This window comes from Gopherus evgoodei, chromosome 1 (genome assembly GCF_007399415.2).
Source record: "Gopherus evgoodei ecotype Sinaloan lineage chromosome 1, rGopEvg1_v1.p, whole genome shotgun sequence".
Classification (NCBI taxonomy): Eukaryota; Metazoa; Chordata; order Testudines; family Testudinidae; genus Gopherus; species Gopherus evgoodei.
Genome location: NC_044322.1, coordinates 28122761 through 28411118, shown reverse-complemented (window position 1 = coordinate 28411118; position 288358 = coordinate 28122761). Strand labels below are relative to the sequence as shown.

General features: G+C 41.4%; 1 protein-coding gene and 1 long non-coding RNA gene across 11 annotated transcripts; one reads left to right on the top strand and one right to left on the bottom strand.

Annotated features, from left to right (window-relative positions):
* Positions 1–69511: 69511 nt before the first annotated feature.
* LOC115645805 lies at positions 69512–79456 on the bottom strand. The gene is made up of 3 exons (XR_003998828.1): positions 79315–79456; positions 78952–78953; positions 69512–69522 (listed from the first exon to the last, which is right to left on the bottom strand). It is a non-coding gene; the product is annotated as an uncharacterized LOC115645805 (long non-coding RNA).
* Positions 79457–114505: 35049 nt separating this feature from the next.
* On the top strand, positions 114506–288081 carry TRPC6 (transient receptor potential cation channel subfamily C member 6). Of its 10 annotated transcripts, none has more exons than XR_004000071.1 (13): positions 114508–115413; positions 218859–219633; positions 227067–227252; positions 231267–231431; positions 246189–246405; positions 253457–253672; positions 255051–255315; positions 257012–257207; positions 260916–261119; positions 273596–273679; positions 276687–276762; positions 281707–285900; positions 287536–288081. XR_004000071.1 is itself a non-coding variant. In XM_030560153.1 (13 exons), exons 2-13 carry the CDS (start codon positions 186433–186435, stop codon positions 281850–281852), a joined length of 2640 nt encoding a protein of 879 aa, XP_030416013.1. In that variant the 5' UTR covers positions 115335–115413; positions 186254–186432; the 3' UTR covers positions 281853–286688. The 10 variants fall into 10 exon arrangements, 8 of the variants coding, with proteins under 8 accessions (XP_030416051.1, XP_030416041.1, XP_030416022.1 ...); XR_004000070.1 differs by having other exon boundaries at positions 281707–286013; XM_030560153.1 differs by lacking the exon at positions 287536–288081 and adding an exon at positions 186254–186542 and having other exon boundaries at positions 115335–115413; positions 281707–286688.
* Positions 288082–288358: the final 277 nt, after the last annotated feature.

Below are 288358 nucleotides of genomic sequence, written 5' to 3'. Positions count from 1 at the left end.
GGTGCCCCGGAAGGAATGAACAGAATAGGTAATCATCAAGTGATCCATCCCCTGTGTCACTCATTCCCAGATTCTGGCAAACAGAGGCTAGGGACATCATCCCTGCCCATCCTGGCTAGTAGCCATTGGTGGACCTATCCTCCATGAACTTATCTAGTTCTTTTTTGAACGCAGATATAGTCTTGTCATTCACAACATCCTCTGGGAAAGAGTTCTGCAGGTGCATTGTGTGAAGAAATACTTCCTTTTGTTAGTTTTAAACCTGCTGTCTATTAATTTCATTTGGTGACCCCCCAGTTTTTGTGTTATGAGAAAAGAAGTGTTATTTACTCTTATTTACTTTCTACACACCAGTCATGATTTCATAGACCTCTATCATATCCCCTTTTATTTGTCTCTTTTCCAAGCTGAAAAGTCCCAAACTTATTAATCTCTCTTCATATGAAAGCTGTTCCATACCCCTAATCATTTTTGTTGCCCTTTTCTGAACTTTTTCCAATTCCAATATATCTTTTTTGAGATGAGGTGACCACATCTGCATGCAGTAGTCTAGTGAGCGTACCATGGATTTATATAGAGGCAATATGATATTTTCTGTCTTATTATTTATCTCTTTCTTAATGACCCCAACATTCTGTTAGCTATTTTGACTGCTGCTGCACATTGAGTGGATGTTTTCAGAGAATTATGCACAATGATGCCAAGATCTCTCATTTGAATGGTAACAGCTAATTTAGACCCCATCATTTTATATATATAGTTGGAATTATGTTTTCCAATGTGCATTATTATCATTAAATTTCCTCTGCCATTTGTTGCCCAGTCACCCAGTTTTGTGAGACCTCTTTGTAGCTCTTCATTACAAAATCTACTTGGGATGTTACTATCTTGAGTAGTTTTGTATCATCTGCAAATTTTGCCACCTCACTGTTTACCCCTTTATCTAGATCAGGGGTAGGCAACCTATGGCACACATGCCAAAGGTGGCACTCGAGCTGATTTTCAGTGGCACTCACACTGCCCGGGTCCTGGCCACCAGTCTTGGGGACTCTGCAGGTGAGCACAAAGACATGCCTGGGCACAGTCCTGTGCAATAGGTGACTCAAAAGCACATGAGGCCTATGACTCTTGCCCAGGATCTTAAAAACACAATAGATCTTGCAGCTCTGGACATTGCCTGCCCTACACCAAGGCCAGGTTCAACAAGGTGATAACAGGACTAACCCTTTGAACAGGGCAGTGGTCCCACTTAGCATGAAGCACAAGCGGCCATCCCTTTGAGAAGGGCAATGGCTCTTGGTAAACAACTTAAGGGTCCCTCCCTTTGAGAAGGGCAGTGGCCCTGGTAAACAACTTAACAGCCAGGGAGGGGCGGCCACAGGAGGAGAACAAAAACAAAATGGAGTTTGGGGACAGCTGTAAGAAACAAAATGGAGTAGGGGGATAGCTGTAACAGACAATTACAGCAGAGCCTAAGGATCAACTAGGAATGGGGCCCCACTGTGCTGTGCACTATTCAAACACACATTAGTAGACTGTCCCTGACCCGAAGAGCTCAGAATCCAAATAGATGAAACAGACTATTTGAGTAATTTGACTGAGATTCCTAGATCCAAATGCTCCCTATATTTTTGACAGTAACTTGGATCTAAAAACTAGAAGCACCTGGATAGTGGCTAAGATGCGGTGACCAGACAGCAAGTATGAAAAATCAGGACAGGGGTGGGGGGTAATAGGACCCTATATTAAAAAAAGATCCAAAAATCGGAACTCTCTCTATAAAAACAGGACATCTGGTCACCCTGGGCTAAGATGACATGGCAGAAAGCCCACAAGAACAGACTTTCTTGTGAAATGCTATTTGAAGAAGGCACAAATATTAAGAATAGCTCTGTCATAAACAGATAGTTAAGGGTTAATAGAACAGGAGTACTTCATGTCTCTTTTGACTGTAAAGGATTAACAAGTTCAGTGAGCCTGGCTGTCACCTGACCAGAGGACCAATCAGGGGACAGGATACTTTCAAATCTTGAGGGAGGGAAATTTTTGTGTGTGCTGTTAGTGTTTGGTGGTTGTTCTCTCTGGGTTCTGAGAGTGACCCGACGTGCAACCAGGTTTCTCTCCAATCTCCCTGATACAGGTTCTTATAGATTCAAAATAGTAAGTACTAGGTGATAAGGCGAGTTAGGCTTATGTTTGTTTTCTTTATTTGCAAATGTGTATTTGGCTGGAAGGAGTTCAAATGTGTATTTGGCTGGAAGGAGTTCAAATGTGTGTTTTGCTAAAAGGATTTTACTTTGTACTTGTATACTTAGGCTGGGAGGGTATTCCCAGTGTCTATAGCTGAAAGACCCTGTAACATATTCCATCTTAAATTTACAAAGATAATTTTTACTACTTTTTCTTTCTTTAATTAAAAGCTTTTCTTGTTTAAGAACCTGATTGTTTTTTTTTATTCTGGTGAGACCCCAGGGGACTGGGTCTGGATCCACCAGGGAATTGGTGGGGAGAAAGGAGGGAATGGGGAGAGAAAGGTTATTTTCTCTCTGTGTTAGGATTACTTTTTCTCTCAGGGAGAGTCTGGGAGGGAGAAGGAGAAGGAAGGGGGAAGGTGGATTTTCCTCTCTGTTTTAAGATTCAAGGAGTTTGAATCACAGTGATCTTCCAGGGTAATCCAGGGAGGGGAAGCCTGAGAAAGGCAATGGTGAGGGAAAGGGTTTACTTTCCTTGTGTTAAGATCCAGGGGGTCTGGGACTTGGGGGTCCCCGGACAGGGTTTTGGGGGGACCAGAGTGTACCAGGCACTGGAATTCCTGGCTGGTGGCAGCGCTAGAAGTACTAAGCTGGTAATTGAGCTTAGAGGAATTCATGCTGGTACCCCATCTTTTGGACGCTAAGGTTCAGAGTGGGGAAATATACCATGACAAGCTCTTTAGGACTTGGCAGCATCAAATCCAAATCCCAGCCCTGGTTTGGACCTGAATTCTAAGCCCTAGGGTAATGCACACTGATATCTGAACACACCTTTTAGAATTTATATTTCTATAACACAGGACCAGCTTCTCTTAACATTTTGTCTGTTTTCTCAGAACACTGCATTATCTCGTTAGATAACTTCAGCGTGCATGTAATTTGCTGATTTAGCAGATACATTTTTATTAAATGAAACTTTAGCAGTTAAACTTGACCTCAGTAAACTGACATTTATTTATTATTTATTGCATTATTGGGAGTGGAATTTTCCTCATAAAAGTTACTATATCATACAAGTCCTGAGTGTTTAGAGCAATATACTTTTACTGCCAGAAGAACCCTGTAAAATATTGTAGTGTACTGAACTGTCTGTTTTTTGTCCTTCAGGTTTAAAGATGACCATGACATCACTTTTTGGTTTGGTTTCTGTGAACATGTAAGTGTCTGATCAGGCCACTTTGAGTTTTGAACTCTCTTTGGCACCCTGAACAAGGAGTGCCACTATGGTTTGCTTGATTAACAGCAGACATGTTGCTGTTGTGAGATTTACATTGCTGGTGCTTCTGCTCTGTCTCTGTTCTCCTCTGCTCATAGACTGTAGCTCCAGTATGGATGAGGTTTCACTAGGTAAACAATCTTGAGTGAGATCTTCCCAAAATTCTGGGTCAATGTTGAAATGTCCCAATGATAACTTGAGGGAGTTCTTGAAATGTTTCTTCTGGCCTCCCTTTAGCTCACCATAAAAGATCTTCTTTGGCAGTCACTCATCTGACATTCCGGTGACAAGGCCTTCCCATCTCATCTCATCTGTGACTTCATCAACAGAGTATGGATGCTTGGAATGCCTGCCCATAAGAGAACCTCAGTATCTGGAACCTTTTCTTGCCATCCTATCCATCACCAGTTTCCTCAGGTAGCTCATGTGAAAGTCATTCACATATCTGTACACCATCCAGGTTTTGCATGCATACATCAGAGCTGACAAGATGATGGCTTTGTAGACCTTCAGTTTTGTTTGTTGACTGATGCTTCTATGCTCCCACGCATTGGTACGTAGTCTGCCAAAGACCACACTAGCTGTGGCAATTCAGGTGTTGATTTCATCCTCAATGTGAACTCTACATGACAATGTACTGCCAAGATAGGTGAACTTGTTCATTGTCTGGAGGGTTTGGCCATTTGGTGTGATAGTAAGCTTTACATAAGGCTTTCCTGGTCCAGCCAGTACATCACTTCTTTCTTCTTTATGTTAATTGTGTGACCAACGATGTAACAAGCTGAATAGAAATAATCCATACTCTGCTGCATGTCAGGCTCAGATTTGGCATTCAGGGAACAGTCATCAGCACACAGAAGATCACGAACAGTCACTTCCTGTACCTTCGTCTTCACCTGTAGTCTCCTCAAACTGAAGATTTTACCATCAGTCTAATGCCAATCTGTGTCATAGCCATGAAAGGCATCTGTAAGCATGGTAGAGAACATCACACTGATGAGGGTTGGGGCCATACACTGTCCTGCTTGACTGTACTGGTAACTAGGAATGGTTCAGGTAACTCACCGTCATCCATAATGCGAGTGAGCGTGCTATCATGGAATTGCTGAACCATTGCTATGAATTTCTTTGGGAAACCAAATTTTGAAATGATCTTTCAAAGGCCCTTCTGACTAACTATCAAATGCTTTAGTCAGGTCAATGAAAGTCATGTACAGGTTGGAGTTCTGTTCCTGGCCTTTCTCCTGAAGTTGTTGAGCTGCCAACAGCATGTCTATAGTCCCATTTCCTTTCCTGAAGCCTCACCGAGTCTCTCGTAGAAGCCCTTGTTCAATGTGTTGCACAAGATGATTCAGCAGAATTCTGGTGAGAATTTTGCTGGCTGTTGATAACCAGGAGATGCCTCAATAGCTGTTGCAGGATTGTCTGTTGCCTTTCTGCTTGTACAAGTGGATGATGGATGCATCTTTGCACTCCTGTGGTACAGTTCCTTGAGTCCACGCTGACTGGAAAAATTCAGTCAGTTTCAGAGCCATGTGGGAGCGTCTGGCTTTGTAGACTTCTGCTGGTATAGCATCTGCTCCAGATTGCTTTGCCATTTGAAAGCAAGTCAACCACTCTTGCAGTTTCAGTCACGGTTGGGGAATCAGCAAGGGATATTTTGATAGCACTCTGGGACAGTCCATCAACTGCCTCTTCACTAATAGAAGATTGTTGATTGACGATGCTGTTACAGAGTTCTGCCCATCTTTGCAGTATCCTTTCTTTGTCAGTGAGCATTGTTGTGCCATCAGCACTCAGTATTGGAGATGTTTCTGATGACTGTGGCCTGTAGATTGTCCTCTAAGCATCATAGACGTTCTTTGTGTCATTACTATCTGGGTAGGACTGAATCTCATCTGCCTTGTTGCTCAGCCACAAATTTTGCATCTCTCTAAATTGGTGTTGGACAAGCCTCTTGATGTTGTTGAAGGCATCCTTCTTAGATGTTGAAGGGCTGTCTTCTAAACAGGTATTATGCATTATTATTCAATAGTCTACCTATGTCAATATCATTTTTCATCAAACCAATCTTGATGTTTAAGATCCGAAGATATTGGACTGAACTGTCTACTGATCTAATCTAAGCAAGTCTGGCTTCCATGCTCTTGGACCTTATTCTGTGCTGCAGCCAATAAAGATCTCCATGGAACAGATTTCACTGAAGTTCAGTTACTCTTCACTCTAGATCATCTGGGCCTGTAGAAACTCCTCCCAATATAACTTTATCTTTCAATCTAAGACCAGTAAAGCATAAAGAGTTAAAAGAGAGAGTCAGGCCACCATTTATCGAGGCACTTACACACCTGCCTAACTTCAAGCATGGGAATTTATTTTGTTGACTTCAGTGGGACCATCCACATGATTAAAGTTGCAGGCCTGCTTAAGTATCTTATTGAACTGAGGCCTTAAATATTAAGTACTATCAGTGTGAGATTAAGCATTACAGGTAAGGGTTAAAAAGACTGACCTGAAAGCATGCTATTTCAGTCTACTGCCTCAGTAAGGAGATAAGGTGTATGTTCACAATATTTGGCCACTTATAATAACTAACTCTTATTTAGATGCATTTCTCAAACCAGTTACCCATTTGGAGCAGAACATACTGCTACTTCATCAGTTCACATTCTGACAATAGCTGCTTGTAAACTTTGACAATTACATGCTACCTACCTAAATTTTCCCTGGAGTTTTTCTTCACTTCCTACTCTAAACTGCCATATGCTATTGTGTTCCACACACCCTCCCTCCAGGAGGGGAGGGACTGCATTTCTCTGGTGCTTAAAAGAATCTTGACATACTCCTTGTGCTTAATTAGTTTGTAAAAAATTTTGAGATACTTGGATTAAAGATGCTATCAGGGATTGATCCAAATTCCATTGAAGTCAATGGGAGTTTTTTCTATGGGTTTAAAGGCCTTTGGGTCAGGACCTGGAAACAAATTACAAGTAATTTGACTTCACTTGTGTGAAGTGGAGACCAAGCATTAAGTTCTTCTCAATAATTCATAAATCCTTAAATGTAGAACTCTATCAATTTGGAGCATATTCCCTTCCCATTCCTCAACAGTGTTCAAAATACACTTCTATGCTGAGATTATCATCTTCTTCCTCCTCGCCCCCACTACAGCTGTTTCTATTTTTGCCCTCTTGGTGGGTGCACAGTAAGTATTGTACTGTTAAGTGCCACCTGTAGAAAATGTTAAACTGCTCCCAAGTGCACTTGTAGTCCTGATTGTGTACACAGCTGCATATAAGATGCAATTCACATGAATCTTTTTTTGTAAACTTTCTCCTTGGAGTCTTAACTAGCAACAGATAATGGTGCTATGAACAAGACTCTTCATTCTCAATTAATGTACAATTATGTTTCTTGAGTAAACTGCTAATTTTAGCACTCGGAGAAACCCAATGTTAACAACCCTACTGCAACAGCTGTGAAATTTATTTCACATTGACAAAAAAATTCACAAACTATGGTTTAAACAAGCCATTTTCTGCTTATATTTCAGCTTCTCTGTGCAAACAGTTGGCAAAGTTATTGTTTAGACAGCCAAAGTTAAAGATTGAATGATCATAAATAATATTAGTAAGCAAATAAACAAGGTTAAAATGTCTAATCTAAAACCACTTATGCAAAAAGGTAAACAATTCAAAGAACAGTCATATCTTAGAGGATCTGCTCTCAGATTTATGAACTTTCAAAAATAGCACAAACTTTCTTTATGCAGCATGAATGGTGATTGTGTGCAGGGACTGAACATGACTCTCTGAACAAGTCGGTACCCTTACATTCAGATTGTAAACTCATCTGGGCAACAACCATGCTTTCGTTTGTATCTTGAATACTGACCATATAATAACAATGGAAGGAAATATGGATATGACATTATGCCCCATAGTCTTCATAGAAATATTGTTATAATATGATTTTGGCATAACTAAGTTGTATTTTATGCAAAATGGGTCATGTGAGATATCATTGGAAAGATTATGATGTACTGACTATGATTATCCTATTTGTATGCATGTAGCAAAAGTTAGGAATATTGACTATGTAACAATTACAACTGTGTTTACACCTGGGGAATGCCTACCAGACAGTATACAATCAGCCTGGCTGGGCCATTAGGATTCTGAAGATGCTAATCTCCCACCAATCTAAGAAGCTTCCTGGGATTCTGCTTTGACACTGCAGGGTCTTGTGATCATGTTACCTAGTACTGGACCCCATCTTGGCCTACTAGTATTTTTCCACTAATAGGAGGTGGGGACCAAACTGGGAAACAAAGGATTCCTACCATATGTAAATTCTATTTAAGGCAGGGAAGCAAGTTAATCAAAGTTCATTCTTCACTGAATCCCCACTTAGGATAACTGCAGATAACATCTAAAGGCTTGTCTACACTGGCAACGTTAAAGTGCTGCCACAGTAGCGCTTTAACGTGGCTTGTGTAGTCGCGGCACAGCCCTGGGAGAGAGCTCTACCAGCACTCTAAAAAAACCCACCTCCATACTCAGGGGTGTGTTTTTCACACCTCTGAGAGAGCAAGTTGCAGCATTGTATACTGCCAGTGTAGATAAGCCCTAAAAAACAGAGATTGGTTCCTGGGTTAGTGTTTCTATGGTGTGGTTTGTAGTGGTGAGTATTTAATGAGCAGGTTCCAACATACTTCATGCACTGCTCAGCTGCAGCTACAGTATCCTTAGTTGTGTTAAGATGAACTAGGTTCTGGTGTGTTAGGAGATACCATATCTAAAGGTGTTAGGAGGAAAGCTGAGTGAATTATTTTCAGCTAAAATAAACCTGCACAGACATTTTAGGAAATCATAACACTAAACAATTATAGATTGTGTCAGTATCCACCAATCCTACCTTAGTGGGAAGAGTGGGCTTGTTTCCTAGCTGAACAAGGTGATGGAATTCGGGGTTGCAATGTAGAAAGGCAGACATGAAAGCCAGCTTCCACTGAAACACTGGATGGATACTTAGTTTTGGTTGCAGCTGATGCTGGAGAGCTTGACTCACATAAGTAGGTTGGCAAAAAAGGAATGAGGGCTTCAAGAGCTCAGTGGGTTAACTTAGGAAACACATGTCCCCCTGATCACCAAAATCTGTGACTGGCATTTGTGGAAGTGTTATGCTGCAGTTCCTTCTTGCTTGACAGGTCTCAGCTTTCAACTAGCTCTGCTCCTGACTCCTTGCACTGAGCCTGTCTGGCTGGTGCTGTGATGCCAAGATGCTGGCACACAGCTCCCCAAACCCGAGGAGTTTGGCTCCATTAGTTATAGAAGGATGTGGTTCTTGGCTGCCAATGCTCAGGCACGTGCTGGAGTGATGTACATGGCGTGAGTGGGTAAGTGCACGGAGCACAGAACTGAGGGAAGGATACTGTGTGTGCACGATTCCTTCCCTCACCCCATGGCTATTGCAGTGGAGTTTCACAACTGCCACACAGATCAGAGCCTCCCCTTCCTCCGGGCCACACATCATAGCAACTCCCAGGCTCTGTTATCCCCTGCCCCCCAGCTAGAGATCCCTGAAGGGTATTGGAGACTCCAGCCCATTTTCGCTGCATGAGGAAGACTCTCTGAGAGTACATCAACACTAAAAAACCTATTGCATCAAGTCTCAGAGCCTGGGTCAGCTGACTTAGGCTTGCTGGGCTCTGGCTGTGGGGCTAAACATAACAGTGTTGATGTTTGGACTCAGACTGGAGCCTGGGCTCTGAGACCATACGAGCAGGGAGCATCTCAGAGCCCAGGCTCCAGCCCAGGCCCAAATGTCTACACTGCAGTTTTATAGCCCCACAGCCTGAGCCCCATGAGCTGTGCCCTGGGTTTTTTACTGCAATGTAGACATAATCAATAAGGGGCAGAGAATCCTTGGTGTCTTCTATTTCTACATTATCCATGTACACACATTTGGCAGTTATATTTTAGGGAGAAGCTACTGTCAGGGCTGGCCCACAACATTTTGGCACCTGAGGCAGGGAGTTCAAATGACGCACCCATGCCCCCTCACTTGGGCCAAAACTTTGAAAGGTCTCAGTTCTGTCTTCTTCCTGTTCTACTCCTCTCATGGTACTGCTCTGCTACCTATCCCAATATAATAGAACAAACAACTTAAAATGCCTTGTTCAAAAATTTTAAGTAACACAACTTTCAAACACCTGAACAGCAAATTTAACTTTTCTTGTCTGCATAGTAAAAACTGGCATTTGTATCTGTTTGAATAATCAAAGTGATGCTTTCCATGCCTTCTTGGTTGCAAATATTTGAACTGCTTCCTGAAGGTCCACAGTCTAGGCCAGCTCATGCTCTATTGAGATGGTTGCACGGCCGACCAGCCTCTCTTGTGTCATTGTGGAACACAGATGTGTTTTTATTAACTTCTGCTTGGAGAAGCTGTGTTCTCCACTATCAACTGTTATAGAAAGTGTTAGAAGTATGCACAGAGCAACAAAAGCATTTGGAAAGATGTTGGTCATCTTATTTGTGCAGATATATTCCAGTACAGCTTTTGGAGTTGATCCTGCTGATATGCAGTTCAACACCTAAATCATTTGCATCAATATCGTGCATGTCATCATATGTCAACACTGTCTCTAGTGCCCTGCATTGCTGGTGCAGGTCTTCTTCAGGTATAGTGAGGAATTTTGGAATATCATACAACATCCTAAATATCAGAGGGTAGCCATGTTAGTCTGGATCTGTAAAAGCAGCAAAGAATCCTGTGGCACCTTATAGACTAACAGACGTTTTGGAGCATGAGCTTTCGTGGGTGAATACCCACTTCCTCAGATGCATGTGTCTGAGGAAGTGGGTATTCACCCACGAAAGCTCATGCTCCAAAACGTCTGTTAGTCTATAAGGTGCCACAGGATTCTTTGCTGCTTTTACATCCTAAATATATTACTGCTGTGTTCCTTGAGCTGCATGAAACATTCTTCAACTGACTGTATTGCACAATCTAGCACCTCGTTAAAGAATTCAACTTTGAATTGTTGTTTGGGGTCTCTTACAGGATCATCCTGTGCCTTGTAATCAAAATGTCTTCTTTGGTGAATCTTGTATTCTTGAATGGTTGGGAAAATAGCTTCAGTGTGAAGTTCCTCTGCCAACTTCTGTGCATTCTTCAGAACGTTTTGAAATCCCTGATCTGACCAGTAAGACTGTAGGTATGACTTTGCTTTGTCCAGTTGTTCCATTGCTCCAGTTATATCAGGGTCAACACCTTGGAGTATCTTGCTTACAACATTTATTTCAAATTGTATGTCATGACACAATACTAAGCCACACAGAAATTTGAAGTTATGTTTGTTTCTGGTGATTCCATTTCCCTCTGCCACTGTTCTCTCATGAACAGTTCCTGTCACAGTATTATCCTCCATAATTGCAACTATGGCATCCTCTATCTTCTGAATTTGGTGTTTGATAGGCTTTATTGCCTTCACTCAACTTTCCCATCGTGTGGCACTCAGTGGTTTCAGTGTCAGAGAGGATTTTCCCAGATGTTGTTTCAAAATTTGCCATTGATGCAGAGAAAATACATAGATGATATGAATTACATTAAAAAATTCAACAGCCTCACTAGAAGCTGATGCTGTATCACTGACCACCAAGTTCAATGAATGAGAACTGCATGGGACAAAAAAAGCTCGAGAGTTTAACTCTCAGATCCGTGTCTGCACTCCTCTGTTCTTTCCTCTCACGTTGACACCATTATTGTAGCCCTGACCTCTCAAGGCAGCTATTGCAATTCCCGTGTCTTCCAGCTTTTTAAGAAGCACATTTGTCATACCAGCTCCGGTAGTATCATCAGTGCCAATACATTCTAGAAAATGCTCTCTGACAGTCAGCATTGCAGGGACATTTTCACTAGGTTCTGTTGTTACAAAATGCACCATTAAAGTAATTTGTTCAATATGGCTGATGTCAGGTGTGCAGTCCAGAATAACAGAGTAGTATCTTGCTGATTTCAGATCGACCACAATCTTCTGTTTGACTTTTGTTGCCAGTAACTGTATGATCTCAATTTGAATTGTTTTTCCAAGATAGTGGTGTGTGTACATTTCTTGGGTGGTGATTCTTCTTAGATGCTCTTGGAGTACAGCATCAAACTCAGCCATCAGCTCCACAACTTTAAGTTTCCATTGTTTGGCACATATAGCTGATCTGAAGTGTCACGCAGTGCTAGGTTTTGGGTAGCAAGCATTCTCACAATGGCAATGAGCCTTTTCAGAACATTTTGCCAGTAAAGAGACTCTGATGCAATCTTCTCTTGATGCTCATCATCTATTGTGTCCTTTAACCTTAGTCTCATCTCAAGTTCTTTCCACCTATGGAATGCTCTTTGGTGATTTATTGCCTTCTCATGGCATGCCAGATTTCTAGCCAGATTTTTCCAGTCCTTTGTTCTTGTAGAACCCAATGTGCCTGAAACATTAGACTGAAAGAATTTGCAACAAAACCAGTATGTAATATTCTGGGTTTTTGAGTACATAAGCCATGGCCTCTCCACTTTGTCACCATTGGGGATTTCATGCCAGTAATGTGTTGGATAGAAACGTCTATTTTCATTGTCTTTGGGGAACATGAAGTTTTTCACTTGCTGTAGCCCATGCAGTACAAGGAAGTCCCTCAGGCTACTGCTCAAGTGGGTCCACAGTCCTTGATCATCTAGACTTAAGGAACTAAACTCAGCAGCAGCTGTTTCTTGTGCCTCCACCACACTCTTCTCTGATCTTCAGGAACATGCATGGTTACATACATTTGAGATAGAGATATGGATGCTCCAGTAGTTGCCAAGTCACCTGCACTCTGACTAACTGGAAGATCAGGCATCTCCTCACCACTCACATCCTCACCGGGAACATTTGTGTCTATGTATCTCAGGAGAACTCTTTCCTGCTTAGATAGAAAAGCTTCCTTTGCTTGCTTTCTTTTCCTGAATACTGCCCCAGAGGGGTGTTTTCTTCTTTCACTCATGACTGCTGTTCTGTGCCAGCTACAGTGGCTCTCAACACTCAGGTGCAGGGGACAAATAAGTAGGCTGGTCACAAGGCCTGAGTGAGGGAAGATTTCAGCGTCTTAAGGGCCTAACTGGCGCCTACTACTTCAGCTGACTGCCCGTTCTCCTCAAGTGTTTTCAGGGAAGCAGCAGGAAACAGGAAGCTCCCTGAGAAGCTGGTGTTAATCAGTCCAGGCTCTTGGGGGTGCTAGAGAGGTACATAAGAGATGGCTCCTTCTTGCAGTTCTTGCTGCTTTCTGTTATTCCCTCTCACCTTTTCTCCTGCCTGCCTGTTATGTCTCTTGTGCCCTCCTTCCTCCAGCACAGCACTCCACCATCTCTGTGCATCTAGAGCAGAGAGAATACACATGCACCAGCAGCAAACACAATTTTCTACACTCTGGGTCCTAGTGGTGCCCTCCCCCCAGTCTGGCACCTGAGGTGGCCATCTCAGTTCACCTCATGGTAAGGCCAGCCCTGGCTACTGTCAGGATCTGTGCCTGTGCAGTTCTGCAGGCTTTTTCTCCCCTCTCCTGTGGGGCAGTAGAAGGGTTGTTCCTATTTCAAATGGTGGTAGGAGTGGGGTCTGGATAGAAGAATTCCTGCCATGCTGAGCAGGAACTACACCTCTGGCCAAAAATATGCAACTGGCACATCCCTTGACCAGGGTCATGCCTTCTCAGAGAGACATGCTTTGTAGTTTGAGAACCTCTGCACTAGGGACACTATCATCTTTCCTGCAAAGTATTTAGTTGCTATGGTAATGGATGCTATAGAGAATCCTAAAATAGGTAAGGGTATTTCCAGAATTTCTTTGTAATTGTCAGTCTCTAAAAATTTGTATACTTTAACATAGAGCATTTATTTTGTAGACAAGTACTAACAGAGGCGGATTATTTCTGCAGTATCTGAAGCACTGTCCTTTTCATATCATGTAGTGTTTTAGATGTGTTATGGGCACTCCATAAAACTCCAACATCCAGGAAAGAGAGTCCTTGATCAGCTTCACAATCTGTAGTGAAGTTGATATCTGCAAATTGTGTATTGAATGATTCACTGTATGCTGTACATCATTTTTATTGATGTTAAGGAACATGTCATCTGCACAACATCTGCACAGTTATTTGTATAAAGTTGATTAAAAACATTATGTTCCAGATCAGCCATAAAGATATCAGTTGCTGTTGCAAAAATAAATAGGAAATTCCATTGCCTTGTTTGAAAGTTACCCATTGTCCACAATGTAAGTTAAGAAATATAACAAACAGAATTTGATGAACCCTCTTGTCCATGTATCAATTCATCATTATTCTTTGTTTACAAAGGCATTTGTTATTGATTGTTGTTAGCATTGAGACAAAAAGTTGCAGGTTATAGGCTTTTATAACTAAATAAAACAGTTTGTATGTGTATAAGTACGAAAAACTGGGAAATGAGAAGATAGGATTTACCCCAGCGTGGAGGACCTATACTTAAACCTGGTATTAAGGGCTTAAATAGAACTTGAGTGGTGGATAGGGTCTTATGTGATCTTCTACAATGGGCTTAACTTCACCTATTTGTAGTATGAATGACACATATAAAGTAGAAGTGACCACCCAAAGTTTGGAAGCTCTCATATATCACAGTGCACAGTAAAGGGCTTTTTATACAGGGGAGTTCAGTTTCCTTAATCACCCTGATATTTGGTTTCTTATCTGAACTCTTCAAACTTCTTGGGCCTACAACTTGCATTGGGAATTGCACAAGAATAGACTTTCTCACAACAGTTGAAGTATTTCTTGCTTCTGGATGCTCTGGAATAATGACAGCAATAGCCTCTCAAATGCTATTTGGGGCCTTATGCTTCTGGCCTTGACTGAAGCCTGAAAAAAAGAGGTTTGTGGAAGTGAAACCCACTCCCCCCAAAAACAGTTTTTTTAGCTTTAAAGGTTTGTTTTCAGTTTGGACAAAAGTTCATGTCTGTTTCATTTAGAGACGGACACAACATGCAAAATTAAGTTCTGAATCAGATCCAGATTCAAACTTACTCAAAGCTTATGGTAAGTGTTTTGCATCTAGTGGGTCTTATTTGAGACTCTCTCTAATCTTCTTCATACTAGTTAACTAGTGCCTAATATAAATATATGCATAACTTGTATGACTGGACCAGGCAGCAGTGGGTGGGGTGGCAATTATAGTCACACATGCATAATTTTCAATGGAAAACTGAATGAACAGCTTTAATGAGAACTGGGCAAACTTACAGGAAATGAAAGCAGCAGCTAGGTAACTTTACATAATGCTACATGCATGTATATTAGGACTGTCAAGCAATTTAAAAATTAATCATGATTAGCTGTTAATAATAATAGAATACCATTGAAATATTTTTGGATGTTTTCTACATTTTTAAATATACTGATTTCAATTACAACACAGAATACAAAATATACAGTGCTCACTTTATATTTTTTTTATTACAAATATTTGCACTATAAAAAAACAAAAGAAATAGTATTTTTCAATTCCCGCATTACAAGTACTGTAGTGTAATCTCTTAATCATTAAAGTTGAATTTACAAATGTAGAATTATGTACAAAAAACCCCCCTGCATTCAAAAATAAACAATGTAAGACTGAGGAAACTATCTATCTACGGAGGACTGCTGTCACACCACTGGGGGAGAGAATATAGCTCTGCAACTGGCAGCTGGTTACTTTTGGCAGTAGGCAGGGCTCCATCCCTTCTCCCAGCCCACCCACCATGGTGATGGAAAAGCGATATGCTGCCTTGGCAATGAGCAATGAAGAATCACCCCAAAGGAGGAGGAGAAGCTATGTACCCCTAAGGCTGGGAGAATCACAGCCACCACTCCCAGGAGGAAATGTAGGGTAGTGGTGGTTGGTGACTCCTTTCTGAAGGGGACAGAGGCACCCATCTGTTGCCCTGACATGGCATCTTGGGACATATACTGCCTGCCAGGGGCCTGTATCCGAGACATTACAGAGGGATTGTCGAGGATCATCTGGCCCTCTGACTACTACCGCATGCTATTCATCCATGTGGGCATTAATAATACTGCAAGGTATGACCCTCAGCAGATCAGAAGTGACTACAGAGCTCTGGGAGTAAGGGTGGAGGAGTTCGGTGCACAGGTAGTGTTCTCTTTGATCCTTCTGGTCAAGGGTAGGGGCCCAGGCAGACACAGATGCATCCTGGAGGTGAATGCCTGGCTTTGAAGATGGTGTTGCCAGGAGGGCTTTGGCTTCCTTGACTGTGGGATGCTGTTTCAGGAAGAACTGCTAAGCAGAGATGGGGTCCACCTGAATGAGGAAGGGGAAGTGCATATTTGGATACAGACTGCCTAACCTAGTGAGGAGGGCTTTAAACTAGGTTTGAAGGAGGCAGGTGACCAAAGCCCACAGATAAATCAAGAATATGGAGACCTGAGAGAAGGGTTGGAATTTTGGGGGGAGCATGGGCTCTTATAGTAGGGATAAGACAGGGATAAGGGAGAGAAAAGACAGAACTGGGGTTGGGGGGATCAAATCAGTATGTTAGCTGGCTGTATACTAATGCACAGGCATAGTGGGGCACTGTGCAGGTAGAGAGGTCTGGCTGGGTGCCAAAATTTGAAGAATTGGAGACTAAATTCAGCTTTGTTACACTTATGCTTGGTGCACATATAACTCCACACTCAATGAGGATGAGACATGTGCCTTAATTTGTAGGATGTGGTCATGTCCTGTCATCCCATACAAAGTGTTGTGTTGTGTTTGTATGTCATATTGCATCCATACTTGATTTTGTGCATTCTGTTGTCACAAGTCTAAAACTCTTGTGTAACCATAATAAGGATCAATGATGAAGTGCCCATGAGGAGATATTTTGAGGAGAAATGTACTTTAGACGAAGGTGTTTCACATCACAGCCATGAAATGCACATTATAGAATGCCCAACATGAAATTACATGGACTGGAGCTTGGGGGTGGGGATGAAAGGAAGGAATTGGAGGTTCTGGGCTAGATCTGAGCAGCACTGAGACTCCATGCTGAGACCAGGTTACAATGCCTGGAGTGGGGAGCCGCGCCCAGCCAACCGCATGGGACCGGAGCCACCATGTGACCCTTTGATGCATTCTGGCAATCCAGTTTTGGATTGCAACCCACAGGCTGCAAAACCCTGACATATATCATTTCATGTTCAACAAAAGTGATTTGTTTCTTTGTTTATGTAGCATCCCTGCAGTTTATTTTAGTGCAAAATATAGGTTACAAATTAAGTACTTACTAAATTTTGCACATTGAAGAATACCTTTCAATTTTAATTAAACTAAATCAGTTTAATAGAGTTGAAATTAGTTTGTCTAACTGCAGGTAGAATATTACCTAAAAATCTATAGGCTACAAGATGTTCTGATAAAAAGTACCAACTATGAAACAATCCTCACAAAAGTACCAGATAATAAGCAATCCACACATTCCAAATAAGATCCCAGTCTAGATAAGTACTTAAACATATGCTTAACTTTATGCATAAGAGTATTCCTACTGTCTACAATGAGAGTACATGTGTTTAAGTGCTATCATGGATTGGGACTTAAGTGACACACAACAAATCCTAATACATACTCTTGAGAATCTCAAATTCTATGACTCTTCCTTAGCCTCCTACTTTCATAACATTTGCACCGATTTCCTGTCATTCAAGCTCCATGAAGTTTCATTAACCTCAAGCTTTCTGTAGTTCAGATTTAAACAATCATAACTTTCATATATACACTGACAGAGTTCATAAATGCTGGCCAGTACAATGGCATAGAAGTTAGGATTATCCACTTTAGCTTGATCATTCTCTTAAAGTTATCTTAATATAAAATGGTTCATTTCCTCCCAAGTTGTCTGGCATTAACAGTGCATTCTATAAACCTAAGTCATCCTTTGACACTAATGTACTGTATATAGTAATACATCCCCAATGATAATTCCTCAGTAATTGCCAGAAAATGGAATAATTGTAATTATATTGAGTTAAATAATTCAGTCTTCTGAACTTGTGTGTAATGAAAGTCACCGGCAGGTCACTGCACTGGCTTTTGTTTTTTTATGGCAACCTTAAAGTGTTTGGCACAGAAAATACACTTTCCCAAATCAGATGTCTCAGTATTCTGGGGGAGAATGTGTAATACATAGCTATATATTGTATGTGTGATGTAAACTAACTTTTTATCAAAATCTCTCCATTTCTGTAGACACCTCAGAAGTGAAGTGTGTGTGGCCGGTGGAGCAATGGAAAAAAATGAAAATTATTTGTAGTTTATAAGTGACGTAGTCAATGCTCTCCTACTCCTCTTGTAAGAAGGTTCCAAACTCCTTCCCTAAAACTCTGGCTATTTTCTATATTGTAGGAAACATAAAATGGAAATTAAATAATCGCTTCCCACAACTATTCCCATATATACCACACACACTCATTTTCTTAGACACATCAGCTGGAAAGAATTATTATATTTTGAGATATGCTGGTTCTGGAGTTGAAATTAGGAGACAAGTTGACCAAATTATCAACTGATGTAAATTCGTATAGCTCCATTGATTTGAGTGATAATTTGCTGATTTTACACCAGCTGAGGAACTGGAATATTTAATATCCCTAACTTCTATAAAAAAGTAGGTAATGGAAAAAGTGGAAATGATGGTGCAAAACTGTTCTCTCTCCAGTACATCAAGATACATCCAGAACAGCTCCATTATTTTGCAAAGAAGTTGCTCCAGCTTTACACAGGTTTGGTGAAATGCATCCACAAAATGTTTCTATTTTCAGAAAAATCAGGCATGCAAATATTTTAAATTTTTCATACTTGAAAATAAAAATTTAAGCATCAGTCTTTAAGGACACAGAGCCAGATCCTCTGTTAGCATAAAATGGCATAATTTCATTGTAGTAGATGGAGCGACACTGATTTACAACTGCTGGGGATCGGGCCCTTAAAAACTATAATGTGCTCATAAGAAAAACACTGTTAGGGTCGGGACCCCCCACTTCAGCTAATATTATGTCAATTGTTCATTGGGCACTGCTTCCATTGACTCTCAACTGGAGTTTTGCCTGAGCATGTATCACAGGATCTAGCTCAATATTACTGGCCTTTGAATTCTGAGGGATCACAAGTGGAGTAATTAGTGACTTATCTTATTTGCTATTCTGCATGCTTGATGCTTTACAGCTATGATAGGTACCAAACCAGCCAGGAAATAAATATATCCTAGGCCCATAAAGTCAATGTGAGATTAACCATTTACATCAAAAGAGGCTAGGATTTCACCCATAGAACTAAAGGTTCACCTATAGCAGATGTCACATATAGAGCTTGGTGAAATTTTTCAGACTAATAGTTTATTCTGTGAAAAATGCAGTTTCAGCCAACCTGAAACCATTCACAGATTTGACAGGAATAACTTTGGCTATTCCAAAAAATTTAAAAGGTCAGAGGAGGAGGAGCAGGAGGCGGTGATGTTGGTTTGATGGTGGTGATCCCTCATTTAGCCCAGTGATTAGAGCATTCACCTGGGATGTGAGGGATACAGGTTCAAATTCCTGCTCTGCAACAGCTCCAAAATATCTCACTGAGCCTCTAAGGGACTTGCCCCTGGACTACAGCAGCAATGGTTACAGAGGCTTAAGTCCAGGGCAGAGATAGAACTGGCTAGCAACACTACCAGGTTCAATCATCAGCTAGAACTCCGACAAAGGGTTTGTTTTTTGGCTGTGTTTGGAGTGCAGCAGAGAGAGGAGCATCACAGCCAGGGAGGACCCTTCTGCCCTCCACATTCCTACCGAAGAGACGACTTTGAGGCTTTTTGGATTTCTGGGACATTGGTTAGTGTCATCTCAGCAAAGACCAGAAACCCACGAGACTGAGGAGAGAGTCATGGCCAGGAAACTGAGAGCCAGATTAACTGAACAACTGAATCCAAACCAGAAAGCCACAAAGATGATCTTACCATCCATAGTATGGAAACTTTATAAGAACACCTCTGTTTGTTTATGTTGATACTGCGTTTTAAGCTGGCCATTGTGGCCAGCTCTGTAGCATGCATTAAAGACTGAACCTCAAGTTACTACTTGCCTAGCAGGGTGTTGGGAAGGGAGCACATGGTGATTTGTATATGTTGGGAGGAGTAGAGTTTATGTATTGTTATTTTTGTTTTTTAGTATCCTGATCCCTTTTTCTATTGTCCCCTGTCCTGAGTCCCCATGTCTAACAAATCCCTATTTACTGTTTTATTACTTGGGGAATTGTGGTACCTAGTTTATTATTTGCACGCTGATACTCCTCTTTATGAACAGGAGTACTTGTGGATACAGACTAATACGGTTGCTACTTTGAATCCTCTTTATGAGATTGTGTTAAATATTTGCACAAGGGACAAGCCCTCTGTGTTCTCTGCAGTAGGAGGGGTTTCTTTGGGTGGAGATGTGGTGAGGAGGGTGGAGCCACAGTTTGGGCACCTGTGGCTTCCCTACTTTTAGGGAGCTTCTGTCACTCCTGTATGGAGACCTACATCTCTCTCCTTCCAGACTGGGGATTTAGGCTTGCAGTCCCTCTACACCTCATTGCAATTTCTCCAGCAGGCTTGACTAGGGTCCAGCACCTGTGGTTAACTTCTCTTTATGGGGCTACAACAGGGTATATGAGTTACCAACCATCCTTCACAAAGCAAAATATGTTTATTAGCGCAAAAGCATTGCAGAGAAAACATTTATAAAAATAATAGGACTTACCCATTGGTCTTATGGGACCCCTTGTAGGGTTGCCAGTTTTGGTTGGATGGATTCCTGGAGGTTTAATCACATGGCATAATATTTAATTAAAGATTAATCTTAAATTCCTGGAGATTCCAGGACAGTCCTGGAAAGTTTGCAACCCTAGGCCCTAATAAGCCAAAGTCTTTCAAATCTTCCGGCAAGGGCTTGAATCCCCCAAGACCCTAAGATCCTGTCTTTGTTGAATTATAAGGAAGACCCTGAGTCTCCCCAACTCAGCCTTTATAAAACAAACCCTCTTTTCTTTGTTTTCTAGTCTCTGGAAAACCCAGTCTGAACCAGTATACACAAACCAGCCTGGAGGGGTTGGCTTTCCTCTGGAACGGTTTACAATCTCAGGAACTATAGTAATCACACCCTCTCCCCCAGAACTGTTTTTAGTTCCAGGAGGCGCTGTGGTAACCCTCACACCATGGAGTTGCATAGTTGTATGTTCCCCCAAAATACTACATGTGGTTGCAATATCTGTCACAAATACCATTCATTATCTTTTCTAAAAAAGTTGCAACTTGCCGTCTGTCTAGTCTGAGGTTAGTAGTATTGGGCTTTCGCTGGCATACTCTGACAATTCCATCTATTGATTAAACCTCAACAGAAAGAGAAATGGACATAGACTCTTTTAAGGATAGCACTATCCCTTGAACAGTAAAGGTCTGTGAAAGCTGGTCTGATAAGACCATTGTGATTCTTGAGATTGGCCTAGTCTCCTAAATATGGTAATTTAGAAGGTTTATTTTGCTTATGTCTGAAAAAGAGCTAGTATGGTGGTGTGCTTTCACCCTGATAACTCTTGTTAACCTTGTTCAGCGAGTACTGCAGTCTTCTGTTGGCTACATAGGAGTAGCATACAGTTTTTGCAGTGCATGGTATTTTTGCAAATGATGAAACACATTTGAGTTATTGTCTCTAGAAGGATTAGTCAATCTAGTTCATGTCAATCTCTGGTAATCCATTGTAAGGAATAGCAGATGATACATGCATTGCTCTGTGGTATTTACAATGAGAGATGTTTTTGTTAAGAAAGAGGGGGCTTGAGCCAGTCAGTAGAGCTGTGAAGTCAAACTTCTTCAAAGTCCAGGGTGTTTGCATCCAGAGTTTACATCTGGGTCTATCTATCTCCTATACGGCCCTGTCACTGTGGTATCTCAGTACCTTCCATATACTTATGAATTTATTCTTACACCCTCTGTTAAGAAAGAAAAGCATTAATATTCTGCATAATACAAATGGTGCATGGAGGCACAGAGAGCCTGTTATGATACACGGGGACTTTGGCAGGAATAGGAGCTTAGATCTCTGGAGGCCCAGGCCAGTGCTTCAACCATCTTTTCTTCTCTCTCTAGTAATAGTTTAGAGCTGGAGAGAATGATTTGAAGACTAAACATAAGCTGGAAAATAAGAGTTAAAAATGCCCTTTAAAAATCAAATAAAATCTGAGCTTAGAATAGCTGTTTGTATCCCTTTGATTTCATTGACAAGGAATTGTCAGGAACTTTGTTTTATCTTCAGAGTTTAATTAAGCTCATTGCTGCTTTGTGTGTTTGAAAAGTTTCAGAAGGGTATTTACAAGCTTTCTTTCTCAGCATTATTTATCACCTGTCTCCCCTCTATAAAATGACAAGCAGTGATGTTCCTCTTATAAAATGTGCAACGTGTACTCTGGAAACTTTCCTTTATTTTAAGCTTTAATAATCCTATATTAATAGATGCCATTTCAACACCTTCTTCTGAACGAGACTGGAATGTATCTTTTTCACTTAATAGATCAGTGAATGAATCACTTTGTCTGACATGTTATTTCATTTGCTTTGAGTTCCTTGAGAGGTGGGCTGTGTATTTTCAGGGACACTTCTCTTTGACAAGCAGAACTGAATGCCTGTTACCACCGCAGCGGATTCCATTTATTCAGTCTGTAAACTATGCTTAGTTACAATTTGGTAAAGACAAAGGCTGAGATGGGAGCCAACTGCATTATTAGCAGTGTCAGACTTCAGAGCAGGGCAGATATGAAAAGTAAATATTAAAATGTGCTTTAATTTCTGCATGAAAAATCATAAAATTCTTACATAACCAACAGCTGTAGTATGAAAGAGCTAGTGGTACTGATACACTTGCTTGTCTAGCTTTGCTGCTCATTTGGTGGTGGTGGTTTTTTTTTTAATGAATAGTTCCACATGAAGTTAATGTAAAGCACTTTCCTGGCAGTATGCAGATTTAGAGGCCCTTTGAAAATGACTTTGAGGGTGGGTAATGCCAAAGGCCAGAATCATCAAGATGCAGAACTGCCTCAACCATATGTCCTGCATCTCAGATATGCCTCTGATTACCTCCAGAACACTTCCTATGCCGAAGATCATTCCCAGGGAAGCTTCAGTCTTCTGTGGCCCCTTTGCAAGAACCTAGCTGGTTTAAAGAGGCTACAAGGTAACTGTTCAGCTGGACCGAAAGAATGAACAAGGGTAAAAAGCTCTTGATTCTATGACCTTCCTGTTACATTATATCCCACAACCATCTGTCCTCTAGAGATCACCTACTTCCAGGATTCAGGTTCTGAAGAGGTATTTTATATATTATTTATGTATTTTTTTTAACAAGAATCTATCCTCTTTCTTTGTACAAATGCAGAATTTCCACTTCTTCTTTCCTGTCGGTTGTTTGCAAGACACTTCTTGGCTCTGGTGCAACTCCAATGGCTCTTTGCTACATTTATTTTATTAGTGCTAATAATGTAGAATAAAATCTCTTTGGTTTTGTTAACTGATGTGCTGCCATGTGTTCTGGGAGAGTCTATGAATGTTTGATTTAATCTCATCTGTAAATTTACATTGTTTTAGTGTCATGTCATTTTTGCCTTCACCATTGACATAGCAAATGTCATAGATTTTTAGCCATGTTTGATCTCTTATTTCATGCCTTTTGCATTTTGCTGTACACTTATTCCTATAATCTACTGTGATTACAGTCAGAAAAGTGCTTTTGTGAAAATTACACTTATTTCTTAACAAGTCTGCTTCTTGTGTGATTCACAGTGATACAGTGATCCACTTTATTTACTAAAACCGGGTGTTTATTACTATTAGCACCACAGAGCTTGTAGCTTTGGAAATGCCCTCTTCTGATTGTGTTCATCATCATTATAATTGTCAAATACATTCTGATCTAATTGTAGAGTCTTTGTTATTGATGTTGCCATGGGGCAATTAGAACACAGTTTGATTTTATTTATTTTTTTACATTATGCTCTCTACTGAAGTCTGAATTACAGTAGAACTTCAGAGTTATGAACACCAGAGTTAGGGACTGACCAGTCAGCCACAGAGCTCATTTGGAACCAGAACTATGCAATCAAGCAGCAGCAGCAGCAGAGACAAAAAAAACCAAACAAACCCCAAACCAAAACAAATACAGTACAGAATGATGTTAAACCACTAAAAAATTAAAGGCAAAGTTTAAAAAAAGATTTGATAAGGTAAGGAAACTGTTTCTGTGCTTCTTTCATTTAAATTAAGATGGTTAAAAGTGGTGTTTTGCTTCTGCATATTAAAGTTTCAAAGCTGTGTTAAGTCAAAGTTCAGTTGTAAACTTTTGAAAGAACAACCATAACGTTTTGTTCATAGTTATGAGCATTTCAGAGTTACAAACAACCTCCATTCCCAGGGTGTTTGTAACTCTGAGGTTCTACTGGATACTGTATCCAATGAAGGACCAACAGAACAAGTGGAAACCTCCAGGTAACATGAATTATGGAATTACGTCAAATCTAGACAGCTGCATATTGAGTTTGCATATCTGGACATCAAGCTGTGTGGGCTCAATAAGGAGTGAAATGAGAGCTGTGTTGTTCCTGTTCTACTGAATCATTCCTCCCTTCCTCAGGTGGGAAGTCCCTCCCTAAAGATAGAGCCATTTTTGAGCCCCACAAGACTTTCACTTTCATTTTGGGGTACTAGAATCATAAATGAGCATCTCAGCTTTCAGAGGAAAAAAAACACAGTAAGTTTGTAGCCTTTTTTCTGTGACAGTAGACTTGAAAACAAACATTAAATGATCACTAGGATGCCAGGAACAGTCCCCTAGCATCAGAAGGCTGGGAGAACTGATTAACTCACATGCATTCTCACGTCACCCCTGGGCACAGTGGTGAGAATGATGATGAGAAATCGATTACATTTTGGAACGGGATGGTCATTGATTTTTTGCAGTCTCCCACAAAAATGCTAAAGCCAGCTCTGCCAAGGCTCCCACTGGGATGCAGCTCTAGTATGTCAGAGGGAGCAAGATCAGCAGGACAGCTAACAGTGGGACAAAGCGTTGTCATTCCGCAAGTGTAAGTTAATAGTGAACCTGTCAACAATCACTCACCCTTTTAATTTATGTAACTGTCCCTGTGGCAGGCAAGGGTTCCCCTGGCAATAAGAAGCAGTTATCAAACTCAAGAGATGTGTTATCAAGGGCCTAGGAGAGCCAGTGATGAGGCACAGAACCTCTGTAAGGACAACCATCTCCTTGGCAGATCTATTGGTAATGCTAATTTTGAAACCCAAACTTCTTGCTACTGCAAAGGATTGTACAGGACATAGCGTGCACATCTTCACTTTTCATCCCCTCCCAAGAGCAAGCATTAGAAATGCTGCAAGTGCAGACTCATGGAGCTTCTTATCCTGCATGGGAGAGGAGCCCATGGGTGAGAAGAGAGATGGTCTAATGATAGTAATTTTAAACTGAATCCTAAATTGGAGAGCTACTGAAGATATGTTTCGTAGCTCTTTGTATATCAGTGTGAGCAGCAGCAGCATTCTGCACATGCTGAAATATGGAGAGCTTGGGCTTGGGTAAGTCACAAAGAGACATTTGCCATAGTCCAGGGAAGAAACAGACATGGATGAGGCTTTCAGCTGAGCTGTAGCTGAGTCATTAAGCACAGCATAAATGGTATTTCTGAACCTATTGGGTCCAAAATCATCTAAGCAGAGTGTGTAATCCGTAAATGCTGCGTTTTCAAATGGGATGAGATTGGACACTAGAAGATCTGGTCTCATTTACATGCAGCTTGCAGCAGATTTTGCAAGGACACATCAAACTTTATGCTCTGGCATTTGGAAGAAAATTTTACTCTTGATGGCAACCAAGTAACTGATGTATACAAAATAAACTGAACTGCTTGAAAGATTGAATTCTACTCTGCTCTGTTCCCCGCACAAGCAAATCCTACATATCAGAGTGTGAAAGATTAATATTCCTGATGTATAAGAACATAAGAAAGTCTGTACCGGGTTAGACCAAAGGTCCATCTAGCCCAGTGTCCTATCTACTGACAATGGTCAATACCAGGTTCCCCAGAGGGAGTGAATCTAATAGGTAATGATCAAGTGATCTCTCTCCTGCCGTCCATCACTACCGTCTGACAAACAAGCTAGGGACACCATTCCTTAATTAATGGACTTAACCTCCATGAATTTATCCAGTTCTTTTTTAAACCCTGTTATAGTCCTGGCCTTCACAACCTCCTCAGGCAAGGAGTTCCACAAGTTGACTGTGCGCTGTGTGAAGAAGCACTTCCTTTTATTTGTTTTAAACTTGCTGCCCATATAAAGAACATGTCTCGTATCCTGTGCCTAAACAGCCATCTTCAGTGCTGCTTCAGATGGGTCAAGCTGAATGAGGATGTTTTTGAAACAATACAAGATTTTCTTATTTTCTTCTACATTGGGCCTGATTCTGTTCTCATATCAATGGAAATAAGGGATAACTCCATTGAAAGCAATGAAATTACACTGCTACATAACCAAGTAGCCATCCAGTACTGAAGGGCACCTGTGTGGATTTTGTATTAGGCCCACTATTTACTTTTGAGCTAATCAGTGACTTGTTCATTTGCCGGATCTGGTGCTGTACCAGAGAAGAGATATAATGACTTATGAGCAATAAAATCTTCTTTGCCAAACTGCTGAAAGACATTTTATAGAGAATCAACATGCATAGACTGAGGCAAAGAAACTCCCAACATCAATTGCGCAAATGATAAAGAGTAAAATAAACAGAGTAAAACAAATCTGATTGAAAATTGTCTCACAGAACAGATTTCTGTTGGAAAATGCCAATTTAACAACATTTAAAAATTTGGTGGGAAGGTGTCAATTTTGTCAAAATTTTAATGGGAAATTATCAAAACATTTATGGTTTCTATTTTATGGTAGAACAGAATAGAATGTCAAAATGATATAGTCAAAACTAAATTTTAATTTTATTGGAAAAAATGTTTCAATAACATTGAAACAACAACATATTTTGAGAATATTTTGTTTTATGACAAATTCCAAGATTTTGACTTCTTGTTGATTCAGAGTAAAACCTAATTTCAAAATCTTGGAATTTCCTACAGGATAGAAATTCTGAATTTTAATTAGCTCTAGAGTAAACTCTGATTGAATTAAAAATATTTACACATGGCTACATTTAATAATGAATCCGTAGGACTGAAAGAAGACCTGATGTGTAATATTAGCTACATTAGCTTTCCTGTACAACAGATCTTTAGATTAGATCTTAGTTATAGGTTGAGATACCAGTCAGAAGGCTTTGTCTGGGGTTTCCTTTTAAAAGTTTACAGGCTTCTGGCAGTATTCTCAAGATATAATGTACTCTCTAATTGAAGTGTTAACTGTAGACACCATGTTTCAGTACTGAAGATGGGCCTGATACAGTTCTAACAAAAGTGAACAATTTTGCCAATATGTCCAATGAAACTATTGAACTAATAGATCATTGGTCCAAATATTCTCTGTCTACAAACATTCTCTTTCTGATGTGAATGAAGAGAAAAAAAATCTCTTTTAATTACAATAAAGTTTGTTTTCATTAAAGACTTTGCCTTGCCCAAAGTATAAAATAGATTCTCTCAGCCAGGCTGAAAATATTTCAATCCTTTTTCATACTCCGCGTTATCAATTTGTTGGCAAAAGCAAACTCTTGGCTATTGTCTTCAGCAACTTGGGCCATTTCATATTTTATTTAATAGCCATCTCTAGCCGCTGTTCCTTCTGCGCTATATATCTTGGGTCTCATTCCTGTTGTAATATCCTACAGGTTATTCACTTTATGTTTATAATTAATCTTCAAAATGTGACATTTTGAGGCTTTGAGGATCTGACTTAAGCTCACAATTCACTCATCCCTCTTGACTTTCACTGCATGCAATGTTATTGAAACTTCAGCACAATATAAAATGTGTGCTGAATCTACACTCTGTTGTGTGAGCAAGAATGGATGGAATATTTACAGATGGAGTTTTACAGATCCTTAATGGAGCTTTATTGCTTTTGGATGCTTAATTAAATTTTTCATATTTGGACATGGGTGAGGAGAGGGAATGGCAGGTGGGAAATCTTATATTGACAGGGTTGAGTCATAAAGATTCAACTGATATTCAGTTGAGGAACTATTTGACATACTGGTGCAATTTTTAAAACATATGTTGTTTCCAAAAGTGACTTTTTAATCTAAAAGTCACAATGACAACTTCCCAGAGATATGCGTACCTTGTATATATTTACATAATTTTTAAACTAAAAATACATCCTATTGATAGTTCCACTGATACATTTTAAATAAAAATGATAACATTTTTGATTGAGTTTATTTGGAAAAAAACAAAAAACTTGCACCAGATAAGCTTTCTGCTCTCTGTACAGTTACAGGGAAGAGGGCAACTCCAATCATTTGGCAAATATGGAAATATTGAGGATTTAATTTATTCACAGTGTTAGGTAGGTGGGTAAGCAGTATTATCTCAGTTCTGCAACTGGAGAAAAGTGGACATAGATTAAAAGCTTGAGCCAATGCATATTGAAGCCAGTGGAGTCTAGAAACTATGTAGTTCAATTGACTAGGGTATATGATTAAGGAGAAAGATCTGGGTTCTAATTCTGGTTCCAACATTGATTTTGGAATGCTACTAATGGTGTGTCTCCTCTGGAGCTCGAAGGTGTAACTTCCAGTTCAAGTAGACAAACCAGCATTAGTTCTGGTCAAGCTAGTGCACTAAAAATACAACAGTAACAATGATGGCATAAACAGTGGGAGGGGTTACCCTCCCCAAGTACAAACCTATATGAGATCTAGGCCATTAGCTCCTCTTGCCTTTCATGCTTCTGTGGCTAAACTTCTATTTTTAGCACACTAGCTTGATAAGAACTAGTACTGGTATCTCTACTCAAACGAGATTACACGTTCCAACTCCAGTGTAGGCATACCCTCAATCTCTCTGAGCATCAGTTCTTCCTCTTGTAATATAGAAGTAATGATATTTACCTATTAAATAAGAAAAGCTAGTAAATTTCCCATATTTCCAAATGCTGATGAAAAATTGTGTCATAGTTTTAAATTTCAACAAAAAAATTGTTCATGAAAATTTCATCCATTTTTGACCAGTTATTGTACTGCTCAAAATCATATGAACTTTGAAATGTTGATCAATATAAATTGTCAAAAAGGACACTTTTTTTTTAACAAAAACTTGTGAAAATTTTCCAGTTTTTCAACCAGCTATATACATAATGTTTGAAAAATGCTGCTTTAAGCTTTGGTTCAGGAAAACACTAGAACTTAAGGAGGGGCATGTGCTTCAGTGTTCGCCTGAATTGGAAGCTATATGCAAAGTATCCATATGTCCAGAAAGCTACAGAAGTATGACTAGAACTTGGGATCCCCTGACCTCGAGTTTTGTACTTAGTTCAGAACACATATACCTTTCCTTCAAAATTTACAATAATTCCCATAGAAGAATCATAGAATTGTAGCACTGGAAGGGGTCTTGAGAGGTCATATAGTCTGCCCTGGCACTTACAGCAGGACTATGCTTCATTCTAAATAATTTTCAGTTTCACAAAATTCTGAAACTTCAGAGGAGGAACTTGCAAAATATTTTAAATTAATTCTTATACAAAAATTGTTGCCAGGTGTGCTAGTGAAGACAAGTTAGATTGGATTGCTCGTATACATTAGCTTCCATAGCTGAAGATGCTATTAATGGTCATGAAATTATCCAGTGCTTTTAAAGACTTAATCATGATATTTGTCTAAATGACTTTATGTGATAGTGAATTCCACAGCTTGATTATAATCTGCATAGGCAATATTTCTATTCTAACTTTCTACTGGTGTTTTACGTCATTTACATCCTGCATCCTGGATGAGATTTATCTTTCTTTAAATCAGCTCACTCTTTTAATTCTTTTTCTACCCCATCAACTTGCAGCTGCTAACAACATCTCCTTAACGGGTTTCTTTGCTTAGCTATATATTGTGCTTATCTTTTTATTTGACTATATTGCCTAGTAGTGCCTCACTGTTTTTAACTCTAATGATGTATTGCTAGTTGTGTCTCTTGACTGATCCACGTATTGCTACTCTTACAACCAAGCAATGTTTGAACATCTTTTTTTCCAGGGGCCTTTCTAACAATTGCAGTATTGTTGGGTATTTTCTTTCTGTCAGTACTTCTCATCCCATTTGCTACTGCTTGAGAGAACAGTTCTTTGAGCAATCCTTTTTACTAACCCTTATTTAAAGTTCTATTTTTAACATTGTCATTTTTTAATTCTTGTAAAATATAATGGTTCTTCATCCCTTAGCTGATGTCAAATTAAATTCTCTTAGCTGCCTATCATTGTTGGGGTTTTTTGATTTACATAATGCCAAAAGTGTGTAGGATTGATAACGGATAAAAATTAAGATGCAGTCCCTGACTCAAAAAACTTAAATTATGAATGGATGACATTTTTCTGCTTTCCTTCTATGTTCTTACTCTTTAAATCAATCCGGAATTTTCTGCTGCTTATTGAATTTAGTGCTGAGGCCTCTCATGAAGGAATGGATCCTTCTATGTTTGTCTACAACAATGAACAGTTCGTTCTCCTTCATCAACCCAGATACTGTTTTCTTCATCTAATGGAAAAACACCACGGCATTTATTTTCTGTTGAATTTTCTACTGACTTGTTATGCTCTGTCAAGGTCTTCTATACAGCTAGTCAAGACTTTTTGTAAAGATTCTAACACCTTCTGTTTTCTTTAATTACATTTGCCAGAGAGTGCCGAAGTCAATCTGTTGCTGTAGGCAAAACTTCAGTGTGCTACCCCATTCCTATCTCCTTAGAAGTTCATAGCAAAGACCAACTCCCCATTTTCTCCCTGCAACCCTACCCTGGCCTCCTCTGAGGACAGGGACCTACTCCCTACCTGTCCCCCATAACCCTCCCTCAGTCTTCTCCTCACCTGCTACACCAGGCCTGGAGACCCACTCCTTATCCACCCCTGCAACCATCCCCCAGCCCTCCCCGGTGCCAGGGGCCAGGGACCTCAGCCCTTCCCCTGGAACCACTCAGCTCAACCACAATGGCATTTGGGTATTCCTACACCCTGCCCCCTGCTACCTGCATCCCCAGCCACCTCTAGCCCACACCTACCACCTGGCTCTGTGCCTTCATATCACCAGCTCACTGTAACCTGCACCACCAGCCTGGCCCCTCATCACTTTTCTGGATGAGCTTCTTGCTATCAGGCTTATAGCATAGGGCAGCAGCAGCTGGGGCAGGGACTGGGGGCTGCTTGGACAGCAGGACCCACAGGGGCCTGGTGCAGAGTGGCAGGTGTGAGCTGGGTGTTGACATAGAGCCAGGCAGGTTGCTCTGCTTGTGGCCGAAGCCCCTACAGCACCCGTGGTACCTCCAGGAACAGCCCAAAGCCAATCAGTCTGTAAATACTTACACAGGGAGAAAATATCTGATGACAGAGAAGAAGAAAAATTCAAACTGGAAATAAGGTGCAAATGATTAATAGTCAAAGGTCAAATTTTTTAATAGTCAAGGGCTATCCACGTCTTTCTAAAAGAGCTGCTGAAGCTCAGTCAGAAGTAAATTGAGCTTAACGCAGAAATTATTGGATAAAATTCTATGGTCTCCATTTATGCAGGAGGTCAGATGAGATTATTATAATAGTCCTTTCTGCCCTTAAATGAATGCAAACTATATCAAATGGCTTGTGACAAATTCCAGCTGACCAACAAATCTTGGATTTTTAATCCCGACTATTCAGTACTAATGGTTCAATGGTTCAGGATCAATCCCTTGGAGCTGGGGAGAACCCCTCACTCCCAACTTCCTAGAATTTTCAGCTTAGGTTGGAAGAGAACTGTGATAGGCTATCCCTCTCCCACATGGTGGATCAATGCAACTCGCCCCAAGCTTTCTTTGCTAGCTGTTGTTCAGTGCTAATCTTGACATCTTCCAGAGAAAGTGATTCTTTGGCCGTGTTCTTTTAGTTAATTTTTCCAGCCCAATGTAAAGCAATAAAATAGGTAAGTTGTACTAAATTATTGCTAAACTGGAAGAGCATTGAAAGTATTTTGTGTATTCATTCATCCACCCATTAAATACACAAAAACAATTAATATAAAATGAACTCATTTGTTTCTTTTCTTTGTATTCAGTGTGTAATTCTATGGACTGTTAAAAACAATAAAAATTAATTTAACATTAAAATTTTTATCCCAAAACACTCATTTGACTGTGTCCATTATTTCATCATTTGTTTTAGGTAGAAACATTTGAATTTCTCACTTGGTAACTAATACCATTCCACAGCAATTAATCTGAGAATAATTTACATTTTTAATATTTCAAAGCCTTTTCTTATTGTTTCCTCAGACATTTCAATGTTTTGGACATGGAAGAAAAAGCAAGAATAGTTTCCAAGTGATCCAGGTCTAATTATCTATAGTCAGAAACGTTCCTGTTCAGTTTTCTAAAATTGTTTGTACTCTGATTTCCTATGGTTCCCAGTTTAGCGAGATGACTGTACTTGTACCAAGACTACCATTTCCATACTTGAAATAATTTTTTCCTCTAACTGCCTTTGATTGTTCATGTGTTTCAGAAACATAATACATGATATGAAACATGGAGAAGAACATTGGGAATTAAAAATTATAGTATAAAGTATAAATCCAAAAGTTTTCACTCTTTTTTCAATTGATATTGGTGGATGCACTTTGAGTTTGTGTCCTTTGAAAAAGAAGCAAATATAGATCTAAATTAAAATGTTTACTAGGCATTTTGTTCTTTTCCTTTTGTAAAGCAAAGAAAGATTCAGTGTGAAGGGCACATTTTAAGGGGTTCAGCTGGTGATGCATGTTTACAGGCACTGGAAGAAAAGTTGATAGCAGAAGAACCATGAGGCAGAAAGACCTTTGATGGATGACATGATATCCTGAGGACTATTCATCAACAAAGGGACTTCCAGAAGATAATATAGAATGGTCTACCATGGTTGCAAATAGCCAGTAATAGACATGCCACATAAGAAGATTTTTTATGATGTGGCTGGGTATTGTAAAATCCCCTATGAATTTTATCTTCCTACAAAGCTGATCAGTTTTGAATCAAAGCTCAATTCTCCTTAAATAAACAAATAAAAGAGAGCCAAAGAAAAGAACTTTTAGTGAGGAGAACCAAACTAGCAAAGCTGCCAATAAATATATTTAGTAAAAAGAACAAACACATATTTACTAAACTATATATTTCAGATACATGAATTGGTGCACAAAAGTAAGTAAACTTAAGCACGTGTAAATTTTTGCAGGATCAGAGCCTTAGATTGTAATATCTTCAAAGCAAGGGCCATATCCTTCTATTTATCCTGCTACGTGCAGTATTATAATTATTAATTAACATTTATGTTGAGGTAGCATTTGGAAGCCAATCAAATGGGACCCCATTGTGCTAGAAGCTGTACAAAACACATAGAAAAGGATAGTCCCTGCTCCAGAGAGTTTACAGCCTAAAAGACTGCAGAGACATGTTTATGAGATATTGCGATTTGGAGAAGCTTCCTTATAAGGGAGTATGTTGTGAGTGTGGGAATTTGGAGATGTGCCCTGGAGGCAGGGCTTGGGAACACCACATGGCTGTGTGCAGCAGTTCGCCAGAAACGCTCTACAATTTGTTTTATTAAAGTTTTATTCCTTTCACTAGTTCATTGTTAAATGAATTCTAAGATTATTACAAAGACTATTGCATAGCCCACTTTGAATTGTTGTAAAATAATGCATAATTCAAACATAAAAAACACCATATGGGGAAAAAAATTAAGTATGCTAAAAGGCAAAAAAAAACCCTTATCCACAAAATGTCACTTACAGCCCCACTCTGCAGAAGATAAAGAATAAAGCCATAGATCTATTTGCTTCCCCAGCTTACATGTACACGAGGTTCTTTCTAAGAGCAAATACAACTGTGTATTCAGCCCTGCTAAATGAGATTTCCTCCTGAAAACTGCACCGAAATTTGCAAAATAAATGAAAGTCTGAAACAATAAACTCAACAAACCTGAGCCTCTTTTATACAGTAGATGATGGCTGATTAGTTTAAATACCAGTGAAAGGATGAGTCTGGTACATAGTAATGAGAGATGTTGCATCCCAGAACCTCGTTCATCTAGATTCTCAGTTGTCCCCCATCACCATATGATCTAAATATTTCTCGATAATATTCATGCACAATATTTGTTCTTCTTAAGAGGAAGACATCCAAGTAATGGTTTAAAGTAACTGAATTTTATTTTCAGGATATTATCTTAACCCTTGCCCTCAATCACTAACAAAGCATGAGCTTATTTCTAGAACTGGGGCCTTAAACACATGCTTAACTCTAAGTCCATATGTAGTCTCAAGTGCTTTACTGGATCAGAGCTTTGGAGCTTGCTCTTGTTCATGCTGAAATCAATAGGAGCAAGATCAGGCTCTTAATCAACTATAATTCACCAACTACTTTTGGCCAGCTTTAAGTTATCTTTAATTACAATCTTCCACAAACAATTAAAGATCACAGCAATTTACTCAGGTAGCAAAAATTTCCATGTGTTAGAAACTATGCACCTAAGGTGGTAGCTCTGTTAATAATGTAGCAGCTTATTCTATATTATGAAGAGTGGTGTAATTGGATGATGGTGTTTTAAAAGAAGTTTACAGCAATAAAAAACAGAGTAAGGGACAAATTCTGTTATCTTTCCATGCCTGTACTCATTTGTATGTTCTTCTCTGGACCTTACCAAATTCACTATTTCTACTACTGTGTTTGTGTGTGTAATTGGTACAGAAATGGGGTCCTAGCTTCCAGCAAATATGGTTTGATGTCCTCGCTTCTTATAACAATAACATAAAAAATGTTACCAAACTCCTATGTTTTCTAATAGGGCTTTCCTAACTTCCACAGTTCAAGATGAGGCAACAACAGAATTCAAGGATGAACTAGTGAAAACCCCAATATACTATATGCTGGGACATCATACTGAACAAGGGCTGGCAATCCATATCAGGTCTATAAATTACAAGCATGCAGCTGACATCCTGAAGCCCCTTTAACTTTGGCGGATTGGAGAACATAGCATGTGATTGTAAAGCATATGATTCTTGAATCCTTCCAGGTCACCTTTAAATAAGGCTGATGGTCCAAATTCTACTCTCATTTAATCCCTAAAACTGGAGTACTTCTCCTGACTTCTCTTCCATAGGGAATAGCAGGCGGAGTGCATGGAGTTCCTGGAGTTTCTCCACTTATGCAACTAAAAATTGGGAGAATTGGGCTCTGAGCTTTTACTAACATTTTAGGGTGAGGGCTTCCAAAGCACCTACTTGACTTAGGAGCACAAGTCTCTAAGTCACTTAAGTGCTTAGGAAAATCTCACCCTTCATTTCTGTATAATGGATCCCTTGTTATTTTTGCTATAAACTGTTGTTAAAATGTTAGAGCTTTCACTGAATATGCAATTAACATGTTTTACTGCAGAGATTTTGGGCTGCTGCTAGCTGCAACTTGTTGAAACAGAGCTTTAGAAATGCAAAGTGGTGTTTGGGACCCATTGAGGGCTTCCATCATATTTTGTCTCACTTTACATAACTATAATTCCCATGCTGCTGAAGATGTTGATTAAGAGTCCAGTTCTATCACCCTTACTTCTGTTCAGTAGTACCTTATTTCATGGTAATCCCATAAAATAAAAATGGCAGAATCAAGTCCTAAATGACCACATATATTAAAAGGAAAAAAAGCTTTATGTCTGTCACACCTTCCATCCATGAATTGCAAAGCACTTTACAAAGCTTATTGAATTTAACCAAACACCATGCCTGTAAGGTAAATATCTTCTATCACCATTTCACACATGAAGAACTGGAGGCATGGAATTTGTGACCTATCAAAAGGCTCCTAGGAAGTCTATAGCAGATCTGAGAATGGATCAAAGGACCTGATTCTCAATTATTCCGTCCCTGTGCTTTAAGCCACTTTTGTTCTCTCTGCATTCTGGGTAGCTGCAAAGTATAAGATAGAGAAATATCAGGGCTGCTCTTCCTTATCCTCTGCTTCTCCTAATTCCATATGGACCTTGGCAAGAATAACCATAGTATACAGTATTCTAGCCAGGCCCATAATCCACCTTCCATTCTGGTGAGCAGGGAGTGGGATGGACTAAAATCCATACACCAGCGCTACAGGGTTGAGGAGGCCCTTTGCAGTAGTAGCAGATTCACATGGCTATGATGTAGCCATAGTGGTGCATAGAATGAATTTCCATCTTGAACAGTCTCTTGCAAGTCTTATTCCTTCGGCAAAAGTCAGTAGCGGAAATTGCATCTTCCAACCTCATTTGTGGTAGGCCTCATACTCTACTTCCTTCAACCTCAGCTCTACAAACCTTCTGTAAAAGTGTATGTTCTTCTGTGTTTTGGACATGACCCCACCATTGCAGTTGTATCATTCTGAACTGGTGCAAGACTGCCAGGATCATCTAAGTGTCTTCTTGTTTGTGACAAAATCACACATATGGATGCTAAGAATACACTGTAATTTTTTACATTAAAAACTGTTTAGTTTCTTCTCCTCAGCTATTTTTAGTGGCCATGTTTCTGCTCCAGAGAACAGAGTTGTCATCACTAATAAGTTTTTATCTTAGTTGTCACACAGCCATCCACCACCCAGAGGCCTTTGAAGATGCTGAAATGCCATTGATGCAAGACCAATCCAACATGTTTCTTTCTTGGATATAGAACCTCCTGCTGTTAAGTGATAACCCAAGTTATAGGTGTACTCTTGGCTCTACTGAAAACCAGTCTGCAGTACGACCACTGACACTCACACAGATAAATGTACTGCATTTCAGTTCTTCCACTAGGCACGCTCAATCCTCAGGTACCTCATCCTGGCATAGCAGTAGCCATAGTGGTGATCGATGCAATCAGCCAGAAGCAGCTACAAAGTCTCTAAATGTGATGTTAACTTCCTTTTCTCACTCTCATTTTTCAATAATGTTCCGCAAGGCATATATAGCCTGGTTGAAGATCAACCTGTACAGAAACCACACTGGTTCTCTCTCATTTTTGGATTGAGACAGTATTTCAGTAGGTTCAATAGTATGATTGTAAATACCTTCCAGCATTATTCACTTATAATTTGAGGGAGTCCTCTGAACAGGGAGAATTCTCAGGAGGCTCCATCCACACCCATTCAGACCCTTTTATGCTGCCAGATTGTAAGTGTGCATAACTTTCTAGTGTGTTTGGGTTTTGAAAGTCAGTCTGTCAGGACCCTTTTATGGAATAAAGTAAATACAATTCCAGCAAGAGGAACTTAACACAATGGTATTTGCCCCCTCATGTAATTATGATGATGAGAAAAGTCTTCTTTTTTCAATGTGAAGGAAAATAGACACTCCAATTCCTTGCTCGTCCTCTTGTAGGCACATGCACCCATCATATACAGGGTTTATTCCACTGTAAGCAGAAATAGGTATCCCTTGCACTGCCTCCCACCTATCTGTGAACATGCAAATGCTGCTACAAGCACCTCTGTCCACTGCCACTCTTACAGGTGTATGAGGCTTGATAGACTCCAGTGAGCCTCTTCAGCCTCTAGTGACATCCCTACATTGACTGAGAAGCTACAGGGTTGGAGCTGAAATGCAGCTCTTCAGGAGAGGAGTAGAAAAGGTCAGCTAAACAATTTCTTCTCTGCTCTAGGAACCAGTAATAGACAAGTAGAAGGTAGAAACTTCCAACATCATCTCAGGTAAATCATCCAGTATTTTGACAGAGCCTTGGTCTGTTACAGCTGAAATCACTTAGTCCTAGTAGATGACTGAATACTTAAACCAATAAACTGTAGCAGCACTACGTATAAAAAGAGTAAAAACATTTTTGGGATTGGGTTTGTGTGCCTAAAACTATTGCTGATGTGAAGTATCCCTAGAGCACACTTGCAATTTTTCTTATAATTTTGATGCAGAATTGGCAGACTCCAACCCTGGCATTATAAAAGCATTTCTCTCAGCAGTGGACCAGATTTAAAATGTTGATGATTCTGACAAAGTACAGTATGCCATGCTTCAGGAAAAGTTATTAATTTTTAGTACATCCCTTTAAAATTAGCCAATATTCCTCTCAATCAATAAGCAATCAAACAAAGATGAAAAGACACAGTAAATTCTCCCACTAAAAAATAAGTAACTTAATGAATCAAAAGTTCAGGATTGGTGGCCACACCACCCAAAGGCTCTAACATTTCATTAGTTTGTAACAATTATAAAACAGTAAAAGTTTCTTTTTCTATTACAGAATGAGTATAGCAAAGATCTAAAATGTGTATACAGGTCACCAGAAAATAAATCAGGTCAGGAATTGGAGGTTGAATTGCTCACTCACAGACAGTATCATGCATCAATATACATTACAGTAAATATTTTCTTTTCCTAGCACAGAAATAAAAATAGTAATAATAATAAAGGTTTGGTGTAAACATTGGAGAGATATTTGCCACACTATTAGAATGAACTCTTAGCAACATGTCTGAAATTCTGTGAAAGAATATACATTTTTTCCTTGGGACATGCTTAACTTTCATTGATTAGGTGCTGAGGGGCTCCTGCAAGATTGGGGTGAAAGAGAAGCATGCTCTAAGGCAGGGGTTGGCAACCTTTCAGACATGGTGTGCCGAGTCTTTATTTATTCACTCTAATTTAAGGTTTTGTGTGCCAGTAATACATTTTAAAGTTTTTAGATGGTCTCTTTCTATAAGTCTATAATATATAACTAAACTATTGTTGTATGTAAAATAAATAAGGTTTTTAAAATGTTTAAGAAGCTTCATTTAAAATTAAATTAAAATGCAGAGCCCCCAGGACCGGTGGCCAGGACCTGGGCAGTGTGAATACCACTGAAAATCAGCTTGCGTGCAGCCTTTGGCATAGGTTGCCTACCCCTGCTCTAAGGGTTCTGCTTCCCACTGTGTACTCTTCACACATTTCCCCTGGCTTTTCTTCCCTTCCATTCACAACAGTGGAAGAAAAGCACATAGGCAAAAATGTTTGCTTTTTTTTCCCCCTTGAGCCTGCATGCACCAGTCAACCTTCAATTTTATTTCATTTAGCTTGTTACAGTAATTATTGACCACAGTTACCTGGAGTGCTTCATAAACAATAGATTTATCTGTAAGGAATGGCAGCACTTTAGTAAATAGGTTTCTCAAAAGCTGCCTGGCTGCTGGTTTGCTAGATCGCTGCATAGCTGCTGTGAGTGAGATTAGAAGTAGTTAATGGAGAAAATATTACAAAGGCTTTTACTGATGGATACTCTAGGCTCTCATTATTCTTGACATGCCCTTCATTGATGCATAGATTATCATCTAGCACGGTTTAGCTTTAAAACATCAACATTTACGACACCGGTATTTGAGGTACTATAATCTCAGCACATAACTGCAGGCTCTGGAATAACGCTGTTAGATTTTGTATGGTAGAGCCTTGTACAGAGGTAGTGTTATACTCTATAGACCACGAACTGATGAAACAGAAAGCTCCTGTAACATGTTTAGAAAAAAAATTGTATGGTATGTGTCTGGAAAACCACAGAGTGCTATAATTAAGTGCACATTTAGGTCAAGTCTATACTACAGACCCATATCAGTATAACTACGCCACTCAGGGATGTGAAAAATCCACATCCCTGAGTGAGCAAGTTATACCAACCTAACCCCCTGTGTAGTTAGTGTTATGTAGACGGGAGAGCTTCTCCTGCTGACACAGCTACTACCTCTCATAGAGGTGGATTAACTATGCCTGACTGGAGACCCTTCAATCAACCAGTGAAACTCTTTGCCAGAGGATGGTTTGAAGGGCAAAACTATAACAGAGTTCAAAAGAGAACTGGATAAATTAATGGAGGATAGGCCCATCAATGGCTATTAACCAGGATGGGCAGGGAACGTGCCCCTAGCCTCTATTTGCCAGAAGCTGGAAAATAGTGATGGGATGGATCACTTGATGATTACCTGTTCTGTTCATTCCCTCTGGGCACCTGACATTGTCCATTGTCGGAAGAGAGGATACTGGGCTAGATGGACCTTTGGTCAACCCACTTTGTCCATTCTTATGTTCTTATGAGACACTCTCCTTTCGGTGTAGTAATGTCTCTGCTAAAGCGGAGTAGTGCTGTATGTGAAGACAAGCCCTTAGTCTGAGATTGTCAAAAATGACTGGTCATTTTGAGATTCTTCAGTTTTTGGGTCCTATGATGGGATGTTTGCCCTGGCCCTGAAGCAAGGGTAAAGAGGGTGCTGGGGCCATGGGGAAGTGATCCAGGATTCGGAGGGGATGCAGCAAGTGGCAACTGTCTATAGGGTCCCTGGGCAGGGACCCGCAGTAGTGGGCAAGCCCAGGTCTCTCCCACCCCCACTCATCACTGAGGAAGTGACCAGACACTGGGCTGTAGTTGCCATTGAAGGAAATAGCTGGACAGAGGACTGTAGCTCCCCTGGAAGGAGGGGAGCACAGAGTGTGGCATGGCCAGATATCTGTGTCTTACAGAGGATGTTGTGGTCCTTGGAGGGACATGGGTCCAGGATCAGAAGTGAAGGTGACGAGACATCACCAGAAGAAGGTGTGCTGGCTAGATGGGATAGCCAGCAGGAGGCGCCACAGTGGTGAGTCACACTCCATCACAGGTCCTCATTGTGAAACATTTTAAAGGAGCCTGGTAATAAGAGACAGAGTGCTTTGCATTTTCTGAAAATCAGACCCATTGAAGGTGTATTAATTGAGTACTCATATCACAAATCACTTTTAAAAGTCTTAACTTTAGCTTTAAAAACAAAAAAGCACATAGTTTGTGTAGATAGCAATAGATGGAGCCATCATAGTCTGTCAGTAAAACATTCTGAAGTCATTTGACTCAGACATTTTAACAGTAAGAGTGCATATGAAATATAGTTATTGTGAGTTACGGATGGGCAAACTGATTCATGTAAAATACGAATGGATGCAAACCTCCTTTGAGTTTTTAAACTTTTAAAAGTTGTTTTTGTTTGGCCAAGTCAGATTGTTCTTGTTTTTTGTGAGGCTTGAAAAAAAAGTTCTAAAAAGTGGCTGTGGTAATGTATCAAGCCAAGTCTTTCATTACGATACATAACATTCTTATCTCTCATAGCTGGTGTTATGCAATGACTATACAGCAGTGCATACAAAACTTCCAAATATTTTGCATTCATTAAATGGAAAGACAGTTATATTGCCATTGTTGTTGACCATCTAAGCTGAAAGACAGCAATCTGGCAACATTCAAATATATAATTCTGTGTTTTCTGAACTGATTGATGATGGTGCATATAAATTGTAACCCAAACTACAAGTATATTGCCTAATCTGGGCAGTTTAGTTAGGCAAGAGACATTATGTCTGACTTTAAAATTCTTCTTATTGGACATCACCATAATGTTCTTCACAATAACAAGTCAAAGATGAGGAAAAATCCATTAGTTCTCAGCATGGAAGATTTTGTATTGAATTTGCTTTGTCACATTGAGCGTAAAACCCCCAAAACAGCTGGAGAAGCAAAGGTGACTCCATAATTCTGAGATCTGGGAAACACTGAAGCATGTTTATTAGGTGAGTTTACATAAGGCTATCATAACCTTAGTCCCAGATTTGGACCTTAGCGTCCAAAATATGGGGGTTAGCATGAAAACCTCCAAGCTTAGCTACCAGCTTGGACCTGGTACTTGCTGCCACCACCCAAAAAATTAGAGTGTTTTGGGGCACTCTGGTCCCCCTGAAAAACCTTCCCTGGGGACCCCAAGACCCAAATCCCTTGAGTCTTACAACAAAGGGAAATAATCCTTTTTCCCTTCCCCCCTCCAGGTGCTCCTGGAGAGATACACAGACACAAGCTCTGTGAATCCAAACAGAGTGACTCCCCCTCTCCGTTTCCAGTCCTGGAAACAAAAGCACTTTCCTCTTCACCCAGAGGGAATGCAAAATCAGGCTAGCAAATCCAACACACACAGATCTCCCCCCTGATTTCTTCCTCCCACCAATTCCCTGGTGAGTACAGACTTAATTTCCCTGAAGTAAAGAAAAACTCCAACAGGTCTTAAAAGAAAGCTTTATATAAAAAGAAAGAAAAATACATACAAATGGTCTCTCTGTATTAAGGTGATGAAATACAGGGTCAATTGCTTAAAAGAATATTGAATAAACAGCCTTATTCAAAAAGAATACAAATCAAAGCACTCCAGCACTTATATTCATGCAAATACCAAAGAAAAGAAACCATATAACTTACTATCTGATCTCTTTGTCCTTACACTTAGAAACACAAGACTAGAAAGTAGAAACTACTTCTCCAAAGCTCAGAGAAAGCAGGCAGACAGAAAACAAAGACTCAGACACAAACTTCCCTCCACCCAGAGTTGAAAAAATCCGGTTTCCTGATTGGTCCTCTGGTCCGGTGCTTCAGGTGAAAGAGACATTAACCCTTAGCTATCTGTTTATGACAAAGGCCTGTACAAAAGACACCCAATTTGTGCTGACTGATGACCAACGGTGAAGGTGAAATGGCTTTAGCTACCTAAGGCAAGAATAACTTCAAAAATATATATGTACAGAACATACTGAGAAAGAAAGTTTGTAGTGACTCACAGCTATATAAAAACTCCAATGCTGTGTTAAACTTGTGCTAATTTAATTTGTTTGACAAGAAAAGTATTAACTTAAGGCATGTCTACACTTACCTCCAGAGCGATCAATCCAGCGGGGGTCGATTTATCACATCTAGTGAAGACGTGATAAATCAACTGCTGAGTGCTGTTTCCGGTACTCCACCAGAGCAAGAAGCGTAGGTGAAGTTGGCTGGGGAGCATCAGCAGTCGACCTACTGCAGTGAAGACACCACAGTAAGTAGATCCAAGTACATCAATTTCAGCTACATTATTCACACAGCTGAAGTTGCATAACTTAGATCGATCCCCACCCCTAGTGTAGACCAGGCCTGTCAAGGTTATTTCCCCACTTTGAACTTTAGAGTACAAGAAGTGGGGACCTGCATGAACACTTCTAAGCTTAATTACTAGCTTAGGTCTGGTACTCTGCCACCAGCCAGAATTTAGTGTCTGGCACACTTTCTGTTCCCCCAAAACCTTCCCTGGAGAACCCAGACCCAAACACCTTGGGTCTTAAAACAAGGAGAAATTAACCACCCCCCTCATTTCCCCCCCAGATGTTCCCCTCCCTGGGTTGCCTTGAGAGGCTTCACACCCATCCAAACTCCTTGGATCTTGAAACAAGGAGGAATTAACCATCCCCCCTCCCTTCCCCCCCACCAATCCCTGGTGAGTTCAGACCCAATCCCTTGAATCTTTAAACAAGGAAAAATCAATCAGGTTCTTAAAAAGAAAACTTTTAATTAAAGAAAGAAAAGGTAAAAATTATCTCTGTAAAATCAGGATGGAAAATGCTTTACAGGGTACTCAGATTCATATAGACCAGAGGGACCCTCCCCCTCTTGCCTTAGATTCAAAGTTACAGCAAACAGAGGTAAAAAATCCTTCCAGCAAAAGAAACCTTTACAAGTTGAAAAAAAAACATAAGACTAATCCGCCTTGCCTGGCTATTACTTACAATTCTGAAACATGAAAGACTGATTCAGAAAGATTGGGAAAGCCTGGAATGATGTCCCGTCCCTCTCAGTCCCAAGAGCGAACAACGGACAAAACAAAAAAAACAAACAAAGACTTCCCTCCACCAAGATTTGAAAGTATCTTGTCCCCCTATTGGTCCTCTGGTCAGGTGTCAGCCAGGTTTACTGAGCTTCTTAACCCTTTACAGGTAAAAGACACATTAACCTTTAACCATCTGTTTATGACAAGGCCTTAGGAACCAACATTCCTCTGAAGCATTTACTTGCAGACATAGGAAAGCAGAGTGCAAGTGATAGGCATTAGTGGACAAATCTTGAGCCCAGAAGCTAAATAATCAAGCCAGACATGGATAGATGCAGAAATTCATTCTCTCCAGTCTCCCACTGTCTTCACTCTCAGGGTTGTGAGGTGCTCAGATGCTGCAGTGGTGGGGGCTGTGTAAGTATTGTATTGTAAGTATTGCCATGGGTGAGGAGAAGCTGGGTCAGCCATTGTCTGTCCTCTGTTCTTTGGGAAAGAAAGAAACAAAAATATATATGGCCAGCTCTTGAAGTCACTTTGTAGCTGTACAAGCTATAACAATGGGACTCTTGTCTATGTAAATTATAGGTAGGCGTACAGGGTGGCCGGGGTCTTCTCTTTAATTACGCTGCAATGAGTTGCTAATTGAGCCCTTATAACTAACTGTTATAGGTACAGTGCTTTTGTGCTACCCTGGAAATCAGGAAGGTGGGAACTGGCATCTGAGAAGAGGTTAGGGCTGAGCAGTTCTAATGGAGATGCCCTAGGAACTACCAAGCCTGGAAAAACGGATTGAGCTGGACTGTGTGCAGGAGGCTTGCAGGGAAAAAAATGTTCTTGTCTTGGCTCCCTTAATATATCAAAAGGAAAAAGAGAAGAGGCTTCTACTAGCTGGCAGGTTTAATTTACGTATTTGTCAATTGCTCTCATGCAGTTTTAGAAAGTGTTTAAAGTTGTATTGTTTAGAGTTTTCGTTTTCTGTTCTTAGGGATGGTGTTATTTTGGTCATGTAACAGGACTTATGATGCTTCCTGAAATGGACTAGAAAGAAGTTATCAGGTGGGTATTTTGGTTGAGTTTTGTGGGCCTCAATGTGGCAGCAAAAGAAGAAATAACGGAGCCTGCCAGATCCACTGTACATCTAGCGGCTTTTATTTAGTTTCATTTTATTAAGTGTTCATCTTTCCCCCAAATATAAAAGTATGTTACCAGGTTCCGAAAGAGTCACAGTAGGGGGAAGGAACGGCATTAAACATAAACAGAAGTTTTCACTTCTTCGAACCTGCAACTGAGTTAGGTTTGCTGGGGGCGGAGCACAAAACTATTGTTTATTTTGAAAGACTCCATTCTATAACTGTAGACATTGAGTTAAACTGAACCCAGTCCTTTCACAGCTATTAACACTAGGCAGAAGGGACACGTAAGGCTAGAGCTGGGCAATACATGGTTTTCCTGTCCCTTGAAAATTTTCAAAATATCCAGGAAAAAATTGATTTTGTTTTGATAATTTCAAAACATTTCATTTTGTTGCAGGCCATTTTTTAATAAATTTTATTTTTTTACTATATGTAGCTAAATTTCAAAATGAAGTCATTTCAACTCAGAAAATTTGAATTTTTCATTTAAAATGTCAAAATGAAGCATTTACACACATCTTCAACATTTTTTGGGGTAGAAAAATTCATTGAAACCAACTCTTTCTTGCTTTGTCCTCTGATGACATGTCAATAAAACCAAACCCCTGAAGGAGTTGAATTTGGACTCAGTACAGTGTGTGTGTACTGTGCCTGGAAGCAGTGTGGAAAGGACACCTGCTTACAATAGGTATCATGTTATTTGTATGAGAGTAACTATGCTAATGAAGGTTTCATGTAAATATGGGAGTGACTAGTTAAGACCTGTGTAAAGTCTCTGAGCATGCCCAATGTGAACTAGAGGTTTCCAGAAGCTGAAGCTGACACAATTTCTGTTCAGACCTTGTGCAATTGTGCTTCTTGTCTTGAATATTTAATGAACATTAAGTGGATACATAATTGATCAAAAGCTGCAAACAAAGAGTAACTATTAATGGAATGATGTCAGATTGGAGGGAGGTCTCAAGTGTGGTTACACAGTGATCTGTTCTGGGCCCAGCGTTGTTTAACATCTGTATTAGTGACCTGGATGTAGGAATAGAGAGTATACTGATCAAATTTGCAGATGACACAAAGCTGGGGAGTAGAGGAGTTTGCCAATATTTTGGAGGATAGAGCTAAAATTCAGAGGGATCTTGATAAATTGGAGAACTGGGTTATAGATGACAAAATGAAATCAACAAAGACAAATGTAAGGTGCTATACTTAGTGAAGAAAAACTAAATGCACTAGTACAGAATGGGTGAGACCTGACTCGGCATGCTGAAAGGATTTGGGAGTTGTGGTGGAGCAGGAGGAAATTAAGGAGGGGACATGATCGTGGTCTCCAAATACTTGAAAGGCTCCCATAAAAAAGATGGAGAAAAGTTGTTCTCTCTTGCACAGAGGGCAGGACAAAAGGCAGTGGGTTCAAACTACAGTACAGCAGATTTAGAATGAACTTCAGCAAAAACTTTCTTACTGTAAGAACACTAGGACAATGCAACAGAATCTCTAGGGAGGTTGTGGAAGCTCCTTCACTGGAGGTTTTTCAAAGGAGACTGGAGAGCATCTGTCTTGGATGGTTTAGATCCAACAAGTCCTGCATCTTGGCAGGGGGTTAGACTAGATGAACCTTGTTGTCCTTTGTAGCCCTGTGCTTGGATGATTCTATGATTCTAACATTACAGTAAAGGCTGAAGCATTTGGCCCTCTGCATATTGTTACTTCATCATCAATAAGCCAGACTCCATCCTCATTTCATTTATTTTGGTTGTGCACCACAATATTAAAGTGTGGCTTTTGACAGTTTATTTCTACCATCAGCAGCTAATTTACCTAATTAAATGCACATTATATACTGTATTTAAAATGCCCTATTAAAGATATACTAATGAATACAGACCTTGTTGAGATTTCAGGAGAGGAGTTAGTTATTAGTGTTACTTTATACTGTTTGAAGTAATCATAGTGGGCTGGGGTGGGGTGGGGAGAAACTGACCAGGAGTGAAGTCTACCACGACTTTGTCTGAGGAATAAAAAAGTTACAAACTTTAAAATTTATCAGGCGTAAAAGCACAGAGTCAGATTAGAAACTAGATGTTTACAACATAATAAAAATAAGTTTATCACAGTAATATAATTCAAAGCTTTAACATTTTATTCACTATATATAAATAGAGGAAAAAAGAAAACACATAATTCTGTGTATAATAAAATAGTTAACTTTTTCCCATTGTTTATTGATTGTACCTTACATTTTCAATGCAATTTTCATCCAAAGATCTCTATGCAATTTACAAATACAGCATTAAGTGTTCTTCACTGTGTAGCAGGGTGAGCACCAACTCCAGTCCTGGAGGAGTTGGAAAAGCCCTGCAGAGGGCTGGGGAAGGGAGCAAAACCCCGGATGACTGAGGGAAGTGGCTGCAGCTGGGGCCATGCCCCAAACAGACTAACCGGGCCTTATAAGAAGCCCAAGGCAGCCAGAAGCTCAGCAGTCTCTCTCTGCTTGTAGAGAGAGAAGGGCCTGGCTGCGAGGGAGCCGAGCAGGGTATGGGGAGTGGAGCAGGGCTGGGGGAAGGCTAGAGGAGCTGGGGAGCTCCAGCCTGGAAAACCCCCAGGCTGTGGACCTAGCTGAGGGCCTAAGACCAGTATTGGGGATGCAGAGGGGCAGCCCAGCTATAGAGAGAGACAGCAGGTCCAATCCAACCTTGCCTGTGATGAGTGGCGTATAATGCAGTCTGCCCCAGGGAGTGGGACTAGACGGTGACTGGCAGTAGCCTTACACTGAGGCGAGGTAGGGTTAGTGGGTGGGGGTTCCCCTGGGTGGGGAGGCCCAGAACCTGAGAGTGTGGGGGTACTGCCAGGGGGGCAGCAACCCAGAGAAAGGGGCACCGGGGTCTGGGAGGGACATGGGGGCCAATGGTAAGGTGGATTACCGGCCTGCAGGGGGTGCTCCAGGATGCTGGAAGAGCTAATTCCCATGGATGATCAGCAGGAGGCACCACAGGGGTGAGTCCACACCCCTACACACAGCCCGAGACAGCTTGTTACTGAGCAAGACTCATCAATGAGTTATTATAAATGTTGCTCTCTTTGTATGCTCTCTCCAGAAGTATGGATTTAAACTATTAGTTCAGAGCCAGATACGGCCATTTCACTTGTATTTGAGTAGTATCTTACACTCAGAAATCCCATTGAAATAAATGAGACTAGTCACAGAAAAAGGTATTGTGCAGTGTGAGTATGGGTTGCAAAATCTGGCTCCATATGATTTGAAACATTTTTTTATTGTTAGATAAAGGCTATAATTGTTCTCATAATTTCTCATGACAAACAACTTTAGTATGAATTACTATATTGTGACCCATGAGTCCTTTTTTTTTTTTTAAATGTGGCATTGTGGAAATGAGTATACAATGATTACCACAGATTTCTCTGACACATTTACTGGACTTCTGTACAAGCATAGGCCAATATCCTCCAAGGGGATGCACATGGAAATACCTTTATGAGTCAATGGGACTCCTCAAAGGATGGGCATAGGTGAAGTGTAGTGAAAGGAATTGTCCACATTATTTAAAAAGTCTTATTATTTTTCACTCTTTAAATTAGAGGCCCCAAGAATGATCAGGGATCTTTTATGCCAAACATAGTTCAAGCACAGCCCCTGTACCAAAGAGTATGCAATCTAATTTGAGTCATGATACGCAAATGAGCGGGTTAACAAAGGAAGGACAGCTTGTGGGAGGAAGAAGTTAAGGGAAATAAGATCACAGGGTTATATAGGTTAGCTGCTGTACAACTTGATGGCTCCTAATTGCTCCAGATCACCTCTTTTCTAAAATTATAATTCTTATATTAACTAATCAGTTGCATGAAATGACTGTAGGTTTATGAATGGAGGATGAATTCAAACCAAAGCTGATAATGAGTGTTTTCAAGATGAATAGTTCAAACTAGGGCTGTCAAGCAATTAAAAAATTAATCACAATTAATCATGCATTTTAAAAAATCTATATTTGTAAGTTGTACTTATATGATAACGTGATTGTACTACAGTACTATTTCTTTTTGCCATTTTTACAGTGCAAATATTTGTAATAAATAATATACACTTTGATTTCAATTACAGCACAGAATACAATATATATGAAAATGTAGAAAAACATCCAAAATATTTAATAAATTTCAAATGGTATTCTATTGTTTAACAGTGCAATTAAAACTGGTTGATCATGATTAATTTGTTTGAGTTAATTGCATGAGTTAACTTTGATCAATGGACAGACCTAGTTCAAAAGTTTTAGTTCTGAGCTGAAAAGTACTACATTATTAGAACTCAAATACAATTTCTAAACCTTTTCAGTATCTGATTCTGATCACTTCTTAGTTTTGATCAAGAGTTTTATTTTCATCCCTTCTCTTTAAAAAATGACCCAAAATAAACTTTGGCAAATAAAATCAGCCAAACCATATGTATTTTTTCCTCTGGGTATATAGGGAGAGTGACACTGGATACTCCACCAATGTTAAAAAAATTACTAATTATAGGACAATTTTCCTCTTAGCTCTGCACAGCAGATACATTCCCTTTCTGAGCTCTTTGCATGTGTAGGGTGAATAGATAGAGAATAATATCAGACCTGAGAACTGCCATGAGGATCTAAAAGAAATTTGTCCATGACCATAATCCATTTTAAGAATAATTAGCACTTCCGAGGCAACTTCCATCAGAAGATCTCAAGGCACTTTATAGATGTTACTGAATTAACATTCACAACATCCCTGTGAATTAGGTTAAATATCTTTATTCCCTGTTTTGCAGAAAGGGAAGCTGAGACACAGAAGTTAAGAAATTTGTTCAAAGTAGCACAGTAAATTGAAGCAGAGCCTGGATTAGATTTGAGACCTCCTGACTCAAAGCCTTTTACTTTAAGCATTAGATAATGCTTGTCCTTCTTATGTGAAGCTGAGAGAGCAAAAGTTTCTGGAATGTTCTGTTTGGCTTTGTTTGGAACAGTCAAATGTGACAAAGCAATGAGGAGAATTTAAATGTCCCTCATGCAAGAAGTAAATTAATGAAGGTGAGTGTATCATATGTACAGTAAATGTTCCTTTGGAGCATGAGAGGGAATTCATCTTCGGAAATAATCCTCTAAATACTGCTCTGTGATACTGCAGCAAAATACAATACACAGTGACACAAAGATGCCTAAATGTGCCCAGACATTTGCTGGCAGGGACATTATATTTGTCTGAGTATTTTCTCTGTATTACACCAAAGACGCTCATGTGTGGTGTGACGGGTTGCGTCACAGAAACCTCCTGGGGAACTGTCACCTGATGTGCCAAGACTACTTCTGCTTAGGACTTCCGTGCACTGCCTGGTTTGAGCCAGACCTGCTAGCCTGCTGCAAACCTAGACCCAGGTCTGAACCACATCCCGTACCAGCTGTAGGCTTAAACTGAAAGCAACTTAAAGAAGTGTTCCTGTCTTTAACACTCAGATGCCCAACTCCCAGTTGAGTCCAAACCCCAACTAAATCCATTTTACCCTTATACAGCTTTTAAAGCTTATACAGGGTAAACTCATAAATTGTTCACCCTCTATAACACTGATAGAGAGAGATGCACAGCTGTGTGTACCCTGCCTCCCGTGATATTAAAACATATTCTGGGATGATTAGTCAGTAAAAAAAGTGATTTTATTAAATACAGAAAGTAGGATTTAAGTGGTTCCAAGTAGTAACAGACAGAACAAAGTGAATTACCAAGTAAAATAAAATAAAACACACATATCTAAATCTAATACAGTAATAAAACTGAATATAGATAAAATCTCACCCTCAGATGTTTCAATAAGTTTCTTTCACAGACTGGATGCCTTCCTAGTCTGGGCATAATCCTTTCCCCTGGTACAGTCCTTGTTCCAGCTCAGGTGGTAGTTAGGGGATTTCTCATGATGGCTGCCTCCTTTTCTCTGTTCCACCCACTTACATATTTTTTGCATAAGGCAAGAATCCTTTGTCCCTCTGGGTTCCCACCCTCCTTCTCAATGGAAAAATACCAGATTAAAGAGGGATTCCAGTTCAGGTGACATGATCATATATCACTGTAAGACCCCAAGCCTTCATTCCTCCCAGCCTGAGTCACACTGCCTGCAAACAGAGCCATCTACAGTCATTTGTCCTGGTTGATGGGAGCCATCAAGATTCCAAACCACGATTAATGGCCCACGCTTTGCATAATTACAATAGGCCCTCAGAGTTAGATTTCATATTTCTCGTTTCAGATACAAGAGTGATGCATTTATGCAATAGGACAGGGTTTCTCAAACAGGGGTCGCCACTTGTGTAGGGAAAGCCTCTGGCAGGCCAGGCTGGTGTGTGTACCAGTCGGAGCCACGATAGGGCCGGACCTGCGGATGGGGCAGGTACACAAACTGTCCCGGCCCACCAGGGGCTTTCCCTACACAAGCGGCGACCCATGTTTAAGAAACACTGAAATAGGATGACTACTTAGTAGATTATAAGCTTTGTAATGATACTTTACAAGAGATCTTTTGCATGAAGCATATTTTAGTTACATTATATTCACACTCAGCATACTTTCATAAAATCATATAAAGTGCAATGTCACATGTGGTCTCTGCTGAAAGCAGAAGTCTTGCTGTTTGTGCTGGTTATTGTGAGATGTTTGTATGGGAAACAATTTGAGTTATATAATGTAGTAGATTGTGTTCCAAAACTGTTGGTTGTGAAACAGAAGATGTAGTCTGAGAGCTGACCCAGTCAAAGGAAGTACAATGGGCACCCCTGGAAACAGCCTTTGTTTATTGGCTGGAGCAGATGCTGAATATGTACAAAGATAGTTGAACTCCAAGAGAGTTCTTTGAAGAAGGAGCCCCTTGGGTTAAGATACAATCATTTATGACTGTATAAGAAGAGAAGAACTGGCCCACATGGTTATTCATTACCAGAGGGGACTCTGTCTGTGTGAGTGTCTCATTAAAATTGGATTTTTTGACAGTTACCTTCAGGTTGTTCTGCCTCCTTTGCTGTCAGTTTATATCCCATTCAAAAATCCTCAACAAGTAAATACTCCAAATCAGTCAAGGACAACAACTCACTTTTGAGCTTACACAAAAATAAAACATTTAAAAATATATTATCAATTAAAACGCATGGGAATCCAAGACGACTTATATAAATGCTACTAGAAACACCTTAGACTTGTTCTAAACTTTAAACTACACAAAAATGCAAGATGGGAGTGGCTATTTCTGTGCCATTTATTTAGAAGTTTCCCTTATTCCACCCTGATGAAATGAGAGGAACCTGGATGGCAGAATCTAGCACCTTCTGTAGGGATTGTACCTTCTGAGTCATCCTGTTCTTAGGTGCCTAAATCCTTCACGAATGTGCAGTATCATTACTGCTAAGTCATATTAGAAGTTCATAGGATTATAGAAATGTAAGGCTGGAAGAGACCTTCAGCAGTCATCTATTCTAGCTCCCTGCACTGAGGCAGGACCAAGAATACCTAGACCAGAGGTGGGCAAACTTTTTGGCCCGAGGGCCACATCTGGGAGCAGCCAATTGGTTCCCCATTCCTAGCAAATGGGAGCTGCGGAGGGTGGTGCCTGCAGGCGAGGGCAGCGCATGGAGCCCTCTGCCCCTCCCTCTCCCCCAGGGGCAACAGGGACATGGTACCTGCTGCTTCTAGGAGCAGTGTGGGGCCCACGGTGCCACAGGGGTGGCAATCCCACGGGCTGGATCTAAAGCCCTGATGGGCCGGATCAGGCCCATGGACCATAGTTTGCGTCCCCCTGACCTCGACTATTTGTGATGGGATGTCCACCCCACACAAGGCCTGAAGGGGCTAAGCTGGCCAGGTGGGTTTATTAACTCCCTAGGTTGCACCCGGAGGAGGAGCCAGGGAGGGAGGACTAATTTGAGATGAAGCTCAGCTTGACCGAAACAGGTGGGGCCTGTATAAAGCCAAGTAGCTGAGACTAGAAGTGGGCTGCAGAGAGTGAGGCAGAAGTCACTCTCAGGATGAAACAAAACAAGGTAGGAAGTAGCCCCGGGATATATCAGTAAGGTTCAGGACTGTGCAGACATGACTGCTTGTTGTAGGGTCCCTGGCCTAGAACCCAGTGTAGGGGGCAGGCCTGGGTTCCTCTACCAGCCACTGGGGAATTGGCACTGTAAAGGGGCAGTGAATGGGAAGACTGCCTAGGACAGTGGGTCCTGGGAGACTTTGATTCCCCAGAAGATGAAAACCACAGTGACCTGGCTGGAGGGCCAAAGCATGAAGAGGGAGCAGTCAAATCCCAGGGGAGAGAGACTGGAAGAGTAATAAAGTGCAACTGCAGGAAGGGCCATCAACCTGGCAGAGATAATCCCCAAATGTGGCCAGAAGAAGGCGCTATCGGCAGTGAGTAGAGAACCACGTGACACCATTTCTGATAGATGACCATCTAACCTGTTTTTAAAAACCTCCAATAATTGGGATTCCATCACCTACCTTAGTAAACTATTCCAGGCTTAACTTCCATACAATTAGAAATGTTTTCCTAATAGCTAACCTCAATCTTCCTTGTTGTGAATTAATCCAATTACTGATCAGCTGGTTTCATTTAAATAATAATGAAACATTTTGTTTCATTTAACTTTGTCTTTTGTCTTAGGTTAACGTATTCATGGTATTACATTAATCTTTTATGTATCTATTAAATTTAATATTTTATATTGTAGTGTTTCAACATTAACAAAATATTTAATTGTTTCCATATTCACAATATTTTACATTACCATTCCAGTCCATTTTGACTTTTTGTTCCTATTCTGAATAAAAAAACAAATGTCAAAATATTGGAATTTCCTATGGAATGAAAATCCTGTTTGCTAATCAGCTCTATCACCAGACACATTGGTCCAAATTCATCCCTATTGTGACATCAACTAAGTTCATGCAGTTAAGCCTGGGATGAATTCAGCTGAAAACCTATTTGGAAGTTTCAGTAGGTGGTGGTGGTGGTGGCTGTTGTTTGTTTTTTTGTTTTTTGTTTTTTTAGCGGGGGGAGGTAGCTAGGGCCAGATTTTCAAAGGTATTTAGGCACCTAAAGATGCAGCTAGGCACCTAGGAGAATTGCCAAAAATGTCTAAGCAGGTTTGGCACCTAACTCCCATTAACATAGGAGTTGGGCACCTAATATGCTTTGAAAATCGTACTAAGTGCCTCTGCATATTTAGACACCTAAATACCTTTGAAAATCTGGCCCTTAGTTTTTAGGTTGTGACTACAAACATTACAGTCCTGATATTTTTTAAATCTTGTGTTACCAAACACCGGTAAATAATATATGGGCAGATAGTTTTGCATTTGCACGTTCAGTAAATTATATTATTAAAAACACTGGGTATCTTTTATGAGATGAAGAAAAAGAGCTGATAATCTCTGTGACAAATATAGCAAGTTCCTGCAATATCTTTGAAAAAAAATGATTGTATTAAGTTTATGTGTTGCAATGGGCCAGGATTCTATGTAACCTCTCTAGTGGATGTGATATGAGTCTTAGAGTTCAAAGGACTATATTGACAAGGTGCCAGACAAGATTTTTGAGACAAGAAGTGTTAAGTGGCTTTCCTGGGAAATACCAACAAGGAGGTTAATGCAAATCCCCCACATGATCTTATGCAAAACCCCAGCCTCTTGAAATTACCCTCTGAGGAGTATGTGTTTGTCTGCTGATTGATCTCCAGCCACCAGGAATAGGCAAAGGCCTGAACTGTATGAAGAAACAGCTGAACTGTCCAGCTTGGGCTCTGGTTGTGAAACAATGATGAACTTGTAACCACAGGGAAACCCCAGCTATGGGTTTTGAAAGATTGACACCTAACAGCACCCGAGGCTGTAATTGGGGTGACCTCTGGTAAGTCTTTTAGCATGTGTAGATTCTTTTATTGTTTTAAATCTGTTTTCTCTGTAATGCTTTCACCTTAAGAATAAATGTGCATGCTTAGAAAGGGCTGTTTGGTAACTTATAACTGTGGGCAATATACTGTTCATAGCTTCTGAAGAGGAAGTGAAGCACAGACACCGGCCTGCTTAGATAGTCAGGCTTGGTGGGAATATCACAGTGTAAATTGGGAAGATGTGCAGCCTGGAAACCCTACTCAGGTCAGAGAGAGAATCTGGTCTTGATCGAAGAGAAGTGACAACTGTGAGCTGGAAACCTTTAAGTGGGTGCCTTTGGTCAGTGCCCGCCTTAGGGAAAATGGCACCCTGGATGTATTTGTATTTTGGTGCCGCCCCATCACTTCTGGCCCCCAGGGGTTCCAGAAGGATACTATTATTTGATTAAGTATCAGGGGGTAGCACGTTAGTCTGTATCCACAAAAACAATAAGGCGTCCAGTGGCACCTTAAAGACTAACAGATTTATTTGGGCATAAGCTTTCGTGGGTAAAAAAACACTTCTTCAGATGGTTTTTTACCCACGAAAGCTTATACCCAAATAAATTTGTTAGTCTCTAAGGTGCCACTGGACTCCTCGTTGTTATTTGATTGTACTACTTTAAATAATGAATGGCAAAGCACAGTATAATAAAAGTAATAATGATCATTACTCCTGCCAGGACAGGTTAGGCATTTTAGAACTCACTACTCAAAGAATTAAATTTAAGCATAAGAGAAATAAAATTATGAAATGCACAGACAAGTCAAAAAATTAAAATAACAGCACTGTAATCCTTAACGAACTTTGTAAAGAATAAAATTAGAGAATATATGTGCATTGTGCATTTCGACAGAAAATATCAAGAATAACAATAACAATAATACAAGGGTGTATTGGGGGGTGCATGTGTGTGTTAGAGGAGTGAGAGAGAGTATGTGTATGTGTTGGGGGAGTGTGAGAGAAACAGAGTGTGTATGTTCGTGTATGACAGAGACTGTGTGTGTTGGGGGACTGTGAGAGAGTGTGCTGTCACTTTAAGCTTCTTACTGAGTGAGAGGTCAGTTCTAACGAGACAATTATCTTGGTAAGGCAACTCCCATCTTTTCATTTAACATGTATATATAGTCTGCCTACTGTATTTTCCACTCCATGCATCTGATGAAGTGGGTTTTAGCCCATGAAAGCTTATGCCCAAATAAATTTGTTAGTCTCTAAGGTGCCACAAATACTCCTCATTGTTTTTGCTGATATAGACTAACACGCCTACCACTCTGAAACCATTTATTTTGAGTGGATTATTTCTTTCTCTTTATAAAGTGGCTGGTGAGACAAGAAGTAGTGGTGATTTTGCCATTGAGAGCTACTTCTCTTATTACTGAAAATAAATCATTATATACAGAAAACGAAATACCAATATTGTTTTCTTGTGGCTCCTTAACTACTAGCTTGAGACTGGACAGGCATCCTGTAAAACAGTGTGGTCCACGGTTAACCATTGTACTGACAACATAGATACACGACAAAGTCAGTTTATTGACAGAATGTACTTTTTCTCCTCAGGCAATAATTTGCTGATGAAACAACATGGTGTAAAGATATAGTTCTTTGGGACTGGGCACTTTTAAGTGAAAGAAGCAGCTTTCTGAATAGCCTGCTGGAAATCAGTTGGTTGTGAAAACTGTCATACAGAGAGAAAATGGATGAAGGACTGAAATAAAGGGTAATAAATAGCACTCCAAAGAAGGGTAGGAGGTGCATGTTGCAAGATTCAGTATTAGGCCCGGTCTTATTTTAAACTTTTTATTAGTGATCTGAAAAAGGAAATCGACAGCATTTAATAAACTTCAGAGAAGATGATAAGCTCAAAAGTGTTGTAAACAGCAATCAGGACAGAGAAATAAATGCAGAGACACCTCGGGAGGTTAGAAACTTGAGTGGCAAGGCTGTCTCCGGGGAGTGAGGTGATTAAAACAGGCAGTTTGCCCTGGGCTCCACATTTGAGGGGGCTCCCAAACTGAGTGTTGTTGTGATCTGGCATGCAGGTTCGAAGCGCCACTTACTCAAATTTGGCCCAGCTGCCCCTCCATCACAATGGAAGGGCAGCTGAGCCAAACCCAAGGAGCTACTTATCACTGTGGGGAATGTGCAGTCAGGGTTGCTGTCCAACTTCTCTCCTCCCCTAGCCTCCCATCAGTGGTAACTTTTTCTGGAAAGGTGGGGACTTCAGTTTCAGATTTTGCCTTGGACCCCCTGATGAGTAGAGAACAATAAAATAAGATTAAATTTGGAACAATAGTGAATTAATGTAAATGGAGAAAATAGAATCACAGATATTCACTGGGAGGGAACCCAGACTATGAGAAAACTGTAATGCTGAAAGATCCTTAGATGTGACAGTGGACAGCAAACTAGACATAGCTGTCAACAAAAAATCTAGTACAATTTTGGGATGCATTCTCTAATGCACTGTGTCAGAGGTTGGCTCCGTAGTGGTCTATTGTAGTCTAGTGGACTAGTGGTCTAGTGAGATTAAGCCTGGAATATCATTTTCTATTCCGGACACCTCACTACAGAAAGATATTAGAAAGAAGAAGCTCTGAGAACAGCACCAAAAGGGAGGAGAGAGCTGGAGGACCACAAGGAAAAATGAAAAGAGCTAAGTATATGTTATCACTGCTATGAGATGATAGGCTAGAGCAGGGGTTGGCAACCTTTCAGAAGTGGAGTGCCGAGTCTTTCAGAGCCCCCCGGACCAGTGGCCAGGACCCAGGCAGTGTGAGTGCCATTGAAATCACCTCACACGTCGCCTTTGGCACGCATGTCATAGGTTGTCTTCTCTTGGGCTAGAGGGTGATATAATTCTCTAAAAGTACTTAAAGTATTTAAAAACCAAGAAAGGTAAGGAATTATTTAGGGTTGTAGAAAGGGGGTTAATTAGGACTAATGGGATTAAATTTGGAAAGGGACTTTTTGTTGTTGTTGTCCTTCATGACCGAAGATGACACTGATGATGGTATTATGTCCTGTGAGTATGGTTGTGGCTAAAAAGGCCAATGCATGAGTGGCAGTCCTTTTGGCACAAAGTACCTGATGCCGAGGAAGGAATTTAAATCTATGCCTGCTGAGTCTGCGACTCAGCCTCTGTGTCTCAAGATCCATATGGTCGTTAATCTCAAACTAAGTAACTCCATCATTGGCTGCTAGCTCACAAGCATGATGTATCTATTGCTACAAGTCTCAGCTGTCAATGTCGCACTGTTTCAAGTTGTGCTTCAGCATACTGTGGTTAATCTCGAACTGAGTAACTCCATCATTCTAGCTGCTTCATGTGCAGTTGCCCGCTTTCAGTTTGCCTTACTGCTGCTGGTATTCTGGTGTCATCCATCCTCATCATATGACCAGCCCAGCTTAACTGTGATGTGCTAAACATGGCTTCAATCACCGTGAAGTGACAATGTTCTAGAACCTCATTACTGGTAACTCTATCCTGCCCTTTGATGCAGTGTATGGCATGCAGATGTCATAAATGGAATTTATGGAGAAGCTTAATGTGATGCCTGTAGCAGGTCCAGGTCTCCCATCCATACAACAAATTGGACAGCACAGTGGTTTATTAGGGTGACTAGACAGAAAATGTGAAAAATCGGGACAGGGTTGTGGGGTAATAGGAGCCTATATAATAAAAAGACTCAAAAATTGAGACTGTCTGTATAAAATTGGACATCTGGTCACCCTAAGCTTTACAGACTTTTAAATTGGTTTGAAGCTTAATGCCATGTTGCTGCCAGTCTGCCTGATAGTCTGCCAAAAGATGAACTGGCTTTATAGATATGACTTGTCAACTCACTGTGTATAGTAACATCATTTGACAATATACTTCCAAGATAGCAGAAAAAAATCCTGACAGAGACATATTAGACTATAGAATGGATTCCCATCTCCCAGCCAGTGCAAGATGTTCCCTCCAGCATTTGCTAGTACTTTCTCATCTACTTCTAATAGTGCCAAGTAGTGGGGCTTTCTAATAGGCATTTTTCACTTCTACCTTCTGTGAGTTCATGAAAGCTTCACAGTAAGAACTTTTCAGGGAACATCTGTAACCCTGAAAGCAGGGATCTGTTTGTTCTGTAGGAATTACAGCATTGGTATTAGAATAAATCATTTTAATCAGTTTTGCCTTAAAGGGAAAGAAAAAAATCCACAGTGAATGAAATTCATTCTTGGTATAAATGGAATGCAACCTCTGTTGATTTCAGTAGGGACTGAGCCTGCTTATGCCAGGGCTGAGTTTGGTACATTCTGTGAATGAACATATGATTTTTAAAAAAATGTATAAATGCTTTTTCTATTTCACCTTTTAAAACTGCATTCCCTCTGGAATTAGCCATTCTTCTTGTTAGTTAGAGCCCATCTACTCTGCAAAAATCACTTTGCTTACAGAACTTATGTGTGAGTGTACTAAAAGTGTCAGCAGATGTAGCACCAAAACATTTTCAAGTACATGTTTCATTCATCCGATAGGCTTCCTCCACCATGCTTTTCACAAAATTCCCTTTATCTCTGAAGTGAGAAGAAGCTGCCAGAATACAGAAAAGTGCAATGTATGATGATGCTATTGGTATTAGTCATAGTCTAAGGAATAATTGAAGTCCTCTGTTAATACTCTTGTGAAAAAAACCCTCCAGAATCTCTTTTCTGGAGTTATTTCTGACCTTTTTAAATTGTTCAGAATCTTCTTTCCCTAGCAAATTAGTTTTAGACCTGTCCACTTTGTTTTCTGACCTCTATATTCAGAAAGCATCAGACTAAGTTTAGCAGACTTTGAAAGTTAGCAATGACAAACTAACAAGTGATGTAGTTAGATCAGTGAATTTGCCGCAATTAGTTTAATCCTTTTTCTTTTTTCAAATTTTGTTATATTCTCAGCCTCTGTAAATTGGTTTGTCTGATTCCTCATTTAAAGGAAGCTTCTGTTTATCTATCTAGATGACAAATATCATAGAAACTGACCGCAGGCCTAGCTCTACCTTGTGATGAAGACCATAATCTTTCCTAGACATGTGTAAAAACTTTAAATGTTCTGGTCTGAAGAGAGAAATGGCTGTGTATAATACTTTCCATAGCACTTTATACAGCAATGGGGAAAATTTTTACTTATGTATGATCGACTAAATTCTTAAATCAACATCATGTGGGTGGAGCTAACATTTCACACCAACACAAAGTCATTGGAATGACATATAAAATAGGTCTTATCACCAATTCCCCACAGATCTTTTCATCCATCTACATGAAATTCCATCTCTACACACTACAGCCAGCAACACTGAGTATCCTTCTGACTCTACCTGCTTTTCAGACCTCTGATCTGTGATGGAAGAGGAGACACCAACTGCAGTTGCATCACATTTGCCCTAGAGTCTACTCTTAGATGCCTCTCTGAAGGTTGGGTCCAAGGTGGGAGACCTGAAAACTTTATAGCTTGCCCGTTGTGCTTCAGACGTATCTGCATACAGGCAGATTACACCATGGAGTGGTGTAATTACAAGTCATTTGTCTATTTTATGAAGCACATGTCACCATCCATGGATGTAGACTATTGTCTGTAGTTCCTTGAGAATGTCCTATCCAGCTGTGATTATGCTACCCAAACAATTAAAAACCATCTAGGAAAAGGTAAGTAGTAGTATTTTTGTTGTGCAAGTGAAGATACTGAAGCACAGAGAGGTTATATGACTTGTCCTAGGACACACATTGAGTCAACGACCAAATAGAAATTCTAACCCGGAGGTTTCTGGCTCCCAGTTCTATGCTCAATGCACTATGGTTCCTTCTCTATGCAGAGTGCAATTTCAAAAAGATTAGGTGGTAAACCTTTAAACACATTTTACCGATTCCAAACAACATTCTCCTCCTTGATTACCATTTATGAGTCCTATGCAAACAAAATATCAGAGAGGAATTTACTTAGTTACAATGACTAATGCTGCCCACAGTTTTGAGAAAATATATGTAGTTTATGACTATTTGCAGTGTTATAATTTGGATACAAGGCAAAGATGATGGATTTGTTTGGCTCACAAAATACGTCCTTTCATCTTACCTTATGAAAACAGCACTTATTCATTCTCTGGTTTACAGACAAAAATGTTGCTGGATGGTGCATGGAATGAACCTCTTGAGCTGCTATATTTCTTACACATAATATTTCCTCTTATTAGCTTTAAGTGTCACCGTAACATTTACATGGTCAACAACTTGGATTATATCTCATTTGCTCTGCCTTTAAACCAAAAAATTGTTAATTTCTAGACCTTATATTTGTGTTCTAACATACATACATCAATCCAAAGGATGCATTTTAAATGGTCACATTTAAAATTGCTTCATACAGAAGGTAGAAAAACGAATTCTGATTCAATGAGATCTGTGACAGCCTGCACCACATCTGGGAGAGTGTTGTATAAGCGTGAAATGGTGTGTTTAAGAGTTCCAAAAGTTCTACAAACATAAATAAAATCTAAGTGTACTTTGCTTGTCTGTCAGAGTACCACCACAGAGCAGAAGTAGTCTTGACACATCAGGTGGCAGCTCTCAATGGTTGTGATCTAACCCATTTCACAACCATTATAGGTTTTTTGAGAGTTCATGATAGCCTATGTGATCTGTGTAGCTGACCAAATGGCAGGGCTCAGGTAAAGGTAGATATGGGGATCAAACTGGCTATAGCTTTGTTAAACAAGCAGCAAAGAATCCTGTGGCGCCTTATAGACTAACAGACGTTTTGGAGCATGAGCTTTCGTGGGTGAATACCCACTTCATCGGATGCATGGCATGCATGCGACGAAGTGGGTATTCACCCACGAAAGCTCATGCTCCAAAACGTCTGTTAGTCTATAAGGTGCCACAGGATTCTTTGCTGCTTTTACAGATCCAGACTAACACGGCTACCCCTCTGATATTTGTTAAACAAGTTACTGAATGAAAGAACTACAAGTATTATTGCTTTATATCTGTTAATCCTCCTGCATGCTTATATCTGTAAAGGGTTGGAGTGCTTAATCCATTCTGGAAAAGGCTAAACTATCCTTCAGGCAAAAGCTGGGTGAGTGAGGAAAGCTTGCAGATGGCTTAGTAGTCTGGAGCTTTTAGGCCCTGTCCATTTTTGGCTTTATCAACTAAGAGGCACCGATGTCACAGATGTTTCTTTCTTTCAGTAAGTCAACACAGTAGCTCTCAACACCATGATAAACCAGCTATTGTTTTCTATTATGACATTATTATTATAATCTCAAAATATCAGGTCTCTCAGTTTTATTATCTTCACAGTCTGGTTTTATTTAATTTACAATATTTTATATCCAGTAATAATAGTGGCTTCATATTAAAATTGGTTATAACAGACAGTTCCTGTCTTGTTGATATATGCTCAAACATTTAGACCTGTGTAGATAAGAGAGGCTGACATTTCAGTCTGATCTTTGCATTTCAGTTACTAATGTTTGTCTTTCTCTGTCAGCATTGTAGAATTCTGATAATGTAGCAAACCATTAATATTCTCAGGAAATGCTGTGATTTCTGAGTGACAGTTTAACATGGACTTCACTAAGATGTCTCATTGTATTGAGTAACTCTAATAGTAGCGCAAAAAAAAAAATCCACAACATCTTAAAATGTCACATTTTTGAAGCTGCATATATTTAACAGTCACTGGATTTATTTGATCTTTCCAGTTTCTGAGCTATATGTTTCTGTGTGTATAATTATTTTAAAGATTATTTCTTGTTTTCTATGTAATATATTACAGAAAACACACAAGCAATGGTTGTACTCATGCTTTTATTCATAATTATGTGCACAGGCAATATTCTGATATCTGTATAAACAAGACTGACATTTTTACAAATGTATACCTCCAAAAAAGGCTTATTTAATATCCAAAACATTAAAGTTCACTGATTGTCTATAATCCACTTGTTTAACTGCTAGACATTGTGCCATTCTATATTTATTTTACAGCGAGTCAATGGTAAGGACAAGAGACTGTGGATCAGGACTCTATTGTTCTCTAAAGATTTGTCTGATCCAGTGCCCATTGAAATAAATGGGAGTATTTCCACTGAGTTCAGTGGGCTTTGGTTTGGGCCCCATAAAACTTTAAAATGCTGGTGTGAGTTCACCTAGAGCATTGGGTAAGGTCTAGAAGTCACACTACCAAAATGATATAGACAAAATGGAGGGAGTTCAGAGAAAAGCCACAAAAATGAGCAGGCTTTCAAGCGGCTGAAGAAATGAACTTACAACGAAAGATTTTAGAAGGGCTAACGCACCACTAAAGTAGGAAGAGGTTAACAGTCTGCAAAACTTTGAAGGGTGTAAACTCAATGGAGTGCGAGGAATTATTTGGCATCAAACACTGGGTTTGTCTACATGAAAATTTAGTTTACAGCGGAGGTTCTCAAACTGGGGGTCGGGACCTCTCAGGGGGTCACGAAGTCATTACATGGGGGGTCACAAGCTGTCAACCTCCACCCAAACCTTGCTTGCCTCCAGCATTTATAATGATGTTAAATATATTAAAAAGTGTGTTTAATTTATTAGGGGGGTTGCACTCAGAAGCTTCCGATGTGAAAAGGGTTGCCAGTAAAAAAAGTTTGAAACCTACTGGTTTACAGCAAGCTGGCATGTGAATCCACATTAACAATCCATGTGGACCCTGCTGATGCACACTATCAGTTCTTTAGTGCATTTTGATGTACGCTGCTTTGAAATGGACTTGATCAGAGTGCAATAAAGCAATGTTAATGTGCGTCATTATGGTCTACATAGACTCATAGACTCTAGGACTGGAAGGGACCGAGAGGTCATCGAGTCCAGTTCCCTGCCCTCATGGCAGGACCAAATACTGTCTAGACCATCCCTAATAGACATTTATCTAACCTACTCTTAAATAGCTCCGGAGATGGAGATTCCACAACTTCCCTAGGCAATCTATTCCAGTGTTTAACTACCCTGACAGTTAGGAACTTTTTCCTAATGTCCAACCTAAATCTCCCTTGCTGCAGTTTAAGCCCATTGCTTCTTGTTCTATCATTGGAGGCTAAGGTGAACAAGTTTTCTCCCTCCTCCTGATGATACCCTTTTAGATACCTGAAAACTGCTATCATGTCCCCTCTCAGTCTTCTCTTTTCCAAACTAAACAAACCCAATTCCTTCAGCCTTCCTTCATAGGTCATGTTCTCAAGACCTTTAATCATTCTTGTTGCTCTTCTCTGGACCCTCTTCAATTTCTCCACATCTTTCTTGAAATGCGGTGCCCAGAGCTGGACACAATACTCCAGTTGAGGCCTAACCAGCGCAGAGTAAAGCGGAAGAATGACTTCTCTTGTCTTGTTTACAACACACCTGTTAATGCATCCCAGAATCACGTTTGCTTTTTTTGCAACAGTATCACACTGTTGACTCATATTAAGCTTGTGGTCTACTATGACCCCTAGATCTCTTTCTGCCATACTCCTTCCTAGACAGTCTCTTCCCATTCTGTATGTGTGAAACTGATTGTTCCTTCCTAGGTGGAGCACATGGATGGTTAGGGCATAGCAGGCTAGTATTGTGTAGATTTACACCCTACCTTGCCACAAACTAATTATTTAAGTAAACATGCCCACTGTGGTATAACTATTTGTCACTTTCATATTGATGAGCATGATGTCATGTCCATGTGCTAGTGTTAGAGCGCCTGCCCCCACACTGGGGTGTAAGGGGTTAATAGAGCCCTAGCGTGGCTGCAGAGATGCAGCCAATCAGAGAAGAGCTGAAGGGAACAGCCAATCAGGGACAAGCAGGCCCATGTAAAAAGGGAGCTGCAGGGCAGAGCAGTGCAATTCTCTGCTTGGAGTCCAGGGAGAAAGGAAGGACTGTTTCTGGAGGGCTGAGAGAACTGCCAGCACCGTGGACATAGCAGTGCTGTGAGCAGGGAGTGGGGGAGTAAAAGACCACTCCTGGCTGGCTACTGGGGTTTGCAAGCTGATGCAAGGGCAAAGAGGATGCTATGGCCATGAGGAAGTGGCCAGATAATTTGCTGTCATTGCCACTAAGGGAAGTGGCTGAACAGTGAACTGCAGGCCCCTGGAAGTGGGGAGCACATTGAGTGGCATGGCCAGAAGGCTGTGTCACTGAAGGGATGCTGCAATCCTTGGAGAGATGTGGGTCCTAGAGCAGGCATGATGGCAGCAAGGCACCAGTCGAAGGGGATGCACTAATATGCAGAGCAAATTCCCCAGAGCAGCCAGCAGGAGGTGCCACAGTGGTGAGTGAGCCCTGTCATAGCGCTACTCTTTGTCACCACAGTCCTCTGACATTAAAACAGCTTGAGATATCACACACATAGCACTGGAAAAGTAACCAAACATCTTCAGAGCTTATCCGTTCTGATTCACCAAATGTTTTGAGGTTTCTTCATTGCTAAAACCACTTAATTATGAAGACTGAACATGGGGATTTCCCCACCTAAGGATTAAATGAGTAGTTTTCTGATTAACCTGCTAATTTACTTGTTATGGTGTCTTAATAGCATTTCCTTGTGTTTATTCTGAGTAAAAATCTCACATCATGCCACATTAACAGTGAAATGTTTCCAGAGTCCCTTTTATTTATATAACATTGTCATAGGGTGGCTAGGCCCCTTAGGGGGAGATGGTTCTCAGCCCCACCTATGACAAGCATAGCTCATGGTGAGGGAGGATGAGTAATAATAAAGGAGGTCATATTATTAACTCAGGCCAGGAGATATAAGGGAGAAAGAGAGAGATTCCTGTAGGAGCTTGAGTGGGAAGCTGTGTTTGCCTGAGAAAACAACTGCAGGCAGTAGACTCATAGGCTTTGCAGCCAGAAGGGCCCATCATGATCATTTAGTCTGATCTCCTGCACATTGCAGGTCACAGAAGCTCAGTCACCCACTCCTGTAATAGGCCCATAACCTCTGGCTGAGTACTGAAGCCCTCAAATCTTGATTTAAAGTCTTAAAGTTACAGAAAATTCACAGTTTACTCTAGTTCAAACCAGAAAGTGACTGATGCCCCACACTGCAGAAGGAGGGGAAAAAACCTCTCTGCCAGTCTACCTAGGGGTTTCCTTTCTGACCCAAAATATGGCATTCAGTTACACCCTGAGCATGTGAGCAAGATCCACCACCCACGCATCTGGGAAAGAATTTTCTATAACAACTCAGAGCCTGCCCCTCCATCTCCAGAGTGTCCCATCTCCAGCCATTGGAGCTATTTGCTAATAGCAGTTGTGGGTAGACAGCATGCCATTGTAGGCAATCTCCTCATACCATCTCCTCCACTTGTCAAGTTCAGTCTTGAAACAAATTAGGTCTTTTTTTTTCTTTTTTTTTTACCCCACTTCAGCCCGTGGAAGGCAGTTCCAGCACTTCACTCCTCTGATGGTTAAAAATCTTCATCTAATTTCAAACCTAAACTTGTGGGTGACCAGTTTGTATCCATTTATTCTTGTGCCAGCATCTAACCTTAATTTAAATTAACTCCTCTCCCTTCCTGATGTTTATCCCTCTGATATATTTATAGAGAGCAACCATATCTCCCCTCAACCTTCACTTTGTTAGGCTAAACAAGCCAAGCTCTTGAATTCCCTCTTGTAAGGCAAGTTCTCTATTCCTCTAGTCACCTTACTAGTTCTTCTCTGCACCTTTTCCAGTTTGAATTCAGTCTTTCTTAAACATGGGACCCAGAAGTATTCAAGACATGGTTTCACCAGAGCCTTTTATAAAGGTAAGAACACTTCCCTGTCTCTACTGGTGATACCTGGCCTGATGCATCCTAAGATTGCATTAGCCTTTTTCACTATTTCATCATAGTGGCAGCTCATAATCATCTTGTGATCAACCAATACACCCAGGTCTTTCTCTACTGTGTTGCTTCCCACTGATATAACTTCATCTTATAGCAAAAATTCTTATTAGTCCCCAAGTACATGACTTTGCATGATTAAATTTCATTCTATTTCTATTACTCTAGTTTTCAAGATCATCCAAATCTTCTTGTATGATATTCCGGTCCTGCTCAGTATTGGCAATACCTCCCAACTTTGCATGACCCACACATTTTGAGTACACGCCCACTTCTTGTGCCAAGGTAGTAATGAAAATGTTGAATAAAATTGGTCCCAAGACCCGTCCTTGAGGAATTCCACTAGTAACCTCCCTCCAGCCTGACTGGTCACCTTTCAGCATGACCCATTGTAGTCTACCTTTAAGCAGTTCCTTACCACCTTTCCATTTGCACATTAATCCCCATCTTCTCTAATCTAACTAATTTCTCATGTGGAACTCTATCAAATTCTTTACAGTAGATCTAATCTTCCTGTATTTCAGTATTTATCTAGATAATCAGTTATCTTCTCAAAGGAACTCATTTTGGTCTGGCACAATCTACTTTTTGCAAAACCATCTTGTATTTTATCCCAATTACCTGTATGTCCTTAACCACTCTCTTTTTCAAATTTGTTCTAAGATTTTGCATACAGTTAAGGTCAAACTAATGGGGCAAATCACATTTTTGTCCTTTCTTAAATATGGGTTCTATACTGGCAATTCTCCATTCATAGAGCACAACTCCCAGTTTACAGATTCACTAACAATCCTTGCTATTGGGCTTAGCAATTTCATGTGCCAGTTCTCTTAATATTCTGAAATGGAGCTTATCAGGCCCCCTGATTTGGTCCCATTAAATTCCTTTGAGTTTGGCTTCCACCACGGATGTGATAATTTCTACTTCTGTACCCTCATTCTTATTAGCAACCCTGCCACAGTCCCCAAGTTCTTCATTTCCTATATTAAAAACTGAGGTGAAAAATTCATTTGGGTGTTGGGCCCATCTAGATTATCATTAATTTCCATCCCATCCTCTGTGTTTAGCCGTCCCTCTTCTTTCCTTGTTTTCTTTTTATTTATATGACTAAAGAGCCTTTTACTGTTGGTTTTAATTTCCTGGAGTGAAGACGGTGTTTGAGTTCTAGTTTGAAAGTTTCTGTGCACATTTTAATAAATTGGACCCCTAAAGGGGAGTACTTTGAATATTTGGACTGTGTCGCCTTCAGAAGAGCATTGAGCTAAAGAGGAAACTGAGGCAGGAACAGCAGAGCCACTCTGGCCGCAAGGAGGGGCACTTGGGAGGTGGCTGACATACAACATATATATAAAAATATGGATTACTAATTCAATTGATAATTGTTATGCAGTAAATAATGGTAATGTTTGTCTCTCCTATCCCCTTCCTCACCAATAACAAAGATATCATTTGCAATGGCTGTTTTGAATGCTCTTACACAGAAGTTCTCCAGCTGTGGTCCTAGCAGCATTTGCTGGTGGTCTGAGACCTGGTTCATCATATGATATTGGCTCCACTTCGATTCAGCTTGCCACATTGCATTAATAGACAGCTAAGGAGACACCAAATGATTTCCTAACTTTCGCTCCCCATCTGAACAATTGTTATAGTTGTCACATGGAAGTTATGTGATTGTAGTGGGAGAGCAGGAGTGATCTATACCTTTGCAAAGGAAAGAGGAGGTGGTCCAAGGAACCATCTCCCTGTTAAGATGTGGTCCACGCTATGAAAAACGTAGTGAATCTCTCTTCTAAGCTATACTCTGAATTGTTTTCAGGTTTACACAGGGAACCTTTCATGTGGAGGGGAGAAATAGGCATAGATGTTAAAGCAAAGCCTTAGAAAAAAGATGAATCTTGGGATTTCATTCTGGCTAGATTATTGATTCTCTATAACCTTGGGCAAGTTGCTCTTCTTGCCACCTCAGTCATCCTAGCTGGAAAACTTAGTATCTCTCTGTAAACCAGATCTTCAATTTGAGAAGAACTTTTTTATGTAAATGAATCTTACAACGCCTCTCCCCCACCCCTTTGATTTACAAGGTAAATCTTTTTACAGTTCTATGTAGTTAATTTCAAGTTCTATGTCTCAGAAGTTAAATTTTAAATTAGCTCCTAGATACACCAATAACTATTTGCAAGAAAAGTAAGAGTTTGAGCCATAATTTCCTCTTAATGTCTTACCTTTGCTCAGTTCACTGATTCCTTTGCAAAAACCCACAGGTATAGTTTCCCCGATTGGTCCATGGTGGGGTTGATCCCTTCTGCCCCAGAATGGGCACAGCATTCATCCCTCAACTCCTCCAGGATTTATGTTTAGCTAAACAGATTCCCCCTCGCCTATGGGCACAGGACCATCTGCATGGAGGTCATGTGCCTGTACCCCAGCTTAGAAAACCTCTGGCTCCCTGTTCCTGATAACCTGAATTCAAGTGGTTCCTTGTAGCAGGGAGGTAGGTCCATGTAAAAGTTAATGCAGCTTGGGATGGATTAGTTTTTCCAAGAGATTTCCTGTGGGGTTGGTGAGGATATGGGATAATGAACTCTCCCCAGACTCACCACAGACAACTGCTTGCACAACATGCAGATCCCTAGGCCTACTGAGGGTTTTGGGGGGTGGGAAGGTTGAAGTGGTATGGTATGCTATGGAGTCAGCTGACTTCCCTTTCCACACAGAGGATGAGATCTGTCAGTGGGTCCCCTCTGTGCACTGATCTCAGGAGAATGATCTGGACCATAGTTTACTGAGTACTGGAGTACAGGGTTGGCCTGATACTTAACAATTTAACTCCAGTAGGGCAAATAAGTCTCTTTGCCAAAAAGCTTCATTTCACTGGAGTTATGTTCAGTTTTCCCACAGCTAAATTTGTCCCATTTCTCTACCAGGATGTGACTGGTTCTGCTTACCCCGCATTAGCCCAGACGGGGTTAAGCCCCAGGTATTGACAGCAGAAATCCTAACTCCTTGGCAAGACTGGGCATGCTCCAAGTGCTCTAGTAGTATAAAGGGAGGGAGAACAACTCATTCTGAGTGAGAAGCCACAAGGGAAGGATCTGCCTGGGAAGCTTCTGCGGAGGGCCAGCCAAAGCCTCTGACTGCCCCAGGAACTGAAGCCGTCCATTGCCTGCCTACACCCCAGCTACCCAAAGTAACCCTGGAGACAACTGGCCCTGCCAAACACAGAGGACCCAATGTCTCATGGGAAACCCCAACACAGACTATGGTAGGAGGTGACCCAGTGAGGGTGACAGAGTGGTACCTCCCACCTGGGGAAACTCAGTGTGTTTCGGTAGGATTCCCCCGCTGAGTCAGTGGCAAGCTGCTACACCACTGGTAAGGCCCTGGGTCAGGGCCTGGTGGAGTTGGGTGAGCCCAGGCCCCCCTAATGAGGCTGCCACACCCCATGAGGGGCACCCCAATGCTATAGACTCTGGTCACTAGGCCTTGCTGCCCTGCGCCAAAGGTCTGCTTTATGGAATCTAGCCATTAGGTCACATGGCCTCGCACTGAAGGGTGGTGCCATAGATTCTGGCTGCTAGGTCGTGCTGCCCTGCACCGAAGGGCTGCTTTACAGACTGTGACTGATGGTCCACACTACCCTGACCCCAGGGGCATGGACCATCACACAGGATAAGGGTAAGAGGCATTCATTATTATTTGACTACTATTAATTCAAGAAGTCTTCTGTGCCTTAAACCTGAATTTTTAAAGAATATACCAATTTTCGGCTGATGGAAAAGTTGCTCCAATTCTCCCTAAACAAGGTTACCCACATCTAGCTAAAGGAATTCAAACCATTATATTTACGGTGGGGATTCCTAAAGTCTTGGGTGCCAGTCAAGCAAAACACTTAAGCATGTATTCAACTTTAAGCATGTGAATAGTTCCATAGACCAGGGGTTCTCAACCTTTTTCTTTCTGAGGCCTCCCCCCAACACACTATAACAGTTCCATGGCCCACCTGTGCCACAACTGTTTTTCAGTAGATTAAAAGCCAGGATTGGTGTCAGGAGCAACTGCCCAGGACTCATGCCACAGGGTGATGGAGCTCAGGATTCAGCTTTCTGCCCTGGGCCCCAGCAAGTCCAATGCTAGCCCTGCTCTCTGGTTTATTTTGGTGGATCCCCTGAGACCTGCTTGCAGACCCCCAGCAGGCCTGGGACCCCTGGTTGAGAACTGCTGCCACAGAATAAACTGCTCAAAGTTAAGTGCTTTCTTGGGTCTGTGGTCAAAGTGATCCTGTGTGGGTAACTTTACCTTTTTTCAGCCTTTTATCTTTATTAATAGAGTTCAGATTGTTAAAGACATATTCTTTTATTTCATTTAAGAAAGACTTTTGCAGAGGTTCCTTGTGTTCCTTGCAGATTTAGGGAAAATAGTTTCAAGTAGATTGTGGGAAGTACTCAGACTCCACCTACATGTCTAAATTTTGCTCACGGTCCCAGAGTAGCCAAAGGTTTTTATTAAAATGACTAGCAATTACTTCATTGTCAAACTTTAAAATGGCACTGTCTCAGAGTTAGCTTCCCACTGAGATGAATGGAGGTACTTTATATTCCTCTTTGGATCAAATGATAAATAATACCTAACTCTCTCTTAGCACTCTTCATCAGTAGATCTCAAAGCACTTTACATAGGTGGTCAGTGTCATTAACCTCTATAGGACAGTGACAGAGGAACAGGTTTCCCAAGTACTAGTCCAGCGTTCTATCCCTTATGCTGCACTTTCTGCACACAGACCAAGTACATTGGTTCAAATATACCATGGAGTTTGTCTGTTATGTACAAAGAGGTCTTATGTGTTCTATAAAGACCTCATAGTATTGTCTGTACAAGTGGGGTTTTGATCCACTATCTTTTGCCAAAGCTGCTTCTCCCATCCTGCTGTTGAGTGCAATGGTGACACTGTGTACTGGCTGACTGTTGCCAGACTTTCCTGAGTTGGCTGTGTTTCAGTACTCTGTCAGTGGCTTGTGAAGAACTCCGGGATCATTCAGAAAGAAAAGTGCCATCATATATACAGTACTGCTGTGTTTTGCTTCTTCAAAACAATGATTTAAAACTTGGGGTTTTTTGTAGCACATAATATTTTGGGAATGGTCAAGTTAATCAGTTGTTGCAGGTGTTATGGTTCAGTTTATCTTTCCACAACAATTTAAGAGTTTCAATAAAATTACAACAAAAGAATTTAAACTCAGTGAACTGATTCATCCATCCTGGCATCACTTCAAATCCAAAGAACCTAATCTTGCAGCTTTCTCATGTGAATAGTCCATATATTTGAAGTGATGTTAACCCAAGACCATGCAGCATAAGGGGCCTGATTCTCTATTGCCTTATACTTTATGAAGTCTTATATGCCTATGCAAAGAGGGTGTAAAGTAGTACTATCCTGCTTGAGCAGCATTTTAAACCTACTTTGCTTCCTCCTTGCACAAGTGTAATTGACAGGTGCAGGGCAGTGGACAACCAGGCCTAGAATCTCAAGCTCCAGTGAAGCAGGGCTACAGCATTACTCTTGTGCAAATGTTAAATTAACCATCAGCTGGCTCTCATACTGCACTCTCCATGCAATAGACACCTCCTGAAATTTACAAGGGGCAAAATGAGAAAAAACATGTTGCAGATTTCAAACAGACTGGATTCGCCACTCTGTTATACTGGTTTTCCACTGGTGTAATTCCCTTGCTGTCAATGGAGATACACCACCATAATACCTGTGCAATCAAGGAAAAAGTCAGAATTATGATGTCCATGTTCCTATAGATCAGACTTCATGTATTCTGTGTTGTTCTTTAATTAATAAAACAGAATGAGTTTTTTCCCTACAATTAATCTGTTCTATCCCCACTAATTTCAGTATCTATCAAAGATTTTACTATGTGATTCTTAGAGCACCTTTGGAGATGCAGCATGTGGTAGTAATTTCTAGCTCAGCTCGCTACTGTCACTGTTTGTTTAAAGAACGAGGAGTACTTGTGGCATTTTAGGGACTAACAAATTTATTTGAGCATAAACTTTCGTGGGCTACATCTTATGCAGATACAGACTAACACGGCTGCTACTTTGAAACTGTCCATTTAGTGACCTGTTTGTTTCACATTACCAAAGTGATTTTAAATCACAAGCACGATAGCTTTTTCATGAAATAAAAATAATTTTGTTCAAACTCAGAAAATGATGAAAGGGAGGTGTTATATGTAAACAAATCCTCTTCAAAAAGACTTTGGAATGCTTTTGGTAGATATATGAATTCAGCAATAGCAAATTAGAGTGGTAGCATTTTACATTCACTTTGAGCAAATGTAGTTGACTATACCAGACTCAAGGAAGTGGCATGACGTTTCCTCATATTTTCCCCCACTTTTTGCTTTGTGCCTCAGTCCTCTTTAGGGGATGTTTATTTTAATTCCAAAGTAGAATGTATTCTGTGCCAGGGTCCAAAAAAAAAAGGAAGAATTTGCATAATATGTGTTTGTAAAATGATAGAATATTAGATTAAAAATGACTGTCTCAAAACTACAGAAAAGAACAAGTTGCTTCCTGAAGGATGAATATATGTGACCTGGAGTGCATTAGTCAACATGGCAAAAATAATATTCTGCATGTGATGCAGGAATATGTGGGATTGTGGGGAAAATAGCAGCACATGAGAAATTGTATGGAATTCAAATACAAGTGAAAAAGAGTCCCTGTTTACTTGGCCATATATGGTCAATGTAGAAACCACTTCAGGATGGTTTTTAGATGAGGCAGAGAGCCAGATTCTGATCTGATTCTACAATTAATCCATTGAAATTTTAGGTACTCTGGATTTACACTAGTGTAATGGAGGTCAGCATCTGGCCTTAATTCTCAGAGTTAAATTTATACAAACAAGAAAAATCTGAGATAAGAATGACAGTGTTTCCTTGAGCCAAATGCAATCCTCAATGAGTCATAAAGTCCAATTGTCTTATGCTAGATTTAATGAGAAAAACAGAGCAGTGTGTGGTCCTTTAACTCATTGCACTGTACTGTAGCAAATTTAGGGCTAAACAAGAGACATCAAAAGAGATGTTCTGTTGCAATCAGGTGGTAAAACTGGGCATCAGTTTGAACTCTAGGTTACCTTGATTAGATAGTTGTGACTCCCGTGGTATCTAGCATCTGAAAATTAAAAAAAATCCAAACAAACAAACCCCCCCCCCAACGGATTTCTAAACTGGAATTATCACTAGCTTGACCAGGATACTTTGCCCTCCCCACTCTTCTTCTCCTACCCCCTTACCCCACCTTATCTGCATTCATTTTATTCTCATCTACAGAATATCAGCTCCTTACACTACAAAAACAACTCCTCAACAAGGCTCAGACCAAACCCTAATATTAAGTCTTTAGTAACTATTTACTTTATTAAATGACTTTTTCTCCACCCTTCACCCCTTCCTTTCAGCAAAAATATGGTTTGCATTTGTTGTTTTGAAGAGTTTTTATTTCTGAAGTCTCGGTATTCAGTTCCCTTAATAATAATTAATAAATATTGTATTCAGTTATTATATAACACCACACCCACCCACCCCAAAAAAGTTTATTTGCAAGTGCCTCTGTTCCAGTAAATACGAAGTGTTTACTCCTTTGTGCTTTTTCACAGGATTAATACATTTGCTATGCAAGAATTATCTTAAATTTTCCTGGAGCTTTAGCAGCTCCGCTCTCCAATCATCAATCACTGAATCTTATTTAATCAGCTAAGAATGTTTCAGATAAAGTGATTGAAGAAGGCTCTAACTATTAACATTAGATATGAGTGCTCCTCTGAGTCTTGCTGAAGCTGGTGTTGCTAGGGCCAGGGCCTGGAAAAGTCATGGGGTCTGATGGGAAAGGGCAAATGTCGATGGAGCCTGCTGCCCCAGAATGATTGGGCTTGTGCCATCCACAGAGAGGTAGGCATGTGGGCTGGAGTTCCCAGTGCTCACTAACTCCTATTGGAGTGAGCCAATATGGTGTGGTGATGTATCTCCCAGGCAGGCTGGCTTTAATGCTTACTAGGCCTCAGAAGATTTGAGATTTCAACAACTTGCACCATTGTGTGACCTATTGTTGATGGAATTGTAGCCTGGGTTCCATTGATTTGAGCCGCTGGAATGTAAGGGGTGAATTTGACTCAGTGTTTTAGTATTTGCACTCCCTTTTACTTCAATAATATAGGAGAGTTGACTTAAAAGTTATTTCGTATTTCAAATTCCTATGGTGGAGAAGTTTTCTAGATGGCAATTATGGGCCAGCTCGCAAGGGAAGGCTGGAATTTGTGAGATGGGTACACAAAATAATCTTTGTTTAAAATCTCAGAACTGTACCATCTCTGCTGGGCCTTCTGGCCCTGCAATGCAAACATTTGTCTTTCACTTTTCTCTAAGAGGGTCACTCACAGCAGGACTCATAATCACTCTGAAACATCGCTGGGATGACCAAGTTCTGCCCTCAGCTACACCAGTGCAACCCACTGAAAATCACTGAGAGTGGAGGTTGTGGAAATGGGGTTCCATAGATATGGTCTGCTCTTAACTACATCTATTCAGCTCTGACTATGCCAGAGTCTCTCAATAGTCAACTTGAGGCAAGGCTTGATCTGAGACCTCCCACTCTGAGTCACTTCACCTTTCCCCACATTGTTTGATTATTGCCCACTGCCTTTTATTTGGCAGAGTGGCTGCTGCTCATTGGTCATCTGCAGGGCCAATCAGAGGGGGGCCCAGGACAGCCATTTGGCCTGGGCCTCAAGCTCAAAGGCGGCCTCAAATTTAGACACTTGTTAATTTTTGGCATTTGATAAGTTTGACAACTTGTTTTTATGCACATCTTTATTGGACCAAAATGTGACACACTTTGTCAGCTTAGAGCTGCAAATTGAAGCAAATAAAAGATGTGATTTGGTAACAGACTTTTTTTTTTGTTAACTGATATAGATTGTCATAGTAAAGAGTTAAAAATGTTCATAAATATTAATAAAAATATCTGTTCTGATGGCACAAAATTAGACTGTGTTGAACATGTCCTCTCAGATCACCTGATTATATAAACAAACCACTACTAGTGGCTGGTGCTGGATCAAGTGTGTGTTGAAAGGTAGAGAACTGTTACATTTTAGTGTCTTTTTATAGTTTTACATCTAGTTGACTAAGGAATTATTTATGTGTGAGAATTCCTTATTATTATCTTCATATGGTAGCTTAAAGAGGTGACTGCTTGGTTGGCTGAGCCTTATCTTGGTAGCCTGGCCATCATCATAGGCTTTTATAGTCTATAGGCCGAGATTCAAGGTGAAAATTTGTGAGGACAGTCTTGTACAGTGAGTTTTGTGAGGAAACAGGTTTGAAATTTTTGGACATTATCCCTCTCTGTATCCATGTCTGAATTTACTATATATGTCATCCCTTTGTCTTCAGCTCAGCCTGGCATATTATACCTTGTGCGCTTGAGTTTTGATAAGGACAATAACCTGTCTGAGTGTTTCATTTTGTGTTCTTATCAGCTTTTGTGTACCATTCAGCATTTGCGTACATGTTTATAGAAGAAGATTTCAAGTGTAGATAAGCTACTTATTTACAGCAGAATATTCCAAGTAGATCACTATGAAGAGAAGATTTGAAAGTGGCACAAGCAAGCGATGGCAAAAACAACTGAATGAAGCAGCAGCTAAGAACTCAAAGCCAATAACTTCATTTCTGAAACCACTGGAAAGCACACCTTGCCCAACAATGCTACAGCTAATGAAAACTCTGCAACTGCAATAGGTGATATTTCAATGCCAATACCTGAACATGAGGATAGTAGTCAAGAAGGAGATGTGCCAACAGTCACAGATGCAGCAGAAGTTCCTGAATACGTTCAAGAAACTCATCAGCAACAGGAAGATGTAGATCTTATGCAGCAAGAGTAATGCATGAGTACTACAGGTTTGACTGTGACTGACACTGGAATTGACAAGAGCAATGCTGCCCAAATGCAATCCTTTTCTTCAAATTAGTTGTTTCGAAATTCCAAGTAACATTCCATGAGATGCTGATAATCTTGCTTTCCCTACTCATCTGCTGACAAACTCTTCCAAATGGTGAGACCTGCACAAGAGACTGGTTATGCTGGAGTACGGAAAAACAATAGCTGTACTGTGCACGCTCCTTTATTTTGAATAAAAGTGATGAAAATGTATCAGTTCTCTCTGATCAATCAGGATGGAGGCATCAACAGAGGTTGGAGGAAGTTGAAAGACCAAATACCATCACGTGAGGGTTCAACATCACACAAAGTAAACTGTTGCATGGAAACCAGCCAATAGGGAAACATCAGCTCAAAGTTCAGTTGAGAATTTACTCTTGACTGAACTCACTACAGAAACTAATAACAGGAAAAAATGTCTTGAGCTTCTGATAACAGTCTCCCACAGTATTCTTAACAGCAAGTTGAAGTATGGATTGAATGATAGAAAGCTGGCTAAATTGTTGGGCTCAACAGGTAGTGAGCAACGGCTCACTATCTAGTTGGCAGCCAGTATCAAGCAGAGTGCCCCAGGGGTTGGTCCTGGGTCTGGTTTTGTTCAACATCTCTATTAATCGGATGATGGGATGGACTGCACCATCAGAAAGTTTGCAGATGACAATAAACTTGGGGGAGAGGTAGATAAACTGGAGGATAGGGATAGGGTCGAGTGACCTAGACAAATTGGAGGATTGGGCCAAAAGAAATCTGATGAGGTTCAACAAGGACAAGTACAGACTCCTGCACTTAGGATGGAAGAATCCCGTGCACTGCTATAGGCTTGGGACCGACTGGCTAAGCAGCAGAAAAGGATCTGGAGATTACAGTGGATGAGAAGCTGGATAAGAATCAGCAGTGTGCTCTTGTTGCCAAGAAGGCTAACAGCATATTGGGCTGCATTAGTAGGAGCATTGCCAGCAGATCAAGGGATGTGATTATTCCCCTCTGTTTGGCACTGATGAGGCCACATGTGGAGTTTTGCATCTAGTTTTGTGCTGCCCACTACAGAAAGGATGTGGACAAATTGGAAAGAGTCCAGTGGAGGGCAATGAAAATAATTAGGGGGATGGGGCACATGACTTAGAAGGAGAGGCTGAGGGAACTGGGATTGTTTAGTCTGCCGAAGAGAAGAGTGAAGTGGGATTTGATAGCAGCCTTCAACTGCCTGAAGGGGGGGGCTCCAAAGGGGATGGAGCTCAGCTGTTCTCAGTAGTGGCAGATGACAGAACAAGGAGCAATGGTTCAAGTTGCAGTGGGAGAGGTGTAAGTTGGATATTAAGAAACACTATTTCACTAAGAGGGTGGTGAAGCACTGGAATGGGTTACCTAGGGAGGTGGTGGAATCTCCTTCCTTAGAAGTTTTTAAGGCCCAACTTGACAGAGCCCTGGCTGGGATGATTTAGTTGGTATTGGTCCTGCTTTGAGCAGGGATTGGACTAGATGACCTCCTGAAGTCTCTTCCAACCCTAATTTTCTATGATTCTATCCTGAATGTCATTCTTTTTCTTTCTGAGCAGGGATTGGCTTTCTTTGGTTCCAGTCAACATATTGTCAAGTATCAGAGGGGTAGCCATGTTAGTCTGGATCTGTAAAAGCAGCAAGAGAGTCCTATGGCATCTTATAGACTAACAGACGTATTGGAGCATGAACTTTTGTGGGTGAATACCCACTTCGTTGGATGCATCCGACGAAGTGGGTATTCACCCACAAAAGCTCATGCTCCAATACGTCTGTTAGTCTATAAGATGCCACAGGACTCAGTCAACATATTAGTGATCATGCAAATGGAAACTTTCTAGGCATAGTTGAGCTCCTCAGCAAATATGACTTACTTATCAGAGCATGTTAAATGTGTTTGAGAATCGCAAGAGTCAAAAGTGCATGCAAGTCCATTATCTCTCCACATGCATACAAAATAAGTTATTGAGCTATGTGGGTCATTCGTACAAACAACAATTCTTGATGAAATTAGAAATGCCAAGTATTTTTCAATCATTGTTGCTGCCACTCCAAATTGTTCTCACAAGGAACAGACTATGATTATTCAATATGTTAAGATTGTAGACAGCTCAATGTTTTCAACTGAAGAAAGGTTTATTTTGTTTGATAATTTCACAAGAAACTGGAAAAGAAAGTGCTGCTCGAGTACTAGCAATTCTAGAAGGTTTTAAATTAGATTTTCAAGTCTGCATTGGTGAAGTCTATGACAATGGATCTAATATGGCTAGGAAGTACAAAGATGCTCAAGCAGTTCTGCTTGACCATAATTCAAACTGTATTTTCTCCATTTGTGGAAACCACACATTAAACCTTGTAGGTGTTGACTGTGTTGAATCATGCAAGGAGGCAATTATTTACTTTGGAACTATTCAGCAAATTTACAATCTCTTCAGTAGTAGTGCACAAAGATGGGAAATTCTGAAGCAAAATCTTCCTTTTTCACTGCATGGGCTGTTCAAAACTAGATGGTCTGCATAGACTGAAGGTGTTCAACCAGTTGTGTGGCATTTGAATTCAGTGAGAGGCTTTAAATGAGCTTGAATCTCTCAATCTCACTGCACAGGCTCTAACTGAACTTCTATTCAGAAGCACATGTCCATATTTGAATGCATTCTGATGTCATCTTTGTGGATGAAGCTACTTACAATGATCCACCAAACTAATCTGGTAATTGAAACACTCAGTGCTACACTTGATGTTGAGAGGGATAACATAGAAAGTCTTATCAATGACATTCAACAGATTCATGACCAATGGGATGCGATCCTGAGTCCAAATTAGTAGCACAGAAGATTGGCATTTCATCTGAGTTCTCCACCAATTGCAGCTGTGACAGGGTCAGGCCAGATGGCTACAGGAGAGTGTTAAAAGGCAGATATTAGTCTTAGATTAAGTAGATCCCTTTTCCCTGGGTAAAGTAACAGGGGCAGTTCCAGAACAAGCAAAAACTGCTAGAATCAATTAGGACAGGCTGGCCAATCATGGCACCTCAGTTAAAAAGGACCTCATTTCAGTTTGTAGCATGCATGTGAGGAGCTGGGAGCAAGAGGCACTAGGAGCTGAGAGTGAGAAGGCATATTTCTGGAGGACTGAGGAGTACAAGCATTATCAGACACCAGGAGAAAGGTCCTGTGGTGACGATAAAGAAGGTGTTGGGAGGAGGCCATGGGGAAGTAGCCCAGGGAGTTGTAGCTATCACGCAGCTGTTCCAGGAGGCACTTTAGACAGCTGCAGTCCACAGGGCCCTGGGCTGGAACCCGGAGTAGAGGGCGGGCCTGGGGTTCCCCCCAAACCTCTCAACTTCTGATCAGACACAGGAGGAATTGGCCTGGACTGTGGCTTCTACCAGAGGGTAAGGTCTCGGGGCTGTTTCCTGACCCACATTGTCAATCTCTGAGGCAAGCAAATCTGCCAATATGCGCAGGACCCACCATGGTAGAGGAGGAACTTGGTCACACTACTTACCTACTGAATCCAATGCCGAGCAGCATTATAGGGTCAATCAGGTCTTACACGTCAATTTGAGTCACTGTGACTAATTTGTACCCTTTTCGGGTTTCTTTGGCAGTTCAACAGACTGAGTAATGAAATCTACTTTCTGCAGCTGAACAATTTCATCAACAGTATAACAAAGAAATCTCAAAAGATCTGAGTGACGAGGGCATCTTCCTCAAACAAATTTATTCCATTAATTTTAAATTGGATTGCAAGCCAAAGGAATTGCTTCAAGAAATACTCCAACTTGGACTTTTTGGGGTGTTTTCTAATATCACAGTTGTATTGTGCATTTGTCAGTTTGCCTACATCAGTAGCTTCAGGTGAACGCACCTTCAACATATTGAAGCAAGTAAAGAACTAGCACCATTCATCTATGGGACAAGAGCATTTGTATGGGCTTGTCATGCTTAATATCAATTGTGACATTGCATGAAAGCTAGATTTTTTTCCCCCCTCAATAAGTGCATTTGCACAAAAAAAGGCTAGAAAAGCATTTGTTAAATAAAAAATATTCAAATTATGTCTCACTTTTTTGGTGCCTTATTTTGTTTTCATGTGTCATTTATTTTTATTATGGCTAGGGGCCTCAAAAGCTGGAAGTGGCCCAGGCCTTTTTGGACCTCTGAGGGGTCTGGTCATCTGATATTTTTAATTTTGTTTTTAACTTTTTTTGCTTTGTGTTTGCTTAAGGATTATTTAAGTTATTTAGAGCCATGTAGCCTGGTATGAACTTGTTATTGAGAATGAAAAGTTATATCCCCAGGGATCCTCAGGCTGTGGTAGAGTAAAGCAATTGTCTTGCATATTTCAGTGTTACTGCATAACTAAGGGGCTCCATGAAACCCTAGCAATGTTAAACATTTATGACAGGTTGTGGCTCAGTGAGGAAAGAAGTGGTGGTGGTATTTGCATTGTCATAGTATCTTTCATCGAAGGATAAAAATCCCCTTTGCAAACATTAAGAAATCATGTGAGATAGGTAGGCAGTGTTACCTACTTTGCAGATGGAGAAGGCCAGGCACAAAAAAATTAAGTTCCATACAAACAGCAGTAGGATGTAATTTACTTAAGTAAATTTACTGAATCTAAGTAAATTACATTCTATTCTGTATTATTGGTATTTTGCTTGCTACAATTGCACCAAAAGTTTTTTCAACATTATATTTGCACACTTCTTTAATGTTTTACCTGACCAGTTTCATTATGGACTTACAGAGCTTTGAAAGATTCAGTAAATTTATATAGGCAAAGCCAATGGATTTCTTAAGGTCTTTTCATCTAGTCAATTCTGTTAATGTCAGCAGGGACTCTCTGCAGGGCTTAGATGGAAACCCCTGAACAGCATATATATTAAAAAAGATTTGTTTGGATGGTGATGTCCTTGAATCAATCCTAATGTGTTTGGCGGATTCTACATACCATTGGTGTCAATGCAGAGTTAGAAGGCGCCTATGAGAGTTATAATGACCAGAAGGCCTTTCAGAGATTATAGTAGTCTCTATGGGAATTCTAAAGAGTGAATATATTAACTTAGATTTCTCTAGGGGTAGGGGAGTGTGTGTGCGCATGCTGTCCTTGGCACAGTTCCCAAGTTTAATCAGAGACTTGGTACAGTTCATGAATCTTCAAAAACTATTTGTGACCAATTCCAAAGTGACCCATTCTGTCATTTCCAAACCAGTTCACTGCACCAGGTCTCAGCAGTTACTAGACGGAAACAGATTTGCTCTTTCTATACTAGCCATTTTGAGATTAAACAAACAACTATTAGAATTTTCAGCAGTAAATATTTTCTAAGGTGCAGATCTCATAAATAGTTTGCCTGGCTCACTTCAAAATTTTCATATAAAAATCTACTATGGATGCATCATTTCAAAAAAAAAAGCTTTTTATGAATATAGGAAAAGGGGGCCAAAATTAGCATAAAACTGGAAAGTTAGTTGCAGGTTTTACTGTGGAGAGATGGTTTAGAACTATTTATACTTGCACAGTTAAACATGCCTCTAGGTGTATTTACAGAATCAGAAATTTAATATTTGAATCCTCCCAGGAATATGCAATAATAATTGAAAATAATGCTAGAGGTGACCAATCAGCAAAATGCTGTGTTGGAAGGTAGCATCAAGAAATACTATTCTGATTCAGAGAAAACTACTTTACATCCTCTAGTGAACAGATGGACTTTGTATTGTGTCATGAGGGCCCAAAACTCCTGCTTTCCCTCTACCCACTAGGCAATGTACTCTGTCAAAGAAGGAAATTAGGTTGGTTTGGCATGATTTGTTCTTGCCAAATCAATCATGGTTGTTCCTTATCACCCTGTTATCCTCTAGGTGCTTACAAATTGATTGTTTTAATATTTTATTCTAGTATATTTCAAGGTATCAAAGTTAGGCTGCCTAGTCTATAATTCCCTGTAGCAATGTGATGACTCACTGCTGCAGTGCCTCCTGCTGGTCATCCAGGGAATTGGCTTGACAACCTCCAGAGTGCCCTCTGCAGGCTGGTGTCTTGCTTGCTGCTGGCCCTGGTGTCCCTCCCCAGACCTTGATGCCCCTTCTCTGAGGGTTCTCCCCCTGCAGTCTCATCACTGGGTCTCCCCTCCCCAAGGAATCCCCAAATCCCTATCTCCACCTCAGTCTTGGGCTACTGCCAGTAACCATCTAGCCCCCACTCACTGGGGCAGAGTGCAGTATAATTGCCACTCATCATTGGCAAGGAGGGTCTGGACCTGTTGTCTCTTTTTTTTTTAATTGGAGATATCCTAAAAGGTCATTGAGTCCAGCCCTGTGCCTTCACTAGCAGGACCAAGTACTGATTTTTTGCCCCCAATCCCTAAGTGGCCCCCTCAAGGGCAGAACTTACAACCCTGGGTTTAGTGGTCCAATGCTCAAACCACTGAGCTTTCCCTCCCACCTATCCTTAGGTTGCCCTTCTGCAATCCCAGTACCTTCTCCAGCCTTTAGCAAGGCCTGCAGCCTGGGGGTTTTCCAAGTCAGAGCTCGTCTGGCCTTTCCCTAGCCCTGCTATAGTCTAGGTACCCTGCTCAGCTCCTAGCAGCCAGGCCCATCCCCCTCAATAACTAGAGAAGGACTCTCTTAGCTCCACCCTAGCAGCCCCCTTATAGGGCCAGTTGCAGCCTGATTGGGACATGGCCCCAGCTGAGGCTGCTTCCCAGTCAGCCTTTCCCCAGCCACAGCCCTTTCCAGGACTGTTTTTAGCCCATCAGGGCAGGAGTGGGGTTATTGCCCTGCTACATTTCCCCAATTCTGGGCACTGGTGCTCAATCAACTAGTACTGTCCATGCTCTGGTACCGGCTCAACACCCTGGTCCCGGCCCCGGGCTTCCTGACCGACCTCTGGAGGGTGGTGCTGGAGTTCTTTTTGGCCAGGACTGCACTGGGTCCCTGCAGGGGTACTCCACCTGCCCCTGGAGGAGGGAGGGCAGGGCCTGAAGTGCCTGTGCGCTCAGGTCCACGTCTTCCGCCTCCACGCACTGCAGAGGCTTCTTTATGGTGCAGGTAGTCCAGCGTGGAGAGCACTGGCGCACACCTTCCTGCGCCGCTTCCGAGGGCTCCGATACGACCGACAGCTCCTTTATCTTGATCCGAGGGGTCTTCCCCGAGACGTCTCTGCCGGTCTTCCACCAGGACCTCCTCCGGACCTGGAACCTGTTCTCTGCAACCAGGTCCGTGGTGGCCACCAAGGGGGCCGACCTCCTCACGGAGCCCCTGCTACACAATCCCCAGATTCTTGTGCAGGTGGCAGAGTCCCCCACAATGTGCCAGAGGTTGGTCCTGGCAGAAGCTACCAGGGTCGGAGACCTCCTGGAATATGACCAGGGAGACTGGCTTGGATCCCCTGACGCTCGCTCAATGCATGGGGCTCTCCAGACCTTGTACTCCCCGGCGCGTACTTCAGGAGGTGGAGGCCGCTTTGCCGCCCGCTGCTCGGGCCTACTTCGACCAAATCCTGCGGGAGGGCACGCCCCTCCCACCCCCCACCCCAAGCCCTCTGGACCTTTTCATCGGGCCCCTGCCCCATAGACCCGACCGGCCCCCACGCCCCTTCTCCGCAAGCCGGCTGCACGATCTGCAGCCAGTCCATTTTCAAACCGCGCCAAGGAAACAACTCTACACACTCGTGCTCCACACCCTTCACTTCCTCACTCTCGTGTCCCGCCCCGATACAAAATGGCGGTACCTCCTGCCACCTCTGGAGGGTGAGGAGCCCCGGTAGGCCAGCCTATACTCTACCCTGGTCCGAGGCCCGCCGGGGATATCAGTTGGCAGCTCCTCCATGGCGCCATGAGCACGGACGTGTACTTGGTGCGGTTTACCCCTGTCCCAGACACCTGCCCTTTCTGCGGCATGAGAGAGACCCTGGCGCACGTCTACTTAGAGTGCGCCAGGTTGCAGCCTCTATACCGGCTCCTCACCAATCTCCTGTTGCGTTTCCGGCTGCACTTTTCCCCTCACCTCCTTCTCTACACACTCCCTGTCCATGGCCCCACGAAGTCCCGGGACTTCCTGGTCAACCTCCTCCTCGTCCTAGCTAAAATGGCCATCTACACAACCAGGGAGAGGAGGCTGGCCTATGGAGACTCCGGTGACTGTGGGGCTTGTTTCCGATCCATCGTCCGTTCACCTATCTGGGCGCAGTTCCTCTGGGCGGCGTCCACTGGCTCCCTTGACGCTTTCGAGGAGCAGTGGGCGCTGTCCGGGGTTCTCTGCTCAGTGTCCCCGTCAGGTTCCCTTTTTATGACCCTTTGACCGCACTCCTGTCCCTGTTCTTTTATTAGTTGTCCCCCGAAATCAGTGGGGTTCTGAGGTCCTGTAGGTCCTCCCCTTAGGCTGGGGGGGAATCTTTTAGCAGTGGGCAGGCTTCCGTCCGCCCACTTCCCGGAAACCCAATAGATACATTTCCCCAACTCCTCTTTGTTCTCCTTTTTAAGATAGGTACTATGTTTGTCTTTTTCCAGTCCTCTGGGACCTCACCCATCCTCCATGAGTTCTCAAAGATGATTGCTAACAGTTCTGAGATTGCTTCAGCTAGTTTAAGTATCCTAATATGTACTTAATATGATTCCAGGAACTGAGGCTTTAAGAGTAAATATTGTGAGATTCACGATAATATCATGAGTTAACACCACAGTTTCTTAATGTCAGAATATTCAGTATGCAACATTTCATTCAAAATACATAGAATGGGTATGTTATAATTAGGGTAGCAGTAGATTAATGGAACTAGCAACTGCACCTGGGAAATAATTTAGCTAACAATTTGTGCCAAACCCTCTGCTAGCAGAAGCTAGTAAGTCCCCAATAAAAACAAACCTCTGAAGCAAACTGATGCCTGCTGAATTGGATGAAATTTAGGATACTCTGTTAGAATTTTTTCTCCCAGCAAAAAGCTTGCATATTACTTGGGAATGAAACGAAGATTTCAACAAGAGTGTTTTAGCTAAAGTGATTTAAAGGAGAAAACAGAAGAAACTGCTGCAGAAGTCTGGTTTATTTATTTAAAGGTAACCTTCAAATATCTTGAAAATACAAGAGTCTGTGAAGAACCTCGCTACTAATGGGCAGTGGGGGAAATTCCTAATAAAGTCCCAATTCCTGCCAACAATTCTGAGCTTAATTTTGTGCATTTGTGTAGTCCTATAGAACTCAATGGGACTACTTACATTGGTGAAATTAAGCAAAAATGCACAAGTGTTTGCATGACTGGGGCATAAGTAGGTATAACATTAACCTTATACAAAAATCTCTTAGTTCTAGATTGGCTGGATTTGTGTTTTGCTGTGAATTCTTCAGAATGCATCATCTTAAATATTCATGATACCACATGCCTAGGTAGCACTGAAGACACATCACATTTATAAAACAATTAAAAAATTAATTTTGGAAGGCCACATTAGCAAGGCACAAGGAATTTACTTGCAACAGAGGAGTTTTCTGGTATGAGTTACCTACATTGTGCTTTCCATACACAAAGACATTGACCCTGCCCTGAAGCACATACAGCATACAGACAAATGACTAAATGCTCTGGTCTCAATCTTGCAAATATAAAGCGTGAAATCTGGGACCCACTGAAGTAAACATCAAAACTCCCATTGACTTCAATATGGTGAGGATTTCACCCTTATTATTTAACTAATCCCATGGAAGTCAGTGGTTTCCATAAAACTACTCAGGATACTAAGCAGCACTATGCTGAGTAGCAAGTATTTGCAAGATTGGACCTAACACTTTTAATTTCTGAACAGTTCTTCTTCCATTCCACCCAGTCTTGTTTGTGGGGGCACCAACAAGCACTAAGAAGATAGCTTAGTACAAAGAATATCAAGGTTGGTAATGACAGCATGGACTGCAGAATCAATTAACATAAGAATGGCCATACTGAGTCAGACCAAAGTCCTTCTAGCCCAGTATCCTGTCTTCCGTCAGTGGCCAATGTCAGGTGTTTCAGCCCTGATCTACACTATGAGTTTAGGTTGAATTTAGCAGTGTTAGATCAATCTAACCCTACACTCGTCCACACGATGAAGCCATTTTTGTTGACTTAAAGGGCTCTTAAAATTGATTTCTGTACTCCTCCCCGACTAGGGGATTAGCGCTGAAATCGACCCTGCGGGGTTGAATTTGGGGTAGTGTGGATGCAATTTGATGGTATTGGCCTCTGGGAGTTATACCAGAGTGCTCCATTGTGACCACTCTGGACAGCACCCTCAACTCAGATGCACTTGCCAGGTAGACAGGAAAAGCCCTGCAAACTTTTGAATTTCATTTCCTGTTTGGCCAGTGTGGCGAGCTGATCAGCACAGGTGACCATGCAGAGCTCATAAGCACAGGTCACCATGGATTCCCAGAATCACAAAAGAGCTCCAGCATGGACTGTATGGGAAGTACTGGATCTGACTGCTGTATGGGGAGATGAATACATGCTATCAGAACTTCGTTCCAAAAAACTAAATGCCAGAATATTTGAAAAAAATCTCCAAGGGCATGAAGGACAGAGGTTATAACAGGGACCAGCAGCAGTGCCACGTGAAACTTAAGGAGCTCAGGCAAGCCTACCAAAGAACCAGAGAGGCAAATGGCCACTCCGGGTCAGAGCCCCAGACATGCCGCTTTTATGATGAGCTGCATGCCATTCTAGGGGACACCCCTACAACTTCCCCACCCCTACGCGTGGACTCCATCAATGGATTCTCATGCAACAAGAATGCGGATTTTGGGGACAAGGAAAAATGATAGCACACAGCAAGCAAGCGGAGAATCCATTTTCCCCGACAGCCAGGAACTGTTTATCACCCTGGAGCCAGTACCCTCCCAGCCCACCCAAAGTGGGCTCCCAGAACTTGAAGGCAGAGAAGGGACCTCTGGTGAGTGTATCATTGTAAATATAATGCATGATTTAAAAGCAAACATGTTTAATGATTAATTTGCCCTGAAGACTTGGGATGCATTGGCGGCCAGTACAGCTACTGGAAAAGTCTGTTAACGCGTATGGGGGTGGAGTGGAAATCCTCCAGGGACATCTCAGCGAAGCTCTCCTGGATGTAGTCCCAGAGTCACCTGGTTGAAATAGGGGAATTTTATTAAGGGGACATTTAGAGGTGACCGTTCCTGCTGGGCTGTTTGCCTGTGGCTGAACAGAAATCATCCCCACTCTTAGCAATGCAGTAGGGGAAGGAGTGAAGTGATCATCCCAGAAAATTGTGTGTGTGTGCGGGGGGAGTTAGTTGGGTTTGTGCTGCACATTTAACCCGAAAAGCGCAGCCCCTCCTTTTAAATGGCCAACCCAATGGGTGCTTGGTATGGGAAATGAGGGTGCTGCTGTTTAAAACCATCCCCATATGTTATGAAGGTTTAAAGAAGCCAAAAGACTGTGGCTTACCATGTCTGCCTGCAAGCCGAATTCTGTTGCCTGCCAGCCCTGCATGTGTGATCTCTCACACCAAATCGGCAGGCCCTCAATATAAGAGGCAAAATATGATCTTGTAAAGAAAGCACAAATGCTATGTAATGTTAACAGCTTGGTTCACTGTGAAAGAGTCTACCCATTGTTCTCTAAAATGTCTTTTTAAATACTACTCTCCCTTCTTTCCTCCCGCAGCAGCAAATGTTTCAACGCTCCTCGTATCATCTTCATCCCAGAGGCTAGCGAAGATGAGAAGGTGAAAAAAATGCATTCACAACAAAATGTTCTCTGAGCTCAAGCAATCCTCTCACACTGAAAGAGCCCAGCAGAATGCCTGGAGGCAGACACTATCAGAGTGCAGGAAAGCACAAAATGAACGTGAGGACAGGTGGCAGGAGCAAAAGGAGAGATGGCGAGATCAAAATGATCAGTGGCATCAGCATGATGAGAGGAGGCAGGAAACAATGCTTAGGCTACTGGAGAATCAAACTGATATTCTCCAGCATATTGTTGAGGTGCAGGAAAGGCAGCAGGAGCACAGACTGCCGCTGCAGCCGCTGTGTAACCAACTGCCCTCCTCCCGAAGTTCCATAGCCTCCTCACCCAGATGCCCAAGAATGTGGTGGGGGGGCCTCCAGCCACCCAACCACTCCACCCAAGAGGACTGCCCAAGCAACAGAAAGCTGGCATTCAATAAATTTTGAAGTGCAGTGTGGCCTTGTCCTTCCCTCTTCCACCACCCCACCCGGTGCTTCCCTCCTCCCCACCCCTCCCGGGCTACCTTGGCAGTTATCCCCCCATTTGTGTGACGAATTAATAAAGAATCCATGAATCTGAAACAACAATGATTTTATTGCCTCTGCAAGAGGAGAATAAGGGGGGAAGGGAGGGCGGTTGGCTTACAGGCAAGTAGAGTGAACCAAGGAGGCGGATTTTCATTAAGGAGAAACAAACAGAACCTTTACACCGTTACCAGGCCAGCCATGAAACTGGTTTTCAAAGCTTCTCTGATGTGCAGCACACCCTGTTGTGCTCTTCTAACTGCCCTGGTGTCTGGCTGCATGTAATGAGTGGCCAGGCAATTTGCCTCAACCTCCCACCAAACTATAACTGTCTCCCCCTTACTCTCACAGATATTGTGGAGTCCGCAGCAAGCAATAAAAGTTGAATTGCTCCTTCCTAGTGTCCAAGCTTCATGAGCCCTAGGATCAAGGGGTAGGCTGGGGTAGGTGTGACCACGTGGTGTTGCCAGCTGAGAGAGCAGCCTGAGGCAGAAGCCTCCAGCTGGCATGATATTCCAGGCAGGACTGAATCTCCATTAGATGAAACTTAAAGAAGAGAATGACCTGGAGTCATTCCCATTTTTATCCGGGCACCCTCAACCCACCTCACGAGGTCGTCCAGGAGTACCCCAGTCTGCCCAGGCGGCCCCGACCGACCTCACCGAGGACAGCCAGGAGCACCCATGAGACAATGATGACGGTTAACAGTCGTATTGCACTGTCTGCTGCTGGCAAGGCAAGGCAAAGCAAAGAGATGCTGCTGTGTAGCACTGCAGTACCACGACTGCCAGCAGCACCCAAGAGATGTATGGTGACAGTGAGCTGAGCAGGCTCCATGCTTGCCATGGTATGCCATCTGCACGGGTAACTCAGGAAAAAAGGTGAGAAGATTGTTTGCCGTTGCTTTTGTGGAGGAAAGGAGAGAAGGGGGGGGCCTGATGACATGTACCCAGAACCACCTGTGACAATGTTTTTGCCCCATCAGGCATTGGGAGCTCAACCCAGAATTCCAATGGAAACTGTGGGAGCTGTGGGATAGCTATCCACAGTGCAATTCTCCTAAAGTTGACACTAGACTCTGTACTGTGGATGCACTCCACCGACTTAAAGCGCTTAATGGGGACACACACAATCGACTGTATCAAATCGATTTCTAAAAAATCGACTTCTATAAAATCAACTTAATTTCATAGTGTAGACATACCCTCAGAGAGAATAACAGAACAGGTAATCATTAAGGGATCCATCCTGTCACCCATTCCCAGCTTCTTGTGAACAGCTTCGTCTGTCATTAGGTCATTGAAGATTTTACCCATCAAAGGACCTGAATTTATATCCAGGGAACTAACAATGAGTAATTACAGAAGCTGCATGAGAGGAGTTGCCTGCGTGACTCAGTATGGCCAATTTTGGGTAGTCTTGTCGATTCGTATTTAGTTTTTGTGTTATTGCAAACGTGTTCCCTCCCCCCCATTAGAAGTATCTGCCAAAGTGAATGTTCAGCAAATGGAAACTCTGCTGATGTGCATGGAATATTCTGAGAGTGCTATTTTTAAACACATCATATAGATTCGAAATATGATGGTTGGTTCATATATTTATGCTGAATAAATAGGATTTTTCTATTCTTTTGGAGGAGATTAAGCCAGGAGATAGTTTAGAGGATCTACATAGGATTAAAATATATTGTACTACTTTAAATCCATAGAGCTGGTACAGTATTCATATAGGGCCAGACTGAGGCCCTTGCGTAGCTTTTACTTCAAGTTGCCACTCCAAGCTTTCTTTGTTTTGACTTCAGCAAGAGTTTACCTGAATCAGGACCAAATGAAAACCAAGTTAAAGACCTTTGGAATTGCACAGAACAAATGATGCACCACACAACAGAAGCATGTGCTATTGTGTACAACATGCCTTTACTTTTGTATTTTTCATACAATGTGTTCTTCTGCATTGTAGATTCAACAGATTTCCCAGTGAAAGATAAATGACCTGCAAACTATGAAGTCTGGAACAAGAGAAAAATCTGACTAATCAACCAAAAATCTCTATTTTTTTTCCTGAAATGCTGGCTGAGCGAATTCATTCAGCCTCTAGGCAGGTCTAATTGATTGAAACATAACAAGACAAAAAATACACTCAGACAAAGTAGGCAAATAAGGACCTTAGCAGCACTGCTGTGGTTTTTATGATTATTATTGTTATTGTCCTTTTTTGTTCTGGAAGAATTTCTCCAAAGTATTTTGCACAAATATATTTTTCTTTTTACATTGGTCATGCCATAAGACTTGACTTTCAGTCCATTATTGTTTTGTTTAATATCCATATTTATCCACTCCACATTAATCCCACTATCCAGTAATGAACTGAATAGCCAAGTTCCCTTTTGCATTATTCTTGGATACAGATGCTCTACAGAATCCTGTTACACACGCATGTCTGCTGTAGGGGAATCAAAGTTGGGTCCTAGGCACACGTTTGTATTGAAAAGAAAATGAGATTTACTATTCACTGTATTAATTCACTTTTAGTTCCTTTTATTTCTTTGCTAGCATTGTTTACAAGCACATTCGTATGGCATGGGGACACTCATTGCAAAACATAAAACAAATTAAGCTAAACTGGATTGATATTGCAGTCTTGCTAACTTTTGTTTCCAAATAAGTATATGAATAAGGTCAATTTTTTTTTAAAAAACTTACTTTATTGGCTTTGTAGTTGGCATGTGAAAATGGTAAAGAATCACAAAGGAACTTTCTTCTAATATGGCTCAAAGATTTTTATTAGAATGAGGAAAACAATAATATACCTAAAGATACTCTCTGCTTTACCACAGACCTTCTGCCTTGAACCTTCCCCAACCTGATGTGTGTGGTCTTGATTTGTTTTTCTAATTTGTCTAAAGACTCCAGCAAACCCTGGCGTGAATTTCCTTTTTGTTACAGAAGTGTGGACTAATGGGGTGTGATAAACAATATGCAGTGTGTGGGGCTTGAAAAAGTTGACACTGCCCTGCCTTGGCCATCTGATTGCGCACCCAAGCATACTTTATTGACACCTGATCTAAGTTTTACCAGGTGTTTACTGTGGGGTGGCCTAAAATACCATGGTGATGGCTGTATGATGAATTGTGCTGTGTGATGAAATCTGCTTGAAACCCAAGAAAGGCATGTGGTCTCCCTCCCACACGTTCCATAACAGGGTCTGTTTTCATTGACACTGTAGGTGCTTTGGACAGGGATTGGGGACAATACTATGGTGTATTTGTATGGAGTTCATAAAAGGAAAAGTTCTAAAAGGGCTTTTAATTAAATGATATTTTCATTTACCATGATCTGTTTCATATCGTAAATGTTTTCTAGATTGAAATTTGTTTTTACATAGGACTTAGAATAATAGAATATTAGGGTTGGAAGAGACCTCAGGAGTCCTATCCCCTGCTCAAAGCAGAACCAACACCAACAAAATCATCCCAGCAAGGGCTTTATCAAGCCGGGCCTTAAAAACCTCTAAGCTGTCTAAACCACCACCTGTCTAGGTAATCCATTCCAGTACTTTACCACCCTCCTAGTGAAACATTGTTTCCTAATATCCAACCTAGCCTTGAGTATATTAATTGTCCCATAGTTTGAAAAGCTGCAGCCTTTCATGTGCCTTAAGTTTGTCACTAGTTACTTTGGCATTTAAACTCTACTAGGGTATCAGAATTGCCCACAGAATGAATAGCAGCAGGAGCAGACTGTGCTGAGACAAACACTCCAACTCTTAAATGATACTGATGTTGACAACTATGCACTGAAATAAATTATTTTTTGTGCTAATGGATAAGTAGAAAGTCCATGTTAAGGCAGAAAGCTCCTTTGGCCCATGTTTGGGCATGGGTTTCATACAATATTGTTACGAACAGTTAGGATTTATCATTCCCAAAGTATTCACCATACAGTTATTTGGAGCTTTGAGGCAACAAAGAGAGAGAGGGAGCACTCAGATCCTTCTACCACTTGATCTAAAAGAGGCTCTCTATTAATATTACCAGTATATGGCCTATGACATGCAGTTGAGCCATTTTGATTCTATTCCATAGGGCAGTTGAATACATAATTTTTAAATAAAACCTTTTGTCCTTGATCACAGTGTTCTTTGCAAGCTCTACAGCTGCCGTGCACCATTACTAAAATGCAGTTGCTTGAAATAGAGGGTGACTGTCAAAAGACAGCAGGAAAGGGTGGAAAATCTTGGATCCATTCCAGCAGGAAAAACTCCTAATCTTATGAAAAGTGCCACCATTCAAAAGACCTACACTTAGTAAACTGCATAGTAATCAATTTATCTACCTTGGAAGGTTGAAGGGCAAGTCAGCTTTGATGGCATTATAAATCTGTGGTTCCAGGACATCTACAGCAGGTGTTCCTAACCTAGGACAAATGATGCCTGTGCAGCTCCATTGAAATAGATTTGTTATAATGAGACTGAGATCTCCATTCCAAATGTGCACTCAAAGGATCCGGCCAATAAAACTACTCTTGGATCTTAATTCACCACATAGTTTTGATGCAAAGTAACAATAATTGAGCTTACATTTATACAGTGTTTTTCATCAATAGATTAAATTGAAGGGGGCAGATATCACCTCTGCCATATTCTCTCGTTATTTCTCCTAGTCCACCAGCACTAGGCTTATGCAGACTGAGCTTCTGCCAGCTAGCCCTCATCCAATATGCAGTCTCTACCAGACATTGGGAAAGCTGAAAAAGACTTAGCACACATACTGATGGATGGCACTACAGCCTATACGGTCTCTGAAATTATAGGAAGATTGTATGTAAGCAGAATGTCATAATGCAAACTGGAATTTGCCCAGGTTCCTGGACAGAGGTGGTCAAATTATTCATCACAAATAAGTTATCCAACATACTTAGCCCTCTGTCCTGTTTACAAATTTATCCCATTTTCTGTGAGTGATGTCATCACTTGCAAGAATAACACATTTCAACCTGTTAGTTTTTGAGCAGTTGGTCACCTCCTACCTTCCCGCAAGACTCCTGTCATCTTAGCTGCTACCATCCTCAGACCTAGTGATATCATTCATACAGGTTAATATCTAAGGATGAAGACTCAAAGGCAGTCTTCCAGGCTTGTGGACAAATTGTCAAAATCCACAAGGCAAAACAGGTAAATTGTCTTCTGTAGATTAGGAATTTATTCTCTATGAAGGTAAGTGTGATTAAAAAGAAAATGTATTCCTGTTGGCTAAATAGTTGTGCATGTTTATTATGGAGGTACTTAAAAGGACAATATGAAACTAAAAAAAAAATCATATGTTGTACAAATACACACATTTCTTTACCAGTATTGCTAATGCTACTCTGAATTTTTATTATTCTCTCATTTTTAACTTTCTAATTCACTTGTCACTATTTACATTCTTTGCTTACTTTTGTCTTTGACTTGATTTAATACTGATTTGGCAAGAGAAGTGCAGTAATGCAAGTAGATTTTAACTCCTACTGATACAGTATCAACCCCCAAACCCCCTCACAAAAATGTTCTGTGAATAGAGCTCTGCGCAGATACGAATGTATACCTGTGGACGTGGATATCCTTGGATAGAAAATCAGTATCTGCTGAACCGCAGAGCTCTCCCAGGAACTGCAGTGGCAAAAGGAGCAGGACGTGGTGTGACATTATTGACATGAACTGTGACAATATATCAGAGGGATAGCTGTGTTAGTCTGGATCTGTAAAAACAGCAAAGAGTCCTGTGGCACCTTATAGACTAACAGACATTTTGGAGCATGAGCTTTCGTGGGTGAATACCACTTCGTCGGATGTTATGTTAGTCTATAAGGTGCCACAGGACTCTTTGCTGCTGTGACCATATAGATCATTGTTGCAACCAAGGTCCTGTAGTTGCACCAAATCTTGTATAAAGGAGATTAAGTAAGGTGTCTATAGAAAGGTTGCAGGTTTCAGAGGGGTAGCCGTATTAATCTGCATTAGTAAAAATGACGAGGAGTCCCTGTGGCATCTTAGAGACTAACACATTTATTTGGGCATAAGCTTTCATGAGCTATAACCCATTTCAACAGATGCATGGAGTAGAAAATATAGTAGGCAGGTATAAATATATAGCACATGAAATGATGGGAGTTGCCTTCCTGAGTGGCGGGGGTCGATGCTAATGAGGCCAATTGAATTAGGGTGGATGTGGCCCATTTCCAATAGTTGACAAGAAAGGGTGAATATCAACAGAGGGAAAATTACTTTTTGTAATGCTAACGAGGCCAATTCAATCATGGTAGAAACAGTTGAAAAGAAGATGTGAGTATCAACAGAGGGAAAATTATTTTTTGTAGTGACCAAGCCACTCCCAGTCTTTATTCAGGCCTAATTTGATGGTGTAAAATTTGCTAATTAATTCCAGTTCTGCAGTTTTTCTCGTCAAAGTCTGTTTTTGAAGGGTTTTTTTTTGTTGAAGGATTGCCACTTTGAAGTCTGTTATTGAGTGTCCAGGGAGATTGAAGTGCTCTCCTACTGGTTTTTGAATGTGATATATGCCATCATGTGCCAGTAATGCCCTTCTGCCATGTACATTGGACAAACTGGGCAGTCTCTATGCAAGAATTGTAACATTGAGTGTTTTGTTTTATTTTGCTTGGTAACTTACTTTGTTCTGTCTGTTATTACTTGTAACCACTTAAACCCTACTTTTTTACTTAATAAAATCACTTTTGCTTATTAATTAACACAGAGTAAGTAATTAATACCTGGGGGAGAAAATAGCTGTGCAAATCTCTTTATCAGTGTTATAGAAAGCAGACAATTTATGAGTTTATCCTATATAAGCTTTATACAGAGTAAACAGATTCATTTGGGGTTTGGATCCCATTGCCACTGGATGTCTGGGTGCTAGAAACAGGAGCACTTGCTAAGTCATTTTCAGTTAAGTCTGCAACTTTGGGGGTGTGGGTCAGACCCTGAGTCTGTGTTACAGCAGATTAGCATGTCTGGCTTAACAAGATAGAGTTCTGGAGGCCCAAACTGGCAGAGAAAACAGGCTCAGAGGTAGTCTCAGCACATCAGGTGACATTCCCAAGGGAGTCTCTGTGACCAAGCCATCACACGTGGGACCACCTCTTCAAGGAGCCAGTGCCTCACACCGGTAGCTCTTCCGGTCTGCCTGTACTGCCACCAGCCCTGCCACCAGGCCTTCCATCCAGCTGCATCTCCTGTCTGGGGTCTGTACAGCTCTGCTGGAGAAGAGGGCTGTGGGCAGTGCTGGGGATGGTATAGCTGTGAAGGAGGAGCTGCTGGAATAGAGCACTGGCTCCAGGGAGCAGTGGTCCCATGTTCTGCTTTCTTTCGTCACTGCAGTTCCCAGCAGAACCCTGTGGTTCAGCAGATACCGATTTTCTATCCGCAGATATCCGCCTCTGTGAGTATACATTAGTATCTGCACAGGGCTCTACAAATCATTCTTGAAAATGTGTCTTTCTAGTAAGGCATACCAGCAATAAATGTCTCAATGGTACAGTGTACCTGACCATACAGACTTACTTGCACCAGTGGAGAAGTGCCACCTATTTTGTCTGGGTTATCATAAAGAAAAAGTTTAAAAGTCAGAAGTATCCTGTTTTTCACGTGTGTGCCAGAATGAGATTACAAATGGAAGTGCCTTGAACTTCTTGTGCTAGAGACAGAAAAGTTAATGCACTCATTTGGGTGCCAAGAGAAACCATATAGAAAAGATGTCTTGTACAGCATGTGAATAAGTTGATGATAGGATCCAGAGTTACCAAGAAGACTTTATTACTTTGTTTTTTTATGTATGTAAAGGACTGAAGGAAGGATACAGTAAAAGTCCATAGACCTGATTTTGATCTCACTTATGCTAGTCACACAATGGTATAACTCCACAGACTTCAATGGGATTACTCTGAATTTCCACTTCTGTTCATGAGAGGAGTCCAATATCTTTGGAGTCCAATATCCTATTATGTCTACTCTCTTATTGGAAGAATAATAGGGTCAGATCCTTGGAAACTAGATAGATTTAGATGGAACATGTCTTTCTAGTTTTGATTTTAAAAACATACTCCTACTCATTTATAGTATAGAGGACATCTCTCATTATCAGTTATGGGGAAAGGGGGTTGATAAATAGAAGTTTATCTCCTAGCAGCAAGCTCCATGCTCTGGGGTTGGGAACACACATTTATTCAAAAGCTGCTCAATAATTTATAATGGAATTGCAGTGTATTTAATTACAATGTTTCAGTTGCATTGACTTTGATAATGTAGGTGCAATGCAGGTGGATGTAGGTGTGCATTTCAAAAGATGTAAAACTAATTGTAGTCAGTTAATTACACAAGTCATGAGATTCCAAAGGACTGGGAGTTGCAGAGAATGGGAGGTCAGGAGGAGAATTCATTTCTTGTACAAGCAGCTCTGTAGCTACACCAGAGCAAAACTGGAGTGGTTAAATGGCTTTGTTCAGTTCAATGCCAGCACTGCCTTTCTGCTGCAGAGATTGGCCAGCCAGTCTGCCAACAGCCATAGTATTCAGTGGCCTGCATTCCCCCAATGGCATCTTCATTTGGATTAGAACCATAATTTATGTTGCTAACCTTGCATAGCATGTAACCATGTGTATTCCTCTTGAAATATAAATATAAATATAAAACCAAGCCAATGTGACCAGTTAACAACATGAGAATATGACATACTGCATACAGAGTTTACTCCTGGGGGAAATCTGAGCCACTGCATGTGCACAGAATTCATGTCCCCCACAGATTTATTTGCTTCCCCGCAAAAAAATGACTTTCTAACAAGAAAGCAATGGGAAGCTGCAAGAGCAATCACACCACTCCTTAGCTGCCCAGGTATATTGTTTCAGGCACCCAGAGCAGCTGGCAGAGAGGAAAATCACTATAGGTCTGGGGACCCCCCAGTCAGTGGTTCCTACCCTGAGCTGGGATCAGCTGCTAGTCCCAGCTTGGCTGGAGGCAGGAGAGGACGGAACTTCCACTTCCCCTGGAAGAGTGACTGGGACTGTGTCAGATCCACCACCAGAAACCTCTCCCAGCTGCAGGAAGCTCAACATGCTCCCCTACTTCCTGCCCCCACCACTCCTCAGCCATGGAGGGAGGGGTCACTGTATGGAGAACTGCTCCCCCATTTGCCCAACCCTAATGAATCTGGACCTCCCATTACCACACACACCCCTTCCAAGCCTCCCCCTGTGCACCCTGAACCCCTCTAGCCCTCCACATCTGAACCCCACTCCACTGAACCTCAACCGCTGCACCTGGAGCCCCCTGTAACCAGACCCCCTGCCTCCAGACCCAGAGCCCTGCACCCAGACAATCCCCCACTGAGCGCCCTGCATTCAAACCCTCAACCTGATGAGCCCCATTCCCCCAGAAGCACCATGAGCCCCCACATCCAGACCCCCATGCCACTGATCCCAAACGAGCTGCAATCAGAACACCCCCCCCCACTGAGCCCCAACCACCTTGACCTGGAACCCCCACAACAAGCCTCTGTGCATCTGGATCCCCTCACACCTAGACCTCCCCACTGAGCTGCCTGCACCCAGATTGTCCCACACGGAATTCTCTCACCCCACACCTGGATCCCCCCACACTGAGCCCCTCCACACTTGGATCCTGCCTGGCTGAGCCTGCCTGCCCACACTTGGTGCACCTGGCACAGAGGGGCAGGGCCCCAGAGTGTTTCTGGGGCAGGCCCAAGCCTTGTGCTATATCAGGGTCGGGTGCAACCTCACCACTGAGTCTGTGTCCTGGGGATGGGAGGGCTGCAGGGTGATCTCCCACCTTTGTGTAGCCACTGGCCTGTACTCCCCACTGCCATGTTGGAACCTCTGCAATTATTTATTGACAAATAAAACTTGCAGAATTTTTTATTTTTTGGCGCAGAATGTCCTCAGGAGTAAGTTATTTTTTCCTTATCTTTGTAACTGAAGAATTAGTAGTAGAAAAATAGTTTGTTTAAATTAAAAACAGGATCAAGAGTTTAGGAACTACCAGTGCTGATTATCTGAAACCAAACAGAACTACATTATTTAATGGACTGACTTACAGTACTATTCTATTGTACAACAGTTTTTATACCACCCTCACCACCATAGTATGTGAGTGATATTCACAGTGATTAAGTGATGTAACTATCACCATCATGTGTGGTTCATTCCCCAACAGTTGGGATGGGAACCCAAACTTTCAATTTCTTCACTTCTGTGTGTGTAAAATCTCAACCCCGGTATTCCATTAATTGGAATATGATGGGGGAGTAGACAGCAACTGGTGTTGATGAAGCTATTGGGTCTTTTTGTTATGATTTAATGTGATTTGAATTTGTAATTAAATAAATTAAACTGTTTACAAGGCATAAACAAACATTTCTGTTTTGCCCTAAATACATCTCTGATCTGTCAGTAGCAGAGAACATAGATGCACTTTCAGAATATGTGCTCAGGAACATGCAAATAGGACAATTCCCAAAGTACTTAAATAGTGTAACCTCCAGGAACATTAGTACAGTCTATAAATATTTTTGCTGTTAAAAACGATGAAAATTAGTGTGTATATAAAGATATAGGTAGGGCTCTGAATAAATTGTCTCATAATGCTGTTTTTTTCATGATTTAAAGATGTGTTTGGACTGGAAATACTGCACTGCAGATCTAAAACCTTTCTCTGGAACATACACAAGGATTCCGTTTTAATTTGATTTGCATTTTAAATGTCAAAGGAAACATTACATAGCTACCAATAATGGGTAATTCATTGAGAAATAGCATATGTTTATTATTGTAAACAGAAACAGACTTTGCCAAGGCCAACGTAATATAAATTTCATTTGATCACTTGGGAGATATGCAAGATATGTAACAAGCAGTAAATGTCATACCGTGGCAGGCGTTTTTGGCTTATCACCCACTGTCCAGGCAGAAGACTTCCTACTCCCTCATACTAGCTGCTTGCTAGATTCCCTACGCATTCACTCTTCTAGCTTAATTTTCTAGTACTAGGGAGCAAACAGAACCTTCAGACAATAATTGCCTGGGTTTCAACTCCACACCTTTGTACGAGCGTTTTCCTCTTCCATAATCTCTGAGGACAACTCCTACTCAGCACCATACATCTTTAACCCTCCAAAAGACATCTTATAAGCTGTTCTTTTCACACAGTTACTGTCGGTTATAGTGAGGGTTGGCAGAATTTTAATTTTTATTTTTTATAATTTCTACAGGTCTTAGTATTTATTTTTAAATATTTTTTTTAATTTTTATCTGCTTACATTTTCATAGTTGTGGGAAATTATGGGTGGGGATGAAGAGAATCATTTAATGAAAATCACTAAAATTCAAAAAGTTAAAGATTTATAGCTATTAAAAAGACCCTATCAACAGAACATGTAAAAATACAGAGTACCATATATACTCGATCATAAACTGGTTCGTTTATAAGCCAACCCCACTTCCCCCACAGATGGATAAGTAAAAATGGTAAATTTTTATGACCCATTCATAAGCCGACCTTATAATTCAGGGGTCTGCAAACTTTGGCTCCCAGCCCATCAGGTTGACCGAGATGGTTTGTTTACCTTGAGCATCCGCAGGCATGGAGGTAAACCTAAATAAACAAAATGTCGTGGCCCGTCAGCAGCTTACCCTGACAGGCCGGGATAGCAACTGGTGGGGAAATTTTGAATGGGGGGAGAAGCTGGGGGTCAGGAGAGTAACCCCTGTGACCACCCTCCACATGACCCCTCCCAGTGTAACCCCATCCTGCCCCACCCCAAGCCCAGGACCCCCACACTCTCCCCATCCCTTCCCACCTTACCTGGTGCGGGCCAGATAAGTTTGTCTCTGGCCTGGCTGGAGCTGCTCCAGAAGGCTGGGCAGTGCAGCCGCATCCTGCCAGCCCTGGAGCAGCAGCTGCTTCAGAAGCTGGGGAGAGAACAGTGTGGCCAGAAGCAGAGAGACTCTGGCCCTGTCTCTTCCCTTCTGGCTCTGCTGCCTCTCCTTGCCCCTCTGTTGGGAGGAGAAGCTGTGCCCCACCTCTCCCTCTCTATACCCATTCATAAGCCAACCCCCTTCTCTGATGCTTCCCTTTTTTACTAACAAAATTCGGCTTATGAACTCGTATATACGGTAAGAATCCTTAAATCAAACTCTAATACATTCTCAAGCAGCACTTTTCTTTCTTTGCCTATCTGTACATTTGGATTATTATTGATGGAAATGTTTTTTGTCAGTTTGTGTGCATACACTACAGTGAAATGGATGTTTACTGACATTTACTGATAAAAATCTAATTTTTTCAAGTCTCTTTATCCTACTTTACTGAGGACACAGGCAGAGTCTCTACTATGTTCAAGTCCAGTTCTTAACTGGATATGTAGGGGCATAAGTGCAACAGAGCAAACATTTCCCTGGCCAAAGGTTTCAATCACCATGTCAATAACTCTTTTAACCTCAGCTGGCACTGGAAGAGAAGGATGAAGTTTGACACAAATTCAGCTATTCTCAAACAGTAGTGTAAGCCACTACTTGTGTGTGTTGTGTTCTCCCTCTGTGTCTAACCACAGGGAGATTGGGCCTGTTGAAGCTCATCCATTGAGAACCTGTCTGTAAAGATCAAGCTTACAGACTCTCACATTTTCAGCTCTGGAAAGTTCTCAGTGTTGGTGGTGGACACCACACAGTAGCCTAATAGAGTCTTATTTTTAGAAATGCTGATTACCTGTTGCTCCCATTAACTTCAAATGGAGTTGTGGTGTGTGTGCTTAGTACTTCTGAAAATCAGGCCCTATGTTACAACTGGACCACTGAGCCATCCCTACATTTGAGATTAGTTTGAATGAAGTGAAGCAAAACTGTGCACTATCCTGAGGTGGCTTCCTAAGTGAATTTAGTGCTCGCAAAGAGTGCCGGTCTTCATCAGCCCTTGGAGACTGAAGTGTTTATATTCAGAACAAATGCAGAAAAGGCAGTAGAAGTGCAAGCTTCTTCACAGTTCTCCAGTAATATATAACTACCCTGATAAGGTTGCCATGTTTCTAATTGGTGGTAACTGGACCCTCAAGGCCCTGCCCCCCCCGCTCTGCCTCTTTCCCCCAAGACTCCCCTCCCCTCCATCGCTTGCTCCTCTCCTTCCTTCCCCATGTCACTTGGTGGATCATCTCAGGGAGTCTGCTTGCAGGTAGGAGGGGGCCACAGCTGAGCAGGTGCTGGTTCAGGTTAATGACCTGGCAACTCCCCCACCTCATTGTAACCATGCTTTTGGTTCAGGTGCCATTTAGTGTTGTCGGGTCCCTGGCACCTGGCAACCCTAAATGGCACCCAGACACAGAAGCCAAAAACTGGACTGTCTGGGTAAAATCAGGATGGGTGGCAACCCTATACCCTGACCTCTAGGGGACAGAGGGTCACAATCTTTCCTAGAGTAACACATCTTGTGGATAGGGAGGAAGAGGTAGATGAGGTATATCTTGACTTTAGTAAGGCTTTTGATACTGTCTCCCATGACCTTCTCATAAACAAACTGGGGAAATACAACCGAGATGGAGCTACTATAAGGTGGGTGCATAACGGGTTGGAAAACAATTCCCAGAGAATAGTTAACAGTAAAGCTGGAAGGGCATATCAAGTAGGGTCTCACAGGGAACAGTTTTGGGTCTGGTTCTGTTCAATATCTTCATCAATGATTTAGACAATGGCATACAGAGTACACTTATAAAGTTTGCAGATGATATGAAGTTGGGAGGGGTTGCAAGTGCTTTGGAGGATAGGTTTCAAAATGATCTGGACAAACTGGAGAAATGGTCTGAAGTAAATAGAATGAAATTCAATAAGGACAAATGCTAAGTACTCCATTTAGGAAGGATACATTTTTCATACATACAAAATTGGAAATGACTGCCTAGGAGGGAGTACTGCAGAGAGGGATCTGGGGGTCATAGTGGAACACAAGCTAAATATGAGTCAATGGTGTAACACTATTGCAAAAAAAAGCAAACATCATTCTGGGATGTATTAGCAGGTGTGTTGTAAGCAAGACACGAGAAGTAATTCTGCTCTACTCCACACTAATTAGGCTTCGAATGGAATATTGTATCCCGTTCTGGGTCCACTTTACAGGAAGGATGTGGACAAATTGGAGAGAGTCCAGAGAAGAGCAACAAAAATGATACAGGTCTAGAAAATATGACTTATGAGGGAAAATTGAAAAAACTGAGTTTGTTTAGTCTGGAAAGGAGAAGACTGAGAGGGGACATGATAACAGTTTTCAACTACATAAAAGTTTGTTACAAGGAGGAATAAGAAAAATTGTTCTCCTTCACCTCTGAGAACAGGACGAGAAGCAATGGGCTTGGTTTAGGCTGGACATTTGGAAAAACTTCCTGACTGTCAGGGTGATTAAGCACTGGAATAAATTGCCTAGGGAGGTTGTAGAATCTCCATTATTGGAGATTTTTAAAAGCGGTTTAGACAAACACCTGTCATGGATGGTCTAGATGATACTTAGCCATGAGTGCAGGGGACTGAACTAGATGGCCTCTCCAGGTCTCTTCCTGTCCTACAATTCTATGATTGTCTGTCAGTCTATTTAATCTTTCATCTCTCCACTGTGACTGCCAACAAAGTTGCCATTTCATAGATTCTAAGGCCAGAAGGGATCATTGTGATCATCTAGTCTGACTTCCTGAATAACATGGGTCCTAGAACTTTCCCAGAATAATTCCAATCTTGATTTAAAAATGGCCAGTGATGTAAAATTCACAATGCCCTCTGGTAACTTGTTCCAATGGTTAATTACCTGTATTGTTAAAATTTATACCTTATTTCCAATCTCAGTTTCTCTAGTTTCAACTTCTAGCTGTTGGATCATATTATACCTTTTTCAGCTAAATTGAAGAGCCCATTATCAATATTTGTTCACTGGGTAGGCACTTACAGACTGTAATCAAGTCACCCTTAACCTTCTCATGTGTCCACTGACCCATAATTTGGATTAACGGGGTGTGAATAGCTGTGCATATCAAAGTGCTAAGCTATGACCCCTCCTCCTCCCCCATGTGGGCAAAGTGGAAGTGAACTTAAAGATCCCAAGTTTACAAAAATGTAGTGGATTTTAAGCTCACACCAGTAGCATCCAAGAGTTACATCACAGGTCTTTGGCGTGTACAGCTATTCACACTCCCTTAGTCAGAACTGTGTGGCAAGGTAAACATCTTTTTTGTTGGACTCAAGGGGCTCAATCTATTTAGCTTATCACTATAAGGCATGTTTTCAAATCCTTTAATTATTCACATGGCTCTTTTCTGAACATGTTCCAATTTATCAACACCCTTCCTGAATTGTGGACATTAGAACTGGATACAGTGTTCCAGCAGCAATCAAACAAGTGCCAAATTCAGAGGTACAATAATCTATTCCTTTTCAAGATTTCCCTGTTTATTCACCCAAGGATTGCATTAGCCTTTTGGCCATGGCATTGCACTTGGAGCACATGTTCAGCTGATTACCCTACTCAGCCCGAAATCTTTTTCAGATTCACTGCTCACCAGGATAGAGTTCCTCATCTTGTAAATATTGCCTACATTCTTTGTTTTTGGATATATACATTTAGCCATATCAAAAACACATTGTTTACTTGTGCCGTTTATCAAGTGATCCAGATGACTTTGTTTCAGTGACCTGTCCTTTTCATTATTTACCACTCCCCAAATATTTGTGTTGTCTGCAAAATTTATCAATGATGATTTTTATGTTCTCTTCCAGGTCATTGGCAAAATGTTAAATAGTGTATGGCCAACAACTGATCCCTGTGAGATGCCACCTGCTTGATGTTGGTTCCCTGTTTACAGTTACATTTTCAGACCTATCAGTTAGACAGTTTTAAATTCACTGAGTTTATGCCATGTTAATTTTGTATTCTGGGTTTTAATCCAAATGTTCTGTGACACAAAGTGAAATGCTTTACAGAAGTCTGTTATATCAGCACTATTAATATTTATCAACCAAACTTGTAATCTCATCAAAAAAAGACACCAAGTTAATCTGACAGGTTCTATTTTCCATAATGCCTGCTGATTGACATTAATGATATTACCCTCCTTTAATTCTTTATTAATTGAATCCCGTATCAACCACTCCATTATCTTACCCAGGATTGATGTTAGACTGACAGGCCTATAATTACCCAAATCATCCAATTTACTTTTTTTAAGAATTGGCACATTAGATTTCTGCCAGTGTTCTTGGAACACTGGGAAGTTCCAGTCCTATTGAAAATCAACATTAGTGGTCAAGTGAGCTCCCCAAACAGCTCTTTTAAAACTTTCAGATGCAAGTTATCCAGGCCTGCTGATTTAAAAATGTCTGACCTTAGTAACTGCTGCTTAGCATCCTTATTAGTTGGAATGGAAAGAGCGTCATCATATGATATGACTACATCATCTGGCTTTTTCCTAAACACAGAACAGAAAGATTTATTGAACACTTCCACCTTTTATGCATTGGAGCCCCTTTTTGGTGGGAGTGCAGTGAAATAGATGCCTGGTCATTATAAATGGGACAATCAAGTAATTTCACAGATGTTACTAGTCAATAGCTGATCTACAACTAACTTGAACTGGTGGCCTAGACGTGGAAAGGTTTATCTGGTATCACCACTCCCCTGAGTCAACTAGTACTATGCTGAGACTGTGATTAGCTGGCAGTAGGCAGTCACAGTATTGGTGTGCGCTTCCCTGTTGGAGCAGGAGATTATAGATATTCTCACAGTGTATTAGTGTTACAATATGCATTAAAAAAGTTACTGTTTTCTTTCAGAGCTGAGCACAATGACAGTATGGTGAGCTCAGGAGTGAAGACATTAGGATGGAGATCTGTGAAATTGGCTTTAGAATTTCTGGAAACCATGGTGTGTTTGGAGTACACAGGGCATCTAGAAGAGAATACAGGAGACTTGGCATGATAGAGGAGGCTTCAGAAACTAATGATGGAATAGCTAGGGGAGTGGAATGTCAGAGGGAAGCTGAAGCAGATGTCAAAGTGTCAAGGGAGCAGCTGAGAAACATTTCTAGGAGTAATCAAGCAATAGTTGGAGACAGAAGTTTGAAGGGAGTAGCAGAAGACATGGAAAAAATGGTTCTGCAGGACCTGGTAAAAGAAAGTTATTCAGAAAGTAGGACAGCTGTAGGCTGGCCCTGGGTAAGTAAGTGGGAAGGTGCAGAAGTTGAGAACTCAGAGTTTAGGGTCACAAGGGCTCATCATGATCATTTTGTAAGGCCACAGAACCTCACCCATCCAGCTGTATGATTCTTTCCCAGTGAATTGTGGGAGAACTTATCTGTCTTTCTGGGCACTGAAAAATGTGGCCTTAAAACAAAAGAGGAGTGAGAAATAGCAGCCTACTGTGGAACTGAGGGTACGTCTTCACTACCCACCATATTGGCGGGTAGCAATTGATTGCTCGGGGATCGATATATTGCGTCTCATCTAGACGCGATATATTGATCCCCGAACGTGCTTATATCGATTCCGTAACTCCACCAACCCGAATGGAGTTGTGGAATCAACAGGGGGAGCGGTGGACATCGATCCCGAGCCATGAGGACGGTGAGTAATTCGATCTTAGATACTTCGACTTCAGCTACGTTATTCACATAGCTGAAGTTGCGTATCTAAGATCGATTTTCCTCCGTAGTGTAGACCAGCCCTAAGAAAGTGGTCAAAGGAAAGAGTTCATAGAAAATCCTCAAACTGTCTGGAGAGAATGACAGAGGTTGAGAGATGGAGTACCCTATCACTGTGTGGGGGCAGGGCAGTAGAGTAGAAACAAGAAAAGAACAGCCAAATAATTTTAGAGCCAAGTCTCGAGAAACCCAGGGAATGAAGAGAAGGGTTCAGAGTGACCAGGATAGAACAGAAAGAATCAGAGCAGCTTAAAAATCAAAGAAATAAATATCACAGACCTATTGTGTTACTGGCCAACGGTTTTATTACAATAATAAAATGTGAGATTTTAATCAACATGTTTCTCATATGCAGAAGATTTGTATAGCGCTGGAGTCTTTATTCTACAGTACAAATGCTAATAAGAATGTTTAATATGAAAGCTGTAAAAAAACCAAAAGGTTAGCAAAACATGTAAAACTGCTGAAAACAAAAACAACCAAAAGGTGGGGAGGTGGCAGGACACACACACACTCTTTTGCAGAGGAAGTGAAGTTTGCAAAAATCAGGTAAAAATGTCTTATTTTAAGAGTGGTGGCAAGGAAAAAATGATACCTAGTTCCGGTAAGCCCCAGGCTGATTTTCTTTTTTAAAAAAATATCCTATGAGAGAGAGTTGGAATTTGGACAGCTCATGCTACCATAAGTAGTCCTTCCCTGAATGCATGGCAAAGCTCCATCTCTCTGGTAGGCTAGTGAGGTATACTGTGGTGCCTTGTGGTCTGCTCAGAATAATACTGCCAGTTCTCAGACATTTTCATAGCGTGGATTGCCTTTTAATAGATTCTCATGGATCATTTCTCTTCTCTCCACTATCCAGTGAGCCACCTCTTCCCAGCTGCAAAAGCATATCATCCCTGTGGTAATGATAGCAATTGATTACATGGAAAAGACTGTTAAAAACATGTTTAATATTACTTTTCCATGTAATCAATTGCTATCATTACCACAGGGATGATATGCTTTTGCACCTGGGAAGAGAAGATGCCAGTCCTCTATGGAGCAGCTACAAGTGCTCTCTAGACTACCAGCTATCTGTTGAAGCAGTATCTTTTATTAAGACTCCAGTGAACATCTGTTGGTTTGTTCTTCTAATTCCAAAGCTGAAACTTTATTTATCATTTGTAATAATCGTTTTTCACCGTTAACTCAGAGAAAATGAGGTATTTTATTTCTAGCAATATCCAATTTAGCCTAAAAGACTGAATCTTAGACCTTGAATTGCTTGAAACTATATTTGCTAATGAAAATGTAGGCATAACAGCTGGTTGTGCACTTGCAGAAATCCTATCTGCTCATTGAATAATGCCTTAAGAGTGTAGAGGGGATTATACAATGGATGATCTGTTTGTATTCTCCATAAAATCTGCAGATGCCATGGGTGTTTTTAAGGATTTGTCTAAAGAACCCCCTTCTTGTCCTTCCCTCTTGACTTTGGAAGCTTTATAAGAATTACAAGAATGGGGAACATGCCTCCTTGAGCTAATAAGAAATTAGATGTTCAAAACAGGAAAAAGATAACTACAACCCCCAAGAGAAACTTCTAGGGGTCAAAGCAGCTCTGGGCCACTCTTTTCCCATTTTGTCAACAGAAGACAGTAGAGCTCTCTTTACTTTCCAAGGGGTGCTCTACGCTGTGGTGGGGGTGGGGTGGGGTCCAAACTAAGATACACAACTTCAACTATGCTATTTGTGCAGCTGAAGTTGAAGTATCTTAGTTCGACTTACCTGGCTGTCCTCATGGCAGTAAGTCGACTGCCGCGGTGTCCCCGTCGACTGCGCTTACTCCTCCTGCCAAGGTGGAGTGTGGCCATCGATTAGCAGATCAATTTATCGTGTCCAGATGAGACATGATAAATTGATCCCCGATACATCAAACACTACCCGCCGATCCGGCGGGCAGTATAGATGTACCCTTAGGAAAATATGTGGATGCATGTCCATGCCTATATCTATGTGTATCTATATGTGGGTTTTATGTTGGTATGTTTAATTACTGTATTTGTTTATGCACAAGTAATACATAAATTAAATTAATTTACATAGGTATTACTTGTGCAGTAATTAATGCTCAAGCTGGCATAAGTTAAGTCTTTAAGGGAACTCCTATAACACTGAACCTGGCTGTTTTTTGCTGCCATCAACACATGGCAGAAGGATTAAAAAAAGTAGCAGATGCAGGGTGGGGGCAGGGAAGGTAGCAGAGAAGAGGAATAAAAAGGAAAAGGTTTCACAATCAGCCAAGATACTCATTAGCTCCAGAGACAGTAGTAGTAATAGTAGTGGAGCCAGGAAGCTATTTCCTTATTCTCCCCTCTTTGCAAGTGAGGCCTTCATATAGGTGTGCAGATTTAGAGGCTCAGCATAAGAACGGCCATACTGGGCCAGACAAATGGTTCATCTAGCCCAATATCCTGTCTTCTGACAATGATCAATAGCAGGTGCATCAGAGGGAATGAACAGAACAGGCAATCGCTGAGTGATCCGTCCCCTGTCATCCACTCCCAGCTTCTGGCAAAGAGAGGCTAGGGACACTCAGAGCAGGAGGTTGCATCCCTGACCATCTTGGCTAACAGTCATTGATGGACCTATCCTTCATGAACTTATCTAGTTCTTTTTTAACCCTCTTTTAGTTTTGGCCTTCACAACATCACCTGGCAACGAGTTCCACATGTTCAATGTGCAGTGTGTGTGTGACAAAGTACTTCCTTGTGTTTGTTTAAAACCTGCTGCCTATTAATTTAATTGGGTGACCCCAGCTTCTTGTGTTATGTGAATGAGTGAATAACACGTCCTTATTCACTTTCTCCACACCAGTCACAATTTTATAGACCTGTATCATATTCCTTCTTAGTGTTTCCTTTCCAAGCTGAACAGTCTCAGTCTTTTTAATTTCTCCTCATATGGAAACTGTTCCATATCGTTAATAATTTCTGTTGCCCTTCTTTGTGCCTTTTTCAATTCTAATACCTTTTTTGAGATGGGGTGACCAGAGTTGCATGCAGTATTCAAGGTGAGGGTGTACCATGGATTTATATAGTGGCAATATGATATGTTCTCTCAGGAGTTACTGTGCTCTTCCTTCTGCAGCAATCCGCAGCTGGGGAAAGAGGGAGGCAGAGTGGTCTCAGAGCCTTTGCCTAGGCAACCACAGCAGCAGTTTTCTCAGTGCCTGATCCAAAGCCTATTTAAATTCATTGAAGTACTACCATTGACGTCAATGAACTTTGGAGCAGGTTCTATATCTACTTTCGTCTCTCACAGTTCAGCAGCTGGGAGAAGGCCAGTCTCAATGGCTCAGATGTCAAATACTACAGCAATGAGACGCGTATAAGTACCTAGTAGTTAGATAGCAGGGGCAGCTGCATCCTGTCTTCATTTTGGGAGTAATTGTAAAGACTTCATGCATTTAATAAAGAGGTCTATTTTTCAGAATGTAACCAAGAGAGGTAAAGGTGAATATCCAGGACATAAAAAAGTTATACAACACAGTATTATTATGGAAAGAGACATTAAGCTACTAATCACATTTTCCAGATAAGAAATGCTGATATAGTGTTGATTTTGTGATTGTGGGAGGGAGGTGAGGGGGGATTTTATTAGAAAATACTAATTTTATACTCTAGATTCACAAATTATCAAACCTGGTTATGAATTTTCCCTTCTAAAAGATACACCCAGTATAACTTCAAGTACACTTGAAAGGAGCTGTAAATTAGAGTGTACTGTTTCTTAAATATGCTGCAGGATTTTGCAGGATACTTTGGGATTAATTTAAATGAACAAGCTACTGCAGTAAAGTAAAAGCAGCAAAGAATCCTGTGGCACCTTATAGACTAACAGACGTTTTGGAGCATGAGTTTTCGTGGGTGAATACCCACTTTGTCAGATGCATGTAGTGGAAATTTCCAGGGGCAGGTATATATATGCAAGCAACCTAGAGATAATGAGGTTAGTTCAATCAGGGAGGATGAGGCCCTCTTCTAGCAGTTGAGGTGAGAAGACCAAGGGAGGAGAAACTGGTTTTGTAGCTGGCAAGCCATTCACAGTCTTTTTTTAATCCTGAGCTGATGGTGTCAAATTTGCAGATGAACTGAAGCTCAGCAGTTTCTCTTTGAAGTCTGGTCCTGAAGTTTTTTTGCTGCAGAATGGCCACCTTAAGGTCTGCTATAGTGTAGCCAGGGAGGCTGAAGTGTTCTCCTACAGATTTTTGTATATTGCCATTCCTAATATCTGATTTGTGTCCATTTATCCCTTTCCGTAGGGACTGTCCAGTTTGGCCGATGTACATAGCAGAGGGGCATTGCTGGCATATGATGGCGTATATTACATTGGTGGAGGTGCAGGTGAATGAACCGGTGATGGTGTGACTAATCTGGTTAGATCCTGTGATGGTGTCGCTGGTGTAGATATGTGGGCAGAGTTGGCATTGAAAGTAAGTGAATCACAAGGATTGTGTTAGTGTCCTCATGAAAATGGAATAGAAATATATTGTGACTGGGTCTTGCTAAATGTGCTGTATTTTGCATCTTAAATTAAATTACTACAATCATTTTGCTAAACTACAGTGCCATGCAGCATATACATAATTACAGTATCATTTTTTTTCCCCCAGTGTCAGGAATGTTAAATTAAAGGAATGGAAAAATATCTTGTGGTGAAACATATGAACAACAGAGTTTGTAGGAGAATGTGTATCAGTACAGCATTTCTAGGTAAAAGAGTAAGAGTTTGCTTTGTCTCTCATGTAAGACAGTGGAACTAATTGTGGTAATAATTTCAAAGGGATCAGGAATGGATGCTAGACAATGACCTACAAACATTTATGAATGTGCATAATGCTAATATGAGAAGAATTTTAGTATATTTTTTAGATAATCTTAACTTGTGGTTGATGTAAATGTTTGAAACTAAAATCTATTTCTAGACTGAAGTGGGGTGTTTTTTTTTTTGCATAATGGAAGTCCCATGGGTCTGTTTATTGTAGTTACATGTGTGTGCTGAGCTTCTGACCTATATATTAATTTTAAAAAAGTATTGTGATTAATTGCATTGTTAAACAATGGAATACCAACTGAAATTTGTTAAATATTTTGGATGTTTTTCTAAATTTTCAAATATATTGATTTCAATTACAGAATACAAAGTATACTGTGCTCACTTTATAATATTTTTATTATAAATATTTGCAGTGTAAAAATGACAAACAAAATAAATAAATTTGTTAGTCTCTAAAGTGCCACAAATACTCCTGTTCTTTTTGCGGATACAGACTAACACAGCTGCTACTCTGAAAATAAATAATATTTTTCAATTCACCTTATACAAGTACTGTAGTGCAATTTCTTTATCGTGAAAGTGTAACTTACAAATATAGAATTTTTTTTTACATAACTGCACTCAAACATAACAATGTAAAACTTTAGCGCCTACAAGTCCACTCAGTCCTACTTCTTGTTCAGCAACCACTAAGAGATACAAATTTGTTCACATTTATCGGAGATAATACAGCCCACTTCTTAATTACAATGTCAGCTGAAAGTGACAACAGACACTTGCATGCAGGGGTGGCTCTAGCTTTTTTGCCGCCCCAAGCACGGCAGTCAGGCTGCCTTCGGCGGCTTGCCTGCAGGAAGTCCCTGGTCCCGCAGATTCGGCGGCTTGCCTGCAGGAGGTCCGCCGGTCCCACAGCTTCAGCGTACCTGCCGCCGAATTGCCGCCAAAACTGCGGGACCAGTGGATCTCCGGCAGGCGCACTGCCGAAGACTGCCTGACTGCCGCCCTCTCAGGGACCGGCAGGGCGCCCCCCGTGGCTTGCCGCCCCAGGCATGCATTTGGAGTGCTGGTGCCTGGAACCGCTGCTGTTCGCATGGCACTGTTGTAGCTGGCATTGCAAGATATTTACATGCCAGATGCACTAAAGATTAATATGCCTCTTCATGCTTCGGCCGTTATTAAAAAAATAATGCTTTAATTAATTTTATGACTGAACTCCTTGGGAGAGAATTGTATGTCTCCTGCTCTGCTTTATGGCAGAATGCAGGTATATTTCATGTTATAGCACTCTCGGATGATGACCCAGCACATCTTGTTCATTTTAAGAACACTTTCACTGCAAATCTGACAAAATGCAAAGCAGATACCAATGTGAAATTTCTAAAGTTAGCTACAGCACTCAACCCAAGATTTAAGAATCTGAAGTGCCTTCTAAAATCTGAGAGTGATGAGGTGTGGAGCACACTTTCATAAGTCTTAGAAGAGCAGTACTCTGATGCGGAAACTACAGAACCCAAACCAAACAAACAAAGAAAATCAGCCATTTGCTGGTGACATCTAACTCAGATGATGAAAATGAGCATAAGAACATAAGAATGGCCATACTGGGTCAGACCAAAGGTCCATCTAAAGGTTGATCTGCGCTGCTTTGGATTTTTATAGAGCAGAACCTGTCATCAGCATGGATGCATGTCCTCTGGAATGGTGGCTGAAGCATCAAGGGACATATGAATCTTTAGTGCATCTGGCAGGTAAATATCTTGCAATGCCGGCTACAACAGTGCCATGCAAAGGCCTGGTCTCATTTTCAGGTGACATTGTAAACAAGAAGCAGGCAGCATTATCTCCTGTAAATGTAAACAAACATATTGTCTGAGCGATTGGCTGAACAAGAAATAGGACTGAGTGGACTTGTAGGATCTAAAGTTTTACATTGTTTTATTTTTGAATGCAGGTTTTCTGTACATAATTCTACATTTGTAAATTCAACTTCCATGATAAAGAGATTGCACTACAGTAATTAGTATTTTTCAATTCATCTAATGCATTTCTTTTGTTTTTTTACAGTGCAAATATTTGTAATAAAATAAATATAAAGTGAACAATGTACACTTTGTATTCTGTGTTGTAATTTAAATAAATATATTTGAAAATGTAAAAAACATCCAAAAATATTTAAATAAATGGTATTCTATTGTTGTTTAACAGCATGATTAATTGCATGGTTAATTTTTTAACTGCTTGACAGCCTATATATATATATAATTATTTTACAAGGGAGTGTGAATGAAGTCTTTATTTTTTTTAAACAATTAACTAAGTTAATTTTTCAATTTTATTTTTAAAAGGCAGATTAATGATCCTTGTTCCTTCATCCAGTTCTTCACATTTATGTCTGTGACCATGGGGAGTTGTTTGCCAGTTTACAGACTGGCACTAAACAATTGACCTTGGTGACTTAGGGCTGGTCCACACTAGGGGGGGAAAATCGATCTTAGATACGCAACTTCAGCTACATGAATAACGTAGCTGAAGTCGAATATCTAAGATCGGATTACTCACCCGTCCACACCACGCGGGATCGATGTTCGCGGCTCTCCGTGTCGATTCCGGAACTCTGTTGGGGTTGATGGAGTTCCGGAATTGATATAAGCGCGGTTGGGGATCGATATATCGCGTCTAGATTAGACGCGATATATCGATCCCCGAGTAATCGATTTTAACCCGCCGATACGGCAGGTAGTCTGGACGTGGCCTTATTTATGAAATTCTCAAAGAGGCAGAGCGCCTCACAGGAACTCCAATGCTACTGCAGTGTAGTTAGTACAGCATAGGAGTGTGCACGGGGGGGGGGGCAAGCCAGGGTACTGGTCCTCCCCAACTGGGGAGGTCACAGAACTTCTCCAGCACCTGGGCCCCAGGGAGGAAAGTGAGCTCCTTTGCCCCTGGGGCTGTGGCAGGGTCACAGAGCTCCTCTGGGCCAGGGCAAGGAGAGCGAGCGCCTCCTGCCTAGGGCCTAGGAATTTTAATTGATTGCTTTTGGAGGAACATATTAAACATATACATATTATACACATTAGTAGCCACAAGTACTTAGCTGTGGTGGGGTCATAGAACTCCTCCAGCCAGGGGGGCGGGGGAGAGTGAGCTGCTCTGGCCCTGGGACCTTGGTAGGGAGAGAGAGCAAAAGGTCCCTGCCAGGGCCCGTGAGCCTAGAAGGGAGCTGGCTCTCTTGAACCCAGCCCCAGGGCAGGAGGAGCTCTGCCATAGCCCCTCACCCCGCAGCCAAGTACTTATGGATACCTTTATTCAGATGGCTCCATGGCACATAGATTTTCGTTGAAATGGGGCACCTACTGCTGTTTATGACTGTGCATGTGATGTATGGGCATGTGTTGATATGGCACAATAAATAATCAAATTTAAATTCCTGGGCACTGCCCATAGCAGAACATTAGTTTTATAGGCAAATCACCCAGGGAACAATATCAAAGGAGAAGGGCGGGCTCCACTCCCAGCCTGGGACTATAGCGTCTAGACCTAGGGAGCAGGCAGTTTATAGTGGGAGGCTGGGGTGCATTTCCAGACGTCCCAGCTCCAGTTACGCGGGGCACTTGCCCGTTGGGAGCGGTTCTCTTGCAGCTCTGAGGAGGACACAGCTCAGGATGGGGCTGTGCAAACTTTTACTCACGTCCGAGCGCTCCAAACGCCGGGCAGTGACGACTGGGGAGGAGGATGTTGCCGACTGACATAGTAACTCCGCTCGCTCGCTCCTCTCAGCCAGTGTGGCTGGGAGCTGCTGGCGGCCGCGGTGGTGGCTGCTGGACCCGCGCCTGGCTGGCAGCGTGGAGGGAGCCCGGGCCGCTGCTGCCCTCCTGCAGCGGGCTGGAGACGCCGGGCAGCCCGAGCGTTTCTTCTGCCGGCTCCATGGCGGCCCGGGAGCGGCCCTGAAGGAGCCCGGTGCCCCAGCCTGGCCGCCCCAAGGCAGCGGAGCAGCGGCAGCCGGGCGCGGGACGCACCGCTGACGGGGAGGGTGAGGCTGGAAGAGCCGGCGCTGCCTGTGGGGGCGCCCGGGTGTCTGCGGCTCCCCGGCCCCTCCAAGCTGCGGCGCGAAGCTCAGAGACCCCCGGGAACAGCATGAGCCGCGGCCAGCCCTACGTGCCGCGGCCAGGCAGCTCCCCGGCCAGGCCGGGCCGCCGGACCGGGAGCCAGGACTATCTGCTCCTGGCCTCGGGGCTGTGCGAGGAGAACCCGCTGCCGCCCTACGCCTACTACCCCGGGTGAGTGAGTCCTGCGCGGGAACGCGGCTCCGGCGGGTGAGGCCGGCCCGGGGGTGGCCCCGGGGCAGAGCGGGGCGGGCGGTGTAACGTACACCGGCAGCATCCCTCGCTGGCCCCAGGGTGGGCTGGGAGCCGGGGCGGGCGGCAGCCAGCAGGAGTTTCCAGCCGTGCCCCAGAGAGGGCAGAGGTGGCTCCTGCCCCACCGCAGCGAGGGGCCGGTGCGCGTGGAGGGCGGGGAGACTGACCTCCCCGGCCTCAGGTGCGCCCCGCTCGGGCGCGGTGGCGCTGCGAAGCCCGCCTGGGATGCGCGGGGTCTGGGTGTGGGGCGCGCCGGCTCAGGGAGAGCCTACAGCCCCGCAAGCGCCCGGCCTGTCTGCGTCCCCTCTGTCGCTGGGACCGGTCACAAAACAAATACGCGAGTTGGTAGTTGAGCTCTGTGTTTGCATCGCGAAGAGCAGGCGTTGGGCTAATGAGGGATCATAGGAAATAAGCGGCCTGTTTACAAAAACAAACAGGCTTGTAAAAGATCCGGGTCCAGCGCTACCTGAGTGGGTTCTGTCCTTCCCCTCCCGCAAGCAGCAGCGCTCTGCTGTCAACAGGCAACGTCTGATCGTTCTAGGTGGGGAATGGTTGGCTGCTCACAAATCCTTGGGAGAGGGGGGCTATAAGAAAGTCTGACTCTGCAGCTGCCACCTTAGCAGGAAATGCTCGCAATCTTTATCTGAGTTTAGAAATGAAAGTTACACTTTTCCAAGGCTTAGGAACTGTGGCCTTTCAACCAGGATTTGCTTCAGTTTGCTCTCTGAAAGCAAATGCACAAATATGCCATTCATTTTCATATTACCGTTTGCTAATGGAGATGTTTTTTAGTTTTATTTGTCTCATGTTTTATCTCTAGAAAAAACATATGTCAGCTGTGGTTTGTGGGGTTTTTTTTGTTTGTTTCTTTGTTTTTGTTGCTACTAACATTTATTGCAACAAAACATCATGTAACTGGTGAAATGGAGATTAGATTGGGGCTTGAACAATTTGGTCACCTTTCCTGCAGTAGAATTGTATATTGTAATTTAAAAAAAAAGAGAGAAAAAAAGTAATTGAATATGAGTTAGTTGGAATAGACAGAACCAAAGACATGGAAAGTAATATATACCCTGCTATAATGGCACTGAGATAAAGTCCTAACTGAATAGAATAGATTTAACTAAATATGGAGCATGTTATGGACTGCACTGGCTGGTCTATTTAAAATTAACACCCTGCAATGGGTTTTCTATGGCCATAGTAACTTCTATGGTCAGTGGTCCTTATTGGGTGCTCATTACATTCTAATTAATTAAGCCACAATCTTCTCCATTGGTACATACAGTCCAAATCATACAGGCTTGGCAATTTGATTTTCAGAGTGCCACTGAATTATTATCATTTTTAAATTAGCAAGGTGTAAACAGATTATACTTCCTTTTTTCTGCTTTTTACAGTACTAAGATTCCAGGAATATTTTTTTAAAATAATTAGGGCAATACATCCATTGCCTACACAACATCTCTAGTTATGTAATATCAATGTGACTGGTATAGTTATCACTTGTTAGTGTTTCTGACGGAAGAGGCAACACAGAGAGTGGGAAAATTATTATATTATGTGACATGACAGGAATCTATAATTTCAGTTGATTACAAGACAAACTTTCTTTCATACTGGCATACTCCATCATGTATCCTACTACTTAACTGATTCCTCTGGTTATCAATCTCCTCTAACATATGGTACATTGCCTAGATAATCTTTATCAACCAGCCTGGTGTAGAAAGGGAATAATAGTCAGAAAAACTATCAGAGAACAATGGGATTAGATATTTATACTGATATAAAGTGTATCTAAAGATGAATATTTAAAATACTTTTTCCTGCCCTCAGTGAATCACATAATAGCCAACTTTTATGGTGCTATTCTGGTAAATAATATGATGGAAGTCTCAATTTATGTCTAAGCTAATGTGAAGGTCTAGGAGAAAGTATAATAGTTTGTGATACTGAATTAGATAGTTTTAAGAAACTAGCATTAACTATTATGTTAAAGTAAAATGTTTTAACCTAAAGCTACTAATCTCTCTCATACTGTGTTTCTTGGTATAGCCAATTATTAAGGACATTTTTGTCAAATGGTAATTGGGAGAAAAACCTTACTATAAGGTGCACATACAAAAAGAACTTACAAACTTTTTGACTATGGTTGTAATGCAGAGCAGTACAGCACAATATTTGAATAAGGATAAGTTAAAGGTGCTGTGTTACAGAGTATATGTTACCCACTTTTGTATTTGACCTGTGGGAAGATTCCTGCCACTTCTTTTGTTACTCCCCTCCCTCACCAGAGGCTCTACGCAAGTAAGTAAATAAATACATAAATCTGAGATAAAATTGAGCTCGTCATATAGTGCAGAAAGATGGTCAGAGTAAGTTGCATTTCCAAACAAACTGTAACCTAGGCTTGGTCTACACTACAGAGTTAGGTTGACAGAAGGCAGCTTACATTGATCTAATTATGTCAGTGTACACACTGCAGTCTTGCTCCTGCCCACGTAAATGCCCTACTACACTGACATAATAACTCCACCTCCATGAGAAACGTAGGGCTTATGTTGGTGTAGTTAGGGCAACACAGTTTGTATAGGTGCTGCGTTATTTACATCCGATGTTGGCTGTCCTTCTTGTCAATTTCATGGCTCCATGCTAGAGCTGTGAAATTGACAAGAAAGCTGGGATGTCACTGGAGCTAGTGGGGGACAGTTACTTGTATGCTTTAAAAGCAGCAAAGAATCCTGTGGCAACTTATAGATTAACAGACGTTTTGGAGCATGAGCTTTCGTGGGTGAATACCCACTTCGTCAGATGCATGTAGTGGAAATGTCCAGGGGCCCCTGGACATTTCCACTACATGCATCTGACGAAGTGGGTGTTCACCCACAAAAGCTCATGCTCCAAAACATCTGTTAGTCTATAAGGTGCCACAGGATTCTTTGCTGCTTTTACAGATCCAGACTAACACGGCTACCCCTCTGATACTAGTATGCTTTAAATTAGCTAGATTACTAGTTAAGGCTCCAATCCTCCGAAAACATAAGCACATGTGTAGCCTTACAGAGTGAGTAGCCTTTCTGGAGTCACTGGGACTACTCACAGTGCATAAAGTAACTCCTCTGAGTAAGTCTTGGCAGGATCAAGAGCTCTGTGTTCATCTGTTCATTATTGGCAGTTTCTTTATATTTGTATTTAACAAGGTAAGTAGAGCCAGATGACAAAGGTATATTCTTGTTAAATATATAGAATACAGAGAGTGCTATTTGGTAAGTTTGTAAAACAAAATATTTCTTCAGTTTACTATTTTTCTCAATTTTTATCAGATGAATTCCAGTTGTACCTTTAATTATACTGTGTACATAAATTACCTGACACTGTATGCTTATCTCGAGACAGTGTGACTTTTTTTTTCATCTTCCAATAGTGATGTATATAAAATATAAACTAGAAAATACTAAGTCAGCAGCTGAAGAGGTAGCTGCAGCATTTTATAACAACAATTTAGAGATTCAGTCCTGCAAACTAAGTGCCTCCCAAGTGGTATTCCCCATTGACTTCTGTGAGAGTGGCAGTCTTTAAACACCTCACAGGATTGGGCCCTAGGAAAATATGTTTTCTGAATTGTCTATCCCTCAGGATCAGATAGGATAAGGGCTGTGATTGTTGTGGAATAGAGTCAGGGTATCTAACTATATTCATTTATTCATGAGATTCACTTTTGGATTACTAACATACAAGCATGTGAAGTTGTCAGCATGGTTGTTGGTGATTAAAAGAAGAAAGGCAATAATTTATTTCATTCCAGGCTCTCCTTAACACCTGAATTAAAGATATAAATCTAAGTTACCTTCATCTCAATTGCATTGCGCAGGGGGAAATGGCTTGAGCTGTGGAACGAAAGTGGACACAATGTCTTAAATGAAGACATGGTACTCTTTTTATGGGTATTTCAGACTACAATGACGACAGTGTGATTGAAGTAAAACTGGTACTTACTCTAATAATGTCATCATTAATTTTGATCAGTACATTACTGGTAGTAATTCACTTATTTCAGCGGTAAAAATGTACACTGAGGGCCTGTTTCTTAGTGATATGGAGCATCTGTAACTTGTACTAAATTAAATAAACAAACTTATGTAAGAGGGGCTGGCTGGAAAGCAAGAATTCCATTCTGTGAAAAGTTTCAAGGTCTTGAAATTTGTCTTTATTCTCCATTAGAACACAATCTGTCCTGTTGGAGCTGTTGCACTTTGTATAATAACTAAAAATTGGGAGGTGGAGACTGATCAATTGACTATATAGCCCAGTGTTTAGGGCACTCAACTGGGATTTAGCAGTTCTGCTGTAGTCCTGGGTAAATTCTTAGTCATTAAGCACTGGAACAAATTGCTTAGGGATGTTGTTGAATCTCTTTCACTGGAGGTTTTTAACAACAGGTTAGACAAACACCTGTCAGAGATGGTCTAGTTGTTACATAGTCCTGACTTGGGTGCAGGGGACTGGACTAGATGATCTCTCGAGCCCCTTCCAATCCTACATTTCCATTATTTCTCATTCTTTACTGAAGAAAAGCTATCACTGTAGTCCATAGAAGCTGTGCCTGAGTAAGAATTGAGAAAACTCTCTTCTCACCATAACTGTAGAATAACACAATTAATGGAATAACCTGTGTAACATGATTAGCACTTTGAACGTGTGAAGGAAAAGTTTTCCTCTAGTAATCATTCTGTGCACGTCAAGCCTCTTTACAGAGTTTGTATTGCTTTGAGAATATGCGTTGTAAATTTCAAGGTTCTCTAATGTTTGGACTGTTTACAGACTTCTAAAATAACTGTTTAAAGAAAACTGTTCATTGTGTTTACAATTTAAGGCCCCAAACTCCACATTAAAACACTTTGAATTAATGAATCTACACATGGTTGTAAAGTTAAGTATACATGTACATGTTTGCAGGATCAAGGGCCTTAGAATATAGTATCTTTAATAGTGTCTTATTCTTTGCTTAACAGAAAGAGACATTCCTGTTTAAAATAATGTATTCACTCTGATCCTTTACCTTCCCTTATTCCATAACAGGGCTAGATAAATGGTGCGGCGGCTGATGCAAACTTGGTTTATACATACAAAGGAGTTTGTATTTTCTGGGAACAAACTCCTAATATCAATCAGATTTGCTTTGAATCAGATTGCTTGACAACCTTTATTCACAGATAATGTTTATTAAAGTACAAAACAAGTTTATTTTGGGGGCATGTCAAAGACTTTAGTGGTGGCACCTTGGTAATGACATATTTTTATAAAGTCCTGTAAATCTGATACATTTGTTGAGTTTTGACATATTGGGCCAAATTCAGTGTCAGCATAAATGGATGCAGCTGCATTGCCTTCAGGGGATTATGCCTGCTTAAATTTGGGCTGAATTAGGCCTATTATGCTTTATTAGGAAAGTACATATGAATTGTAAAATAACTGAAAATATTAAACGGGCACATACTAGTTCAGCATCAGAGCTAGTGCTATGTCTAGAAGAAGCATCACATGCCAGACCTACTGGTGGATTTGAGGCTAAACTTGAGCTTCAGTACTATTAGGTAGCAAAGGAAATATAGGTGATGCTTTGTATCTGCCACAATGTATTTTATGATAATACTGAGAATCCTGCGTACAGCATCTGTCTTGTGAAATGCTTTACCACGTCAGAGGCAGCTACTACCTTTCTTGTGAGTCAGATCAAATATTTTTATGGAATCTTAGCTTATGTATAGGGCAGAGAAGGAAGGAATTTCAACAAAAAGGAAATAACGCTACAGAATGAAATAAGTGAATGAAGACAGATCAATACTTGGAACTATAGAGTTGATCAGTCACTGCCTATAGAAAGTGAGAGCCCTTGTGAAAGGATAAACAGCTATTGTGTAAAGTTTAGTGAGGTATTTCTATAAGTGCCTAAAGGAGCTAGGCACCCAACTCCCTCTGATCTTAGTGCTTTTGAAATTCCCACCCTGAGGTTCTAGCACCACTGGATAATAATTGCATGAGAGCAGTAGCAAAGTTCCTAAAGTCTCCTAGCAAGTCACTCAGGAGAACATTGCTCTCCAGGAGTAGGGAAACAGTTGTGCACTTAATCACACTGTTCGCTTGTAGCAGCACTGTAACCACGCTGGAACTGAGACACAATAAAGCAGCGGAAGACTGTAGAGAATTATCCTTTTGTTCCTCCTCAGAATACCTTCTGTTCCACTAGCAGTTGCCTGCCGTGTCTCAGACAGCATTAGTACTGAAATCAAAAAGGGATAGCATGCTGCAATTTTCAGAATCTTTTTCTTTTTTTAAACTAGTAGCAGGAGTAGTCTGCATGGCACAATACCCCATATTTGAGCTCTGGTTTCAGCCTGAAATATCCACTTCTCTTTAAGTTTAGAACAATCTCCAAACTTTTTGGTGGGAAACAACACACTTCAGACTATCTCCAAAAATATGTAGATAAGAAGGCCTTTTGAATTTGGTGTTCTGTTACATGGTTATATTTTTTGAATGATAGATGAGTAGACTCTCTTCCTCTGGAGTCATTCTGTCCCTTTAAAAAATCAAAAGATATATAGTGACCTACATGTATTTTAAAGTCTGCTGAAGTACAAATGTTTGGCTAATTGTTCCTCTGGTGCCCTACCATAGGGTAGGGGTTCCCAAACTTGGTTTGTGGCTTGTTCAGGGTAAGCCCCTGGTGGGTCGCAAGATGCTTTGTTTACCTGAGCTTCCGCAGGTACAGCTGCTAACAGCTTCCAGTGACCGCGGTTCACCGTTCCCAGCCAATGGAAACTGCGGGAAGTGGTGGCCTGGCCAATGCCACTTCCTGCAGCTCCCATTGGACAGGAACAGCGAACTGTGGCCTCTGCGAGCGGCTGAACCTACGGACGGTCAGGTAAACAAAGCGTCTCGTGGCCTGCCAGGGGCTTATCCTGAACAAGCCGCCAACCAAGTTTGGGAACCCCTGCCATAGGGATAGCTTGCCTTCATTATATTCACTGCCTTGCCTTCATTATATTCTGCCTTTATTATATTCAACAGTAATGCCAGGAACCTATAGGCCTGTATCCTGTAAGACATTAGTTTCAGCAGTTAACATAAAGCTTGAGTCCTATGAACTTTGTAACAGATAAACATCCTGAGGGAAACCCCCAAGTTTTGGGGAGCTGAATAGAGTGTGGAAGGGTGAATTTTGAAATTTGTCTATAATGACACCAGTCAGCCACAGGAACATAAGCTAGTATCCTCAGATGACTGACTACAGGAGTGCCATGCCAAAGAATTGTATATGATAATAAACTGAGATCATTGATATACTAGCCTATAGGAGAAGGACACTCCGACATTAGTAGAGTGAAGAAATACAAATAAGGAAGAGGGGAGAAACCCCTACTGAATATGCATTAGACTTAGTGGCGACAATGTAATATATTAAAGTTGTATTCTAGCCTGTGGGCAGTAGCAGACAACGATGTAGCTCTTGGGAGGTGCGAGAATGAGGGCCATTGGTGATGAGGAGGAAGGTGATGGTGATGAGGAAGATAATGGCTAACATTTCAGGTTGTTCTGCACGGGATGATGTGGGTATATGGATTTCAAAGGTACATTTTGTATTATCTCCATCTCCCTTAATGAGCTGGCGTGTTTGTGACTTTGCTAATGTATTAATACATTATTATAAATATAGGAGAGTTCCTTTAGTGTGAGTGTTGCAACCCTGCACATTGGGGTTCACAACTATATAATAATTTTAATAATACTGGGCCTGATCTTGGTGCAGGAACTAGTCAGCCCTCAAACTTGGAATTCTAAAGTAACACTGGTCTACAATTTTTGAGAAGTCGTCTGCTTCAGAGATAAAATGTGATATTTATTATGTATTTTGATGTGCTGAATTCAAATATGACAATTAAAACAACTGATTGGCTACTGTTTCTAAGATATTTAAGTTTTTACATTTTATGTCTATGTATATTGTGTAGATAGTAGAGTTTTAATCATAAATTGTAAACCTAGGTCTTTTCATGTGTTTATGGTTGCTTTACATGATAATATTTCACCTGTCCTGTTTATGTAACACTTTAAAAATCAGCAGAAGGTTATATAAATAAAATGTATTATGAAACAAAAGGCAAAAAACTATTATGTACATAGTTTAGTCCTATTCAGTGTCTACTCGGCGCTTCTTGGCTTGTCTCTTGTATTCATTAAATGGAGCATCTCTTGTCACTGTCCAGTAATAGTCTGCAAGCATTGATGGGCTCCATTTGCCCTGATAGCCTGCCAGGAGATTCCACTGCTGTAGTCTGGAGCCCAACAGCTCTGCCTTACTCTTGGGTAGCTCCAAACCCCTGACAAGGTCATTCAGTTCACCTTGTGTTATGAGGTGTGGTTCAGAGGAGGAGGATGGGAGGAAATGTGGGTCCTGTGACATTGATGGTTCAGGACCAGAAGTTTCACCCTCTTCCTCTTCCTCGTCTGACTCAAGTGAGAATGATTCTGGTGCATCAGGAACGGGCAGTCCTTCTCTGTGGGGTACTGGGCGTATAGCTGATGGAATATTTGGATAATGCACAGTCCACTTTTTCTTCTTTGACACACTTTTCCCAACTGGAGGCACCATGCAGAAGTAACAATTGCTGGTGTGATCTGTTGGTTCTCTCCAAATCATTGGCACTGCAAAAGGCATAGATTTCCTTTTCCTGTTCAACCACTGGCAAAGATTTGTTTCACAAGTGTTGCAGAATATGTGTGGGGCCCACCTCTTGTCCTGATCTCCAATTTTGCAGCCAAAAGAAAGGTGATAGGCTTTCTTAACCATAGTAGTTATACTGTGCTTTTGTGATGCAAAAGTCACTTCACCACAAACACAGCAGAAGTTATCTGCACTGTTCACACAAGTACGAGGCAATACTGCTCACTTTGGCTAAACAGAAATGTGTCCCTTTGCAAAATCAAACACTGATAAATAAGAGAGCACAGACACTGTATGATTTCTAGAGCTGATCTAGGGCAATTTGTTCAGCAGAGTGATGTAAGCTTCGTTATGATTGCATCATCCATGACTTCTAGGAATAACATGATGCAATTCATATCATGTATGATGCAATACCAGCTTCAGATTGCTTCATTCATTGTTTTGCCTCACAAGCAAGTACTGTCCAAACCCAGTCATAGATTTATTCATAGATCCAGTCAAAGATGTATTTTAGTCATTTCTGGTTTAAATTGAGATCCCTTCCCTTTATAACTCACTTATCCTCTGCCATTCCCAAGTCAAGGGTCGTATATACTGACCCAATAGCATATCTTGAAAACTAGAGCCAATCAACAATTTTAAGCATCATTTTCATTCTCAGTGACCCAGAATTAGTAAAGTTGGACTACATTTATTTCAGAAGCATTTTGGCTGTAGAGCAGTGTAATCAGGATAATAAATACATAATCTATAGATCGGCTGCAGACAGTATTTCATTGGCAGGCAGCCTGGTCTTGCAGATGGAAAACAGGACTGAAAATTAGGTTTGGGGTCTAATCCCAGTCAGGATGCAAATGTGGTATCTGATGTGATAATGTCAGTACATATATGTAAATTTGAGGCTGAATAGCATTCATTGTAGACCCAGCCAAATGAAGATGTCTGTCCAATGTGTTCATCTTGCTTATTCAAGTTTTTAAAAACAATTTGCATTGCAAAAGAACACACTTTCTTGTAAATCTGTGGAGAAACAAGTATGCACTAAAAGATGAGCTGTAAAGCAAACAGAATACCACATTAAAAAGAAAAGAGTTTTGAATTTTATCACTGATTGAAGGCACAGCTTGTTCCTCAGTTTCAGCAGTTTTCAAATCAAGTAATTTCTAGGCAACATTAAAGTCAATGCATATTTCTAACCCCTATATATGTTGAGCAAAATGTGTAATTTCACTGAATGCAATATAATAGTTTCAGCTACTCCTCTGGCATCAGTTTTATTTCCATTCTCAACTACTCTGCTTGAAATACGCTGTAAAATGATCTTTCAGACTCTTCATTAGAACTAATCACTTTGGGGAGTATGGTGCAATATGGCAGCTGTGTCTGAAAGTACCAGTCTTGCTGCTTAGAGGCTTTGAAATGCTATGCCCTCTTACAAATATCTCTGAAAAGCATTAGCAAAATGGTCACATATTTTCAAGAGGGTTGGCAGATTCTCCTTTTACATCAAGGGCTGTAAATGTCTTTGGTCGTCTTGTGTTTACTGTGCCATCAAAAATGATAAGATAAATAAACTAAAAAGTTTTCTTTGACTCAAAGCTGAAATGGAGGCTCATGCTTCAGTGGTTCTTTACGGGCAGTGGAGGAAGGATTTCAGGCCAACACTATCCACTTTGCCTCAGAAAATCAGAGACCTATTGCAAGTGAGTATCATCACACCTCAGTAGAGTCACACAGCATAGCCCCAAAAGTGAATTATTATAGTCAGGATGAAGGGAGTGGCCAGGATTCCTCTAAATGCTCTGTTCCAACAAATTGCTAGAGTGACCTCCACAGGGGAATATTCTACAGAGTCCTCCTAAATGCTTTTTGAAACTGTTTTAATCCAGTGAGAGTGCTGTGTAAGCATAGCTCTCAGATGCAGTTGCTCCTGCTGGTAAGGGGGACTATAAATTGCATACCAGTGCATCTGCAGGAGGCGAGTCAAGTCCTAATTGGTGAGGAAGGTGGTTATTGCATGTTAAGCACTGGTGTAATATTGGTAAATACGTATTGTCAAATTGAATTTATGCAGATAAATAGGAGGTCATTCATCAAGTAGCCTGAGTTATGATAAAATTAATAATCCATCTGGTCTGACTTGTAGCAATTTATTTGTAGAATTTACTTAAATGCACTGTAGAATCTTATGAACAATGCACATTCACAGACAGATTTTCATCTGGTTACTGAAATACAAAACAAATCCATTCTCTAAATAAAAAGAATTATGTTTTTAAGATTCAAGCTTGGTATGTAAGTATATGCAATTTGCTAAGCTTGGATGGAGAAGGTGGAATGGTGAGAAATACTGTGCCAACACAGTCTAGTTCATGTTTGCACTATCAGTGTTAATAACAAGGACCAATTTTTTGCCACATACCCTCCGCAAACTGCTTTGTGGGGAAAGCCATTATAAGTGGCACCCTGGAGAATTCCTGTAGTGCAATGGAAATTCCCAGGTGAAAGTGAGTCAATATGATGGCTTTGTCACTTTCCTCATAACCTTTGTTCCTCAGCATAGGGGACGTGGCTGGGGGAAAGTCTGAGTAATTACATTCTGCCTACCTAAACTATTGCTGTAATTTTACTGGGTTAGAACATTGTTAATTACCTGCCCCAAAGTGTAACATTGGACAGCGACCTCAGAGATGGCTTCAGTTCACTGATGGGCATGTGTGGTGCATGTGTGTGTGCAGTCTACTCTACAGTAGCTTAAAGGATTTTGGGATAGTAGGATGTGTTCAAATGAAAGTTATGATAATTAAATATGGACAAAAATATTAGTGAGAATTACATTTTATTCTGTTTTCTCTAGCATGGATTAGCATTTTGATCTCATAGTAATATAATTATTTTATTGTTTGCTAAGCACTGACAATTTAAGTACTTAAATGAAAAATAATATTCAGAAATTGTGCAAGAAAATATGAGAAACAATGTGGTGGTGGCTTATTGAATCCCAGTTCATTTTCTGTATCCATTTCAAAATGACTTCATTATATCATTCTTTTTAGTAGAAAGGATGATGAATGCAGTTTGGTGGGAAACTGAGGGAAAGATATTTGAACACATCCAAAAATAAGCTCCTGTTTCATTGCACAAGTAATGAAGAGTGGGATCAGATTCTTGAACCTTACTAGTGGAATAGCTTGGGTGCTGCAGATCAGGATTTAGGTGCATTGTCAAAGCTGTTTGGGAAATTTATAGAGCTCCCTGCTTGCGTGGTTCTTACAGGAACTGTTAGTCACTTTCCTAAAGAAAATTGCACTAAATTAGACAAAAAATCCATTATTGTGGGATGGACCTGCTGGGTGGGGGTTCTGCTACATATGGAGTACTTTCTTTTTAATGTGGTTTTGGTGGTTATGAACTAAACTGTCAGATACAATAAGACTGACAAATAACATAGTAATAACCTTGTATCACCAAATGCACAACCCAACATCTGTCTCTTTGTTCAAACATTCCTGCAATAGTACCCTTAGTTTTGCCAACAGTCCTACTCTCCTATATACAGCGGTAATTAAAAGCAAAACAAATCTAATCCTGCCTTCTGCCAGCAGGGAAGGAAGACGGAGTGAGATTGTTGGAAAGTGCTCAGGTATTAGTGATGGGTGCCAGTAAGGACTTGCATGGTTAAATGAATGGGAGGGTGGGATGGTGGATGGTTTAAAATTACCAGTCTATTTAATAACTTGAAGGCCCAGGTGAGGGAAGGGTCACAGAAGTCAGAACTCAAGAAATCATGGGGGACAAAAAATTAAACAGGAATGGGAGGGGCGGGAGAACATGCCACAGAGTCAAAACAAGCCATCCAGATGGGAACACCAAGGAGTAAACCCCAGACAAAGTCCACTGCTCCATGAAAGAATCCACTGCCTGTCCTGGAAACTAAATTACGGTAATCTTTTCACATAACAGGCAGAGATTAGGCAATGGTAGTGGAAGTTTACACACACTGTCCTGATATGTTTCAGCAAGGATCTTGTGTCTCCTGCAATCAGCAGTACCTGTGATCTTCCAGGGTGAAATCCTAGCAGTACTAAAGTCAATGGGAGTCTTGCCAGATCACCCAGATAGATGAGCCAATTCTCTTCTGACAGCAGAACACATTATTTGTTTAGTCCAGTTGAGTCGTTATTTAAAAAGAAGGAAAAGAGCTCACACTTATGTCTCCTTTAGCCATGATATCTTGGGAATTCACTGATGCAGGATTTGTGTGTGCTTCACCTCTCACATCAGAACTGGGCACTGGACACACTGAGCTCAGGGGAGCAACACAGTTATCCTCCTGTGTCTCCCTTGTCATCCTCCAATGTCTGGATCCCTGATCTGCCTCACCAGAACCAGACTGCGTCACATAACAACTGGGTATTTGCCTGGTGGACCAGCTCTCTGCATAGGCTGCAGGCTGGTACATTATCACCCATCTGTGAAGACAGCAGTTTACTAGAAGAGGTATTAGTGATATCTTTCTCTGCCAGTTGGCTCTAGTCCTTGCTTCCTTGATTTTTCTATTCATCCCTGTCAGGGATTTTAAACTCAGATTAATTTGGTGCAACAGCTCTCTGATAGTTTGCTGGTATTTCAGAATTATAATTAGCTGATTAGGCCCCCTTGAAAATGGAGGGCTTCCTCTTTTTGATGAATGCACTGTGGGTTTTTTTAGTGTGAGGGATTGCTTGTGCTATGCATATCCAAATATACCGCAGACAAATCCTCATTTCTCTTTAAAGGTCACCCGATCACCTTACTTTTAGATATAATTGGAATACCCAAAATAAACTTTGTTAGGACTGTTCTGTGTATACAGGCCTTAGGCTGCCTAAGTAGTAGTAATCTAATATTTGGCATCTTCCCCAAGGATTTCAAAGTGTATCACGTACACATACATGCTCACACGCACACACAGTGTGGAGGCTACCATAATATAAACAATAACAAACAGCAACAGCAACAAAATTAAGTACATCAGAAGCAGGAAGCCTGCCAAAATATCAGTGGGACCACTGGATGACTGAAATACTAAAGGAGAACTCAGTGAAGACAAGGCCATTTCAGAGAAGCAAAATGAATTCTTTGCATCAGTCTTCACTGTGAGAGAGATTGCTACATCTGAGCTATTCTTTTTAGGTGACAAATCTGAGGAACTGTTCCAGATTGAGGTGTCGTTAGAGGAGGCTTTGGAACAAATTGATAAATTAAACAGTAATAAGTCACCAGGCCCAGATAGTATTCTCCCAAGAGTTCTGAAGGAACTCAGATATGAAATTGTAGAACTACTAATGATGATATGTAACCTATTGCTTAAAACAGCCACTGTCCCAGATGACTGGTGGATAGCTAATGTGATGCCAATTTTTTAAAAAAAGACCCAGAAGACGATCCTGGCAATTATAGGCCAGGAAGCCTAACTTCAATGTCAGGCAAATTGGTTGAAAGATAATAAAGAAGAGAATGATCAGACACATAGATGAACATAATTTGTTGGGGAAGAGTCAACATGGCTTTTGTAAAGGAAAATCATGCTTCACCAATCTATTAGAATTCTTTGAGGGCGTCAACAAGCACATCGACAAAGGTGATCCAGTGGATATAGTGTATTTGGACTTTCAGAAAACCTTTGACAAGGTCCTCACCAAAGGCTCTTAAGCAAACTAAGCAGTCATGGGATAAGAGATGAGGTCCTCTCATGGGTCATTAACTGGTTAAATCAGGAAATAAAGGGTAGGAACAAATGGTCAGTTTCCACAGAGGAGGGAGGTAAATAAGAGGTCTCCTAAGGATTTGTACAAGGACCAGTGCTGTTCAACATATGCACAAGTGATCTGGGAAAAGGGTTAAACAGCGAGGTGGTAAAGTTTGCAGACAATACAAAATCACTCAAGATAATTAAGTCCAAATTTGACTGTGAAGAGTTATAAAGGGATCTCACAAAAATGCGTGACGGGGCAACAAAATGGAAGATGAAATTCAGTGTTGATAAATGCAAAGTAATGCACACTGGAAAACATAATCCCAACTATACATACAAAATGATAGGGTCTAAATTAGCAGTTACCACTCAGAAAAGAGATCTTGGAATCATTGAGGATAGTTGTCTGAAAACAGTGGAAGTCAAAAAAGCTAACCAAATGTTTGGAACCACTAAGAAAGGTAATGAAGCAGAAAATATCATCATGTCACTATATAAATCCAAGTTACACCCACACCTTGAGTACTGCATGCAGTTTTGGTTACCCTTTCTCAAAAAAAGATATATTGGAACTGGAAAAACAGAACGATTAGGGATATGAAATAGCTTCCATATGAGAGGAGATTAAAAAGACTGGGATTGTTCATTTTAGAAGAGAGATGACTAAGGAGGGATTGATTGAGGTCTATAAAATCACAAATGATGTGGAGAAAGTTAATAAGGAGAGTTATTTATGCCCTTCACATAACACAAGAACCAGGGTCACCAAATTAAATTAATAGGCAGCAGGTTTAAAACAAAAATAAGGAAGTACTTTTTTACACAATGCACAGTCAACTGTAGAACTCATTGTCAGGAGATGTTGGGAAGGCCAAAAGTATAATTGTGTTAAAAAAAGAATTAGGTAAGTTCGTGGAGGGTAGGTCCATCAATGGATATTACCCAAGATGGTTAGGGACACAAGCCCATTCTCCGGGTGTCCGTAAACTTCTAACTGCCAGGAGCAGGAACGGATGACAGAAGATGGATCACTCAATGGATTGGCCTGTTTTGTTCATTCTTTCTGAAGCATCTGGCATTGGCCACGGTCAGAAGACAGAATGCTGTGTTAAATTGACCATTGGTCTGACTCAGTATGGCCTTGCTTGAATTTAGAAAATATTTTGAGTTGAGGTTTTTGTTTTTATATGGGTGCATTGGAAATTATGGAATCACAGAACTTAGTTAGCAATCCCTGTCTCAGTGAAAGCCCTGACACAAGTGCTGTGATTATCACTTCTGATCATGTGAGAGTAAGCTCAGTCAACAAATGGTCCAGAAGACTTAAGGTTGGACTTTCAACATTGCCTTAGCCCTACTCTGTTCCCACTGAAGAGCATGGGAACTGATGTCAATGGAAACAGAGTGAGGCCAATGCCGAGTGCTTTTGAAAATCTGGCCCTTAAAATTTAACAAGTTTCAGGTGGCTGTTGTGAAATCACATAACAAATCCATCATACTCAGTTTTTGAATGTTTGAATACAATAAATGGTTTCACTTCCAGTTTTGACAAAATATTTGTTATTTCAAACTGACTTAGCCTGGAATCCAGCCCGTTGCCAGTTTTGTTTCCCTATCTAAGCACTAAACCAGGCAACAGGTCTGATATTGCAGGTCCTGAACATTGATTCTTCCTGCTGGGAAAACAGGAGTTGTGAGTGCTCAGTCCTTGTCTCTAAAATTTGCATGGCTTCAGGCTTTGCAATTAACGTTCTGCACAGCTCCAACGGTGGCAATGCTAGAATTTCTGACAGAAATTGCACAACGAAAATGTAATTTGATTGGTCTCCTCCATAACCCTAATCCCAGGGCGACTGCGATATTGAATCCCTAAAAAGAAGGCACTCATCTGATGATTGTATATGTGTTCTCTGTAATAAAGGGATTAAATATTCCCTCATACACATTAAAAACCACTTCTCATTATGGCATCAAAGGACACTCCAACTCAGAGAGGTTGTGGTTCAATGATAAGGACGTTCATAAAGTTTTCTTACTTCATTTACGCCAGTGCGCCATTATTCATATAGTTCAGCATTTAGGGCCCAGTCCTGTGAGTTTCTGAGCACTCTCAATTCCCACTGGTTTCCATAGGGTCAGACTCAGAGCATTTGCTCCTGATATTCCTGCCACAGTTTCAGGGTAACTGTACCTGTATTTCCTCTCTCTGGTCCATCAATTAAATGGGCTGAGATGCTCACAGAGTGCAGTGGCTGCTTGAGCTCTGAATCTTGGTTGGGAATTAATTAGGGAAAGGGGTGGAGTGGGGGCAGGGCCTGGGTGGAGCAGGGTTGAGCAACCCCAGGGCAAGGAAGAAGCCAGTACCTGTGCCTTTCATGGTTTTCTTTGCGAGCTTCATTAGATTATGTTTTATGGCACAAAATTTCATAAATCACTTACCTTTTGCTCCAAGCTACATGAAGTGGAGAAGATCAGTGCTTTGGAATGATAATGTAAAGGCTATGATATAGTTTTATTCTGGGAACACATAAAGGAGAACAGGCTCTTAAGAAGTGAATGTAGATGGATACAAACAAGCTGGTGAAATTTTCAGAAGGGTAATCCTGTGTCCTGACAGTTCCTATTATGCAAATGGAAATTGCCATTGCATCTGCACGGTCATTAACTTACCTGCCCACCTCCATACATACCATTTGTATTAGGGCACATAGAATTGTCTTGGAGTTCTGCTGTGCAGTGCATAGGGGGTGCAGACCACTGCATGAAATCAAAGTATTATGGCCCACCCCATCAATGAGGTGGAACTGAACTGATTTCAATAAAATCAGAGTTACAGGGAGATAGTGGGAGATGGCAAGATTTGCTAGAGCACTTTAATAAAAATATCATAGAGGTACTTAGAACTAAATAAAATAATAATAATAAAAAACAGCCCTGAGACATTTATGTTCCACTTCTGACTAAAACATCTGACAATTCCAATTCAAAAAGGCCAAAGTTTGATTGCAGCAATTTCTCTCTTTATCTTCTTTTTCCTATTGCTCTCAGCATGATCATTTTGTTAATTACCCAAGACATTTTATGAAAAATGTTTGTTTCTGTTCTCCACTGAAGTGAGGCAAAAATCTTAGTCATCTAATCTCTGTCCTTTTTTGTATGATGTAGTACTTGATGTTTTCTCTGACCTTGATTGTAAAATCTTGATTTTAAAAAGCAACTGAAGTTAAGAAAAGTAAAGTTGAAGTGTGGTGATGTGAACAGAAGTCAACCAGCTTGACTTTGTTGCTTATTGTTATGGGGACAGGGATACATTTTCCAAAGTCACCAGTGTCTCAAATTGGGCACCCAAAAACTCACCAAGTCTCTCATCACTTTGGAAAATTTAGGCCACTTTCTGTGTTGCCATTTAATGTAACACATTTAAAGTCAATGGAGCTGTGTCAAGGTTCCTTCCCCACTCTGGACTTTAGAGTGCAGATATGAGGACCTGCATGTGAACCCCTACATTGAATTACCAGCTTAGCTCTGGTTTTGCTGCCACCACTCACAAATACTAACTCCCTTCCCTGCATAGTCTTGAGAGACTTCTTCACCAAGTTCCTGGTGATCACCGATCCAACCCCTTGGATCTTAACACAAGGAAAAATCAAGCAGGTTCTTAAGAAGAAGGTTTCTAATTAAAGAAAGAAATGTAAATATCATCTCTGTAAAATCAGGATGGAAAAGAACTTTACAGGGTAATCAGATTTATAGAGCCCAGAGGAACCCCCTTTAGCATTAGGTTCAAAGTTACAGCAAACAGAGGTAAATCTTCTTAGCAAAAAGGAACGTTTACAAGTTGAGAAAACAAAGTTAAACCTAACATGCCTTGCCTGGCTGTTACTTACAAGTTTGAAATATGAGAGACCGGTTCAGAAAGATTTGGAGAGCATGGATTGATGTCTGGTCCCTCTTAGTCCCAAGAGTGAACAACCTCAAGACAAAGAGCACACAAACAAAAGCCTCTTCCCCCTCAAGATTTGAAAGTATCTTGTTTCCTTATTGGTCCTTTGGGTCAGGTGTCAGCCAGGTTACCTGAGCTTCTTAACCCTTTACATGTAAAAGGATTTTAGTGTCTCTGGTCAGGAGAGATTTCATAGTATTGTACACAGGACGGCTGTTCCCTTTCGTTTATAGTTATGACAAGCTGTGATAATTTATATCAGATGAGGATCTGCCCGTAACATTCCAAGGAATTATGGTAGTATGGCTGATTTGGTGGAGGAAGAATAACCAGAGTCCTAGAACTAGCAGTTGAGAGATGAAGGAGTCCATGACTGAAGAACTTCAATATCTGAACAAAATCTTTATCAGGAGTTGGCAAGTGTCATCTAAAATGTATGGATGGGGGGATAGATTTGCCCCTGCCTGACCTTCCTCTTCCCTCTTAGGTGGCTCCTCCCTCCTCCAAATTTAAGCGAGTGGTGTTGTGAGCTGCATAGGTTGCAGCAGCACTCAGGTTTAATCTGGCCAAAAAGTGGTCCAGACATGGCCCAGGTGACTCTCTTGGCTCTTTGGCCTATGTTAATAATGTTTCTTAGGGCAAGTCTAACAACAAAAATGAACAATAACACAATCTTCAGAAGTTCTACAGAACCAGGGATATGTAAGAAGCAAATTCAACATTTTTCAGATTTCTACAGCTAGGGATTTCAGAATACTTTTAGGACGGAAACTGCTTAATCAAGTAGTGGCATACTGATGTGAACACACTGGTAGCTAAATTGAAACTAATGTGAGAATGACTCTTTAGTACTGCTTTGTGTGAAAAAATAATAATGATTTTACCTAACAAGTTTATTATATAAAATACACACAGGGATTTCTTAATCCACAGCCATCTCTGGTCTGAAATACTGCAACTACAGAGCACAATTTAAAAACATTACTGGACAAGAAGTGAAACTTCGAGAAATACAGGTAGCCAGATTGTAATTACTTGAGACTGAGTTGTCAGGAATACTAAGGCTAATAACTTGAGTCTTATAAACACTGACATGGAATCTTTAATGATCTCAAGTGCTTAGATTGAGTGGTTGATTTTACATCCAATTGAAAGAGAGCACATACAGCAGCACAATATTCCTCAGTGATCAGGTAGTGTATTGTTTCAGTAATGATCCAGAGGGAGGAGTATCAACTACTGATTAACCAACACCAATTCCTGAAGCACTTAAGATTTCCTTGATGGCCTTCCTTGAAAACTTGGATGAAATCCTGTCTCCACTGAACTCAATAGTAATGTTATGGGTTCAGGGCTAGCTGTCCCTTTGCCCCTTTTCTCGTTTCTCTGAGTGCACCTCCTCAAGGTGTTATGTTTTGGTGCCTTTACCTCTTCTGGGGTGTCATCCTGAAATTCTCCCAGCCTTAGACCAGGTCTTGGAGTACATTACCCTATGGATCAACTGTTTTCCCCATGCAGGGCTGACTGAGTCCAGGTACCTGCAGATCTTCCCTGGGAATCTGTGGATGGCTTTACAGTGATCAGACTGCCTTCTTAAAACTAAAGTATTGTTAATTTAACAGTAAGAGATCACACCTGTTCTTTTCAAACCCCACTTAATTTATATGGGCACAGCACAATGCTATGTGTCCTATCATTGCAACCTTGGAGAAGGAACCGTCTGAGACTGCTGAGAACAGGGGAATAAGACCATCCTAACTCCCTACTGAAAAGAATGAATGTAATGTAAAGAACTGAAATTAAATTACCCTGTGCTCATTCCCCTGTAAGACCCACACTGCCTTCATCATGCGTTCATTTGAAATCAGGGTTGTCATAGTCTTACTCCACCACCGAATGTCTGACAAGATGCCAAATCTATTATCTCTTGTATAGCTATTATTTCTGTGGTGCTTTTCTTCCAAAAGGATCCAAAATTGTGTTATATAGTTTGACACAATCTCTGCCTTTCCTGTATAAAGAGATGGAAGGAGAAGTCTTATCTAAGAGTGTTTCTGGCTTTGAGGAGTATGGGAATTTTCCTCAGTGCTGGAGGTAGGGCTGGTGACAAAGATAGTCAGAAGGAGGTGTGGCTCCACAACTGCAGAAAGCTTCTTAGGATCAGATTTACAAAGGTGCAGAAAGGATTTTCAAAAGTGCTTCATATATAGGTCAGTTGCCTAACTCCAATAAAATCAATGGGAGTTAGATGCTTTTGAAAATCCCCGCCAGGCACCTAACTTGACCTTAAGTGTCTAAATACCTTTGACAATCTGGTCTTAAAGTCACTTTTGAAAACAGGATCTTAAATCACTTAGGCATTTTAGAAATTTTACCCTGGACATTAAATTAACTGAATTTTTTTTTTAAAATGTAGAATTTATCTTAAAACAGTTTTGTTACTGTCTAGTCAAAAGATTTACAACTGGACTTGTATTTTTCTATTCTCCTTTATCAGGCTAGTAAGGTAGTTGCTTTCTGTTTGCTTGCTTGTTGTTCTTTTATTGTAGTCTAGGCACTAACGACCAGATTGTCTAAGGTATTTATACACCAAAAGGTGTAGATGGGTGCCTAGGGGATTTTCAGAAGTGACTAGGAGCCTAATTTCCATTGATTTCAATGGGAGTTAAGCACCTAGGTGCTTTTGTAAATACTACTAGGTGCCCAGTTTCATCTTTAGGCACCTAAATATCTTTAAAAATCTTGCCCTAAATGCTTGATTCTACCATTGTCGAAGTCGATGGGATTAAGATTGGGCTCAAAATTTAGTTACTCACTTGGGCTCTAATCCTTCATTTTACTTCAGCACATGATCCATTTCGAGCACACGAACAGTCTCATTAATAATTTCCCAGATCTGGAACTTAATGAGCTTTCTCATTCATTTCCTAAAGGGAGCAGGATCAGACTCTTATTCTGTAATTATACTTCTTTTTTGGAATATTTTTACCTTACATAGCAATTTACTTTTAATTTATAGAAAACTTCAGTATCATCTTTGCATCCATGTATCATATGTAAAGTCAAGGAAATGCAGTTTTTGTGCATTTTGATTTAATTCTTTTTTGCGTTTCAGATTTGATAATATCATATGGATTTGATGTTGCAGAAAATAATGGTTTTTTACAGCTTGTTCACTTTTGATAGGCTGATCAGTGTCATTCTTCTGAATCATTCAATATATGTTTACATCTTGGAAGGCATAGTGGCCGAAATTTAAATGTCTAGCTTGGTAGTGAACTTGTTGAGAAATACATTTTAAGCATAAAATATATATAAATAGGTACAGAACTCCTTGTCTTATTCTTGGGAGTGGACAGATCCATCATGTTAAATGTGAATGCTTGAATTATGTTATGGATCATGTAACTCAGATGATAATTGTGCAGCAAAAGCCCAGTAGATAGTTTAAATTGTTCTAGTTGATTGATGGCAAAGTAGTCTTTACTTCTTAAAAAACAAAGACAAGACATTGGTTGGAAAATTGTAACCTATAATCCATTACTGATTAAGAAATCTGTGAAAGAGAGCACAGTATAAAATTGATTTAGTATGTAAGCACATCCACAATAAATTAAACTGCAGCAATTGTCAACCACATTCCTAGTGTATACAACTGTATTTTTTTGCTTGAAGTGGGATCTGGGAGAGTATCAAATGATAAAATTAACCTGAGGTTTAGGACTGATCATCAGACACCACTATCTCTGGGTAGAGTTTTGTTGCAGTGGCTCTGGGTTAACCCTAAGTGACACAAACTTGGCAAAAATCTGTAGCTGCATTTCTTTCCATGCAGTTTTACAAGCAATGGCTTCATAAAATAAAACAATGAAATATAAGCACACCACATTAGGTGGCTGATCTGATTCCCCAGAAGTCCCAGCCCTGGTTTCTAGTCTGTTCTCTCCCATTTGAGAGTGACACCTTTGTTCAAGATGTTCCGTCTAAATGGGCTGAGATGCTCACAGAATGCAGTGACTGTTTGAGCTCTGAATCTTGGTTGGGAATTAATTCCAGAAACCCCAAGCTGTTTAGCTTGCCAGGACCACCTCCTCCTAAAGAAGACCACTGGAAGGAGTAGCAGGGTTTCATTAGATTCTCCAGAGGTGCAAAAATTCTGTTTACCTGTCACAATGACAAATTCTTTATCAAAAGGACCCTAAAAGTTTCTTGCTTTTTTTGAAGAGCAGAATAAATAATCTTCTGTGTCTTGTCAGCTGAAATTAAGGGGGAGGGAATGAATTGTAAAGAACTACTATATCTGCAAATGTATATTCTTAAAACTCATCTGATCTCAGCAGAAATGAAATGCACCATTGATTTTCCATAAAGCTACAAATATGATAAATGAATGAGATGGCCACAAATCTATTTATTTGGAAAGTATGTAGTTAAATGTTCTTACACAACATTCCACCAGTAAAGTCTCAGTCCTGCAATCTGATCCATTCAGGAGGACCCTTATCCTTTAATGGTCCCCTGTCGGAGTCAGTGGGGCTCTGCGTGGGCAGAGGGGTCCATCCGTATGAGTCAAGTTGCAGGATCAGGGCCTTGGTATAGCAGAATGAAGGGGTAGTGAGGATTTAAGGGCAAATATGTATCACCTTTATTTTCAGCTAAATTAGTGTCTAATTCAGGCTGTCTACACTAGCACTTAACTGCAGTATAACTTTCATCACTCAAGGGCGTGCAAAAGCCACTCCTCTGAGTGACAAAACTTACTCTTACTAAAACACCATTGTTGATAGTGCTGTGTTAGAGGGTAAGCCTCTCCTGCCAATATAGCTACTACTGCTTGCGTGGCCAGAGTAGTTAAACTGACAGGAGAGCTCTCTTCCGTTGGCTTAGAGTGGTTACATTAGAGAGCTTACAATGGCACAGCTGCATCATTGCAGCTCCACTGCTGTAAACTCTCCAGTGTACCCATAGCTTTAGGCTTAATTACTCCAGCCCTGAAAGCAACAGTAGTTATGTTGGTGGGAGAAGCTGTCCTGCCGACACAGCACTGTCTTCACTGGTGCTTAGGTCGGTGTAACTTACGTTGCTTAAAGGGGTGACCTTTTCACACCACTGAGTGACATGAATTATACCACAGTAAGTGCTTGTGTATAGTGCATAGCCTTAATTAACTTCCCTTTCTCTGAGGTGTACCAAGGACATCTATGCAGCTGATTGAAAAGAATATAGTGTGCCCAGTTTAGCTACTCGTTACACAGATGTGGGGTCCACTGACTTTAATGGGGGTGGCAGTCATATAGCTGAGAGAAGAATATGAACTATTAAAATGCATACTTTAGTGAAAAGAAAACTTATCCTATACGAAATCAAAATCAAAGATATCATGGACTGTTTCAATAATTAAAATAGTGTAAGTATACAAAAATAGGGAAAAAATCACAAGAAGTTACATATACATAGCAAAGGCTGTAGAAAGATAAGTTGCATGATAAGTTGCTGGTTTTGTTCAACTTCATTAATGTCAAGTATCAGAGGAGTAGCCATATTAGTATGGATCTGTAAAAGCAGCAAAGAGTCCTGTGGCACCTTATAGACTAACGGACGCATCCGACGAAGTGGGTATTCACCCACGAAAGCTCATGCTCCAATATGTCTGTTAGTCTATAAGGTGCCACAGGACTCTTTGCTGCTTCTTCATTAGTGATCTGGATGATGGAATGGATTGCACCCTCAGGAAGTTCACAGATGACATTAACCTAGGGGGAGAGGTATTTACATTGGAGAGTAGGGGTAGGGTCCTGAGTGACCTAGAAAAAATTGGAGGATTGGGCCAAAAGAAATCTGAGGTTCAACAAGGACAAGTGCAGAGTCCTGCACTTAGGATGGAAGAATCCTGTGCACTGCTACAGGCTGGGGACTGACTGGCTAAGCAGCAGTTCTCCAGGTCCTTTTCTGCAGATTATAGTGGATGAGAAGTTGGATATGAGTCAACAGTGTGCTCTCGTTGCCAAGAAGGCTAACAGCATATTCGGCTGCATTAGTAGGAGCATTACCAGCAGATCAAGGAAAATGATTATTCCCCTGTGTTCGGCACTAGTGAGATCACATATGGAGTATTGCATCCAGTTTTGGGCCCTGCACTACAGAAGGGAAGTGGAGAAATTGGAGCGAGTCCAGCAGAGGGCAATGAAAATGATTAGGGGGCTAGGGAACATGACTTAAGAGGAGAGGCTGAAGAAACTAGGCTTATTTAATCTGCAGAAGAGAAGGGGACGGGGTTATAGCAGCCCTCAAGTATCTCTATGTGACATAAGTTACACTTACCAAAGAGTTGGGGATTGTCTTGCTTTGAGCAGGGGATTGGAATAGATGACCTCCTGAAGTCTCTTCCGACCCTAATACTCTATGATTCTACGATCTATGATTCTACCTGAAGGGGGGTTCCAAAGAGGATGAAGCTAGACTGTTCTCAGTGGTGGCAGATGACGGAACAAGGAGCAATGGTTCAAGCTGCTGTGGAGGAAGACTTAGGTTGGATATTAGGAAAAACTTTTTCACTAGGAGGGTGGTGAAGCACTGGAATGGATTACTTAGGGAGGTGGTGGAATTTCCATCCTTAGAGGTTTTTAAGGCCTGGCTTGACAAAACCCTTGCTGGGATGATTTAGTTGGGGTTGGTCCTGCTTTGAGCAGGGAGTTGGACTAGATGTCCTCCTGAGATCTCTTCCAACCCTAATATTCTATGATTCTATGATTCTATTAACTGAAAAATTGTTGTGATCCTTTGACTATATTGTGATGCACATGTACATTTCTTAATTTTTGAGTACTAAATTATGCCATTTGTAACATTAAGATACCTTATTGCATTCAAGAGGTGAAAAGGCAGGAAAAGATACACAGAATGTCGGAAAAAAGGAAGTTCTTACTATAAAAAACTTTTAATTGTCAAGCTTGGGTAAGCCCAACTCAGATTGCTTATTTCTATGTATCTTTTGTTTTAATTTGAAGACTACAGTTATAGTTTATTAAATTATCAGAATTCATTGATTTTTCTTATAGGGTGGGGAAGAGATTTGATGGATATGATATTCAAATAATTTGGCAAACTTCAAAGTTTCCATAGCTTTCTGTACTTACTTTGAGGTGGTCAGAATCAGTAAGATGGGAATTTTAATTGTCTTTCAGATTGGTATTAGTTTCAGAATGGAATATCTTACTATTAAGGTCATATTGACTGAAATTCTAGGTTGTCTGAACACATATCATCACTTTGATATGCCCACAAAATTCATTGATTTCAGTCATTCAGAGTCTCTCAGATGGTTGTTTGCATGCAACTTAGGGCAGAATGTAGCCCAAAGTGTGCATGAGTTACAACTAAAGATTTGCTTTTCATTTTATCTCATAGTTTTGAAACAATAAACATGCATAAAATTCATAGAGAAAACTTGAAATTGTACATTTTCATTTAGCTGTGTGACAGCCCACATGCTTTAAAAAATGTTAGTCCTAAACTACTTTTACCCACAGATCCCTTAAGCTTATATGTTAGAAGTGTGAAATTTGTGAAGTGATCCAGCCTGTCAGTAATCATATGGTAGCAAACTATTTTCTTTTCAAGTCTGAAAGGCATTGTGGATTTAAGTCTCATTAAGAGACATATAGTCTGTTTGGAGACTCACACTGGATGAAGAATGACGGCTGTTATTTTTCTTATTGAGAAAAATTGTCATTCTGTGAGATTTAATATTTCCTTTAGCTATATTAGGAATATTTTATTCGTGAGAGTATTTCCTACATTACTATTGAACAACCTGGACTGTGCCAACTTGTTCTGTGTAAACTAATCTATTCCTATTTAAACTTGTTTTTGAATAATGCATTTCAGGTACTCACATTTCTAGGAAATAAAAACAGTATAATTTAAAGAATGTTTCTTCTTAAAATGTCAGATGCAGAAAGTGGGGACAGTGACAGATAGAAGTGTTAATGGTAATTTTTCTGTCTGACATCCTCAGCGACTTGATATAAAACTTGATGGAGATGCTGTGAAAAGAAGCAGAGAAAACTTAAGAAACTAGTCCGTTTACTTTTTATCATGCAATTATACTGCCGCTGAATTTCACATCACAAAGGTGGGAAGAGGACACAAGTTGGTTCCTATCTCAAAGAGTGTACAATTTCATTTATGACAAGATGCCGCAGCAACTGAGTGTGACATATAAGAAGGAGGAGAAAGGTCCAGGATAAGCAGTAATAATGTAGTTGCAAGACTAATTTTATTCACTGCTTGATGGCTTTAAATCATAAATATCAGTTGTCTGCTACCCCTCAATCTAGTCATCGTTGGTTGGCTGATTTCTTATAGACAAGTGGTAGAAGTGGGAATTTTTGGAAGGATTAGATACAGTGCTCCTCCCTGTTGGTCAGGTATAGCCCTTCCCACTGCTGTCTCTGTTTCAGATGATTCCTCAGTTTCTTAAAGGTCCCTCTGCTTTGTGAAAAAATAAATATTGGGAGACTTGATTACAACACAGCAGTTCCCAAACACGATTAAAGTACAGTGTAGACTTGAAGAGTAGACTGGATCAAATTATGGTTTAGAGCTCGCCCACATGCAGATTTAGCATGCAGCAAGCCGGGGTATAAATCTAAAGCAAACTAGCCTGCTATGCACTAGCCCTCTTAACGCTAAGTCACTGTGTGGACCCTGCTACCATATATTAAAAGTTCCATAGATTGTGTTGACTTACTTCCATTTCAAACAGCAGTAGGTCAAAGCATGCTACTGAACTTTTTAGTGCATAGTACAAGGGGGCACACAACAACTTAGTGTGCACAGGGCTAGTGCACTGTAAATTCACACCCTGGCTTGCTACGCACATAGACTATGTCTGCACTTGGAGCTGGGAGTGTGATTCCCAGCTGATCGGGCTAGCATGCTAAAAATAGCAGTGTAGCCAGGGTAGCGTGGGCAGTGGTGAGCAGTGACATGGGCTGACTATGCCACATACTTACCAACAGGATTGAGGCAGGTTTGTATTCAGCATGGCTAGCCTACACTGCTGCTCTCCGCTGCCTGTTCTACCTCAGTTTCATTGCTGTTTTTAGTGTGCTAGCTCAGTGAGTGTTAGCATGTGTTTATGCAAGCTGAGAATTACACCCCAACTTCTGTGTGCAGACATGCCCTAAGTCTCTGTGTAGTTAAGCCCTTGGTCTGTCTCCAAATCATGCTACAGTTCTGTTTACAGACTCCTCCCAGGTTATGCAAACCCGATTTACACAAATCCACACTTAGAAAAGGTTCCATAAGCTAGAAAAGGGGTGGTGGTGGATGTTTTTAGTTTTTTTCTGGCATAATGGTCAGATATACCTTTCCAACTTATGCAAAATTCGAGTTACACAAGGTGTTCTGGAACAGAACTCTCGCGTAAGTCGGGGAGCGTCTGTATGTTGCAAAACTCACCAACGGTTTAACCATGTCAAGGGATAATTGTGTTGTGACTGAGTCTCCGCGCGTACAGTTGGTCTTACAATGTGGACTGTATAACTTTGTATTCATCATAAATTGAAATCCTTTCACTGTTTTTACTTTGCCAGTCATGTGTGTGGAAATATTATGACCTTTCTAGTCCAGAGATTGTTTCCTACTTATAATTCATGCTGTAGGACCTCATCTGTGTCTCTTCTTTTCTTCACTGTGTTGTACGGAAGATATGAATTACTGTGCTGAAGGTTATAACTTTTGTGGCTGTTTCTTAATTTATGTAAGTTATCTAGAACAGGAACAGGCCGCAGATAGGTTTTACTTTTTTTATTCCTTTTGATCTATCCCTCTTTTGTTTATAGCCTACTTATATTTTTCTCTGACCGAACAGTATGGGAGCAGCATTATATCTAAGACTGTGTTGTCTACCCTCCTAATTAAGACATTTTGAACTACTGTTATCTTCCTCTTTCTGATCTTGCTTTCTACATCCCTGCCCTTCCGCTGAAGGTGATTTTTGACCTTACTGCTGATACCAATCTGGGGTTGCAAGTCTGTGTTTAACTCCCCCACCACCAAAACTAACAACTGTTAAATGTTTTAATTAAATCCACAAAAACAAGAAAATCAGAATTACAGCTAAAAATGGTGGCTGACTAATACAGCACTTAATATGCATCATTTAAAAAAAAAGTAGTAGTAAGAAAAGGTACTGAAGTGTGAATTACGTTTGAAGTGTTGTCTAGATTTTTTAGCATCAGCTCTGAATCTCTCTTGCTTTTGTTGCTACAGACCTGAATTCTAGGTGCTTGTGATTACAATTGTTTGTTGTTGTTTTTTTAAATATGCAGATTTTAAGACTACTTTAAGCTTTTCCATATCCATACGATACCTGTCAATGCATGGTACCAAACCCAACTGAACTCTTTGGGCTTTACTAACTATTTAATATATACTTAGGTCTTTGGGGTCAGGTGTTTTTTTTAACATTAATTTCTAAATTTTTTTTTCTTCTTGAAGTATATTACATTAAAGAGAATTACAAAGTGTCATTCAATAATGACTCAGCAGAGCTCTTGGGAGCTCTGGCATAGGCTAAATTAGTCTTTCAACACAATATCATGTTTCTCTCTATCTGAGACTGACTGCTTTGTGAATCAAGGGAATAGGAAGCTTACATGTCCTACAAAGGGGCTGGCCAGAATTGCACATCTGAAATCAGAGGATTGCAAGTAGTGCTACCAAGCTGCTCTTCCTAATGACAAGTCACCCAAAAGGGATACAGTCATGGCTCTGTCTCCCGTCCCACACATATCAGGGTACATCTTCACTACCTGCCGTATCGGCGGGTAGCAATTGATTGCTCGGGGATCGATATATCGCGTCTCATCTAGACGCGATATATTGATCCCTGAACGTGCTTATATCGATTCTGTAACTCCACCAACCCGAACGGAGTTGCGGAATCGACAGGGGGAGCCGCAGACATCGATCCCGTGCCGTGAAGACGGTGAGTAATTTGATCTTAGATACTTCAATGTCAGCTACATTATTCAAGTAGCTGAAGTTGCATATCTAAGATCGATTTTCCCTCATAGTGTAGACCAGCCCTCAGCAATGGCTAACAGAACTGGCCAGCCTCACAGTGATGAAATGGAGTTGCAGATTTCTCTGACATCCCTCCCCACTCGTGCTGCAGAGCTCTCTGAGGCCTTATCTAGGCTAGGATTTAAAGTGTGATGTTCGCTAACATGCTGACACATTTTAAAAGTCTGATGTAGACAAGGCACATTTTGCTGAAGCCTAGGGAGGAATCAACACATGCTAACTTCACACCTTTAAATCCTAGTTTAAACAAGGCCTGAGGCAGAAGGCCTTCCAGAGCAAATGCAGATGTGCACCCTCTATTTCAGGGCTGTGGCTAGATGCCATGTTCTAACCTTTAGAAAACAACTGTAAACATAAGCAACCTTGCTTAAGCAGTGTATAGAGTTTGAACCTGGGACCTAGAGGTACAGATTCCTACTGCTTGAACTAAAAGGCTAAAGTCCATTAGCTGGAAGCAGTAGCAGAATCCTAAATTTATGTTGATAGGGGAGGAGAGGAAAACTCACATACTTATAGTGCAAGTTACATTCAGACGTTTGTTTGTAATGCTGAAATCAGCTTTCTTTTCACCACCTTTTAGTGTCTACTGCCATATATTTTTGTACAGCAGAACCTCAGATTCGAACACCTCAGGAATGGAGGTTGTTCATAATTCTGAAATGTTCGTAACTCTGAACAAAACATTACAGTTGGTCTTTCAAAAGTTTACATCTGAATATTGATTTAATACAGCTTTGAAACTTTACTATGCAGAAGAAAAATGCTGCTTTCCCTATATATTTTTCAGTAGTACTGTACTGTATTTGCTTTTATTTTGGTCTCTGCTGCTGCCTGATTGTGTACTTTCAGTTCGAAATGAGGGGTGTGGTTGACTGGTCAGTTTGTAACTCAGGTGTTCCTAACTCCGAGGTTCTACTGTATACTGTGTAGTAAGATGAGTCCCTGAAATATAAACTGTGGAATCAGAGGCCTAGTATGAGGCCTGAGGCCTGAACCAAAGGAATGGTCAAGACTTTTTGCTAACATAAAGCAAAGTTAAGCTGTGAGCCAGAGCCAGGCCCTGCTCACAAAAGTTGGCAAGAAGAAGGCTGCTAATTGGATGTATACACATATCTAAAGGGTATCAAGCACTAACAGGATAAACATGGGCCAGGATGGCACCAGAACAGTCTGGCATGAACACATTCCACAGAGATAATGAGGAACAGGCTGACCAATCCTAAAAGACAGGGTCAAAAGGATAATATGATGGATAGACTTGTTTGTTCAAACCAACATGTATCAGGAGAGAGGCAGCACCTCAACACACAGAGGGATTGTACCTCAGTACATGAGGAGTGATGTATAATTTATTTGTACCCATGTATAAGAATGCATCCCTGAGTGGATGTCTTTGTCTGGCCTGGGGGCAGTGGTAAATTCCACCACTGACTGAGCTGGTCCATTGACAGGGAGCCCATATATACTAGTAGACCTGTAGACATCTGATCCAGGGAGCTAGAGACTGTGTTTTGTTTGGCAATAAACCTGGCTGGGTGCCTTCGTACCTTATCAGAGGCTGTGGTCATTGAGGGTTCTCTCAGGAACTGCTGTGTCAGCTATCTGCACAGAGCCAGGGCAGCACACAGAGGAAACACGCACGCCACCAACTGTTATCAACATTGAACAGAGCAGAGCACCACACCAGTTTCAGAGTGCATACAGGCTCTGGACTGGGGGTGTGGGTTACAGATGGGGCCAGAAATGAGGGGTTCAGTGTGCGGGAAGGGGCTCTGGGCTGGGGCAGAGGGTTGGGTGAGAGGGGGTGTGAGGGCCCTGGCTCGGGGTGCAGGCTCTACTGTGGGGCTGGGGATGAGGGATTTGGGGTGCAGGAGGGTGTTCCGGGCTGGGGCCAAGGGGTTCAGAGGGCAGGAGGGTGATCAGAGCTGGGGTGGAGGAATGGGGCGTGGGGGGGGGGAATGAGGGGTGGCTCTTACCTCAGGCAGCCCCCAGGAGTAGCGGCATGTCCCTCCCTCTGGCTCCTACCACACTGAGGTGTGGCCAGAGGGCTCTGTGCACTGCCCTGTCTACAGGGGTCATCCCCGCAGCTCCCATTGGCCATGATTCCTGGCCAATGGGAACTGCGGTGGCAGCACGTGGAGCCTAGAAGCTGGAGGAGCGACATGCTGCTGATTCCGGGAGCCACGCAGAGCCACCACTTAGCTCTGCTGCGTCGCCGACTGGACTTTTCAACTGGGCATTCTGGTAAAAAACCAGATGCCTGGCAACCCTACACATATAATATGAAAACTGGCACAGAAATGTTCCAACAGAAAAACAACAAAGCCATTAGAAACCATTTGTTTCCTCATATGTGGTACATTGTGGCTAAGGCCTTAATTCAGCAAAGCACTTAGGCACATGCATAACTTAAAGCACATGCTTACATGCCATTGAAATCAATAGGACTTAATTGCATGCCTAAGTGCTTTTCTAAATAGGCATGTTTTTAACTTTAAGCATATACTTGCATGTTTTGCATTTGTTATGGTCTTTTCATCCTTTTTTCTTTGTATGAAGATGTGTATAAAGTTGACTGGATGGAGGGTCTATAACACCATGTGACTTAGGCATGGGTAACATACTTCATCAAAACAAAATGTATTAGTCAGTGGTTTATAATATTTTAATATATAGTTTCTGTATGTGCATGTTGGTGTCTTGCTGTCTTTATGCACTTTAAACTATATATGAGAACTCTTAAATGCTGTCCTATGAGAAAACTATTATTAGCACAGATTGTACCTGTTAGAGCCACACTAAAAGGAGGCCTCTGTATGCAGATCCCCTCTGCACATGCAGGAGCTCCAGTTGCCAACAGGTGTTGTCTCCTGCCCCTGTCCATGCACACGCTTCCTTTCCAGACACCATAGAGGCCTGTTGTGCCAGAGTCTGTGTCTAGGACAGGGGTCGACAACCTATGGCACGCATACGAAAGGTGGCACGCGAGCAGATTTTGCCTGGCATGAGGCTGCCAGCTGGAATCCTGGCCGCCGGCACCGCTCAGCCCACTGCCAGTTAAGGTCTGGTCTACACTACGAGTTTAAACCAAATTTAGCAGCGTTAAACCGATTTAACCCTGCACCCATCCACACAATGAGGCCCTTTATATCGATATAAAGGGCTCTTTAAACCAATTTCTGTACTCCTCCCCGACGAGAGGAGTAGCACTGAAATCGGTATTGCCATGTCTCATTAGGGTTAGTGTGGCCGCAAATCGATGGTATTGGCTTCCGGGGGGTATCCCACAGTGCACCATTGTGACCGCTCTGGAAAGCAATCTGAACTCGGATGCACTGGCCAGGTTGACAGGAAAAGCCCTGAGAACTTTTGAATTTCATTTCCTGTTTGCCCAGCGTGGAGCTCTGATCAGCACAGGTGGCAATGCAGTCCCAAATCCAAAAAGAGCTCCAGCATGGACCATACGGGAGATTCTGGATCTGATCGCTGTATGGGGAAACAAATCTGTTCTATCAGAGCTCCGTTACAGAAGACGAAATGACAAAGCATTTGAAAAAATCTCCAGGCTATGATACAGAGTCCACAGCACAGTGCTGTGTGGTAAGCATAACGGAAAGCCAAAGAATGAAATGGATGCTCATGGAGGGAGATAGTGGGGACTGAGGACTCGAACTATTCCACAGTTCCTGCAGTCTCCAAAAAACATTTGCATTCTTGGCTGAGCTCCCAACGCCTGAAGGGTCAAAAACATTGTCACCAGTAGTTCAGGGAATATGTCGTCAATCTACACCCCCCCCAAAGAAAAGGGAAAAAAATCGTTTCTCGCCACTTTTCAATGTCACCGTATGTCTACTGGATGCTGCTGGTAGACGGGGTGCTGCAGTGCTAAACAGCAGCATCCTCTCCCCTCCCTTCTCCGGTGGCAGACGGTTCAGTACAAAATGACTGATAGCCATCCTCGTCATCATCCTGTGAGTGCTCCTGGCTGGCCTCGGTGAGGTCGGCTGGGGGCGCCTCGGTAAAAATGAGAATGACTCCCTGTCATTCCTGGCAGACAGTACAAAATGCTGGGTAACTGTCCTCATCATAGCAGCTGGAGCCTGAGCTCCATCAACCCCACCTACCCCTTTCGTGTCTAAAGAAAAGATTCTGTACTCCCTGGACTATCATAGCAGCGGGAGGCTGCGTTCCTCTCCTCCTACACTCTTAAATGTCCTGCCTGGACTATCATAGCAGCTGGAGGCTGTCTCCCCCTCACTTTATCTTGCTAAAAAGTCAGTGTTCCTTATTCCTGCATTCTTTATTACTTCATCACACAAATGGGGGGACACTGCCATGGTAGCCCAGGAGGGGTGTGGGAGGAGGGAAGCAACAGGTGGGGTTGTTGCAGGGACACCCCCTAGAATGGCATATAGCTCATCATTTCTGCAGGATCTCTGGGGCTCTGACCCAGAGCAGCTGTGTTCTCTGGCTCTCCAGTAGACTTGCCCCATATTCTAGGCAGGACTGACTCTATTTTTAGACAAAACATAAAGAAGGGAATGAGCTGGGGAGTCATTCCCATTTTTGTTCATGCACCCCCGGCTGACCTCAGTGAGGCCAGCCACGAGCACCCATGACAGCAGCAGATGGTACAAAATGCTTGATAACCATCATCGCCATTTCCCAACTGCAAACAGTTCAAAATGATTGAAAACCGTCATCTCATCGCCAAATTACAATGGCAGACAGTGCAATAGAGATGGTAACTGTCTTTGCTACCTTGCAAAGGCAAATGAATGCTGCTGTGTAGCACTGCAATACCGCCTCTGTCAGCAGCATCCAGTACGCATACGGTGACAGTGACAAAAGGCAAAACAGGCTCAATGGTTGCCATGCTATGGCATCTGCCAGGGCAATCCAGGGAAAAGGGTGAAATGATTGTCTGCTGTTGCTTTCACGGAGGAAGGATTGAGTGATGACATTTATTCAGAATCACCCGCAACACTGTTTTTGCACTATCATGCATTGGGTCTCAACCCAGAATTCCAAAGGGCGGAGGAGACTGTGGGAACTATGAGATAGCTACGGGATAGCTACCCACAGTGCACCGCTCCAGAAATCGACGCTAGCCTTGGTACATGGACGCACACCGCTGAATTATTGTGCTTTGTGTGACCGCGTGCACTCGACTTTATACAATCTGTTTTACAAAACCGGTTTATGTAAAATCGGAATAATCCTGTAGTGTAGACATAACCTAAGTGAACAGAACCCAGGCCAGTAGGAGGCTGAGTGGGGCTGGCGGCTGGGACCCCAGACCAGCAGGCCGGTGCGCCCCCTGGCTCCCCCCTCATCACACGCAGGTTCTGCGGCTCCCAGGAGTGTGAGCAGCCGGGGCACGGGGCCCTGAGCCTACTGCGGGAAGGGCAGCAGTGGTGGCTCACACTCCTGGGAGCCGCAGATCCTCAGTGCGGCGAGGAGGGATCCGGGGGGCACACCGGAACCTCTGCCCGCATGCATCCGCTGCAGGAGCCCCTGGGGGAGGCACTGGGCCACAAACCAGGCAGGCGTGCCTCCTGGCTCTCCACTCACCACGCTCGGGTTCTGCAGCTCCCAGAAGCGTGAGCCGCCACCGCTGCCTCTCCCACAGCTCCCCCCATCCCACTGCCTCAGCACTCTGTGGGGGAGGGGCTGTGCGCACAGCAGCTGGGCAGTATGTTTTGCCTCCAGGTGAAGCCAGCATCTGACTGGCATGGGCCTGGTAAGGGGAGCCCTGGGGGGCAGTCAGGGAGCAGGGGGAGAGTTGGATAGGTCAGAAGTTCCAGGGGTCTGTCTGGGGGCAGGGGTGTAGATAAGGGTTGGGGCAGTCAGGGGACAGGTAGGGGGTAGGGTCCTAGGGGGGCAGTTGGGGGGGGTCTCAGAAGGGGGCAGTCAGGGGACAAGGAGCAGGGAGGCTTAGGTGGGGGGGTGTTTCTGAGGGGCAATTAGAGGCAGGGGTCCCAGGAGGCAGCAGTCAGGGGACAAGGAGCGGGGGCTGGTTGGGGGTTCTGACCGGGGCAATCAGGGTGTAAATTGCGAGGGAGTGGATGAGGGCGGGGCTTGGGCAGGGCTCTCCCCTTTTTTTTGATTGTTGAACTATGGTAACCCTCGGTGAGAGGGAGTCGGGGAGCACATGGCGTCTGGCGCCCGCATACATCCACTGCAGCCTACAGGCACTTCCCCAGGGAGGGCGATGGGCCCCAACCTGGGCAGGAGGGGTGGGGGTGTGGCTGCTCCCCGCTAGCGATGCCACTGCCTTTGCAGGACTGCTGCACCCCTGCACCGCGCTGGCTCCTCCATGGCTGGGACTCACTGCTGCCACAAGCAGGATGCTCTGGCTCTCTGGTGCCTCTGGAAGGCGGCTCCTCTCTGCTGAGCTGCTGCAGCAGCCCAAGCGCAGTAAAGCCAGTACGTGGACTCGGGGCGGGGGCCACCTGGGTGAGGTGGGCAGGGCTCGTGGGGGGGCTGTGCACCCTTCAGGGGAGTTCAGGGTGCAGGGAGGGGGGAACCTGGTCTGGGGAGCAGCCCCTGGGCATGGCTGGCCCCTGGGCAGGCTGTCCTCTAGGGTCTATAAAGACTTGTTGGGATTTGCCCCTCAATGAACTGATGTGCAGGGGTGGAGGGTGGGATGCTGGGGCGCCAGATGGAAGTTTCGCCTAGGGTACAAAGTATCCTTGCACTGGCCCTGCCCCAGGAGGTGCATGCACCTCAGGTTAAGAACCACTGCACTAAACTGATAAGTTCTGCATTTTAATTTAATTTTAAATGAAGCTTCTTAAACATTTTAAAAAACTTGTTTACTTTACATACAACAATAATTTATGGACTTATAGAGAGAGCTTCTAAAAACGTTAAAATGTATTACCGGCATGCAAAACCTTAAATTAGAGTGAATAAATGAAGACTCAGCATACCACTTCTGAAAGGTTGCCAAGCCCTGGTCTAGGAGGATGTGGAAACTGGACAGGGCAGATGGATAGAGGGATGGATCTGAAGTTGTATGAACCTTTTCATGGAGTGCTCTCCATGAATCCTTGGGCATGTGTGGCTAGGGGTGTACCTGTTGCTAGGAAGATGGGGGTGGGGGGTGTTTGCTGAGGCCTACAGCCAATGTAGAGATGAAGGGCTTTCATTTCTGTATCAACTGGGGATGCTGTAGGGTGATCCCCACAAAGGGTGCATGTATGGAGGACAGGTTATTTAGGAGGGGAAGATCTGGGATATCATGTATTTTCATTTAATGCCTGTATTCTGGCATCCCCTAAGTCTTACATGTGACAATAACAGATAAAATCCTTTTCAGACAGCTCTGTGATTTTTAAGTTGACAGTGTCCCTTTAACTCTTATTTCTCATAAAAATATGTTTGGCCTTTAGTTTACCTAAACTGTTTTCTTATACAAAATTTAGTTATAGTTTTAAGTAAAATTTTACTACTGTCTTAGAAGTTTGTTATTATGCCAGTTAGCATTCAGTCAATCCTTGAATTTATTTTTAAAATCATTTCTGTAGGTATGCAGGTGGCAACATCCAATCTCCTCCATCTATTAATGATACTAGTACATAATACAGTGTGACGCTGCATGAAATTTGGGGTACACTTTAGGATATTATGAAGCCCAATATTGTAAAATTGCAATGTGTTATGCTAGATATGCCGAGTAAGATATCTTCAAAAATGTTATAATTTGTCAGGTATGATAATCTCATTTATGTGTTTGTATCACCTTTGTATTGTAAGTTATATGTATGGTATGTCTGTAGTTCCAAACTTGTGTTGTGCATCTGGGTGGCACCCCCAGACAGATTGGCATTAGCACTACCTAGCCTGCTTGATGGTCCATCAAGTGACATCAGCTATGCAATTGACCCATTGAGAGAAGACAAGAGATATACCACGAGTCGGCAACCTCTGGCACACGGCTCGCCAGGGTAAGCACCCTGGTGGGCCAGGCCAGTTTATCTGCTGCATCAGCAGGTTCGGCGGACCATGACTCCCACTGTCCGTAGTTTGCTGTCCCAGGCCAATGGGGGGTGTGGGAATCGGTGCAGGCCGAGGGATGTGCTGGCCATGGCTTCCCGCCACCTCCATTGGCCTGGGACCCCCATTACCCTGGCAAGCTGTGCGCCAGAGGTTGCTGACCCCTGGGATATACCTTATGACTCAGCAGTGCATGCAGGACAGAACTCTACACTTATGGACATAACTCTAAGGCTTCCAGGCCATGTTCTGGGCAGCTTGAGTTTGGAACAAAGGAAATCAAGCTGCATGGCAAAAGACTATTAAAGGCAGCTGCATCCTCTCCATTTTGTCTTCAGTCTTGCTTCTTGTCTTTCTTTATTTCTGCTTCTTACCTTTGGAGTAATCTTTCTGCAAATACAACGAGGAGTCCGGTGGCACCTTAAAGACTAACAGATTTATTTGGGCATAAGCTTTTGCGGGCAAAAAAACACTTCTTCAGATGCGTCAGGACTCTGTTAGTCTTTAATGGTACCACCGGACTCCTCATTGTATTTGTAGATACAGACTAACACGGCTACTTCTCTGATACTATCTGCAAATGAAGCTCTGACCAAAGGACTGAATGACCCATCCGAGCGGGGGATGTCCTCCAGAGGGACTTTCAAGCCAGAAAACTCACCAGTGCTGCTGGGAACCTGATGAACTCTGAAGTCTTTGTATGTATGTGACTGTTTTACCATTTAACATCTCTCATCTCTTACTTTCTTTTTTTCTTTGTAATAAACCTTTAGTTTTAGACACTAAAGGACTGGCTGCCAGCATGGTATTTTGGGTAAGATCCAAATCTATACTGCCAGATATGTATTGCCAGATATATAAATTCCACAGTTGCTGTATTTGATACTACTGAATAATAAATTATGAATTCTTAATTTGGGGAGTATTATGGGCTAATTCAACTGACTTTTATTGTAGACTGAGATTTTATTAAGTGCATTACAGATCTATAAAGCATTTGTTTTCAGTTTTGCAACCTAAAAAATGGCTGCAGTCTATCTACAGTATATAGACATCCTAATATTTCACCATACTTCAGCATTAACCACAGAACTCACAGTTCGCTGCTGGCACTGAGTATCTCATGCTGCTGGATTGAAGACAAGTTTAGAATCATAGAATCATAGGACTGGAAGGGAACTCAAGAGATCATCTGATCCAGTCCCCTGAACTCCTGGCAGGACTGAGTATTATCTAGAAAATGCCATAATTCAAGAACAAATAAGTGCATGTAGGAATTTATATTAAATTTATGACTTGGTCATCAAACAAGATATAAAATCCATGGTCATCTTTGGAGCAGACGAGTAGAGTTTTTAACTACTGATCAATTCATTATAGGAGTGAAATGCCCAAGAGAAAGAACCTTTCTTTGTAAATTTCTTTAAGAATCTTAAAGAGATCTTTTAGAATGGTAATAGGTATTTTAAGCTGCTGTTTTATAGACAAAAAGACATATTCAATAATAGATTTATCATCAATGTATAATATGAAGAATCAGTCTTAACCTGCATGTTCCAGAAACATCATCCCATAGTTTCACTGGGATTATAGCCTTCAAAGGATCAGAAATAAAATTAACACGTCATGAAAAACAAAAATCAGAAATTAATCATATTTATACATTATTTGTAAGAAATATAACTTGCACTTACATTGTCACACACCTTTTCTGCATAAAATCAATGATGCTTTAAATAACAAAGATATGAGCACAAGAAAACAGTTAATTTATGTGGTGGGGAACGACCCTCATTGCATTGTTGAGAGTGGAAATTAGCCCTCCAAAGTTTGAGAGGGAATGTGACCTTGTGGTTAAAGTACTGAACAGAGATTTGGGAAATGTGGCTATGTCACAAGTTTCCTATATTAATCTGGGCACCATATCTTACTATATGCATGAACAGCACACAGCCCAGTGGGGACTCTAGGCATATCATAATACAAACAATAATGACAAAGATCATACTGTAATGCCCAAAACCTGAATCTGCCATCTAATACAAATAGTTTGGGTAATTATTAATTGGGATTTTTCTCCCACTTAGCTCTTTTTGCTGTTAGACCCTGTGTTTCATGAGTATTCAATTTACAACGAATACTAAAATAAATGATGCATGTATGGTTCAACTTTATGACATTTGTAAACGATTTACTTCCATTTCCCTCCAGATCAGAGAGCTGGTAGTAAAGTAGTGCTGAGGATCTAGCATGAATTTCTAACATAGCAATATATTATTAACTCTGTTTGATTTGTCTTCAGCTTTGATACATTTACTAATATTCATTAACCATATATTAACCTGTTGTCAGAAAATGGTTTCCCCTCCTATAACAGTAAAAATAAGTACAAATGATCATTATTGATTGTATGGACAGAAGAGACCAGTTGGGTCTCCCATTGTGGGCCCCTGCATTTTCAAAAGTACTTCCTACATTATTCCCATTAGCTTTTCTTTAACCAGCTCTTGAATATTTGTGCTGATGGTGCCTGAGTCACTTCTCTTAATCTATTCTTTCACTGCCCCGTTGCAAGAACTTTTGCAAGATTTGCCTAAACTTTTCTTCCCTCAGCTGCTTCCTTTTCTACCCTCTTCAAAGGTTGTGAATTTTTGCTGCCTTTCATTTATGCTTTTACCTTGAATGTATTTATGGACTGTGATCATGCCTCCCCTGAGTCTTCTCTTTTCTAGATTAACATAAATGTACTTCTCCTGGTGGCTATGCCCATCTTATCCTCTGAACCATGCATCATTTTTGTAGCCCTCTGTCATGGTATAATCCCCACTCTGAACCTTAGCGTCCAAAAAGATGGGGTACCAGCATGAATTCCTCTAAGCTTAATTACCAGCTTAGAACCTGTAGCACTGCCACCAACCAGGAATTACAGTGCCTGGTACACTCTGGTCCCCCCAAAACCTGGCCCAGGGACCCCCAAGACCCAGACCTCTGGATCTTAACACAAGGAAAGTAAACCCTTTCCCCCACCGTTGCCTCTCCCAGGCTTCCCCTCCCTGGGTTACCCTGGAAGATCACTGTGTGATTCAAACTCCTTGAATCACAAAACAGAGAGGACAATTCACCTTCCTCCCTCCTTCTCTTTCCCCCTCCCACACTCTTCCTGAGAGAAAGTAATCCTGGCACAGAGAGAAATTAGCCTCTCTCTCCCCCTTCCCTCCTTCTCCCCACCAATTCCCTGGTGAATCCAGACCCAGTCCCCTGGGATCTCACCAGAATAAAAAAACAATTAGATTCTTAAACCAGAAAAGCTTTTAATTAAAGAGAGAAAAAAACAGTAAAAATTATCTTTGTAAATTTAAAATGGAATAGGTACAGGTTCTTTCAGCTGTAGACACTGGGAATACCCTCCCAGCCTAAGTATACAAATACAAATTAAAATCTTTTCAGCAAAATACCAGTTTGAACTCCTTACAGCCAAATACACATTTGAACTCCTTCCAACCAAATACACATTTGCAAATAAAGAAAACAAACATAAGCCTAACTTGCTTTATCTATCTAGTACTCACTAGTCTGAACTTATAAGAGCCTGTATTGGAGAGATTGGAGAGAAACCTGTTTGCACATCTGATCCCTCTGAGCCCCCAGAGTGAACAACAACCAAAACTAACAGCACAGCCCAAAAACTTCCCTCCCTCAAGATTTGAAAGTATCCTGTCCTCTGATTGGTCCTCTGGTCAGGTGACAGCCAGGATCACTGTTCTTGTTAACCCTTTCCAGGCAAAGAGATATAAAGTACTTCTGTGCTATTAACTTTTCTTATCTGTTTATGACACCCCCCCCAAATCGCTGACAGTGTGGAAGTACACTGGCAATGATTTCTCCCTAGAACTTTAAAATAAACAGATCAATAAACACATGCATCCTTACATATGCCACTAATTAAGTAAAACTACAAGATTTTTCACATTGTAAGGACAATTTTTAACCAGTTGATTTTAGGGAACTTTCACAGGAGCGTGCATCAGCTTCTTGATCTGTTGCCACTGTAGACCTTTCCCGGTTGTGGAGAGGGTCACCTCTCCCACGCCACCGTTACTTTTCCCTTTATCGTAGACACCGTCAGGCCACTTAGCGTTATCTCCTCCCTGAGCTGTGAACTGACAAACCTGTAAGTCTCTGTAATAAAAGGGCGTGAGAGAATTAACGTGGTACACTCGGGGCTTTAGGGAGGAATTGGGAAATGCTATGAGGTAGTTAACAGCTCCTAGGCGCTCTTGGACCGTGAATGGCCCTTCCCATGTTGCTTCCATTTTATGGGTCTGTTGAGCCTTTAAGACCATAACCTGGTCTCCTACCTTGAAGGAACGCTCTCTGGTATGTCTATCATACCAGGCCTTTTGCTCTTTTTGAGCATCCTTTAGGTTTTCTTTAGCAAGGGCTAAAGAGTGTCAGAGGGTATCCTGTAGGTTGCTCACAAAGTCCAGAATGTTAGTTCCTGGAGTGGGTGTAAACCCCTCCCATTGCTGCTTTACCAACTGTAATGGCCCTTTTACCTCGTGGCCATACACAAGCTCAGATGGTGAGAACCCTAAACTGGGATGTGGTACAGCCCTGTAAGCAAAGAGCAACTGCTGCAACACTAGATCCCAGTCATTGGAGTGGTCATTCACGAATTTACGTATCATGGCCCCCAAAGTTCCATTGAACCTTTCCACCAGGCCATTGGTTTGATGGTGGTACGGGGTGGCAACCAAGTGATTCACCCCATGAGTTTCCCACAGTTCTTTCATGGTCCCTGCCAGGAAATTTGTCCCTGAATCCATAAGGATATTGGAGGGCCAACCTACCCTGGCAAAAATGTCTATTAGGGCCTGGCACACAGTTTTAGCCCTAGTGTTGCCTAGAGCTACTGCTTCTGGCCATCAGGTAGCAAAGTACACGAAAGTCATTATGTATTGCATTCCTCTGGGGGTCTTTTTTGGGAAAGGACCCAGAATATTCACAGCTACTCGCTGAAATGGGACCTCTATTATGGGGAGTGGCTGGAGAGGGGCCTTGACCTGATCTTGGGGCTTTTCCACTCTTTGGCACACCTCACAAGACCAGACATATTTGGCAACATCCTTGCCCATCCCTTCCCAGTGGAAGGACTTCTCCAACCTGTCTTTGGTTCTGTTCACTCCAGCTTGCCAACTGGGATGATCATGGGCTAAGCTTAAGAGCTTCCCCCGGTACTTAGTTGGAACCACCAACTGTTTTTGTGGATGCCAGTCTTCCCGGTGTCCACCAGAAAGAGTCTCCCTATATAAAAGTGCTTGTTCTATAACAAACCGAGATCTGTTAGAAGAACTGAGAGGCGGTGAGGTGCTCCGTGCCACCGCCCAAGCTTTCTGAAGGCTGTCATCTGCTTCCTGCTCAATCTGGAAGTGTTTCCTGGAGGCTGGAGACACCAGTTCTCCCTTAGACTGTGGACTTGGGCTTGGTCGTTCGGGAAGTGATGTAGGTGATGGGGTTGTTTTTGTGGCTGGTGAACCGCTCTCCGCTGGTGCACCAGGTGATATATCAGGCTCTGGCTGAGCCTCTTGGGAATGGTTGTCTGCTGCTTCTGCCAGTTCAGGCTTGCTGGCGCCCTCTGGCATTGGGGTTGAAGATGTGTTTGCAAGCACTGGCGTCAGTGCTGGCAATGGTTCTGGTGTTGGTTGCGTTTCCAGGTCCGGGTCTGGGACTGGAAGTACTGTGGCTGTTGCAGTCATTGGCAGGGAATCCGGGTCCACCACCTCTGCCTGGGTCTCTGCTAACACAGATGGGGCCCCTGTGGACGGCTCAGGAACAGGGATGGGTCTGGCAGCTTGCCTGGCTTGGCTGCGTGTAACCATTCCCACCCTCTTGGCCCACTTTACCTGGTTGGCCAAGTCTTCCCCCAGTAGCATGGGGATGTGATAATTGTTATAGACTGCAAAAGTCCACATTCCTGACTAGCTTTTGTACTGGACAGGCAGTTTAGCTGTAGGCAAGTTTACCGCTTGTGACATGAAGGGGTAAATTGTCACTTGGGCCTTTGGGTTGATGAATTTGGGGTCCACCAAGGATTGGTGGATAGCTGACACTTGTGCCCCCATGTCTCTCCACGCGATAACCTTCTTTCCGCCCACTCTCAAAATTTCCCTTCGCTCCAGGGGTATTTGAGAGGCATCTGGGTCTGGGAATCTTTGGAGTGATGGAGATAAAATGAACTGCACTCGGTTGGGGTTCTTGGGGTAGTTAGCCTTGATATGTCCCAGTTCATTACACTTGAAGCATCGCCCAGCTGACTGGTCACTGGGCCGAGATGGGTTACTGGAGATTGGTGAGGTGAGAGAATAGGGAGTCGGCGGCTTTCCTGGGGTTGCAGGTGGGGTCTTGGGTTGTCCTCGGGTATAGGGTTTATTGTTGGTGTGACCCCTGTGATATTCGCTCCCCTTGATAGTAGCTTTTTTCTTTTTTGCCACTTCCACCCATCTGGCTCCAATCTCCCCCGCCTCAGTTACAGTTTTGGGCTTCCCATCTAGGATGTACCTTTCTATTTCTTCAGGAACACCCTCTAAGAACTGCTCCAATTGTATTAGGAGGTGCATGTCATCCAGAGATTTAACATTGGCTCCTGATATCCAGGCATTATAATTCTTTCCAATGTGATAGGCGTGTCGGGTGAATGACACCTCTGGTTTCCACCTTAGGGCTCTGAACCTCCGATGGGCATGCTCAGGTGTTAGCCCCATTCTGATTCTGGCCTTGGTATGAAAAAGTTTATAATCGTTCATGTTCTCCTTAGGCATTTCAGCCGCCACCTCTGCTAGGGGTCCACTGAGCAGTGGCCTCAGCTCTATCATGTACTGGTCTTCAGAGATGCTGTACCCATGGCAGGTCCTTTCAAAATTTTCTTGGAAGGCCTCAGTGTCATCACCTGCCTTGTAGGTGGGAAATTTCTTGGGATGTGGAACAATAACTGAAAAAGGGTTGTTAGGGTTGACTGGAGCACGCTGCCTAGCCTGCGCTAATTCCAGTTCATGCTTTCTCTCTCGTTCCTTCTCTTCCCTCTCTCTGTCTTTTATCTCCAGCTCTCTCCTGTGGGCAACCTCTCTTTCTCTTTCCGTCTCTCTTTCTTTTATCTCCAGCTCTCTCCTGTGGGCAACCTCTCTTTCTCTTTCCCTCTCTTCCCTCTCTCTTTCTTTTATCTCCAGCTCTCTCTTGTGGGCAGCCTCTCTTTCTCTGTCTCTCAGCTCCATTTCTTTTTGTTTTATTTCTAATTCTTGTTGTTTCTTTTCCATGTCTCGCCTGTGGTCTGCGTCTCTGATTTGTTCTTCTGCCTTCAGTTTTGCTCGTTCCTGTTTCAGGGTGTCTTTGGTAGTCATGGTTTCTGCTTTCTTGTGTTGGGGCACCCTCTGCTGTTTACTGCCTGAAATGCTGCTTCTCTGTTGCCTCCTTAGGGTTGCTTAGCAACAGAGTCTTTTTTTTTAAACTCCTTCTACCTAGCTATTCCCGACAGAGTTAGAAAGAAAAAAAAATTCATTTGCAAATGTGTTTTGCTGGTATATGGTGACTCACAACTGGAGTCCCTTTGTTTAACAAAGATCCATGTTAAACCCTAGTGCCTCTGCCTTCAGAGTACTCAGAAGGAAGAGACCAAAAAACCTGCAGACCTTTGCTTTTAACACAATCTCCTTTACACACAGCTAGCAGGGAAAGAGAAAGAAAAAATCCTACTGACTTTTGCTTTTAAACCCAAACCTTTCAGTCTGCCTGCAGATAGGTAGCAGGGAGAGAAATAAAAACCTCACTGGCTTATTGATCCTGATTCCACACGCTGCCTACCATGTCATGGTATAATCCCCACTCTGAACCTTAGCGTCCAAAAAGATGGGGTACCAGCATGAATTCCTCTAAGCTTAATTACCAGCTTAGAACCTGTAGCACTGCCACCAACCAGGAATTACAGTGCCTGGTACACTCTGGTCCCCCCAAAACCTGGCCCGGGGACCCCCAAGACCCAGACCCTCTGGATCTTAACACAAGGAAAGTAAACCCTTTCTCCCACCGTTGCCTCTCCCAGGCTTCCCCTCCCTGGGTTACCCTGAAAGATCACTGTGTGATTCAAACTCCTTGAATCACAAAACAGAGAGGACAATTCACCTTCCTCCCTCCTTCTCTTTCCCCCTCCCACACTCTTCCTGAGAGAAAGTAATCCTGGCACAGAGAGAAATTAGCCTCTCTCTCCCCCTTCCCTCCTTTCTCCCCACTAATTCCCTGGTGAATCCAGACCCAGTCCCCTGGGATCCCACCAGAATAAAAAAACAATTAGGTTCTTTAACAAGAAAAGCTTTTAATTAAAGAGAGAAAAAACAGTAAAAATTATCTTTGTAAATTTAAAATGGAATAGGTACAGGTTCTTTCAGCTGTAGACACTGGGAACACCCTCCCAGCCTAAGTATACAAATACAAATTAAAATCTTTTCAGCAAAATACCAATTTGAACTCCTTTCAGCCAAATACACATTTGAACTCCTTCCAACCAAATACTCATTTGCAAATAAAGAAAACAAACATAAGCCTAACTCGCTTTATCTATCTAGTACTCACTAGTCTGAACTTATAAGAGCCTGTATTGGAGAGATTGGAGAGAAACCTGTTTGCACATCTGATCCCTCTGAGCCCCCAGAGTGAACAACAACCAAAACTAACAGCACAGCCCAAAAACTTCCCTCCCTCAAGATTTGAAAGTATCCTGTCCTCTGATTGGTCCTCTGGTCAGGTGACAGCCAGGATCACTGTTCTTGTTAACCCTTTCCAGGCAAAGAGATATAAAGTACTTCTGTGCTATTAACTTTTCTTATCTGTTTATGACACCCTCTTTTGTATTTTCTCTAGGTTTTCAATAAACATCTTAAATATATGGGTATGAACCTCATGTAATATTCCGCCTGCTGTTGCATCCAAGTTATATACAGAAGCACTTTTACCATTACAATTCTACATCTGATCCCCCATATATGCATCTAAACAGCATTGTCCTTGCACAGAACTACATCAGTCTTTGAGCCCATAGTTAATTTGTAATATATTATCCCTAGTATCTTTCTCAGATTCTTTCCTTCAAAATAGCTGTCTCTCACTTTGTGCATGTACACTCTAGTGATATGAGCCAAAATTGCCTCCACTTTTGCACTCAGAGAAATATATGAATGAGTATTTGTAATGCCTAGATATCATTGGCCACGTCTACACTACAGCATAAAATCGAAATTATTAAAATCGGTTTTATAAAACTGGTTTTATAAAATCGATTTTATGCGTCCACACTAGGGCACATTAATTCTGTGGTGTGTCCATGGTCCTAGGCTACCATTGATTTCTGGAGCGGTGCACTCTGGGTAGCTTAGTAAAAGAATGAGACCAACAATTTCGATTTCCATCCACACTAACCCTAAATCGATATAGTATTATCGATTTTAGGGTTACTCCTCTCGTTGAGGAGGAGTACAGAAACCGATTTTAAGAGCCCTTAAAGTCGATTTAAAGTGCCTTGTAGTGTGGACGGGTACAACGTTAAATCGATTTAACACTGTTTAAATCGATTTAAAGCTGTAGTGTGGACCAGGCCATTGTGATTGGGGATTAGAAATACCTAGTCAGCTGAATAGAAAATTGATTGCATAATTGTGTGGGTGCTGATACTAATGTGTACACTTGTGCAATACAGAACTATAAGAAGATAGTTAGACCTTACCTTAATGTTAGGGGTTCACAACGCCTAATGTTTTAAAGACAGAGGTTTCTGTGAAATATAATGGATTAGAACAAGAATTCTTTCAAGATGCTGGTGGCTTTCTTTTGTTTAACTAGGAAGCTCCAGACATATCACCTCTATATGAGGGTTGGTTCTGACTCACACCAGGGCTGACTTTGCCTCAGTGTGTGTGAAGAGGTTCTGAATGGCAGCTCAGATGCTCTTCATAACCATGGATAAAGGATCAGAAGCAACAACTGAGAAGCCCTTTAGAAAATCTGGCCACTTAATTTAGGTGCGTAAATGGGAGCTATTGATGTTGAAAATCTGTCCTGAAACATGCCTGAGGTGGAATTTAAACAGGGTGAAGTCCTGGCCCCACGGATGTCAGTGGTAGTTTTGCTGTTGACTTCTCTGGAGTCAGGATTTTACCCACAGTTGGCTAAAATCCTACAGGAGTTGGTAAGAAAGTTTGGTTGATGATTTCACACCAGACCTGTTTTCTTGCATCCTGAAATTTGTGTTTTACTTCCGTGAGGACAAAACTGCAGTTTGCTTTTGCTATCTAACATCTCTGTTCTTGAGTCTACTTACTGCAAATAAATGAGGCGAAGGTGCAATACCCTGTGCTTATCTCGCACGATTTCTTTTCCAACTATAAGCCCATTGTGTGTTTCTATAATTGAAGACACTTTTTCCAGATAATTAAATCTCACCTTTATTTATTATATGCTTGGATAATTTAAATAGATATCAGATTAAGTGGACAATCATTTCCTGATTCTTACTTATGGGGAAGTACCACAGTAAGTCAGAATCCTTTTGTGACATCTGTGATTTCTTGTAGAATTTTGTGTTATGAGTGTTTAATATGTATCTGGATTGCATGTGAAATAACAAACCAGTTCTTTACTTTCACCCAATTACCTTTAATACTTTTCACCTTTAATACAGATTGTATAGTTGTCCCTAAAGCCATTGTAAATTTCAGGAACAGTTCCCCCAGGACAAAGGAATAGCAAATATACTCAATATAACTGAAACAGAGGACAGTGTTGATAGATGTAATACAAAGTGGATCCTGTGGTAATAGATTAGGGCAGACCCTCAGCTTGTGTATATTGTCATAGCAGCATTGAAGTCAATAGACCGTAGTTCCTATTATGGCATTAAGTGGGAAGAATAAAAATCTGTGGTTGGATTAGCCACAGACAGCATTTAAAATGAAGTTTTAACAAACAAACAAAAGAAGAAAGAAGAAGAAGAAGAAGAAGAAGTTAAAATGAAGTTTTAACAAAAACTCACTCTATCTGAAGGATCAGAAAGATGATGGGAGATTCTATATTTTGAATTCCTATCAAGTCGAAATAACAGATGGGTAGATAAGGCCTACTGCTTCTCTCTCCCTGGGGAAGACTTTTGCCTCACCTGTTATTATTTACCTAGACAGCCCCAGTCATGATTAAGTTCTGTTTCACACAGTGCAATACAAACACATAAGAAGAAACTGTCCCTGTCATGTAGCATCTTGACCTCTTCGTCCATAAATAATTATCTTTCATGGTATCACTTTCTTCAACCAAGAGGAAAGAGGTACATAGTCACTTCTAGGACAGCCACCAATGAACCATAAGAGGGCTCTCTACATATAGATACCTTCATCCTACTTCATCCTAATGCTAAGGCATTAGCCCTACCCTGAGAGAATTAGCATATATGGGAATGCAAATCTTATATAAAATGTAATTACTTTTATTTCTTACATTGGTTTCATTTGTGAGAGTTTTAAGGTAATATTTCTCTATCTAACTGAAAACTTTTTCAAAAACAAACTGCTTGATTTATAGCCCAGATCCTAAGTATAAAGATTACTATAACCGTCTTATTTGAGAAGAATGATCTGATCTCAACATGGTCACATTTATTTCTGAGTGTGCTGGTGGATGAATGCTGAGAGGCTGGCTGTTAGAGTCTTTTCAATCTTCTTCTTCTTCTTCTTCTTCTTCTTCTTCTTCTTCTTCTTCTATCTTCTTTTGTATGGCTTGGCTAGGTAACAACAACTACAACTTTATATCTAAATTTGATAGCCAGCACATTGCGGCAGCAGTGAGCTGGTGAACACCCTTCAGGCCACCGGCAAAAGAACGAAGGGGACATTCAGATATGATGTGCTCTATCGTTTGTGCCTGGTGACCACAGTCACCTATTGGTGTTCACCTCATTTTCCATTTAAAGAGAGTTTGTCCACATCTCTTATGAGATGTCCTGATGCGATTCAATCTGCACCAGTCTTTCCAACATCAGTCAAAACCCAGTGGTTCCTTAACAGGATCAATGACGAGCTCTTTGTTTTGAGCGGTCGAAGAGCTCCATGTGACTCTCCATTGAGCCTCAGTATTAAAGTTGGGTGTAAGGATCTTGATACGGTTCCATAGAGGGATTTTAATCTCGTCTTTGGCAGGTTCTGCAGGTCATAGTGCAGTGGGATGCTTGTATATGCATTGACATGATTAAGAAAGCAAGATATCTGAGCAGCTCTTCTAATCTGTGAATGCTGGATGTGCGATAAGACCAGAAGCCAGTCAACTGGAGTAGATTTGAGTGTCCCTGACACTATGTGCATAGCATTATTGAGTTGAGTGTCAAGGAGTTTAGTGTGACTGCTATGAGACCACACTGGTGCACAATATTCAGCTGCAGAATATACCAAGGTCTTTTCAATCAGTGATTTTTACAGGATTCTGGATCAAACTTTCCACAATCTGGGGATTTCATATCATCTTAAGACCTTTGCACTTGGACAGGGCCACAACAGTTTCCTTAAAAGTGATCTTGTGTTTTGTATTTTTGATTTTTGGGGAGTGGAAGGGAGTCACCGACTCACTCTCTCTGGCAATCACCAAACATCTTTAAAATTGCTGGCTTCAGTGGGACTTTCCCCAAAATGAACACTAGCTAAGGATAACCTAACTCACATTTGATTTATGTTGGAGGGAGGCTGTGCAAAGTGGAGTGTATGAAGCTCACAAACCATAAGAATCAATGGTAAGGATGAGAAGCCCTGCCTTTTGGTTAAATGAGCTGCCTCAGGGAAGGCTGACAGTCCAGAACCTCTGAGACTGATTGCCTCAGGAAGAGGAAGACATCAGTGGACAGGCCACTCCAGCCTTTGACCAGTTTCTCTCTGCACCTAGGGGAGACGTGCTAGTGAGAAGTGCTGTGCCAACAACATCATTGTCTGACTTCTTGACTGCAGTTTGTCTCCTATTCCATGAGAGTCCAGGAAACTATTGTTACATTGCACTCCATAATGCTTTATAGAAATAAGCTTATGAGTGTAAATATGACATAACTGGAATATGTTTGTTTTATGCTAGATATGCCATGTAACATATCTTTGCAAAGGTAATGATCTACTGAATATATTCATCCTATTTGTATGCATGTATTATTTTTATATCTGAAGTTATGAGCATTGGCTCTATGCTTGTATTTAAAGTGTTTGCTGTAGGAAACACATAAGGCAAATTTGGCCAACACATCTGAACTTTCCTGAGAATGTTCAAACTAACATGTAAACTATGGTGTCGGCCTGCAAAAAGCTGACTCATTCATGGACATGTGACTTGCCCAGGTGGCTACAAACTCCATCTTCTTGTTGTGACTTTGCACAGGAGAACAAAGGGGTTTCCACCCATAAGAGAGAGAATATAAAAGGCCCTGGAAGCCTCTTCATTTTGTCTTCAGCTGGCCCAAGGAATGGCTCTCCACCCAAAGAGATGCCTGAAAGAAACTGGAACAAAGGCTTGTAATTACTGGGGTATGAGTGATTGCTGGACCCAGGCCATAAACTACAATTTTGGTCTGAAAAGGATTGGGCCCAGACTAGGAAGGAATCCACTCTGTAAAAGAAGTTTATAGGAACATCTCTGAGGGTGAGATTTCATCTGTATTAAGTTTCTTTATGTATTAGGCTTAGACTTGTGTGTTTTGTTTTATTTTGCTTGGTAACTTACTTTGTTCTGTCTGTTATTACATGAAACCACTTAATCCTACTTTTTATACTTAATAAAATCACATGTTTATTAATTAACCCAGAATAAGTAATTAATACCTGGGGGAGCAAACAGCTGTGCATATATCTCTGTGATATAGAGGGCAGACAATTTATGAGTTTACACTGTGTAAGCTTTATACAGAGTAAAACAGATTTATTCGGGGTTTAGGCTCCCAGAAAGACTGAATACTGGGTGCTGGGAAAGTCCTTGTTAACTGAGAAGCCCCTGGGCTAAGTGAATCTTAGTTTCTGCGAACTGCAGGGGGGGCGTGGCCAACCTCTTGGTCTATGCTGGAGCCAACTGGTGTGTCTAGCTCAGCAAGATGGGAGTGGAGGGAAGACTTTTCTGGGGGTTTGTTCTCAGTGGTATCACAGCACACCTAGTGACAGTCTTGAGGGGGGTTCTGTGACCCAACCCGTCACAATTACGCAAGCTGAAGATTTCATGAACCCCCTGTTACCTTGCATACCTGATTTTCCCATTTGTCTTTTATTAGCTGGAATATGTTCCAGACTTCTTATTCTCTACTATTATTGTCTGAAAACATGGTTGTGTGCAGGCATGTGTGTATAAGTAAGGCTATGATTTAGTCATGGATATTTTTAGTAAAAGTCATGGACAGGTCATGGGCAATAAACAAAAATTCATGGAAGCTGTGACCTGTCTATGACTTAAAAATACCCCTGACTAAATTGTGGGGGAGGGGTGCTGCTGGGAGAGGGGACAGGAAACTAGTCCAGAGGGAAAATGGGGTGGCAGTGGCCCCAGTTACTGGTGGCTGCCAAACAGTGGCTGGTGTGGCTGTCCCCGGGACCACCTGAGTAGTTGGCCTTGGAGCCAGCTCCTTGGGCCGGCCTGGGGTCAGCCACACTAGCCACTGCAGAAGTCATGGAGGTTGCAGAAAGTCACAGAATCCATAACTTCCACGACCTCCATGACAGACACGTAGCCCTATGTATGAGCACCCATAAAGTCCACATGGGGAAGGTGTACTAGGTAAGTTTTGGTACGTGAGAGTTCTCAGACTTCTGCTTATCAAGGTGTTCTGTTGAAGGCTGTCTTATAACACTCTGTTGTATGAGAGGCAGAGGGAAAAGGGCTATTCACCACCCAAGAACTGAAAACTAAGGAGGAAGCTTTGCAATAAGTTCTGAAGTTGTGGTCCAGACATTAAATAATTCCATGGTTTCAGTCTCAAAATATTTAACTAGCTCCAAGTTATAGGTTCAATTGATGTTGGTAAACTTCTCTTGTTGGGGTTTATAATCAAACAGAGAGCTATTTCCTTAGATGCCTTCTTAGGATTTATAAGGGCTGATTATTTGTCATATTAATCTGATGATTTAATTACAACCCATTATTGAGACTAACTTCTTGATTTGATCTTGATAGTTTCACTGCTTTATTTTTGGTTTAGTTTAACATCAGTAATAGTAGCTTAGCTTTGAGGGTATGTTTTCTTGATTTTATTTGTTTAATAGTTTTAATAAAATTAATGAAAGTGATACTGAGTCACATTTCTTTCCATAAACAATGTGGGCCCAGAACATTTGAAGATCTGGGTGGATACCAGCTGGTCATCCTAAAAACCCGACCAGCTCATCCTAATTACCCTTTGGTTCTCACACTCCAATACACCTGATTTGGAAAAGCTAGAGCAGAAACCCCAGATTTCCACAGGCATCTCCCAGTTCTCCCTGAAGTTGCCCAGAATGAAAAGAAGTCTTTGTAATCACTCCTCAGGAGATCTGGAAGGGGATCTTTTGTCAAGTATTCCCTCTCCTGCTGTGAACAATCCACCTCACTATAAAAAGATTCAGGGACTGAAACAGAGCTCCAATAGCTTGTGTTGCGTAAGGAACCCAGAGGGTGAAAAAAGTCAATGTTATGTCAAATAGCAATGTAACAATGATCTGTTACAAAGACTTTAAATCAATATGCGTCAGTTGGTGTAATGGAAATAATCATTTTATCCAATGGATTTTAATGGTGAGAAGGTTGCTCACATAGAATTATTGACCCACTGTACCTAGGACTGACTTGGAAGAACGAGTACCTTATGTGAAGGAATCAGACCTATTGCGTGCTTCAGACAATCGGAGAGACTAGTCTCTGGTATTCATAGAGCTACGGGCTTTTATAGTATATACGATCATTTTATAAACCAGCTGGGTTCTGGCCCTCCAAAATTGTATTCTTTTTATTTTTATTTTAACCTTTATAAGCAAATAGAAGTCAACCATGCAGAAATTAGACTGCCCAATGCAGGCTACAATTGGTAGGGTATAATACAATTTCTAAAGACATTCTCTCAAATATTTTGACATTCATGTTTTACAGAATGCAGTACGGTAACACTCAATTAAAATTCAGTTAAACACAAAAAATTCTGAAATTCAAATTATTACATTGTTTTTACTGAATTGCTACTTATGAATAGATAAAGTAGCTGGTGCAGGTTAACCACACTATGCATGCCTGTCAGCCAGTCGTCTCCTTCAATGAATAACTTAACACCCTCAGGGTGGTTTGAGGGGTCTCAGATGCCAGCTAGGATCCTCATCCACCACCCACAAGCCAATCCTTTTTTTTCTGACCTGGATTACTGGGCTAGGATACAGTGATCCCCACATGTTTCCTTTTGCTCCAACTGTAGCCCATTTCTCACTCATGCTGCAGTCAGCTGGCACTTATTTTCCTGTTACAGTTTACCTGCTGGTGTGGATTTATTTGATGAGTCCTAGATGCCATTTGATCACCTGCTCCAGAGTTTAAAAACAGAGCTGATCCGACTGCGTTGAGATTCCTCATTTATACTCAGTGATCACTAGACCTAATTTGTAATGTTAAGAGGCAGGGGTGGCTTTAGGGATTTTGCTGCCCCAAGCACGGCAGGCAGCCTGGCTCCGGCGGTTTGCCTGCAGAAGGTCCACCGAAGCTGCGGGACCAGCGGACCCTCCGCAGGCAAACTGCCGGAGGCAGCCTACCTGTTGCCCTCGCGGTGCCGGCAGAGCACGCCCCACGGCTTGCCGCCCCAAGCACACGCTTGGCGTACTGGGACCTGGAGCCGCCCCTGATTAAATGGTACCCTTGTTGACAGAATCCACAGAGAAAAGATGATTTAATAGGCAGAGTTTAGGTGGCTTTTCATCTCTACAGAGAATCTCTCTACATCAGGTTTGAGGCTGTCTGATGAAGGTGGCCAATGTATCTAGTCTTCTTCTCTATAGAGATTTTCCAATAAAATACATTTTACAAGTGCTAGAAAGTCACTTCAACAAAAATGTGAGGAATTACATAGTGATTACAATTTTTAACAACTATTCCTTTGCCTTTTTTTTTTTTGGTATCTGATTCATTTTGAAGCTCTTTGTTTCAGTCACTCCTTACATCTTCTACTAGAGCCCCGTCCTTTGATGTGCTAAGCTTCCTCAATTCCTGTAGAAAATAACTATGACAGCTGTAAAATAAATCTAAATTCTAATGCAAGAGGTTTGCAGAATGGAAAGGTGGTCTTCAATGGGAGTTGAGGGTGCTCAGCACCTCACAGGAATAGAATTAGGTATAACTCTTAAGTTTTCTTTCTGGATCATGCATGCTTCCTTTCTGCTTCCTATTCTACAGTATATTTTTAATCAAATATTTAACAATACTGGGTTTGATGGTCACTATTGTCTGGTTTATTTTCTATTCCTCTCTCATTCTGATCTCCCTTGCAATATGTAGAGATAATGTCCTTTAGTGAAGTCCCTTGTCCTTTAGTGAAGCCCTCCTCCCAGCTTTCACTTGACAACCATCTTTTAATTTTAAATGTAACATATATACACAGGAGCGGCGCCAGGGTTTCTGGCGCCCTAGGCAGAATTCAGCGGGACGGCATTTTGAGCGCTCCCCACGGGGCGCGTGGGAGCTTCCGGTTCTGCTCCTGTCGCACCGCCGAAGAAGGACCCTTTGCCAAAATGCCGCAGGCGACAGCGGCAGTCGTTGCCGAAATGTCGGCGGTAGCTCAATAGCCTGCCGCTGTTTTCCGTGGCCCGTCGGCGGAGGGTCCTTCTTCAGTGGCACGACAGGAGCGGAACCCAAAGCTCCTACACGCCCCGTGGGGAGCGCGCAAAATGCCGCCCCCCAAATCCTGGTGCCCTAGGCGATCACCTAGGGTCGCCTAATGGAAGCACCAGCCCTGTATATACATCTTTAATGTTTTATGTTGCAAACAGCATATGCAGGAAAATGAAGGGCCAGTTCAGCGTAAATCTGGAGCCACTCAGTTAATTTAAAAGGAGTTCCTCCAGATTTACATATGTGTAACTCAGAGCAGAACTTGGACCAAACAGTTTAAATAATCAAAAAATGTTGCTTTATTCCATAAACTAAAAATATTAACATGGGATGGCCTGATCCAGCAAATCATTTAAGCAGGTGCTTGACTTTAAGCATGTAAGTGGTCCTGTTGAAGTCAATGGGATAATTCATATTCTCTGGGTAATCACATGCTTGGATGCTTTACTGGGCTGGAGCCTCTTCTGGTTATATTTTTTTGCTTTTTCCATACCAAGCCATTAATGTTTCAAAATGACTGATATTACACAACAGATTTAGTTTTTAGAAAGCTTTATCCTGATCTATTTCACTCTTCTATAATATTTATTTACATTTTAATACACAAAGTACATTGAAGAGTTTAATCCCTTGTGTCAGGGACTGTCATTTACTGTATATATTTGTACTGTGTTTACCACAGTGGAGCCCAGACCTGATAAATAATAGTAATAGGCTTTGCTTAATGGAGCAAGGTAGACTTCTGCTTCTTCTGCATAGTGGGCTGTGGATATTTCACAGTTTTGGTAACATTAGACACTCAGTTTAGCTGGAATAATTAGTGCTTGGGAGAATTAATGTTCTCTTTGCCTCTTCTTTTTAAGTCCATCGATAACATCACAACCTTCTTTACTCTTCCTTGTTTTGTTACAAAGCTTGTGTCTGGGAATGTATGGAAAAAAATTCTTATCATTCAGGTTGCCATGTTTCCTGGCATACTGAAGGGTTTATTATTAGTTTTGGAAACACAGAAGCCTTTGTAGGGTTACTCTCAGGCACTCTCCCTCTCAGCATTTTACTTGCAAGGCCCTATATCCAGTGCAACTTCTGGCAGGTACTCAAGAATATCCTGGGAGATTTTCAAAGGGACAAGCAGCAGTTAGGTGTCCTATTAGGAATTGTAGAGGAGCGGATTCACCCCATGGCGTCTCCTACTGGTCTCTCAGGAAATTAGCTCATTCCAGCCTCCAGAGCACCCTCTGCAGGCCAGTGATCTGCCTCTGGCCCCATGTCCCTCCCAGGACCCCAGTGCCCCTTTCACCTGGGGTGCTGCCTCCTGGCAGTATCCCCTCAGTCTTAGGGTCTCCCCTCCCCAGGGAACCCTCCACTCACTATTCCCACGTCGCCTCAGTATAAGGCTACTGCCAGTCATCAGCTAGCCCCACACTCTGGGGCAGACTGCAGTATCAGCCTACTCATCACTAGCAAGGAGGGATTGGACCTGCTGCCTTGGCCTACCCTGGGCTGCCCTCTGCAACCCCCAGTAGCTGTTGGCCTTATGCTAGGCCATAGCCTGGGGCTTTCCAGACTGGGGCTCCCTGACTCCTCAGCGTGTCCCCAGCCCTGCTCCACTCACGTACTTTGTCTCTTGCTCCCTGCAGCCAGGCTCATCTCCCTCTACAGGGAGAGGGAGACTGCTGAGCGCCTGGCTCCCAGCCTCTTTATACAGGCCAACTGCAGCCACTTCCCAATCAGCCCAGCTTAGCAGCTCCCAGGCACAACCTTCCCTAGGGCTGTTTTAAGCCCTTCAATGCAGGAGCAGGGTAACCACCCTGCTAGAGGAGTCAATGGGAATTAGGCACCTAAACTGCTATTTGTACTTTTGAAAATCATTACTATGAGCAGGTTAATTGCAAACTACTGTATTTTTGTTCTGTATTCATACAGAGTCTGACATGATAGGCTCTTGGTCAGTGACTAAGGCTAGTAGGTGCTACAGTCTACATTCACAAAGGAACTTAGGCATGGCAAAGCTGAGAGTCACCATGCCTAACTTTTAGGTGCCTAGAAAATCATTGGCATTCACAGAGCCTGAGTTAGGCCCTCAACTTTCTATAAAATGAATGGAGTGAGAAAGTTGCCTAAGAATGGGATTCACAAAAGCTAGCACACTAGAAGGCTCCATGCCTAAGCTAGCCCATAAGAGTTGCCAAGGCAAGGGGTGTGCCCTAAGCTACCCCTCTTTCAGAGAGTTTAGCACCTCAGGGCATGTCTACACTACAATTTTATGTCACCCTATGTTAGTAATTACTGTGGTGGCTGATGTCCACACTCAGGAGCACTTCCACCAACTGAAGAGGGGCAGTGTGGGCTCTCAGCTCCATGCAGCTCCCCCTCAGAAACCCAGCTGCCCCCCTCCCCCAGGCTCTCAGTTCCCCATCCGGGAATGGGGTAGAAGCCACCCAGGGATTCTTGCCTCTGGTGGAGAGATCCGTGCCTGGGGTCTGGTTGGCTGCTGTGCTCCCGGGAGTGGGGAGCCTGGGCAGCAGCCCAAGTCAGGAGCCTGGGTGGCAGCCTGGCTTGGAGTGGAGACCAAGCAGCAGCCCAGATGGGGAGCTGGGCTTTCTTGTCAACTTCAAGGCACTTACATCAGCAGGACAAGGCTGTAGTGTGTACACTGACATAATTTGATCAACAGAAGCTGACTTACGTCGACCTAACTGTTTAGTGTAGACCAGGCCTAAGTCTGGGCTGCAGAGAAGGCCCTCACTCTGCTTGGGATTCTCAGCTATAAAGCCTTTCTTTGTGTTAGGCACCTACATTGTTTTTGCAAGTAGTAGGAGGGGGCTCCCTCAGTCTCTCCTGTTGAAGCTGTTCCATTGTAGATTACAATTAAGAGTCACTGGAGCAGGGGGACTGGATCCTGAGTATCCCTCCTGCTTGGTGAGTGCTCTAACCACCTGGCTACTGACATATTCTCATGCTTCTATGCTCTCCTACCCCTCCCCCCGACTCTGTAATTATTTAATTCACAGTGGAGCAGGTTCAACAGAACAGCATGAGGGAATTCCATATCCGAATATCCCATAGCCTAGTGGTTAGGGCACTCACTAGAGAGGTGACAGATCCCTGTTCAAATGCTCTCTCCTCATCAGGCAGAGGTAGGGACTTGAATCTCCCATATTACAGTTGAGTATCCTAACTCCTGGGCTAAAAGTTATGAGGAAGGTCCCCCCTTCCCCCCTCCCCCAATGTTTTGTGTCAGTTCACATCTGGGCCCTAGCCAGTAGATAGGCTCTGAGCAAGTTTACTGAATCAGGCCCTGCAGGTCAGTTAGGTGAAGGCCAGGTTTATGCATAGGCATCTTGACACCAAGAGGGGGGCTGCAATGTGCATGCCCAAAGCAAAAACATAGGTACCCAGAGAACTTTTACTGCAAATAGGTGCATACAGTGTTTGGCAACAGCTGAGTGGGGGTTTTATGAATCCCAGTGAGGCCTGATTCTGGGATTTAGGCACCTTAAATGACAGATAGTCGTTTAAATCCTTTGGTGAATCTAGCCCTATGGTAATAAAAATCTTTCCCTCTGCTTTCTTTATCCATAACTCTTCTTAAGTTATATTTTATCCATTCTCCATTGCTTCTAATTTCTGCTCTTAACTTCACATCCTTAAACATCTGTAACCAACTAACCACCTCTTTTTGTCTTACGATTGCAGAGGTTTTAATAGGCCACTCTGCCTTAGAATATGTGCTAAGTACGCATGTTAAACAATCCATTCCACCTTGCATTCTACCTTCACCTGTGAGGCTGAGAGTTCCTTTCCCAGACCTGAAGAGAAGCTCTGTGTGGCTTGAAAACTTGTCTCTCTCACCAACAGAAGTTGATCTAATAAAAGATACTATCTCACCTCACCAACCTTGTCTCTCAAATATCCTGGAACTGACACAGATACAACTACACTGCATAGATCCTTCTTCTGTGTCAGTTAAAAATTCCCCTCAGTTATTACGTCACAGTCCTTTAACTCAGTGACATCGCTCTTTATCTTTTTAATTTGTATATTTAAAACTGCTTATTTGCCGTTCAGCTTATTAGATACCTGTATTTCTTTTCTTATCAAGTTACCATTCCACATTTCTTCCACAAGAGCTTGAAATTAACCTACATAGTCTCTTCCTTGTCTTTTTATGGGCTCTGTTGGCTGTGTGACTCTTATCTGTGACAGTGATGCATGCCGCTGATACTTTGGTTTCTGCAGTTAGTTTCTGATTAGAGCAATAGCTATGGGCACTCTGCATGCCATATGAAATAATTTTGATAAACATTGTGTTTTAGTTGGTTTAATTTGGGGTTCCGGGAAGGCTGAAGCAGGTGTTCTGACATCCTTACTCTTCAGCAACTCTAGCAAGCTTTTATATCCTCCAGGGTCAATTAAACTTTAGACAGGCATGCCTTGTTTCTGTCATCATTTGCAGTCTCTGGCTGTGACCCGTCTTTGCATTTCCTTTCAGAATCCTTCTCAATTTTATTTGGGGTTTTATCAAGGGGAAAAAAAATCCTAACCCCACTGACAATAGTCAACTGGTAGTTTGTGTGTGGAGTTCCAACAAGCAAAGATTCTCTTAAGGAACATTTTTCAAAGCACAAAGCCACAAACATCAGATAAATCTCATGTACTCTCAGAAACTCTCTACTGTGGGTGAAAATCACCCCAATTCAGAGGGCAGTACAAGACCTAACCATCATCTAAGTCCCAAGGCGGTCTTATTTTGAGACCCTGAGTCTGCACAGAAGTGAATTTCATCTTCTGCAATCTAGTATTTACATTTTTAAATTATGTAGAGTTGCATTTCACTGAATGAGCCTGATTGAGCTTCCATTAAAATCATGGGAGTCTTTCCAGTCTTTTCCTTGGGATCAGCACCCAAAGGCAAGGTTCAGCAGTCATATTGATTGTGCTCTGCTCTGAAAATTTGTGTTAGAATAGATTTGGCCTTTAGGTTTAACTTAAATTCACTTATTCTCTCTCTCTCTCACTCTCTCAACCATAATAGCAGTTGGAATAAATTGTTAAAGCTAAATTCTACAGTCATCTTTAAAAAACATCATAAAGCTCTTAACACTTCATTCAACCACAGACAAACTATATTTGCAATCCTATATCTTTAATATTAAACTCAGATTATGGAAATAAAACCAGTTGACATAACATTATGTCATTATGGAAAGGTAGATAAATTTCTTAAGCATAAAGTGGCAACAGTGCATTTGCAATACCTATGTTTTTTGCCTTCAAATTATATTATTCTCTCTTAAAAGGATAAATCTGTCAGTTCCCATTATTTAGTATGTGCATCCAAAGCCCTACATGGCACGGTACATTTCACAGTTTTATTTCACTATCTGGTATACACAGGGCCGGCGCTACCATTTAGGCAGACTAGGCAATCGCCTAGGGCGCCAGGATTATTGAGGGGGCGGCATTTTGCCATGGGGGCGGCAGGCGGCTTCGATTGACCTGCCGCAGGCATGCCTGCGGAGGGTCCGTTGGTCCGCGGCTCCGGTGGACCTCCCACAGGCATGCCTGCGGCAGCTCCACCGGAGCCACGGACCAACGGACCCTCCACAGGCATGCCTGCGGCAGCTCCACTGGAGCCGCGGGATCAGCGTGGGGGGCGGCAAAATGGCCATGCGCCTAGGGCGCAAGAAACCTTGGCGCCGATCCTGGGTGTACACATTACAGTACCTGAAAGAGGACACTACATATCCATCTACCTGGGGGGGAAATTAAACCTAAATTGAAGTGGCAAAACAAAAATTGCTACTTGGAATTTAAGGCTTCCAATAACCTTGAATAAAATGACTTGTGATATTTGTCCCCATTCCTTTTATAATGATATATTTTTGAATTAATTGTAACTATGTCAAATTTAATTAAAAGAGCCATTTCAATCATTTCTGTGTTGTGCTTATATTTAATTGAAATATAACTCATCTTTGCAGCTGGCATTTCTTAATGCAACTTATTCAGGAATCTGCTTTTCTGCTTCCAACTAAATGAAAACAAACAAACAGGAAAGCAGTTTAAAATATTTTCAGATGAAATGTTCAATCTATATTTTCCTGGTGTATGATCTATTTTCAAAATACCATCCTGTTGGCAATCAAACTGCATAAGAAGAAAAAAGTGGGAGCCATGGCAATGTACAAGAAGGAAAATGGGAGAAACATATTCCAGCATGCTGATGACAAGTGACAGAGCATCTTCCAGTCTCCACATGTCTAGGGAAAGTAATCTCAAACTTATTCAGCTAAAAAAACAAAATAAAACAAACAAACCACCCACTCAAAGACTTCACTGGTCCCAAGTCCAGTTATGGAATAGCACCCTCATTGATTCTTATAACTTGTGGCATTATGGGAAGTGTAGATGTGATGGGGCACTCTGCACTTGATGTGCCACATGAATTTTGAAATGTGGTACTCTAAGTTCTGGATGCGCTAATAAGGCATGCAATATTGTACATTATTATTGATTGATGTAGTGCTACAGGCTCCAAATAAGACTGAGGTCCCATTGTGCTAGGCATCTTGCAAACACATAGTGAGACAATCCCTGTCCTGAAGAGCTTACAGTCTACATAGAGAATATAGACAAAAGGGTGGTAGGGAAAACAGGGGCACAGTGAGGTAGAGTGATGTGATTTACTCACCATGAGTGGCAGAGTTAAGAAACAGAATGTAAATCTCTTGTCTCCCAGCCCAGTGCCCTATCCCCTATATCATGCTGTCTCCCCAACTTAATACTTCTTGGTTCAATATGTTACATTATCCCTTCTGGCATGCCCAGCTCTGACTGGAAAGGTATGGCAGGTGCTTTCTTATGTGAGCAGGAGTAATTTTATGAAGATTCAGATATCCCACCCCCTATACCTGAAAGATGAATATATATATGATTGAAATATCTCCCTTGAGCATTACACCTACTACATAGATTGTTTTTTTAAAATGGCCATCTAAATAACACCCACAGAATCTGTGTGTGACATTCCCCTCTGGTGTTATCTAGACCGGTGATCTGCTAGGTCACTCCAATCTTTGACTCTGAGGGCCAGCCTTACCCTGCTCTGCTGTGAGAACCCCCACTCTTGGGCTGTTCACGCACAGTCTCTGCCATGTAAGCTGCTCCCAGCTACTTGCAACTGAATACCACTAGCCAATATCTCCGGTCCCAGACACAACCCTAGGAACCTCTCTCTTGCAGTGTCCAGTTATGCCCACTGGATGCTGCAAGCTTATATGAGTTTGTCAGTTTAACAAAGAAATTAATATGTATGAGGCTTGTTATCCCAAGGGGAGTGTCTGACATGCATCAAACCAACACACGGCTTCAGGTAGAATAAACAAACAGATTTATTAACTACAAAGATAAACTGTAAGTGATTATAAGTCAAAGCATAACAAGTCAGATTTGGACAAATGAAATAAAAGCAAAATGCATTCTAAGCTGATCTTAACACTTTCAGTGCCCTTACAAACTTAGATGTTTTTCACCACAGGCTGGTTGGTTGCTCTTCAGCCAGGCTCTCCCCTTTGATCAGCTCTTCAGTCGCTTGGTGTGGTGTCTGTAGATGTACATGAAAGAGAGAGGAAGAGCATGGCAAATATCTCTCCCTTTTTTCATGTCCTGTCTTCCCTCTTGGCTTTGCCCCCCACCTCAGAGTCAGGTGAGCATTACCTCATCGCAGTTCCAAACTTACCAAAGGAAGGGGAGTGACTCCCTCGAAAGTCTAACAGATTCTCTTGTTGCTGCCTAGGCTAGCGTCCTTTGTTTCTGTAAGGCTGGGTTGGGTTTGTCCCAGACCTGCCCTGATGAAGTGTGAACTGCCTCTCTGTTCTTGGAGAATTTTTGTCTGGACTTGCTTTAAGCCATGAGGATACATTTTCAGCCTCATAACTATATACATGAAATTATAACCTATAACATTACTGAAACACTACCATAACAATTACTATAATATCCATGCTCAGTGCATCATGAGCCTTCTGAAGACACCCAACATGACAAACTTTGCATTGGATACCACACAATCATTTTATCAAGATGAAAATGGGGGTCTAGGGTGTTCCCCAGAGGTACAGAGCGTCACAGTGTGTAACATGTGAACTGTCAACAGCACATACAAATGTGTATTTGCAGTTACAGTGACCTGTTTGTGTGAGCTGTAGCATATTTGGCAAGCACAATTTATTGTAGGCTCTGTTTTTGAAAATTTGATTAATTTATGACATAGGGCAAAATTAGAGAAGAACAAACATGGAAGTGATCTTCAAAGTAAGATATAAAGAAATCATAAAATAATTACGGTTTACCAATCATTCCCACACAGTCATCCACAGATATCTGATGTCCTGACCGCTGTATCCTTGTGGTGGTTTATTGGTCTAATCTATTCTATTCCATCTAGACTCTTGGATGGTCCCATCACTGTAATATCAGAGTGCCTTCCAGTAGTGCATTAAATGATGTTGCCAACATCTGCCAGGTGTACCTGATTTTCTCTTTCATCCTACTAATGTCTGTTCCTTCATTTTGGGAATGGTGAAGGGCTAACAAATAGCCATACTGCACATACAAATATCTATCCTGATTCTCCCAGTGATCTGGCTAGTAGAGAACATTGGGACTTCTGTTCTGCTCCCAAGCTTAAAAAAAAATGCTGCCTACAGCATCCACTATCCCAGGAAATACCTCATCCAAGTACTAGTCAGGCCTGGGACTATTTAGCTTCTAAGATCAGATTCATTCAGTCCCCTATGGCCATCTCCTATCCTTCCAAAGTCACATTACCAGCCTTAACAAGCCTGAATGGCATCTGGTTTCTGCTGATATCAGGGGACTCAAACAGAGATATCCTGACTGGGGCAGGTATCCAGTCAGTCCTACTATCTTGACTGATGTACAACTGAGCTCTTCCAAGGGCTAGATTCAATGGATGCTACACAACATGAATAAAAGGATCAGAATCAGTCTCCAAGTGGATAATAGTGAAATAGCCTAAAATTCTTTTGTAGGCTGTTGAGGATCAGGGGCCGTCTTCCTTAGGAACAACCCAAGCTTCTAATCTGTGCTGCCAGGTAGACTCTACATTTTGAACAAGTGCAAATATAGGAAGACGGTTTTGCACAGGATATAGTTCTCTAGTCTATTATTTTATTTATTGTTTCTACTAAGGTAATGCCTAAGGACCCCAAACACGGATCAGAGCTTTATTATAACAGGCACTGTTCAAAAATAAATAAATAAAAACACACAGAGCCAGTCGCTGCCTCATAGAATAGAATCATAGAAGATTAGGCTGCAGGGCTGTAAAATTGCAGTGTAGATGTGCAGGCTTGGTGAAAAAGGCTGTTTTTGTCAAAATCAGAACATTTAGCTAAATTTATTGATTTGACAAAAATTCCTGAATGACAAAATATTTCAAAATGAACGAAAATTCGTGTCAGGAAATTTTGAAATTTCAGATTTCCAAATCGAAGAATCTTTTTTGGAATTCCATTTTTTCAGAATTTTCAAAAATATTGGTTTTGTTCTGATTCAGATTGAAAATAAATGTAGAAATGTCAAATTAATTGAAAATCATCTGTTCTAAACACTTATATTATTTTGAAATGGTGCCATTTTATTCTGATTATTGCTACTGTCCAGCTGCCATTATTATTGTAGCTCTGCCCAGCAAATTTCAACAGAGATATATTATACAGGGAAGGTTATGTCGAGGAACATTGAAACATTAGATCAGTGAGCATTATGATTGAGAGTACCAGGAAAAGAATGCAACATACTAAAGCAATTCCTCTCAGTTACACTAGTGCAACCTCACTAACTTTCTAGAGAGAAAATACTTTGATCCACTATATAAAGAGATTTGGTTTATTGCTTAAACTAGATAAAAGTGAAAACCATTAAAAAAAATAAAAATGCAGTAAGTGCTTTTGAGCCTGATCTTCAGAGGTGCTTAGGACCCACAGTTCTACTGGAAGTCAATGGGAGACGCAGATACTAAGCACCTTTGAAAACCAGGCCTTTTACATGTCATATTTATAAGTAATTAACATTACCGCAGTGTGTCTGGTGTCCGGACACTGTATGCTTGTGGTGGTTTATTGGTCTAATCACACTATTCACACTTTTTTGCCTCTATTTCTTTATTTAGTTCTTTCTTTGTATACACTCTTGAGTGATTTTATTTTGCTTTTTGTTCTTTGTTTTAGTTGCTCATTTAATTTTCCTCTAAAAGGGCAGTCACTCTGTTGCTGCAGCCTGACTTTTACCAGCACATCTTTCATTTAAAAATGTGTTTGTCTGGGTTTTTTCCCACAAAATATCTCTTTCCCCCCAGAAATCTTTATGTGTGTTTTTTTTTAAAAAATTGCAGTCTGCAAAAGCTAATAGAGCCAAGAAAAGAGATCAAAGTTCATCTGTAACATCATAACTTAAGGCTCGTTAATTGCCAAGAAACTCAGATCTTAAAGGTGAACATGAAAAACCTTTCAATATGCATATATTATGAAACCTTTTACAAGTCATCCACCATGAAGCTAAATCAAGTGTAAAGTCAGCCTTCTTAGTGGGTTGAGTCACCATGAGCATAACACAATTGATCTATGTTATTACTTATATATAGTCATGCTCATAATTATGCAAGGTGCTTTCCAAAAAAAAAAAGAAGAAGGTACAGTCCTTGCCCTGAGGAGCTTACAGTCTTGACAGATGAATAGATGGCAAAGGAAAATGGGTACAACATATACGAAAAGTTATTAAGCAGATGATTGCCTGTGGTAGTATAGGATTACCTCTCAAACTTTCCGGTATAAGCCATCTACTGGTATTTTTTTTCCAAATGCATGACAGCAGATAGGAAGTCTACAGAAGGGATTTAACTGTGGAGAGGGTAGAGCCATAGCCAATACTGGCTTCTGATTAACTTCCAGGTGCAATTTAGTAAAGCCCTGAGTGGTCTGAGACCTGGTTTCCTCCCCCCCATATTCCACTGCTATAGTAGCTAGGTTTGTAAATTTTTTGGTAGAGCCCCATAGATCAGGGAGTGAACTCCCCTCCCCCCAGTAGTCATGGAGTGACGGGGGACATCTGCACCAAATTTGAATGGCATTGTGACTCCACATGCTAGGTCACCCAGCAGTCAAATTTGGCCCAGCTGACCTTCCATCACGTGCACCAGTTTGTAATGCCAAATTTGCAGCAGCTGGGCAGGTAAACTAGGCACCCTCCTTGGCAAAATTTGTGTTGTGCCCCTGGCTCAAACCGTGGCGGGTCTGGGCCTGCTTTCCGGAACATTGATGGGGCTAAAGCCCCACATGTCCATATAACTCAGTGCTTATGTACCCAGCCACCGCTGAAATCATTTGGAGCATTTGGGTTGTCCTTAGTATTAAACTCTTGGCTATTTGTAGCCTGGTATTCTCAGTTCCTTCCCAACTGCTCCACTTAGTCTCTCAGAGCCCAGGCTTGGTGGTTTTTAGGCCATCTTAGTGTGTCTGTATAGCAAGGTATTCCCTGATTACTGGCTGTATCATGGTGGTTGATGAAGAAGACTAATGTTTAAAGGCTGTTTATACACTTTGCTTGGAGTGAACAGAACAAATACAAGCCTAGATTGGGCTGCTGGAGAATTGTGCTAATGCCAGATGAGCTAGTCAGTTTAATGGGTTGCTAGGCCAGCCTGTTATTATTTGTCTAATCTCTTTATCTATTGTCTTTATCACTGTGATATTTAGCACTACACACACCACCCAAACAAAAAGGCAGTTTTCTCTCTGTTTCTTCCATCTACATTATTTTGAATTTAAGCACATGCAGTTTACTCTCATCTGTGGCCTGGAATGTTTCTCTGTACAAGTTAAGGTGTGAATTTAAACCAATATAGATAAGCCAGTGCAAAACGTTATGTAGACACTTATTTTGGTACAAGGGTAGTTTATTTCAGCATAAGTCTTTTAGGAACAAGTGTAACTAGGACAACATAAGCAATACCTTTACAGAAATAGAGTATCTACAAAGCGTTTTGCACTGATTTAACTATATTGGTTTAAATCCATGCTTTAACTTTTACATGTGCAATTTTCTTGTGTAGACAAGGCCTGTGTTTCTTATCCATAAGAGAGATTCTTCACTTTGAATTTTGTTCTTAGGAGGCTTGTTCCATGTATTTATGCAACATAAGTGAGCATGCAGAACTTCTTTAGAATTTTTTCCAAACATTTAATCAAAGTTAGACACAGAGGGCCAGATTTCTGGAAAAGTTTTGCATGCACTGCTATCATGACTGCACAAAAACTGGGTAAATGTGTGCACAAACAACCATAGGAAACATTAGATGCCTTTCTAAAAGATGTGCTCTAGCTCTGGTGGTAGTTTTGGCTGTTACTTGATGCAGTAACCAGCTGGTTAAATTCTATGGCCTATGTTATGCAGGAGATCAGACTAGAACAAGCCGTGAACCAAGTTTGGAAACCTCTGGACTAGATAGTTATAATGGTCCCTTCTGGCCCTAAAATCTATGAAGCTATCAACTGCACTTTCAATTACCCAGTTTTCACGCACAGTCACAGGAATTGCACACACAAATTGAGGGTATAACTGCACATTCATTTTGTGTATGCACCTTTTAAAAATGCAGGTCTGAAAGGTTTGGTACCCTGCCTTGTGCACCTTGGATAATTGAGAACATACCTTATTTAGCTCAACTGAGGGCTTGTCTACACTGACACTTTACAGCATTGCAACTTTCTCGCTCAGGGGTGTGCCAAAACACCCCCATGAGCACTGCAAGTTTCAGTGCTATAAAGTGCCAATGTAGACAATGCACCAGCATTGGAGCTGCGCAACCAGAGCTGGGAGCCACACCCCTTGTGGAGGTGGTTTTTTTTGAGTGCTAGGAGAGCTCTCTCCCAGCGCTCTGCCACGACTATGCAGCACTTTAATATTGCCAGTGTAGACTAGCCCTAAACTTGTGCTCAAGAGGCAATGAAAGCCATTTTGACTTACTTTCTCAGGCATAAGTGCACTCTGTGTGCTCTCCTTCAAGCCAGCCAGAAGAAGATTATTTATTCTGGACTTGTCTAGGTGAACAAGTAGTGTGCAGAAAGCTGGGGTGTAAATCTACACAGCTCCAGCTTGCCAGGTGCTAACTGTCTATGGGCCTGCTAAAAGTTCCCTGGTGTACTTTGACTACTGCTGTTAGCTTAGAGCAAAGAAGCAGCAGGGGAGAAATTGTGTCTCAGGGGATGTTTCTGAGTCTCCATGCCTCCTGGGACTGTGCAGTTTATCTTATGTACATATATGGCCTCCATTACTGTAGTGTCTGAGCACCTCAGAATCTTTAATGTATTTAACCTCACAACATCCCTGTGAGGTAGGACAGTGCTATTATCCCCATTTTACAGATGAGTAGCTAAAGGACAAATTGAAACTAAAGAACTTCCCCAAAGTCACACAGGAAGTCTATGGCAGAGCAGGGAATTGAACCCAGATCTCTTGAGTCCCAGGCATGCTAAATATTTGGATTGTGGTTCTTTTCTTACTTTGGGCTGTGCCTAAAGTCACATCTAGTCTCAAGTAAGTATTACATTTTATTAGAGTTGGTTGGAAAAATTCTGGTGAAACATTTTTTTCTGTTGGAATTTGCTGATTCATTGGAATTGAATTCTTTCAGGGATACAGTTTGATTTCAGTGAAGTTCCAATGGAACCCAGGCAAGGTTCTGATAGAAAGCTGCCTGGTTTCCTGCCAGCTCACCCACCCAGCTCTTTGGCAGCCCATCTGAGGGGCTACTGAGGAGTCAGGAGCCTGAAAGCCCTGGGAGTCCTGACTCCTAGGTGCATGGTGCCACAATAGCCTAGGCTTACACAAGTTCCAGGCTCTCCTGCTTTTGGGCAGCCCACGAGGTGGATTGCCCCAGAGCTAGGGCACCATTCTCTTCCATGGAGAATTCTGAAAATGTAAGGGTTTGTTCTGATTTGGAACTAAACCACATTTTGAAATTAGAAAAGCCTCCAGAAAACATTATTGCCTTTCTTTGCCCAGTTCTCATTATGATATTGTTTCTTCAGATATGGATCTTTTCACCAAAATAGACCAAAAATACTATTTGAATTATTCTGGAAGATAAAGACCACTGAGTATTTTAAGTGAACACATTCTTAATCCCTGGAGACAGATTTTTTAATGTGTTGCACTAATAAACTAATGTGTTGCTAAAATAGGACAAAGCATGAGAGACATAGTAGCAGTCGTCTCTGTTCCCCCTCCTGTTCTGTTATCTTAGTGATCGTGTTTTGTCCTGATGTAGAGGTGCTTAGATTCAAGGATTAAGTTCTGAAAGGAGGAGACTGAAATATTTCAGTCTGATAGGTTATCTGTTACCCCAAAATCCTGGAATTTCCCATAATGAATAATGTAGGAGAATTCCTGAAAAAGAACAGTTTGATTATTGATAGCCAACTTAAATTCAAGGGTAAGACTCATGCTTAATTTCCAGAAGTTCTTTTAAGGTACTGTATAACTGTCATGTCAGATAAGGAAAATTCATTGATGTAGTACACTCATTTTCTGACATGATTCCAGATCAGAGTTTAACTGCTGTAGTACAGTGTCACTGAACAAAAGAATAGAATACTGAACCGAAAACTGGTTAAAGCCCAGGAAACAAAATATAGCCATAGATTGAACTTTTCATAATGAAAAAGAACTAAGAATGGAGTAACCCCGCAGTACATTAATGTCAGAATGGGGATTTCATTAGGCCCAGTGTATTACTCTCTTCTCTCAGCATCAGAAGTAAAGGGTAATTACTGCAGCAGCCAGAGGACTAGGAGAAGAGTCAGACAATCTGTTATCCCCAAAAGCCTCTTGGGTTTATCTACAATGCGGTGTAAGCTATGGGTTAGTGGGACTCAAGTCAGCTGGCCTTTGTTAGAGAACCCTGGGCTTGAGAATTTACATTATTTTTTAACCCTATGTTAAGGCTTTTCTATCCCATGCTCAAACCTGGGGTTCTCATGTTTACACTGCAGTGCACACATGCAAGTCAGAGTTACCATATCCCAGTCTCTAGGACACGCCTGAAATGTGGCCATTGTAGCCCTAGGACAGTGGTGCACTACGGGAAAGTTTGAACAGCCGCTAATACACCCTGCCAAGCAGTCATTTTGGTCTGTGTGCTCCCAGCTACCGGAGCCAGCAACATGGAGGCAACACCTTTTGGTTAACTTCTCTTGCTTGTGCTTTTATTCCTGTGTCAGGAAACTGGGAGAGTATCTGTGAGATGCTGGTGGACTTTTCAGCAACATTTTCTGTCCCACCAAAGGTACCTAATAGATATCCTGATGGAGCTGCAGCAAGTGGAGGAGGAGTACCATGGCATCACAGAGTCACACTGGCGGAAGCTGCTCAGTATAACAGCTGATGCCCCCTACATAGACCACAGCTTCTGATGCAGGGCCACAAGCTCAGACTGGTGGGGCCACATCATCATGCAGACCTGGGATGATGAACAGTTGGTCTAGAACTTTTGTATTAAGAAAACTATGTTTCTGGAGCTTTGTGAGCAGCTTATTCCGATCCTCCAGCGGAGACATAAGTGAGGTCCAGAGCAGGTTGGTATAAGCATTTGGAAGCTGGCTACCCCAGACTACTACAGGTCCATTGCCAACCAGTTTGGAATTGGAAAGTCGACTGTGGGTAAACAGGTGGTGGAGGTAACTGAGGCAATCAGGCATGTGGCTTACCCCAAGATGGCAGGCATTAAAGATATTCCAGAGGTAATTTCTTGATTTGAGAGAATGGGATTTTCTGCCTGTGCCTGGGCCGTTGATGGGACTCATGTGCCCATAATTTATCCTCCTCGAGAAGCACATGAGTACATAAACCACAGGGGATACTACTCCATTTTTATGCAGGCACTAGTGGACCACAGAGGCAGATTTACGAATGTCGACTTGGGCTGTACTGAAAAAGTTCACAATGCCAGAAGCAGCAAAGAATCCTGTTTCATCATGAGGTTGATGGATTTCCACTCCATATGGCTAAATGCAGTGCCTTGCATGGTGTCAGGTATCAGAGAGGTAGCCGTGTTAGTCTGGATCTGTAAAAGCAGCATTCTTTGCTGCTTTTACAAATCCAGATTAACACGGCTACTCCTCTGATACTTGACACAATGCCAGAATGTTTTTGCTGCTTAGAAGTTTACATTCATAGATAGGCTGGGACAGTATTCCCACTGAATTATACTGACATAAATGGTGTTATTGTCACAACTGTTATTCTGAGGGTTCTCGCATACTCCTTTTTGTCTTGGCTTATGAAAACATACCCTGATTTCAGAAGTCTTAGCAAAACATAAGTGTAATTAGAATGATTGTTGATTGTGCTTTTGCCAGAGTAAAATAATGTTGGAGATGTCTACAAACCCATTTGGATGCCAGTGTTATTAATTCTGTCTGCATTACTGTGGCTTGCCGTGCTCTTCACAATCTTTGGGAAGCTGGCAGTGAACGATTTCCCCCTGAATGGACGTATGGCAGCAAAAGGATGCTGGATCAGTACCCTAAACCAGAAAGTGCACCTACCACTGTGGGAGCTGGTTGCACCCAAACAGCAGAAGTCATGGATGCTTTGTGTTGTCACGTTATGGACTTGAATGGCCCAATGAAAGAGGGGAATAGTAGGAATGTGCTTGTAGGCGTAAGTGATTCATTATTTTTTGGCCATAATGGACAGGAGCTGCTGAAACAGTTCTCTCTGTTGAGCTCTGTCCTCCTTCCTTAGCTGCCATTCCTATTCCAGGAACTGCTTTGCAAATATCTGCTCCCTTGCTGAAACCCAGTCCTGCACCTGGGCAGCAAGCCTCAGCCTTTCCTCCTGCCTGTCAGTATGCCATTATTCTAGTCTTTCATCCCTCTTCTTCTGGTACTGAACCTGCTGGAGAGCATTGACCATAACTTCATCATGGAAACACTCTGTTTTAGAACAGTCCTTGATGGGAAATACTCCCTTTTAGAACAGTCCTTGATGGTGCATTGGGCTAGGGATTGAGTTCCCAAAGAACAACAGGCAGTATAGGTTGCAGGTCCTGAAATAGGACAAGAAACAGAGGGTTATTGTCTGAACTTGCTCAGTGGATGTGCACAGAATTAATTATTGTGTCATCTCAAGGACACAAAATGTAGCCTCTCTAAAAGTGAACCAACATACTGTGAAGGGGATGCTTCAGTCCTCATCCTGTCATCAAACAACACATTTGTGAGCGGGGTGGACTAGTTGGCTATACAGGGGGGCTGGAAAATACGCCCTTCCCCGCAATGTGATTAAATATTTAGAGTTCCTGCTCCTAGAAAAGTTTGCAGCTATCAGCAACCAGCATTGGGTCAGAATTCATGAGGGAATTAGCAACATGTTGCTGAGTTATCTCACGCATGGCTTATCCTGTTATTGCTGCACACAAACACACTGAAATCTGCAGCTTTCCTCCACCCCACACCTGGCATTTATAAATATATGAAATTCCGAGTTGCTATTTTGAACTCCATGTCTCTCTTAGTGGCCATACGCTGGTAGCCAGGACTTATCAGTTTTGCATTGCTTCTTAGAGCAGAAATCCCTCCCATTACTGTAATAATAAACTGCAAATTTTAGTTATACATTTACTGGGCTTTGGGTTGGCTTCTGTCTCCATCGGGCTCAACAGTGGGCTGTTCCTTTGGGGGCGGCGGTGGGGGGAGGAATCAAACAGCCCTTCCAAGTAGAGACCAAGAATTTGCTGTTGATCCAAATCCACAATCTGCTGTGGGATTGGCTTCATTAAGTGTCACTTCATGATCCTCATTGGGAACCTGCTGCTGGCTCCCATCAGTCCTCATGCTGGATTCAGGGCACCATTCTGGCTGACCAGGTCATCATGAAGCATGGTTGGCTCCGTGCTAGGAGAGTGCCCAGAACCCAATCAAAGTCATCACACAATGCACATGTTGTTGGCGAATTGTCCGAGGTGTGATTCTTGTCCCTGGTCTTCTGGTATTTGCTCTTCAGCCTCTTTTTATGCTGCCTGCACCAATCACCTGTCCGGAAAATCTGCAGAGCTGCCAGCTTGTTAGCTATCTGCTGGTATGTGTGGTCATTCCTGGTGCTTTTGCTGAAGTCCACAGTTTTACTGGCCTTGCACCAGAGATTCACCAAAATTTAGCTGTGCTCCTGTGACCATGAAGCAGCTCACTTTGCAGAAGGCTTGATTGATTCACTCTTCACTGCAGACCCAAGAGGCTCTCTGATAGTGTGCTTGCACCTCAGTGATCAGAAGAGAATGGGTTAACACTGGGCTGAGCTGCTGCCGTTCACCAAAGGGTGGAGGTTTCCATTTTCAATAGAATGGATTGGAGATTGTTAGGATACAGAAGACCAAGGAAGTTGTCCTATGGAATTGTGGGATACTTTGGACAGACTACTGGGACGTGAGTCAATTAGGGCTGCATCTACAATGCAAAGCAGTAGGGCTAGGTCCTGACTTACTTGTGCTCAGACCCTGCCACCTTGTGGGGCTGAGCCCTGGGTTAGTGCAATTGTAGTGTAGACACAAGGAGAGTTAGGCGTGAGCCCGAGCTCAAGGACGGACTTATGTTGCAGTGTAGATATACCCATAGAGACATACCCTCAAAAGAGCAGAGGTTGGAATAGTCAGCAGGCTGCCTGATGAACATCCAAGCAGCAGGGGACAACTGGCCAGTTATAGGGCTTGTCTACATCACAAAGTTGCAGCACTGGTGAGGGGGTTACAGCGCTGCAACTTAGGAGGTGTACACATCTGCAGGGCATCACCAGCGCTGCAACTCCCTGTTTGCAGCGCTGGCCATACTCCCGTTTTGTCTCGGGTGTAGAGGATCCAGCGCTGGTGATCCAGCGCTGGTAATCAAGTGTAGACACTTACCAGCGCTTTTCTTGACCTCCGTGGAATAAGCAGGTATCCCAGCATACTTGAGGAAACCTCTGGTAATCAAGCAGGTCTCCTTCCCCGGTTTGCTCTCGCGTTCCCCGAACCCCCGAGCAAGCAGGTCTCCTTCCCTGCGGTTTGCAGGGGGGTTCAGGGAACGCGAGAGCAAACTGTGGCAAAGCTGGTCTCCTTCCCTGGTTTGCTCTCGCGTTCCCCGAATCCCCGAGCAAGCAGGTCTCCTTCCCTGCGGTTTGCTCTCGCGTTCCCCGAATCCCTGAGTAAGCAGGTCTCCTTCCCTGCGGTTTGCTCTCGCGTTCCCCGAATCCCCGAGCAAGCAGGTCTCCTTCCCTGCAGTTTGCAGGAGGGTTCAGGGAACGCGAGAGCAAACCGCGGCGAAGCTGGTCTCCTTCCCCGGTTTGTTCTCGTGTTCCCCGAACCCCCGTGCAAGCAGGTCTCCTTCCCTGCGGTTTGCTCTCGCGTTCCCCGAATCCCCGAGCAAGCAGGTCTCCTTCCCTGCGGTTTGCAGGAGGGTTCGGGGAACGCGAGAGCAAACCGCGGCGAAGCTGGTCTCCTTCCCCGGTTTGCTCTCGCGTTCCCCGAACCCCCGTGCAAGCAGGTCTCCTTCCCTGCGGTTTGCAGGGGGGTTCGGGGAACGCGAGAGCAAACCGCGGCGAAGCTGGTCTCCTTCCCCGGTTTGCTCTCGCGTTCCCCGAACACCCCTTGAAGCCGCCCAACAGCGCTGCAGTATGGCCACATCTAACACCACTTGCAGCGCTGGTTGCTGTAAGTGTGGCCACTCTGCAGCGCTGGCCCTATACAGCTGTACTAATACAGCTGTAACAACCAGCGCTGCAAAATTGTAGATGTAGACATACCCATAAAGTGGTCAGACCACAAGGTCTTGATCCCTAGAACATAACTAAAAGGTCAGGGAGAGTATGTCAGGACATTTGAGTAGATAGCTGCATGTAGGGGAAGGAAGGGGACATCACCTGGCCTACCCCAGTCCAAAGTTTGTGGAAATTTCTCCAAATTTTATTTATAATGAAACTGCAAAGCACGTGGGTTTTACATTTTGCAGTATTTTTATACACTATTTTACTATTGGGCTTGGCAGGATTCTGTTTTAATTACTAAATGACAGTAAAACATCAATTTCAGCTGACACATTGAAATCAATGAAAAAAAGCATAAATCAGTTACCGTCGGCGTGCCCTCAGGGATCAGATATCACTGGCCCTGTCACTGTGCTCCCTGCACTGCCTCAAGATACTTGACAGCTGCAGAAGGCTCCCTGCATGGCCAGTGAGCCAGTGACACTCAGCTGTTGCGGAAGGCTGCTGTCCTGGCCTGGTGAAGCAAAGACTCCCATCCAGGACTGCAGAGACTCCCATCCAGGACTGCGAGGAGGAGGCATGCCTGGCTATGGAGGATGCCACCCAACTCCTGAATGGCTCCATCTCCAGGCAAGAGCCATTAAGCAGCAGGGTGACCTCTGAGGGACTCATCCTCACTGCAGCCCTGGCTGGGAGTTCTCTGCTCTGCCCTTCCAGGACCCCAGCCTTCCCTGCACCATGTGCCTGCAGGGATCCAGTGTCACCAGCCCAGAGGCTATGCAGGGAGCCCTCTGCAGCTCTGATGTCAAGTGTCTGCTCACTCACTCACCAGCCAGGAGGGTGGCAGCTGTCCCGTGGCAGGAACTGTTCAGCAGCTGCCTGACCTCCCCACTGCCATGGCTCATCCTCCTCTTTACAGTCCTAGTCAGGGGATCTCTGCTCCGTTGGGCCAGGATAACTGCAACTTCCTCAACGTGTTGTGCCCTGAGGCCTTGGGCCTCTAAGCCGCACTGGGAGACCCCCACTGCCCCACTCTCGGCGCTGCCCTAACCTTAACCCCAACCCTTCTCCCCACAAGTGTAAAAATACAAATAGATACAAATAGAAAAAAACCTTAAAATAACAATCACAGACATTAGAAAAAGATAAAAATCAAATTCTGATCAGCCTAGTTATTATTTATTAATAGCTTTTAAACTCTGACAGTGTAAAGTGTATGGTGTATCAGAACTGAGCTGTAACACTTTCAATAGTTTGCAAGCCCTCTAGTAGGCCTTACTGTCTTCCTACAGTGGGGGAGCTAATAGGGAGCCGTGGGGAACATTGCCTCCCCAGTGGTCTTGAGGTGTATGTGTGGCACCTTTTCAAGCACATTATGCAGTTGACAAAAGGAGGTGATCATCACGAATTTTCATATGGGGCAGAAGAGTGAGCCCAGCTTGCATTCACCCAGCAAGAGAGCCTCCTGTCTTGCAGAGCTGGACCCACTCTCCACTCCAAGTATTGTGACTTGGAGCCCAGGGTTGTGTGGTGCTGTGACCCTGTCCACCATGTCACAATGCCACTCTCAAATTTGGCTTTGCTGCCTCTCCCCCATGACAGAGGAGCAGACCTGAATGATGCTGTGAACCCTGTGTACCAGGTCACAATGACTGGAGTGGGAAGCCAGGCCTCACTCCATGGGACAGGAGCTGCTGCTGCCAGGTGAGTATGCAGTGGCTTGCTCTCCAGCCACTGCTCCCTTCTGTGGGGGTCTCCCCTCCTCACTAGGGCCTTGGCTACACTGGAGAGTTGCAGCGCTGGTGGTGGGTTTACAGCGCTGCAACTTACTCACCATCCACACTTGCAAGGCACATACAGCGCTGCATCTCCCTGGCTGCAGCGCTGGCTATGCTCCTGCTCTGCCTGGGGTATAAGGATTACAGCGCTGGTGATGCAGCGCTGCTCCGCAAGTGTGGCCACCAAAAGCGCTGTAATTGGCCTCCAGAGTATTCGGAGGTATCCCAGAATGTCTGTTCAGCCACTTTGCTCATCAGTTCGCACTCTACTTCCCTCAGGTGACCCGCCCTTTAAATGCCCCGGGAATTTTAAAAATCCCCTTCCTGTTTGCTCAGCCAGGTGTGGAGTGCAATCAGAATCTTTCCAGGTGACCATGCCTCCACGCGCCAAACGAGCCCCAGCATGGAGCAATGGTGAGTTGCTGGACCTCATCAGTGTTTGGGGTGAGGAAGCTGTGCAGTCACAGCTGCGCTCCAGCTGTAGGAATTACTATACCTATGGGCAGATCTCAAGGGCCATGCTGGAAAGGGGCCATGACCGGGACGCAGTGCAGTGCAGGGTTAAAGTGAAGGAGCTGTGGAGTGCCTATTGCAAAGCCCGCGAGGGAAACCGCGGCTCAGGTGCTGCCCCCACGACCTGCCGTTTTAACAAGGAGCTGGACGCGATACTTGGGGGTGACCCCACTGCCAATCCGACGACCACGATGGACACTTCAGAGCTGGGGGGGGGGGGGAACCGATAGTGAGGGTACTGTGGTGGGAGGAGACACCTCGGAGTCCCAGGAGGCATGCAGCCAGGAGCGCTTCTCAAGCCAGGAGGAACGTAGCCAGTCGCAGCAGCTGGAACTTGTTGGTGAAGGACAAGCAGAGGAGTAGGTTCCCGGTAAGCAGCTTTTATTTTCAGGATGGAAATGTTTCGGGAGAGGACGGGGGGTTAGGGCTGCATGCATGCATGCCTAGATGTGGAATAGCCCATTGATGTGGTCTATCACGTTGCGGTAATCGGCCTCGATAATCTCTTCAAAAGTTTCAGCCAGAGCGTGAGCAATGCGCTTGCACAAGTTTATAAGGAGAGCCACTGTGGTCCTTGTCCCGGTCAGGCTAACTCGTCCGCGCCACTGTGCCGCGAGGGGTGGACCATGGCTGCACACAGGCAAGCTGCATAGGGGCCAGGGCAGAATCTGCATTGCAGTAGAAGACCCTCCCGCTCTTCCCAGGTGACCCGCAGCAGCGAGTTATCTTCCAGGATTAACTCCTGTGGAAAATGTTGGGAGCGTGTTCAGTGTAGATGCCCCCTGCAGTACTTTGCGTTCCCCAACGCACAGAAACCCCTGCACATCCCTGAAGCAATCATTCCCCCTTACTCACCATTTCCTGCCTCCTGTGGGTTAGGTGTGCTCTGTTTGGTATGGGAAAAGTATGCTAAAGTGAAGACTGTATACTCCTTCACTGTGTGGGAATAACTGTCTGGGTGAAATTATAAACAATGCAGCCTGTGTTAACTGTTGCCATTTTTGTCTTTCGAACAGTGTCCTTGACTACTGGACTGCCCGTATCATCCACTGGCCAGAGGCTACAAAACCTCAGGAAGAAGCACGAAAAAGCAAAGATGTGCTGAAAGCAGTTATGGCTCACTCTGCCAGAGAGAGTAAAAAACTGCAGGACTGGAGGAAAGAACTCCAGGACTGGAGAGAAAGGGAAAGCAGGCTCCGCCAGAGAAACGCAGCGGCTAAGAAGAAAAGCACGGAGCAGCTGATAAGCATCCTGGCGCACCAAGCAGACTTTATCCAGTCACTCATAGCCATGTAGGCAGAGCACTACCGTGCCTGCCCCCTGCCCCCGTCCCAAAGCTCTTTCCCTTGTGCCCCAATCTCAGCTCCAAACCCACTTCCCCAGCATCCAGGTTCTTACCACCACCAGCTGCCCCCAACACCTGTACGTTCACCAACCAGCCCTGAGAACTACGACCCTTACCCTCTGCACTCAACCCCCATCACCATGCAGTATTTTCATCCTGAAGTGCAGTAGTCATTGCACAGCACTCCAGACAGGACATATTCAAATCTCTGACTGTACAGTTCACCATCCCACCCCCCTGCCCTTTTAGGTTCTCAAAATGTTGTGTGTCTGTCAAGAAAGTTATTTTCTTTTCAATAAATGAATTCTTGGCTTTGAAAACAGTCTTTATTATCGCAGAAAGTGAAAGATACCGTAGCCCAGGAAAGAAACAGGCACTGCAAATCATTTTAGGAAAAACAGATTCCTACTAACATTGTAACCACTGCACTTCACTCCTGTGCAAGGCACCAAACATTACTGTTGATCTTCAGCCTCAGATTCCTCCCTCAAGGCATCCCTAATCCTTGTAGCCCTGTGCTGGGCCTCTCTAGTAGCCCTGCTCTCTGGCTGTGCAAATTCAGCCTCCAGGCGTTGAACCTCGGAGGTCCATTCCTGACTGAATGTTTCACCCTTCCCTTCACAAATATTATGGAGGGTACAGCACGCGGATATAACCGCAAGGATGCTGCTTTCCCCCAAGTCTAGCTTCCCGTACAGAGATCTCCAGCGCCCTTTTAAATGGCCAAAAGCGCACTCAGTCATTCTGCACCGGCTCAGCCTGTAGTTGAACCGGTCCTTGCTCCTGACAAGCTTCCCTGTATACGGTTTCATGAGCCAAGGCATTAACGGGTAAGCGAGGTCTCAAAGGATCACAATGGGCATTTCAGCTTCCCCTACTGTGATCTTGCAGTCTGGGAAAAAAGTCCCGGCCTGCATCTTCCTGAACAAGCCACTGTTCTGAAAGATGCATGCATCATGCACCTTTCCAGGCCAGTCTGTGTTAATGTCAATGAAACGCTCACGGTGATCCACAAGCGCTTGGAGAACCATAGAGAAATACCCCTTCCGATTAATGTACTCAGATGCTAGGTGGGGTGGTGCCAGAATAGGAATATGTGTCCCATCTGTCGCCCCTCCACAGTTAGAGAAAACCATTTGTGCAAAGCCAGCCACAATGTCCTGCACGTTTCCCAGAGTCATGGTTCTTCTTAGCAGGATGCAATTAATGGCCCTGCAAACTTGCGTCAACACAATTTCAACGGTCAACTTTCCCACTTCAAACTTGTTTGCGACCGATCGGTACCTGTCTGGAGTTGCCAGCTTCCAGATTGCAATAGCCACCCGCTTCTCCACAGGCAGGGCAACTCTCAATCTCGTGTCCTTGTGCTACAGGGTGGGGCGAGCTCCTCACACAGTCCCATGAAAATGGCTTTTCTCATCCGAAAGTTCTGCAGCCACTGCTCATCATCCCAGACTTCCATGACAATGTGATCCCACCACTCAGTGCTTGTTTCTTGAGCCCAAAAGCGGCGTTCCACGGTGCTGAGCATTTCTGTGAATGCCACAAGCCATTTAGTGTCATACGCATCAGGGGACTCGATATCGTCGTCGGACTCCTCACTGTCACTTTGGAGCTGAAGGAATAGCTCAACTGCCAAACGTGATATGCTGGCGACACTTGTCAGCAAAATCCTCAGCAGCTCGGCTCCATTTCCCACAGAAATTGCCCTGCACAGAAAACATTCGGAGACTCACAATGGCGCCAAACGTGGTTGGAAAAACAATGACTGCTGGGATGTGAAGCGATGCACCACGAGGCGTTGGGACAGGAAGCGGAATGACCCGCACCCTTCCGTCCCCTTCCCACAACCCATGGTGCCAAAATGGGAAGAGGTGCTCTGTGGGATAGCTGCCCACAATGCACCACTCCCAACAGCTCTGCAAATGCTGCATATGTGGCCACACTGCAGCGCTGGTAGCTGTCAGTGTGGCCATACTGCAGCGCTTTCCCTACACAGCTGTATGAAGACAGCTGTAACTCCCAGCGCTGTACAGCTGTAAGTGTAGGCATGGCCTAGGATTGCAGGGTTGGAAGGAAGGGGTGCTGCTGCAGAGAGGAGGAGGAGTGGCGGTGGAGGAGAATGAGTGCACCTCTTGAATAGGGAGTCACCGCTAATGACCCCATTTGCAAAATCTGCTGCTGGCCACAACAGCAGCATATGTATGTAGCTAGGCCTTGCATGCTGTATGTTGTTTAAAAAACTGGTTATTTGGACCTCCCTGTGACTGTCTGGTTGCTTTCTGTTATGTTTGTCTAAAGAGCAAAAGAGATGACACAATGCATGCTCCCCATATTGTTCTGCAGAGCTAGGCAGAAGAGAGCCTACTTTAGAGTCTAGCCTGCAGCCAGGGAGAGTGTAGAATAAGAAGTGAAGGCTAGTGTGTTGGGCAGCCTGGAGAACAGTGCAGCAGCTGAGGTCCGGGTTGCCAGGATAAATGAACCTCTGAAGCTGCTACTCGCTATTGCCTTCCTTAGTATGTGTGAGGGGAAGGAGGGCTTCAATTGGGCCACTTGGACAACACCAGAAGGATGAGGCTCAGGGTGTAGAGTCACCTGGAGAGGACAGTAAAAAGCATTCCTCAGAAATAATAGTCTTTGAAAATAATCATCAGTTCATCTTTTGTCAGTGAGTATTTTCCAGCCATGGCTCATAGTTTCGTGTGTGTTTGTGAGGAGGCCCTGGGGCTGATGGAAATAGGGTGACCAGACAGCAAGTGTGAAAAATTGGGACGGGGTGGGGGGTAATAGGTGCCTATATAAGACAAAGACCCAAATATCGGGACTGTCCCTATAAAATCAGAACATCTGGTCACCCTAGATGGAAATGAAGGGTGCTAGGCAGCGATAGAGTAAATTAAAGTTGCCACAGAATTTTGCAGTCGTTGCTACAGAATTCAGGAAAATGCTGCCCTTTAGTGGCTGTGGAATTTGGTTCCATTGTCCCCCAGAGGACATTGGGCTCTGCCTATATGACATATATCTCTAGCCTCTGATTTACTGAACCAGGTTGTTTATGTCTTTAAAATAGTCATGTTTAATTTTATATGTCAATCTTTATTAGACATAGGCTTGAATCAAAACCCTGTCTCTGAACAATCCAGAAGTTCAGGGATCAAAATCTAGAGCAACATTTTGCAACTCAGACCAGTCTCTAATCTTGACACTTAGTTGCATTAGCCTCTTTGGCCCATTTTCATTCTTACAGATAAAGTGATTTCATAACCATAGATCCATTAACTATACATATAAATTATTGTGGTATTATTTAGATTCCATGCTTCTATGAAAAGAAACCAGAAACTGAATGACCATAGCATTATTTGGAGAAGTGAACCAAATATAGTTCCCTCTCCAGTATATAGTCTGTCTGCATTGCTGTCGTGTTGCCCGAGTAATGTAATCCTCATTATCAAAAACCAGGTTTATGTTACAAATAAAGACAAAATACTTAACACAGAAATGAATTTTTATTAGTTTACACTATTATGGTTTGTGCAATTCATGCTTCTTATTCAAAAATACAATAGGAGAACTATCTTTCATGTTCATTCTGGGCCCAGATGCCCAGCTGCACCAGAGTCCTGTTTTTCACAGATGAAGAGAGAAGGGGCAAAGTTTGTTTTTAGTCCACTGATGCACTCTCCTCTTGCTGGTTTGGCTGGCCAGTGTAAATTAGGTAGTGTCAGGTCCCTCAGACCCATGCTGCCAGTATGTCTCTTACATTGGGGGTGGTTTGGGGAAGGGTCTGGTGTCCTACAGCCTGCTATGCTGACCCTAGAGGAGTGGGTGAGTCAGTGTGGGGAAATCCTCTGCCACCCATTTAAAGCTCAGTTACTTAACCTTTGTGCCACCAGAGTACAGATGGACCAGAAGGTAGGCTGGTATCTGTCTTCTGTTACCTCTAGGGTTCTTGACAGCCCTTGGATTCAGACACCTAATTATCCAGTTCATTGCATGCCACACAAGGGAATTAAAAAGTGTAAGTTACACCACTTCCTAGTAAAAGTTGGTCCTCATACTCCAAACCATAGGCACTCTTGTGTTTGTTGCCCTGAAGAATGAACAGCAAGCAGTGTAACTTATCATCAGCTCTCACTCCATACACTGTTTAAAATTGTGTGTGTGTGTGGTTGTAATGAAAGAAGGCATGACTAAAGGAAGCAGCACATTATGAGAGTGTAACTTCAGGGTGCAAGACAGTTTTAAATAGACTGCTTTCCCTATGCCTCAACGTGTTCGCTGTAGAAGTGAGACACAGGAAACGGGGAGGGATGTGGGTATAGTATGAAGAGGACCATGGTGGTAGGAGTGATGGCCTACTGAAATGTGAATGGACCCTCACTCCACAGCCAGCCAATGATCGGGACATAGTGGTGGCATTGCCAGCAATCAGCATCAGTATGCTGAACATTAAGCAGCAAGAAGGATAAACAGAACAACAGTATCATCCTACTGAGGAAACAGTGACAAAAAGCAGAACAGAATTGTGCCCTTGTAATAAGGGCACAATATGACTAGGCTCCTGGGTAGACAAGAGATATGAGAGGGATTTGGTTTGCTAGGGTCAGACATTTGTAACGTCTGCCATACCTGAGATACACAGATGTTCTTGGTTTTGACCACATTGTCAAATGTATAGATTTCAGCCCTTAAAGAGCAACCAGGCCCCTCAAATTGCTGTCTTCTCTGGGTTACTGCTCCATTGTATCTGATGATCTTATTAATGGTTTGTATTACAGGAACATCTAGAGGCTGCAACCAAGATTAGGGCACAGTACAAACACACAGTGAGAGACAGTCCCTGTCCCAAAAGGCTCATAAACTAAATACACATAAGTGAGAGTAGAAACAGGCACAGAGTGGTGATGTGACTTGCTCAAGGTCACAGTGAAAGTCAGTGGCACAATCAAGGTCCTAGGTTCATGCCCTGCCCACTGTTGCCCCACCTGCCATGTGTCTGTTGCAAGACTGAGCCCTTTAAGAGATTTCTGTGGGGTTTTTTACATTTTTGTTATGAAAACATGTCTTGCTTTTATTGTTTGTTTTTAAATTGCTTTATAGTTTTATTGTGCTGGGAAGGGTAAGACGTGTGTGTGTAGGCACACGTGTGCTCAGCCTGCACTGAAGATGAGTTTGGGGTCAATGGAAGTAATCTATGATTCTCATTTGCAGGGAGAGAGCGTTGCCTATTTCTATCCCTGCACTAAGGGAGTGACTTCTCGTTTGGATTGGTGTTATCTAAGAGCAGGCTTTGGGAGGCATGGATAACTTGTGGGAATGAGAGGCCTTCAGGGGCAGGAGGGAATTTCTAGGGGGGAGGATTGTTTTGTGGGAGGAAATGGAAAGGTGTGTATGTGTGTGAGAGAGAGAGAGAGAGAGAGTTCACAGTTTCATAGATGCATAGATTCTAAGGCCAGACGGGACCATTATGATCATCTAGTCTGACCTTCTGTGTGACATAGGCCATAGAATTTCCCAAAATAATTCCTAGAGAATAGTTTTTAGAAAATTATCCAATCTTGATTTTAAAATTGTCAGTAATGAAGAGTCCACTATGACCCTGGGTAAATTGTTCCAATGGTTAATTAATCTCACTGTTAATAATTTATGCCTTATTTCCAGTCTGAATTTGTCTAGCTTCCAAGTTCCAGCCATTGTATCATATTATACTTTTCTCTGCTAGATGGAAGAGCCCATTATTAAATATTTGTTCCCCATTATAGACTGTAATTAAATCAACCTTTAACCTTCTCTTTGTTAAGCTAAATAAATTGAGCTCTTTGAGTCTATCGCTATAAGAAGTGTTTTCTAATCCTTTAATCATTCAATCTTCTCTGAACCCTCTCCAATTTATCAACATCCTTTTTTAATTGTGGGCACCAGAACTGGACACAATATTCCAGCAGCAATTGCAGCAATGCCAAATACAGAGATAAAATAACCTCCCTACTCCTACTCAAGATTCCCCTGTTTATGCATCCCAGGATCACATTAGCCGTTTTGGCCACAGCATCACATTGGGAGTTCATGTTCAGTTGATTATCAACCACAACCCCCAAATCTTTTTCAGAGTCACTGCTTCCCAAGATAGAGTACCACATTCTGTAACTATGACCTACCTTCTTTGTTCCTAGATGTCTATATGTACCTTTAGCCATGTTAAAACACATATTATTTGCTTGCACCCAGTTTATCAAGAAATCCAGGTCACTCTCAATTAGTGACCTATCCTCTTCATTATTTACCATTCCCCCAATTTTTGTGTCATCTACACACTTTATCAGTGATTATTTTATTTTTTCTTCTATGTCATTCATAAAAATGTTAAATAGCATAGGGCCAAGAACTAATCTCGACAGGAAACAGACCTATTTAATGATGACTCCCTGTTTACAGTTAAATTTTGAGGCCTGTCAGTTAGCCAGTTTTTAATCTGCTTCATCTGTGCCATGCTAATTTTATTTTGTTATAGTTTTTTAATCAAAATGTTGTGCAAGTCAAATGCCGTGCTGAAGTCTATTACGTCAACACTATTACCTTTATCAACCAAATTTGTAATCTCATTAAAAAAATGTCCTTAGTTTGACAGGGTCTATTTTCCATAAACCCTTGGTGATTTGCATTAATTCAATTATTTTCTTTTAGTTATTTATTGATAGAGTCCTGTATCAGTCACTCAATTATCTTGCCCAGAATTGATGTCAGACTGAGAGGCCTATAATTATCCCAGGTCATCCCTTTACTCTTTTTAAAAATTGGCATATTAATTTCCAGTCTTCTGGAACTTTCCCAGCGCTCCAAGACTTAATGAAAATCAACAGTAATGGTCCAGTGAGCTCCTCTGCCAGTTCTTTTACAACTCTTAGATGCAAGTTATCTGGACCTGCTCATTTAATAATGTCTAACTTTAGTAGCTTCAGTTTAACATCCTTTAGAGAGATTCTCTGACATGGCCTTTGTGGCCTGCTCTAGCGGTGCTCAGTAGCAGCCCTTCAGTGACTGTCTTCAGGCAGATGAGAAGTTTGACCACATCCCCCTGTGTGCAGGAATGTGGAGGCCTGGTCTGAAGTGATTGATTATGGGGACTTTAACCCTTCACTCCCTTTTATGGTGGGTGGAAAGAGACCAATCAGGAAAAGACTATGTGTTAGAGAAAAGCCTGGCTCAAGACACTTAATTTTGGTCCTATTGATTTCACCTTATGGGTTTTGTTTTGTTTTGTTTTGTTACTAATAAAGTTATCACCATCCATTATTTAAATGATGATCTTGTATAACCAAGATCTGGTCGGATGAAATTGCAGGGCCTGTTTGACCAAATCCAATTACATTATCTATTTTATCTATCTTACTTTATCTACTCTACCTAGTATGGTAGGTGTTAGACACCATCATGATCAGCATGATATAAATATCCAGGTTGATGGCATTTTTAAAACATTGCCTTTATTAGAGTAAAGATAAGTTTACAATGATCATTTTAAATTACTTTTCAGACAAATACAGAGTTCTAGTGTGTGCTTAATGAGTCTCTCTTTATATTAAACTTCTATTGACAACAATCATTGTTATTGTTTATTATTTGTGTCACGGTTATGCTTAGGGTCCCCACTTATGAACAGGCGTTCCATTGTGCTAGGCACCGTACGAACAAGTAACGCAGAGATTGTTCCTACTCCAAGGAGCTTACAATCTAAGTACAAGATAAGAGACAACAGGTAGCTATAACAAACAGATGGGAGAGCACAAAGAAACAGTGAAATAGTATAGAGGAGTTGCATCTTACGCGGGGGTTAGGTTCTAAAGTCAATGCGTAAGGCGAAAATTGCCTTTGGTCAAACGTTCATTGAGTGGAATGGCAGGTGGAATCGCCCACACCACAGGTACAGTATTTAAATTGTTATTTTTCTCTTTTTTTGTTTTGTTTTGTTTTGCCGAGCGCCTATAGTTAAAATCGCGTAAGTTAAATGTGTCTATGATGCGACTCCACTGTATTGGTTGGTATGATAGGCAGTGGTTTTAGTGAACTATACTTTGTCATCTTCTTTGTAGGCATTTTATTACAGACATCCTACTAAACCTTCTTACTAAGGAGAGAAGCTGGCTGCTGGTTCATATAGATTACAGAGATATATCGATAATCCTTTTTGTTACTTGTGAATTGTAGAGAGATCCATTTTATACCTTTCAAGCTGAAAAAGCCACATTTGCCCCTCCATCCCCCTAGGCTGAACTTTCTATGTTGAGAGATGCAGCACAGAATTTGACTCATGATTCTATCTTGACAATGTGCCTTTAATAAACTAATAGTCTCCAGAAATAGAGTATCAAGTCCATGTTGTTCGTATATAATAGAAGTTTATTTTGTTTTATCAGGAACTAATTTTAGTATGAGAACCCAGATTTTGTTTTAAGTGCTTATTTTTCTAACCAGTGGAAGGACATACAAGAAGAAATAGCATAATATTTTGAAGACCGAAGGAAGATTTTTTGAGCTATTTTTAAGCTTCTGGATTCATTTTATTTGAAATGTGTAGTAAGATAATAAGGGCCATCTTGTTTGTGTTTGCAGATTTATTAGTAATTTAATAATGCTCTATTTATACCCACATGTTTGTAATATACAACCAGGCCTGTATATGCTATTATCATAACATGTCTTGTGATTAGTATGATTGGACAAGACTTTAGATTTATTGTAATGAAATAAGTTCCTTTAAAATTAACCTAACAAGATTTTAATGCAAACCTCACCATTCACAAATAAAAATGACTTAGAAAGTGGCATTAAGAAAAGTCTTGGGGATTTCAGTGTTGGGACTGACATGCGCAAGATTGGCACCGCTGCGTCAGTCCATGCCTAATGAGTAGATGAATCACAATTTATCACCTCAGATTAAACTGTCAGAGTTGTGTGTCAGACCTTACATTTTCTGTTCTCTGGCTGTACTAGTCTAGTGATCAGACAGGTACTGAAGCTGGACAATTGCCTTTGTATTAAAAATGAGTTTTAAATATTAATAACTTGTGCATGGATGTAGCAATGTGGACCCTATTTGCATGTTTTTACAGTATAGGAAAAGACAGTTCTGCAGAGATGTGAAGAAATAATGGAGTCTAGTCAGATGTTGACTAGACAACTGCTGGGCAAGGTTCTTCTGGCATACATAACAACATCCATACAACAGTCGAGGTTTTCAATAATGAGAGCCTAAACTTAGTCTCCTAAATCTTCATCTAAGCACCTAAATGAGTAGTCTGACTTTCAAAAGTATTAAGCAGCCAGCAGCTCCTACATGTGCTTTGCTGAAATAGGGCTCAAGTTGCAAAAAAGGTGCAGTCTTAATATGGCCCTAAATCACTCTGGCTCAAGGAATAAATAAATATAGAAAGAAAAACTCTACCCTTCTGCCTGTCTGTCCTAACTTACTTATCCATCCTGTTTAATCTGCTGTATCTACTTTTTTGTGCAGATGTTGAGTGCCCTAGGCTATGGCCTGGTACAACTGTTCTCCTTTTGCTCATAGTTCAGAATCACAATCCTTTTTTTCCACTTAAAAACTTCAATCAAGCAGATTTTCTTAAACTTTATGGTTCTTTTCTTTTGATCAATTTCTTCTCTGCGGGGGCCTATAGAGACTCTGTGCAGACTCACGTTTCTCATCTGGGAGTTATTCTTCAGATCTTATTTTTTTAACCACATCCCTAGGCTTTCCAAATTATTTTTCTCATTCCTCTGCTTCATATCCCACTGGGGCACTCTGTAACTCAAAGCAGCACCCTGGAATCCCCATTCTCACCCCTATCATATAATTATGATATATTTCATACAAAGCATATCCTATGAAAGATCATGATCTACTGAATTCCATTGTTCTGTCAAAATATGTATATCATTAATGTAAAGCTATGAGATGGTGCTGTATGGTTGTTACTGAAATATGTTGTGAGTTTGGTAGTCGTCCACTGCTAGTTCTCTAGTGACAACAAAGGAAGTGAACCACTCCCAGGAGACAGGTTTCAGCGTGGTACCCATGTTAGTCTACATAAGTCTACATCAAAATTAAACTCATTGGTTTCAAGGGACCTACTCTGGATTTGTACCATTGTGAATGAGATCACAATCTGGCCCCATATTTACTAAACTAATTGTCTGTATCATTTTAAATTTATTTTTCAACTGTACAAATATTTTAAAGTGCTCTTGAAAGATTCCAGATTGAGAGCCCTGGCCACAGAAGCCATCTCTCTATTTACAGTATATGTACAGCACAGGAGTAGCAGTAATAGCTTCCTCTGACCTGCATGCAGTTATTGTACCCTCCTAGTTGGGAGCCAGTTTATGACAAATAAAATTTGAATACCTGTTCCCAGAGAGTTAGTTTGAAAGTACTACTTCACATACGTCACTGTATAGTACTTTCTGGCACTACTAACCTTGGCAAGTTTAGAATCTGTAAATAAAGTGAAAGGGTCTATAGCCCATTATTAATCTCCTAAAATACACATTCATTCTAAGAACTAAATGATAATTCTTAGTGTCAGTGGTGTGCTATGAAGTCATCAGCTGTAGTGTCTGATGAGTGGTGATGGGAGATATTGTGCCTAGGTAGGGCAGGAGCTCTGCAGTTGTACACTTTCCCCATCTGTGTAAAAGGTATGCTGCAAGCCTCCAGTCAGTCCTGACCACTTACTTGGTACTAGCTCAGGTGCACTGAGTGCTATGGTTTCACCCTGAGCCCAGACTTGCCATCTTTTGTGGTTTGCAGTATTGTTGTCAGTACACACATTCTCTCTCTCTGTCTCTCTCTCTCTCTTTGCATTCAAGAAGCACAGGCTTTATGATTCTTTACATGTGAGTGTACTTATGGAAAGGGCTCTCCCTACCTTAAGCACACTCATAAAGATGGCACCATAATTTGGCCCTCTGTGTTTATATATTTTTCATGTACTTAAAAGCTGGCTGACATTTCCTTCTCAGATTATAAATATTTGAAGGTAGGTCAAACATCAGGCCTAACTGACTTTAGCAGAGCTCCTTTAGTACAATATACAATTTAGATAAAAGTTTAGATCATAGCAGATCATATTAGATGAGGTTATACAAAGGAAAAGGAGTGGCAGGGGAATTTTGGATCCAACTCTGAGATAGTTATTAGCTGAGAGACTTTGCTAAAAAGCTCCTGAGTCTGAAACATGTAAAGTGGGATGCACAGGATCATTTCACACTCCAAATAGTGTTTGGTGCCAGATGTGCATTGCCTCTGCATTGGGAATAACAGATTCCCTAAAGAAAGAGGATCACTTGGCCCAAATGGGGTGCTTTTAGCACAGCACATTACTAAATTGGATTCTTCCATTCTGACACCAGCTGAAATGAAGGTTGACTCAGGCAAAATAAGTTATCCCAGCCTTTCAGTAGAAACATTAATACCCAGAAGGTTCCTTGGATGTGGAGCCACCATGGAGATAGCTAGAGCTGTGCATTTTAACACAAATCTGGTTGCTAATGGTCCAAATGCAAACATTATCACTCAGGAATATTATATGGATTTGTCACGCTCAGACTCTGGAGGATTGTAGTTGCATAACAAGTTTAGTTGCATAACCAGACTACTGCGTACTAAACTGAACAAGCTGAAATGGTAATATCGTAATGTTAAATAAGTACATTACCATACATTAGTTCTGCTTTCACCAAAAGCATAATGAGTTCATTCGAATGGAGGTCATATATTCATCACTCTTTTTTAAAGTATTAAACACTCTTTTTACTTTTTTAAAGTAAAATCATTGTACAGCACAGCTGGTGGCAACACAACTTTTCTAGCTCCATATCTGGCTAATATTTGTATCTTCTGATATATTCTTTCACATAATGCTTGACTCAACCATCTTTGGCAATGTCTATACTTGTGACAGTGTGTAGAGTACAGACATTGCACACCAGCTATCATGGGTATAAATAGTGTAGATATGAGACATGGTTTAGATGAGTAGAGTGTCTTAGTCACCTGATCCCCCCAGACTCTTTATGCACCCAAGCAGTATCTCCCTCATTTACACTGCTGTTTTTAGCAGTGTGTCTTACTGCCTTCTCGCTGCCACAGCCTCTCCTTGCTGTAGTGAAGGGCTCCAGCTGCAGGGAGTTGCCAGAGCCTTTCCCACTGCCTTCCTGCTGCCATAGCCTTTCACTGAGATGTGTAGCTACATACCACAGTGAAGGCAGCCTGCCTTTCACTGTGGTGCTAACTACACATGTAGTGCTTGTACTCTACATGCCACTGTAAGTGTAGAGATAGCCTTTGAATCTGTTCAAGCTTGCAGCTGCTCTTGCTGTCTCATGCACTTTTCTCAAACTTTTTTTTTGCTCTGTCTGGGCTCAGTTCTGTAAGGTCCTCTGAAGTGTTGAGCACCCATCACTCATCTTAACTTCGGTGGGAATTGAGGGTGCCCAGGACTTCAGTGCAATGTTTGGAACCTTGCCCAACCCTATCCTATAAAAGTACCTTTCTTCTAAATTTCGTGTGTATGCGTGCCAGCATGTGTGTGTGCGTGTGTATGTGTGCTCATGTCTGGACCTTTTTTTACCTTACATTCTCCTTCTTTTTAATTAAACTTTTCCCCTCTTAAATAGCTTTCTGGCCTCTACGTTCACCATATTCCTCAGAATTCTATATGCTTCAGTCAGGTAACGCCTTAAGCCTTGATTCAGCAAGGTAGTTAAGCATGTGTCATCTTTAAACATGTGAGTAGCCCTACTGAAGACAATAGTATTATGGTGTGCTCAAATAGTCTGCTGAATCTGGACATTAATCTCCTCTTTTCTAAAGGGCTCCAATGGAAAACCGCAAATCTACTTTCCTAATCTCTCCATCCAAGTCATAACATTGGAGACTATATAACTCAAGCCGTGCTCTCCTGTACCATTTCTGATTCTTTAAACTCTCTCTTGTAATGAGGCATCCAAAATCATGCATAATATTCCAAGTGTGATCTTGCCATGGCTTTGTAATAAGCCATTATGATCATTCTAGCTTGTGTTCACAAAAAAATGAATCAATAATAAATGTCAAGGCTTATCTGGTTACTTGTGTAAGGAGGTGGTTGACGGTTCTTTTGAACTGATGTTACATCAGTTAGTTATATATAATTTTGTGGTTTTTATATACCTTTTTACATTTACACTTAGAAGCTGTGATGGGCATGTCTTGCAACATGGAATGAAAAAGCTTCTTCCAGCATTTACTATAGTGCAAAAATAATACTTGCATACAGCTTGACTGTACCAACATGAACAAATCTGTGGACACATTCTATTTAGTCTAGATGTACTCACTAAACTATGGTATATGTGCTGTTTTCAGAAGCGCTTTGTTTAAAAACAATTCTGACAAGTATTTAATGAGTGGGAAATAACTTGACCATAGATTTTTGGTGGCTTGGTCATTCCTACTTTCCACAACCAGCAGCCTCTGGGCTCTCCAAACACTCTAGCAATGTGAAAGAACTCTGATCCGAAGCCTGGGAGAATTAGAACTTAGTTCCTATTTGGCAGTGAATGTGTGCACCATCACACCACCAAGTCAGCCTGAGGTCTAATATTGTTAGGTATCAATTAATGAGATTCAGTGGGTCATGAATTTTTTTTATAAGAAAGAACATTGTAATTATTGGTAATGTAAATTTAATAGTGCTTCTGTTTTAGTTCCCCAGTCTTCACTGTAAGTAAACCAAATTCAAGTTAATCAAAGACCAAAGGCTTGCCACAGTCATAGACTTTCTGGCAGAGGCTATGACATGGGTGGCTCTGTTTTGTTTGCTGATTGTGCATAATGTATAGATGCTTTGTTTTCAGAGTGTTGCATTATGGCTAGATCCTGTGACTGACTCTCACGTGGACTTCTGGCTGCTTAGAAACTGTCAAATAAGACCCTTGATAATATTGAGGTTAACATTTCCTACCAAATGAATATTTATTACAGGTACATCATTAAGTAGAAATAATCATTGTTGATTTTGTTTTGCTTCGAGTACTAGATTTAATTACTAAACCAGTTCACACTACAATGGCTGTAAATGATGGCAAATTGGTAAAATAGGGTATCTATTTCATACAGATGAAATATATGTGAGAGGGGAAAATCCACTGGAAATAGATTACACTGGAATCCCAGAACCTCACCACAGCAGTATGTGCTGCCAATATTTTAATGAGGGATTCTCTCAAAACTTTTTCCTCTCAATCTGTGATAAACTCTATCATCCAGAGGAAAAGCTAGCTATGTTTTTGATTTCCCATTTAAGAAAATCCCTTTAGGCTAATCACAACCAAAGAAGGAGGAACCACCACTGGGCAAACTTATTTTAAGTGCTCTTTGCTGGAAATGTTTATACTTTGTTCTTGTAAGTCATACTGAGTTCATTGGTAGCATAATAATGAATTGATGTAACTTCAAGTAGGGAAGTGAAATGAAGAGCTTTTTGATCAACTTGCAGGGTTTTTTTACTGATGAACTTAAACTTAACCTTATTTCTGGGGCAGGGATCATGGTACTGATCCAAAATCCACTGAAGTCAATAGGATTATTTCCCTTGTCTTCACTGGGCTTTGGATCAGTCCCCATATTTGTTCAGTCCCTAGCACAATGGATGTCCAATCCTGATTCAGTGTACTAATAAATAACAATAATTTCTACTCACCCACCAAGTAGAGAGCCATCAATCCTGCAAAAGGAAGTGGTGCATGTCAATATGAAAATGTAGCCTGGGAAAGCACCAGGAATAGATAATATACCAGCAGAATTGTTAAAAGCGATTGGTGATTACGGTATTGATTTCATATGGAAAATTTGCAATGATGTATGTATGACTAGAAATTGGTCAGGTGGTCGGACAAAGGGAATAGTTCTGTCCTTACAAAAGAAGGGAGACATAAGAGAGTGTAGTTACATTCGTATTATCTTCCTGCATTACGTGGAGTTCTTCTCCACGTAACGCTGGATCACATGAAGTGAATGATAGAAGCAGAACTACCAAAACAAGCTGGTTTCAGAGAAAGTTGAGGCATGTGTGATCAAATCAATCATCTGTCACATCACTGAAAAATGCAGGTTGCACATGGTGAGACCTCACATCCCTGGTTAAATGGATTGCAGCCCACCTGTAGACAAGGAGTGGTGATTCAGAAGCCAGAGAAGGCACATGAAGAGTGATGGTGGACCCTTATTAACACAGCTGACAACTCATGTATATGGAAACCCTTGAGATTAACACCCCAAGCAGGGCTGGGGCACAAAGGCCCCATATTAATATGTGTATAGTATATTGCATCAATCCAGTGCTGACTGACTTTATCTGCTCTCATTCCTTCAGTTACTACTACACAAATAATTCTCTAATCTCTTTGCTCTGATTTCTTCCCTCCATTCACTCTTGCTTTGAGTTCTACTGATTCAAAACACTAAATAAGAGCCCGGTATTTATTATTATTTTTATTATCTGCAGCCATTTCTCCGACATCATCTGGAATGTCCAGTTGCCAATTCAACCTGAACCTGGTAGAAACTGAACATGTTATCTCCCCCTCCATTAAACCTTGCCACTTCCTTCCTTCACAATCCTCTCAATTATTCTGGCTTGCAGTCTTGATGTCATAATCATCTCTCCAACACTCAGGCTGCAACGAAATCTTGACACCTCTTCCTTTTTACAGCTCTAAAATCTGTACCTTTCTTCTGTTCCCACTGTTAAAACCTTAGTCCACTGCGTGGCACTCTCTCTTGTCTTGACTACTGAAACGTAAAGTGAAACATTTTGAACACCTGGGGTTGGCTATACTGCATTTGTTGAGAACGACTCTATTTTTGCAGTGATTTCTCAGTACAAAATATATCCCATTTTCATTAACAAGAAAAGAGAATAATATGTAATCTGAAAAAACTGAGCTTTTAACCCCCTGCAGAAACTCATTTTCAAATTGATTTGGCCTTCTAGAATTACATCTCTAATATCCAACATCCACTACAATTTTGTGCTTTTTTCCCCCCCTCAGTTGTAGCTCAGTGCCACTTATTCCTTTCTTACACATTTTCATAAAATACTGCAGGTTGCAACAAAGTAATATATACAGTATTTTTGAGATATTGCTTACTCATGAACATAAACTCAGAAGTTAAACAAGACTTGGCAAAAATAAATCTCACCTCTTAAACTAGAAATGAAAACATTATCACAAAAGGGGAGGAAAAAGACTCAGACCATTTATGTAACTATGGTTCCTATAAAGCTTCTCTATCGACCAATCTTGTCCAGAAGAAGAAATCTTTTCCAGCATTGTTTTTGTTGCAGCTTGCCCATGTCACCAATTTATAGATAGAACAGGTTTCCAAAACATAGTCACAGAGTGGTGTAATGTAGTTGTAGCTAATAACATGTTATAACTAGAGACCATGACACTGGCCATTACCCAAAAAATACGAAGAAAGGGGTCTGATTATAAGATTATTGATGAGGTTTAGGGCTATGAATATGTGCTCAAACAAGGGGAAAAGGGAGTTAGAATTCCCGTATGGCTCTACATGGGCAACATGGACAATGGTTCAGGCACAATGGAAAAAAACAGAGTTACTCATCTTAGTGTTAAATAAAAGTTTAACCTCAATTGCGGGTTGAAAATTTTCCATTGAAAATTTGTTTGACAGAAAATAGCTCTTTTATCTAAATGGAAACTTTTGTGAGAATCATGCATTTTTAACTAAATTTTTCAGGTTTTCAAACTCCCCCCCCCCCGCTTGACAATGAAAATGTTATGGGTTTGATGCCATTTTTTAATTTCTTCAACATCACCCCCCCCACACACACACACAAAATCAAAAAAAAATCAGTGAAAACGATTTCTTGTTTTTGTTGATTTTCTTCAAGGGAAAAACATTCGCACCCAGGAAAAGACAGATGTTTGAGAAATCATAGCATCAGGAAGAAGTTACAGAATTTGGCAAGAACATACATATTGGTGGAGAAGGATGAGAGGAGGCAATGGAAATAAGAATAATAATAAGAAAAACAAAAATAACATTTGACTTCTATAGCACCCGAGACTGTGAGCCTAAGGGAAAGAAGAATGTGAGGTTGCCAACTGTAGTAGACAATGTTGAAATGAGGCATATGAAGAGATGAAAGGTTTAATTTAGAAATGCTTTGTGCAGCGGCACATCCAGGGAGACTCTGGGAAACAACTGTATGTCAGGTGTGCAAGCCTGAGCAAAAGAGGTAAGGGGACAAGAGTAGAGAGGTAGAACTGTGAATGGTGCAGATATAAGTGGTATCTGAAACCATGAGGATGGATGAGATTGCCTTGAGAAAGAACAGAGAGACAAGGGGCAAAGGTTGAGAGGATTCAGATTACCAAGGGACAACACAGAGAGGAGAGAGGAACCACTTAAAATGATGGAAAAAGGTAAGAGAAGCCAGGAGAGCAAGACGTATGATGAAACTCCAACATATGCCTTGGATTTGCTTGGTGTATTTTAGTGACCTTGGAAGTAACAGGAGCAGAGAAAGCCAAAGAGATGGTTGGAAAGGAGAAAATCTAGACAGAGGGAATTGACAGCAAATTCCAGAATTTTAAGAGACAAAGGGAGGAGGCAGATACATTGGTTGTTGTAAAGAGATGTTTGGGGTTTTTTTCAGGATAAGGAATCCAAAAGCAACTTGTAAGTCTGAAAAGAAAGAGCCGGAGTGGGGGAAATATAGATAGGTTAAAGATAAGGAAGAGCAAAGAGATGTAAAAGAGGACAGCAGAGGAGAGCTTCTGCTCTATCTGCCCCTTGGCTTCTATTCTCCCTTTCCCTCCAGCCCCATTCCTTACCTTGCTGCATTCTTCCACCTCCACACTGCCCAGCCTCTAACAGCAAGAGCACTGAGAGCACAGGAGACAGTCTTCCTGGTGGAGTTCCTGTGCCTAGCACCATTGCCACCACTGGTAACTGCTCAACCCCTGCAACTCCAGGGAAGGCGTGTGTGTGGAAACTCAGATGTCATCTTTGAAGAATTTAGCTGCCACACTCTAACATAGCTCTACTGAGCATGTGTAGACTCAAATTTTTCAGAGATTTATACTTTAGCCAAATTTGAGCAAATTTTCAAGGTGACAGCAAAAGGTACATCCTTGACTCCAGAGCAATATGTCAAGTCCCTATGCCAAAGGATGGAAACATTAGCGATTTGGTTGTAAGAATATTTTTAAACATCTAAAAACTAACCTATTTTCCCTTAAAATAATTCTCAAAAATGGATGATCCCATTTAGCTTAAATTTTCCAAAAATAATTCAGCCTGAGGCAGACACCTGGCGTAGAAGATTTCAGCTCAAACAGTTAAACTTTGGCAAATATATAAGTAAATGAAAACAGGTTCTTATCATGGAACGTTTGGGTGAACTTTAACAATAGATGGCACTACCAGCTCTGCCGATAATAAAATCATTGTTAATAATTGGGTAAAAGGGGCAATGACAGTGTTAGGGCAAGACAGTAGTTGGGATTACTCAGATTTAGATGAAAGAGATGGTAAGACTGAGGAGGAGGAAAATTTCAGTCATCGAGTGTCAATTTAATTTGCAAATGTATTCTCTGAAACTGTGAGTTTATGAACACATAATTGATTAAGTAATATTTTTTCTTGTAAAATCATAGAATTATAGACATGTAGGGCAGGAAAGGACCTCAAGAGATCATCAAGTTTAGACCCCGATGCAGACACAGGACCAAGTAAGGCAGCACCATCCCTGACAGGTGTTTGTCCAACCTGCTGTTGAAAACCTCCAATGACGTGGATTGACAACCTCCCTTGGAAGGTTATTCCAGTATTAACTATCCTTATAGTTAGAACATTGCTTCTAATATCTAACCTAAATACCCCTTACTACAGATTACTTCTTGTCCTACCTTCAGTGGACCTGGGGAACAAATGCCCACTATCCTCTTTATAACAGACCTGAACGCATTTGAAGACTTATTAAGTTCCTCCCCTGTCTTCTTTTCTCAAGGCTAAACATGTCCAGTTTTGTTACCCTTTCATCATGAGTCAGGTTTTCTAAAGGTTTGCTTTCCTCTGGACTCTCTCCAATTTTCCAATATATTTCTTAAAGACTGGCATGCCGAACTGGACACAACACTCCGGCTGAGGCCTCAACAGTGCCAAGTAGAGCGGGACAATCATGTTCTGTCTTACATACAAAACACATTTAAACACCCCAGAATCATAATAGCCTTTTTGCAATGGCATCGCATTGTTGACTCATGTTCAATTTGTGATCCGCTACATCTCCCCAGATCCTTTTCAGCAGCATTACCACAAGCCAGTTACCCCCTACTCATTATTATTGACAGAACTGTGGTCGATATGAAAATAACCTGCAATATCCTAGACAACCCTTACTGAATTAAGTTAAACCTTATTAATTAAGTTTAAATATTTTAAGAGTTTGTTGTATTAAAAATGAAAATGTCTATGTACTATTGAGGGATTGTATGCATTTCTATGGAGGAGGAGGACCACAGCCCTCCAGGAATTGAGAACAGTGGTGAGTGGTTAGGCAAATTCACTCAGGTTGTAAGACCTCCAGAGAGAAGCTTATATTTACTAGTTCAAATTGGATTCTCCAGGGACCTACAGTTTAAATTAACTGTAGTTAAATAGCTTGAGTTAAAACTGACGCAGGGTCTTCTTTCCAATCCAGCAAATGGACAAGACCTCTGGTCTAAGGAGACTTGAATCTTTGGAAAAGGTTGGAAGGTCTTTGGCCCACCGACACGCTATAAGATTTGAGAGCTAGTTCTGAGTAAAAGCTGTTATGAACTGGAGAGCACAGGAAAAACCCCTATATTGGAGGTTTGAAGGACTAAGGACCAACCAGAACCCTTGTTGGAGTTACAGGATTATCTCTGTTAAGCTTATTAGCATACACACAGGTTCTTTTATTGTTTTTAATATGTTTTCTCTGTAATGCTTTCACCTTAAGAATAATGTGCTTGCTTAGAAAGTGCTGTGTGGCAACTTAACTGTGGCAATTACATTGTGTAATCTCTGAAGAAAGAAGTGAAGCAGGCCTTCTTAGCAGTCTGTCTTTTGCTGGGGAGGTCACAGTATAGTCAGGAAAGTGTTCAGATTGGAAATACCCTGGTTAGAAAGGAGAGAAATGCAGGTCTCTGGCCAAGAGAGGTGATGGCTGAGGAGTCGGGAGCCTAGAATAGGTGCCCTTGCTACACCACAGACAGGAAATATACATGCAGTTGCCCTGCACTATAAGACATTTTATTGTCTGCCTGCATTCACTATTTTACTGAAGTGTGTGGTTGTACAAATTTAAAAGAATTAAATAGAGAAGATTTGAAAATTTTGCATGAATTAAAAAATGAACCTGGATACTGTATGTCTTTTCAGGTTCCCAAGCACATGTTCAACAGTGATATTTACTATGGGCAATTAAAGACATGCTTTAGAAGATGTGCCTGCTGTGAAAGTGAAGATGTTTGTGTCATCCTTTGCCTACTTATTTTTCAACATAATATCCAAACCAATCTTCTTTTGTGGCTCCATAATAAACAATTGCATCTTCACCTCAAGTTCCTTATTAAGGTTTTTTTCTCCTAAACTAAACCTTTGCTTTCCATTGCAAAAAATTACATTTATCATTGTTAGTGAGACAGATTAATTTTTTCATGGTTCATACTGAAAATTAAATAAAGCGTCAGAGATGAAATTAGTCCTGTTGTGAAAGGCTTTGGTCAGTCCTCCATGGCTTATGCCCTACAGTTCTACTGCCAAAGGAAGGTCATAGATGGAACAGACACAACATTTTGAAAGAATATTTTCAACCAATTGTACCCACATCCCTATGAATATTCTTCTACAAAATTAATTTAGTGATGTTTGGGGAGCAAGTGAAAAATGTCTTCTCTTCCTTTCTTTGTAAATATTGCCACTTTGCACACTCTAGTAGGATCCAGTGTCCTTGAATCTAAATACTTTTTAATGCTCAGAGGAAATCAAACTTTTTATAATTGAAGGAGTTAGAGTTGTAACATAATCCTTATACTGTATTATACGTCTTGTACACATGTCTCTCATGAACTTACTTGGATGTGATCTGTGATTTTAGAGTTATGATTGATGCAACTTTAACTGCCTCTAGTAAATCTTCAATTCAATCCAGGGAGAGAAAATAAATGTATAAACATATATATCAAAAATATGAAAAATGATAGTACTGTACTATTTGTAAGTCTATTTACAAGTGTAATGATATTCAAATTCGTTAAATGATTAACTACCACCACATTTTAAGAGACATTTAGAGAAATAAAATCATCTGCACTGGATGGCTGGATTGATGTAAAGAGGACCTTCCCTGTGCTCTTTCTTTTTGCTACAGCATTTCAAAACCATGAAAAAATGTATAACTAAAAAAACAAGCAAAAGTTAATCTGACTGGCGCTGTGATGAAAATTTTGATGAGGGGAAAAAAAAGATTTTTAATGAAATCATATTCTTTCTTCCATCCTATTTTCTCTTCTTGTTTCTCCATCCTTGAGTATAGTTCAGATGTGCAAGCACAAGTAAAAAGCATTAAATGGGATGACTGTTTAAAAAAGTAATAAGATTAGGAAATGCTTTTTGTTAAAAATAGCATTTTTACTGAAGGGACATAGAGGAAAGAGGACATTTTCCATGGCAATTTTGAATGCAATAAATTGTTTTAAAAATCTGTTTTTTGTAGAAAATAATTCAGTTATCCTAAACATTTTTGTGCTAACTAATTTGACATGGTAAAGTCTCTTTTTCTGAGTATTGATGTCAGTTTCAAAAAATATAAAAACACAACATTCAACACATTACAAATGCACAAAAACTGGGACACAGATAACAATAAAGCATTTATATTATAGAACAAATTTCAGATTTGTTGCTCAGATTTATACATTACTAATAAACCAGATTGCTTTCAATGAGTTTCTTTTTTAACTCTTCATTGTTTTGCCCCAACCAACGTCATGGACTAATTTCTCTCTACTCCTTCTCCTTGCTCCGTCCTTTTCTCTCTCACTGGCATACTCTCAGTCCTTCCACATCCAGTTGCTACCGATGCTGTGAGTACTCTCCACTCTGCACTTTCTGCCATCTGGAATGGCTGTCTGTGTCTCTGCCTCCTCTATTCAATATAGGTTTTTATACCATGCTCATCACCATAGTAGCTGACAGCCTTCTGGTAGAATATTAAGCAACATGACTAACATTTGTCATGTTTTGTTTATTCTCTCTCATCCTCTTCCCAGTGAGAGAAGTGTGTGTCAGTGCAGTGTTTGGGTAGGTTTTTGCTTTTAAACAAATATAACTGTTTATATTAGCCAAGACAAGGTCAAAGAAATGTGCATTACGCTTGGAGCGGAAAGTGGTGAGCTTCATGATGGCCCTTCCCAAATCTCACGTTAATTACATCCCTTGCCTATCCTTCTTTATGTTATTGTTCTCTTTTGGTGTAAATGAAACTCCCATCAAACCCCTCACACTTGTGCCCATTTACATCAGCAGAGAATGTGACCCTGAATTAAATGTTTTGACACAGTTTTATGGAAGAAGATACATATAACAAAGTTGTATTCTGTGCATTGTTGCAAGGGCAGCCATTCTTAGTGAAATCAACAGGGGCACGGGAACTTGTTGGGCTCAAAGATTGTAACTAAACTGCATATAAATGATATTTAAAAACATTTAAATTCTATACCATTATATTTACTTATTCTTACAATTTGTACTTGATAATAAAGTGACTAAAATCCATTTTTTCATGTCTGAATACTGGTGACATTGTAGCAGAATTTTCAGAAGCATTCTAGATCTATTGCTAGCTTTGAGCACTCAGCAGCTGACCTTCATGTGACCTGCCACCTGCTATTTATCCATCTTCTCACTGGTCAGCCCCTGCTATGATGGCCTACCACCATTCCTTCCATAATATATTTCTTGATGTAATTTCATCTCTATGCCTGATGTGACTAAGGTACATAAGTTTGCACCTGTTGAGTTCCAACAGCAGGGTCTGCTTCTTTCCAATAATATTTCTAATGTAAGCATTCAGCTTCTTTGCAGTACAGGTGGTACCCAAGAGTCTTCACCAACACCACATTTCAAAGTCTTTAATTTTCTTGTCAGGAGTATTAATTTCCTACAATTTCACCAGATGAACCTCCATACACATCCAGATGCCACATTTTTTTCCAAACTTTTGTAAGGAAGGCCATGGCTTAGTGAGCCATTCATAGTCTTCTTTCAATTTTACTGAACAACCTCCTTGGTTGGAGATATATGATCCCGGATAACTGAATTAATCTACCACCTCTACAACTTGACTGTTAATTGTGATATCCGTTTGCACCTTGATTTTGTTAATAATGTCAGTGTGCATCTATTTTGTTTTCACCTCACTGAGGGACAGTTGCTAACTGTTTTAACAGACTCCAACATTCATTGCATTGCGTCAGTGTTTGTAGCAGAGTATCATGTCATCAGAGTATCTCAAGCTGGTAAAGAGGAAATCCAGTCCTACAGAAATCTCAACTCCATCCACTTAGTCAGAACCTTCTAGGGCTGGTCTCATAATAAATTATGCATACATGTTAAAAGTCTTGAGGACAGAATATCTCACACCCTGCCCAATGCAAAACCACTCACTCTCAACTGTTGCTGTTCACACAGTTATCTGCAGTTGATGGTAGAAACTTGCAATGGGTTCAATGAGATGCATTTCAGTCCTTATGTCAGCCAATATACTCTAAGGATGGTCACGTCAGACAATCTGGAAGGCTTTTGAATTGTCAGTGAAACACATAATCAGTTGATGATTATATTCTGATGTTACCTACTTTGCTGATTTTCTGGACCAAGCATTCATACATGAGACAAATGTGGGACAAAGAATGATGAGTCTCAGTCCTGTAAAATGATGAGATGTTTGCCTGTTATCTGTAGAATTAAAGCAAATAATGGAAAGTACTGAAAATAAAGACCATGGTTCCCAAGCTGGAGTAACTACACTGTCTTTATAGTCGTTACTCCAGATTTACACTGGTGTAACTAAGAGCAGAATTTGGTTCATTTTCTCTTTCTAAATTCAGATGTGATAACTGTGGGTGAGGAAAAGAAGGAAAAGAAGTGGTGTCTTGAGACAGGAGTAAACTATGGGATCCTCCACTGAAGCAGAGAGTAATAAAAGTATCCATTCCAGACCTGTATAGCTATAATGATTATACAGTGCAATAAAGTAAGCTTTATGGTCTCACTTCTGCATTAAAAAGTGCACAGCAGATAACTGATGGGAATTTTTTTTTAGTATTAAGATGTATGTGTCCTCCCAAAGGGTAGGTTAAAAATGCATTTTGCATATGAAAGCATTAATGATATCTCTCTTTCCATGCAGTCGAGGTACTGAGAATAGGCTAGCAGTTCGACGCCAGACCATACTCCGGGAGAAGGGCAGAAGGCTGGCCAATCGAGGACCAGCATACATGTTTAATGATCGTTCCACAAGCCTTTCTCTTGATGAGGAGCGTTTTTTGGATGCAGCAGAATATGGGAATATTCCCGTGATTCGTAAAATGCTGGAAGAGTGTACTTCACTAAATGTGAACTGTGTGGATTACATGGGGCAGAATGCTTTGCAGCTCGCAGTCGCCAATGAGCATCTGGAGATTACAGAACTTTTACTGAAGAAGGAGAACCTCTCCCGGGTTGGGGATGCCTTGCTGTTGGCTATTAGTAAAGGTTATATTCGGATAGTGGAAGCCATCCTAAATCATCCTGCATTCGCTGAAGGCAAGAGACTTGCATTAAGTCCCAGCCAATCAGAATTCCAGCATGATGACTTTTATGCATATGATGAGGATGGAACCCGGTTCTCCCATGATGTTACCCCAATCATTCTGGCTGCTCACTGCCATGAATATGAAATTGTCCACACCCTTCTGAGAAAAGGTGCTCGTATTGAAAGGCCACATGATTATTTCTGCAAATGCAGTGAGTGCAGTGAGAAGCAAAAACATGACTCTTTCAGCCATTCTAGGTCCAGAATCAATGCCTACAAAGGTCTGGCGAGCCCTGCGTACCTCTCCTTATCCAGTGAAGACCCGGTAATGACTGCCTTAGAACTTAGCAATGAGCTGGCTGTGCTTGCAAACATTGAAAAAGAATTCAAGGTAAGTGTATGGTCAACAGATTCTGATTTGTACAGAATTAGAGAAGTCAGTTAAATGTGCTCCCAACCGCCCCACTCCTTCTGGGGTAATAACTAGGAGAAACAATGTGAAATGCTAATGGTAAGGACGGATGATGCAGAGCATCAGAAATTGATGTGTTGCTCACACTCTCTTTGGCAGTTGCCAGGTATTGAAGGAACATGGAGATTCTGGTACTCTCTCATCCGTAGAAGTGGTCATTTTGGGACAGGGCCATCATCACACACTGGCAGGGCAAAGTGAGGTAACTTGTACCTGTTTTGTGGACTGAGATCTTCAATCCCCAGGAGTCTGCTTACTGCTGTATGCAGGCTACCAGTATTGCAATTCATAGTGTGAGGAATGGGGTGATAGCACTGAACCGCTACTCCTCTTCTTGCACAGGTGGGTGGGGACTAGGCAACAAATGAGGGGAATGGGCACAGCCTTGGCTTTACCTCCACTAGGCCCTGTCCCACTGAACTTGCACAGATGGGAAAATAATCTGCTCCAGGGTTAGGAAGATGGTCGGCTGAGGCTGAGCATCCAGACAGTGTAGTGCAGCACTGTGGTATTGGCTGGCTTAAACAAAAAGTTCCCTTACTTTATCCTCACCCCTGGGTAGGGTAGGGTCCTCTCCTGACTCCCACCAGGGTCACTGTTCCCTGGTCTGGAACCCTTCTGTGGTCACTTCTGGTTCTCTGTAGTTGGCACTGGGTTGGATCTCTCTCTACTGGAGGCAGGATTCCATGGTGTTGAATTGGCCTGGCCCAGGCATCTAGATCTCACAGCTGTCAAGAACTCCCTTTGGGGGCAGTGGGAGTTTAGCAGGGACTCCCTGAGCTGGGCTGCTTGGCTCTCCACTTCCAAACCAAAAACTGAAACTAAACTATCTTTCTGTGTGTCTGAGTCAAGCTGTCCCCTCATTGGGCCTCAGCAGCAGTTTCTACTTCCTTCTGTCCCCATCCCTGACTTCAAGCATGTTGCCAAATAAGGTCAGAGGGCTCTGATAGCCATTATATTTGTACTTGTTCTGGTAGGGCCCCCTTAGAGACTCAGTCTGGAGCTTCAGGAGCCGGCAAACTCCAAATGTGGGGGAGAGCAGTTAAATCTGCGTTATGTTAATTAGTCTTAATTTATGCTGATAAATGAATTGCCTGAGCTTCAGCCAGGAAATAAGAGAGTTCGGTCATGGTGGGTGAAAGGGAACTAGAGGCTGGGACAGGGGAGGTTCTGCAGGGAAACCTTAGGAAGAGCATAGCTGTTTGAGTTTGTTATTGTTTGAGTTGTCACTAAGGTCAAAGACTGGCAAGTAGGCATGTATCGACAACACATGCTAGATCTAATTCTGATCCCAGTGGGGCCAGGATTTCACTCAGGCCATATCTACACTTGGTCGGTCATTTTGCTGTGAGAATAAAATAAAATAATAATAACGATAATGAAACAATGAATTCACACTCCTGTGACTCTTTTGGGTAATGTTGATTGCTAATTTAGCTCCTGAACCACTGAGATCTGAATATCACTGCTCTAAACCATCCCTTCTCTTTCTGACTCCCATCACTTTGTGCTACAGCCTTACACCTATGGGCAGCGGATTTACAGATATCAACCTCTATATAAATAATAGACTAAAAATATTTGAACATTCATGAGTATTTATCCTGCAGAATGGTGTGCTATTTCAAATCATTATTTGATAGGCAAAACTTGCCATTGGTAACTGAGTTGCTGTTCACTGGGGCTTTCCACGGCAGCTGGGCAACACTACCCTTCTTTCTAGGATATAAACTATCAGCACACCTGTGCTGCTGCTGCAGCCGCCTGAAGGTTTCATTAGCATCCATGGCTGGTGCTTAGCACAGGGGAGGGGATGGATGGGTCTGCATAGTAAAAGTGGCACCAACTTAGTACACATGGTCCTCCCCCTTTCACACTCAAAGTATGCCTACATCACTAGCCACACTGGATATGTCTACCCTGCAATTAAAAAACGTACCAGCTGACTCAGGCTCGTGGCACTTGGGCTAAGAGGCTGTTTAATTGTGGTGTAGATGTTTGGGCTTGGGTTGCAGCCTGAGCTCTGGAACCCTCTCACCTCACAGGGTTGTAGAGGCCAGGCTCTAGTCTGAGCCTGAATGTCTACACTGCAATTAAACAGCCTCTTAGCCCAAGTCCCGTGAGCCCAAGTCAGCTGGCTGGCCAGCTGTGATTTTTAATTTCAGCGTAGACATTATTTACTCAGTGACATGATTATTCATTGAGTAAAAAGCATCACCCCATTTTTCAGTGTTGATAGATAAATATGGAATTTTATAAAAAGTAGAACAGAAAAATGCCCAAACACAACCTTCAGCTGGTGAAAATAAAGCAGGTTTAAAAGTACAAAAATATTCTTCAGGGCAGGGAATGTCTGCTACTCTGTGTTTGGCATAAATGTATTGAACCAGAAAACACAACTATGTACATATATCAGTCCAATTACTGAACAAGGGCAGGTTCTTTTTTGTCCACATTTTTTAGAGAGGTTTGTTACTTGGCTGAGTCCTTGAATGCCAGACATAACCCTGGATCAATTTACAAGGTCTAGTTATAAAAGGGCATACAGATATAATCTTAGCAATTGCAGCATAAGCAGTTGCACTCCAATATTGAAAAGTTCATCTTAGAGTTGAAGGGTAAACACGGATTTTAACCATCTTTCCTGACATTTCCAGGCAAAGGGAAAACACAACATCAATTTCAACCATAATCCAGGTGGAACAGACAAATTTAAAAAGAGATATTAGTCTCAAAACAAATTCTATTTGGTGTGCTACATATTTAGGTTTTTAATTAATATCTATATATTTCCTTCTTGAGAGATATAAAATGGATGAATCTGCTTTCCACATCCATATTGGTATATAATTTGTCATGCAGTTGTAAATTTTTGTGCTTGGCTTCTGACATCTTCTTTGGAGAGAAAGCACCTTAATTTTCATTGGCACTTTATGACAGATTCAAGATACCTAGACTTAGATGACATTATTAAAAAATGTGTGTGGGTCTTCCATTTTTGGACAAATATCTGATTGAAATTAAATGTGAAACGTGAATGCAGTCATTGGCTAATCTATCCAAGTTACAAGCTGATGCTATGGTGTTGCAAAGGAATACCAAGCAACGAGCCGATGGGCTAGTGAAGAACAAGCACGTTGGGGCATGTCCTCAGATTATCATGGGAATACAGAAAACCCTGAATTTACCACAGAGAAAGTCAGTCACCTGCCTTTCAGGTGCTTTCAGATGGCAGCTACTAGAGTAGGAAAGATTCAAAGAAGAAGAAGTGAATAGAGAAAAGTTTAAAGTGGGAGCAGCAGGAATACTTATAATGGGGGCATGGGAACAAGTCATGGTAACACATTTTACTTTCTGTGGGTATTTTTAACACAGTAAAAAGTCATGGAGTGTTGTTTTAGCTGGAGACAGTGCCAAGTTTAATCCTTTTATGATTTAAATGTTATTAGAAAAATCATTAAAGACCTCAGAGTTGATGAATGGAGGTTCTGAGTAAACATCTCAAAAGCAGAAGGCCTCTACCTGGGTAGGCTGGTCTGGGAGGTGCCTGAGTGCACAGTTAAAGTTTAAACTTCATCAGAGCACATCTGGATAGTGTGACGGGGGAGAAGGAAGAAAACACAGAATTAGCCTTCTGGGATAAGAAGAATTCAAACTCGTTGACAGGGATTGGACAGTTATTGGAACCCCAGTTATTGGAACCTGAATGATGAGAGTGGAGACCCCAAGAATAGTTCAGAGGCCTGGGAGAACCTAATGATCAGGAGCGTGAGGGTTGCCAATGGGCCCTGTCACAAAGGAAAGGAGGTGAGAATGGGGCAAATATCACACCAGATTGCTTGTGGTGTGAATACCTGTGGGGCAAGACAGGATTAGGGGGGTGATCCTGGCCCACCAATGTAATTTTTGTGGGTGGAAAATGGGTGAACCCCTAAAAGGATCCTGGTGAACCACCCTGGGGGCAAAAGACTCAGGTAGAGCAGAACCTCTAATAAAAAACAAGAACATGAGGAATAAGAAACTTCTACACCAGACAAAAGGGCGAGGTGTGTGATAGAGGCTGAGAACCAGCAGCTGAACCAACACTCTGGTCACTGTAAATACAGTTAGTTCCCCTGGAAAGGGCCTGATTGAGGGAAGGAATGGCCAATTACTAGATCAACCTGGGCTGGGAAGAGCAAAGGAACTAATTAGCCCATTGACAGCAAGAGTAGAAAAGGAGCACGGGAAGAAAGTGCAGGATAATGAGAGAGAGAGAGAGAGAGAGGGATGGGTCAGCAGCATCAGGGTAAAGGGAGATCTCTGCATGGAGAGAGCTCTTCTCTCTGGCAAAAGGGGATGATGAGTGTATGACACTGTACATAGAATTGCTGCATGGGATTGTAAGAGGGTAGTGGTGGATTGAACACAACATATACAGTGGTGGCTACAAACCAGAGGTGTCAGAGCCATTTGTGTAGGAAGACAGGAGCCAAGAGCAGCTCCCTGTCACAGATAAATTGTGACTTTAGGCACAACCCTGAGCCAGGGGTGGAAGATAATCTGTGGAATCATAGAATCATAGAATATCATGGTTGGAAGGGACCTCAGGGGGCTATCTAGTCCAACCCCCTGCTCAAAGCAGGACCAATCCCCAACTAAATCATCCCAGTCAGGGCTTTGTCAAGCCGGGCCTTAAAACCTCTAAGGATGGACATTCCACCACCTCCCTAAGTAACCCAGTCCAGTGCTTCACCATCCTCCTAGTGAAAAGGTTTTTCCTAATATCCAACCTAAACCTCCCCCACTGCAAACTGAGACCATTACTCCTTGTTCTGTCATCTAGTACCACTGAGAACAGTCTAGATCCATCCTCTTGGGAGCCCCCTTTCAGGTTGTTGAAAGCAGCTATCAAATCCCCCCTCATTTCTTCTTTTCTGCAGACTGAACAATTCCAGTTCCCTCAGTCTCTCCTCATAAGTCAAGTGCTCCAGCCCCCTAATCATTTTTCTTGCCCTCTGCTGTACTTTTTCCAATTCTTCTACAGCATTCTTATAGTGTAGGGCCCAAAACTGGACACAGTACTCCAGATGAGGCCTCACCAATGCCGAATAGAGGGGAATGATCAATCCCTCAATCTGCTGGCAATGCTCCTACTTATACAGCCCAAAATGCCATTAGCCTTCTTGGCAACAAGGGCACACTGTTGACTCATAGGTCCTTTTCTGCAGTAGCCCCAGAAAGCACTGCACCCCACAAGCACCCCTGTGAGTCATATTTCTCTCCCTACTTCCCCCTTTCTCTGGTGGGAGGTGGTATTGCCATTAATCTTTGTAGCCTTATCTATAGTTATGGGTTATTTTAACCAGTTACCCAGCTAAAGGTGAGGGTTGACACCTACTTTAATCTATGAGAATTCAGCCCCCAGGATTAACTACAGTAGTGAGGTTATCAATGGAAGGGGTAGGGGAGGTCTATGATGCACAACAGAGACTACATAGTTCTCTTTCTATAATAATTACTTTTATTAGCCAACGAAACAATACACACACTGCAATCCGGTAAAGGAGAGAGAGACCAATGCAGAATGCATATTTCTATTACTCACAATAGGTCTCATCCTCATCATCAGTGGTCGGCATCCTGGTGTCTCCTCTCTGCACCAGGGCACCCAGGCCAGGACGCAGATTTTTGAATGTGTTATGCTGACAATTATCAGTCTTCATACATATTTGTGAAGGTTTTTCCTTTTCATTATTTGACCTACCACACTTTTGGGGTATCCCATTTTTCATAGGCTAACTTGATAATTCCCCGTACACTCTATACCATTTTCACTACCGTATCACCATAGTAGCAAGCAGTTGGTTACCTTAAGGAAGTCCCTAACGTTTCACCCTAGCTACCAATGGTCATCTTGTGATGTCTGTCTATGTGTAGGCATTATTAGCCAAACTCAGCAGTTATTTTCAAAACATCAGCATATCACAGACAAGCTCAGCAGGTATATTATTAATGTACTTATGCTAACTTCTTTTAAAGGTGGGGAGGGATAGCTCAGTGGTTTGAGCATTGGCCTGTTAAATCCAGGGTTGTGAGTTCAGTCCTTGAAGGCACCATTTAGGGATCTGGGGCAAAAATGTGTTTGGGGATTGATCCTGCTTTGAGCAGGGGGTTGGTTCTTTCCAACCCTGATATTGTAAGGCTTAATTTGGCTAAGCTAAATATCTTACAGGCCTGAAGCCTCTAGACCCTGTGTTACAACATTAATTAATACTTATATTTCACCTCTGTGTCCTGATACCTTTTATCCTTGGCTACACCTTCAAGTTATATGAATTGGAAATTGCAAAAACAGGAACAGTATTCCCAAATTCTACCCTGACCCCACCATTGGCTCACTGTGAGACCAACTTAACTTCTGTTCTTCAAGAATGTGGGTCACACTGTGGCTCTGTTTTGGAAAGCACTGACTGAGGAAAGGATTTAGTAGACAAGGTGGGTAACCAACTGACCATTAGCTCACAGTTTGATGTGGTGGCTAAGAAAGCAAATGATATCCTTGGGTGTGTATGCAGGGAGATATCGAGTAGCAGTAGAGAGCTGTTACCACCACTGTGTATAGAATAAATGAAACCATTACTGTACTGTTCAAGTTCTGGTGCTGTACTTTTAAAAGGATGTTGAAAATTGAAAAAGCTTCAGAGAAGATCTACAATGATTCAAATTCTGGAAAACTGCCTTACAGTGAGAGACAAAGGAAACATAATCTATTTAGATTTTCCCAGAGAAGGTTGAGAGTTTATGTGCTGATAGTTTGTAATTATCTCCATGGGGAGAAGATTTTTGATAGTAGAGAGCTTGTTAATCTAGCAAACAAAGGCATACCAAGATGCAGTGGTTTGAAACGGAGGCCAGACCACTTCAGTCTAGAAATTAGGAGGAACTGTTTTTATGGCTTGTGTTCTGCAGGAAGTCTGCCTAGGTAGTCATAATGGCCCTTGCCTGCTGGCCTTATAATCCATGAATTGATGGGCTGAATTCTCCATAGTTAAACTAATGCAAACTGACTGATTTAAATAAGAGAATTTAGCTTTATATATTTTTGGTTTCACATCACAAAAAATGGAGGAAGTAATATCTATTTCAGAGGGATATTGTGTGTCTTAATTTATAATGTTCATAAAGAACTTTGAGAACTACAAATAAAAGGAGTATATACATGCCCATTGCTTTTCTTCTTGTTCATCTCCTGTGGCTAGTTCGTGAATAGTCACTTAGAAAGTCAACTCTTAGCACTTGAAGGAGTAAAATGGTTTCTCATGGGTTATATGTAAACAGCTATTTATTTTCTTTTTTCTCTCTCTCTTCAGAATGATTACAAAAAATTGTCTATGCAATGCAAGGATTTTGTAGTTGGACTTCTCGATTTGTGCAGAAATACTGAAGAAGTGGAAGCTATTTTGAACGGAGATGTGGAGATGAGCCATAGTAGTGGAGAACGTGGTCGTCCCAGTCTTAGCCGCTTAAAACTTGCCATTAAGTATGAAGTCAAAAAAGTAAGCCCTGGTATTAATAAAGTAGTAGTTTAAATGAGTGGCAGTGTTATTAACTCATATTACCATTCATTATTTGTTTTATGGCAACACCCAGAGGCTCCAGTCAGGATCCGGGTCCCATTGCAGTGAATGCTGTGCAAACATACAATTAGAGTCCCTGCCCCAAAGTAGTTACTGTCTTAATAAAAACCAGAGATAAAAGGTGTATGCAGCACACAAGGAGGTAACAGTAATAGTAACATATGGTTACTTGAACTAGCTGTGTACATTATTTGCAGACTTTTCATTTATTTTTTTCACCAATGAGAGATAATTAATCCATCTTCTAAAACAAAATCATTGGATATAATTAATTAAAATGTACAATGTAGCATATTGGCCCTATAATAATAAATACATCTTTATGTCAAACTATTCACAGAGGATTTGCCTGCTGAGAAAGGCCAATTTTTATTTGCTCTAGGAAATTTGAAAGACATATGCAAAACTAGGTTGCTTACAAAATACCAGAATTTATCAGCATAGATGGTCTGGGGATCAGTCTGGAAGACATGCATAGGCTCCAGCTTGGTTAGAACCATGGCCACCAGTCTCCTCAATGACCTGAGCTGGAATGAATATATCATCTCCATGCTATGGTCGCTTCATCAGCTCCTAGTTCACTTCTGTTGCCAGTTTAAGGCCTTGGTCTGGATCTTGAATGCACTCAGTAAGTCAGGACCCAACTACATTAGTAGCTGCTTCTCCACCTTTACTCATTTGGATAATTATGCTTCTCTTGGACAGTGAAGCTCATAATGTCCAGGACGAAGTGTGTGTGAACCAGAGATAAAGTTTTTTTAGTCAAGGGAATTTACCTGTTGAATTAACTTCCAAAGGAGATTAGAGTAATGCAGAATCTGACCATTTTCAGAGCAAACTGCAAGACTTATGATCAGTGGCGGCGCTATGGTTTTTGCTGTCCCAAGCACAGCAGTCAGGCAGCCTTTGGTGTAGTGCCTGTGGGCAGTCCACAGTCACTCGGATTCGGCAGTGTTTCTGCAGGTGATCTGCCTGTCCCGCGGCTTCGGCGTATCCACCGCCGAATTGCCGCCGAAACTGTGGGACTAGCGGACCTCCCACAGGTACGCTGCCGAAGGCCGCCTGACTGCCGTCCTCACAGTGACCGGCCACCTGCAGCCACCCTTGCCTATGATAAAGCTTTCCCGCCATGACAAAAAAGAATTACATCTGCACAGTGAAAAACAAATAAAACTCACCAATATCCAATAACCAGGAAAGGTAGAAGAAATGGAATTCTATGATGTCCAATAGGGACCCACTGTACCCATCCGGCTTACCTGGGCAGAAATAGAGTCCTTTTATGCAGATCTAATTGATCTGTTTCTTATGGAAAATCCTAAAATAGTTAAGTGTGTACATGGTGTGCATGGATAGAGTTTGAACTGTTATTAAACAATGTCTCCTACATATTAAACATGGAGGGGTTTTATTTCATCATTAGTTATTTACTCTCTCTACTTATCCCTACTTTTTTTCTTTAGCAGACATCAGTTCTGATTTTGCCACCTTTAATTTGGAAAATTTCTGTTGTAAAACTCTGACTTCTTCAGTAAATATTACAGGTTTGGGTTTATAGTTTATTACAGACCAGGCAAAGAAAATCTTATCATTCATTTATACATTCGTTTCCAGTACACCTTTTAAAATGTCACAGAGCTTGGATGGAAAAGAGGGTTGTGTTCTACACTTCCCAGTTTTATAGAATTGGTGTACATGACCTGGTTGCCATAGCATGATTACGAACAATTAGTGACTGCCTGCACCAGTAACTGCTGTTCCTCATTTTCAATAAAAGAACTGATATTTTTCATGTGAACATTTTGTGTATTCCTTGTTTCATGACTGAAAATTGTATATTGTCATCTACAGTACAGGACACAAAGGCAAAAACTATTAGGGCATCAGAAATGAGAACATCAGGAATATAAATGTCAGCAGACTTTGTAGCTATTCGCAGTACAATGAACTGGGAACAGGCATATTTATATTTTAAAAAAGAGAAAGACACACTCTACCAACTCTCCCCTGCCCCCATTCCACTGCAAATGCTTTTCCATCTGGGGAGAGCACAAGCAACACATGACAGATGTGTAGTCACCTTGCTTAATGCACTATGAGGAAGTGCTCAGATATCTTGGTGATATGCATGGTATAAAAGCCTGAATAGAATAGAATAGAATAGATCTAGTTAGTTCCTGTGCATTATGCTCAGATTGAGGCTGATTCTTTGTTACTGAATACTGTCTAAATGCCATAGTAATATCTTTAAAATAATGGTAAATGATAGCCACTAACAATTATTATTTATAATGTGGACTGCTCAATGTATGACTTCTTTAATGCCTTTCATGGTCCTGGATTTTCTAGAGCTAGATGGAGAATATGTACCCATTTGAAACACAAATGTTGCAGTTTGTAAAATTAAGGTTAGATAAGTGACTATAGTGTTTGGAAATTCATATTGTGCTATACTATGTAATCCATACGCTCGTACTACAGTTTAGAACATCCAGGGAAAAAAGATGTGTCTATGTAAGTACATTATTTAAGAACAGAGGGTGACTTCTGCTTGCCTAGGAGAGGTAGACTGACTTTCCATATATTTTATACTCGCCTCCAGAAGTGTTGTACGTGAGACAGGAGGTAATTTTACTATTCTGTACTCAACACTGGTGAGGTGTCACATGGAGTACTGTGTCCTGTTTGGGGCACCACACTAAGAAAAATACGAACAAATTAGAATGTGTGCAGAGGAGAGCAACAAAAATGCTAAAAAGTTTGGAAACCATGACCTATGAGGAATGGTTAGAAAGACTGAGTATAAAGAGGTTGGTGATCAGTTGTTCTCCATGTTCATTGAAGGTAGGAAAAGAGGTAATGGGCTTCATCTATAGTGAGGGACATTTAGGTTAGATATTAGGAAAAACTTCCAAATTATAAGGATAGTTAACTACTGGAATAGGCTTCTAATGGAGGTTGTGGAACCTCTGTCATTGAAGGCTTGCAAAAACCGCTTTTTTAAGAACAGACGAACATTGTTTAGGGATGGTCTTGATATACTTGGTCCAGCCTTAGTCCGTGGGGATGGACTAGATGACTTCTGAAGTTCCCTTCCAGCCCTACGTTGCTCTGATTCTGCATGCTTCACTTGTAATTGTATTTTGATGAGACATTTTCCTGGCATAAAGTCTTTTGTGAAAAATTGCAGTATAATAATCACTGGCATGAAAGGATTACCCATAGAAATCGTGATTTTTTTTCTCAACTTAAATTATTTTGAGGGATGCAGAGACCTGACATTCCTAAAATTATTCATATTGGAGTCTCTTGGTGTAGAAAGACTCCATAGTGACCCCGATGCCAGGCCAGATCCTGATGCCACTGAAGTCAATGGCAACATTGCCATAGACTGTAATGGGAAAAGGATTTAGATTAATGTTTTAAAATTCATTAAACTCATCAGTATTCTCACTTTGCAATAAAATAGCATTTAAACTGTGAATAGAGCAATTCAATTCAGTGTCTCATTTCTTTTTTTTTTCCTTTTCACGATTATATTGCAATGAAATAATATAAAACAGTGTTGACATACCCTTTGAGATGAAGTTAAAGGCATAGGCAAAGGCATTCAAATGTGAACAGGTGAAATGAAATTTCCCCTAGTTTGAAGAATGAGTTGGGTTTTTCTAAAGGTTTAACTAGCCACACATACTCAAGTGTGACTTTAGGACCAGTTTAGCCAAAATTCCTGCCATGAATAGCAGTGTGCCTACATTCTAGGGAGATTATGCTTATCGAAAAGAGCAGATTGGTCTTCTATACTACTGTACACTCTGATAGTGTTCTGAATAATAGCTGACTTCTTGTTATTCCTACATTCTACATCCATTTCTGATGGCTAACATTTTATTTAATGGCGTTCTGACAATAATGTTCCTTTTTTTGTCATAGTTTGTAGCACATCCAAACTGCCAGCAACAACTTCTCTCAATCTGGTATGAGAATCTCTCAGGTTTACGTCAGCAGACCATGGCAGTGAAGTTTCTAGTTGTTCTTGCAGTTGCAGTAGGGCTGCCATTCCTGTCAGTGGTTTACTGGATTGCTCCATGCAGCAAGGTTAGTCTGTACAGTCTTGTAAGAGCATCTGCATGCAAGTTTCTAATTTGGCAAAGATGAAACATATTTATAAATTATTGATGCACTTAGCAAAGCTTCAGTGATGTGTTATTTAATGCCACATTGTAATGGAATAGCTGCAGGATTACACACTCAAACATTCACAATTAAAAAAAAGTAAAAGCATCATGTTGAATACAATGAATACTAAATGAAAAAATGATCAGGGAGGGAAGGAAGTATTGCAATATAGAAACAGTAATATCAAAACAATGAATCAAAGTACTCTCCATTTTGTTGCTGTGCTGTTAAATATATAGTAGCTAGATTATTTAACAAAAACTAATTAATACATTTATGGGGCTTGATGAATGAACATTACAAAAAAATTAATACTCATTTAGTGAGAAATTGCCCATCAGAGTATTCAGACAGTGATAGTAAGAACTGCAATTAGCAGGTTTTCTTCCTTCTCCCTTATGTTATCCAGGTTGCTAGCTATTTACAAATGGGAATATGTTTATTATTCATAGAAAAATATGTGGCCCTGATTCTGATAAAATAAAGATAGGAACCAAATCATAACTGCATGTCAGAATAATATAATCTTCTTAAATTCATATCAAGCTAACACTACCATCATTAGAACCCACCTTGAACTAAAATTCAGAATTAAAACCACTTAGCTAGCTACCCTCTTACGATTTCACACAGGAAAAAATGTCACCTTTGTGTATATTTGCTGCCCACAAACCACCAATACAAATTGTCCAACTATCTGCCCAGCACAGATGTACACAGATGTGTCTGAAATTAATTATCTTCATGTGTTCCATTAATGTAGTGTGATGTCAATCTATTGAAGTGAATTAAACTATTCTGGGTACACTGGTGTAACTGAACTGAATTTAGCATGATATATTTCGAATGGAATTAAGGTTTGTATAAGAAAGCTATACACAGTGGATGAAATCCTGACCCCCATTGGCATCAATGGGGTCAAGATTTCACCCCATAGTGTGGGTCTTCTCCACGGCCTTGACATGAAAAGATCCCTGGGATGAGCTGATGAAAGGCCTTAGAAAATTCAAACCACTTTTTAACACCAACACAATAAATTCTGTTTTTACCAAGAAAGCTGTGCTTAAATGACCATCTGATTACATCTCTCACTGCTACAACCTGAGGGCTTGTCAGGATAATGTTAAGGCTCATTTCATCTCATTAATTTTTTCAAAGCCTCCACGTGGTCTTTTCTGTGTGCATTTACAAAACACTGTTACTTTGATTTGGCTTCTAGAGCTGAATGTCAGTTTGGATGATCCATGTTGCAATTTCCAACATAGATATGCCCAAACTCTTCCATCCTCTAGAATTTTGCTTTTGTTTAGAACATCTATTTTAGCTGGTCACTGATTCAAAGTTTCCACCCTCTGGTATTTTAGTTCTCCTGCTGTCATAACAGGTAAAGGGGACACTGTAAAGTTAAAATTATACGTTGTAAATAAACAAATGTATTATGATTAACAACTTAGATTTTTAAAAATATATCCAATTTCCATAACTTGTTTGTTTGTTTGTTTAATTGCATTTCTCTCAGCCTGGACAATAAAATTCAATTTAGTCAGTTCCATTTTTGTTTATAGTCTCAAAGGTTTTTATAACACTTTTGTCTTTAAACATGCCTTGAGATTCATACTGCTTCAGCATTTAGGTTTCAGACATTGCATGGAAGTGTGTATTTGTTGTTTGGCTTTTGTTGTTGTTAAAAGCCCTTCTTTTTATTGGATTATAAAATTGTTTTAATTGGTCTTTGGTTTTAGAAAATCTGTTTCTACATAGCTTTTTTCCTCAGGTTTCAATTGACAGCATCCCTTTAAAATTTAACCTCCTGTTCTGTTTTACAACTGTCTCCCATCCTTGTAATATATCTGTTTAATGATTTTGTTACATTTTATACTGTGAATTGGCAAGTTGGCCCTTCCCTTTCTAACTATTACAGTTGTTGTTGTACTTCATTTTTATTTTAGAGATATGCCTCTTTGTTTTTAATCATTAAAATAAAAATTACCTCCTTTGAGACCATATTGGAGTTTTCCTCTCCTAGCAGGGGATTTACCTTTGAAAACAAAAGGTCCCAGAGCAGTTCCAGGGGACTGAGAAACAGAATATTGATCTTCTGACAGACTGATCTATGGATGGGTGGGTGGAATTTTGTAACACTTTTGTCCTCAGCTATCTATGAAGTGGCCTCTAAGGCATCTTTTCTGGCTTTTATCTCATGGGTCACCTTGGTTTATAGATGTCCCACAACAGCTGAAGTGAGAGGGAAAATGACCACAGCACATCAGTTGAAAATCCTAGTTTGAGTCTGATTCTTTGTGACATAGAGATTTTTGAAATACTTATGCCATGGCTGTGAGAGAGGCAAAGGAATAGTTATTCAATCCATTGTTTTATTTCAAGGGACAGACAGTTTAGTTAATCTAAGTCACCTCCACCCAGTTGCTGAATTGAGTATCTCCTATTGTGAGGAAAATGTTTTTATGTTGCTAATAAAATTGAGTGAATTTGGTCAGAATTGCCCAACTCCCTGGAAATAAAGCAGATATTTGAAGGGGGGAAAGTCACATTTTCTTTGCTTGACTTTCAGCCAGTGTCCCTTTCTGAAGTGTAGAAAGTGCTGGGAACACTTCAGCCGTCAACTTGCACTTGAGACTGATATTGTTGGCTTGTGAAGGCCAGTGGAGAAGTACTGTTGCCCTGTATCATTTTTAATTGAGAATATCCAAAAGATTCAAGTGAGACAGCCCTCAGTATCTGCTCATATCTGAGGCCACTATTCTCAGCGTGGTATAGCATAACTACATCTCTAGTCTGAGGGTGATTTATGTGTATGTGAAGCTGGTAAGGAGAGTTAGTGAGGAGACATAGGCTCTGGTGTCTTCAGTATAAAGATGACATACAACTTTATACCTCCATCTACCCTGATCCAGCTGGAGTGGTCATTTACATTTCTCAGTATCTAGGTGAGATTGGGACATAGATGAGGGTAAACTAGCTGAGACTCAATCCACACAAGATGGAGGTGAGGCTGGTTGGCTGAGGGAAGCAATTGGAAGATGTGACAGATGTGCATGTGTCCTGCATTTGTGGTCTGGATTCCCAATAGGAGAGTCCAGTTAGATACCCAGCTGCTCACAGAGGAGCCAGTTGCAGTTATGACTAGGTCAGCTTTCCTTCATTTCCAGATCACCTAGAGGCTATGCTCATTTATTTCAGCTGTGGTCCTTCTAACTGTCATTCATCCCTTTCTCACCTTGAAATTAGAGTGACATACTCTGCATGAGGCTACAATTTAAATCCATCCACGGAATGCAGCTGGTGCAGGTTTTGATACTTGCTTTTAAGTGGTGTGTCATTTTGTGAGCATATTAAACTAGTGCTCTCTGATTTCCATTTGCTGTTTTTTAGTTTCCAGGTTGATTTTTAAGGTACCTATTTTTCCCGTAAAACCCTTTGGCACCTGCCTATCTCAGAGGCGATATCTCTCCCTGTAACATAGCTCCACAGTTGCAATCAGTGGAGGCACCTAAGAAGGAGCTTTTTGGTACAGGAGCGGAAGGTTGGTCCATTGGTTAGGGTATTAACCTGGGAGTTTGAAGATAGGGGTTCAAGTCTCTACTTTTCCATAGACTTCCTGTCTGATAGTGAGCAAGACACTTAGGCCCAGATTTTTAAAGATATTTAGGAGTTGTGGTACCCAGCATTCCAATGTTAAACTAATTTAGGAGCCTAAATCTCATTTCCAAAAGGGGCTGGGCACTTCAGAATCAAAATCTTAGTGACAGTAGATGGGATTTAGGCTCCAAAGTGTCTAACTCCCTTTTGAGACTAGGATTTAGACTCCTAAATCAGTTAGATGTTGCAGCGATGAGTGAAGCAGTGCCTAAATACATTTAGAAATATGGCCTTAGCCTCTCTGTACCTCAGTTTCCCATCTCTAAAATGGGGATAAATAGAACTTTCTTACCTCACATAAAAGATTGTGAGGCATTCAGATATTACAGTATTGGGCATCACATAAGTACCTTAGATATCTAGGGCATTCTTTGTTCAGTCCTTGTAACTTTAGAACCCAATTTTCCACCTAGTCTATATGTAACTGCCCATGTTTGTTAACCTTCATGGCACACTTGGCTGTAGGGAACTGAGGGATAGGGCAAGTTGGAGATTCCAGTGCTGAGGTTGATGGTGGAGTTTATTATATGTTTATGTTCACACTGTTTCTGGGGTAGAGCCATCCATGTGTAAATGCCAGTCTGTTAAAGGATTAATTGTATTTTCAAGAGTTTGTCGAGGACTTGGAGTAGGTGCTCTTTTAGGTAGTTAATACATACAAATGAAAGTCAATAAATAAGTTGTAGTCTATTGACTATGGTGTCTTTAGAAAAAAGAAAGTTACTTACAGATGGGCTCTTCAAAAGTTCATTCTGCTTTTAGATATATTACTAAAAGCAGCAAAGAATCCTGTGGCACCTTATAGACTAACAGACGTTTTGGAGCATGAGCTTTCGTGGGTGAATACCCACTTCCTCAGATGCATGTAGTGGAAATATCCAGGGGCAGGTATATATATGCTAGCAAGCAAGCTAGAGATAATGAGGTCAGTTCAATCAGGGAGGATGAGGCCCTGTTCTAGCAGGCAAACCATTCAGTCTTTGTTCAATCCTGAGCTGATGGTGTCAAATTTGCAGATGAACTGAAGCTCAGCAGTTTCTCTTTGAAGTCTGGTCCTGAAGTTTTTTTGCTGCAGGATGGCCACCTTAAGGTCTGCTATAGTGTGGCCAGGGAGGTTGAAGTGCTCTCCTACAGGTTTTTGTATATTGCCATTCCTAATGTCTGATTTGTGTCCATTTATCCTTTTCCGTAGAGACTGTCCAGTTTGGCCGATGTACATAGCAGAGGGGCATTGCTGGCATATGATGGCGTCTATTACATTGGTGGATGTGCAGGTGAATGAACCAGTGATGGTGTGGCTGATCTGGTTAGGTCCTGTGATGGTGTCGCTGGCGTAGATATGTGAGCAGAGTTGGCATCGAGGTTTGTTGCATGGATTGGTTCCTGAGCTAGAGTTATTATGGTGCGGTGTGCAGTTACTGGTGAGAATATGTTTCAGGCTGGCAGGTTGTCTGTGGGCAAGGACTGGCCTGCCACCCAAGGCCTGTGAAAGTGTGGGATCATTGTCCAGGATGGGTTGTAGATCCTTGATGATGCATTGGAGGGGTTTTAGCTGGGGGCTGTATGTGATGGCCAGTGGAGTCCTGTTGGTTTCTTTCTTGGGTTTGTCTTGCAGTAGGAGGCTTCTGGGTACACATCTGGCTCTGTTGATCTGTTTCCTTATTTCCTCGTGCGGGTATTGTAGTTTTGAGAATGCTTGGTGGAGATTTTGTAGGTGTTGGTCTCTGTCTGAGGGGTTAGAGCAGATGCGGTTGTACCTCAGTGCTTGGCTGTAGACAATGGATCGTGTGATGTGTCCGGGATGGAAGCTGGAGGCATGAAGGTAGGCATAGCGATCGGTAGGTTTTCGATATAGGGTGGTGTTAATGTGACCATCACTTATTTGCACTGTGGTGTCAAGAAAGTGGATCTCCTGTGTAGATTGGTCCAGGCTGAGGTTGATGGTGGGGTGGAAGCTGTTGAAATCGTGGTGGAATTTTTCCAGAGTCTCCTTCCCATGGGTCCAGATGATGAAGTTGTCATCAATGTAGCGTAGGTAGAGAAGGGGTGTGAGTGGACGAGAGCTGAGGAAGCGTTGTTCCAGGTCGGCCATAAAGATATTGGCATATTGTGGGGCCGTGCGGGTGCCCATAGCAGTGCCACTGATCTGGAGATATATATTGTCATCAAATTTGAAATAGTTGTGTGTGAGTATAAAGGCACAGAGCTCAGCAGCCAGTTGTGCTGTGGCATCATCAGGGATAGTGTTCCTGACAGCTTGTATTCCATCTGTGTGTGGGATGTTTGTGTAGAGAGCCTCTACATCCATGGTGGTTAGGATGGTGTTTTCTGGGAGGTGACCAATGCATTGTAGTTTCCTCAGGAAATCAGTGGTGTCACGGAGATAGCTGGGAGTGCTCGTGGCATAGGGTCTTGCATCATCAAGGATCTACAATCCATCCTGGACAATGATCCCACACTTTCACAGGCCTTGGGTGGCAGGCCAGTCCTTGCTCACAGACAACCTGCCAACCTGAAACATATTCTCACCAGTAACTGCACACCGCACCATAATAACTCTAGCTCAGGAACCAATCCATGCAACAAACCTCGATGCCAACTCTGCCCACATATCTACACCAGCGACACCATCACAGGACCTAACCAGATCAGCCACACCATCACTGGTTCATTCACCTGCACATCCACCAATGTAATATATGCCATCATATGCCAGCAATGCCCCTCTGCTATGTACATCGGCCAAACTGGACAATCTCTACGGAAAAGGATAAATGGACACAAATCAGACATTAGGAATGGCAATATACAAAAACCTGTAGGAGAGCACTTCAACCTCCCTGGCCACACTGTAGCAGACCTTAAGGTGGCCATCCTGCAGCAAAAAAACTTCAGGACCAGACTTCAGAGAGAAACTGCTGAGCTTCAGTTCATCTGCAAATTTGACACCATCAGCTCAGGATTGAACAAAGACTGTAAATGGCTTGCCAACTACAGAACCAATTTCTCCTCTCTTGGTTTTCACACCTCAACTGCTAGAACAGGGCCTCATCCTCCCTGATTGAACTGACCTCATTATCTCTAGCTTGCTTGCTAGCATATATATACCTGCCCCTGGATATTTCCACTACATGCATCTGAGGAAGTGGGTATTCACCCACGAAAGCTCATGCTCCAAAACGTCTGTTAGTCTATAAGGTGCCACAGGATTCTTTGCTGCTTTTACAGGTCCAGACTAACACAGCTACCCCTCTGATACTTGAGATATATTACTGGTTCCAGTGTTATTTTCTCTATTCTAAATGGAAAACATAGCAAAAATATCTCCAGAACCAAAGTGAGTTTTTTCAAGTTTGCCCACATTGCCTGTATCTCTTGTCCTCAGATGATTGGTTTTACTGGATTACCCACACTCCTGAGAGCTCTGGATGTTCCCACCTGCCTTGTGCTGGAAGCTTGGGAATATTGATCCTTGTAAATGATGTCAGGACAGAACAGCAATTAGAGCTGGATTATAAATTGTATGGGGTAGGGACAATGCCTTTTGATGTGTTTGGGGCTTGAGGGTGCTATTGTAATAAAAATGCATGATGATGATAGTGATCTCCTTTGGTTCTGGATGTTTATATATACCTTCTAGTATTCTGTGCTAAAAGGTTTAAAGTTTCTCCCCTCCTAAATATGTATCTTTCTCCTGTCGTGTTTGGTAGCCTGCGCCATTATGAGAACAGGACCCTTTTGCTTTGTTTTATCTTTATCATTGTTTCAATAAATATACATCTCAGAGACTAGAGAAATAGGCATCCGGTTGCTGGCTCTGATAATAATAGCAGCAAAGAATCCTGTGGCACCTTATAGACTAACAGACGTTTTGGAGCATGCTGTTAGTCTATAAGGTGCCACAGGATTCTTTGCTGCTTTTACAGATCCAGACTAACACGGCTACCCCTCTGATACCTGATAATAATAGAATCATATAAGTGTAGAACTGGAAGGGACCTCAATAGGCCATCTAGTACTGTTCTCTGCACTCAAGGCAGGACTATGTAATAATTAGACCATTCCTGACAGGAATGTCTAGTTTGTCTAACCTCCAGTGATGGAGGTTTCACAACCTCCCTAGGCAATTTGTTTCAGTGCTTAACTACCCTGACAGGAAGTTTTTTCCTAATGTCCAATCTAAACCTCCCTTGCTGCAATTTAAGCCCATTGCTTCTTGTCCTATCCTCAGTGGTTAAGGAGAACCCACCTCCTTGTAACAACATAGATTCATAGCCTTTATGGTCAGAATGGACCATCGTGATCATCTAGTCTGAGCTCCGGCACATTGCAAGCCACAGACCCTCACCCACCCACTTCTGTAATAGACCTCTAACCTCTGGCTGAGTTACTGAAGTCCTCAAATCATGGTTCAAAGACTTCAAGTTACAAAGAATTCACCATTTACACTAGTTTAAACTTGCAAATGATCCATGCTCCATGCTGCAGAGGAAGGTGAAAAGCTCCCCAGGGGCTCTTCCAATATGACCCAGGGAAAAATTCTTTCCCAACCCCAAGTATGGCAATCATTCAGACTGTGAGCATATGGGCAAGATCCAACCTTTTGTATACTTGAAAACTGTTATCATGTCCCCCTCTCAGTCTTCTCTTCACCAAACTAAACAAACCCATTTTTTTTCAATCTTTCCTCACAAGTCAGATTCTAGACCTTTAATCACTTTTGTTGGTTTCCTCTGGACTTTCTTCAATTTGTCCTCATCTTTCCTGAAATATGACACCCAGAACTGAACACAATACTCCAACTGAGGCCTTACCAGCTCAGAGAGTAGAGTGGAAGAATTACCATGTATACTTGTTCATTAGCCCGTTCATTTATAAGCCGACCCCCCAGAATTGGATAGTATAAATAGCAAAAAGTGTATGACTCTTTCATAAGTCAACCCTATATTTCAGGGTCCACCACATCCCACAGCCCACACCACTTCCCGTCCCCCCCATTGGCCTGCAGTGGTGAACCACAGCCAGTGGGAGCCGCAATCGGCTGAACCTGCGGATGCGCAGGTGAACAACCAGCCCAGCCCGCCAGGCTGCCAAAGGTTGCCGATCCCTGTATTAGATGTTCAATTCAATGATTCCATAGAGTTTAAAATCATCAAATTTTGGTGTAGACCCATTTATAAGCTGACTCCTGCTCTTTTATGCATCATTTTTTAACAAAAATATTTGGCTTATGAACGAGTATGTACGGTACTTCTCCTGTCTTGCTTACAATACTCCTGTTGATACATCCTAGAATGTTTGCTTTTTTGCAATAGTGTTACACTATTAACTCATATTTAGCTTGTGATCCACTATGACATCTAGATCCCTTTCCACAATACTCCTCCCTAGGCAGTCATTTCCCATTTTGTATGTGTGCAACTGATTGTTCCTTTCTATAGTGCAAATTGTATGTCCAGTCCTCTGCATGTTAAAATATGTATTCTTACATTTCACTACATTTAAATGCATCTACCAGTTCTATTTCATAAGCCAATATAATTTCCTTTCTACAACTTTTTATAGTTGTTTATATTGGACAAATATGGCCCAAAATATTGATCTCTATATAACTCTGGTTCTTACTTCCTTTTCATTTCCAATATCTCTCAGTCACAGGTAATGATAATGATACAGCACTACTTTTATATAGCACTGTTCACCCAGAAAAATCCATTTTAGCCCACTTTACAAGTGCGTATGTAGTTGTAGGAATCACCTCACCTTTTGTGCCACTGAATGCAGCCCACCTCTGTGCTGAAAGAGTCACTGCTTAAAGCTATACTCAAGGTACCAGAGAAGTAATTTAAATCACATCAAACTGAAATAGAGTTTATAACAAGAATCAGGTATATCCAACTGAAACTACAGAAAGAATTTTAGGTAGGAAACATGTAATTACCTATACTGGAGTTTAGCAAAGATACTGACATTTACATTTCAACCCAAACAAAATAAGAGCCATGGGATAGTAATGGCCATAAATGATCAGAAATTGTTTTAAGTGTTATCCGGAGGGCAGCACCTTCCAATCTACTGAGCCCCTTAACAATACATGGAGACATTGATTCAGTAATGACAAGAGGGCAAATACATCTTCTACAGAATCGCCAATGCCAATTCTTACAGCACCAATCTTCCTGCCATTTCTATACACAGTCACATAGTTCAATCCTTAGACCATACTTACTAAAATATTTTTTTCACATTTACACAAGTGCAAATTCATTCTCTCCATTGACATCAGCATAACTGAGAGCAGAATTTGATCTTATCTTTGTAGGATAGTATTTTATTTCATGGAATTTTGTATGGGTCAAATTCTGTCCTCTATTACATCCGAGCAACTCTAGTGTCTTCAGCAGAGTTGCGCAGATGTAACTAAGGGCAGAATTTGGTTTTTTAAGAGTAAATAATTGAGCCAGCACAGTGAGTTAGTGGCAACATAATGAGGGATCCGAATATGAAACCAAAATCCTCACTGCCAGGTCACCATGGGCTGAGAGTTCTACAGAGGTAATATTCTCAGTCCATGGGGGAAGACTATACTTCAAAAAGCAATGATATGACAGATATATACAGCCCTCTTCTGCAACACGAGCTTTCCATGTTGCAAAGGAAGTGCATGTGAAAATGATGGGATACCCAGATCCATAAAAGCCATGGAAGATGGGAGACATTCCAGAAGACTGGAAAAGGGCAAATATAGTGCCCATATATAAAAATGGAAATAAGGACAACCTGGGGAATTACAGACCAGTCATCTTAAGTTCAGAAAGATAATGGAGCAAATAATTAAGAAATCAATTTGAAAACACCTAGAAAATAATTAGGTGATAAGTAACAGTCAGCATGGATTTGTCAAGAACGAATTATGTCAAACCATCCTGATAGCTTTCTTTGACAGGGTAACAAGCCTTGTGGATAGGTGGGGAAGTGGTAGATGTGGAATATCTTGACTTTAGTAAGACTTTTGATACTGACCGTCTCATAAACAAATGAGGGAAATACAATCTAAATGGAGCTACTGTAAGGTGAGTGCATAACTGATTGGAAAATCATTCCCAGGGAGTAGTTATCAGTGATTCACAGTCATGCTGGAAGAGCATAACGAGTGGGGTCCCACAGGGATCAGTTCTGGATCCAGTTTTGTTCAATATCTTCATTAATGATTTAGATAATGGCATAGAAAGTACATTTATAAAGTTTGCGAATGATACCAAGCTGGGAGGGGTTGTGAGTACTTTGGAGGAGGATTAAAATTCAAAATGATCTGGACAAATGGAGAAATGGTCTGAAGTAAATAGGATGAAATTAAATAAAGACTATTGCAAAGTACTCCATTTAGGAAGGAACAATCAGTTGACACATGCAAAATGGGAAATGACTGCCTAGGGAGGAGTACTGCAGAAAGAGATCTGGGGGTCATAACGGATGACAAGCTAAATATGAGTCAACAGTGTAACACTGTTGCAAAAAAAGAAAACGTAATTCTGGGATGTATTAGCAGGAGTATTGTAAGCAAGACAGGAGAAGTAATTCTTCCGCTCTACTCCACACTGATTAGTATTGTGTCCAGTTCTGGGAGCCACATTTCAGGAAAGATGTGGACAAATTGGAGAGAGTCCAGAAAAGCGCAACAAAAATGATTAAAGGTCTAGAAAACATGACCTACAAGGGAAGATTGAAAAAAAATGGGTTTGTTTAGTCTGAAGAGAAGACTGAGAGGGGACATCATAACAGTTTTCAAGTACATAAAAGGTTGTTACAAGGGATGAGGGAGAAAAATTGTTCTTCTTAACCTCTGGGGTTAGGACAAGAAGCAATTGGCTTATATTGCAGCAAGGGCAGTTTAGGTTGGACATTAGGAAAAACTTCCTAACTGTCGGAGTGTTTAAGAACTGGAATAAATTGCTTAGAGAGGTTGTGGAATCTCCATCATCGGGGTTTTTTAAGAGCAGGTTGGATAAACACCTGTCAGGGATCGTCTAGATAATACTTTGTCCAGCCTTGAATGCAGGGGATTGGACTAGATGACCTCTCGAGGTCCCTTGCAGTTCTATGAATCTATGATTCTATAAGAGAAGCTTGAAGGGACCACCCTAAAAAGCATGTCCACTACGTTTTTGCACCAACTTTTTTGTTCCTTCTTCACCATTGGAAAGTGTAATTTCCCATTTCTATATCCATGTCATCTACCAAGATTTATGGTCCAATCTTATGTGATGCTGCAAGCCCTCAACTCCTATTAAATTCAGTGCATATTCAGTGCAGTAAGCTCTCGTTTCAAGCCCCGTCTTTCTGTGTTCCCCATTCTGTCCCAAATTAATGTTTTCTGTCCTGCAACTTCTCCACAGGTAGAGCCAAAGTTACAAAACTTCTATTCCTAGCCTAGCTCTGGTCAATTCCCAAATGTAGGTGTTAGGAAAAAAATCTAAGCTATCTGTAGCCTATTTTATTTCCAATTAGTTTTTAAGATTTTTTCTCTTTTTTGAGGAGTGGAGGGCTTTGTCAATCTTTTAGATTTTTTTTTTTAATTTCTTGATCAGCTATTCTGGCATTAACCTGATTTCCTTCAATATTTCTGCTTCTTCCCTGGGTATTTCTCTTTCTGGCATCTGTCTCCCAGTCCCATCCTCGTTTGTGAACACAGGCAGATAATGCATGTAAAAGGACACTGTCAAGATATTTTGTTTATCATTCTCAAAATCTGTTTTACTCACTGTTGTTTATAACCCCCTGTACTATTGGGTTTCTGGGAAGTGGGCGGGCTATAACCCCCTGTAATGGGGCAGACTGCCCCACTCCCTGAGAGTGTGGGCTATGGCAGGCCAGAGCACCTGCACAGACAGGGAGCCAATTAGAGAAGGCTTATTGTGAGCCAATCAGGGCCCAGAGTGGAGACAGCCAATCAGGGCCGGGCTCAGCCCTATAAGAAGGCTGCCCAGGCAGGGAGCAGTCAGTCTGTCCCAGGCCTTTGAGAGGGGAAGGTCAGTCTCCAAGGGTGGGAGACTAGCACCACAAACAGCGCAGTGCTCGCCAGGCTCGGGGAGCAAAAAGGAGCTCTAGCCCGTAGCCTGCCAGGTGGCAGGCCCTGAAGGGAAGGGCCTAGTAGGTGCAAGGGGCCATAGGGGAAGCAGCCCAGGGAAGCAGACAGATGAGGGGAGAGAAGGAGGACAGCGAGGCTGCTGCCAGAGGGTCCCTGGGTTGGGACCCAGAGTAAAGGACGGGCCTGCGTCCCCCCCTTCCCTCCTTGCAGTACGCCCAGCCATCAGCTATAAGGAGCGGCCGTCATAGACTACGCCAGATCCCTGCCAAGAGGGATTAGACTTTGGGGTGTGTGGTTGTATGTGGTGGCTGGGGTGCAGAGAGACTGCTGATCAACCCCCCTGCACCCCCAGAAGGGGGTGTGGATAGACTAAGGGGCACTGCCAGAGGGCAGTGGTCCCAGAAGAGGACGCCATGAGTTGGGAGCAACGCGGATCCAGAGTCGCCAGCTGAGGGTGAGACAACGGACGGAACACCACCAGGAGGGGGTGCTCCACTGGACAGAACTAATTACCAGAGACAGCCAGCAGGAGGTGCCAGGTGGTGAGACCTGATCTCGTTCCACCCCTCCCCCCCAAAGAAGTTTGAAAATGAAACCTGTAAGAAGTATCCTTTCACTTCATACCGCACATGCAATAAATTGTTGTTGTAGAGCACCTCATGAGGCTGAGGAAATTTATTATTTTTAGGAAAAAGACAAAATAATTTTATGGGGGTTTGGAAACACATAATGAATTGCATGGATTTGTAAAAGGATATGTAGAAGAGTAGAGGGGTCAAATTTGGGGCCTTTTAACCTTGACAGTGTTCCTTTATAATATTATTTTTAGATATGACTATCTTTTTCAGTAAGTTATTTGTGTTTTATTAATGCTACTACTGTATCCTTCACTGACCTCTTATTCCTTGGTTATTTAAACTTCAGTTTGATGTTGGCTGAAGTCTGACCTGGACTTAGAAATAATAATTCTAAATAATTACTTATAGTAACTAATGCTTTCGGCCTCTCCTTACCTTTTTCAGTGGCCACCAATACTAACTATTTCAGCCAATGACCCCTTGAGGCTTGCTTTGAATTCTTCACTTATTTTGGCACATGCAGTGGCTGTCATGACTCAAAATAACAGATAGGCATTTTTCACCCAGCATGCAACTGGATTAATTATTTAGGACTGATGAGAGGAATGCAAGAATTTACCAATCCATTTAAAATAGATGTTTTAATAGCCTAGATGGGTGTGGGCTTACATGAATTTTCAGTTTTGTTTAGTGTCGTACTAAATCAGTCTAAATGTCTGTACAAGGTGTAGTCATCTCTTTTGGTGGGTGTTTAAGGAAATTTCATTAAGAGAATTAAAAAAATGTAAGAAGCTACAGAAGTGTAAACACAACCGTTTGGGGCCTATTAAATGTTAAAAACCAAAAGGCAAAGAAGGTCAGAAAAACTGCTTTTGCTATCCTGAACCTGCCTACTAAGTTGAATACTACATCAAACCAAAACCTGGTGTCCTCATCTCTATTGTAGCCCCACTGATATTTCAGTGTTCCTACTTAACAAACTATACAATGTTTCTTCCATTTCCTTTGCTGCTTCTTAAGGATCTCAAGAATGAAAGTTAAAAGAAATTTCCAGTAACAATGAATATTTCTCTGGATGAGCTATGATAATAGGTGCAAAGAAGTGCAAGGAAGAATTATAGTAATATTTTTAAACATTGCTATATAGGTAAAGAAGAATACTGACATTTAATAGCAAAATTTTTCCTCTTGTTTCTGAAGATAGCCAATAAATAGACATTTTTACAAGGTAAATTTCATTATGACATCACATTGTGTATATATTTTCATCGTCTTTATTTACTGTGATTTTGACAGAAATGTACTTTTTGAAAGTTGATAGAATTTTTTGTGTTTTGTTTTGTGTTGCAGCTGGGGAGGATAATGCGTGGACCATTTATGAAGTTTGTAGCACATGCAGCCTCTTTCACAATTTTTCTTGGGCTGCTAGTCATGAATGCATCTGACAGATTTGAAGGCACCAAACTCCTACCTAATGAAACTAGAACAGATAATGCAAAACAGCTGTTCAGAATGAAAACATCCAGCTTCTCATGGATGGAGATGCTCATTATCTCTTGGGTAATAGGTAAAGATTAATTTTCAATTCAAATTCTGTCTTGCAGGGATGGCAACGGGGCTGAATTCCAGTTACACACATTGCTACCAGTCTTACGTGGAAAAAGTACAAAACACAAGGGGAACACATCTGCAACTTTCATTTTCTTTGCAATCAGCCTCTATAGGGTACACATTATTCATTCTATATTCCATTCCCATGGAATGAGTTTACCATATTAAGGACTTCTGTCTCTGTATTGAGTAGTATCTTATTCTGCAAATAATCCCATTGAAATGAATAGGACTTCTTGTGAAATAAAGTATTGCTCAAACTAAGAGGAGTAGAAATCTATCCTCCTAAATATTATGGGGCAAATTCTGCCACCCTCACCTATATTAAAAAGTACCCTGAGTGGACCCATTGAGTTCAGTGGAGTAAAGTACTACTCAGTGTGAGTAAGGATGCCAGGACTCATCCTTAGCAAAGTCAGTTATAAGAGAAACCCAAAACCACGCTACATAGACTCATGATCCTGCAGTTTTTACTTAAGCAAACTCTTACTGAAATCAATGGAATTGGAGTTTTACCTAAGAAAGACTGCACTGAAGTCAAATACTGCCCTGTGTTTGCATGGGGAATTTCCTACTGACCAGGCCCTCTCAGAGGTCCAAAAAGGCCTGGGCTACTTGCAGCCTTTGAGGCCCCTCGCCATAATAAAAATAAAAAATGACAACACATGAAAACAAAATAAGGCACCAAAAAAAAGAGTGAGACATAATTTGAATATTTTTTAATTTAGCAAATGCTTTTCTAGCCTCTTTCTGTGCAAATGCACTAATTATTGAAGAAAAATCTAGCTTTTGTGCAATGTTACAGTTGATATTAAGCATAGCTAGTCCATTCAAATGCTCTTGTCCCATAGCTGAACTGTGATAGTTCTTTACCTGCTTCTACATGTTGAAGGTGTGTTCACCTGAAGCCACCGTTGCAGGCAAACTGACAAAAATACTCAATGCAATTGTGATATTAGTAAACACCCCAGAGAGTCCAAGATCAAGTATTTCCTGAAGGAGTTCCTTTGGCTTGCAATCCAATTTAAAATTAATGGAATATGTTCGTTTGAGAAACATGACCTTGTCACTGAGATCTTTTGAGATTTCTTTGTTGTACTGTTGCTGAAATTGTTCAGCTGCAGAAAATAGATCTTCATTAGTCAGTCTGTTAAACTGCCAAAGAAACCCAAAAATTAGTCACAGTGACTCAAATCGACGTGTAGGACCTGATTGAAGAGAGTCAATGATGACAAGGAAGACATTGACTCTATAATGCTGCTCGGCATCAGATTCAGTAGATGAGTTTTGATTCGTGGAGAACTCAGATGAAATGCGAATATTATGTGCTACTGATTTGAAGTCAGTCAAGATCACATCCCATTGTTCACGAATCTGTTGAATGTCACTGATAAGACTTTCAATGTTTTCTCTCTCAACATTAACTGTGGCATTGCATGCTTCAATTACCAGATTAGTTTGGTGGATCATTGTAAGTAGCTTCATCTACAAACATAACGACAGAATGCATTCAAATTTGGACATGTGCTTCTGAATAGACTGAAGTTCAGTTTGAGCCTGTACAGTGAGATTGAGAGATTCAAGCTGATTTAAAGCCTTTCTCACTAAATCTAAATGCTACAAAACTGGTTGAACACCATCAATCTGTATAGACCATCTAGTTTTAGACATCCCATTCAGTGAAACAGGAAGATATTGCTTCAGAATTTCCCACCTTTGTGGACTGCTACTAAAGAGATTCTACATTTACTGAACAGTTCCAAAATAAGTAATTGCCTTCTTGCATGATTCAGCACAGTCAACACCTTCAAGGTTTAGTGTGTGGTTTCCACATCTAGAGAAAATACAGTTTGAATTATGCTCAAGCAAAACTGCTTGTACACCTTTGTACTTCCCAGCCATATTAGATCCATTGTCATAGGCTTGACCAATGCAGATTTGAAAATCTAACTTAAAACCTTCTACAATTGCTAGTACTCGAGAAGCAATTTCTTTTCCAGTTTTTCTTGTGAAATTATCAAATAAAATAAACCTTTCTTCAATTGAAAATTTTGAGCTGTCTACAATCTTAACATATTGAATAACCATAGTCTGTTCCTTGTTGAGAACAATCTGGAGTAGCAGCAACAATGATTGAAAAATACCTAGCATTTCGAATCTCATCAAGAATTGTTTGTACAAATGGCCCACATAGCTCAATAAACATGTTTTGTATACGTGTGGAGAGAATGGACTTGCAAGTGCTTTTGACTCCCTTGCGATTCTCGAATACATTTAACATGCTCTGATAAAAGTGGGTCATATTTTCTGAGGAGCTCAACTACACTACAAAGTTTCCATTTGCACGATCACCAATATGTTGACTGAAACCAAAGAGAGCCAATCCCCACTCAGAAAGAAAAAGGATGACGTTCAGGATGCACTCAAGAAGGTTTTTTCTAGTTATTAGTTTCTGTAGAGAGTTCAGTCAAGAGTAAATTCTCAACTGAACTTTCAGCTGATGCTGCCCTACTGGCTGATTTCCATGCAACATAGTTTTCTTTGTGTGACATTGATCTCTCATGTGATGGTATTCGGTCTTTCAACTTCCTCAACCTCTGTTGATGCTCCATCCTGATTGATCAGAGAGAACTGATGCATTTGCAGCACTTTTATTCAAAATGAAGCGGGGTGCACAGTACAGAGATTGTTTTTCTGTACCCCAGCATAACCAGTCTCTTGTGCAGGTCTCACCATTTGGAAGAGTTTTTGTCAGACGAGTAGGGAAAGCATGATTTTCAGTATCTCATGGAATGTTACTTGGAATTTCAAAATAACTAATTTGAAGAAAAGATTTCATTTAGGCAGCATTGCTCTTGTCAAAAATTCCAATGTCAGTTACAGTCAAACCTGTAGTACTCATGAATTGCTCTTGCTGCATAAGATCTACATCTTCCTGTTGCTGTTGAGCTTCTTGATCATACACAGGATCTTCTGCTGCATCTTTTACTGTTGGGACAGCTCCTTCTTGACAACTGTCCTCATGTTCAGGTATTGGCATTGAAATATCACCTATTGCAGTTGCGAAGTTTTCATTATCTGTAGCATTGTTTGTTGGGTAGGATGTGTTTTCCAGTGGTTTCAGAAATGAAGTTATTGGCTTTGAGTTCTTAGCTGCTATTTCACTCAGTTGTTTTTGCCATCTCTTGCTTGTACCACTTTCAAATCTCCTCTTCATAGTGATCTATCTGGTCAATATATAGCCTATCCATACTTGGAATATTCTGCTGTAAATAAGTAGCTTATCTACACTTGAAATCTTCTACCGTAAACATGTACACAAATGCTGAATGGTACACAAATGCTGAAAAGATTTAAAATGAAGGAATACTAATTAAGAACACAAAATGAAATAGACAGGTTATTATCCTTATCAAGGAATCAAAACTCAAGCACACAAGATATAATATAACAGGATGAGCTGAAGACAAAAGGATGATATAGATATAGTAAACTCAGACATGGATACAGATAGAGGAATAATGTCCAAAAATTTCAAACATGTGTCCTCACAAAACTCACTGTACAAGACTGTCCTCACAAATTTTCATCTTGAATCTGGGCCTATAGACTACAAAAGCCTATGATGATGGCCAGGCTACCAAGCTAGGGCTCAGCCAACCAACCAGTCACTTCTTTTAGCTACCATATGAAGATAAGAATGAGGAATTCTCACACATAAATAATTCCTTAGTCAACTAGATGTAAAACTATAAAGACACTAAAACGTAACGGTTCTTTACCTTTCAACATGCACTTGATCCAGCACCAGCCACTAGTCGTGGTTTATTTATATAATCAGTTGATCTGAGAGGACACTTTCATCACAGTCTAATCTTGTGCCATCAGAATCAATATATTTTTAATATTTATGAAAATTTTAAACTTTTTACTATGACAGTTAACAAAAATAATTGTCTTTTACCAAATCACATCTCTTATTTGCATAAATTGGCAGCTCTAAGCTGAGAGAGTGTCACATTTTGGTCTGATAGAGATTCGCATAAAAACAAGTTGTAAGACTTATCAAATGCCAAAAAATTAACAAGTGTCTAAATGTGAGGCCCCCTTTGAGCTTGAGGCCCAGGCCAAATGGCCCTCCTGGCCCCTCTCCCACACCCCTGATTGGCCCTGTTACCTTGGTATAAATGCCAAACATATTTTTTTAAGATATCAGAGAGTAACATGCATTTTGGTAATATATAAAATATGTCATGATACTAAAAGTCACAGCTTGAGAAACTTTCTACTGTTCCCCTGCGTGTATATCTATGTGATGCTGAAGCCCAGAACTTGCAAAGGAAGGGGGTGTCCCAGCTGTGCTCCTCCAATACCCTTTCAGGCTTCAGGAAGCATTGTGCCTGAATCAGACATATGCCTCCCAAAACATGTACCTTCATACATCACGCACAATGCAGAGCTGTGCCTTAAAGGCACATTCAAGCCCTAGCATTTTAAGTATGTCAAGCATTCAGTGTAAAGCATAATTAGAACATCAGAACTGAACGAATACTTCTTTTTCCTAAAGACATGTCAGGGTGATGCATAAATAGTATGTAACTTAGAGTGGTTCTCTTTCAAATCCCAAGTGTTTAGAGCGATGTCTTACAGAACCAGCCTAAATCCCATTGAACTGACTTTCATTTAAAAACTCCTACCCTTAACTGAAGTGGCGTGGTTCTTCCTGTCCTCTATTCAACACATCAGTTAGACTCATGGTTTCAGTCTAGCTAGAGTTCTCTTCAGCAAAATTTAATATAGAGATGCTAATTTAATTATTTTTTACTTTTTAAGGAGGATGCTTAATAAACCTGCTTCCATTAGGGAGTTTATATATCAGAGGCTATCAGCATTTTATGGCCTTTCTGTTATTGAACTCAGTGCCATACCATATATCATCATTTTTATAGTCTTAAAAAGCACTAACAATCTGTTTTTAATTCATAATATTTAACCAAATAAATGAATATAATAGTATAGCATGTAAATTATATATCACTTATATTGCATAGCTTTATATAAACATAATTCATCCAATAATAAATGAATAAATAAATCATTCAGTCTAAGAACTTTGATTGTATTAATTAAACCTACATATTGTAGTCTGATTTAGGAGCAGAACTGTGTGAAATGATTGTATAATACTTCATTGTGGTGCCTAAAATATAATAAAAATAAATGTTAATCAAAAATGGGTTACTGCTATGATCTTATATGGATGTCACATATATTGTATTTTAAACAGTTACTCTGGGTGAAGTTTTAATTGACGCTAACTGAAAAATAACTAACTAAAAACTAACCGAAAATGTCCTATACAACATTTCATATAATTTGATAACTATAGTAAATCATTGGTAAAATGATTATAGCGTGCATTATTTTCCAGAAACCTACAAGGCTATTTCATAGCTAACAAAGAGTATTTTCTTCTTACCTTTAAAATGATAAGGTAATGAAAAAGAATGCAGTATACCAATAGACTGCATGCCTATGGTATCTGAATATTATTTGATGGCTAAAATACAAACTTTCCCTTATTTTATTTCAGAACTATTAAGTCTTCTCTTTACTTTTATGACTGGTCATTACTTATGCAGGCAGTCTCATGGAAGACAAGAAGTGTCCAATGAACTGTTAATGAGAACACAGCTTCTATTCCTGGTTCTGCAACTGGCCTGCTTTTTAACTTGGACAAAGCACTTAACTGCTCTGTGCCTCCATTTTCCCCCTCTGTAAAATGGGGATAATGATACTATCCTTTGTACAGCACTTTGAGCTACACAAACAAAAATCAGTATGTAAGAATATTATTACATGCATGAGAAAGGGCTTATTTACATGAATAAGCATTGGTTGAATTGAGCCCATATAACAACACAAATCACCTTAAGGAACACTGGATCAGGCCCATTCTGCTGTTAGATCCTCACACACTAATGTGTAAAGTGGATTTGAGTGTCACATCTGAAACACACAGTGGTTTTCCCATGACATGTTTTTATTAATACATTTTTAATTTACCTTTCAAACAGCTAGAAAAAATAGATTTTGCTGACATATGCTCACAGCCCTTGATAAAGATATAAAAGGCACCGTATCTTTCCTTTTACTTTATCCAAGGAAAAACAGCTTCCTTCAATTATTTTTCAGGTGGTCGAGCAGAGGGAATTGATAACATGTCACATTAGCTTCATGTGCTACTGTGCTGATCTACTGTAGGTCATCTGGCCTCTAGTAATGACCAGCAAATGACTGTATTGCTGATGTTGCTTCTCACAGGAAGTTTATTGTTCATACTGAGAAGAATAATGAGAGGCCAATACTAATCAAAATTTAGCATAGTTGTGATTGTCTAGTCTGACCTCCTGCATAACACAGTCTGTAAAACTTTCCCAAATTATACTTAGTGCCAACCATTTTTGTATGGGTTAGTGTTTTAAAGCGGCTTTAATTTACTCACATGATTGAAAATCCATAAAGCAAGCACAAGGCCCATGCATTGCTTAAGTCCCACATAAGCCCTCAAACTAGTTTGGGGCTTAAGTGTGATTTAATTGAAGCACAGGCTTTGTGCTTGTTCTCTGTACAGAGGTGAATTTCACCTGTGAGGAGTCCCATTATCAACTGAAGTCAGTGAAATACTAATGTGAGTAATGTAAGCAGTCTTTTGTCCCTTACACTGGGGTAAATTCATGGGAAGTCAGTGGAGATACACCAATATAAAACTACCATGAGAAAAGAATTAACCTTCCTGTTGGAATGGGAGAGACACAATTAATTTTCCTTCTTTCTCTGCTTAACAGTATGATTTGCACATCAAAAAGGAATTCCGCATATATAAGCTAAAATACGTTCCAGTTTGACTGCTTTCAAGAGCACATCCTATTCATAATATTATATTAAAGAGGATGAATCTGAAGTTAAAATTGAATGAAGTATATTCTCTCTTCTCTCTTACGCAGGCATGATATGGTCTGAATGTAAAGAAATTTGGTCTCAAGGGCCCAAGGAATATCTGTTTGAGTTATGGAATATGCTTGATTTTGGTATGTTGGCCATTTTTGCAGCATCATTCATTGCAAGGTTTATGGCATTTTGGCATGCTTCCAGAGCCCAGGGCATTGCTGATGCAAATCCAGGTGCACCATTGGATTCCAAGACACAATACTACACATTCGGTGAGTTGAATTCACAGAATGCAGACTTAAATATAGAACGAAGAAGAATTGTTTCTATGTTAATAAGTTTCTAGTTCTTTATGTATTTTCTCAATCCCATTGGATTAATTTTTCACCCCAACTTTATTTTTTACTCTCTTCATTACATTAAGTGTTATGTTTGTTTATACTAGCATCTCTAACACACTTCTGCTGGTGCATAGCAGGTTGACTTACTTCATTACCCAGGATGTATAAAAGCAGTACGATGAATAAATGTGCTATAAAGCACTAAAAATAATTTTTTGAAGTATGAACATGGATTAAAACTTCCAGCTGTGGGAAATTATTAAAAACAGCTAGTTAAACATGAATTCAATTATAAATTACAGCAAACTATTGCCTTTACAAACAGTGTCTAAGTTGCACTGGATTTCTAAAGTTGCTAAGCAAAATTCTTCTCTCTAGTCCATGCTGTAGGACTGTATTAGCGGAGCTTCAATCGACATCAGTATTATAGAGGTGCCGATTGTGATTTTGTAGTGAAGATTGCATTCCATTTTGCACTTAAAGTAGGGGTCCAACCTCTTGGTTTTAAAATGCAGCATGCAATTAAATCCCCAGGGAGAAGCTCAGAAACTTGTTGAACAGATTTGTAATTGCAAGAAATGAACTACATCTAAAAAAGGCCCTGTTCACAAGCAAATGCACATAATCTAAATGAGTCCATGCCATGTCTAAGTTAACCCATTGAGTCATTCATTTATTTGTTGTGTTGCTTAAATGTTATCTCTCCACTGAGTTCCTGGGACAAGAACATCATTTTCTGTCTTATGTATAAGGATGTTTTGAAATGTTATTGTTCAGGGGCATTAGGTGTTGGGGCAACTTGCCCATTTCTGTGTTAGACTTGAGAAAGCATGTTTCTTTCTCTAGTCTTGGTTGATGGCAGGATCTTCATGCAAGGAGTTTGCTGAGCACTGTTAGAAATTCATTGCTGTGGGCTCAGTTTGGGCACTCACATTGGCAGGTAGGGGCCCATGCTGCTAAGGAGCTGAGTCCTGAGAGCAATCAATGTTTTCACTCAAAGGGGCACTACATATGTATATTTTAGGTGCATAATCAGGTGCCCTCATTTCAGCACCCAAGTCTGTAAATTGGCCTCCCTCTTCATAAGTGGCTGCATTGCATTTCTTTTTCAAGTATGGTTAAAAAAAACCCAAAAAACTAAAGAGCGAGCCAGCACCCCAGCTGCATAACTCTATTGATTTCAGTGCCAGGGTACACTAGCAAATGATCTGGGCCACTGTTTCTCTTCTAACCAAAAGAGAATAATCCCATGAATAGCCTAAAGTATACTTCAGCCCAGTTACAAGAAACTCTCATCTTTTATTTCTAGCCAGAATAAACTGGGATCCATCTGATCCACAAATCATATCTGAAGGCCTGTACGCAATTGCTGTTGTTTTAAGTTTCTCCAGAATAGCCTACATTCTCCCAGCCAATGAAAGCTTTGGACCTCTACAGATATCACTTGGCAGAACTGTGAAAGACATCTTCAAGTTCATGGTAATATTTATCATGGTGTTTGTGGCCTTCATGATAGGAATGTTCAATCTCTATTCCTACTACCGTGGGGCCAAACAAAACGAAGCATTCACAACGTAAGTATTACTCCTGTTTAAATGTTAAAAATTGCACATCTTTTGTAGAAGGAGAACTACTTGAACTGAATGCATTAATATACTAAGTGTCATAATGTGTGGTATAAGATTCCCATCTTTTATTAAATTTCTTCCTCTTGTAATGAGTGATAACTTTCTCTGTAAACCTGGTGCCACTAAGATATAATTGAAATCAAGGATAAGATTTTTATCCCAGTTACACTGGGGCATATCTGGAGTGGCTCCATTGAACATAAATTGGACTTACATTGTATGCTTTCTGGGGCAAGGGCCATCTCTTTGTTACAAACGGCATCTAGAATAATGATCCAAGCCTGATCCATGATAGGGGATGGTAGATGCTACTGCAATATAAATAATGATCAATACTCAGCTGAATAAAATAGGTAGGATTCGGCATAAGAGGTGGCATGTTTTTATCAGGTTCAAACCTGACCCCAGGAGAGCTGTGCTGGGAATGGTGCTGGTGTAAGTTAAGGTAGAGGCTTCCTTTGCCATGCCAATGTTAGCTGCTGTTTTTTCTACAGTTACCCTCCTACTCTTCTGCCTATAAATCACTCTCATTTTGCAGACCCAATGAATTCCAAATCAGTGCAAGTTGTGCTGCTTTGTCATGGATACCAATTTACATACACTGCTACTTATTTCATCGGTGGTTTGGCCCAGAGGCTTCTCCATGAGTTGCAGCTGCTTAAACTAACATAGGCTTCATATGCCAGCTGTGCACCAGTTTCCCTTTTTTAAAGGAAATTTCAGCAGAGTGCAAAAGAGAACCATTACCCACAGCTGAGGAAGATGTACGAACATAGCAATTGCCAGATTGGATCAGATTCAAGTTCCATTCAATCCAGTATTCTGTCCCCAGTAGTGGCCAAAATCTGCTGCTTCAGAGGGAGGTGTAAGAACTGCTCTGTAGGTAGATGTGAGATAATCTGATCCTCCTCTGCAAGAGGTCTAATCCTGATGTCAAATAGTTAGAGATTGGCTTAAACCCTGAAACGTGAGGTTTAAGATCCCTTCCAAAATTTTTGTTGTTTAATTATGACAGCTCTAGATATTCTTGATCTCCAGATAAAATATCAATCCCATTTTTAATCTTTAATTCTTGGACACAAAAACTTCCTGTGTCAATGAGTTTTATAGTTTAATCAAATATGTGTGAAAACTTATTTCTTTTTATCGGTTTTTAATTTCATTGACCGTCCCCGTGTTCTTGTATTAGGAGATGGGGAGAACAGAAGTTCTCAGTTTACCTTCTCTGGACCATTCATTATTTTATATACTTCTATCATGTCCTTTGTATTAATCTCCCTTCTAAGGCAGATCCTGTGAATGAACGTCTTTCCTCCTGTGCACGGCAACCCCTGGTTCTTTGCTCTTCTCCTCCCTCCTGCCTGCTGGGTATATTCAGGCCTTGATTTACCAGTATAATTAATTAAAGTAGTTGGCTCTATCTTTTATGCCTTAAAATTGAAACTCTGTTATTATGAATCAGTTTCTAATGGGAGTGCATATTACATTAAGTGTATGATGGATGATATCAGTAAGATCAGACTTCTACAGTTTCATTCAGGAGAAGTTTATACGGTAGGTAAATAGCAGTGACTTGTTTATGAGAACAGTTTTTATAAATCTTTTACAGTAGCATATGGCCATGTTCTGTTTTTAATTTCAGAGTTGAAGAAAGTTTTAAGACATTGTTCTGGGCTATATTTGGACTTTCAGAAGTGAAATCAGTTGTCATCAATTATAGACACAAATTTATTGAGAATATCGGTTATGTCCTTTATGGAGTCTATAATGTTACTATGGTCATTGTTTTATTGAACATGCTAATTGCAATGATCAACAGCTCTTTCCAGGAGATTGAGGTAAAACTATATTTTATAATTATATTTGGTTATATCTCATTGAGGTTTAGTGTATAAGCAGATACACATTATGACAAACTCTTATTTTCTTCACATAAATATATTTTTGTTACAGAGAAACAACCTGAAGTTATTTTTGGATTAGATAAGCACTATACATTCCTTCCAAATTGTTGGTGGTGAAAATGAAAGTAGCTGAAAGTGATGTAGCTTCAGTGTTTAGAGCAGTGAAAACTAGACAGGACAATATACTAAAAAAAATATTATAGAACAGTGCTACAGAGGGATGTATTAGCTGATCTTGCAAGTCTTTTCCATCTCTAAATTCAAATTACTATTTGAGTGGTGCCCCTGTTCTTTCTGTTAGAAGGGAATCCTCATTGATATGCATCCAGCCTATAGGCAAATCCAATACATTACTTTAAATTGTCAGCAACTCAGCTTTTTTCCCTACTAAACAAAATCTTCAATGTAATAAGTTGGTAAAAATCCACACAAACTTTTGGGTATTGTGGGAAATAAAGGGCCAGATCACTGTATAAGTGTTTAAGAATAACTTCTCACAATAAAATGATTCTCACTCTTTCCTTGTCCCAATTAATATCTAATTAAAGTGGAACAACTTCATTTGGACAGATTGAGAGAGACCAACATCAGAGCATCTCATAGTCCAGTAGCTAGGATACTCAGTTGAGAGTTGGGGACCCTTTTTCCAATCCTTTGTCCCACCAGTCACAGAGGGGAATTGAATCAGGGTCTTCTACATCCTGAGTGAGTACCCTAATGCAGATCTAAAAGTTACAAAGAAGGTAGACCTTCTCCATCCTGGCCATTTGGAATTGGATGTGCTCCAATCAGGCCCTGCAGGCAAGATAGATTTTCTCTGCTTATCTTCTCCTGGTTTGTGCATCACACTGAGTCTTCGGCATTAGAGGGGCATCCAGATGCCTAGAGTGAGGCTTCAGTATGCATACCCAAAGACAGACATTTAGCCATGTAGGGAACGTTTACAGTGGAAATTAGTAAGTAAGTTTAGGAACCTACAGGGTTAGACCACAATAAAGTGGGTTTTTTTGTGGATCACAGTGGTATCTAAAACTGGATTTTAGACACCTAAGTCCCTTTGTGGATCTGACCCATAGTGTCTCTGTGCCTCAGTTCTCCATCTGTAAAATGGGAATAATAGCACCCCCTCCCATAAATATTTTAAAAATTGGGAGACATTCTAATACTTCAGTAATGGGGGCTATAAAATTACCTAACATAGATACATAGTTTATCTGTTTTAAAGAGTTTCTTCTTCTATTTTTCCCCTTTATTGCATAGAAGTTGAAGAACAATAACTTTGCCAAAGATATAACACAGGTATTTCATGGATGAAGCTTAGTAGGAATGCCATAATAAAGGATCCTGGTAATTGAGTGGGTAAAAGAGAAGAGATTAATTACCAATATTTACACATTATTATGCTCATACCTATGCTTGTAAAAATCAGGCCCTTTCTGGAGTCCACTCTGGCTGCTATGGATGACTCCAGTGGCCCAAACAGCTTGAACGCTGGTTTAACCATTTTTTTAAAGGGAATCCCAATTTGACACAGAGCCAGCATAGCCATCTTGTCTCTCATCATCCAGCTTCAGTGTGTTTCTGGGAGAAAAGGTGTCTGGCAGAGGAGAAACCAGGCTGACTCTTTGCTGGCCCCAGGACTGAAGGAATGCAAGGTGGCTTTGCTGCGTGCTTCACACTTTAGTGACATTGTGACCCATCATTTTGTTAGGACCCCAGTGAACACAGCAATACAATTGTTTTAAGACTGAACTGTAAAAGTCATGATTCCAAGCTTACTTGAAATAATGAGATCTATATCAGATTAAAAATCAAAAATACCTTCTCTGTTGGCAAAAAGAGTTGAGTACGACCTTGGTCAGAGAATAAATTAGAATAAAAATGTATTTAAATTAGAAGATCCCAGCTTTAAGTAAATTTAAGAATAAACTAGCTTTCCCATGTGACTTTGAGTGGATTGTTGACAAAGATGCACAAATGAAGTATTTATTTATGTATTTATTTTGCATACTGGAGTCTGCATAAATCTAATCTAGAATTGATTATCACTGATCTTTAGCAAATTAGCTCAGCAGATTAGTTCTGGAAGGGTCACCACTACAAAGTTGGGAGAATCAGGCATGACTTCTGCAAGAGGTAGATAGATAATCATAACTTACAGGGCTGACCCCACCCCTTCAACAAAAATGACAATGAAAAGAAAATCAAGTTGAAATTACACTGTCCTGCAGTGAACATAAATTAAAATTACTGAACACATTTTGTTCTGTAAATACAGTTAAAATACATTGAAAATTCATCTGCATTCTATGGAAACTCATGATCAGGGAAATATATCTCTTTCCTTATGGGTCGTATTGAAAGCACTTGGAGGACCTTTTGACATTCTACTGTCTCCAGCCATGCCACAAACCAAATGTCAAGAATAAAACAAAAGGAAAGGATAAAGAAAATGGAAGCAATTAAATTTTATCCTAAAGTGCAGATCATGAAATCTTAAACCAAATCTAGTTTTAAAATGACCTGTGTATAAATGAGAAGAAAGGGGCAGATACATGTGCCTTAAAATAACTTAGCCCGGTGCCAGAATCTTTGTGTATGATCATGGCAATGCTCATCTGCTGCACTCAAGATGAGAATAATATCAATCCTTGAGTCCTTGCACAAGAAAACTCACTTTGAATTCAGTGGTGTTTCTACTGGTACTAGTACTAAGTGGAACTGTAGGGTTTAACTTATATTATTGTTGTCTAATTGTGTTTTGTTTTTACTGTTACTCCTTTACAGTAACAATGTATGCCATTCAGAAGTGAACAAAAAAGTGTATTTCACAACTGACTTTCCTATAGTGTTTTTTATATTTAGAATATGTCACCACTAAGTATTGACACTATACTGTGGTAAATGTTTAATTTTTAATGACACCCCTTATGTAACACTTTTTATTCAGAGATCCCATAGCATTTTAGAGATATTCACTTAGTCTCAAACCACACGCCTGCAAAATATAGTTAAGAAATACAGAGCAGCCACTTCACTGACCACTGAAATGTGCTCATCTCTGGGACAGAACTCAGCATCTGTTTATAGGACAGAAAGTAAGAAAGGATGCTGCATCCAACTGAAAATGCGAGAGAAATTTAGATTTAATTTAAATTAAGCAGGAAAATGTGGTTAATCTTAGAAAAAGTGCCATGGAATATTTAATTCCTACAAATGGTCAGTTTTATGTCTTATGCTCTATTTTAAGCATGTGCTTAAATCCATCCCTGTTGAACGAAGCATTTATGCATTTATGCATGTGTTCAAAAATTGACATCAAGCTTAAAGTTAAGCATATGCTTATGAGGCCTTTACTTTTCTCCAGTCTAATTTTGAAAAGTGTCAACAGATAGGGCCTCCCTTGAGACACTTTTTACAAACTAATGAGGGAGCTAATAGTCAAACCTAGGTCTATTCCTTTGCTTTTCTCAGATTAACAAACAATTTGCATAATTAATATTTCATTTCTTCATTGGTAAAAATCTGCTTGGCATTCATGTCAGCGATTCTTGTTCAAAACACAAATGTCATTGGATAAGGTAATTTTAATAATTAAGATATTATTAGCATTGTTTTGATAGTCATATTTCTGTCTTACAGGATGATGCTGATGTGGAATGGAAGTTTGCTAGGGCTAAACTCTGGTTTTCCTACTTTGAAGAGGGGAGAACTCTTCCTGTACCATTCAACCTAGTGCCAACTCCAAAATCTTTGCTTTATCTCTTACTCAGAATAAAAAAATGGATCTCTAAAGTATTCCCATGTCATAAGAAAGGTTTTCAGGAAGATGCAGAGATGAATAAGGTAACTTTCCAATACAATATATCATATAAAAATTTTAAATGTTAATAATAATTTTACCCTTTCTTTGCTGTCAACTTGAGTAGGAGCAGTGGGTGCCTAACATCTTTAAAAACAGACCACCTTGGGTCCAATTTTACACGACTGAAATGAATGAAAATTTTGCTACTGGCTTCAGGAGGAGCAGTATCAAGCTCTTCTTTAGGTGCCTTAATATGGATCATCTGTCTATTTCTAGGCACTAAGGGCTAGATCCATAAAGGAATTTAGGTGCCTAACTATTGCTTTAGACACCTTAGTCCAAAATTTAAGTCCTCAGCTTCTGCTTAACCCTGTAGGTGCCTAAAGTCCCTGAGCAGCTACACATCCACTGATAAAGTCTCTTAAATACCTAACTTTCTAGCAGTGGGCATGCGCAAAGCCAACTAAATCTTGCTTGTTACCACCTAAGCCCTGATATTACAAATACTTAAATAGTCATTGGGCCAGAGTGAGAGTGTGAGAATTTCTCTATAGCTTGGTGGTTAGGGGATTCACTTAGGAAGTGAGAGACTGAGTGTCCAGTCTCTGCTCCAGTGACTGTTTAATTACTTCATACAAAGTGGAACAGCTTGATCGAGGTAGCCCTACCCTAGACCACCCCATAGCCTAGAGTTCAGGGTGTTCACCCTCAAGGAAAGAGACATTGGTTCAAGTTCCTTCTTCCCATGAGGCAGAGGATATTTTAATCTGGTTCTCCCACATCCTGGATGAGTGTTCCGACCACTAAGGGATAAGAGTAGGCTCCTTCTCCTCAGTTTTCTGTGAGAAAGGGCTGTGAATCCTGAGCAGACATAGACGCTTCTCTCTGACTCAGATTTAGGCACCCAAGTCCCTTTTGAGTGGCAGAGTTTAGACCCCACCCATCTCCTCAACATTTCTTACTGATTCGCTTAGTCAGCTCCCGACTCACAATGATGGCTTCTGTGTGCCCCTTTATTAGGTACTTTACTCTCTCCATGCGTTGAATAGAGAGCCTGGCTGCCTGACTCTGGGCTGTGGATTCCACTGAGTGGCATGGCCTCTCAGATTATGCCTTGCAACACTGTCGGTCTCATTCTAAGTCTATACCTCCTCCCTTATTGTTTTATGTGGCTTGCTTGTATCTGAGAAGTCTTCTGTTCTCTGATGCATTTAGATGATAGGACACTACAGTGCAGCAGAACTGGTCTGCTGCTTTATCTAACAGAATTATTCAGTGTTTATACTCAATATGTTAATTCTTTACCTTGCCAGTATCTCAGTGTAAGCTAAACACCCATTGCTTTATGGAAACAAATCATATAACATACTATGTTAGGCTGTATTGGAAGTGTGAAGACTGGTGTTATGACATTATTGCAACTCAAGAGGAATGGGGGGAGGAGGGGATAGAACAGCTTCCCAAAGCAAATGACCAGAAAGCAGATTATCGGTGCTGCTTAATGAGTAGGAAAGTGAGTTTATTGTGACATTTTTAAGGAAAAGTCACAAGGTAGTCAAGGTGGCAGAAGCAAATGTCAGAGAAGTTTGTTTTTTTAAAGTTTACCATTGTTACAACCATCACTGGAATTGGCAGTCATGTGACAGGGTTAATAACTTTTGCAGGCTTGACCAAGTTCATGTGACTGGGACTAGGAAATAAGGTTTGTGTGTCAGCATGTTATTAGATAAATGACAAGCAATTTTCCTGGAACAAATTTCAACCAGTTTGCCCTGCTGTGAGCAGACAGTAGAGGACAGCACTTCAGTAGCAAAAACAAGAGCCTAGCAGAGGCGTGGGGGCAGAGAGAGCTGTTCCACCTGGGGAAAAGCTTTGCTTTTGTCTCTGCTCTGTGATTTTGATTGACCCCCTTTCATATAGCATTACGCATTGTATCTCTTCTCCTGCCTGTGTAATCTCTCCTCTTGCCTCCATGTGCATTCCACTCCCCTTTTTTGTCTCCTTTCTCCTCTACCCTCTTATTAAAAGATGAGATTTTCCATTAAACAGTAATGAGGAACAACTGATCATTATCCTAGGACAAAAGGAAAGGAACTACAGGAGCGGCATTGGGCTATGTTGTGACCTGCTTCTCAACAAATTCACAATAGGTTCAAAAATGATCATGGATCCTATAAACAATGTTGCCACTGAAATCAGCTTGACACAATTTGCCTCGTAACTGATTTTAGATGCGTTCTGTGCATGTCTGGTAATGATCATTACTCAGATTTCATATCATGTTACTTGAGAAATTAAACTAAATGCATATATAATACCCACGATAAGATGCTTCATTTTGCTTGTGCATGGTTTCTGATGACCTCAGCATTTGCAAACCTCTTGTCGAGTTACTAGGTGCAAACTGATTTTACAGCTTCCTTCAGTGAGAAGGGTGTCACTGAAATGCACTGACTTGCAGGAGGTACATGTGCTGCTCAAAATGGGCTGATGGCAAGAAACAAAAAAAAACAAAGATTTTTGTTTTCAACTTCAGGTACGATTTTCAAGAGCATATAAGGGACTTGGAAGCACCAGTCCCAATTGCTTTCAATGACTTCTAAGTCACTTCTTCCATATCTCATCCTTGTACCCTATCTGTATTGGCCAGGGAAACTGAGTTTGGACCTTAAACTAAAACCATAATCAAACAGGTGTTTCTGGAAAGATGCTAACTGTCATCATATCCTTGGACATTGTGGACAGAACCCTAGAACCCCAGTTCTGTTTGCGTAGCTTAAAATAGCTGTCTGTCAAAGATTCTATGTGGAATGTAACCCGCATTTGGAAGGGTTTTTTCCAGCTTTGACCTAGCTCTTAAATTTCAAATATTAATAATGTTTTCCACTAGCTGCAGAGTGATTCTAGAACATCAAATGCTAAATAAGTGTCCTTTCTCTCCTGTTAACACAGGTATAAACATTTGATTCTCAATAAAAAAATAAATAAAATCTCTGAGCTCACATCCCCTGGCTATTTAGGGTTTCTACCTCAGAGTCTGAAACTGCTAGCCAATCACAGATTTGCTTTTGGACATTCCTGTGGTCTGGAGTTGGCCTTGCCTGCTTCCATCACATGGCACCCCTGCCTACTTCTTAAAAAAACAACTTTTGTTTCCAAAGGCGTTGTTTAGAATGACCGCTATTGGTACATTATTTATCATCTTCCCTTTCTAGCCTTTATAATAAATCATCTCCTTCCCCCATCTAGACCTGGTATGGATGATTCATTATCATTGTTTTCATTTCATCCCCAGAAAGGCATCTGCAGTCTGCTTGTTAATAAGCTTTGTAATTTGGAATAAGACCATGGGACGGGTCCTGACCTTGCAAACTGTTAACCAGTTGAGCTGTCCTTACTCACAGGAGTAGTTTCAGTGGGCTGACTGAACTGTGTATGAATGTGCAAGATCAGACACAAAACTCCATATTTTTTCTACAAATAGATCCTTTCTGCTCTTGTTACAGCAGGAGTAGCAGCACTATGTCAGTAAAAAGGAAGGCTGCACAGAGAAAATGTGGAAATTCTGTAGTGCCAACCCTCCTCATATTGCTATAGACCAGAGACAAAGCCAGACCTTTGATGTTTATAGGGGAAGTAGCTTAAGTGGAACTCACAAAGTAGTACACCAGAAACAAGTTTTTTGAAACCCGCCTAACATTTAGAAATAAAGGCATGAAACATGTTCTCTTCCAGGGTATTCCTTCCTTTCCACTGAGTCAATGACTCAGGAAACAATGCCCCTAAAGGCTGTAATCCAGGACCACAGTTCAGTGTGATCCATTCCCCACATTTCTCCTAATTCTTGATGCCACTTGACTGGAGTAGCATGACCCTTGCATCTCCTGGAGAGAGAAAATCAACATCTCCTCCAAATGCTGCCAAAGGATTTTCCTATGTGCAGCCTGCCTCAGCCTTTTGGTCCAAGGGTCCTGTGGCTTTCTTCCCTTTCAGGCTGGATCTGGGGTGACATTTTACAGGTGAAGAACCAAAAAATAGAGAGAAGTAGATTTAAAAAAAAAATTACATCAATTGCTTTGAATTTTAGAATGAAATTTCCTTATGAAGCATAAAATTCTGCTTCTCCACAAACTGGGCTTGAAGGCCATGAAATCTATTCATTTTCCTGACCAAGAGAATGATGACAACATGTGTCCTGAGTGAGCTGTCGTCTTTGAATATGACCTTTCAGAAAAGAAATAAGGAGCAACTGATAGATGTATTCTTAATAGAAAATAAATTCAGATTTTGTTGTATCATATTAGCATGCTTTTGCTGACTCTAACAGTGCAAAATATAATTTTGTAATTTTTTTATTCTGCTATTAAATACAATGGTGAAAAGTGCCCTCTGATTCTGATGGCCAAATTGAGCAACTTGGTCATGCTTTTGAGATGTGCTGCAATTCCAAACTCCAGGGAAGTGCATAGGAATTGCTGATGCTCACCACTTCTGAAAATCAGGTTCAGGTTGTCTGAAGTTGGACAGCAAGAAACTGGCACTGAAAATCAGCAGCCTCTCTTTTGAAAATGTGTCTATATGACACTAATGAAATACAATACAACAATAGGCAAGGTTTACTTAAAAAAAAGTCTTGATTGATTTTTAAATGATACAAAACAATGATCTATAACAATATGAACACGTGATACTAAGGATATGTCTATACAGCCAAGAAAAACCCACGGCTGGCCCATGCCAGCTGACTCAGACGTGCAGGGCTCTAGCTGTTGTGCTGTTTCATTTGCTATATAGACTTCTGGGCTAAGGGTGGAGCCCAGGTTCTAGGACCTTGCAAGGTAGAAGGGTCCCAGAGCTCAGGCTCCAGCCTGGCCCCAGAAATCCACACAGCAATAAAACAGCCCCACAGCCCAAGCCCTGTGAGCCTGAGTCGACTGGCATGGGACTGCTGCAGGCATATCCTAAGTAACCAAAGTTCTGGACCACGCCACCTCTTTTACACAACAATCCCGTAGTGATCACCTGTCACTTACCCATCCGTTTATCGTTAGATAAGAGACACTGTATGGCTTACATTGCCACATAAGTATGTATGGTTTATAGTTGTAGGCCCTGATTGAGCAAAACACTTAAGCATGTTTTTAAAGTTAAGCACATCTCTAAGTTCCTTTGCTGAACTGAGGTGTAGTCATTTTGTCAGGCTTGATGGGAATCCTTTGCGTTTTCTCTAAATATGAATGCGCTGGCTGTGATTACACAGTCGATAAATCTTAGTGTTTAGGTTTGTTATTTCTCTGGCAAACTTAATTTACTTTTTGAATAATTTTCAGGAGAGAAAATGCTGCAGCCATGAAGCTCAAAGAGAGAGCTTCCAAACCTGTTATGAGAATGAAATGCAGTTGTAATCCTGACATTCCCTGCCACCAAGTGGTTTTACACAGTTATGCAATAAATTATATATCCGATCTTTATTGCTGTTACAGGTTGATTTAACAAAGTTACACACTTTTATATATCTCTTGATTTACCTGTCTAAATTAAATGCATTTCACGTTTTCTGTGTTCTTTCAATTTGGGGCTCAGTTAATAAAAAGTCTGTTGCAGATTGTATCAATTTTTACATCTGTTGACAAAGAGGAAGATGTAGTAAAGTGTTAATGATAAGATAAAAGTTGTGCAGTATGCCATTCATTTCTGCTTTTCTTAATTAGGTGTTATGAACATTGTATAGGCCCTAGGCACTGACTCTGTGGGTGCTCCAGGGCTGAAGCACCTACTGAAAAAAATAGGGGGTGCTCAGCACCTGCAGAGCCAGATGAATCTTTTGTGGGCCCTGACACGCAGACAAAGACCCCGCCTCCCACTCCACCCGTGCTGCACCCTGAGGCCCAACCCGACTCTGCCTCTTCCCACTGAGGCCCCACTCCCACTCTGCCCCCAAGGCCCTGCCCCAACTCAGCCTCTTCCCCCTGAGGCTACGCCTGCTGCTTGCCTGAGGCAGAGAGAGGCACCCACCACCAAAAACCAAAAGGCAGCACCTGTGGCACAGGAGTCTACAATGAAGTCTGTGGCAAAAAATGTCAACCCATGCACAGGAGAGCCATTACATTTCAGTGATTGTCAAACAAAATGATTTTGTGGCTACAAGTACCTAAGCTTGCGTATGCTGAAGGCAATCTCCAACCCCCTTTTTGACTTCAGTAGGAACAGAATTGTACTTCTATCTTGTTCGTATTTCAAAATAGGGTACAGGAAGCAATTTTCAGAAACAGGTTCTAATACAGCTTCAGAGATACTGCATAGTTGAAGATGACTTTATTTTCTAATTTAGAATTGGCTTTAAAAGCCCTTCAAGTATTGCCATAATAATACATTATGTTTATAATTACAAACAATGACAAGAGATACCAAGAAAAAGCAATCAATACCTTGTTGTAGTTAAAAAAATATATATTTTATTTCCCAACTAAATAGACCTTCAAGGGCTATTACAAACAGATACAGATACTGTCATAACATTTTTTCCCAGATCTGGACCTTAGCGTCCAAAATATGGGTGTTAGCATGAAAACCTCCAAGCTTAGTTACCAGCTTGGACCTGGTAAAGCTGCCACCAGCCAGGAATTATACAGTGCCTAGCTCACTGTGGTCTCCCCAAAACCTTCCCTGGATGACCCCCAGACTCAGATGCCTTGAGTCCTACAACAAAGGGAAACAACCCCCTCCCCTTGTTTCCTTGATACTTCCTCCTAGACTCCCCTCCCTGGACGACCCTAGGAGATTCCCTGCTTCCAGTCCTGGAAACACAAGTACCGAGAGAGCTAATCTCTCTCCCCCCCTCACCCAGAGGGTATGCAAAGTCAGGCTAAGTAAATCTAACACAAAGAGATTTTCCCCCTGACTTCTTCCTCCCACCAATTCCCTGGTGAGCTGCAGACTCAGTTCCCTGGAGTCCCCACTAAAGAAAAACTCCAACAGGTCTTAAAAAGAAAGCTTTATATAAAAAGAGTGAAAAAGGACATAATATATAGTCTCTGTATCAAGGTGGCAATATACAGGGTCAATTGCTTAAAAGAAAAAAAAAGTGAATGAACAGCCTTATCCAAAAAGAATACAATTCAAAACACTCCAGGAACTATACACATGTAAATACAAAAGAAAACAATAAAAACCTATTGTCTTACTATCTTTGTAGTTACAACTTGGAAACAGAAGGTTAGAAAGGCAGGAGATAGAAAAATCACTCTCAGAGCTGAGAGGGCACAGACACAAGACAAAGAACGAAAAACTCACACCCAAAAATTCCCTCCACCCAGATTTGAAAAAGTCTTGTTTCCTGATTGGTCCTCTGGTCAGGTGTTTCAGGTTCCCTGTGTTAACCCTTTACAGGTAAAAGAACATTAACCCTTAGCTATCTGTTTATGACAGATACATAATATGAATCATATAAAACCTGTGAGGTAGAAAGAAGTGGATCCAATTTCTCTGCTCTGGTCTACTTATTTGCTAAACTTTAGCTTTCTTCATTATCATGAGTAGAACTGGGTAGGAAACAGTTTTACTTCCCATCCTGTGATTTTTCAAGATTTTGAAATCTTTCCCATTACATATTGGGACAAACCTGAGACCTTTCAAATTATTTTCAAAACATGAAGAAAGTGAAGGCACTCAATTTAGAATTGAGGTATGCCATTGGTTATGTCGCTCAGCAGGGACCTAGGTACCAGTCCCTGCTCCAATGAATATTTAATTATTTATTACAAAGTGGAACAGCTCCACCAACATAGATTGAAAAAAAGATAAACCTACCTGAGAACAGCTAATGGCCTGGTAGTTAGGGCAATCATGTACAACATAGGAAGACCCAAGTTCAAGTTACTGCTCTATCTGACTTTTCTTAGTGGTTTTGAATAGAAATTCCATCCTGAACCCAAATAATCTTCCCAATGAAAGTTTGATCAAAACCAGTACGTACCCAGGAGCGGTTTTGGTTCTACTAAAAAGTCATTTAATTAAAAACTTCCCAATCAGCCAAAATTGTGAGTTGTTGAGAATAGAATTTCACTTGTCACCAATATTAGCATATGTACAACAAGGAAGAGTGGAATTGAACTATGAAATTCACCATGATGGGTACTTCACAGTCATAGAAACTAAGAACAAAAAACAGTTATTTTGTCATCCCATTTAGCCAGCCAGCTCATTTTCAAGGGTTTTGTCTAGTCCAGGATCTCACCACTTCACTAGAAAAATTATTGCATAGATTAAATGAGATTACCATTTGAACTTTTCCCTCGTGTTCACCCTAAACTTTAAGCACAATGTTATCCAATTATGTCTACTATTTCTTCTTTAAACTATAATAACTTTAAATTTATATCAATGCTTCCTTCTTTTAGGCCTCCAACAGGTATTTGTGTTATATCACCCAATAGTCCTATTTTAACAAGACCATGAAATGGCTTACACAAAAAATGTTGCTGGTAGAATGTACCTGTTTAAAAAAAACTCTCACAGATAAACATAAGCAAAGTTAGACCACAAAATATTTTGATGCATAAAGACGTATAGGAAAATTCTGCTTTATTTAGTCCAGGGTAAATCCAGAGTAACTACATTATTTTAGTGGCATTATTTTGGATTTACCATGGATTTGAAAGTAAAGTTTGCTTTTGATTTCTAGAAAACAAGCTATATTAGAAAATCTAAGACAGAAGGCTAACTTCTAATTAGGAAGTTCTGAAGGGAATGGGGAAAACTGAGCATTTTAAGTGTTGTCCTCATTACAGATTAAGGGCTTGATTCTGATCTCACTTGCACAAGTTTTATGCTGACTTCTCAGGTTTTACTCCTGATTTACATTCTTATAAGTGAAATCAAACTCTAGCCCTAATAAAGCCCTCTGCTCGGACTTCATATTCTAATATCAGACACAAGCTAAAAACTTACTGCACACTAGTCCTTAGTTCTTCTTGCAATTCAGGCATAGCTTATTTCCTGTTATATCCCAATGTACTGCTTATCAGGTTTCAAGGCTTACCGATTCATTTATAGCTAAGCATTCAGCTCATTAAAGCACAATAATGCCTGGTACCAAAATCCCCACTAAAAATTCAACATGTTTAATACACAATAGCATCTAAGATACTGTGGCTGTGTTCCTATATTTTGAAGAGGAAATATTTTTTTGTATGTCTGGTACAACTGTAAAATATTTTGACTTTGTAATGCCAACCTCTTTAGGTCCTCATCCAGGTGAATCATAGTTTATATTTCAGATTCCTTATCTCTTGCATTACTGTTCAGAGAGCTGGTTGATTTGTCTCAATCAATAGTAATGAATGCTTTGTTTTCTTCTGACAGTTCCCAAATCATCCTTATCACAATCCAATGATTCAGCTACACTACTGAATTCATCATTTCATAACAAAATTGTGTTTTGTTCCTTCTCAAAGACATTAACCAATAATGCATGCTAGATAACTGAAGCCTTGGATTATCTGACAGTAATTTGTACTCCAGTTTTGAATAATGTCCATTCACTCCAGGGTTTAACAAAAATGCTGTTCAGAAATATACTGTCAAATCAGAACTTCCGTGGGCTTCTGACTTGCATTGCTTAATCATCTTACACTAAGACATTGGTGAAAGTGAGGGGAGGAACATGTTCCCAGTGTAACCCAAGGAAACCTAATTTTTCACTCTCTTACACCTGGTGTAACCTTCACACCTGTACAAAGTGGCTGCAAAGCAGAAGAAGCTAGTGGCATATAAGGCCTGACATCAGTGCAGTTACACAAATGTAAAACTGTGGTATTTAAGAGGAGAATCAGGCTCTTGAACTCCATTACATACCTAACCTGAATGAGGGTGTACAGTTTCCTAGAGCTTAAGAGAATCTATTCTCAATTCTCCTTGGTGTTCCTTTTTGTTGAGGTAGAGTGTCTTTTGGGGGGGCTTTGCTCGTTTGGTTTGTTACCTACTCACTGGGACCTTGGTTCAGAAAAACACTTTGACCATATTCACTAAGGGACTTTGGTGCCTAAACTCCAGATTTTAGGTGCTACTACGGTCCATTAGACCCTTGCTTATCTGCTGCCTAGCCCAGTAGGCCGTTAAACTCACTTGGTGCCAAAATTTCTGCTGTAAAACTCCCCTAGCCACCTATGTTTCTGCTGTTGGGCATGGCTCTGGGTGCCTATCTTACACCTAAGGCCAAGCGTGATCCTTGAACCAGGTAAATGTAACTGTTATCCTGCCTACCTTGTCTGTGGGGCCCAATCTGGTAGATGTGCACTGAGAATGCTTAACTCCATACAAAACAGCCAGGCTCTTTTATAACCTTTAGCCCAGTGGTTAGTGTACTTGTCATGGTATAATCCCCACTCTGAACCTTAGCGTCCAAAAGATGGGGTACCAGCATGAATTCCTCTAAGCTTAATTACCAGCTAAGAACCTGTAGCGCTGCCACCAACCAGGAATTCGAGTGCCTGGTACACTCTGGTCCCCTCAAAACCTTGCCCGGGGACCCCCAAGACCCAGACCCTCTGGATCTTAACACAAGGAAAGTAAACCCTTTCCCTCACCGTTGCCTCTCCCAGGCTTCCCCTCCCTGGGTTACCCTGGAAGATTACTATGATTCAAACTCCTTGAATCTTAAAACAGAGAGTAAAATTCACCTTCCCCCCTCCTTCGCTCTCCCCTTCCCAGACTCTCCCTGAGAGAGAAAGCAATCCTAACACAGAGAGAAAATTAACCTCTCTCTCTCTCTTCCCTCCTTTCTCCCCACCAATTCCCTGGTGGATCCAGACCCAGTCCCCTGGGGTCTCACCAGAATAAAAAAACAATCAGGTTCTTAAACAAGAAAAGCTTTTAATTAAAGAAAGAAAAAACAGTAAAAAATATCTTTGTAAATTTAAAATGGAATAGGTACAGGATCTTTCAGCTATAGACACTGGGAATACCCTCCCAGCCTAAGTATACAAGTACAAATTAAAATCCTTTCAGCAAAATACAAATTTGAACTCCTTCCAGCCAAATACACATTTGCAAATAAAAAAACAAACATAAGCCTAACTCGCTTTATCTACCTAGTACTCACTATTCTGAACTTATAAGAGCCTGTATCGGAGAGATTGGAGAGAAACCTGGTTGCACATCTGGTCTCTCTGAGCCCCCAGAGTGAACAACAACCAAAATCTAACAGCACATACAAAAACTTCCCTCCCTCAAGATTTGAAAGTATCCTGTCCCCTGATTGGTCCTCTGGTCAGGTAACAGCCTGGCTCACTGAACTTGTTAACCCTTTACAGGCAAAAGAGAGATGAAGTACTTCTGTTCTATTAACTCTTACTTATCTGTTTATGACAGTACTCACCTGGAATAAGGAAGCCCTAGTTCAATTTCCCTCCTCCTCCATCTGATGAGCAGACAGGATTTGAACAGGGTTTCCTTACCTCCCAGTTGAGTGCCCTAATCATTCTCACTCTTTCATGGACTGAATTACTTTTAATTACTTTAATACAAAGTGGAACAACTTCAAGAAGAGAGATCAAGAGAGCCCCTCATCAGAATATCCCAGAGTCCAGTGGTTAAGACACAGTGGAGACTTAAAGTGGGGTCTCCCACATAGTGGGTGAATACCCTAACCACTGGATTAAAGGGAGGTCCTCCTCCTTCTCTCCCACCTTTTCCCAGGGATTTTGTGTAGGGTTAGCCAGGTGTGTAAGGAAAGAGGTTCCAAGCTGTGGTTCCCAAGCAGAAATAAGCACCTAACTCCAAATCAAACATCAGGAATGGTAACATACAAAAGCCAGTAGGAGAACACTTCAATCTCCCTGGACACTCAATAACAGATTTAAAAGTAGCCATTCTTCTACAAAAAAAAAATTCAAAAACAGACTTGAAAGAGAAACTGCAGAGCTACAATTCATTTGCAAACTTAGCACCATGAATGTGGGCTTGAATAGGGAATGGGAGTGGCTGGCTCACTACAAAAACAATTTTCCCTCTTTTGGTATTGACACCTCCTTATCAATTATTGGGAGTGGACCACATCCACCCTGACTGAATTGGCCTTGTCAACACTGGTTCTCCACTTTTAGGGTAACTCCCTTCTTTTCATGTGAAAGTAAAGCCAGAAGAGGGTTTTTTTTACCCATGAAAGGTTATGCCCAAATAAATCTGTTAGTCTTTAAGGTGCCACTGGATTCCTCATTGTTTTTACATTCAGTTGAAGCATGCACTTAAGTGCTTTTCTAAATAGAGTCATTTTCCTGAAGTGAGGAATGGAAGAGTTAAAGTGAACTAGTGTGGTGAAATGCTCTCTCCATTAAACATAATGGGAGTGTTGTCATTGTCATCAGTAGAGCCAGGATTTCACTCCTGAAATTTAACCCTTATCCCTACCATTAAGTCTAAAAGTTAATGTTCTGCTGCAAAATGCTTGTACATAAGAAAGTATAACCAAATAGTCCTTACATTTATTGCTGATACTGATCAAATGTTTTTATTTCAGCTTGGACAAAGTAAGCAATCAAGTATAAGAAGTGCAGATGATCTCCATTTAGATAGTTTAAGTAATCCTCCACGACAGTACCAGGTAAAAGGCAGTTTAATACAACTTGCATTGAAAAAGGAGTAAGTGTCATCAGATTAAAGATTTGAAGACAAATTATGATATTAGTTATAGTGTGAATCCAAAGTAAATGTACTGGACATAAATCCAGAATAATTGCATTAGCTGTATGATTATGGTAGAATGCTTCCTAATGCTAAATTTCCGAGTGGAATATTGTAAAAGGTTAAAATGAAGAACACTTTTAGTCAAAGGGAAAAACTGACATCTCAAGTATCAGAGGGGTAGCTGCATTAGTCCAGATCTGTAAAAGTGGCCAAGAGTTCTGTGGCACCTTATAGACTAACAAATGTATTGGAGCATGAGGTTTCGTGGGTGAATACCCACTTTGTCAAATGTATGTGGCAGCCACTACATGCATCCGATGAAGTGGGTATTCACCCACGAAACCTCATGCTCCAATACGTCTTTATAAGGTGCCACAGAACTCTTTGCCACTGACATCTCAGTTACACAGTGCAAAGCAGAAGGAACTCTTCTTTTTGGAAAAAATTCCAGTTCAAAAGCTAATGCAAATTACCTTTCTGTATTATATTTCCTCTTTCTTATCCCTCAAGAATTACAAATCACGGTAAGCTTGGTTTCTGCAGTTCCGTATTATTATGGTACATTGTATGTATTCTTTGCTTCTCATGGGGCCCCAGTCTGCCTTTGAGAGAGCACAGTGGGGAGGGAGCAGATAAGGAGTCTTAGCCAGAAGCTCCAGAAATCATGTAAGCTCCGTAAATCATTGCAGCTGCACGTGGAGAAGCACAGAGACAACTTCCTTCATATAGTGCCACAAATGGGTGAGAAAGGAACAAATAGAACTGGCTGTCCATGGGAGCAGAGGTCTGTCTACTCTGCACACTTCTTTTGGCAACATTTTGAGTACATACCTGCATAGCCCCCCAACACAGGTATAAATAGCAGTGTAGTTGGTGAGGCCTGCCTTAGCTGAGTAAAGACATTTCTGAAAGGTGTGGGTATATATGCAAGTATGCTCTCTACTCATGCAAGCTGTGCCTCTCTGTCTATACTGCTATTTTAGAAGTGTAGTGTTCCGCTGCTTCCTGCTGAGGGAGTCTTTTCCTGTGGCTGGGAAAGGCTCCAGCAATGGGGAAAGGGGCTGGCAGTGGGGAGGCAGCAGGGAAAGGATTGGGCATGTCCCTGCTATGGTACCTTTCCATGAGGTGGGGAAAGGCTCCAGCAGAGAGGAAAGGGTTCGGCAGGGAGGAAAGCTTCAGCCTTTCTCAGCTGCCTTCCCACTGCCAGAGCCTTTCACTGATGTGTGTAACTCTACATAGCTAAACACCAGTCCACTCGGAGTGGACACAGCTTACTTTTCACTGTAGCAAGCAGCTATACATTCCACGACACGATGACGCCAGCGGTGTGTGACGTAGACGTAGCCTAGGCAGAGCTACATCCCACAAAAGGGTCTAGTAGCAAGTATGAAGATTGACTACTCAGGATCTCTTTCATCTCTGAGACAGGAAGTCTGCTGCTGCTCTCCTTGGAGCTGTGTGGCACCACTCCGACTGTATGTTGTATCTAATGATACAATCTAGCCCAGAATGTCTTGGCTTTTGGCATGGCCAATCAAGTTATGATGGGCTGATAGCTATTATGATTAAGAAGTTACTCCATTAGGCTGCTTGGCTTTGTATTTGTAAATTTTTTGGAATATTAAAATATATCATAGTGTCATTTACACTGCAAAAGTGATTATGTAATGATGCCGCTGATCCACTGAGCTAAAACACCAGGTGTGTTGAGGCAACAGCAGATTCATAAACCAGTGTACATGGTCTAGCTACTAGAGGTAGACAAAAGTCATACTGGATTAGCATGGGGAACAGTTACACCATGTTAAATGTTAGAACCCAGTGCTTCAGGGAATTTTCTCAGTCTTGAGTTTAGAAGCATAAATAATGTAGTGTAATTTAAAATTATACTGAAACAATACATTTATTGATGCCAACTCTGCCCACATATCTACACCAGTGACACCATCACAGGACCTAGCTAGATCAGCCACAGCATCACTGGTTCATTCACCTGCGCGTCCACTAGTGTAATATACACCATCATATGCCAGCAACGCCCCTCTGCTATGTACATCGGCCAAAGTAGACAGTCTTTACGAAAAAGGATAAATGGACACAAATCAGATATTAGGAATGGCAATATACAAAAACCTGTAGGAGAACACTTCAGTCTCCCTGGCCACACAATAGCAGATCTTAAGGTGGCCATCCTGCAGCAAAAAAACTTCAGGACCAGACTTCAAAGAGAAACTGCTGAGCTTCAGTTCATCTGCAAATTTGACACCATCAGCTCAGGATTAAACAAAGACTGTGAATGGCTTGCCAACTCCAAAACCAGTTTCTCCTTCCTTGGTTTTCACACCTCAGCTGCTAGAAGAGGGCCTCATCCTACCTGATTGAACTAACCTCGTTATCTTTAGCATGCCTCTTGCTTGCATATATATACCTGCCCCTGGAAATTTCCACTACATGCATCTGATGAAGTGGATATTCACCCACGAAAGCTCATGCACCAAAACGTCTGTTAGTCTATAAGGTGCCACAGGACTCTTTGCTGCTTTTAATAATTAATGCTGATTAAGGGTCAGGTCCTCAGCTGGTGTAAATCAGCCCCATAGAGTCTGGTTTTGCCGCATCATTTTTTAATTGCAAATAAAATTTTATAATTAGTAAGATATATCCACTTTTGTCATCTTGCATATATACATACACTGGAAAATTAATTTCCAAATCAACAGTCTAAATGAAAGCAGAGACTGTCATGTTTCTTTTATACATAACAGGCCTTTAATCCTGGCAAATGCCATGGACTGGAGGAGTTAAATGCAACACTAGATGTATAGCAGCAAAATGTTGACTGAGCATGTGCCTTGGAATTTCAGAATCAATGCAAGCAAATCCAGCTTTGAAAATTCTAACTCTTTTCTCTTTCCTCACCCTAGAAGATAATGAAGCGTCTCATTAAAAGATATGTACTGAAAGCTCAGACAGACAAGGAGAGTGATGAAGTCAATGAAGGTGAGTGTAGCATATTGATCACAGTTTCAAAGTTAATCATGAATCAAAAGAAGCAACTCAAAAAAGATTGTTAACTTGTTGGAAGAGTATTTCCCAAACTTTTTGGGACAATCACATCTCAAAGTCCTTGGATATATGGCAAAACAAAAATATATCAGAACTAATAGTAAATTATTACCTAATAAAAAAGTATAACGTTAATGTTAGAGACTGAAGTTAAGAAAAAGATATGTTTCTTGGATCTCTGCTTCCCACGCCAGAGATTGGCTTCCTGGCTATAACATAGACATGGTAATATCTTTTATTGGACCAACTTCTTTTGGTAAAAGGGACATGCTTGTGAGCTTCTCAGAGCTCTCCCTCATGTCTATAGAAGGTAACTAGAATCTGTAAGCTTACTACAGGGTGGGACAGATTAAGTATAAGGGGTTCACATATGTTGTAGGAGACTACTTAAAATGAAGTGGACAATTGAAGGTTAGAAGGTAGGAGGATGAGTTACAAATTCTTGTAATGAGCTGTAAAACTTGTGTCTCTGTTACATCCATGGATTTTGATATCCAACAGAGTTATGAATTTAAGTTTCCAGGCTTGTCTTTTGAAGGTGTTTTGTAAGTTTCCTTTGAGATGAGGATTGAGAAGTCAGCTATTGAGTGATTGTTTTGTGAACAGTGTTCAACCATAGGTGACAGGGTATTTTTGTCTCATCATTTTTTTTCTGTGTTAGTTCATTTGAGAGCATAATGATTGTCTTATTTTACTCACATAGTTGTTTTGGGGGCATTTGATGCACTGAATGAGCTAAATGACATGTTGTGATGGGCATGTGTTGGGCCCATGGATCTTGAAAGTTGTGTTGTGGGCATTATTGATCATCATAGCAGTGGTTGTATATCTGCAGGTTTGGCATCTGTTGTTCTGGTAGGATCTGATGCCATTTCAAGTTGCGTATCCTGGTATGTGGGGAGTTTGCTTCTGATGATGAGCTTGGCAAAGCTGGGGGGTTGTTTGAAGGCCAGAAGAGGGGGTTCATGAAAGATTTCTTTCAAGGCTGGGTCTCAATAAAATATGGGTTGTAATTGTATTATGATACCACTTTTGGATCTAGTGTGGGATGACAAGTCAGGGTGACAACTTGGAGTGTGTTGTCAGTGTTTTGGGGGGAGTTGTATTCAAGCAGCTTATTCTGGGGTATTTGGGTGGCCAGTTCCATTACATGATCTGCTTCTGTCATAAACAGATAGCTAAGGGTTAATGTTCTTTTACCTGGAAAGGAGTAACCCGAAACACCTGACCAGAGGACCAATCAGGAAACAAGACTTTTTCAAATCTGGGTGGAGGGAAGTTTGTGTGTGAGTCTTTTGTTCTTTGGTCTTGTGCCTGTCTCTCTCTTGGCTATGAGAGGATTTCTGTCTCTTGCTTTCTAATCTTCTGTTTCCAAGTTGTAAGTACAAATATAGTAAGGCAGTAAGGTTTATATTGTTTTCTTTTGTATTTACATGTGTGTAGTTGCTGGAGTGTTTTGAATTGTGTTCTTTTTGAATAAGGCTGTTTATTCATATTTCTTTTAAGCAATTGACCCTGTATTTGTCACCTTAATACAGAGAGACCATTTTTATGTATTTTTCTTTCTTTTTACATAAAGCTTTCTTTTTAAGACCTGTTGGAGTTTTTCTTTAGTGGGGAACTCCAGGGAACTGAGTCTGTGCTCACCAGGGAATTGGTGGGAGGAAGAAGTCAGGGGGAAATCTGTGTGTGTTAGATTTACTAGCCTGACTTTGCATTCCCTCTGGGTGAAGAGGGAAGTACTTGTGTTTCCAGGACTGGAAATAGGAGAGGGTGGAGTCCCTCTGTTTAGATTCACGGAGCTTGCTTCTGTGTATCTCTCCAGGAACCCGGGGAGGGAACACCTGGAGGGAGGAAGGGAAATGGTTTATTCCCCTTTGTTGTGAGACTCAAGGAATTTGGGTCTTGGTGTCCCCAGGGAAGGTTTTTGGGGGGACCAGAGTGCCCCAAAACACTCTAATTTTTTGGGTGGTGGCAGCTTTACCAGGTCCAAGCTGGTAACTAAGCTTGGAGGTTTTCATGCTAACCCCCATATTTTGGACGCTAAGGTCCAAATCTGGGAATAGGTTATGACAGCTTCTCTTGTGGAGTGTCCTTATTTAGTGAAGGTAGTTTTAAATGTGATTAAGTGTTAACCCAGACTTTCTCTTCTGAGCAAATTCTGTGGTATCTGAATGCCTGACCATAGGTAACAGATTTCTTGGTGTGTCTATAGTGGTTGCTGGATCTGGGGGTAAGTGTGTTGCACCATGGGTTTTTTGTACATAGTCATTTGTAGGGTTCCATTGTTGAATCTGTTTTTGATGTCTAGCATGTTGATGCTGGCATGGGAGTGTTCAAGAATATTCAATGGATGGGTGGTGAAGTTGTGGTGGAAACCTATAAGGGAGTTTAGGTCACCTGTCCAGAAGATGAAAATATTATCAATTTATCTCAGGTATATCATTGGTTTTGTGGTGCATATTTTCCAGAAGTTCTCCATCAAGGTGGTCCATGAAGAAGCTGGTGTATTGGGGCACCATCCTAGTACCTAGCACAGTTTTTAAAAGTATTTATTGTTAAATGTAAAGTTGTCATCGGTGATGATGAAATGAATGGGTTTGATGATGGGTTTGGGTGGATTTCTGAGCATTGTTAATTATCTTGTAGGTATTTGAGGCAGGCAGCGATGCCTTCATAGTGAGGGATATTGGTGTATAGGGAGGTGACATCCATGGTAGCAAAGACGGTGTTCTGAGGGAGGTGGTTAATGCTGTGGAGTTTCAGGAGGGCGTCGGTAGTATCATGAAGGAAATTGGTCCACTATATGATGCATGGTTTGAGGATAGTTTCTATAAGCCCTGATATTGCCTCAGTAAGAGTGTCATTGCCCACACTGGAAACAATGATGGCTATAACATGTCAAGAGTGTTGCCACTTCTACTAGTAGTTACACATTCCCCATATCTAGGAATTGTTAAAAATTCTCATGGAGCACCATCATTTTAATTCAGAGATTGTCACAGGGCCATTTCCCCTTGCATTCTTCATGGTGTGGGTCATGTGTACACTTGTGGCAATGACAGCAATCCCTTACACGAAAAAGTAATACTGGGAAAGTGTTTAACAGAGTTTAGCTTCTTTTAATGTGATTTAATATATCCAGCCAGCTCTCTACATACACTAGCAAATGTGTTCCACAGACTACCACACAGAAGAGCTGCCCTCCCTCTCCCATACTTTGCCATAGATATACACTGGCTCTGCCTTTCTTTGTGGAATATTGCCCCCTGCATGCCTGGTACTCTGGCCAATTGCATATCTGGCTTATTTGCTCAATAAACCCTGCTCTGTTTCCTTTTCTTTCTGACTCTATCTTCTGCCTTCCAGACAGGCAGCTGGGGAGTTAAAATAGAGCTGTGCCTCTGTACTGAAGTGCTTTCCCTGTGGTTCAGCAGGTGATGCAGATTAAGGCTATGGCTACACTGCATTTTAAATCAACATAAGTTATAGCACTCAGAGGTGTGAATAAGCCCTCCCCCAAGTGACATAACCTGTGTCAACTTGCGTGCCAGTGTGGACAGCATTATGTTGGCAGGTGAGCTTCTCCCGCTGACATAGCTACGGCCACTCGCAGGGGCTGGAGCAAGTAAGCTGAGAGGAGAGCTCTCTCCCATCAGCTTAGAGAGGCTACACAAGAGAGCTTACAGCAGCACAGCTGCATTGGTTTAACTGTGCCACTGTAAACTCTCTCATGTAGCCACAGCCATAGTAAAGTGCAGAAGCTTGGCAGTATTCTATCTCTTCGAGTGCCTGTGCCTGTTTGCCAATGATCAAAACCATGGAAGTAAATATTAGTTTGTCACCAGTTCAGGTGAATCCCAGAGGAGAGGCGGAAAAGGCTGGTTATCACTGTGTCTTTTGGGGACCTACATTGCGACCCCTGCAGGCTTGTTACCCACAGTTTCTGAACTCCTGAAATATTAATAGAATTCCAGTGTATTATTTTAGTTCTGAACCAGGCTTGTCAGTCTTTAAGCAGAAAACACTTATCTTCTAATAAATGGTGTTCATTTTCTTATTCGCCAGCCTGGTTCGAAACTGCTCTTAAACAAACCTGTTTTCTGATAAGATGACACTGGTAGATTATTCACGAACATGCCTTTGTGGGATTTGTTTCAGTAGCATTAAATCAGGCATGTTACATCAACAGTTGTGTGCATTACTTGATGTGTCTCCTTTAAGAAAAAATATTTATTCCAAATTGAGTTAAAATCTGAAGACTGGGCCACCCTTTCCAGCAGTCGTACAACCTTTCCCAAGGAATTGCCTCTGGAGATAGAAAAACTTCATAGGCTTTCCTCGTGGAGGTGCCCTCAGTCATTCTGTGGGTTTGCTGCTGCCCACAAACTGAGCAGAATCAAGGGAATGTGTGGGAGGAAATGGGCTTCAGATGCCTCTGTGATCCCCGAGACTGCTCCCTGGCAGCTGGCTCTGACATTCCTAGCACCAATCCACCATGCTCCTTGGCCACTGCTACCTTCAGAGCCTTCACTTTAGAGTGATTCCTCTACATGGAGGACAGGTTCATATACATGGAGCAGACTCTTTCTTTGGGGTTATGATGTGCCCCCTACAACTCCCTTACTTCTCATCCCAGACACCCTTACTCCCAGTCATGTCTCTTCATGTGGATCCTGACCCCAAAGAGAGCCCCCTCTAAAGACTCAGGAAGAGGCACAGGACCTTGGAGGCAGCAATATTAGACACCTACCTTTCCGGTTGGGCAGAGGAAATCCATCCATGGGATGGTCTGGCACTAAGTTACAGTTGTTATCATAACCGTGGTTACACTCTCATTTTCTTTTGCTTCATAATTTTTAATCTGATCTCTCCTAGGTGAACTGAAGGAAATTAAACAGGACATCTCAAGTCTTCGTTATGAACTTCTTGAGGAAAAATCTCAGAACACAGAAGACCTGGCAGAACTCATTAGAAAACTTGGGGAGAAACTTTTGATTGAGCCCAGAGCAGAAGAAAGCTAACCTAAACATTTAAATAACAAACCAAAAATCCAACAATCCACTTCAAGCCATATTTATCCTCCCTTAATTTTTCAAACTAAGTTCACATTTTTAGAACAGATCAAGAAATGAAATTATTCCAGTTCTTTAATGAAAAACTGCAGTTGGCTAACCCCTTACATCTGTGATTGACAAAAAATGTCATTTGAGGAAAGATATTTATTTATTTTACCCCCTTCCAGAGAAAAAATAATCTTAGATTACTCAATGTGCAATTTCCTTCTTTCCAAATGTATCAGCTAAGGCTTCAGTAGACCACGTATTAAACTGTTGGTTCTGTAAATCTAAATTCCTCATATCTTAACCTCTTATTATATTTTCTATAGCCTTTCTGTATTCCTTTCCTAAATATACATGAGTATAATTGAATGAAATGGAAGAGAAGAAGGCCTATAAGGCCTAGTCCAAAACCACCCCAATCAAAATCCATTTATTTTTCAAAAGAAAATGTTCCCAAATAGGGGGGGAAGCCTTTCTGCTCAATTTGCAAATAAAATTCAAAGCCATGGAAGTAATTTATTTTGAACATGTTTCCTTGTGGATGTTTGTCATGACATCCTGTGAGCTGCCTCCTTACCACTCATCCCACTATGTTTTCAACAAACTAATCCTGAGCTATCCTTCCAGGAAGCTGCATTCCAGTGGGAGTTACTGCATTTAGAAAATAACACCTTTCACAAAGTTTTATTGAAAAGCTATTGTTGAGATCCGAAACAAAGTCCCCAATCCAAATCTGCCTGAACCTTGGAGAAGTTCTGATCTGTCTCCAGCTTCTGAGCTTCCCCAATTTCTATAATGTCTTGAACCACACCAGCAGCTCTGAACACTCCCAAATTTTAGAGGAGTTTACATCTGGATCATTTTGTTGGTTGACATTTCCATCTAGGAAGGACCAAACTAAACTCTAGATGCTAACCTCTCTGAGTTCTTGGAAGCTTTTGCATCTGTATATGAACATCTTCAAATTTTAAATAATTTGTTTAAGTAACAGGGTTTTATCTGGGCCCATTTCTAGTAAAAAGAAAATCATAGTTTGACAGTAATAGCTTTTGAATAAACTTTGTGGAGCTTTTTTTTTTTTTTTGTAGAAGGTATCAGAATCTAAACATCTCCATCTCTTCCTTTTATACAGGAGGTTTTAAAAAAAGTCATTGCCCAGGAAATTTGTTACAGATTATGGTTTTTAGTGTCTAACTGAGTGAGCTGAAAAATAATTTTATTGGTCAAATCATAATTATTTTGGAAGGGGGATAAACTATAAGTACATGATGGAGGTGGGGCTTCTGTCTTTTCTGGAGTGTAATCCAAGTTGTTATTAAGGTCAGCATTCCTAGAGTACATCCACTTTGATCCATAAAAGTTCTGTGATTCTGTGAAACTTCTTAGCCTTACCAGCTCAGTTAATAATGGATAGTGTGGGACAAACTATGTATTGCAGGTCTCAGACTCAATGAACTCAGGGTTTAGAAACTTTCAAGGGCCTCTCTCAGGGAGGAGAAGGAAAAAGAGTTTTTCAGAGGTGCCAGAACAGTGTCATTATAATTATGCATGAACCCACAGTGGCTAAGGGTGGGGAAAACTATGGCACCCACAGTGGCCACCCTTAACCTTAATCACTTGCCTTAGATAATTAAAAACCATGATCTCTTTATCTGCTGTATTCCCTGTTGTGAGGATAGGGATTACTGCAAACACTGAGATGCCCTTATCTCTGTCTCAGGCTTTACGGCCTACTTTTTACATTGACCAGTGAACCTAAAGCATTTTTTGACTCCCATTGGAAGTCAATGGGAGTTAGACACTTTGATGCCCTTTCTAAGTCCCAGCCCATATAGTTAGGCCAAAATTAGACTTTGATTTTGTATGTCCAACTCAAAAAAACTTTGGGCCTGATTTTCAGAGATTAGTGCTTCCCACTCCAGTGGGAGCTCAAAGTGCTCAGCTCCTCTGAAATCAGGCCTAATTTGTCCAGAGCAGGTCTCCCAAAATCAGCAAACTCTTTTGAAAATTTGGCTGCTAAAATCTTTAGATAACAATTGCAACAGAATTATCCTTTCAATATTAGAAATTCTTGAGGATGTTCATTCTGATTTACAATTTGGATCCATAACATATAATGTTAAATCATGATTAAATCTTGAAACTGCATAAACCTAATATGAGGAAAATGTTTACTAAATAGATAACAAGGAAAAAAATAGGTACTATTGAAGTGAATATTTTTATTGCAGAGGTTAAATGAACGCTGTAAATATGTTTAAGCCCACATTTTGACTTTCCTTAAAACTGAAGGACCGTAATGTACATATTGTATTTCATGAAGATATGCATATGGATTTTTTTTATTCAGTGAAGATATTTTTATGTGGTTATTACAAATGGAAGAACTTATTAAATGTATCGAAGCAGTCCAATGCCAAATGCAGTATGACAGACAATGTAGTAATTCAAATAAGCACCACACCAAATACATTATGAGATAAATTAAAATGTACCAGACTCAAAATACCTGTGTGACACGTTGTCTGAACCTGTTGATCACTTTGGCTACTTTTGCTTTACAGACAATAATAATACAAATATGGCTGGAGGCTATAATTCACTAGCAAACAATCACCCATTGTTACCCCGAAAACAGAATATAAATTTTTCCCAAAGTTTTTCCTCAAAATAGCCTACCTGTTATAACCCGTCTTTTCTGCTCAGGTATGGGTCTCCAGGGTAGCTAAGGAATATCTTAGAGTACACTGATGCAGCCTTCTGATAAATGATTAACACAAGAAGTATTCTTCCCAAAACAAAGCACCCTTCATTGGTGTAAACACAAATCCCTAACACAACACCACCCCTTATTGGTGTTATAAATCACAAATCCCCCATAACAAGCTAGAGATGATCCCAAATCACATTGCCTTATAGTTTGGAGTGGTACTAAGTGGCTGTGCCCGGCTTCAGTATGAAGTTGAGTGCATTGGAAATAGTGCTGTAATGTGGTATGCCTTCTGCAGAGTTCTGACAAGCAGATATTAGCAACAGTAAGCAAAGCAACTGTGAATCAAGCCTATGAGCAGAATATGTAAGGAGAGAATGTAAGAATCAGTGGCTGTCTCATCCGTTTGTTCGCTTTGCCCATGCGGTTTGTCTATTTAGTCCAGTGAGAGGGAGAAGACCAAGAACAAGAGAAACCAGAGGGAGAACTTCTAAGAACTGTTAAACTCGGCTTTCATTGACAAAACGGTGGAGACTGTGACATACTACAGTGCTCTTCCCACTGACAAAACTTGACTGCTTTGCCGACAAAATAAAATCACATAGACAAGAGGCATAGAGGTGTTTGCAGCAAAGTTAGATTGACAGAGTGTCAGCGTAGAACTGCACTTGGTTATGTCATCATAAATGGCTTCCAAGTGGTGTCCAACAATGCCCATCCTGATCGCTCTAGTCAGCAGTTCGAACTCCGCTGCCCTGCACCCACATGCACAAGCATCTTCCTTGCCCCCTTTAAAGGACCAGGAATTTTTGAATTCCGCTTCCTGTTTACTCGGCGTGGAGAGCTCACATCGCATTTTCACAGTTGACCATGGCAGCCTCATGCATCAAATGTTCTCCTGCTTGGAGCACATCACGGTTGTTGGATCTGCAGGGTCTGTGGGGAGAGAGGCTGTGTAGTCCCAGCACCACTCCAGGCATAGGCACTTTGATACCTATGGTCAGATTTCTTGTGGCATGTTGGATAAGGGCTAAGAGCGGGACATGAATCAGTGCCATGTGAAGATAAAGGAGCTGAGCAGGCATACTAGAAGGCAAGGGAGTCAAATTATTACTCTGGTGCTGCACTGAAGACCTGCCGTTCTGTAAGGAGCTGGATGCCATCCTCCATGGCAACCCCACCTTCACCATCAAAAACCCCATGAATACTTTGGCAGGGCTGGAAACAGCGGCCAGCAGACTTGACCTTGAGGATGAAGTGGTGGATGAGGAAGTGGAGTTGGAGGATAAGATGGGACAGGTAACAGGGTCATCTGAAACTGGCAAGCCAGGACCTCTTCTCAACCTCAGAGGGGTCAAGCTAGTCTGATCACTGTGTCTCTGGTGCACATGATGCAAGAGAGGGGAGCTCTAGTAAGTGCTCATTTTGATTTGATGCTGCTCGGTTACATGAGATAGAGCTATCCTTTGCTTTGCAATATGCTAGAAGTGAGTTGAGGGATAGACATTTACAAGACTAGCTGTATTTGCATCTGCTTCACATTCCCTCTGATGCAGCTACACAGTGGGGGCTCTGAGGAAGAGTGTGTTAATGCACACCGAGATTTAACAGGAATCCTCCAGAAAGATCGCTTGGAAACTTTCCTGGAAGTACTCACCAATCTTCTGCTAAAGGTTCTTTGGCAGAGCTGCTTTGTTCTTTCCCCTATTGTGGGAAACTTTCCCCATGCTAACTGGCAATCACTTGTGCAGAGATGAAACTGGCATGTAGGAAAGCAGCATAAGGACCAGGTCTGAAGATGCATGCATGCAGGAGATCCCCCCTTGCATCCTCGCTTACCCTCAGGAGTGAGATAATGGCTTCAATGATCCTGTGGAAATTGGTGGCAGAATTTACAATATTGTCCCTCGTCACTTCAAGTAATCTTCTTAAAAAAACACCAAGAGCCTTTGCCCCATTTTCAGCACACACACACACCCCAGCCAAACTCATCATATTTAGTGAATATGCCAAGCTGTGTGTGTCATAAACAGATAGTTAAGGGTTAATGTCTCTTTTACCTGTAAAGGGTTAAGAAGCTTAGTAAACCTGGCTGACACCTGACCAGAGGACCAATAGGGGGACAAGATACTTTCAAATCTTGGTGGAGGGAAGTCTTTTGTTTGTGCTCTTTGTGTTGTTGTTGTTCGCTCTTGGGACTAAGAGGGACCAGATGTCCATCCAGGCTCTCCAAATCTTTCTGAATCAGTCTGTCATGTTTCAAACTTGTAAGTAAAATTAGCCAGGCAAGGCGTGTTAGTCTTATTTTTGTTTCCTCAACTTGTAAATGTTTCTTTTTGATGGAAGGATTTTACCTCTGTTTGCTGTAACTTTGAACCTAAGGCTGGGGGGGCCCCTCTGGTCTATAGAAATCTGATTACCCTGTAAAGCATTTTCCATCCTGATTTTACAGAGATAATTTTTACCTTTTCTTACTTTAATTAAAAGCTTTCTTTTTAAGAACTTGATTGATTTTTCCTTGTTTTAAGATCCAAGGGGATTGGCTCTAGACTCACCAGGGATTGGTGGGGGGAAAGGAGTGGGATGGTAAATTTCTCCTTGTTTTAAGATCCAAGGGGTTTGGATCTATGTTCACGAGGGAATTGGTAAAGTCCCTCAAGGCAACCCAGGGAGGGGACGAAGTTTTGGGGGAACAGAGAGTGCCCCAGACACTGGAATTCTGTGTGGTGCCAGTGTGTACCAGATCTAAGCTAGTAATTAGGCTTAGAAGTGTCCACGCAGGTCCCCACAACTGTACCCTAAAGTTCAGGGTGGGGAAAGAAACCTTGACAATGTGCTTGCCAAGGGAGAGTGAGAAAGACTTGCATTTTACTATTATGACTCAATCCTGTGAGTGCAGTAACAATCATGCTTCTGTTTCTTGTGATTCTGCAGGTGTGGCTTTCAGGGGGACCCCCTACACACCAACAGAACACCTCAACCAGACAAGGAAGCTACTGAGGAGAAGCAAGGAGGACACATTTCAAGATGCCGCAGAACAAGAACGCAGGGCATGCAGAAAGAGACAGTTAATGAAAATTTAAAACTAGAGAGGCATGAGAGGAAGCAGGACCAGGAACGAATTTCAGTAGGCCAGGAGTGGATGATAAAAGTGATGGATGAGCAAACAGAGATGCTGAAGTCCCTAACTGTGCTGCAGGCAGAACATGTGTGCTCATCCCCCCTGTAGCCCATACAGAACTGCTTTATATGCCTTTCCCAAACTCCTTTCACACATTCCTTGCATCTTCCCAGCCAGTCATAGTACTCCATTCACTCCACTCCTTTGGACCTCTTTGCAAATGATAGCTAGAGTTCCACACACAGCTTTGAGAGCCTGCATTGGGAGAGTGGCCTTCTCAGTGTTATGTCCCTTTCAACAATGCATTTCCTTTGTGTTGTTTGTTGCTATTTAATAAACAGATATGCTCTGAAAGATAATCTTTATCTGTCTCCTACACATGGTGGTTGCTGCTGGAATTAATACGCAGTGGCAACTGGCACATTTGCAAACTACAAATCACAGTTAGAAAACAATCATCAAAATTTTCATCAGTGCAGCAAATTAACAAAGCATGGCAGAATGCTTTCCAGAAAGACACATTACTGGTGCTCATTGTAAATATAGTACCTCAAAGCCTCCCTAATTCGAATAGTCCTCCATTGTGGCCTTCTAATAGCCCTAGTATCTGGCTGCTCAAAATCAGCCAACTGGTGA

Bases quoted from the DNA above. Each gene is read 5' to 3' on its own strand.
- TRPC6 (XM_030560134.1), top strand. From the start codon at position 115,271: ATGAGCCGCGGCCAGCCCTACGTGCCGCGGCCAGGCAGCTCCCCGGCC. The intron at 253,673-255,050 runs GTGAGTTGAATT...TTTTATTTCTAG, and splicing joins GACACAATACTACACATTCG to CCAGAATAAACTGGGATCCA. The intron at 255,316-257,011 runs GTAAGTATTACT...TTTTAATTTCAG, and splicing joins CAAAACGAAGCATTCACAAC to AGTTGAAGAAAGTTTTAAGA.